At 38.9% G+C, this 272,254-nt stretch overlaps 10 protein-coding genes across 21 annotated transcripts; 4 read left to right on the top strand and 6 right to left on the bottom strand.

Annotated features, from left to right (window-relative positions):
- Positions 1-5,748: 5,748 nt before the first annotated feature.
- On the bottom strand, positions 5,749-6,738 carry LOC139937253 (galanin receptor 2b-like). The gene has a single exon (XM_071932347.1). The coding sequence runs from the start codon at positions 6,736-6,738 to the stop codon at positions 5,749-5,751; it is 990 nt and encodes a 329-aa protein (XP_071788448.1).
- A 3,127-nt stretch (positions 6,739-9,865) lies between these two features.
- Positions 9,866-10,855, bottom strand: LOC139937254 (galanin receptor 2b-like). Its single transcript, XM_071932348.1, has one exon. It carries the CDS (start codon positions 10,853-10,855, stop codon positions 9,866-9,868), a length of 990 nt encoding a protein of 329 aa, XP_071788449.1.
- A 3,221-nt stretch (positions 10,856-14,076) lies between these two features.
- LOC139937255 (galanin receptor 2b-like) lies at positions 14,077-15,066 on the bottom strand. Its single transcript, XM_071932349.1, has one exon. It carries the CDS (start codon positions 15,064-15,066, stop codon positions 14,077-14,079), a length of 990 nt encoding a protein of 329 aa, XP_071788450.1.
- A 1,854-nt stretch (positions 15,067-16,920) lies between these two features.
- On the top strand, positions 16,921-34,784 carry LOC139937167 (uncharacterized). The gene is made up of 7 exons (XM_071932211.1): positions 16,921-17,640; positions 22,384-22,451; positions 24,308-24,745; positions 25,905-26,246; positions 26,869-27,085; positions 29,293-29,348; positions 31,319-34,784. The coding sequence occupies exons 1-7, from the start codon at positions 17,558-17,560 to the stop codon at positions 32,323-32,325; spliced, it is 2,211 nt and encodes a 736-aa protein (XP_071788312.1). The 5' UTR covers positions 16,921-17,557; the 3' UTR covers positions 32,326-34,784.
- A 101-nt stretch (positions 34,785-34,885) lies between these two features.
- LOC139937168 (peroxisomal membrane protein 11C-like) lies at positions 34,886-41,797 on the bottom strand. The gene is made up of 4 exons (XM_071932212.1): positions 41,363-41,797; positions 40,105-40,283; positions 39,434-39,517; positions 34,886-38,339 (listed from the first exon to the last, which is right to left on the bottom strand). Exons 1-4 carry the CDS (start codon positions 41,600-41,602, stop codon positions 38,102-38,104), a joined length of 741 nt encoding a protein of 246 aa, XP_071788313.1. The 5' UTR covers positions 41,603-41,797; the 3' UTR covers positions 34,886-38,101.
- Positions 41,798-45,117: 3,320 nt separating this feature from the next.
- Positions 45,118-71,075, top strand: LOC139937184 (uncharacterized). The gene is made up of 24 exons (XM_071932243.1): positions 45,118-45,228; positions 46,388-46,509; positions 47,377-47,474; positions 47,918-48,007; positions 48,374-48,492; positions 49,362-49,472; positions 50,130-50,211; positions 51,467-51,534; positions 51,891-51,959; positions 52,713-52,976; positions 53,454-53,573; positions 54,370-54,522; positions 55,468-55,687; positions 57,016-57,194; positions 57,646-59,857; positions 60,740-60,990; positions 61,830-61,924; positions 62,254-62,362; positions 63,090-65,537; positions 66,024-66,151; positions 66,374-66,471; positions 68,155-68,338; positions 68,913-69,034; positions 69,715-71,075. Exons 2-24 carry the CDS (start codon positions 46,463-46,465, stop codon positions 69,951-69,953), a joined length of 7,506 nt encoding a protein of 2,501 aa, XP_071788344.1. The 5' UTR covers positions 45,118-45,228; positions 46,388-46,462; the 3' UTR covers positions 69,954-71,075.
- Positions 71,076-77,220: 6,145 nt separating this feature from the next.
- Positions 77,221-105,793, bottom strand: LOC139937765 (normal mucosa of esophagus-specific gene 1 protein-like). Of its 2 annotated transcripts, XR_011786083.1 has the most exons (6): positions 105,557-105,793; positions 89,285-89,351; positions 85,218-85,306; positions 84,274-84,334; positions 77,991-79,244; positions 77,221-77,946 (listed from the first exon to the last, which is right to left on the bottom strand). XR_011786083.1 is itself a non-coding variant. In XM_071933065.1 (5 exons), exons 2-5 carry the CDS (start codon positions 89,342-89,344, stop codon positions 79,167-79,169), a joined length of 288 nt encoding a protein of 95 aa, XP_071789166.1. In that variant the 5' UTR covers positions 89,345-89,351; positions 105,557-105,793; the 3' UTR covers positions 77,221-79,166. The 2 variants fall into 2 exon arrangements, 1 of the variants encoding a protein (XP_071789166.1); XM_071933065.1 differs by having other exon boundaries at positions 77,221-79,244.
- Positions 105,794-110,499: 4,706 nt separating this feature from the next.
- Positions 110,500-130,792, top strand: LOC139937607 (uncharacterized). The gene is made up of 10 exons (XM_071932828.1): positions 110,500-111,189; positions 119,952-120,092; positions 121,583-121,692; positions 122,004-122,062; positions 122,800-122,957; positions 123,250-123,415; positions 124,197-124,267; positions 124,561-124,675; positions 126,850-126,995; positions 127,285-130,792. The coding sequence occupies exons 1-10, from the start codon at positions 111,024-111,026 to the stop codon at positions 127,584-127,586; spliced, it is 1,434 nt and encodes a 477-aa protein (XP_071788929.1). The 5' UTR covers positions 110,500-111,023; the 3' UTR covers positions 127,587-130,792.
- A 2,845-nt stretch (positions 130,793-133,637) lies between these two features.
- Positions 133,638-235,505, top strand: LOC139937683 (CLIP-associating protein 1-like). Of its 9 annotated transcripts, none has more exons than XM_071932941.1 (42): positions 133,638-133,771; positions 142,268-142,635; positions 145,574-145,652; positions 150,357-150,400; positions 153,693-153,752; positions 156,389-156,480; positions 158,856-158,931; positions 159,677-159,774; positions 160,885-160,955; positions 173,959-174,002; positions 175,398-175,463; positions 178,966-178,989; positions 181,446-181,527; positions 181,878-181,942; positions 183,308-183,400; positions 184,560-184,705; positions 186,503-186,638; positions 187,121-187,191; positions 188,414-188,551; positions 189,612-189,788; positions 190,342-190,409; positions 192,305-192,463; positions 195,885-195,974; positions 196,702-196,872; positions 197,759-197,889; positions 205,097-205,213; positions 206,207-206,310; positions 207,568-207,631; positions 208,221-208,384; positions 209,267-209,345; positions 210,748-210,891; positions 211,940-212,026; positions 214,814-214,873; positions 219,829-220,320; positions 223,891-223,954; positions 224,375-224,432; positions 224,960-225,086; positions 225,794-225,922; positions 229,897-230,034; positions 230,166-230,234; positions 231,123-231,239; positions 231,885-235,505. In XM_071932941.1, exons 2-42 carry the CDS (start codon positions 142,453-142,455, stop codon positions 231,984-231,986), a joined length of 4,479 nt encoding a protein of 1,492 aa, XP_071789042.1. In that variant the 5' UTR covers positions 133,638-133,771; positions 142,268-142,452; the 3' UTR covers positions 231,987-235,505. The 9 variants fall into 9 exon arrangements, with proteins under 9 accessions (XP_071789042.1, XP_071789050.1, XP_071789051.1 ...); XM_071932949.1 differs by having other exon boundaries at positions 219,829-220,149; XM_071932950.1 differs by having other exon boundaries at positions 219,829-220,083.
- A 6,689-nt stretch (positions 235,506-242,194) lies between these two features.
- LOC139937230 (upstream-binding protein 1-like) lies at positions 242,195-269,703 on the bottom strand. Of its 3 annotated transcripts, XM_071932315.1 has the most exons (16): positions 269,525-269,703; positions 267,230-267,349; positions 265,149-265,196; positions 263,925-264,069; positions 262,054-262,266; positions 260,651-260,797; positions 259,396-259,506; positions 258,205-258,249; positions 255,419-255,484; positions 252,161-252,249; positions 251,620-251,686; positions 250,835-250,931; positions 249,243-249,333; positions 248,317-248,366; positions 247,297-247,439; positions 242,195-244,952 (listed from the first exon to the last, which is right to left on the bottom strand). In XM_071932315.1, the coding sequence occupies exons 2-16, from the start codon at positions 267,328-267,330 to the stop codon at positions 244,863-244,865; spliced, it is 1,503 nt and encodes a 500-aa protein (XP_071788416.1). In that variant the 5' UTR covers positions 267,331-267,349; positions 269,525-269,703; the 3' UTR covers positions 242,195-244,862. The 3 variants fall into 3 exon arrangements, with proteins under 3 accessions (XP_071788416.1, XP_071788417.1, XP_071788415.1); XM_071932316.1 differs by lacking the exon at positions 255,419-255,484; XM_071932314.1 differs by lacking the exon at positions 269,525-269,703 and having other exon boundaries at positions 267,230-267,369.
- Positions 269,704-272,254: the final 2,551 nt, after the last annotated feature.

Raw genomic sequence — 272,254 nt, forward strand, 5'->3', positions numbered from 1 at the left:
GGGTCATTGTATGCTTTCATAAAAAAATGCTTCCTGCTATTAACCGGAACCTCATAAGATGTCTCGACATTGAAAGCAGACTTAAGAACTTGCAAAGGTAATGGATGAAATTACAGTTAAACTTAAAAGAAATTGGTTCTTAAACTGGTCAACACTCCAAAAAGGAAAGAAACGGTGCCGGTGTCAGATGCAATTGTGTCCGCCATGCAATACTGTCCGCTCCGGACACTTTTGCATATGCAATCGTGTCTGGGGCTATGCAAAAACCGTCTGGCGACATGACTGTACATGTTTGTGCGCGCGAAAGCAAGCATGCATGCACCGAACCTACGTAATGCAGCATGAATATTCACGCATTTTATGATTGCAGCGAATACCCAACGGCCGAACATTTCCCATGTCATTCATAAAAAATATATTAGAACATATTTAAGTCTCTTGAAAACCAAACCAGATACTATATTAGAACACTAAACTTCTGATTTCTTTTCATTTTTGGGCAGGTCAGTAGTTTGGAACATTTACTATTTAACCCAAGAAACAACACTCCTGGAAATATGTTGGGTTTTTTTTTCAAACCGACTTGCCGCTATTTTCATGAGGCACTCCTCAAATTCCCAAGATAAATAGGACCAACATTAAAGGCACTGGATACCTTTGGTAAATGTCAAAAACCAGTCTTGACACTTGGTGTATCATAAATAAAATAACAAACCTGTGAAAATTTGAACTCATGGTCATCGAAATGCGAGAGAATAATGGAAGAAAAAACTCCCTTGTTGCACAAGTTGTGTGCTTTGAGATGCTTGAGATCGAAACCTCAGCTGAGGTCTCGAATTCAATTCAAAGTGTTAGTGAAAAAATACTCTTTTTTTTCACAAACTACGTTACTTCAAAGGGAGCCATTTCTCACAATGTTGTATAATAGCATCAACTCTCCATTGCTCGTTACCAATTAAAGGAATCAATGTGTGGTGAAGAGGTTTTTAACTAGTGGTTTTAACCCAACGAGGTTCTTGATAATTTTACCGAGACGAAGTCGAGGTAAATTATCAAGAACCAGGCTTCGGCGGGTTTAAACCATGTTGAAAACCGATTCAACACACTTTGAATCCCATTCATAAAGACATTTTTGGTTAAAAGGCGTAATAAAGTAAGAAACTCTGTAAAACTTAACCGTTTCCGAATGCTTGAGCTCTGTATGTTTCCACCTCCATGGTATTTTCAGTATTAACATGTTACATGCAATGTACGGGATACGACGTCCGTACGCGTGTGTTTTCCGGTTCCGTTCGTGCCTATGCGCGTATAGTCTTGGTGCATATACGCTGGTTTTCCTTTCACACACAGCGCGACCAACTCGCCGACAGCGCCTGCATCGCCCGCAACAAGAAACGTCTTGCATCAAGACTAGCGCGGAGTCTCCGCTCACAATCGGTTATAAACACTGGTCATTATCAACGGTTTAAACACCCCCACGTGACGCGCTCTCCACCATTAGCAAAAGCGAAACTGTCTGAGGTATTTATGAATAAGTTTTTATGCTAACAATTATTTTGAATTATTACCAATGTAGTGTCCAGTGCCTTTAAGGTATTATGGCACACGTTAAAAACGCTCGTCTCATGTATACCGCCCTTCTGTGAACCAGTTGGACTAGAAATGTATTTCAAAAGAGAATACTCCACTACATAAAATAACCCCCAAAATATGCGTGATCTGTGTTTTAATGATCGCTAGTTAGCTTACAATTGGCTTAGATAAGTCAGGTTCTGACATCTAGTCGTAGGCCTACTTCCCATCGTATTAGATTATTTTATTATTGAACCAAATTTAATCCCAATTTTTTTACATTCTGTGAGTTTACTCGGTTTGGTTGATATTTCATGATGAAGCTGCCTATAATGAAGATCTTACAATGGTCTGGTTTCGGTCTGCTGTGTTGGGTTATTTTGATAAAGATTGCGCAGCGGTGGTAGACTCCTCTCCAGGACGCAATCGGTTTCGACCAAATCGGCTCCGTACAAGTTGTTTGAGCTGTGTACGGAAATGCTAGTACTTGAAGCAAAAAACGACTGGACGCTCAAGTTACACATGAATAAAGTTTTACTTGTTTGGTTTTAAAAAAATCTAGTGAAGGTGATGAGGAAGTCAGGACAAATTAGTGGTACATAGTAGACGGAACGACAAAGATGGCGCATTGGTCCTTCACAGGACGCACTCGGTTTCGACCAAATCGGCGGGCCGTATCTTTAGCTTTGCGAGGAAACGTTCTTATAGGCCTTCTTTCACAAGAGACACTTAAAGGAACACGTTGCCTTGGATCGGTCGAGTTGGTCTTTGAAAAGCGTTTGTAACCGTTTGTTATAAAATGCACATGGGTAGAAAGATGTTGTAAAAGTAGAATACAATGATCCACACAAACATGCCTCAAAATTGCGTGGTTTTCCTTTTACCTCGTCGACTAACACGTCGGCCATTTATGGGGGTCAAAATTTTGACTCCCATAAATGGCCGACCATGTTAGTTCGCACAGTAGAAGGAAAACCACGCAATTTCGAGGCAAACTTGTGTGGATTATTGTATTCTACTTTTAAAACATCTTTCCAACCATATGCATTTTATAAAAAACGGTTACAAACGCTTTTGTTTTGACCAACTCGTCCGATCCAAGGCAACGTGTTCCTTTAATAATAATAATCAATAAATAATACTAATACCATTTATATAGCGCCTTTTCCTAAGGTTACAAAGCGCTCAGAGAATGAAAGGAAAAAAACAAAAATGGGAATGCAAACAAAAACCAAGAGGAAAACCACGTCTAGGCAAAGCTAGCAGCATTTAGCCAAGAAAATCCCGCGCAAAGCCGGTCTCTCTTTGACTAAAACCGCAGGCCAAGCACGCGAGATTTACTGATTGAAAATGAATGTTTTCACAGACCTTTTGAACAAGGTAACAGAGCTAGAACTTTTGGTTGAGTTTGGAAGGGAGTTCCACATCCTAGGGCCTGCAACTTAAAATGCTCTGTCTCCTGATTTTCTGATTTTCAGTTAATTAGTTATCCAATACTGGTCCATTAACAGAGAGTTGCGGGATACTCCAGATTCCTGTTTAAGGATGCAGTTGACTTCGACCACCAAATGAGGCTTCCTGCAAGTTATGTCAATGTGTTATTCGAATGTCAAGTTTGGTTCAAATAAGTGTCTTTTCAACGAACCCTAAACTCAGATCTGTGAGCTAAGGGAAACCTGAAGAAACCGGTCACTGACAAGGAAAAAAGTTGTTGCATTGGGTACAAGGTTGTGGTGTGGACCAATGCTAACATCCAAAAGCAAATTGCTGTCGGGTTTCTATGCTTAGCTTACCGTTGCTGTTGCAGTCTGCTGTACCGGGAAAATGGCTAAGGAGGTCCTGTTAGACTCCTCTCCGGGACGCACTGGGTTTCGACCAAATCGGCTCCGTACAAGTTGTTTGAGCTGTGTACGGATCAACAAGGGTGTTTTTTCTTTCATCATTTTCTCGCAACTTCGATGGCCGATTGAGCCCAAATTTTCATAGGCTTGTTATTTTATGCTTATGATGGGGCACACCAAGTGAGAAGACTGGTCTTTGACAATTACCAAACGCGTACCTTCCCTTTAACCAAATCTTATATTAAAGGCCAGTTCCGATTAAAATTGTACGCTCCAAAAGAGACTCGAGAATATCAGGTACATTTCTGAAACGGCAAAGCATGTAACGACCATGTTGGATTCGAAGGCCAAACCGTGACTTATTGGCGTCACTCTATTTTATTAAAATTAAAGAAAGGATGTGTATTCGTTGGGCCTTCACTTTGACAAAGGTCGACGTATTTGGCGGAAGAAGCAACACCCAACGTGCAAAACGTTCACACATTCAACGTATTCACACGCTAAAATATTTGAAGATGTTCTAAAAACAAAATTCTATACCCAAGCGCACCTCAGTGAACCCCTGCGAACCGCTAATCTGTGTCAAACTGGCCACGAACGAATGGCAAACGTGTCTCAACGAATGTCGACTTACGAACGTACATACGAATGGCAAACGCTGGCTCTACACGCAACCATGTGACAGGTCATTAATGTCGGAATCACAGGCTGTAACCAACGCCAGGAAATATTATACAGTTTGAGTCGTCTATTGTTATACGTTGGCAAAACGTATGTTATAACGCCGTCAACGTAATATCAGCATACCAAATGCCAAACGCGTCTCGAACGAGTGACAACTTACGAACATGCACCCATGTAATAACGTCAGGCACACATTTGCGCTTCACGCAACAGTTTTACAGGACCTGAATGTCTGTATCAAAGATTGTGTGAATGTCAGGATGTTGTGTTTAGTTTGAATCGTCTATTTGTAGGCATTTGATATCGTAGTTATAATGCGGGCAACCTAAAGTCGGCATCCTAGATTTGTTCAATCTTCTAGAAATTATCTTCGCCAAAACGTAACGTCGCGACGCGTCGGTGTCCTAAAATCGGCCTTGTCAACGTTGACAAAAAAATGCGTCAATGTATGTTACTTTGCATGCGGGGCTGAGAAGTTTTTCAATAAATACTATACACAGTTAGGTTGGATTTAGTTATCAATAATACAATTTAGTGTTTGTACTTTTGTGTTTACATTCCGTCTTTAGAATAAAAAATGTACATCAAAGCTACAGAAAACCAATATATAATTAAGGAAGGTTGAATTCAAACGTAAACAGCAAAATGTGAAGGTTTAGACTGTCACTACAGAGTATATGGCCCTTTTCGAATCCACGGCTGCGGCTTTTGATTCGGCTTCAGGCTCCGTCCTCTCGTCTGAAGCCCTGAGCGCGTGTCAAAACAAACGCGCCAAGCTAGCCTGAGGCGAAATCAAAGCCGAAGCCGTTGTTTCGAAAATGGCCTATGCATAATGGTGTGTATGAATTAGACATGATGTGCATTAAAAGAAGTAAATGACTATATAATGTAAGTTTCTACTGGTTGCATTATACAAAACAACATAACAACGCATAATAATACACTTATTATACCCAAATAAGTTATTACGGGCATAACGTGTCATGAAAACAAAAAACGGATATGACGTCAATGTGACGTCAAATGCCAATATCTGACAACCATAAAACTACGTTCCTCAAGCAATTTACTTATTTTCAAGCAAACGTTGGCCCGATCTGGGCAAGATAAGGTAAAAGTTGCTAAAGTTGGGCCAACCATAAATTTAATTGTCCCTATTGTTTTACTCATTCGTCAAACGAACGATGCACGCACATTGACGTTGGCCCAATATAGGTGTCGACGTTGCCAAACGTTGGCCCAACGTCGGCTCAACGTCTGCCACGTTTTTCCGATGAGAAAGTTTGTAGCGACGTTATTTGCCAGAGGTTGACCATTGTACAATCAGTCTGTCTAGCCTTTTCACTCCACTGCAGGAGTACAACCTCTTCACAAATTCTCCATTTCACTCTATGCAATGTCTGTTGCCAATGAATGCCCTTTTAATTACTTAGTTCATCTCTCCATCTTCTGTTTTGTCGCGCTCTTTTCCTTGTCCGATGTTGTGACGGAGTTTGCCAAACGTTAAACCCATGTCGGCCCAACGTCTGCAACGCTGTTGCGATGAGAAGTAAAGTTGTGGCGACGTTACATGTTGCCCAATATTGTACACTCTAACTTTTTACTAAAGATGGTCCAATGTGTACACGATAGCTGGGTTTATTCTGATATTTTAAAGCATTTGTGTTGTTGCTGTGTTCTGCATCGGGTCTACGGACAAAGAGGGCGCATCGTTAGACTCCTCTCCAGGACGTACTCGGTTTTGGCCAAATCGGCTCCGTACAAGTTGCTTGAGCTGTGTACGGAAATGCTGGTATTTGAAGCAATAAACGACTGGATTCACGCTCATGTTGCACATGACTAACCCCGTGAAAGCGTCTGAAATGCCTCTGACGGAAAACACATCGACGATATCAGTACTTAAGATCAATCGTAACATCTGCATCGGAGTCCAGCAAATGAAAAACATGCAACCAGCGATCAGCATCGTAGTGATGACGTTTCTTTTAGCCTTACTGAAGACACCATCTTGCTGATTGGCGTTAGCATTGTCAAGTTTGTGTCGAAGAACGAGAAGAATTCGAACGTACGAAAACGATATAAGGAATGCTGGAAGGATGTACTCGATGAGAAAAGTCCAACAAAACACAAAAACCTCGAAGATCTTTCCATTGGTACGATTGTAGCGGCACGTCCCCTTTATCACATGGTGTAAGAAAAGAAATATCAGCGCATATACAAAGCCGATGATCCAAGCAGCACACATTGAAACTTTGATCTTAAAGAGTGAGCAGTAGTTGCGGTGTTTGACCGGATGGCACGTGGCAAGAAAACGCTCCAGCGATATCACCACCAGATTGTACGTGGATGTTACATTGACTGCCCAAACAAAATATTCAGACTCAAGAAATCGACAAATAATTTCACCGAATATGTTTGCTTGCAACGTTGTCAGTAGAGAACTTTGTTTGATCCCAGTTATGAGGAGAAACACCAAACCAGAGACGAAGTCGATGATGGATTGGTGACGGATAAGTCGGTTAGTGAAGGAGCTGAACTGTTCACGTCTGACCGTCATGACGAAAATCACCAAACCGTTTCCGAGAATGGCTGAGCATCCGATGGTAATGCTGAACGCTATGACGAGAGAACCGGACTCCATTTTCTCAGAAACAACTAACAGGTAACTAGAAAAATGAAAGACGAAAATCGAGATCTGCGACAACTTGACGATATGGTTGGAAACTAGAAAAATGGGATCTGCGACAACTTGACGATAATATGGTTGGAAACTAACAAGTTAGTAACTAGAAAAGTGGGAGACGAAAATCGGGATCTGCGACAACTTGTTGACGATATGATTGTCAATTAATTTGTAGTGTCCAAGTAAAACCTCACACGGTTTTGTTCTCCAGAGAAATTGGACCTTAACGAGATCACACAAAGGGGGTGCAAGGCGTCTTCAAACATTAATATATTGATATGCTCGACTTAGTTCATCCCCTACCGAATCTATTCAGCAAACAAAAGTATTTTGAAGTCGGAATGTTATTCTTGTAGGTTGTGCTATAGTTAATAAAGTGCGTGCATCAGCGAAAAACAAAATAATTACTGTCGTGTTTCCAAACCGACGAAGTTGTTGGGCCACACGTGGAAATGCTCGTACTTGAAGCAATGAACAATAATTGGTCTAACACTTGCTCATGAACAATCCAATCAAAGTTTGTTCAGATCAGCTTTGCTTCTTCCCTTATAATAATTTCATCACTGGTGACGGGTGAAGTAGAAGGAGGTGAACTGTGTTATGTGACAGTCTTGACAAAAATCACCACATCGCTTGCGAAAATGGCAGAACTTGCAGTTACTGTACAAGCTTTCAAAGCACTGATGATCGCTGCCTGCTATATAGAAGTCGTTTCTTCTTCTTGTTCTTTCACCCAAAGAACATGTTGATGAACTCAACGTTCAATGTGAGTGTCGTTCTTGTCGTAGTGATGGAAATGAAAGGGAATTCTGCAGAGCTAGTTTTTAAAGATCAACACTAAGAGACTGCTGGTTGCAAAGTGATAAGTCCTATGCTGGTTGTGTTCGCAGGCAGACTTCACCTCGGCCCTCTAGTATAAGAAGCTAAGACAAATCTGTGTGTATTTATAAGGTCCCCTCCATAATCCATGTCAATAAAACATGTAAAACAATCCGTTGATACAGCAGTATCAATCATCTCACGAGGCTGGATGAAGAGACTGGATGATGCTGAAATCCCCACTGGGAAAACGTTTTTGGCGCGCAAGGCAAGTTTAAGCCCAGCTGACCGTGAAAATTAAAGTAGGCGGATTAAATGACGTCAATTGTTCAAAACGTCATAGTAGTAAATACTCAAACTTGTTTTTCTCGAATATTGTTTGTATCATTAGCACTCTGGAGCACGTTGCCACCTCTCTCATGTGGCTGTAACAGTGTGCTAGGCATGGTCTTACCACTATGGGAGCCTTGCTAGTATAGATCAGTATGCACTACCTCCCCAACTTTGTACGATTCAATTATGCTTAGAGTGCCTTGCTCAAGGACACAGGAGTGGTGTCGTGACCGGGAGTCGAGCCCATCGCACTACTTCTGAGTGCGTTGCCAAGCAACAGTAGCATGTATCCGCCCGACCTTATAAGAGGCAATGCCCAGTTTATATTCAAAATGATAACGAACAGAAATCATTAGTGATAATTAACTGCAACATGCCACATTTAAAACCAGTTTTGAATAACATATGGGTAATGGGAAGTATAGACCTTTCTTTTGTTGATAAACAAACAGCCTTGGTTGGTATGGTCGGCCGAATGTTAGTAAAACACTCAATTGAATTAACAGATGTTTTGACCAAATTCACAATTTTTGCTAACTTTTCAATTAAATAAAATACACCCCATAATGAATTATTTTGTTTTCAACAAAATCCACACAACGTTTCAGAAACTTTGTATCAATGTTAAAAACAGTAGCGATCTGTTTTGATTGCATTTATGGCTGTCGGTAGTTTTCCAGTCTGGGTGGCATAAAACTCGAGCTGTGACGTTGCAAGGTGTAACTGTGCTTTTTATGAAACAAACGGGCTTTCAGAGTATAAAGAAAGATATTTAGCGTACAGGCCTATAGGGGTACACGTGTCCTTAGAAAACAGTAGAGTAATATGTATTGACAGCATTGAAAATATAGAAACTGCTTGTTCTTCTATCTAGGCCTCACATCTTTTTTAGGACAAATCTGCAACGGCCCTTTCTCGTGACGTAGCCTACTGTGATTGCGCACATTTCAAATCTTTAAGTATCCGTTCACTATATCTACTACAGTATTGTAACTAAGTAGGTCTACGGATGGGCGTTAACACCGTGCAAGAACCTTCGACCGGGAACACTGGACAATTTCCATTTCCATCGAGTTGGCCTACAGCTCCACTCAAAGAAGACAAAGGTGATGGCAATCAACTCAGCGGGCAGTACCATCAAGACCCGAAATGGCGCTCCCCTATAGAGGTCATTGAAGAGTTTTAATACCTGGGCGCCCTCATAGGTTCAACTGAGAATGAAATAAGAGTGAGGAGAGCCCTGGCATGGAAGGCCCTTCATGGCATGAGGTGGGTGTGGAGAGCTGGTCTCGAGGATGACATCAAGAGACGTCTGTTCGTTGCTACAGTTGAGTCTGTGCTTCTGTATGGAGCCGAGACATGGACTCTGACCGCAAATCAAGAAAGAGCACTAGACGGCGTATATACAAGAATGCTACGGATGGCCCTTGATGTACACTGGGAAGATCATATGCCAAACTCCCAGCTCTACGCTGCCCTACCAAGGGTAACTGTTAAGATCAGGGAACGAAGGATGAGGCTTGCTGGCACTGTGTACGCCATCCAGAGCTAGCTGTGAGCCCCCTAGTTCTCTGGGAACCCATTGACGGAATCAGGAACAAGGGCAGGAGAAGAGCCTCATTCGTAGACCAGCTGAAGAAGGACGCTACACAACAGGAAACATCTGAGCTTAGGACGCTGATGCTGGACCGGGATGCGTGGAAGACGACCATCAGAGTTTCCCGAGAAGGCGTCGGCTGAAGACCTCCTCTCGCTCAACTGACTGATTTCCATCCGGTTCAAATTTGTTGGGTACAAGCATGTTAGTTAACTCATCCAATTGTACATGCCAATTGTTCCATTATAATTTAATCAACTGCACACAATTTAATATCAAGATACGAACCAGACTTTCAAGAAGGCCATGGAGTATCGGTTAGCTATTCTGATATCTTTACAGAGCTTGTGTTATTGCAGTTTCTTGTATCGGGTCTATGGCCAAAGAGGGCGCATCGGTAGACTCCTCTCCAGGACGCACTCGGTTTCGACCGAATCGGCTCCGTACAAGTTGCTTGAGCTGGGTACGGAAATGCTCGTACTTGAAGCAATAAACGACTGGATTTACGCTCATGTTGCACATGACCAACCCCGTGAAAGCATCTGAAATGCCTCTGACGGAAAACACATCGACGATATCAGTACTTAAGATCAATCGTAACATCTGCATCGGAGTCCAGCAAATGAAAAACATGCAACCAGCGATCAGCATCGTAGTGATGACGTTTCTTTTAGCCTTACTGAAGACACCATCTTGCTGATTGGCGTTAGCATTGTCAAGTTTGTGTCGAAGAACGAGGAGAATTCGAACGTACGAAAACGATATGAGGATTGATGGAAGGATGTACTCGATGAGAAAAGTCCAACAAAACACAAAAACCTCGAACATCTTTCCATTGTTACGATTGTAGCGGCACTCCCCATTCCTCATATGGTGTAAGAAAAGAAATATCAGTGCATAAGCAAAACCAATGATCCAAGCAGCACACATTGACACTTTGATCTTGAAGAGTGAGCAGTAGTTGCGGTGTTTGACCGGATAGCACGTGGCAAGAAAACGCTCCAGCGATATCACCACCAGATTGTACGTGGATGTTACATTGACTGCCCAAACAAAATATTCAGACTCAAGAAATCGACAAATAATTTCACCGAATATGTTTGCTTGCAACGTTGTCAGTAGAGAACTTTGTTTGATCCCAGTTATGAGGAGAAACACCAAACCAGAGACGAAGTCGATGATGGATTGGTGACGGATAAGTAAGTTAGTGAAGGAGCTGAACTGCTTACGTCTGACCGTCATGACGAAAACCACCAAACCGTTTCCGAGAATGGCTGAGCATCCGATAGCAACATTGAACGCCGTAATAAGAGGACTGGTTGCCATTTTTCCTTTGACGTTCAGTTATAAACTGGAGTTCAAAAAGTATCTGATGGAATAATGTAATATACGAGTGGTAATCTATTCAGCTCAAAAGTTGTGCCGAGTGAGCATACATGAATTTCTTGCCAAATATAGACGGCAATCCTCTTCAGAGAATTCACACCTTTCCTATCAAACACAAATAAGGCAAGGCTTCAAAGGAGTCTCTAAACATCAATGTACGACTTAGCCCACGTCAGTATCTCTCAAGGCAAATGCATAATGCTGACTTTATATCCAAAACGTAGCAACCTTACCTTCTTATACGACTCTTCTGAATATAAAACTGGGGCGTCAATTATAAAGCACTTCTGCTAATTGCTTCAATTCAACCGTTTTGATTAATTCTGCTCGAAGAAAAAAAAACGTTTTAAATTTTGCAAGGACGCATTTATGGTTGTTCTCGAGCCTGGAATATTTGCCCATTAAATTTGGCCTTTACGTTGCGTAAAGACAATGTCAAAAATTTTGCCAAGGTCAAAATGTATTGACGTTTAAATCTCCTGTTGAAACATAAAATCCCGATGGGTTCTTTGAGCAGCTTTATGCCTACTGCCAAACAAAAAAGACGCATATTCAACTCGGTTTTTTTTTATAGGTAGAATGTGCGGTTAAAGAATAGGCATTAATAGCAAGGACGCTCTATGTTATTTGAATAGGGAAAGGTCTGTTAATTGTTGTTTGGTTTGCACCCCCCCCCCTCCTTTTTTTTCAAAAGTTAAAAATAATAGAGTTCGAGGTAGCGTGCGTCAGCAAAAAGGACCCACTGGGAAGTAATTTGCACGGGAGCATTGTATCTGGAACAAAGTGTCACTTCCATTACGTAGTCCGAAGTGGTGGTAATTCAATATTTAGGATTTCAGGCATAATTCAATATTGATAAAAAGCAATTTTATCAATGATTTTATTGAAGGTTATCGAGTATTGAATAAAATGCAACTTGATTTTATGAAGAAAAAAAAACTGTTTCTGGAATAAAACGGAAGACCAGCATATAAGGAACTATTTTATCGGGTAAGTGTGTTGATAGAAGTAGGCCCCTGATGATTGAACATATTCACACTGGCCGTCATAATCACAATAACCTTAGTTGTGCCACTTTGGGCGTATTGAACGTCTACAACTTGATGTAGAGTGTTACTGCCAGTCTCCAATAAGGGCCTACGCATTGTTCTTCCTGAGCCTGGATAAACACAATCGAACAATTAAAACAACCAAAGGTAAACCTCGCCTTTAAATCGCGTTTTGGAACGCGAGGGTTGTTTCATGAGAAATAATTAGTAGGTCTGTTGCAATTCTTAAAGACACGACACTTGGTAAATTGTCAAAGACCAGTCTTCTCACTTGGTGTATCACAACAGTGCTTAAAAAAAACATGTGAAAACTTGAGCTCAATTGGTCGTCGAGGTTGCGAGAAGAAAAAACACCCTAATTGCCACACGAAGTTGTGAGCTTTTAGAGATACATGATTTCGACAGGCTAGCATAATATGTTTAGCCATTTATGCTTAAACGGTTTGGGTACCTTTTCAAAATGTCCATAGATTTACATTAAACTTACATTTGAAGATAATGATAGTGGAAAGCTTCCCTTCAAATTGAGGTGCTGTAGTTTTTGAGAAACGAGTAAAACAATATCATGAAAATACGTTTGTAAATGCGTAAAATAATTTTCGTCCCATGAGACGAAAATTATTTTCATGACATTGTTTTACTCATTCCCCCAAAACTACAGCACCTCAGCACGAAATATTTTCAGGGAAGCTTTCTACTATCATTATCTTCAAACTGTGTAAGTTTAGTGTAAATATGTGGACACTATGTTTTTGTCCTACAAAAAGTGCATACACCCTTTAAATTTGCGTGTCCAGAAAGTTCTTGCATAAATCATGTATAGACAATGAGCATGTTCAACTTGCCTACACGTTTCTCCCAATGTTGCATGCGTTGTCAATTTGATTTGAATTTCCCCGCCGGTCACCTGATAATGAGCCAGCCGATGACGTAATTGCAACGCCATGTATGCAACTCGAGGAAGCTGGGATATGAATATGTTAATGTTTTGAATGTAATTTGTTTTGAATGTAATTTGTTATAAACATATTTTGTACTTTAAATAGAAAGGACAAGTGTTGAACTTTGTGTTTTGGCATCGATCGATCGGCCATCTGGGTCTCGAGAAAATAGTGAAAGACCGATTCACACTTTTGCATGACATCGATGAAAAATGAAAATGAAAAAAAAAAACGCTCACTGAGCGATAAACTGCAAACATGACATATCGGACAGAAATATTTCAAGGGATGTGTTCTACCGTCATTATTATTAGACCGTGTGAGTTTTTTATGTTAATCTGTGATCTTCACAATTTTTGTTTCTTACCAATTCAACGTTCCTTTAAGGACAAATCTGCAATGGCCCTATATCAAAATGTCTTTCTCATGACATAATGTGACTGGAAAAAAAATACAAATCTTAAAGAATCCGTTCACCTATCTACTACTGTTTAAAACTAAATAGGCCTATACGGTAGGCGTTAACACCCTGAAAGAACCTTCGACCGGGAACACTGGACACATTTCATCCGGTTCAAATGTGTAGGGTAATGTTAACTCTTTAAATTAAAAGAACACGTTGCCTTGGTTCGGACGAGTTGGTCTTTGAAAAGCGTTTGTAGTAGAAAGATGTTTTAAAAGTAGAATACAATGATCCACACACATTTGCCTCGAAATTGCGTGGCAATTAATTTTTATGGGAGTCAAAAAATTGACTCCCATAAATGGCGGACCGTGTTATCCGACGATGTAAAAGGAAAATCGTGCAATTTTAAGGCATGTTTGTGTGGTTCATTGTATTCTACTTTTACAACATCTTTCTTACCATATGCATTTGATAACAAACGGTTACAAACGCTTTTTCAAAGACCAACTCGAGCGATCCAAGACAACGTGTTCCTTTAACACCCTACAAGAACCTTCGACCGGGAACACTGGACACATTTCATCCGGTTCAAATGTGTAGGGTAATGTTCACTCATCAAATTGCACAGGTCAATTGTTCCATTATAATTTAACAACTGTACAAAATTCATAAAGTAAGGAACCAAACTTTCATCGAAGATGGAATACCGGTTTGTGTTGTGTTTTTTTAACACTTTTAAAAAATGCAACGTTGATTCTGATATCTTTACAAAGCTTGTGTTATTGCAGTTTCTTGAATCGGGTCTATGGACAAAGAGGGTACATCGTTAGACTCCTCTCCAGGACGCACTCGGTGTCGACCAAATCGGCTCCGTGCAAGTTGACTGAGTTGTGTACGGAAATGCTCGTACTTAAAGCAATACACGACTGGATTCACGCTCATGTTACACATGACCAATCCCCTGGCAGCACCCAAGACGGTTCCTGCTGAAAACCCCTTAACGAGTTCAGTACTTAAGAACAATCGCAACATCTGAATCGGAGACCAGCAAATGAAAAACATGCAACCAGCGATCAGCATTGTAATGATGACGTTTTTCTTGGCCTTACTCAAGACGCCATTTTGCTGATTGGCGTTAGCATTGTCAAGTTTGTGGCGAAGAACGAGGAGTATCCGAACGTACGAAAACGATATGAAGATCACCGGAACGATATACTCGACGAGAAAAGACCAACTAAAGACAAAAACCTCGAAGATCTTTGCGTTTTTAGGATTGAATGCGCACTTCCCATCACTTACATGGTGTAAGAACAGAAATACCAATGCATAAGCAAAACCAATGGTCCAAGCAACACACATCGAAACTTTGATCTTGAAGAGTGAGCAGTAGTTGCGGTGTTTGACCGGATAACACGTGGCAAGAAAACGCTCCAGCGAAATCACCACCAGATTGTAAGTGGATGCGACATTGACTGCCCATATAAAGTAATGAGAGTCAACAAATCGACATATGATATCGGTGAAAATGTTAGCTTCCAACATTGTCAGTAGAGAACTTTGGTCGATTCCAGTCATGAGGAGAAACACCAAACCAGAGACGAAGTCGATGATGGATTGGTGACGGATAAGTCGGTTAGTGAAGGAGCTGAACTGTTTACGTCTGACCGTCATGACGAAAATCACCAAACCGTTTCCGAGAATGGCTGAGCATCCGATAGCAACATTGAAAGCGGTAAGAAGAGGACTGGTTGCCATTTCCCCTTTGGCGTTTAGTTATAAACTGGAATTCAAAAAGTATTTGATGAAATAATGGTATCTGAATGATAGTCCACTCAGTTCACGCGTTGTGTCGTGCGAGCATACATGAATTTCGCACCTTTCCTATCGAAAAACAAGGAAAGGGTTTAAAGGAGTCTCTAAACATCAATGTACGATTCAGCTTAAAGCAAATGCAGAAAATGCTATCTTTATATCCGAAACGTAGCAACCTTTAACCTTCCTAAACGACTTTTCGGAAGAAGAAAAATGGGGCATCAACAAAGCTGTTTTATGTTTTGCTTTAATTCAACAATTTTGTTAAATTTTGCTGGAAAAAACTCGTCAGTTTTTTTTCAATTTGGCAACGGCGCCTTTGTGGTTGTTTTCGAGCCTGGAATATTTGCCCATTAAATGTTGACCTTTAAGGCGCGTAAAGCGTCAATGTCATAGACTTCGCCAAGGTCAAAATGTATTGACGTTTAAGTCTCCTGTTGAAAAATAAAATCCCGATGGGTTCTTTGAGCAGCTTTAAGCCTACTGCCAAATAAAATAGACGCCTGTTCAACTCGGTTTTTTTTTAAGATAGAATGTGCGAAGGCATTACTAGCAAGGACACTCCAAGTTATTTGAATAAGGAAAAGTCTGTTAACTGTTGTTTGGTTTGCACCCCCCCCTCCTTTTTTTTTTGTTTTTTGTTGTTCAAAAGTAAAAAATAATAGAGTTCGAGGTAGCGTGCGTCAGCAAAAAGGACCAACTGGGAAGTAATTTGCATGGGAGCATTGTATCTGGAACAAAGTGTCACTTCCATTACGTAGTCCGAAGTGGTGGTAATTCAATATTTAGGATTTCAGGCATAATTCAATATTGATAAAAGCAATTTTATCAATGATTTTATTGAAGGTTATCGATTATTGAATTAGATGCAACTTGATTTTATGCAGAAAAAAAATATATTTCTGGAATAAAACGGAAGACCAGCATATGAGGAACTATTTTATCGGGTAAGTGTGTTGATGGAAGTAGGCCCCTGACTGAACCTATTTACACTGGCCGTCATAATCACAATAACCAAGCTTAGTTGTGCCACTTTGGGCGTATTGAACGTCTACAACTTGATGTAGAGTGTTACTGCCAGTCTCCAATAAGGGCCTACGCATTGTTCTTCCTGAGCCTGGATAAACACAATCGAACATCTAAAACAACCGAAGGTAAACTTCGCCTTTAAAGGGTTTTTTCATTGAGAGGTAGGTCTGTTGCATTTCTTAAAAACACGACACTTGATAATTGTCAAAAGACCAGTCTTCTCACTTGGTGTTTCACAACAGTGCATAATATAACAAACCTGTGAAAACTTATATTCAATATTGGTCGTCGAAGTTGCGAGAACAAAAAAAACCCTAATTGCCACACGAAGTTGTGAGCTTATAGATGCTTGATTTCGACAGGCTAGCACAATTTGCATAGCCATTTACATGTATGCTTAAATTTGCGTGTCCAGAAAGTTCTTGCATAAAATCATCTATAGACAATGAGCAGGGTTAAACTTGCCTACACGTTTTTCCCAATGTGGCATGTGTTGTCAATTTGATTTGAATTTCCCCGCCGGTCACGTGATAATGCAAAGCCATGTATGCAACTCGAGGGAGCTGGGATATGAATCTGTTAATGTTTTGAATGTAATTTGTTTTGAATGTAATTTGTTATAAACATATTTTATACTTTAAATAGAAAGGACAAATGTTGGACTTTGTGTTCATTGTTTATGCAAGTAGCCTAATGATTGAAAAAACACTCGACCGCCCTCCCCCGACCCAACGACCCGGGCTCGATGGTATGCCGGATACCCTGCATCCCAAGCGCGCTTGTACTGGGCCAAGTCTACACAAACCAACCATACATGCATGTATGCGGAAGTGAAACTGATCCTAATCGCTATGACGGCCGGTCATAATCAGCCATTCCCTACACACAACCGGAAGATTTCAATCACTGGCTTCTTGTAATACACTAAGGAGTGGTACGTGCGTTCGTGGTTCGTGGTAGTAGGAAATCACTGTTTGGCACCGAAAGTGCAGCTACTCATCTCTATTTTTATGCGTATACTAGATTTCCATTGTAAACGGGGATCCTGAGGGAGGCCCCCCCCCCTTCAAAGAAAACGCCAGTGTTGAGGTTCTAAATCGAAACCAAAACTAGATATTTTACGTATCAAGTTTCCGTTTACATAGACACAAAGGGTCTAGGCCTGTTTCTTTTGTAGTCCAAGATGTTGACTGCCAAACCCTTGGCTTTCATACGAAACAACAACTCGACCAGCAAGTGACTGGAGTCTGGAGTTATTGGGTTGATGTTGGCAGCGCCTTTTCTTTGATGCAAATTCGTTCAACATGTTGCAGCATGGAGCAATAAGGTGGCACTAATTACCAGCCTGGTGCACAATACTGCTTGTGCATTGAGAAGATTACACTGTCTGTGTGGATGGTGAGTCATGGCTGTCTTGAACCCGACCTTGCGGGTGTTATTGCTACTATGCATTTGTTTCACTCTTGGAGAGGCAAGTGAACCTTGGAGGTAAGATTAAGAACTTATATGAATTTAAGAAGATTCACGCAGACCCACTCCCAGTAAACTGGGCTTTCCGAACAACAATGTAGGCCTACTCATTTTAAAACAATGTTGACATTGCATATTCTACAAACAGTCAAGATTGTTAGTGTTAAATTAGTACAGATTACATGGCCCAGTTACTGAGTCTCAATCCCTATAAATATTGATCTAATTCTAAAGAAAGAGATACGTCATGAGTATTAAGTCTTCAAAAAACACAACAGAATAAAAAAAGGCTTGTGTGATATAGGTGATCAGAAGGCGGATTTTCACATTTAAAAATGTCTGTAGTAGGCCTATAGTTCCTTTTTTTTTTTTATGCAAGTCGCCAGACACACGAGGCCTGGAGGCCACTTCAAGGTGTGGGCTACAATTATTTTTGTCCAGAGGCCATTGCAACCTACTCCTAGGGCTGAAACGGGGTTTATCCCTTTTACAGTCCATATGGATGTAGGCTTGGGTATCATCAGTCCGAAGCCTGGCCGGTAGAGCAGAAAGCACTACCTCCCCAATTTTATGTAGCAAGTGTCACGACCGGGATTCAAACCCACACTCTGCTGATCAAACACCAGAGCTTGAATCTGGTGCTCTTAACCGCTCGGCTATGACACGCCATAACTGATGAAAAGGAATGATTTATGTTTTTTATTTGCATCTCAGCTAAAAAACGTAGCCTTTTGAAGAGGGCTCTCACCCTGAATTATTTATCAACTCAAACCTGAAGCAATAGGCATTACATTCAGTGGCGTAAGCTATAAGCTATTATGTCTGTACCCCCTCCCCATTTAAAAGCTTGACTTATTTTAGATTTTAAACAAATTCCAGAGAAAATATGTTGCACTTTCTCTGAATGTGTTATTCACAATGCTTTGAAACTGTATAGGTCATTGGCATTATTTTACATTTTACACACAGACAATTATTTTTATAATTAGTCAGATTATGGAACAAGAGTTCTGAGAAAGGGGACGTGTAAAAAATGCAAAAATGGAAATTGTACATGTTGTTGTTGGAAATAATGGCACCTCCTCGTGCACCCTGACCAAAAGTTGTTAATGCCATTTCTTTTAAGAGTGACTACCAAAGGTACACCTTCCCTTTAAAGCTCCTGGATTAGACTTTTGGACAAGTCGTTAATGGTCCCACGCAGAGAGATAGTCGAGTTTCACTGCTCTAGTGCGAACTGCTGGTTGCCGATTACTACTCCACATTAGTAGAGTCGGGCAGCGCGCAGTAGTCGCGCAACCAACAGTTCGCGCGGAGAGCACCGCTGCAACTCGACTATCTCACCGTGTGGGACCATAAACGACTTGTCCACAAGTCTACACCTGGATAGGTTCTTGCATTGTACCAACAAAAACATTATTTGTAGCTCATGGTGACATCTTCATATAGGCCCAAAGGTCGACATCGGGAAAAGAGACCTGGCCCTAGTTAAGCCTAGTCTCACTTCCTGTTTGAAGACAAAGCACAGGGTGTGATGTATTGTAAAGAGAACCTGATAAGACTAAATCAAAAAGTGCACTGAGGCTACCTCCAGCCAGATTTGTATCTGAAATACTGTCACTAAATTAATAATAGTATTTCGAGACATCCTAAATCTACATTGCTTGTGTTTTTATTGCCACAGTCAAAACAAGATTGTGTGTTTCACTGAAACTGGATTTAGGTTTTGATGAAATTAACACATGATACATGTACATGATAGGTTGGTTGGTTGAATAGTGTACTTGACAACTGCGTTGTATGAATGGATTTACCCTTGGATGTGTTTAAAGGCAGTGGACACTATTGGTAGTTACTCAAAATAATTATTGGCATAAAATCTTTCTTGGTAACAAGTAATGGGGAGAGGTTGATGGTATAAAACATTGTGAGAAACGGCTCCCTCTGAACTAATGTAGTTTTCGATAAAGAAGTAATTTTTCATGAATTTGATTTTGAGACATCAGATTGAGGTCTTGAAATCAAGCATCTGAAAGTACACAACTTCGTTTGAGAAGAGTGTTTTTTTTTATTTCATTATTATCTCGCAACTTCGACGACTGATTGAGCTCAAATTTCAGGTTTTTGTATTTTATGCATATTATTGAGATACACCAGGTGAGAAGACTGGTCTTTGACAATTACAAATAGTGTCCAGTGTCTTTAAGCTATGCTTTTATGGCTTTCAGCTACTTGGTGTTCCTTTCTGGATCTCACAAGTACATTCCATGTGGATTCCAGGGGGAATAAGCCCTCAGAACAAATAAGTATCCCGTTCAACAAGGCACTTGACATAGTATGTTCTGCCCCAGATTGGAATAATTATTGGGTCTGGCCTAACTGGCATTGGGTGACCTGTGTTCACAGTTAAGAGCTACAGCCTGGATTGTAGTCTTGTGGACAAGTCGTTAATGGTCTGCCGCGGTGAGAAAGTTGAGTTGTGGCGGTGCTCTCGCAAGATCACTGCTCTTGCGCGAACTGCTGGTTGCTGACCCCCATTAAATGGGACCATAGTCGTGAGAGCAGTAGTCTGGCGGGGCCAACAGTCCCGTAAGAATACTGCAGAAATTGCAGGGAGATCAGAATAGAGTCGTGACGCTATCATCGCGACAGACATTTAACAACTTATCCTCAAGTCTACCTGGATTCCCGCAGGCACAATTTGTACACAGCCCAATAGAAGAAAACATCATATTTGATATGGCATTGTGGTTGCATGGTCTGATTTTTATCAACTTTTGATGAAAGGAGAAACATCTCATAACTTGTTCAGCTGTTATTTTTTTAAATGATTAAACTTATAAAATTAATGTGGAAATTATAACACAAAAATATGAAGTTTTCAAATTTTTTATGACCTTTTTAGTATCTAGCCCGCCAGATAGGCTCTTATTGTAGGAAAATAGAAACAGTCCAACTTTGGTTGGTGTTCAAGGAGCCTTTAGCTAAAGTTAAAGCTATACTGGGTACCGGTTTTGCAAGATATTTAAAAAATACCTGAATCCAAAGACACATGACTGCTAGCCTGGCAATCAGGGTCATCATCATTCATCAATCAGTCTTGGGAAAGTAAAGCTTAGAATCTGTTGTATGTTTTTTGCAAGCATTATCTGTTTTGTTTCAGTGCCTGATTTTTGCTACATGTAGCGTTCTTGAACCCAAAATGTCTAGCTTTTTGAGGTCTGTAAAACTTAGTATTTAACATTTAAAACAGAAACAAAGTATTTCTAACCAATTAAAAATCAATGTTGCTGATTTGTCTTATCATGTCAATAGTATTTATTGAGTGAAAATGCCCTCTTGTTGTATGTACAATTGAAGACACTTTTTAGTACATCAAAAGGATTATACATAATATGTACAATAATGGCGCTTTCGGATTAATACAAAAAATAAATCGACCTTGGCACTGAAAGAGATAAGCAGTTAATCAGAAAATTCCATTGTTGCTCTGGCAAATGCTGTCAGGGACAATGGGTCATCAATACAAGAATCACTGCCACTGTTAAACAACTTCAACAGATTCTTGATTTTTTTTTTATAAATATAATTTATTTCTTTACTGCAACGCAATACATTGATGCAATTTGCTTTATAAAAAGACAACTTTATTAAACGAAGGTATTAGAAAAGAAATAGGCTAAATACTCTTAAATTACCTTTTTTCTGTCTGCTTTCTGTTTGCAAGCATCATCAGTCCTTTTAAACAACTAATTCATAAACAGCTCAGACAGTTTCGCCATTCCTATTGGTGGAGAGCGCATCACGTGGGTGTGTATAAACCGTTATTTATGACCAGTAAAAAGTGTTTAAATATGGGCGTGACACGCAAGCTTGCACCTGTGATTATAAGACAGTTTTTTTTGGTCGAGAGTAACGGCCAGGACAGTTGTGCCACATCACGCGAACGGCGCGACGCGCACAGCATTCCCTTATAAGGAGTTGTTTACCCGAGGGCGGCGGTGGGCCTTACCATTTCATAGCTGGAGGGGTGTTGTGTTGAAAGAAATCATTGAACAACTAGAATTTTTGCATTTATTTTACTTTTTGACAAAAAAGTGTTTTTGACCGAAAAGGTATGTATGAATGGGAATCAAAGTGTGTTGAATCGGTTTTCAACTAGTGGTTTAAACCCGCCGAGGCCTGGTTCTTGATCATTTACCTCGACTTTGTCTTGGTAAAATTATCAAGAACCAGGCCTCGTTTCAACACTTTTTACTGGTCATAAACAAAGGTTTATACACACCCACGTGACGCGCTCTCCACAAATAGGAGTAGCGAAACTGTCTGAGGTATTGATGAATATTCTTTTAAAGACACTCACACTATTTGTAACTGTCAAAGACCAGTCTTCTTTCTTAGTGTATCTCAACATATGCATTTAAATAACAAACCTGTGATAATTTGAGTTCAATTGTTCGCTGAAGTTGCAAGATAATAATGAAAGAAGAAACGAAGTTGTGTGCTTTCAGACGCTTGAATTTGAGACCTCAAAATCTAACTCTGAGGTCACAAAATCAAATTCATGGAAAATAAATTCTTCCTCATTTCATACAAAATGTTTTATACTATCCCCATTACTCATTACCAAGGAAGTTTAAATGCTAATAATTATTTTAAGTAATTACAAATACTGCCTTTAAGTAGCGATTGTTGTTTATTGCGTGTAAATACAATGTAGACTATTATTTTGTATGTCTGTTTCTTTTATACCGTATTTAGATTGCGATTCCAGCGTGGAGTATGTGTTGGTCCCCTTGTTAAACCCGGATATATCTGCAGATGGACATGTGAGTTTTGACACTTTTAGGCTTAAAAGAATAATAATAATGAAGCATTTCCCAACACTTTTTTTAAATTTGGCTCACTTCATCTGAGCATTCAAGTGCTTTAAAACGGGCATGATACTTCTTGGAAGCATGAATGCAATTGCCTTGATGCTCCCTGGCCATTGCCTTGGTGCCTATTCAAATGTTCCATTTGTTTATTTCGGTTCCCTCACAAATCTGCTCTTTACTACAAAGACAAAAAACTGCTTGCCCTTACAAGAACTAAAGTACTAGGTCTACCTCAAGGTCATTGCCTTGATGCCCCATTTCCCGCATAAGTGCCCTTTACTTTAGGAAAAACTGCTTGCCCTTTACTTAGGACAAAGTACCGAGCCTACTTCATAGGCCATTGCATTGATGCCCCATGAAACAATCGAGATGAAGCTTATATTTCCCAAAAAACATTCTTGCCCTTACAAGAACAAAGTAGATCCTCCATAAACCCACAGTTAGTAAACAATCTGTAATTAGAATTGCAATACCTCAAAGTTACCCCTGCTTGGCCTTGATGCCCCTTCAAAAGATTTCTCATAGACTATTAGGGTTTTCTTAATGGAAGCGCCCTTTGCAAAATGAAAATGGCCTTGCCCTCTCAGAGATCATGAGCATCCAGGCCTGCATGATCGAGATACATAATAAGGAGCTGAGCTGATGATCTCTGCACCTAGTTTTGATGTACATAATTATATATGCGCAAGCTTAAATAGTTTGTGTTATGAGTGTGTCAAAAGATACAGTGTGATCCATCAATTAACACGTCCATGTAGACTTGATGATGTAGAACATGTCCTGTAATTGTAAAGATCAGTGGACCATGCTGAAACATAATAGTACAAAACTCCAGTTATGTTCATGTGATGAATTTGCTGCAGCCGATTTCAACAAACGCTGGGATTAATGCTATCTCGAGTTAGGAGTTAGGACACGAAACCCAACCTAACTGAGGATGGTTCACTGCGTCCTACGTCTGTATATAGATACAGAACTTACAGTCCCAAGAGTAATCGTAATGTGTGTTATGCCAAGAATTGTTATATCCAGTCAGTTTCCTTTTTGGTTTATTATTGGATATATCATATTAAAATCATATCCACGTATAAGGATGACTGCTGTTTCCCTGGTTGTATCAACTTAGGTGTGATCCCCGGCTACACAGCCATTAATAAAGTTGTATGGCTTCGAACTGGCACCCCTGAAAAATGATATTGACAAAAAAAGTGCCAACATAGGGCTAGATATCTCAGTTGGTAGAGCCCCATGTATATCGAGTAGGTATTTGGTTCACTTTGTTCAGTCCCAAATGTTTTGGGACTATTCACACGTACTCCGTACTATAGGCCTTCGGTCATACCAGGGCTGTCATGGCAATACGGGCACTGGACACTATTGGTAATAATTGTCAAAGACCAGTCTCCTCACTTGGTGTATCTCAACATATCCACAAAATAACAAACCTGTGAAAATTTGACGTCAATTGGTTGTCAAAGTTGCGAGATGATAATGGAAGAAAAACATCCTTGTCACACGAAGTTGTGTGCTTTCAGATGCTTGATTTCGGGACCTTAAAATCTAATTCTGAGGTCTTTAAATCAAATTGTTGGAAAATTTCTTCTTCCTCAAAAACTACGTAACTTCAGAGGCAGCCGTTTCTCACAATGTTTTATACTATCAACAGCTGTCCATTGCTTGTTATCAAGTAAGTTTTTATGCTAACAATTATGTTGAGTATTTACCAATTGTGTCCACTGCCTTTAAGCAAGTATTTGAAGCCTATCATTTAAGAAAAACCTCTTTATTTCTGTATTTTTAAACTCCAGCTCTAGAATGCAGTTGTGTTGCAGGTACCTACTGCAGTCTTAACACACATACTTGTACAGTGTGCGAAGTCACCACAGACGAGTGTATTTCCCCTTGCCGGTACCCTTGCCAAAATGGCGGAAGTTGTGAATTGGAAACTGCAAGCTGCAGTTGTCAGACCGGATTCGTTGGTGAAGACTGCAGTACCGTCGAAACTGCTCCAGCCATAACTGAATCGCCGTACCCACCAGTCCAGCCAAGTACCTGCGAGCGTGAATGTTTAAACGGTGGAGTTTGTGTGAGTGGCACTTGTGATTGCCCCGTGGGGTACTACTACCCTGACTGCAGCCTTTGCTTACCTCGCGAGCACCCAACGAAATGTATAGAATACTGCAGAGTGGAGTGCCAAAACAGTGGCGACTGTCTGACAACAAACCAGAAGTGCCACTGTACTGAAGGTAAAACAGAAATTACTGCAAACAAGTTGTACTTTGGTACAGTTAAGGTTTGAAATTCATCTGTTTATTAGCTTGATTTGTCCATCTATTTCATTTCTTGTAATTTCTGATGTTCATCTTTTTTTCACATTATAAACAAATCCTGCTGTTTGGTCTACTTCTCTAGCGCTGAGGACACTGTCCCCCGAATCTTTAACTCCTTGGTTTACCAAAAGGTTGAAATACCATCATTTCAAACAAACCTAGTAGAATTTGTATCCCAGTTTCAGACTTTTTTGTTAGCAAGGACTCACTTCCCTGAATTTCTGTTCATCTTCAAGGTTCATTAGACAGCTAAATCCGGTGAAGGCAGAGCATTGTACTTCCTCCACATATTGATCACGAAACTTTTTTGGTATAAAAAGCACTGGAGAGCTGTTGATTGTTATAAAACGTTATTAGAAACAAACATTTTGAGAAGTATTTCACTTCAGAGTAATGTGGTTGTGTAAAAAAAAAGGTAGCAGTTTTTTATTCCCCAAAATTTTATTCTGAGAAGCGTACTGTTACAGTTGTCAGATTGGTATTCATGTTATGGGTCTTCTTCCTCTGGGACATTTTTTGCTCTGTGTTTTCGGCGATAAAAATGTGACATTTCACATGTTAAAGGCAGTGGACACTATTGGTATGTACTCAAAATATTTATTAGCATAAAACCTTAATTGGTAATGAGTAATGGGGAGAGGTTGATAGTATAGCACATTGTGAGAAATGGCTCCCTCTGAAGTAATGTAGTTTTCTAGAAAGAAGCTCACGTAATTTTCCACCAATTTGATTTCAAGACCTCAAGTTTGGAATTTAGGGTCTCAAAATCAAGCATCTGAAAGCACAACTTGTGTGACCAGGGTGTTTTTCTTTTCAATATTATCTCGCAACTTCAATGAACAATTGAGCTCAAATTTTCACAGGTTTGTTATTTTATGCATGTTGAGATACATGTACATCAAGTGAGAAGACTAGTCTTTGACAATTATCAATAGTGGCCACAGTCTTTAAGTGGTATTTGATATACATCCTAATACAAGATACATGTATGTAACAACAGTCGAACGGTTCCCAAAAACCAAAGTTACAGTGTATACTTGTCCCTAAAATAATTTGTCTGGTTTGAATTGTTTAGATTTCACTGGGGAGGATTGTACCCTTTGCATCCCTTCCAAAGCTAGGAGGAACTGCACTGACATCTGCACCGTGCTGTGTGCAAACGGCGCAACATGCAATGTAAAGACACGCAAATGTGAGTGCACCAGTGGTTGGATGGGCGGAGACTGCCAAGAGCCCTGTCCACCAGGAAGATTTGGGCAGAACTGCTTGGGGCGGTGCGAGTGCCTACTCGGACCGTGTGACCCACTAACTGGACAATGCCTGTGTGATCCAAACGCTCCAATTGGCCCAGACTGTATTGCTCCTTGTGACTGCCATGTGGATGGGGTGTGCCGAACACAAGCCAACTGCCCATCAGGTAGGCACAGAGCAAATCATACTGCTGAGCAGATGTTTTTGCTAAGAAAAAAATAGTAGTGCACAGACGCAACAATGTAAACTTTATGGAATACTGGCAGGTACCTTTTTCCGCTCAGCAAGATATTTCTGTGCTTAGCATTTTTTTTTTTATGCTTACAGGTTTTATTAAATTTGGCCCTGGTACCTCTGTTTTTGATAGAAAGACCATTTTTGTTTGTATTTATCCTACCAGTTATCCACCAATCAAAAATAATAGTAGTGTAAACTTTATGGAATGTTGGCCTGTAACATGCTTCTGCTAAGCAAGATTTTCCGTTACTTAGCAATTTTTGTGCTGACAGGGAAAGTAGGCCAAATGGTGGATTTCAAAAAGAGTTTAGACTAGTCTTATCTTGAGATAGGACGAGTTGTTCGTAATAACTTGGGACTATAGTCCTAAGTTAGGACTATCTTTGTGAAAACCCTAGATCAAAAATGTGTTCAAATAGATTGAATACAATTATAGCAAATAGCAAGACTGTGTCAAATTCAAAACCTCAGGTAAAAACACAATCAAAATAAGGAAATTTTGCATTAAACTAGGAATGTACTAAATTGTTGAAACATTTGTTCTGTTTCAGTGGGAAGTACTCCAGTGAGCCCAACACCTCCAGTCTTGGGCCCCACGACCCTGGGTCATCAGGGGACCGGTGGGCTGATAGGAGATTCACTCGCTAAACAGGAGAAGTTTCCAATGATGGTCGCCATTGTTGCCACAGCTGCTGGGGCCATTGTTCTACTGGTTGTAGTCATCATACTGGTGGCATTCCTCGTTAAAAGTCGGCGAAATTACACAAGGTCAGTGGTAATGGAAAAAACATTACATGATTCTCACGCTTTTCGTTTTTTTTTTTTTCTTCTTTTTTTTCTTTTTTTTTCTTTTTCTTTCGTTATGGAAACATTTAATGGCAAAGGACACTGTTGGTAATTACTCAAAATATTTATTAGCAAAAAACCTTACTTGGTAACGAGTAATGAGGAGAGGTTTATGGTATAAAACATTGTGAGAAACAGCTCCCCCTGAAGTAATAGTATATGAGAAAGAATTCATTTTCCACAAATTTGATTTCGAGACCTCAGAATTAGATTTAAAGGTCTTGAAATCAAGCATTTTAAAGCACACAAATTCGTGTGACAAGGGTGTTTTTTCCTTTCATTATTATCTTGCAACTTTGACGAGCTCAAATTTTCACAGATTTGTTATTTTGTGCATATGTTGAGATACACCAAGTGACAAGACTTGTCTTTGACAATTTACCAATTAGTGTCCAGTGTCTTTAATTATCTGAGCCAACCACAAATTTTATTCTGATTCATAGATAAATTTGAGCAACAAGAACTAGCTGTTGCAAACTGCTTCCAACCAAAAGATGCAAATGTTGGCAGCTTGATCTGTAAACTCCCTCAAATTACAAATCTTGAGAAGTTGGTTCTGTATTTATCTTGTGGATGATTTTTATGGTGGTGACAGTTTACACAAAAACATTTTTCTGTATCTCTACCAATTCAACAATTTTCCCATTGACTATACAAATAGTGTTGACTTACACAAGATTTGAGACTTTTAAGAATGTGTTTCTTCCTCATTGGTTGTGAGTGTTTTCACACAAAACAAAACTGCCCCCAGACAGATCTTTCTGTGAAACTACAAAATGTTATTTGAACACTCTAAACCTTTTCAGGAACAAAGCTGTTCATTGTTCTGATGAACAGATTTGATCAAAGAAACCAGACTGCATGTAATTTTAAATATCTCCCTAATTGTTGCACAAAATCTCCCTGATTACACATTGCAAATGTTGGCAGCTCTTTAACTTACAAATCACAAATCTTGAGAATTTGGTTCTGTAGTTATCTTTTATTTCGATGACTTTTCTTTGTGGTGACATTTCATACAAAACATTTTGTCTGTATCTCTACAAATTCAAAAGTTTCTCCTTGACTTGGCAAATAATGTTGACTAACACTTTAAGCAAAAGTTGAGAAGTCTGAGAAGTCTCTGATCACAGTGGATATTTTCCTTTCGCATTGGTCTCATTGGTTCTTTTTGAATGTTTTCTCACAAAACAAATCTGTGCTCAAATGAGATCTTTCTCTCAAACTGCAAAATGTTATTATAACAAAGTAAACCTTTTCAGGATCAAAGCTTCTCATTGATCTGAGAAATTTTTCCTCTAAAAACTTCTTGAAATCTAACTCCAGCTGAGCTGCCATCTCTCACTGATTTTGCAGAAAGTCCCCCCCCCACAAAAAAAAAAAAAAAAAAAACAAAACTAACAATCCTGCCATTTTCTGAATTGAACAAATTTGATCGTAGAAACCTGTATCCAAGATACAAATGTTAGCAGCTCTATAGCTCGTAAATTGTAAATCTCTTGAAGTTGGTTTGTATTTATTTGGATGATTTTGTTTGGTGAAAGTTCACACAATAACATTTTTTTTCTTTCTCTACAATTTCAAAACTGTTCAAGTCTAAGGGCCATGTCACACGAGGAAATTTACAAGCAATCAGTTCCAGGCAATCTCCAAGAAGAAAAGGCATTCACATTTCAACGTTCACATATTTTTCTTGTTGATCGTAAGACAATGTTTGAACAAAAACTTGTGTGCTACCAAATGGTCCTATAGCATGCACTGCAGTTGGTTGCCTCCCTTGCCTGTAAAAGTTGCCTCTTGTGACAAGGCCCTAAGTCTCTGGTCATGGATGTTTTCCTTCCTCATTGGTGGTTGGTGTTTCACATAAAACAAAACAGCAGTCCAAAGAGATCTTACTGTGAAACTGAAAACTGTTATTATAAAGTGCACCTTTTTAGCAACAAAGCTGTTCCGGAAAATGTTTTCTCTAAAAACTATTAACCCTCGGTTTTGTTTTGTTACTTGGTTTCCTCGATGTGGGGGTTGGCATGTATATGTTTGTGTTTTAGTTCATTTTGTCCGATCACTTCCTCTGCCAGGTTTAGTCCCTGATAGTTTTTCCTGTGTTTGTTGATTTTTCTTGTCTACAGGAAGTTGGAGCCAACTGAGGAGGCAGAGCAGATACCAATGACCACTGGTGTTGCAGGTAATTTCCTTGCCTTCATGTTTCCTGCATTATCAGATTTTAGTCATGACTGTCTCAAGTGAATTAATGCTGATAAGAATAAAAATATTATATCATCAATCATTATAAACTTGCAGCAGGTATATTATAGTTATTATAATAATAGCTACAACTAGTTTTTCTATTGTGCAGTTTACAATAAAGTACCAATGTGCTTTAGATAGTGCCCTGGACATTAGGCGAATAACATTCTTTCAATCATTCTCAGCTCCCTGGATCTAGTATACAGCCTCGGACTTAAAGTGGCACTCCAAAGGCTATTTTTGTTTCAAACACAATATCAACCTCTACCCTCGCAGGTACCCATGTATACCCACCCCTGTGGAAGAGAAGCAATTATAGTAAAGTATCTTGCTCAAGAGCACAAGTGTCATGATCAAGATTCGAACCCACGCCCGACCATAATTTGAGTTTGATGCTCAAATCCAATGTGGAACACGACAAGGCCAAATGCCGAGGTTGATACAGGACGCATACTCGATACAGTTTTCCATATTTCACGAGACGTGTGTTATAAAAAATATGAGGAGTTAGAACACAGTGTGACATAGTGTGACATAGGCCGCACAATGAAGGTTTGTTTTTCACCACTTGTTGCTATGGGTCAACCATTTAGAATCAAGGATTCAAGTTTTTGTGACCAGGATGTAATTAGAGTCAATAAGAAGGGATACTGAAGAAGAACAGCTTTGCCGTTCACAATTATTTATTGATCTGGAAATTGGAAAATAGGAGAGAACAGAGTCCATTATGTGGTGTGGTCTCTCGTGAATACAATTTGAAAGTGAGTGAAATGTGAACGTGAAGCTGATGAGGTAGCAAGTTTTAACAGGTTAATTAGCATAAATAAAGGTTTCTAAGACAAACTGAATTGGCAAAAGGATAAAAAGTAAGGTAAATAATACGTTGACAAACAATGACAAATGAAACAAAATAGTACATTTAAAGGAAAAAATAAGAAAACTTTGTGGGGTGTCTTTATAACCGTCACATTTGGTTGAAGGTTTGAAAGATCCTGAATCAATCTTTTAAGACACTTGCTTTTTTGAATGCATAATCAGTGTATTTTGAATTTGTCATGACTAAATAAAGCCATTGATGCAGATGTGTATGAGGGTACATGTTTTTCAAATAAATAGGCCAAGTGGAGACGAATGTTTGTTTGCCTTCTCAAAGTATGTACCTTTCAGGATGCATGTGTTTATTTACCAACCAGGCTTGGCATGTCATGGCCGAGCAGTTTAAAGTGCATCAGACTTAAGTTCTGATGGCTTGGCCACCAGGAGGGTGTGAGTTTAATTACAGGAAGGACAATTGGGTCCTTGGGCAAGACATTTAAATATAGCTTTTTTCTTCACGAAGAAGAAGATTGGTACCAGTTTGGGTTAAGATGGATTTCTTGTGATTGATTTAGCTTGGTTGGGTTGGACACTTGGCAGCACAGGCTGTACCCAAAATAACTCCTATAACAACCATCCCGGTCCAAACAATCAAATTGGTATCAAAAAGACCAGACAATCAGGTACCAGTGAAGTTTAAAACGTATCACATAGACCCTTTGAGCCACACTGAACCAGTATTCACGTCTAAACCCTGAGCAAAAATCTGCAGAAATTAACTCTTTCCTCATCAAAATGTGACTAGACATTGAAGCCTAAAAGCCAGACGAAGTTTGGTTTGTATTGGGCTAGTTTGCAATATAATTGTATTAGTATATTCCTCATGAGCTCAGAAACGTGTATCCTTGTGTGCCCTATAGGTGAAATGGAGTTGAGATAGTTGAAGTAATTTACAAAATGGCTCAGTCACATGGGGTAATAATGTTCGAGTAATGACTTGAGAAAACCTATGTTATTATATATCAACGATTTATAAACGGCATTTATAAGAAGGTAGTGTACCATCACCATATGATTTTCTTAAACTTTCAGATAATGCATATGAAGATGCAAGCAGCTCTCCCATGAACTCCTTACAGATAACGCAATCTCCATTCAGACCTACGAGCGGGTACGAAGATGTGACAGATTTACACAAGAAAATGCCTGACCTACTCCCAGAGGCTGACGAAATCTCGCCGTACGCAACGACGGGCAACATAACTATCCACGCAAATGCCGCACCCTCTGAATATGCCTATGTAGGGGGTAAGGATCTGAAAGCATTCCAACCAGGTGGGGAGTCTCAGCCTGGAGAATTCTACGATAAACTTAACTTTTCACCGCGGGATAAGTCATCGTTTAAGCAGGCCGAAGATGGAATGTATGGAGCCCTGAAAGATGACGGTACTTATGATGATACCAGTAGCTCTCAGACAAGTGTACCGTTGTACGACGACCCAGATTGCTCAGGGTATGCCAAGATGAGCCCATCTCTTAACAACCGAAAGGCTTCCTCCCTTAAGCATCCTAAGAATGATCTCCAATTTGACGTCCTTCACAAAACGGCATCTTTGAAATCACCACGGACTGGGGCGGCAGCTGGATCCAGCGGTACGTTCGGTCGGAAGCAACCTTACGAGAATACATACGTCGACTTCGATCCCGAATCGACGCCTTCTGATGTGGAGGGTGGCACAAGTCAAGTTGCCCACCCACCTCACCCGATCACTCAGAAATATGTGAATCCGCCCGCTGATCCCAAATCTCAGCATGAAATTCCGCAGTATGCGAAGCCCATGAAACGCAAAAGCCAGCTTGAACAGCAAGAAGCGCCACAATACGCAAAGCCAAACAAACGGAAGAGCCAAACCAACAGCACAAGTCCAAGCATTCCTCAGTATGCCAAACCAAATAAGAAATCAAGCAAGGGTGGTCCAAATGGTTTTAGTGACCAATCCAAAAGCTCTCAGATGAAGAATGAAGGCGTGGCACAAGGGAGTCGACCAGGAGCAGGCTACGCCCACTTAATGCATGCAACCACGCCCAGCAAACAGTAAGTTAAGTATGTCCCAAAAGTAATTGTAGATTGCTTGCAAGTTGGTTCCATGTTAAATTGTGCAAGTTTTTGTCCCAAGTTTTTCTGCAAGGAAATGAATGATTTTTGAAGAGCTTTAGGGTTTATAGCTCTGAAGAAAACTACGTTATGTTTTATGTATACATGTACTAGCTGTGTGATTGAAATCTCTTCATGGAATTTCAAGTGTTTGGCCAGTCAACGTGATCAAGGCCTGGTGACAGTCTTGGTTTTTTCTGCAGTTCCCTTTGCAATTTAGTCCCTTTACAATAAAATACACTCGTTGCAATTTAGTCCCGGGACTCCCTGGTCCCCCTTTTGTAGTCTGTTCACATTTCAGCCTGGTCCGTCATGAATCTCCTCGCTTTAAAATTTGTTCCCTCTGCAAATTAATCTCTTTGTAATTTGGTCCCTTTTGCAGCCTGGGGTGGATTTCACAAAGTGTTAAGACTAGTCATCTTGAGTTAGAACGAGTAACTTAAATGTAGGACTAGCCTGCCGTTGTTAATACATTATATCCTAGGACTAGTCCTATGTAAGTTAGGACTAGTCCCAACTCTTTGTGAAATCGACCCCTGGTTCATTTGCATTCTGGTCCCTTTGCAGTGTGGTCCCCTTGCAGTTTTGGAGCAGGGCTGTACATTTTGAATAGTGTTTCCAACATCAACAGAGCCCATCAGAGCTTGAGCTGAGGTTTTAAAAAGCCCCTGGCCCTTTGCAGTTAGTTCCTATGCAGTGTGGTCCCCGTGAGGTTTTGGAGCAGGGCTGTACATTTTGAATAGTGTTTCCAACATCCAACAGAGCCCATCAGAGCTTGAGCTGAGCTTTTAAAAAGCCCCTGGCCCACTATTTTGTGTATTGCATGTACATGTACGCAAAGAAATTTCCTCCGTTGTAAGACCATTACAGATGATCTGAATTGAATAGTAAACAATAATAAAAGGTACTCGTACTGCGCTTTTCCAATGCAATCGGTCAATTTCTCTGCAATTTAGACCTTTTGCAACCTGGGGTCGATTTCACAAAGAGTTAGGACCAGTCCTAATTTAGGACTAGCCCTAGGAGATATACAGATTGCATGGATAGTCCTAAGTTAGGACGAGTAACTGGTCCTAACTCGAGATAAGACTAGTCCTAACTCTTTGTGAAATCCACCCCTGGTCTCTTTAGAATTTGGTCTATTTGCAGTCTGGGATCTTTGTGATTTGGTCCCTTTAGAATATTTTCCTTTTTATACTGTCTGGTCACTTTACACGGGAAATCTGGTGGTCCCTGTGCAATTTGGTTCCTTTGCTGTTTGGTCCAATTGTAATTTGTGTTACTTTTATAGCTCTGACCAAATATTAAAATTGCTTTCAACAAAAAAGATTACCTCCATTTTTATTTTTAAAAATACTATTTTTTTAAATTTTGTTTTAAGTATTTGTTGGTAAACTATTTAATGTATTTTTTGTTTATCTTCTAGCGCTACCACAGATTGCTTAAAAGTGATATCATAAGATTTAATTCCATTGTACTTCCACAGCTTAAATTTAAGACCAAGATGGTTAGATGGTACAATTTTGGGGATCTTTTTTAAACTACCTTTTGCCAAAGATGTTTGTGAGTGTGTATAATGAAGTATATTTGCATATTTATTGAGTTTGTTTGTGGTCAGATATTAACAACTTTAAAAAGGGTATGTAACAAGCAGGTATAACACTGGATTATGAAGATGGTATGAAGATCTTCAGGGTGGGAAACTTCCCCCCGAAATATTCATGTCCTGACTGGTAAAACGTTTTATTCTTTATAAAAATGAGTAAAATAAGTTAGTTTTGATCTCGCGAGTCCAAAACTCCAATATTTAGTAACAATAGAAATGCAATATGCATGGGTTTTCACAATTTACACTGATAAACTACATGTATAATCAAATGTACAAATTTGTTGTTATGGCCATTAATGAGGTATCATGCCTCTCAGGAAATGCCAGGTAATATATTATAAGGTCACTCTTGATGTACACAATGTCACATGGTCTATTGCTGCTTCCCTTTTTAAACAAGGTCAAAGGACACATTGTCCAGGAGGTCAGTTGATGACTGTGATGATGACAACAGGAAGTACATGACGGTAGTCAGAAGGCTGATAACAATCAAAGACAACTATTAAACACAAACAACTTGCTATCTTGAACAATCCAAACACCATTTGTTAACCGTCAATAAAATACACATGTCATTGTAATCATACTTCATAAGTGTTTGTTGGTGGGTAAATGGTCAACAAATTTAAAAACGAGTTTCTACTTGAGTTGGGTAACATTCCATATAGTGAAACCTGAAAGCTTAAGCTAGTTGGATCTGTATAGGCACTTGAAAAAGCGGTTAGGAAAGTCTTATTGAATATAAGAACAGAACATACCCACACAAGGATAAGCTTTTTAAAGAACATTTTTGGCCGTTGGGGGGGGGGGGGTCTATGGCTGACTAAGAACAACCTTGTGGATTAAATTTTTAAAATCTGAAGGGTTTAAATAACAAATGAAACAAACAAAAGAGTGTGGTTTAAACTTGATTATAATTAATTTGAAAATGCATGAATACGTGTATATTTAGCTGTGAGTTGTTGCTAAGAATTTTAATTTGGAGAAAAAACATGTTTATCATGTTTCTTTCAAATATAACATTTTGTGCAAAACGTAGAGGGAACAGTGCTAAATAGAAAGTTTGTAAAATTAACTTTATTAACAGTAAGCAATTCATCTTGCCACGTGAAGGTTTTACAAGTAATTAATATGCATAATATATTTTATTTCACAAATTTTTATGCCAATATTTCGGTATTTCACAATTATGGTGCTTTCATTTGTTATATAATTGTCTGCTAAAATCAGTTGTTTAGCATTAGCATAGTCAAATCTTAAAGGTCATTTTTTATAACTAATATAATGGTTTGAATTATTTCAGTAAAAGTATGCTAAAACATGTATGTAAAATAGCTCTAAGAAATGCTTTCAGTAAACAGTATACAAATAATGTAATGAATGTTAATAAGTGCAGTGAAACTGAAAAAATTAATGTTCCATTTAATAACGCAAGGTCAATTTGAATGGAACATTTGGGTTGAGAGGGTTCTGGGACTACTTTGTAAGCTTTACCAATCCTGTATCATACCTTTAAAACAGTACCTCAAAACTTCGGGGAAATTTCCACAAGTTGGTTGTTTGTTGTATTCAAAGGCAGTGGACACTATTGGTAATTGTTAATGACTAGCCTTCACAGTTGGTGTGTCTCAACATATGCATAAAATAACTAACCTGTAAAAATTTGAGCTCAATCGGTCATCAAAGTTGCGAGATAATAACGAAAGAAGAAAACACCCTAGTCACATGACGTTGTGTGCGTTTAGATGGTCGATTTCGAGACCTCAAGTTCTAAACATGAGGTCTTGAAAATCCAATTCGTTGAAAATGACTTCTTTCTCGAAAACTGTGGCACTTCAGTGGGAGCCGTTTCTCACAATGTTTTATACTATGAACCTCTCCCATTACTCGTCACCAAGAAAGGTTTTATGCTAATAATTATTTTGAGTAATAACCAATAGTGTCCACAGCCTTTAATGAAAACTACAGGACAGGAAAAGTCTACTCTTCCAAAAAACAATTTAACATACTTTCTCTTAAATTCCATAAGACCAAATTATGCAAGTTGATTACATTTAGCTTCAAGGTTCTGCTAAAAAAAAATATTATTAATATTAATTTATTACATTGTGTAGTGCGCCCTCTGTATCCTAGGATGTTCGTTTATGCAAACAACAATAACATTTATGGAAGCATTCACATTTTTATTACCAAAATATTAAAAACTTAATTTGTAAGAATACTTTTTGAAAATAAATTGTGACTATTTGTGCTCATTTTTTTCATTTACTTTTATATAAAATACAAAATGGCAGTTATTTTCAATATAATTTAATACTGTAAAAAGTAATGAATTTGCTGTTTAAATATATATACCACCCTTCTTTAAGAAAAATTGTGTGCCTACCTCTCTTTCTGTTCATGGTAAAACACAGATTATAATGTGTCTAGGCAGCTACATTGTGTTTGACCCTTAGGCTTGCATGGGCATTCCTATGTTTCAATATGATTCTAATAACAGGCATAATATTCTTTCTACTTTTTGGTCTGTTTTCCGATTTTGTTTTGCAATCAGGAAAAAATAAGATTTTTGTTATTGATCATACCTGCAAGAACTCTTGGTGATGTACTTGCTACATTGAAGGAACACGTTGCCTTGGATCGGACGAGTTGGTCTTTGAAAAGCGTTTGAAACGGTTTGTTATAAAATGCACGGTTAGATGGATAATTCAAAAGTAGAATATAATGATCCACACAAATTTTTTATTTAGATGCTCTGTGGTACAATCTTTGCAGGCCATTTAGCGGCCAAATGGCAATTGGAACAATGAGCTGAGTGAATATTGTGTTCCAGTGCTCCACTGTTCCACAGTGCAAAACACGATTTTTATGATAAAGGTGGTCAAGCGACACGGGGAACATTTGATACTGTGTCCCCCCCCCCCCATTCGAAAATGGGGTGGGGTGGGGTGGGGTACACATCCCTTCTACTCTTTCAAGGGGGAGGTGCAAATCTGTCAACGATGGAGCATGCAGGTAAGAAGCCTTTACAGCTCGGGGTGCGGGCCCGGTTAAGGCCCAAATTTTGCATTTAAAATGCTCTGTGATGCAATCTAGGGCCAATTTTGAGGGGGGATATTGTGTCATCCTTTGCCCACAGGATTAATGCCCATATAGGGACACAGGGTTTCGTCTTACACAGTGCAAAACTTGGGCTTCATGATAAAGGTGGTCAAAAAGGTGGGAGGACATTTGATATTGTGTCCCCCACCCTCCAAAAGGTGGGGGGACATGTCGCCCTCCCCCCCCCCCCCTCCCCCCTGATTGACGCCCATTAGCACTGCGTATTCATACACAATGCATGTGCCATAGAGTTAAAAAGAACTAGAGGGCGCACTAGTGATGCTGCGTGCACAAACGCGATGAGATCACAAGGAGACACGCACACCATTTTTTTAAGCTGAATGTTGTACGCGCGTTGAATATAAACTTTGTTGGTGGCTTCGCTCGATATTGTAAAAAGGCTAAAAGAAAAGACTGATGGGGACAAAGGAAAAAAGATTCATAAGAAGGCTGTCATATTAATTTTGGTTTTTACCCACACACCGATGTGTGTTAGCACTGTATACTCGGTACTTTCCCGAGTCCTGTGAAAAAATATCACAGGCATGTTACTTGGGTGGGATTCGAACCCACGACCCTTGCAATTCTAGAGCAGTGTCTTACCAACTAGACTACTGAGGTTACCTGGTAGCTAGAGGCAGTTCGAATCCTATGTTTTGGCAGCGGGTACTGCAACAATATAAGAGATGATAATTTGCATCGGGGATAAAGAATATTAACTTTGGTTTTTACCCATACACCAATGTGTGTTAGCACTGTATACTCAGTACTCAGGCTGTCATACATACCCAATCCTGGCCAAACATCTGAAGAGTACATGTAGGTAATAGTTTCAAAATAAGATGTGATATTGATTCACATGCGTGCAAATGGGGTGCAATAAAATGGCAGTGCGCATCTACAAAATGGTCTCACAACTCTTTCAAAAGGTTGTTCCTGACTCACTCAATGTTAACAGGGTCTGTTTCTGTATGCATAACACAGATCTACACCAAACTTGCCTTATGTTTTATACCGCCACATTGGTCTGCATCTGAAGAATTATATTTCTCAAGAGAAGAACCGAGGAAATTGTGCCGAAAAATCCTACCGTGGTGTTGGAGAACTGACCACCCCACAGAAGTCCTGATGGCAACCAGTGAACTGCGTTGCAAAGATCAGCGACATTCTTGATGACTTCTAGGATTTGTGTTTTCGCTGCTGTCTGTAGATGGGATACCGGTTGTTTCTCAGATAAGGAGTCTTGGCTGAAATAAAAATTAATTACAAATAATTATAGAAATATTATCTACACGGTTAAAGGAACACGTTGCCTTGGATCGGTCGAGCTGGTCTATAATAAGCGTTTGTAACGGTTGTTATGAAATGTATATGGTTAGAAAGATGTTTTAAAAGTAGAATATAATGATCCACACAAGTATCACTCAAAATTGCACGGTTTTCTTTTTACGTCGCGAACTATCACGGTCCGCCATTTATGGGAGTCAAAATGTTGACTCCCATAAATAGCTGACCGTGTTATTGGACGAGGTAACAAGAAGACCATGCAATTTCGAGGCATATTTGTGTAGATCATTGTATTCTACTTTTACATCATCTTTCTAACCATATGCATTTTATAACAAACGGTCACAAAACGCTTTTCAAAGACCAACTCGACCGATCCAAGGCAACGTGTTCCTTTAAATATTTTTTCTCCTTCTTTGCAAGAGTGATCAGTTTTTACGTTACACCACTGACTGATATTTTAAGCACTGTATACTCAATTCTCCCCCCCCCCAAGTCCAAATTCCACTATCCTAACGACCAATAGGGATTCAAACCCATGTCCCTCACATTTTAGAACAAATTTTTCACAAGTTTGATCCCAGAGAGGCAAGTTTGAATTGTTTGTGTAATTGTTTGTTTGTTTGTTTGTTGTTGTTGTGTTTTTTTATGTTTTTTGTTTTTAGATGATTTTTCCATCGAGGGAACTCTGCACACTATCACAACGGGATATAAACACTAAGATTGCAATTCAGCCAACGAAGCTCATACAAACATTGGTTTCATGTTAAAATCCATACTTATTACAGTCATCGTGAAATCAACAGTTAGCTTTGTAGGATTCGAACCCATAACCCCATGTTCCACGGTAATTTGAAAGTTGTAATTGATTCTTTTGTGCAGGTTCCAAATATTATACACTGTCAAGTTTTCACAAAACCCTGTGAGGTTTGTGAGTGTGTTTTTAATGTCAACACCTCTTGAGTGATCAGCCACGACATGCCTTGACAAAACCACTGAGCAGTGTTGAATGACTGAGTAGGATGGAATGATTGTTTTTGAATGTTTTAATTACCTGCTCGATTCTCTTGTGGGGTCTTCCATCTGAACATGATGCTCACGCAGACGCTTCATCAGCCCGACTAACAGTGTCAGGCTCCTGGGAGAGAAAAAGGGTCATCTTATTATCTTATATTCATTTTTGTTTTTCGGTGGCTGATAATTTTGTCCATAAGCCTTTATGAAATATGGCGCACACAATGCTCCAACACTATGAGGTTTGGGTAAACTTGTGTGTATTGGTGTGTTTTGAACATAGAAATAAAACGTGTGTTATTCAGTGAAGTGCGCATGTTTTTAGGCGATGTGATGTTTACACGCGTGTGACGCGCATATCACGTCCGCCATAGTCAATTTGAAATCAGCGGTTAGCTTGGTAGTAAGTGGTAGGATTCAAACCCACAACCGTAATTGCTCCTGCAATCTAAGCCAAAGAGATAGAGTGCCGAAGGAGCAAGAAACAGAACTGAAGCTATTGTTGTAGCGTGAAATATGCATGATGGGCGCCATTTCAGCTCAGCGAGTGAATGTTGTTAATGTTTCCCATTGATGAAGGGTCATTGTCTGCGACGATCTTCACAAAAGAGTTACTAGCAGAAAGGGTGTCCAGTTGGATTTCAAGTTTCAGCCCCTTAAGGTGCTCTATTAATCTTTGGCCTAACCACTGGATCACGATGTAGTACACACCTTAAGATGCTAAACATTAAAGACAATGCCCATGCAATGAGTGATATCGTCCACCATCTTGAAGATGAGGTATTGATGAGTTTATTGTCTGCTGCCCAGGCTATATGCTCCAGAGGGAAGAACACCTGATCACACAGATTGTTAAGAAGACCTAGCGCCCGAAGCCACAAACTCTTTTCCTGTACAATAGATAGCAATTAAACAAATCACATTTAGTAAGGCCCCCTTTGATTTAAAACGGGACAATCCATCAAAGGTTTTTAAGGAGTCACATTGAAAGTGTCCCCGATTTCTGAGACACTAACACCATCTCAGAAAACTTAGTACTATACATGTACAAAGTTAGTAAATATAAAGTGATAGATATAGATGTAATTGTGAGATTGCCCTAAATAAAATAAAACAAGAAAATACCTACAAAATTGAGAATTTGTCATGTCGACAGCAGGATAAAATTAACTCCATTGGCATTGCTCCCTTCATGCCCCCTTCAACCATAGACTCTAGAGTAAGGACAACCCAATGGTCCGCAACATTAAAACCTCCCCGGCCTCTACCACATGAATGAATAAATTAAAATAACCTCAGACATGTAAAAACTTCAGAAAACATTTTGCAAAAGAAAGGGTGACCACACAGGGGCATAACTAGAACGTTCAGAAGGGAGGGTGGCACAAACATAGTTGCGATAACGTAACCCTCCTGCCGACGGCGGAGCCGTACACCGTCGGCAGGAGGGTTACGTTATTGTAACTAGCACAAACATTGCACGCTATTTATAAGTTAAACAATCTAGCTTTTTGACAAACATTTCATTGTGAACTAATCCAGCCAAGGATATTTGTACAAAACACCTCCCCCACCACTACTCCTAGAACTATTTCGGTTTCGTCCGGCTATCGTCTCCCGTTACGGGAGACGATAGCCGGACGAAACCGAAATAGTTCTAGGAGTACCCCACCACCAGCATTACCCCCCCCCCTCCCCGCCCCAGCCACTGCGACATGCTCCTCATGCCTAATAATAATATAAATACTATTTATTTAGGGCCTATATTATTATTATTCATTAAACTTTAAAATAAAGGCTAACCACTCTGCTGCTGCCAATTTGTACCGCTGTACAAAACACCTGTCACTTGAGGAATGAAGTTGTTGTATTGTAATGTAATGTAGCTTGTTTGGCCCTAATTATTGGCAGTTATTTCTTCAGTTCTCTAGAGCAACACAACCTCATCCGTGTACTGTTTCATAACTACCTGAGTGCCCCAGCCGTACGATAAGGAGTAAGCCAACATCGGCAAGTCATCAAACAGCCGTAGAACCGTTCTGCAGGAGCTGAGGAGTCCGCTAATGGTCAGAAGTTTCTTGGAGTTTGTGGAAGATCTTGCAACCCCTGACAGCAACAGTGACCCGTATGAAATGATCCTCATCACTTTGTCCTTTCCACCGCTAGTTTGGAGGATACTTGTGATTAATCTCAACTGATTTGAAGCCATTTCTAACTGTTTTTTTTTCGGTGAGTTCAACGATTGGATTGCTCAGAGTCAGAAAAACTAAACATCACGTATCCTCGGCGGTTTGCAATCGAGAGAATAAAAACAAGCTGTAAATTTTCCCGTACAACCTTTTACTCATGTACAACGCTTACATCGTCCCCATAGTACTAAACTTACACCGTGCATGATCTTATTGGGAAAACATGGGAACGAGGTATCAAACCGGCCGATCGTTTTCAGGGGATAACAGAATCTATGCAATGCAAGGAGAAAATAAACAAATGAGTTTGTTCACACTGATTTTATTTGGAACTTGCAAGTTCAAGCACTGTTTATTTACCATTTGAGGGTAACAAACTACGAAAGCCCATTAGTGCCATCGCAAGTACATATTCAGCGATTCTTGTTTTTTGAAGTACATTTTCAGCGATTCTTGTTTTTTTGAAGTACATATTCAGCGATTCTTGTTTTTTTGAAGTACGTATTCAGCGATTCTTGTAGCCTTGATCAAGGCTGTTGACGTACTGTTCCCATAGCTCTGACTGTTCCCATAGCTCTGACTGTTCCCCGGCCCGGTTCGCGGCACACGCATGCAGTGCATACACAATGTACATTACCATACATTGTACAGCGAGAACAGTATAGCGTAGTCGTGAGACGGTCGTGTCTTTGTATTTTCAACCTCATACACGTGGCTACTTGGGAAGTTCCCATGTACCGTTAGTGTACCCTATACTGATGGTACATGTACATGTACAGTACGTATGTGTACATACGCGTACACGTATTAGGCCGTGTCCGAAACGACGACTTCGGCTACAGCTACGGCTAGATCAGCGCGTCTATCAGTGTTGAAGAATAGGCAGACGCGCGCGATCTAGCCGTAGCTGTAGCCGAAGTCGTCGTTTCGGACACGGCCTTATTATGCTCTGTGTTATGTATGTGGGTGCGCTGGCGGAATTCAGTGATGGGGACTGGGATTTTGCAGATCGCGGCTGGCTGTAGCGCCTTGATCAAGGCTACGAATCTTGTTGTTTTGAAGTACATATTCAGCGATTCTTGTTTTTTTGAAGTACCTATTTGGCGAGTCTTGTTTTTTTTAAGTACATATTTGGCAAGTCTTGTTTTTTTGAAGTACATATTCAGCGAATCTTGGTTTTTTTTGAAGTACATATTCAGCGATTCTTGTTTTTTTTAAAGTACATATTCAGCGATTCTATTTTTTTTGAAGTACGTGTTCAGCGATTCTTGTTTTTTTTTAAGTATATTTGGCGAGTCTTGTTTTTTTTAAGTACATATTTGGCAAGTCTTGTTTTTTTTTAAGTACATATTCAGCGATTCTTGTTTTTTTGAAGTACATAATCAGTGAATCTTGTTTTTTTTAAGTACATATTCAGCGATTCTTGTTTTTTTGAAGTACATATTCAGCGATTCTATTTTTTTTTAAGTACGTGTTCAGCGAATCTTGTTTTTTTGAAGTACATATTCAGCGAGTCTATTTTTTTTTTAAGTACGTGTTCAGCGATTCTTGTTTTTTTGAAGTACATGTTTGGCGATGTGCATGAGGGCGCTGTTAGCCATATATTTTGGTCTGTAAAGGCAGTCATGCCGATAGCAGAGATCAGTAACGAACTAATTCGTCATTACTTTAATTTGGGGCTTAATTACGATGAAATAATTGCATCGCTTCTTGCAAACAATAATATTATCATAAGCAAACGGCATCTTAACCGGAAACTGCCGCGAGCTCTTGGTCTCTTTCGGCGAAAAAATCATACCGATATTGTAGACGTCGCTACCTTTATTGAAGGAGAGTTGCAAACATCGGGGCAACTGCATGGCTATAGGTGGATGCACTTGCGATGCTATCAGAATAGTATCAGTATTGATAGAGAAACAGTGCGCCTTCTGTTGGGAATACTAGATCCAGAAGGCGTTCAACAGAGGGCAAGGAGACGGCTTCAGAGACGCAGATATCACGTAAGCGGTCCAAACTTCCTGTATGGCACTTGGACTCGTATGATAAACTGAAACCGTATAGAATTTGTATAAACGGCTGCATTGATGGTTTTTCCAGAAACGTGCTTTGGGTAGAAGCTTACATAACAAGTAGTGATCCTAGTGTCATTGCTGGTTATTATATGAAAACGGTAAGGGCAAAAATGGGCGTCCGAGAGTAATTCGGTCAGACTTTGGAACTGAAAATGGTACAGTTCGACAAATGCAACACTTCATGAGAACTAATTGCCAAGATGCGTTTGCAGGAGACAGAAGTTTTCTTCAAGGTACCAGTCAAAGCAATCAGCGCATCGAATGTTGGTGGAGTGTATTTCGGAAACATTGCACTCCCAGCATTGGATGAACTTATTTGAATAACTTAAAGATGATGGTCATTTCAGTGGCGATTTTCTTGATACATCTTAAATAACATAAAAAACAAGAATCGCTGAATATGTACTTCCAAAAAACAAGACTCGCCAAATATGTACTTCCAAAAAACAAGATTCGCTGAATATGTACTTATAAAAAACAAGAATCGCTGAATATGTACATCAAAAAACCAAGACTCGCTGAATATGTACTTCCAAAAAACAAGAGTCGCTGAATATGTACTTTAAAAAAACAAGATTCGCTGAATATGTACTTCAAAAAAACAAGAATCGCTGAATATGTACTTCCAAAAACCAAGAATCGCTGAATATGTACTTTAACAAAACAAGAATCGCTGAATATGTACTTAAAAAAAACAAGAATCGCTGAATATGTACTTGCGATGGCACTAATGGGCTTTCGTAACAAACTTATGTTTATATATATTTTTTACAAAGAATAGATGCCTCATATGAGCGCCGAAAGTTGAATCATGGAGGTAGAAACCTCCATGGTTGAATTTAGCCACTGCTGTAGACTCAAACTTCAAAGTTTGGATGCAAATATAGGCATTTATTGCTTGTAAAAAAATCACATGTCCACACACTACAAAATTTTCAAAGCCATAGTACACTGAAAAGTTCTCACGATTTTATTCCATTTTTTATTGTTCATTTATTTAATTATTTGTATGTATGTATGAGCTTACGATTCAGGCGATCGGTCCGCCCACCTTTTTTCCAATCATCAAACAAACAAAGTAAGTGGTGTCTTTTGACCGCCCCTTGCGGTATGGATTCTACATTTATTTAGCTGCTGATCACGCAGCTGCACACCTCTTAGACAAAAATCGTTAAATTATGTTAACTTGCAATGCGGGGACGAAAACGAGGTTGAACTGACAACGACGTATGAGTATGACTCCGCGTTTGCACTGGAAATAAAATAAATACCTTATCTCGTTCTAACGTATTAATTAATTCATATTGCAAAGGAAATTATCAACACCAGGGATGTTCAAAAAGTAAAATGATTGATATGTACAATTATTTTTATTTGTAACTGAAAAAGAAGAACACAAAATGACGCGGAAGGATATAAAAAAAGACCGTGGTTCAAAGGTCATCATGTGAAAAGCCGGAAAATTTAAAAACCACACATCGCCAGGAATCCAACTGTGTGTTTCGCGGCCGGCCGTTGTCTACAAATTGCGTTTATTTCATGTCTTTTCAGACATCTGTGCACCAAATAAACAGGTAATTCAAGAGAAGGTTGATTTAAATGATTAATTTTCGTTTAAAATGCTTGATACGGAGGCCTAAGAACTTCAGGAGGAGTGGAATGCCGGATGTGAAAAAAATGTTTTTTTGATTGTTGTGAATGCGACTTTGACATTTTGAATGATTGTTTGTAATTCAAATTGTATTTCGATTTCATGCGTTAATTAAATTGTGTTTTGAAATTAAATGTTTTTACTGTTTCGGGCGAACGAAATTTAAACTCTAGTGTCCCACCACAATAATCGTTATTTGAGAACAACATCCCCAGGACAAGACAAGAGCCACAAACAAACGGTCAACTCAGCAGAGAGAGTCAGTAAACTAAAAAATCATTTTTTTTTTTTTTTTTTTTTACCCAAACTAATTAGGCCTAGAACTAGCTGTAGAACCCTACTCAAACAGTAAAACCAAAGTAGTCTTTATTATTTTTTATTAACTTTTTACATGTTTTAGGGCCTATAAGTATAATATTATAATATATATATTTTTTTTTTAGTTACGCTAGTTTATTGCTCCATGAAAATATTTTATACAAAAGTTGACTGTTTCCTGGCTTTAGTTTTTGTTTTTTAGAAGAAATTTGTTAGCAAGAGACTTTGTTGGTAAACCCAGTAGGGAATACCAGACATTGGCATCATACAAACTCGGCACCGGCCTTTTATTGACTACAAAACTTGGCACCAAACTATATCGCACCTTGCAGAGTCACTCAAGTGGTTAAAAATAGTGTAACGTATGTATACTTACACAATAAAAAATGGTTTGATAGTAGTTTTATTTAGTACATGTGTAGCTAATAATGGGAGTTGATAAGAATTTCAAACTCTTTCGACCCCCATCCGCCAAGTCAATACAGTACGGCCTCCCACCCCTTCTGACACTGTGCGCGCGCGCCCCATGCTGAGGCCCTTGTTAACATGGTTATGGCCATCCTTCGACTTGTTTTGGCCCTTAGTGCATATTATGTGCGCTGTATGCATGAACAGCTTTTGAAGTTTCAAAAGAGTAGTGTCAAAAGCCAAGCCAAGTAATTTGAACAAACGACCTAGTTAGTTCGCTTTTGCCCTCTTTTTTTCAATGGCACATGCTTTCAAAATGTGTTATTTGATAACCAATTCATTGTTTTCCTCCAAAGGGTACATGTACTAGTACACTAGTGCCTAGTTGGTTGTGCGACAAGTGCTGAGTGGTCCTCAACCGTGATATAACAATGGATAACGTGAATGTTGCGATTCGTGTCCGGCCCTTGATACAACGGTACGTCACTTATGTATTTAAATGTTTAGGATGCTTAAAACTGGTTCAACCATTTTGCCATTTTTAACCTGTCCCCAAACCCTTACTTCACCGTGGTGCAGCTATTTCTTTTTCTCGCAACCAAATCGATGCAGCCATTTTGACAGGCTTGAAACAGGAAAAAAGCTTAAAGCCATTATACACTTTCGGTACAGAAAAAAACAAAAAAATTCACAGATTTACAAATAATTTACAGGGTTTACAGAAGGTAATTTTTTTAAACACATGCCATGACACGCCCGGAAACAAGAGTGGGTTTTCCCGTTATTTTCTCCTGACTCCGATGACCGATTGAGCCTAAACTTTCACAGGTTTGTTATTTTATATATAAGTTGTGATACACGAAGTGTGGGACTTGGACAATACTGTTTACAGAAAGTGTATAATGGCTTTAATCCCTTTCTCACTCTGACCCGTTTTATTCAATGGTACGCAGCTACTTTACAAAGATGGTGGGATCGGGCAGCATTACAAAAGACTTGTAATGTGTTAAGTAGCCTACAATCTCCAATTGAGTCGGTACACTGCCATAATGCTAGTTTGAAAAAAGAAAAAGGACCAATCAAAAGTTTTTCCAAGTGATCTTGCCGGCCAATTCAGTGCTGAAAAATATTCCTGTTTAATAAAAAAAAAAATACCCACTTTAATACAAAAGCTGGTGGACAGGTTAGACGGCAAGCTAACAGGTTTCCCTGACTACATGTAGTCACTGGAAAGGTGAAGGGAAACAAATCTGATTGTGCTTTATTTATGTGTGGCATTTTGCAGAGAAAAACAACCAAGTACAAGTATACACTAAAATGTGTTTAAAATTGTTTTTTGTTGCAGGGAAAAGAATGTGGAGGCTGAGCCACAGTGGAAAGCAGAGACGAACAAGATTTCTCAGCTTGACAGCAGAGGCAGAGTGTCCAGGATTTATGCCTTTGGTAAGAGAGAGAGGCAGGGCTCTATGTAGGGTAAACTTCCAAAAGACTGGAAAGGCTTGTTTCTCCAAATGTTTACTGAGACCAGAATTTATTTTACAAGACCAGTATCTTCATGAGAAGAAGCTTCTTCTTTTTTCTGAGACATTTTCACATGAATTTTTATTTTTATTTTAAACAACCACTCAAAGAAAAGTTATAAATTCATGTGTTTTTTTCCCCTTTTTTTCTGACAGAATTAGACACCACCAATGGATGACTTTTGAGACGCTGGTGGCAGCCGCATACATAATGGTCTTTTTTGCAGCTCTGAATGTGCATGCACAGAACTGTGAAAAGGGACCATCCAAAAGTCTCCGATTGTACGGTGCTTATCATACATCGGCATGATCGGTGTGAAGTTAAAATCAAAGTTATATCATACATATTGCTGTTGTTCCCCACAGACCGAGTTTTTAACTCTTCTGAAACAACCAACGATGTATACGAGGAGATTGCTCTTCCTATCCTGGAGAAAGCTATGGATGGTGTTAATGGTAAGATCATAATACGTAGTCTTCTTATTTCAATGTCGTGTTCGTTTTCAATTACTGACTTGTTCATCATGGGCTACCTCTCTCTCTCTCTATTTATGCTATATTTCTTACTTTGAAGAAATTTAGTAAAACTTCGCTGACCAAATGCCAGTTAAAATATTTGAGGACCAGTCAAAAGTCTCTCCAAGTGGCTAGTGATCCAAATGGCTAGTTCCGTGCTGCAAAGCATCACTATTTAAAGTATGGAGTTGTAGAAAAGCTGATGGACTAGTGAAATGACAAGCTAACTGGTTCTGCTGGCCTTTCACTAAAAATTTCAACGGCAAACTCTGATGTTTATACTCCTACTTTTCTCATTTCTTCCAGGAACAATCTTTGCCTACGGCCAAACGGCTAGCGGTAAGACCTACACCATGATGGGGGATCGAATGTGCCCAGGCATCATCCCGCGTGCGGTGCAGGATATTTTCACTCAGATAGACAATGTGAGTTCCCTTCATGTCAGTGGTGTTCAGCCAGAGAGGCATCTACAGTAGCCTGTCTCCTTGAGCTTTCATTTAATTTGTGGCGTGTTGTAGCTGAGTGGTCAGGTGCACTGGACTCGATCTCTGGTGTTTCTGATCAAGAGTCTTGACACTTGTGTCTTTTAAAAGCAAGTCATCCAACCCTTATTATATGTACTGGTTTTTTTTTATGGGATGTAAAGCCGTCTGCTAGGTGTGTTGTGTTAATGCACATACAAATAATTCAAGACTTACTGCCCAGGAGTTTCTGCCTGTGGCTTTTGAATACACTGTACTGTAAGCACTTTGTAAACTATTACAGAGTAGTACATAAATGGGTCTCAAAAACTTCAAAACCCTTTCTGGAAATGGATTATGATAAAAGTAGTTTGTGACGCCCACAGGTAAAGAACTATAAAACTAAAATAATACTTCTGTGATTTAAAAGCAAATTGGGCCGGCCCATAGCTTCAGTCTATAGTACTAGACTGCATGCTCATCCATGACAACCCCTAATTGGTGCTCATTTTGCATTGCCCCTTAGATGCATACCAACATTTGCCAAGTTATCAAATGATGCAGTCATTAGTCTCACTGATAACATTCGTAATCATAGAAAATGTGACCTGTGACATCACATGTTTACAAAAGAGCCACCGAGCCTAGACTTCCTGCAGGCATGATTTGTTCACTAGCCTATTATGGAAGAAAACATAAAATACCCCAAAGAATGTACAAGGACACACTTATTGTAAACAAAGTTCACATGGTCTATACAGCACAAAGACTTGGTTCATTGGAAATCAAATCTGTCAAGAAAATCACCAGTGTTTTTTTGTTGAATCTTGCAGACGTCAAACCGCGAGTTTCTCCTGCGAGTGAGTTACATGGAGTTGTACAACGAGGGACTGAGTGATCTCCTGAGTTCTGAGAAGAAGACACTTCAGATCAGGGAGAATGATGTGAGTAAATTATTTCATTATCGTCTGACGATGACTGACAGGCTGGTCAACACTACATGTATGAGACCATCTCCAGGCCTGAAACTTCACGTAGGCAATGAAGGCGCTTGTCTCCATGCCCCCTGGTGGTGCCCTTGAATACATAGGGTGCCCTCCTTTACCAAGTCGAAAATATCTTGGTACCTTTGCCCTTTCAAAACAAGGTATACATGTCTGCATCTCCAACTGTGGCAGTCAGAGTGTTATCTCTCGATTCATGTCATTTTGACTCTGGTCCTGTAAAAAAAAAAAAAAAAATTGTCAAAAGTAACAATTCTGGGCTACAAGTCCTGCGTTTGTGGATTTTTACCAAAATTTGAGCCCTGATCACATGGTGTTACATTTAATGAAATTTGCATCCGGGATATGAAATATTTTATTTGGTTTATCCTCAAACAGATGTAGGGTAGGCACTATTTACTCTGTGCTTTTTTAACTTGCAGTTAAAACTAAATTTACCATAGTATTGTTTGAAACAATTTTCATTAAATACGTTAAAAAAAAATAACCTTATTTAACTTAAACAACCAATGTGGTGCTTTAAAACACGGTGTAAAGTTTACACTCCCCTTTGATTGTTATTATTATAAGTGTTTTATTTATTAACTTTTGCTTCAGAAAACTGTGTTTGTCCACGATCTGACGGAGGAAGTTGTGACCAATGTCAGCGAGGTTCTCCAGTTCTTAAAGAAAGGAGAAGGTAAGATTGTCAGTCCCAAACGCTACTGCATGTAGCTACATTATTGGTTGCTAGAGACGTTATTATGCACATGACGTTATTTGAGTAGGGTTGTCCCTCACCTTTTGGTCAAAATACGTATAGGTGTGGGTTTACATTGTTTTACCTCTATAGACAATGTGACCTGTGACATCACATGTTTACAAAAGATGTGCAGGCATGATTTGTACACAACTCAATGGAAGGAAACATCAAATCTTATATTTGATGGAGATGGCCCTGTGGAATTCTTATCAACTTTTGGTATGATGAATGGGGGCACATCTCAAAACTGGTCCAGCTTTTACTTTCATAACTCTTAGATTTATTTGGAAATTATGACACAAAATGTAAACTTTCCCATATATGACCAGTGCAGTTAATGCATTAGGCCCTGAAATCTCCCTATGCATCCAAATCTGATTCTTTACTGAGAAAATTGATGCACCAGGGGCCAATTTCATAGAGCTGCTTACGCAAACAAATATTGCTTAACAATGTTCTGCTTAGCTGAAATGAGCTGGAGACCAGTCAGCTTAAAAGCGGCAACTCTATGAAAATAATGGTTAACAATGTTCTGCTTAGCAGAAATGAGGAGGAGACCAGTCAGCTTAAAAGCGGCAACTCTATGAAAATAATGGTTAACAATGTTCTGCTTAGCAGAAATGAGGAGGAGACCAGTCAGCTTAAAAGCGGCAACTCTATGAAAATAATGGTTAACAATGTTCTGCTTAGCAGAAATGTGGAGGAGACCAGTCAGCTTAAAAGCGGCAACTCTACGAAAATAATGGTGAACAATGTTCTACTTAGCAGAAATGAGGAGGAGACCAGTCAGCTTAAAAGCGGCAACTCTATGAAATTGTGCCCAGCTGATTAACTTCAACTTGGTATCTGTTTCACAAGCTACAGTTGCGCGCCTATCTTTATTACCTGTGCAAATAAGGTCATATCTCACAGAATGACCATGGCTCTTTCAGGCCTGTATGCTTCATTTTTTGAAAGGGCAAGGACACCAAGGCATATTTTCCTGAGTAAAGGGCACCCTTTGAGGAAATTTACTTTCTTCTTGAACATTTAAAGGGCACCAAGGCAATGACCAAATGCATGGAGGCAATTGCGATGCCTTCGTGAAGTATCAGTTTGCTCTTTGGTTTGCCATGATTGTATCTCTATCTAAAAAACTTTCAACGGGTTGACTAAAATATTCTCTCTCTTTGTTTGTTCTTCCTTTAAACAGCACGTCGCCACTTTGGTCAGACAGACATGAATGAACGTAGCAGTCGCTCACATACAATATTTCGCATGGTAGGTTGTTATTAAAGGGTTCGATTTCACATTTAAATTTATGAAAATCTGCCTATTGACCCCTGTGCCATGCTCACCATTTTGTTTGGCAATAGGTTTTGGTGTAAGCACTGCGTCGCCCTAAATGCGCACTTCTCTGAATAACGCACAATGACATTGCCCAATAATATGGGGCATGCAAGATTGTTCTGATGATGACGTCGGGTGAATTGGGTCAATAACATCAAATTGAGATTACAAATTTTATTGTTTTGTTTGTGGGTTTTTTTTCTTTTCATTTTACTTGCCAAGTCTGATTTGTTTTGAAGGAAGATGTTCACAAAGGTATCTTTTTTTGTTCCTTTAAACCAAAACAGATTATTGAATCAAGAGAAACAAGTCCATCCAGGAAATCAGTAGACACGGCAGTCAAGGTTTCCCACTTGGTAAGTAGGAACTCCAGACATTGAAAGTATCAGCATCACTTACCTTAATAACAACATCACTAATGAACATCTCAACATAAACCACTCACTGCTCTAGAATTGCAAGGGTCGTGGGTTCGAATCCCACCCGAGTATCATGCCTGTGATATTTTTTCACAGGACTCGGGGAAAGTACTGAGTATACAGTGCTAACACACATCGGTGTATGGGGGAAAAAACAAAATTAATAAACCAGTCACGTTCACCAATAAAATATCAAGCTTTGAAATGCTCACTGGAGGTTTTCTTACAAGCCTCTTACGACCAGAGTACAAGTTAGCATTGAGAGAAATAGAGACCAAACTATGCCATGTGTGTGTGTCTCGTACAGAATCCAGCAAAACAAAAAGACATGAGTAGCCTGAACATCTGATGTCACACTTCGTGGCTTGTGAATAACACCTGATATACTTTTGACATCCATTCATTTCACATCGAGCTTTGCAGTCAATACCAATAATGTACACAACATTGTGCACACGTATGCCGCATGTAGATGATCGATAAATCAAGCTGACACTACATCACCTCATAACACAGCTATGTGGTAAGCTTAAGTCACATGTATAACCAATAAAACCATTGTATCAAATACAATTATTGGGCCTGTAAGATCAGGATAACGACAGGGAACTAGTCTAGGACACGAGGTACCAATAGAATGATTGACGTTTCACTTGCATTCCCAACATTACTTTCTGGCGTTACTTTCAGAATCTGGTCGACTTAGCTGGCTCGGAGAGAGCCAACGAGACTAAAGCCGACGGTATCCGCTTGAGAGAGGCCTGTAAGATCAACCAGAGTCTCCACGTCCTGGCCATGGTGATCAACAAACTAAGTCAAGGTGCGGAGTTCATTCCCTTCAGGGACTCTAAGCTGACGAGGATTCTACAAATGTCCCTTGGAGGGAACGCAAAGACGGCCATTATTTGCACGGTCACGCCGATATCTGTTGAGCAGACGCACAGTACTCTACAGGTATGTAAACCAATTGTGACTTTTTCAGGGATGTGATTTCTGCATTATTAATCGGAATTCTGTTTTTTGGGGGTTTTTTTGGGGGTGGGTTGGGGGTTTGTAGAAAAATAATTATAGTCTAAAAAAAAAACTAAGATCAAAGTCTTACAGAAATTTTGATATAACCATACATGTATAATAACGCCCCAGACTGCATAGAAGGGCTTTTCAAACCAAAGATGAATTTTAACATAGGGCTTCATGCTCACAGGTTTTTTGCTCTTGAAGGGGAATTTCCCTCTGGTAAAGGGCACTTCCATGAGATGAATGTAATTTTGCATTGAAACTTTGCAATGCACATCGCAGCAAAATCACAGGGGCACCGCGGCAATTGCCGTGAGTTAATTTAAGGCCAGGTTGTTGTTATCTTGTTTGGTTTTTTTTTCATTTTTTTTATGATCGAACCATCTGTTGTAACCACAATTTTTATCTTCACAGTTTGCCAGCAGAGCCAAAACGATCAAGAACAAGCCGGAGGTGAATGAGGTAGTTTCGGACGAGGCCATGATGCAGCGCCAAAAAAAGGAGATCCAAGAACTGAAGAGAAAAATTTCAGAGGTAAGTAAAACTGGGGCCTTATTCCATAAAGCTGTTGAGCAGAAAAATTTTCCCTGGCAAATTTCTTTGCTAATCAAAAAATGAATGCGGCATTGTCATGGGAGGCATCGGCATAAATGGAATGTTGGCTGGTAGCTAACCCGTTTCTTCTAAGTAAGATTTTTCTGTACTTATCAAGTTTTTGTGCTTACAGGCTTTATGAAATTGGGCATGTCAGATGGTCCTTGTCTGTACATTGGGAGACAATTTGAGATTTTTAGTTGGCAGGTCGGATTATGTGTAAAGCCAACCTCATACTCAGTGGTGTACAATCTCACCACCCCAGGTTTTAAGTCAGAGAATAAAGTGTAGATTTGTGACTACAACATATCAGCCTTTGGTCAGTACATTCTATCCATGAATGTACACTTTGTCCGTTCACCTTGAAGGTACAAGACACCTTTGGTGTATATCTCAACATATGCATAAAACAACAAACCTGTGAAATTTTAAACTCAATTGGTCGTTTAAGTTGAGATAGAATAATGGAAGAAAACACACCCTCGTCGCATAGATGCTTTGAATTCGAGACCTCAGCTGAGGTCTCGAATTCAATTCAAATATTTTGAATTGAGAAATTACTTTTTTTCTCAAAAACTATATACTTTAGAAGGAGCCATTTTTCACAATGTTGTATACTGACCAACAGTATGTTTTTGTGCTAACAATTATTTTGAGTAATTACCAATAGTGTCCAGTGCCTTTAACTTATTTATGAACTTGTAATTATAACAGTTGATTTTGTGTTCACCAACAGCTGGAACAGCAGGGTGAACTCTTTGAGGAGAAAACCCGCCTCCACGAGACACAAGAGCAGAAGATTAAGATACTGCAGAAGATGATCCTAGTATCGGGCGGGGCCGGCATGAGTGACATGCCGACCAACGAGACCACCAAAGCCAAGTATAAGGTAATGTACCTGATTGATAAAAAAAGATGGTGCCGTCCAATAGTAGATCTTTGAGACGCTGGGGGCAGCGGACACGAAAGTCTCTTTTTGCGAGTCTGAGCATGCACGCGCATGCTCAGTACTGCGCCACTACAACACTGTTGACTTGAGATCATCAGAAAACCGTAAAAGTGTTTTTACATGTTTAATGGGGTAATAGCGTCTTGGTATTATGTTCGTATTTTGTCTGTGTTGACCGAGTTTGTTGGCGACTGAAATAGGACCAGAAGAAGCAATTCACAAATGTGTCAGGAGATTTTTTTTTTAGTGGGGAAGACCGCGAGAATACTTTTTCAGATACTCTTTTTTCCATAGCAATAACATGTTTTCATGCCTACTTGCCAATCATCAGTTGCGTGTGAGTGATTCTATGATAGTGTAGCGTTGACCGAGGGTTGCAATGCACACAGTTTAATGACACAATAAAGTACCATTAACTGGCTTCTCTGTCCTCGTTTCGGAGCTTTATTTACACAAGTTACTAAAATTACGCCAGAGAGCGCCCTCTCTGGCGAGCAGATTTACCGATCACCAGCAGTGCTCTGAAGGGGGTCGTGCTGGCACCTCCTACCGGTCGATCTGCACCCCCACTACAATAGAATCTGTAGGTCTCATGTTTTTCTTGAAAGACAATAGTTGTGTATTCCACGTAAGGTTTAGGTAAGATGTTATACGACCCCATGAAGAAATTTTAAATTCTACTGGAGCATTTTAAGGGCACCAAGACAATGACCAGGGGGCATGGAGGCAAGCGCCTTCAATTCCTCCTTGAAGTATCAGGCCTGGGTATTGCATCGTGAATTCCAAGCTAAATCAGAAAATTTCCAGGGTGTCAGGGAAAAAACAATCGCCTGCCTCAAAGTTGATATTACCCTTATAAATTTGTACTTTTCTTATACCCTCCAGCGTCGTCAAACTTGGTGCCCCGGCATGGCGAATCCTCTCCCTCTCTTGAGGCCCAACAAGCCCCCATCGGAACTGGCTTCCAATATCCCAGAGGAGACGTTGCCATTGTCTTCTCCAGAGAACAACACGACACAGTCGTCACAATCCCCAGACGAGGAGATGCGCCAGTCAGATGCTGATGCTTCTCCGCAGGAATCGGTCTCCTCTGTCGAAAGTGAAGGTTTGTCATGTTTTTTATTCATTTTATCACTTAAAGGCACTGTACACGTTTGGTAATCGTCAAAGACCAGTGTTGCCACTTGGTGTATCCCATCATAAGCACAAAATAACGAGCCTGTGAAAATTTGGGCTCAATCGGTCATCGAAGTTGTGAGAAAATGATTTAACAAAAAAATCCTTTTTGGGCGAATTTGTGTGCTTTCAGATAAGAATAAAAAACTTCTAGCTAGAAGTCTTTTATTATTTAAGAGAGAAACTACCTCTTTCTCAAAAATTATGTTAGCCTACTTCAGAGGGAGTTGTTTCCCACAATGTTTTATACTATCAACAGTTCTCCAATGCTTGTTACCAAGTAAGTTTTTTTAAGTTAATATTTGTTTGAGTAATTACCAAACGAGTACCTTCCCTCTAAAAATAATAATAATAACCAGTTTTTATAGTGTGCTTTTCACACCGCGTCTGAAAGTGCTTCCAACTTTACAGCCCATGGTCACTGGGCCTTCGCAGTTCCCAGGGGAGAGTACAGCGCCTACAAATAATGCGCTACTCGGCTAAATCAATCACAAGAACCATCTCTGCCCTTACAGGTACCCATTTACATCTGGGTGTAAAGAAGCAATTATAGTTAAGTGTCTTTGTCAGGGGCATTAGTGTCACGACTGAGATTCAAACCCACACTCTGCACACAGAAGCACCAGAGCTTGAGTTCGGTGCTCTTATCCACACGACCACGACACCCTTCTTCCGGATAAAATAAGTTAACTTATGGACACCAATTACTGTTGTGGTCCAACCCTTGGCTAGTTTTATTGGATGGGCTCTTCAAAACCCTACGTCCACTTGAGTGACAAATATACCCGCAAGATGCCATTACTATGTCATGACAAACTAGCCCACCAATGCCCAGTGACAACAGGCTAGTTGGAATACAATAGTGTAACGATGTAAACCTGGGCTTGGTTTCTTTTTCTGAAAAAAGACCGGTCTTTTCACTTGGTTTATCCCAACATTTACATCAAATAAAAAAAATCTGTGAAACTTTAAGCTCAATTGGTCATGAAATTTTTAAGAGAATAATGTATTAAGAAAAAAACACCCTTGTTGCATAAATTTGTGTTCTTTCAGATGCCTGATAAAAGACTGCATGCCTACGATCTTTTTATATTTGAGTTAGAAATTACCTCTTTCCCAAAAACTATGTTCCTTCAGAGGGAGCCGTAAGTTTATACATGTATGCTATTTAAAACTTGTTTTAACTAATTACCAATAGTGTCTACTGCCTATAAAAGCAGCGCTATTACATTTGGGCCGTATACTCTTGTTCAACAGAGTTTTCCAACACGAAGCAATTTCAGTTCTGGGAGGACATGGAGATGGAGAAAGAGACGGAGGACGACTTTGTTGCTGTCCCTCTCAACACGCAACGGAAGAAGAGAAAAAGACGTGAGGCACATGTCCACTTTGCTCACTTTGGCGTGGCCACAGTGGATGCTGATAGTCAGACAGAGGTAAGTATTATATTGGCTGGACTGCAGGGTTCTGCCCAGGATTACTTTAGTGGTGGACAGTGTTGTGGGCGGTGCTGGGTGGCCCTGCCCAGGACTCACAATTTTTGCCCAGCACTCTTGAGCAAAATACATTTTGCTGCCCAGCACAGATTTCAAATAGTGTCCACTTTACATTGATCTGAGACACAGCTAATTATGTTTAGGAATATCGAATGGCACAGAGAAAGAACACACTCAAGAAATGCCAACTTTCCCTGATTCTGTGGAAAGTTCCCTGAAAATAAACTTTCTTTCCATGTTCTCATGAACCATATGGAAAATTTCCCTGATTATTTATACTTTGTCCCTGGTGATAATGTTATTGTAAAACGCACTTTATAAGAACTATTTTATTATTATTTACTTAAAGAAACCTGGTTTGCTACACTTTTTTGCTCATTTTTACTTGTAGATAAACTCTCCAAACGCCGCCGATACACCACAGTCCGAGGCCCTCATTGAAGCCAATAATGAACTGCAGGAGCAGATTCTTGCACTTGAAGATACAGTCTCTACTCTCAGAGAAAACATAGCTGTCTTATCAGAGGAGATGGATAGTAGGGAACTGGCCAAGCAGCAGTTGGCAGACTTAACGTCCGTGAACCAAGGGTTGGAGTCCAAAAACCTAGCGTTGGAGTCCAATAACCAGGCGTTGGAGTCCAATAACCAGGCGTTGGAGTCCAATAACCAAGGCTTGGAGTCCAAGAACCAGGCGTTGGAGTCCAAGATTCAGGAGTTAGAGGAAGGGAATCTGATGGTCAGTCAGCTATCAGATGCCCTGTGTCTCTCAGAGGAGAAAGTGGCTGCTAGTGAAAGCCGAAACCAGGATGCAGATCAGCAAATCAGTACATTGACAGAAGATGTCAGGCTTCTGAAGGCCCAACTGGAAGATGCGAACCGCCTAAAGGCCCAACTGGAAGATGCGAATCGCCTGCAGGAGTTGGCTGAAAAGAAACAGCAAGAGACCATGAAGGAGCAGTTGAATCAACAGGAAAGGCTCGAAGCAGCCCTCAGTCACTCAGAACAAGAAGTAGTGTCTCTAAGGGCAACCTTAGAGGAAACTAAACTTCTCATAGCATCTGCGGAGAACAAAGAGGAAGAAGCTATGGAGGTGAAGACGCAGTTACAGTTAGACCAACAAGACAGTCTCAAAGACTCCCTTCAAATGTCAGAGCTTGAAATCTCTTCACTGAAGGCCCAACTGGAAGAATATAAAGTTCAGTTGGCATCATCGCTAGAAAGTGAGCAGAAAGCCTCTGATCTGACCACACAGCATGATCAACTGAAAGACTTGTTTGAAAAGGCCGAGCTTGAAATCTCTTCATTAAAAGCCCAACTGAAAGAATATGAAGTTCAGTTGGCGCCATCTCTAGAGAACGAGCAGAAAATCTCGGATCTGACAGAACAGCGCGATCAACTTAGAATTATTTTTGAAAAGTCCGAGCAAGAAAATGCTTCATTGAAGGCTCAACTGGAAGAAAATGAAGTTCAGTTGGCGCCATCTCTGGAGAACGAGCAGCAAGTCTCGGATCTGACAACAAAGCACAATCAACTGAGAAACTTGTTTGAAAAATCCGAGCTTGAAATCTCTTCATTAAAAGCCCAACTGGAAGAATATGAAGTTCAGTTGGCACCATCTATGGAGAACAAGAAGAATATCTCAGATCTGACAGAACAGCACAATCAACTGAGAAATTTGTTTGAAAAGTCCGAGCAAGAAAACTCTTTATTGAAAGCTCATCTGGAAGAAAATGAAGTTCAGTTGGCACCATCTCTGGAGAACAAACAGCAGATCTCAGATCTGACAGCAGAGCATGACCACTTTAGAAGCTTGTTTGAAAAGTCCAAGCTTGAAGTTTCTTCATTAAAAGCTCAACTGAAAGAAAATGGAGTGCGCTTGGCATCATCGCTGGAGAACGAGCAGAAAGTCTCGGATCTGACAGCACAGCACGATCAACTGAGAAACTTGTTTGAAAAGTCAGAGCAAGAAGTCTCTTCGTTGAAAGCCCAGCTGGAAGAAAATGAAGTTCGCTTTTTAGCATCGTCAGTGGAAAACGAGCAGAAAGTCTTGGATCTTACGGCACAGCAGGATCAACTAACAAGCTTGTTTGAAAAGTCTGAGCAAGAGATCTCTTCTTTGAAATCCCAACTGGAAGAAAATGAAGTTCGCCTGGCGTCGTCGCTAGAAAACGAGCAGAAAGTCTCGGATCTGACGGCACAGCATGTTCAACTAAAAAACTTGTTTGAAAAGTCCAAGCAAGAAATCTTGTCATTAAAAGCCCAACTGGAAGACGATGAAGTTCGCTCGGTGTCATCGCTTGAGAATGAGCAGAAAGTCTTGGATCTTACAGCACAGCACGATCAACTGAGAAACTCGCTTGAAAAGGCCAAGCAAGAAATCTTAGCGCTGAAAGGAGAGCTGCAGGAACGTGACACTCACATTGCATCACTGCTGGAGAACAAAGAGGAAGTTTTCGAATCTCAGCGTGAGCAGCTGGAGGATATGAAAGATTTACTTCTAAGTAAAGAGCAGGAACTCCTCACCTTGAAAGTTGAGATGAAGGACAGACAAATTCTGTTGGCATCTACCGAGGAGAATGCTTTACAAATAACCCAAGTGAAAGGTAAGCTACAGGAGTTTATAGTTTATTCTTTAAGACACTGGACACCTTTGGTAATTTTCAAAGACCAGTCTTCTCACTTTGGTCGAGCTTAATTTGGTCGAGCTCAATTGGTCGTCGAAGTTGCTTGATAATAATGAAAGAAAAAACACCCTTGTCACACAAAGTTGTGTGCTTTCACATGCTTGATTTCTCAAAATGCCTCAAAATCTAAATGTTTTGAAATCAAGTTGGTGGAAAATTATTTCTTTCTCGAAAACTATGTTAGTTCACAGGGAGCCGTTTCTCCCAAAGGTTTACACTATTCACAGCTCTCCATTGCTTGTTACCAAGGAAGGTTTTATGCTAGTAATTATTTTGAGTAATTACCAATAGTGTCCAGTGCCTTTAACTTACCATTCTATTTGGTGTCCAGTTTAAAAGTTTTGGAGCTACAGCCTTTATATTGAAGGGCTTATAAACCTCAAGGGTTGTTTCACAAAGCGCTATTGATTCATCTTAAGATGAGTTTTGAACGTTGCAGTAGTGATTTGTGTTGTTGCATCACACTTTGCGTAGCATTTATGGTACACAGTTGTGATTAATCTTAGCTCTTTTTTTGAAATCATTTAAAGGGTAAAACAATGCTGAAACAATGGAAAATGAACATCTATGTACACTTTGCTCACAGGATCGGCAAATAAACGCCCTTCTGAGCTGCCCTGATTCTGCAAAAAGTTCCCTAAAAAATAATCAACCACTCTTTCAAGTTGGGATAAGAAGAAATAAAAATAACCAGTCTTGAATTTCATCTGCTGCCCTTGCCCTCTGTGACATCATTCATCTAAGAATGTTTCAGCTGTAAGATTTTAAAAGGTATTATTTTTGCACTGATTTCTCGCCCAGAGCTCACTAAGATACTCGGCGCTCGACAAGAAGAAATTAACACCTTGAACCTCTGCCTGGTGGAGCAAGGCAAGGAAGCAGAAGAAACGAGGAACCATCACATCGCCAGGATCGCTGAGCTGACTGGACTTCTTGAAGACCAAGAAGGCCAGGCTGCCTTGGCAGCAGAGCCATCTATGGATCGTGTTGAGAGTGATGATGGAGCCATGTCCCTTGCTGATGAGTTGGAGGAACAAAATTGGAAAGTAAAGGTACAAAAGGATTCTTTAATTTTCTGTTTGTGTTGTGGCTGAGCGGTCTATGTCATCGAACCCCAGCTCTGGTATTGTCGGCACCAGAGTGCGGGTAGAGCGTAGAGATTGCACTTTCCCTCAACTTAGAGCCCTGCATCATCAAAAAAAAATTGACAGAATTAACAGAGAGTCTGTAGATCTTAGAAACAATGCGACCCCCACCCCCTGTAAATCATAGAAACAACGCTGGACCCTGGGTGCTCAATCTATACCCAGAAGAGATCTTTTTTCCTACAGAATTCTTTATCTTGTGATGATCTTCTCAACAGTCTTGTACATGTTGTGGCTGAACGGTCTATTTCATCGAACCCAAGCTCTAGCATTGTCAGCAGCAGAGTGTGGGTTTGATACCCAGTCATGGCACTTGTGCCCTTGAGCAAGGCACTTATTTGCTTCATAAAAAGTTGGGAAGGTAGTGCATTCTGCTCTACCAGCCTGGCTCCTAGTGGATGATACCCATACCTACATCCTTATGGCCTGTGAAGGGGGTATATTCCTAATACAGCCCAAAGAGTGGGTGGCAACTAACCCTTGTGGCAAGAGGGGACTTTCTTGGATGATAGGTGGCAGCAGACTTACCGGGTAAAGCCATTGTTCTCATTGCCGTTATGCACATGCTCAGAACTACGTAACCAATAGAAATTTACCCGGTAAGTCTGCTGCCACCTAGCGTTGGAAAGGCTCCCATTGATTTGGGTTGATACATGTAGCCTTAATTAGTTTAAGTGTAGCCCTCACCTTGAAGTGGGTGAAATCTCATTACAAATAAAAAAATTAAAAATCATTTTTGTTTGCAGGCAAGGCGGACAAAGTCTGACCTCTTGGGGTCTGTCCAACTTTGTGAAGACATCATGGAGGAGAAGACCAAGCTGTCCAGACAGATGTCACAATTGTAAGTTGCCCCAAACTAGACTTGCTTTTCCTTACAGGCGCCGGGGTGGACTTCACAAGAGTTGAGACTAGTCTTATCTTGAGTTAGGCTATAACTTAGGACTAGCCTTACGTTTAGGACTAGTTCTACTTCTACTTTACTACTTGGCAAAGTCCCCTGATGGGATATCACGCCAAGATTACGAGTTAGGAGTAGTCGTAAATCTTTTTATGTGAAATCAACCCCCGAGTCTTCTTATTTGAGGCTTGAAATTCCCTAATTGAAACAAGATTTGTTAGAATTGATCCAGTAGGCCCTAATGCTATCCTGTAACATTTGAATCTTTGCAGCCAAGATGAGATGACCAATTTAAAACAAGCGCTGAAGGCCAAGGAGGAGGAGTTCAAAGAACTTCAGGAGTTCACTGAGATGGAGATGACAGTCATGAGGGAACAAGAGGTAAAAGCAGTGCTCAAAATTCAACACTAGACCGCGGACAAGTCCAGTGGTCTTGTGTTTTTCAATTGACTAAAACCACCTCACTGTGAAATAATATCTTTCAATCTTTCAAAATTAGTTCAAGAATACAATTAACATTTAAAACTGTGTAGAAAGTTCCCTCTCATTACATGCTGGTCTTGCAAAAAAATGCTGGTCCAGGAAATACTGTATAAGGGTGGCACGGTTGGCTTGTGCGTAAAGCGCTCGCCTCTCACCAAGGTGACCCCGGTTTGATTCCTGGTCGGGGCCATATGTGAGTTGAGTTGTGCGTTGGTTCTCTGCCGTGCCAAGAGGGTTTTCCAGACTATCCGGTTTTAATCCCTCATGAAGAAATCAAACACTCTCGATCTTGGCTGTGCTCCGTGGTCATAATGGGTTGATGTGGCTGGCAGCTGAATGTGCCCTTGCATGCCTGCTTCTCGAACACATTGTAGCCGCGTCCTTCGCAATTTAGCTCTAGCTGCGAGTAAGATCGATTAGCCCTCCCCCCAAATTATTAGTATAAATTGTGAATTATCCCCCTAAATTCAAGCCCTGTGAAACTGTTGCTATTTCATTAGTCCCATCAGTGCAAAAACATTGTAGATATTGCAGACACTGAGCATGGACGAATTTGTAATAACAGTGAATGATTGTCTTTTTTTTTTTTTTTTTAACAAAATGCCTTGATTTTCAAACTTTACAGACCCAGTACCAGAGGGATATTGATGAGTTGAGACTTGAGCTTCAGGAGAAACAGAGTACACTGGCAGTGCAGCATCACAGAGAGATAGAAGACCTCCAGAAGAAACTTAGTGTCAAAGATAAGGTCCTAGAGGCGCAGTACCAACAAGACGTTGATGAACTTCTGGATAAACTACGACAGAAGAACCAGAATCTTGACAACCTACAGGAACAACAGTCTGAGCTTGTACGAGCAGCCGGTCTGGCCGAGCAGAAGGTGGAGCAGCTTCAGGATCAGCTGAGGGACTTGGAAGGTTGTGGTGTTGTGAAAGAAAGTGGCTCCATGGAAGGCCAAGATCAAGCGGCTGTGCAACCGGGAATCGACCAGCAAGTTCAAACTGAAGAGTACAATAAGGAGTCTCCGATTCACACAGCTGTTTCTGTGCTTGAGGAGGCCACACAGGTTTCCCCTGAAGAATTAGGCTTGCTTGCGGATGGATCATCCGCCCAGGCAGAGATTCTTCAACAGAGGATCGATGAACTTGAAGTTATTGAGGCATCCCTAAGGCAAGATTGCGAGACCCTGAATGCGACCGTCAGTAGCCAAGACCAAGAGATTGCAGTCTTGGACGAGCTCTTAGAAGATCTTGGAAAGGAAACGAAAGACAATACTGAGAATAGTGCCAAGATTGCTGCATTTGTTGAGAGAATCGAGCAACTAGAAAACCAGCTACAGGAAAGAGAGCTTCCTACCACCAAAGGAATGCCAGATGTGGATCAGGAGATTCAGGTGTTGACAGAAGTCAATGACAATCTCTCCCAAGCTTTGACAGAGGCTGAAAGTACCTGTGAGAATTTCAGAGCCAAAGTAGTGGGTCTAGAAGAAGCTTTACGACACGAAGTTACCAGCAAGAGAGACTTGGATTCGTCCAAAGAAAAAGACCTCTTGAATCTTAGAGAAGAGCTAGATGCATTGAAGGAAGTAAATGTATGTTTGTCCGAGAAGCTAACTCGCACACAAGAGCTCTGTGAGAAGCTGGAAGGGAAGCTGCTTCAGTCTTCTAGCGATGAGAAACAACGAGAGAGTGAAGACGAAATTTGCACTTTGACTGCAGTCATTGAACAGCAAGGACAGGAGATGGCCTCACAGAGAGTCAAACTAGAGGAAAAAGAAGAGAATCTCAGGAGCAACGTTAGAGATTTGGAGGATCGTGTTTCTAGTTTGACACGAGAGAACCAGTCGTTGGTCGAGAGGATCGTCTCGGAGGCATCCAAGCATGATCAGTCTGGTGAAGACATCAAAATCAAAGACATCTTATTGGCAGAGCAGCTTAACAAACTGACGACACTTTCTGAACGTCTTTCGATGATAGAGGAAGAGTTACACAGTAGAACAGTCCAAGTGCAGGAGTTGGAAGCTGCTCTAGCTTCACAGAGCAGCCAGTCTGCAGAGGCGGCTGAGATCATCAGAAGGCGAGACGGCGAGCTTGAGATGCTTCGGGAAGTCTTGCAAGAGCAAGAGGAAAATCTTGAGAGTGCGAGAAATGAATTCTCCCAGGAACAGTTCAGGGTAAGAGACCTTGAAAGAGAAGTGAAATTCCTAAACGACACAAAAGGGGACCAGATGGTTCATGAGGGCCAGAAAGAGAGTGAAATTCATCGTCTTCATGGTTTACTTCAGAATCAAGAAGAGCATTTACGCACGAAGGAGCGACACCTCATGGAATGTTTATCCAAGATACAAAATCTAGAATCAGTTTTAGCAGCGAATAACCATATGAACCTGGAAAAGTCGAAAGCTGAAGCAGAGCAAAATGCTAAAGTTCACAAGCTGCAGAATTACCTAGAAGAGCTGGAAAACCAGTTGAGAGCCAGGGAGATAAAGTGCTCAGAGCTGGAGTCAAAATTACAAGATCTCGAGAGGGTGGTTGCAGCCAATGATCAGAAGAGGGTTGACCAGGAAGATGTAAAACAAAAACTAGATGCAGAGGTCACAACATTGCAGGGCTATCTAGATGAGGCCGACGAAGAGCTCCATCAATTCAAGAACCGGTATGCTGACCTCCAAGCGGACTTCCGAAAGCAGCAGACCAACCTCAAGAATATAAAAGCCGTCTTGGAGTCCAGAAGCAAGAGCACCAAGATGCTTGAGGCAGCCGTAGCCAAACATGACGAAGAAAAGGGTGTTCTGCGAGCCTTGCTCGACGAGCGGAACCACACCGCCTTGAGGCAGGAGGACAGGTACAGTGACATGCTGGCCAAGATTCAAAATCTGGAAGGAATCATCGCCAGCAAAGAGCAGACGACCAAAGAGTCGGAAGATTTACTCAAGATTCAAGCTGCAGAGCTCAGTAGGTTGCAAGCAGCTCACACAAGCTATCAAGAACAGCAGGATAGACGTCTTCAGGAGGAAATAACGAGGAGAGAAGGGGAGATACTTAGTTTGCGACAGCAGCTTGAGAAAGTCACGGTGAGTATTTAAAGACTTCACCCAGTGTTTCACTGGGTGGAATTGCCAAACGTTATGCATACACATCCTTGTATGGCTATTCAAGCATCAACATCACCTTTGGCCTATAGATTGCATCAAAATACATCAAAATTGTTGATGAAAAAAGGTGTTATTAAGAGCAGAAACTAGGTGATAAGATCGTTCAAAAAAGGCAATGCTTTGAGTCTACTTTTTTTATTTATTTATTTATTATTTGTTATGCTTCAAAAAATGTGTGCATTAACACATGCGGGCTAATGAAAAAAAAATTGCGGGCGCTCCAAGTTTTTGGTGGGCGGATGAACAAAAATAGTTAAGGGAAACCTCTGCTGAAGTTTCAATTTTGGCTGGTCCCTTTGTCGCAACTCTCTCAATACACGGGTCAGTGGTAGCAAAGTCTACATGATGCAAACGGTTAAGAAGAAATCACATTTTAAACAACACGCTTGTATTTCTTACTTACAGACTGACAGTGTTAAGCTTGATGTTGATGAGCTGGTGAAGACACATCGCCAGGAGCTTGCGGAGAAGAACCTTTGCATTAACCGGCTTGAGACAGACCTCCTACGAGGCACAGATCCATTGGAGAGAAAGTAAGTTGAACTATACCAGTTCCTGAAACAAACCCTATTTCCATCTAGGTGTCTGGAATCCATCCAAAACTCCTTATGCTAAAGTACTTTCTTGTTGCGATGTCAGAGCTACATGCCTTGCCAACCTTGTTCGGTTTGGGTTTTTTCAAAAGCCTGCTACATCCCTGCAAATTATAGTGCATGTATATTGTTTTACTTAAAATAATGTTTTACTCTAAATAGGCTGGTGTCCCTGAAGGAGGAACTAAAATACCAAGAATCCAAGATGCAGCAGTATAAGAAGGAGGTTGAGAAGTTGCGGAGTCAGCAATCTCAAAGAGGTAAAGTTGGACCTCTCAATGTTTTTAAACAAGCACGACTTTTTGTCATTTAGTTTGACAAAGTATTATAGTCAGAGTGGTCTCTTACTCTTTTGTGAACACCTTGCTTTAAATTTGGACACTCTGTTTTATCAGTCATTTATGCAATATTTTTAGTGAGTGAACAATTAGAACGCCCATTCTTTAAAATTTCCAGAAAATGTTGACACTCTTGTATCGAATCTTGGCTGAAGCCATGGTTGAGATGTGGCATTGTATACTCCCCTTCCTTTCTGTTGTGTCTTCTTTGGATTCTGGGAATATACAGAATTCAAAGGTTTAAGGAGGGGGGTATTTGCTGTCCAAGAAGAAAAAAGAGTGTGTTAAAAAAGTCTGGCAACAATTGTGTTGTGTGTACACACGTTCTTTTTTGTTGCATCCTTGCAAAGACATGTTTGTTTCTTTCTTTTGTCCGTTAAGAACCTCCCATGTAGAGTTCCTTTTGGAGCACCACAGTCTTTAGAATTTCCCCCTTGGAGACCCTCTGTTTTCCTTTTTTTGTTTTGTCCTTGGTCTCCATAAGGCAGTGACTGTTTTACCCTCTGCCACATATCACGCCTGGGGTGACTTAATATCTTGTGTTTGTGTGCCACTTTTCTTGTTCATCTTCCACTTTTGTCTTTGAAAACAAAAATCAAAACTATTTGAATCTTATGACAATATTTTATAATTTCAGTTAAATGCTACCTTACATTATTGTATAATTGATGATTTTTTTTTATTGTCTTTTCTTTGCTTTTTCATTATGCACCATTTGAATCATTGATGGTGGATACCACTGTTTGACCGAGTGTTCATCATTATTTATTATTGATGTTTTTTTATTACAGGTCCAGCTCTTTGCATTAATTGTCGTCACAATTTCAGTTGATTATTGAAATGTTTTGTTTCATGCCCATTTTGTTACTGTGCTCTATTGTCTTTCCACTAAAGTGAAGATTTTAAACTTTGTGATTTCCATGTACAATGTATAACTAATGCAATTCTTTCCCATTTCTAGTGATTTTTAACATTGTTGCCCAATTTGTTATTGTGTTCTATTGTCTTTCAACTAAAGTGAAGATTTTAAACTTTGTGATTTCCATGTATTGCTAATGCAATTCTTTCCCATTTCAAGTGATTTTTAACATTGTTGCCTGTGTACATTTTTATCCCTTTTATATTATAATTGCACTGCATTTTTGTGTTTTGTATTTGTACTTAGATTTAGTTATAAGGCCTACGGAATCAATTGTATTATATTTAGTGTTTTTTATTGATATTGTTTCCTTTACTTTTAATTCCTTTTGGGAATTTGCACTTTTGACCACCTTTTAATTTATTTTGAGGTATCTTCAAATCCTGCGCTAGTAATTTGTTCTTTGTTCAATCGCATTAGTTAAAACATTTACCCAGTAGGTTTCCCTTGTAGTTTATTACTCAATGTTACTATTACAATTATTAATAATATGTTATTGTTACTTTATGATTTCCTAACTGTTACAATTATTAGTAATTTATTATTCTTACATCATAATTTCCTAAGAGCATTTTAATGATACAAATTATTTAAACAAAAATAGTTTTGTAGGTAAATTGTATATCTTTTGACTAAACTATGTTGTAACCATCATTGTCTGTTGCCTTTTCCCCCAACTCTCTCAGCTTCCAGCAGCACACCAGGGTCAGACTCCATCGAAGAGAGGCGACCGGAAGCAACCGGTGGTTCGGGCATCATTGAAAGCTGTGCAATCTTTGCAGTCAAGGCAGAGAACTATAAATTAACCAAATCACTGGAGAAGACTAAAAAGGAACTGGAGTACAAAGATCTTAAATATCATGATGAAGTGTGAGTAGTTACTGTTCATCTCTTAAGGTTCTGTTTGTCTATTAAAGACAGTGGACACTAGTGGTAATTGTCAAAGTCTAGCCTTCACAGTTGGTGTCTTCTCAACATATGCATAAAATTACAAACCTGTGAAAATTTGAGCTCAGTTGGTCGTTGGAGTTGTCAGAGATCATAATGGGGAAAAAACACCCTTGTCACACAAAGTTGTGTGCTTTCAGATGCTTGATTTCAAGACCTCAGAATCTATCTCTGAGGTCTCGAAATCATATTAAAATATTTTAGTGTAAAATTACTTCTTTCCCGAAAACTTTATCACTTCAGAGGGAGCCATTTCTCACAATGTTTTATACTCTCAACAGCTCTCCATTGCTTGTTACTAAGTAAGTTTTTATGCTTACAGTTGAGTTATTACCAATAGTGTCCACTACCTTTAAGGATATTACACAAGGCAGTTTACAAGCAACCACCTCCTTCACCTTTTCAGATACTTTTTAAATTGTCAGGATTTTATTTTATTTTTCAGTCACATTTTCAAATTGTTAAATCATTTATTAAATTTCTTTTGATTTTTCAGTACAAAGAAAACTCATGCTGAACAAGATGCAAGATACTGGAAGGAAAAGGCACGCTCCTTGGCCAGTCACCTCAAGAGGGCGCCACAGAGGAGCGAGTCAGTGACGTCCTCCCCTCTGAAGGGTACGTAGCGCTCTCCATAAGAAACAATCCCCTTCACATTGTTTTTTAGGGGTCAAATTACACTTTCATTAAATTTCTCTACAATAATCAATTTGCCTTTTAGGAGTTCAATATTGTCTGGTACAATGGTGTGCTTGATCACAAGTTACCGCTTAAATTGGAGTTCCTCAGACTATAGAGACAGTTGCTATGTCAAAATGACTGGGGCCAAGCTTTTGCGTTGTTACGTATGAGCTGGTGAACAAATACATGTACATGTACAGTATACACAATTCTGAATGAATGTGTTAGGGTACAGTGGCACCAGGGTTTGCTCATCTGGAGGTTGCTATGCAAAGTCTTGCCTTGAACCATTGACATAGCATCTGTCTCTATAGTCTTAGGAATTCAATTGTAAGTGGTAACTTGTGATTAAAGATACTGGACACTATTGGTAAATCTCAAAGACTAGCCTGCTCTTCAACGTTGGTGTATCCCAACATATTTATGCATAAAATAACAAACCTGTGAAAATTTTAACTCATTTGGTCGTCGAAGTTGCGAGATAATAATGAAAGAAAAAACACCCTTGTCACAAGAAGTTGTGTGCTTTGCTTTCAGATGCTTGACTTCAGGACCTCAAATTCTCAATCGCGAAAATCATTTCTTCTCGATTCTTTCTCTTCTTTCCCAATCTACAGAGCGAAACACAAACGACGTCACCGTCGCGAAGAAATCACGACTTGACGACTCGACCGGGACCAAGTACGTTGAGAAGATTGGTGGCCTGAAGAACTCATCATCATCTGAGTCTTCAACGACGTCATCTTCCACATCGAAGTCGAAGCGAGCAGACTACAACTGGCTGAACAAAGCGATTGCAGAGAGAGATGCTGAAGAGAAACCTGACGATGACCCACAGCAGTGTGCCACGCAGTGATGACACAACCAAACAGGTCTCGAAATAAACCCTGTCACCCACGGTAGCTGCCATAAACCTTTTCGTAAATACTGGAGCACGCGCACAAAGCTTGGAATTAGGTGCATTGTGGTCTAGCTGGTGTCCAAATATCCATATCTATCCCATAATGCACCTCATTCAACAGTCTGCGCTTGCACAATGGTATTGGCGAAAATTTCTATGGTGCCCTGGCAATACAATTTTAATTTTTTCTCGTAGAAGTGCCCCTTATATCGGGGGAAATTGCCGCGCCCCTTCAAGAGCAAGGCTAAAGGCCTGACTAGATTCTTTGTTATGACAGGGGTTTGAGGTGTTTTGGCTAGTGTCTCAATGTGGACATTAATGTGAATTTCCAGCGATATCTCAAAAAACTTTTGAAACTAAATTATTCACAGGTTAGTTTCACATGGTGATTGAACCAATCAAATAGTTCCAAAAAATAAGGGTATACTTTGCCTTAAAGATACAAACTCCAGTCAATAGGACTGAAACTCTTCAAAACAAACTATTTCATTGGTCTCCCTTCACCTTAATATTTTATCTTGTCTACAGGCTCACTGGTTGCTGTGTGTTCCCAATTGCTGTGTTTTACCCATGTAAATATTTAAATATTTATTTTGTTGTGTTTGCCAGATGAAAGTCACTTGATGAGAAACTTTTGTATCACACACCGAAAAATCTATACATGCATGTAAATAAATACTCACACAAGCTGTACATTTGTTAGATTAAAACGATTGACTGCATACTTGAACTGTAAAAGATTTTTGATAAAAGTGACTGAAAGATGCACATATATGATTATGTAGAGCTTCCAAGCAGGGTCCACGCTTAACACTAACATGGCAAATATTGCATCTTAGGGCTAGTTAACACCACTTTTACGCTAAAAACTGTGCAACAACTACTTTTTTATAATGCTCATTTATCTTTTTTTTTTTTTTCAGATGTGATTATTCACGCACAAAATGAACTATTTAGTACATTTTTTAAATAGATGTGTTATTTATTTTTGAGTGTGTGAATGTAACATTTTGACATTTAAACTGGTAGCAAATCAAAAATACTTGTTATTGGTTGATGTGTGTACATGTTTATATAAAGTGAACTTTTTGTAGTAATAAATACTAAGTTAACTACCATCTCTGTTATTTTCGTTTGGTCTTATTGGTTGAGATTTTTCTCACCAGGCCTACAGTACACCATCGAAAGGCCTATTTTTAGTGCACGCGCGATGTGCAATTTACACAATTCGTGTCAACTGTCTTTTGGAAGTCTGTTCGAGAGTATTTGCTTTTAAAGGCAGTGGACACTATTGGTAATTACTCAAAATAGTTGTTAGTATAAAACGAGTAATGGGGAGCTGTTGATAGTAAAACGTGAAAAACGGCTGCGCGATTCAAGGAAAATCTTTACATCGAAGTTAGAATAATGGCAAAAAACATGAACGAGATAGTCACTTAAAAAAAAAACTTACGTGTCAATTCTGAGCCGGATCTGGATGGGACCTACTTTTGGGTCAGAATGATCTGGAATCTATGTCAAAATTACCTAGAAAATGGTCAAAATACGCAGAACCTGATTTAAAATCCCGCTTTCAATTACCACTTTCCAGGTCAACCTTCCCCAGAAGTTGGTCAGACCCCCTCGACTCGGGCCTCGGATCAATTTTGACCCGTTGCGTGAGGTTCGTGTGTCTGTGTTTCCTCAATGTGTGGTTGGAACCGAATTGCTCTCTTACGCCCCGATGCAACTATCGACGGCAAATTTCCGTCGGGATATTTGGATATGTCCCTTGCAATAATAAGCTTTATTGACATGGGACACAGATGGAATTTTTCCATATTGGATGAGTAATTAAAATGCAAACCATCAAAACAAACAAACTGTTGTTAAAATGCCACCTTAATGCAAGTGATTTTGTGTGGGCACTAGGGGATTGGTGAAAAAAAACATGTAGACCATGGAATGATCGCTAGAATTGTTCAAAACCTACCCGCTGTCACCTCATTGAACGTGGATGGATTCGACGTTCTTGATGAAAATATCGCGATTGTTTTCTAGTTTTTCACCGTTTTCTTAACAAGTAGACACCGTAATCAGCTGAAGCTGATAATGTATGCCTAGGCCTACTAGGTAAGAAGCACTTGCAGCTACCTTTCTTATATGACTATAGAAAGGCATTACGTTGAGAAACATTTTCAAAAACCAATCTGTTAGCCACCTTTAATGTCTATTTTCTCATACCGCGTATAATATCTCTGGAGACTTGTTGTATCGTAGTGTACTTTCAAAGATATGAACAACGCTACCCATCACTTGACCTGTGGACCCTTTGATCAGAGTGTTCTTCACCGCAGTAATCATCAAACTCAGGCACATGTTTCTTGAAATGTTATCTCTTAATTGGAGTGTGAATGTGCACCCTTATCAGAAATCATGTGGGAATAAACCCAATCCATTGACCCCCTTTGAATGTAACTCTACCCGAGTTTAGGGCCTATGGGACTCTCCCGCGTAAACACTTGACCTCGGTCAAAACACTTCAGCGGTTTCGAGATAATAAACTGTTTTTTAATTATACGTGATCTGTTCTGAAGTGTTACCAGTACGTCGGTCCTTGATTGTCGCACGTAATCCAGTGCAAAAGTTAGTACTGATTGTGCCCCTGCGCCGTTTGACACCAAATGAAATTGTCGATGAAATCTAATTAAACCTGTTTTGAAACCGACTATGTGAAGTGTCTGTGCCAAGGGCCCAATGTTATAAAGCATAAGCACGAAACCTTGCTAAGCACAGACAAATATTGCTTTCATACATTCCAAAGTTACATGAAACGGAAGCAGGGAATTCCGTAGACTGGTCCCCTGTCTTTATCCGCAATGCCGCGTAAAGACAGGTTGCTTTTCAGTGATTTCATTGGATACAATGATTTCATTGGACAAACGTGCAGTGACGTAAGCTTTCCATATCTGTGTGTTGATTGGTCCAAGGTGATGTTTGCCAGCTGCACCAATATCACTTCGGACCAATTAAACACATTATGGAAAGCTTAAATTACTTTCGGTCATCTGCATGCAGTGTCATATCATCATCATCATGTATGTCTGTTTTGGGGGGTCTGTCTGTTCATAGGCTGGGGGGAAAAAGCTGTGCAATGTTTGCAACATTGAATCTTCCTGTGTCTTAAAGGGACACACCGGCTCACCGTTTACGCAATTTAGGGGTGTAGAATCATAAATAATGTTTTTTACAGATGGTTGCTGTAAAAAAAAAATCATCAAAATCTCACGTATTTAGCGAAAAATGATTTTAAAAAACCAAAGCGGCCATATAACAAGCTTCCGTTACACGGACTCTTTGAATGTGAATCTTAAGTTAGATTTTTCACCATTATTTACATTTTGTAGCGATAATTTGAATACATGATCTTTTTCGTCAATTATTCGTAAATAATTTTGTAAAAGAAAAGATTTAAATTTGGTTAAGTAAGTTACTTTTAGATGGCTGAAAGTAAAACTAGCCCGGAACGTCACGTGATTGTTTGTACCACTTTTTGGTTAGAACAATCACGCGACCTGCGTTTTTGTCTTAAAATGCTCAAAAACGGCTAAATTTGATGATTTTTTTGAGGACTGTTCTTCTTCATTCCTGGAAGACCGTTGAAGTCATATCTTAGTCTATCTTGTAGCCCAAATAGCCAAATTCGGCCGGTGTGTCCCTTTAATCTCTTTTGTAGTTTACTCGCACATTGGTTGAAGTTCAAACCACTATGGTGCAGACAAAACACATAAGGCACAACAAAAGTACACAGTATATGTACATGTATTGCATAATGAAATGGGTGGTGAAAGGTGATTATGGACAGGGATTGACCTCCACATTCTGTCGTAAATTCACAAGCCTCGAAGTGTGACGTCAGCTGTTCAGGCTATAGGAATTTCGTGTCGTACAAGCGTATTTCACGTCCAGTGTATTCCTGCTTGTGCGACACGTAGTCCACGTTTCTACGGTGAAAATTAATGTAGGTGAACGGTGACTATGGACGGGGATTGACCTAAAGGCTAGAGGCCATTCTCTAGCGTAATTCACGGGCCTCGAAGTGTGACGTCAGATAATCAGGCTAGGAATTCCATGCCTCACGCCAAGCGAATTGCACTAAGCACTGTATTCCTGCTTGTGCGACGTTCGAAGTCCGTGACTGTAACCATGGAGCTATATATAGATTTGTAGGCCCGAATCGGAGTTTAAACTCGGGCCTCCTGCAGAGGCAAATACGACATGAGACAGCGTCCCAGTCCCACCTAAAGTTGTTTGAACTCTTTCAACAACGAGTTCAAATGACATGTCACACATGGAGACTTTTTCAGGCATTTTTGGAGGCATTCAATTCGCACAAGAACCCTTTTGGCAGCACAATGTGTTATTTTGTCCAGGCGTGACTCACTATCACCAAGAAAATAACAAGAAAACCAAATGTGAATAAATTTTCTTCTTGGGGCATTGCCAGTGTTGTCTCGTGCGACATGTCCCTTAAAGGTACTGGGGTGGATTTCACAAAAGTAGTCCTAACATAGGATAGTCCTAGGCAATGCTAAGAGATAGGATCAGTCCTAAGTTAGGATGATGAGTAACTGGTCCTAACTTAGGACTGGTCCTATCTCTTAGCATTGCCTATAGGACTAGTCCTAAGTTAGGACTACCTTGGTGAAATCCACCCCTGGACACTATTGGCAATAACTCAAAACAATTGTTGACATAAAAACTTGCTTGGTAACGAGCAATGGAGAGCTGTTGATAGCATAAAAACATTGTAAGAAATGGCTCCCTCTGTGGTAACGTAGTTTTTGAGAACGAAGCAATTTCTCATGAAAATATTTGAATTTGATATTAAATTCAAGGCATCTGAGAGCACACAACTTGCGCAACAAGGGTGTTTTTCGTCCATGGGTAATTTTCTTCCATTCTCTCGCAAATTCGATGACCAATTGAATCCAAATTTTCACAGATTTGTTATTTGATGCCTAATGTGAGAATACTGGTGTTTAAAAATTACCAAACATGTCCAGTGTGCCTTTAATGAAGATCTTATGAGAGACTTGTCGATATTGTAGCTTTCAAGCCAGCGCATATGATAGGCTTAGTGATCGCAGTCGCCCTATAAGAGGATTTCAAATTATCAGTAAGCATCAACACACACGCTGTGGTAAAATAATCGTCCAAAAAGTAGTTAATGGCTTGACGTTTCAACCCTACAGCAGAGTCGTTCCCGAAGGCTAGGGTTGGGGAGAATCTTGTATGAGGACGAGAGTATAGAAATATTATCGGCATCTCGTGGATGTCAAATTATTAGTCCATTAGACCCAAATTTCCCCCATGCCCGAGGTTATTCACTCATCACTCGATCCCGGGCAACAATCTAAACCCCCATTAGCTAGATTACAAACACTAACAATTTTACTTGTACTCGAAGCTATATCAGCCCTAGGATGAAAGATGCCACTTTCCTGATGTAGACCGCATTAAGCACACGATGCTTTTATTAAGCCCGTTGGCCGCTTTTTGCACTTCACTGTTGTGACGTTTTTGAGGTACACTGTCAGAAAGATGTTGACGTTGCTCAAAACGCAAAATTGCATACTCTCAAATCGACCATTCATCCGTGGCCCATGTAAACAAATTGATTCAAAATAGTGCCATAATTTTGTTCCAAAACCTCTTGGGATGTAAACAATTCGATAAATCTAGTCACATTGTTATGTAAGCTTTATGGTGGTGTAGGCCCCCAGTGGACACTATTGGTAATTGTCAAAGACTACTCTTCACAGTTGGTGTATCTCAACATTATATATAAAATAAAAAAGCTGTGAAAATTTGAGCTCAATCGGTCATCGAAGTTGCGAGATATTAATTGGGAAAAAACACGAAGTTGTGTGCGTTTAGATGGTTGATTTCGAGAACTCAAGTTCTAAATCTGAGGTCTCGAAATCAAATTTGTGGAAAATTACTACTTTCTCGAAAACTATGGCACTTCAGAGGGAGCCGTTTCTCACAATGTTTTATACAATCAACCTCTCCCCATTACTCGTCACCAAGAAAGGTTTTATGCTAATAATTATTTTGAGTAATTACCAATAGTGTCCACTGCCTTTAAGCTATCCACCGTAACATATAAGCACACGATGCTTTTAATGAGCCTGTTGGCGTTTTTGCACTTCACTGTTGTGACGTTTTTGAGGCACACTGTCAGAAAGATGTCGACGTTGCTCATTATGCGCACACACAAATTTGTGTACTTTCAAATCGACCATAATTATGTATAATCATTCATCCGTGGCCTACGGAAAAAAACATTAATTAAAAAAAATGCCACAATTTTGGTCCAAAACCTCTTGGGATCTAAACAAATCGATATAAATCTGGTCACATATGTACGTTTTATAGTGGTGTAGGCCTCTAGACCTACTGTAACCGGTACATGAGAAGTAAACCAGTCGTCTCAATAAAAAATATGTAACAACTTTGAGCAAATGATGCAAAATTCTCAAAAAGAGCGAGTTTAAAGGTATTTATGGCGCGGTATGCCTGCGGCCTATCTGTCGCAACGATCAGAAATTAGATTGTAAAAGATACATGTATTCTCTGCTGTGGTGTATACCCATTGCTGATGTAAAATTCGAACTGCCTTTATGGCAAAGGTCGTGTGTTTGAATCCCTATCCGACTGAAATGCCCCTTAGTAACTTTTTACAAGGACTTGGTAAAGTAAATAGTATGCGGTGCTCAACACAAATCGGTGCATGGGTACAAAGAAACTCTTTAATATCCCCCATGCAAAAAAAATTACATGTTTTCGAGGTAAGATGCGTGTGCTAACCGTTTGCCTCCGTGCGGGTGTACTATTTGAATGCAAGTTAACAAAATTAAACAAAACATTGTTTTGCATATCATAGCTAAGTTAAATAATTTATTTCCAAGTATATTATTTGTGTTATACACAATTCAACAACAACAATATACATTTATTTACCGTAAATAAATTTTGTATAGGAAACAAAACAATGTTTGCATATTATAGCTAAGTTAAATAATTTATTTCCAAGTATATTATTTGTGTTATACACAATTCAAAAACAACAATATACATTTATTTACCGTAAATAAATTTTGTATAGGACACAACAATACGAAGATCTGTTTTAAAATGTACACTGATATTACTTCATTGTTAAATATTAATTATAGGGTTGTTTTTCACAGCAGCAATAGTAACAAACACAAAAAAATACTCAACACCTGCTATCAAATAAACTAGACTTGGGAACAAGTCGTTAAACGGCCGTCTCGCAACTATCTCACGAGATTACTGCTCTATGCGAGACTACATTGCCCCCACATGAGATAAAGTCTCGCGCAGGCATGCAGCAGTCTCGCGCGATAGTTGCGAGAGAGCTGTATCACCAGAAAGAGGCTTGAATGCAAAAAAGCATGGCCCGGGCCCCTTTTCACGATAGGGAAATTATTGTTGCCATTTCCTAAAACGGAAACGAAATCTGACCGCGATTGGAATTGTAATTTTTGAACTGCTGTTTGTTTATACACCCCACAGTCGTTTATTTAAAATTAAACATTGAACAAATCAAATAAGTTATCAAAATAGGTAGACACCTACCTCGCGGTCTTTAAAAAAGGTTAATCCTGTTGCTTCTTCGGTAACGTTTTTTTTTTAAGGAGCTTTTGAATTTAAACCAATGTTTGCTTACTCAACAAAGTAGGACAACGTTAAGTGTAAACCACTTGTTTTTTTTGTTATTGGGACACAAATCATAATCACAAAATCTTGTTTAATGGTCCATAAGATTAATGTATCATTTTGAATATTACACACACAAAAATATACGCTAGGTGGCAGCAGACTTACCAGGTAAATCCATGGGCGCATGCTCAGAACAAAATAAACAATGGAAATTTACCTGGTAAGTCTGCTGCCACCTAGCGTTCAAAAGTATTCCATTACCTGGTGACATGTACTTAGATCTATTACGTTATTTCATTGTATTTCTACTCAAACGATGATAGCACCAGTTGCATTTTATTCTTGGCACTTTGCCACTCGACGTCACTATAACAGGCACTGCATAATATCTGCATAATACGTTGATTTACATTATTGTCTTCATTCATAGACAAATCACAAGTGCAAAGTTTTGTCTATATTTCAGAACATACAGTCGTAAAAATAAATTACTAAAAACTATTTCTCACCATACGCGTGATTAGTAAATGATCACCGGATTATTATTATTAATATTAATTTTAGTTAAACGAAAAAGTTGACAAAGTGCACCCTTGATTGCACCGATATACAGACCCGTTCATGTATACATCTCCATATACATTGTATCTGGCGATAAGTTGTGCATAATTATTGGCTGGAATATTTTAGTAATTTTGTATTTCACTGCATAACGAGGCTACGGTTTAAATCTGAGTTTAATACAATACGGTATACACACACGCACATGCCAACCCAACCTTACATATCCGTTTTGCGTGGTCCTGCTATATTGCTGTTCTGTTATTCCCTTTTTAATGAATTCCCACGTGGTATACCCAATTTTAACAAATAATTATATTATGGGGTCCACTGTTCTGTTGTGTATAAGACCCCACAATGATCCTTCCGTAAGGAGTCCTTTTGTTTTCCCTTGTTTTGTTTTGACCTTGGTCTCCAGGTACCGCAAATAAGGAAACCTCACGGATCCCTGTTTGTGGGGTCCCGCTATTGTTGTTCTATTATTCTCTTTCCTGAAGAATTCCCTTGTGGGGTCCAGGTTTTGGAAACCCATAGTTTGTTGGTTTCTTGTTGTTGTTTTTTATGTTTGTTTTTTTTTCTTTTCTTTTTCTTGTCCAAAATCCCATTGGGTTTGTACACGAAACCCAATGCAAAAGAAGACCTCGGTACACATTATTTCTTGGATCCCCTTTGTTAAAGTCCTCGGTTTAAATACGTAGACATGCCCAAGTGTGCAATGGCCTCCAATTGCGGACACTCCTTTCGCCACAACCGCCACAACCAAAGACAGTCCATAAACAATACACTTTGTATGGGTAAAATATAATGTGTGCAATAGATATAGCATAATGAAAGATTATGGTGGCCTTATTTATTTTCAGATGTTGTTTTTCCCGCCTACTTTGCAGATCCGATCTCCCTTTTCAGCTTTTCAATTGCTGGGTTGACTTTGTATTCCTGGTGCAAGGTTAAGAGCTAGAAACAACAAGACAAGACAAGAAAATCAGATTATATTTATTATCAGGATTAAGTCACAGCAAGAATTGATGGTTCGCTTTTAGGTAGAAAGGCATGCTAGATACCTTTGGTAATTGTCAAAGACCAGTATTCTCACTTGGTGTATCCCAACATAGCATACAAATTAATTACAAACATGTGAAAATTTGGACTCAATTTTCTTTCATTATTCTCTTGCAGCTTCGATGACCAATTGAATCCAAATTTTCACAGATTAAGTATGTTATGCATTATATGTTGGGATACACCAAGTGAGAATACTGGTCTTTGCCATATATTACCAAAGGTACCCATGCCTTTAAGTGTGTGTTCTGAAATATCTCTGCTCGTTGTATGGTGCAAACACCATGGAACGATGAACAACCAAACGGTGGTCCAAAGAGATTTAGTTTGTGTGACCACGAACATTAATTAGCTTGAAGCTCCACTTGAGACAACTAAATAAGCTCACGCAAATTGTTAGTAATTTTTTTTTTAAATATTTTTCAAAGTGAAATTTGAAACATTAAGTACAACGTCTCATCAAAATGTCATTAAATTAGTTGACATTTTGCAGGCATTTTTTCCCTCATGGTAAAAACGGTAATTTATACATGCACTATTCAACACACATTCATTATAAACTGGCGTTTCTCTAATTCAATGAAACAACTCTCACACACATTCATTATAAACTGGCGTTTCTCTAATTCAATGAAACAACTCTCCACACCTCCCTTGAAATAAAAAGGTTATATTTTGAAGGTCAGAAACACAGTTCGCATAGTCTCCGTGTATAGAGCTTACTGTGAAATGAATGTCAATCCTTTGAATGGTCTGCATGAATAATAAAAGCGTGGGTTTCAAATTGTCAATTTATCAATTACTAACCTACATCTAAATCTTTGAAGTGGGTTGAAAAGGTCGAGTATTGTGAGTGTCGAGTTGGCCTACTCCTCTAGTTGAAAGATACGACTCAGGTTTCTACATTAGGTGTTGCCGTGATACGTTTTACATGACCTGCTTACTAGAAAAGGGCAACGTCAGTGTGATATTTTTGTTGATAATGAAAAGGGTGATGAGTTTGAATTCTTTTTTTAAAGCCGATTCGAAGAGATATGGATACTGCATCATGCACCCACAACCAAAGACAGCCCATAAGGACACATTTTATGTTTATGAGTAACATACAAACAGAATATGGTGGCTTTATTATTGCTGGTGATAAATTGACACCTTTTTAATGCCCATTTAAAGACTATGAATACTGATTTCTTGCCTGAAGTCTTTTTGTGGTTATTTCAAAAGGTTTTGCCAGGCTATATACATCGCATTACTATGAAGATGAAAAATGCTTATAGGCAGTTATTCTCTTTCTCCTAACGTTTTCTCTTTTTCTGTTGTGAACATTATCAATGATATTAAAAATGGTACAGACACTTTTATATTTTGTTTTAAAAACGTCCTGTACGGAGATAAACCGTATTTTGAGGACTCCGAATTGATAACGCGAAAACAGTCGGACTTAATTTTGATTCATATAATACCTAAAGGTAAATACCTTTGGTTTTCGGAACAGTTAGATTGTTTTAATCCTTTTATAATATAGATATACAATAAAGCAATCTGTGGTCGCGTTTGTGAGATATCGTCAAAAAATTTGGAGCTACAGCGTCCTCACGGGACCGTAATTGGGACACACAATCTGAGAGACGTTTCACTATACGCTTCTCAGATTCAAATTTTTGGGCCGATGTTCTTCCATAACCACATCACTTCAAAGCGAAATGATTCTCAACGTTCTTTGTACTATCGAATGTTGCTGAATAACTACTGTATTGTGTTTTGTTTCCTTTTGTAAACTGATTGTTATGCTTTATTGCTTTCGTTAGGGGGTTCCGTACTCGACAAGCTTTGCTTTTTATGGGCCCCCTCCAACTCCATCACCTTGTGCTCTGTAAGTCTTTTTGCTTGTTTTCCGTAATGTATATTTTGCCTTTGCTTGTAAAAGTAGTATTATAGTATTACTTCATGTATTATCATTATTCCATTTGCTTGTAAAACATAGTTTTTATTCACTGCTAATTGTTTTGTTTATTTGTTTGGATTTGGAAATAAAGTGAATTGAATTGAATTGAACTAAACAAGCCAGTGGAGAAATATCTGCATGCATGAGGGACAGGGAGATCCGGGGACAACTCAGATCTGATGGGGACAACTCAGCCATAACATCATTGACCGAGGACACTCGAAATTATAGAAGTTTTATTACCGTGAATTTGAATAGTGATTACCACACGTAGAGCGAAGGCATTTTTCCACAGACCAACTTGAGCGAAACGAATGCTTGTATCAAATAGATAGTAGACATCGTGATTTTTTTAACTGATCGTTTTGACATTGATCCATACAAATCATGCATATGATGCCTAAAAGAATAAAATACTGCAACATCTGCGTTTCTCTCGAGTCCTTGCAGACGCATGTTCCATACTTCATTTTCTAGGTTAATAAGGGATGCATTTCATATCATAAATCAACGAGGCTCGAGGCTTTTAAGTATTAAATCGTATCTTTGCAGATTTTGACCTCGCCCTCATCACCTGTCCTTCTCATTCTAGTCTTGAATGGCGCCGTTCGTTTTGTTTTGCCGATAGCGAAACCGCGAATTACTGGAGAAGATATCTGTGTCACACAAACATCTGACTCAAAACGCCGAGGGGGTTATGTGTCATGATTGGTCCGGAGTGATACGGGTGATATTTTTTAGTGAATTTTTAGTTTAGGTGAAAAGTTCAAATGGACGGGGACTGACCTACGCTAGATTCACGAGTCTCGAAGTGTGACGTCAGACGTTCAGGCTAGACTATCACTCTTCTTACGACCAATGCTAAGGAACTTGAAAAAACGTCTTGACGTCTTTTTGTCTGACTATCCTATCATTGAAATTTTTCGAGCTCTTGAGAAAGTGAAGGAATCCCGCACTGCTCTTGAAAACCAAAGAAGCCTTAAAGAAACACTTCATGTCTGAAATGTCATATTTGATGAGAAATAAATAGAACTAAATTCCCGTTTGGAGTTTTATTCGCGAAGTGGAGGTTTGTTCATTTTCTTTTGAATCGATGTCATGCAAAATGTGTAATCGGTGTTCACTATTCTCTCGTGACCCAGATGGCTGATCGATCTCAAACTTCTACATGTTTGTCAGCTTATATGCATAAGAGTGGATGACATAAAGCGCTTATACACTGCCAGCAACTGTTTGGAATAGCAAAAAAACAATTATGCAAATGTTCCTTTAAAGACACTGGACAATATTGTTGGTAATTGTCAAAGTCCAGTCTACTCACTTGGTGTATCTCAACATTATGCTTAACAAATCTGTGAACATTTTAACTCAATTGGTTGTCACACGCAGTTGTGTGCTTTCAGATGCTTGATTTTCGTGGAAAATTACTTCTTTCTCGAAAACTTCGTCACTTCAGAGGGAGCCGTTTCTCACAATGTTTTGAACTATCAACTCATTACCAAGTAAGGTTTTCTGCTAACAATTATTTGGAATAATTACCAATAGTGTCCACTGCCTTTAAAAGATCGTTAACCCTCCGTGTGAGATGACATCAATCACAGAATGTCTAAATAGAATCTGCCTTGGGTACAAAGATCAAACCATCAATCTAAACACCCACGCCAGTCGAGAAAGGAATCCATGTTTGGCCAGCCAGTTTTGTTTACACATTGAGAATAGTCTATTTTTATCAACCCACGCGTTTAAAAGGGCCCTTCAAATTGTATACCTGCTTTCTATATGCAAAATTAAACAGACCGTGCGTTTATAATGACGCCTGCGCTAGTTGAGCCTTTGATTTAACCTGTATCTGAATAAATCCTGTCTTGTTTGAACGTATGAATCACCATAATAATATGGAAGGTTGAGGTCTTCATAATTTTAACGATCGAAAAAAGTCAGAGCCTTTTTCATCTCAAAGCTGCTTTTTTTTTTTTCATCAGTAGGCCTATCAATATTGTTCTCCGACAAATTCCCGTCTGAATTGGAAGACTTCTTCTCCCCCTGAAACAATTAATTTTCTTATTTCGATTTTAGCATGAATACCAATTTAAGAAAATAATAAATGGAGGTGGCAAGCCTGGCATGTCATCTTTGAACATGTTGAGAGGGCAAGGCCATTAATTTCATTTTTTTGCAGAGGGCGCTTTCATTGGAAGTCAACGGGAAACTTTTGAAGGTCACCAAGGCCTAGACCATGGCCTCCAGCCTGCGTGTAATTCCAGGCCTTGGGTGGACGAAAAGGTACAACCAGGGGAAGAAAAACAAACACTCTATAGCCTCTAAGCTCTCCGAGCAGAATTTACCCAGATATGTGTCCCGTGGGGCCTGACCCAACTTGGTCAATGTGACCGTTGCCAAATTAATAGACCCAAAATAGGTCAAACTTACGCAGAAATTGGGACAACAAAAAATTTGACCAGTTTCCGGGTCAGCTTGTTCCTGAGAACGCGACCGCCCACCCACATTGTACATGTTCACATGTTCTCTACAGTCACGGTGTATGTATTGTATAGTAGATATAAGTTTGTTTAGTAGGGTGAACTCAGAGGTTCTCCTGCGCCCCTCTCCAACCTAGACTATACCATTTCAATTTAAGTCCACAAAATGTGCCAATGGTAAACATTCTATACTGCAAACAGACATTCTGACTAGTAGCCCCTCTCATCACATCATTTCAAGTACCTGGGCAATTTTTTATGCCATTTTAAGCAATCCAGACTACCAGCACGTAATTCCCTCGTAAAATTTACCCAGAAACGTCTTTTTGTTTATCGAAGCAATTTATTGATAACGCTGTTCCTTTGAACTGATAATATTTCCAAGATACCTCATAATCATCATGTAAATTTGGTTTAAATATATTTCATATAATTGAAATTAAACATCGGGTCCTCCTAACTATTAAATGAAGCGAATATTGTTGGAACTGTAATTTACCTTTTGTCGTTTTTCGGGATCGATTTTTTCCCACGGTCTTGGATTTGATTCCTTGAACAAGCTGAAAACAAAACAAAAATTACATTTAATATTTTCTATTTCTTTTGGGCGGGAAAAATCACACGAGCCATAAATATTTGTTAATGTGAAATTAGTAGAGTATAAACTTTGTAGTGAAGAAAATGGGAATTGGTTGTTGGAATTTAAGTTTTTATACACGCTCTGTAAAGAAATCATCACAAATGCTGTAACGGTGTGTAGTAAAGTTTACTCATTTCAAGTTGCTGCCCCCCCCCCCCCTCCCAACAAACAAAACATTACGAAGCGAATCCTGACATTCGAGCTTCACTGTAAGCTGTATCAATTGGGGACTTTAAGACGCTAGGTGGCAGCAGACTGACCAGGTAAATCCATTTTGGGGGTTAATGTGCATGCTCAGAACTACACGAACAGTGGAAATGTATCTGTTAAGTCTGCTGCCACCTATTTTCCAAAGTCTCTTATAGCGAGCTCATGAAACAATCACATAAGCGTATTAACATAATATTGCCTTTTCGAAAGCAAGGATTGTGCTTAGGCTTGGCCTAGGCTTAAGCTTCGTCAGTTATTTAGAAGACGTGTGCTTTCCTTACGGGCTTTCAATCAGACAGACAAATCCAAACCCCGTGGTTTCGAAAAGGCCCAGAGGTGTTCAATCATTGGCTTCCATTTCAATTTAAGTCCAAACTTTTTAATGGTAAAAAATCTACTGCAACAAATTTCGACTAGATAACCCCTTTAAGCACGTCCCTTCGGATGCCTGGGCAATTTGTATCGCCATTTCAGGTTTTTTTTTTATATAAACAACCCAGACTTCCAGCACATTATTCCCAATACCTCGTAAAATGTTCCCAAACAGAAACTGGCATTTTTATTTATCAAGGGCAAATAATTTTTGCACTCACGCTACATCGGGCTTCTTCAAGACACTGTAGGTTCCAAAGCTGGTTGCCATGACGCAGACCACGCCGGTGACTACTACGAGAGGGGCCAACTGCCAGATCAAATAAATCACACCATTAGTTGTCATTATAATGGATGCATTGGATGATATACTGAGTGCATCACCCCTTGTGGGAGTCTTGATGGTTCTTTATTTACTGGGAGCTTCTTGAAAAGTTCAATTTTATTGACACCTTTTGAAATTATAAAGTGCTGTATGCGAGTAGCTTATCACAGACAATTATTGTATACGATTTTGTTTTTAAAGGCAGTATATGGACACTTTATAATTACTCAAAATAATAATTAGCTTAAAACCTTACTTGGTAACCAGTAATGGGGAGAGGTTGATGGTATAAAACATTGTGAGAAACAGCTCCCTCTGAAGTGGAGTAGGTTTCGTGAAAGGAGTAATTTTCCACGAATTTTGATTTCGAGACCTCAGATTTAGAATTAATTTGTTGAGGTCTCGAAATCAAGCATCAGAAAGCACACAACTTCGTGTTACAAGGGTGTTTTTCCTTTATTATTATCTCTCAACTTCGACGACCAGTTGAGCTCAAATTTTAACAGGTTTGTTATTTTATGCATATGTTGAGATACACCAACTGTGAAGACTAGTCTTTGACAATTACCAATAGTGTCCATGTGTCTATAGTACAGATATGTTAAAGCCGACAGAAGAATATTTGAGGACCAAGATTTAACCGAACAAAAAAGGTATATTAAAACAGGATTAAAGAGGGTAATAAATTAATGTCTAATTTTAGTCCGAAAGCTTACTGAACCATTTTTTTTCTTCAAAACTGAACCATTTTTTTTTTCAAAACTGTATCTGAAAATCTCTCAGGACGAGTGTTGGCTCTGAAAAGAGCCGGTGTCGCATGCAATTATGTCCTCTATGCAATACTATCCGGAGGACATTATTGCATATGCAATAATGTCAGCCGGACGGTTTTGCATATGCAATCTAGTCCGCCCGGACGTTGCTGCATATGCACTTGTGTCCGCCCCCCGTGCAAAACCGCCCTTGCAGTAAACTAAACGCCCTTGGTCGACGCATGGTCGACGGAACAGGTTCGCCATTTTTTTTTTACAAGCAAGTACATGTCATAAATGACAAGGGAAATGTTCGGCCGTCAATAATAAAATACGTGATTATCTAGCTGCATATACGTAGGTTCAGGTGCATGCATGCTCGCTTATACGCGCACATACGTGTACAGTCATGTACATGTCCACCGGTTTTAGCATAGCCTCGGAAACGATTGCATATGCAAAAGTGTCCGGAGCGGACAGTATTGCATGGCAGACACAACTGCATCTGACACCGGTCTGGTCTCGGCGTTTCGAACAGTATACTCTGCTCGTCTGAAGGAGAAAACTTGAAATTAGGGATAATGTGTTTTCATGCCGTGCATTTCGCATGGTTTCTCACAATTTTCTCCTGTCTCATACATAGTACGCCAAAATTGTTACGTTTTTTTGTTTCATGAAGGCTATGGTTAGACGCACAAAATAATGAACATCATTTAGCCACTGTTCCACGAATCCTGATGATAGAAATATCTCTATTAATTGAAGGAAACATTGGACTTTCTGGTCGAGCTGCACATATCTCAATGGTAAACATTTTCTTGTAGCGTCTGTTTATTCAGCATTTTCACATTAGCAGTTGCGAACATAATGAGGTTCAAGGTTTACGTGGCTCTCGGTGCATTTTTAATTTATCCCAACCAATTTATACTGACGATTTTACCAGTAATTTCCCCTTCTGTCGGGGCTGGGTTGAATTCTTGGTAATTCGAGCTATAAATATCCACGGCCAGACGATGATGCTAATTTAAAGGGTATCGTTCAGAGTCTATAATATCAATTTTATCGCCAATTTGTTTGCCCAAGAATTGAAAAATGTAATTTGAACGCTCGTTGAATCTTATGGTTGACACCATATTATACATTCAAGGTAACGGGATACAATTTTTGTCTGCACTCCGAAATTGCCTCTGTCATTGTGCTTTTCAACGGGGATTTATTTTTGTAATCTTTTCAATGGGAATTTCTTTTTCTAAATCGATTCAAAAGGGGGAAAATCAGGAAAATGTTTGAGGATGGGAATTCTAAACAGCTGAAAAAATGTAAACGGGATGGGTTTATTCTCGACGTTTCACCTAGTGGTCTTGGTTGTTTTCATGAGATCTATCAGCATAGTTAATAACCGTGAAGTGAGAATATGCCAACAGTCTCTTAAAACAAGGAGAGATGAGGAAGTCGTGCGGGTTTACAATGCCATTGATCACTTATGAAACGGCGCCGATTTTAATTTTTTTTTTTTTTAACATTTCGACTCATGTGTTTTAATCGTCTTCTGGAGCACATTATAGTCACAAAGTGAAAGTCAACTCTTTTCAGAAAAAAAAACAGTGTCAACAATATGTCAATGCAATAAGCAACACCATAATAGGAAAACAACAACAACAACAACAACAATGTCTTAGTAAATTGGTTATAATGTTAACCTTTATAGGCACTACACACCTTTGGTCATTGTCAAAGACCAGTTTTGTTTTACTTGGTGTATCTTTAACATGCATAAAAACAAACCTGTGTGAATTTGAACTCAATTGGTCGTGGAAGTTGCGAGAGAATAATGGAAGAAAAGAATATCATTGTCGCATAAGTTGTGTTCTTTCAGATGTTCAGCTGAGGTCTCGAATTCAATTCAAATATTTAAGTGGGAAATTACTTCTTTCTTAAAATACTATGTTACTTCACGTAGAGCCATTTCTATATTTTATACTATCACCAGCTCTCCAGTGCTCGTTACCAAGTTTGTATGCTTACAATTATTTTTAGTAATTACTAACAAGGTCCAGTGCCTTTAAAGGCCTCACTCGTGATAAATTGCCAGCACGTGATAGTTGTTCATGAGCTTTGCACACGATTCAACCAGCAGACACGGTCTGTTGCATTATTCGTAAAGCTCAATTATTTAGATTGGATACATATATTTACTGACCTTCACATTCTTTTTAAATATTTATGGTTGGGTATGCCTAAGGCCTATACAAATCCAGTGGAACGAACATAAACTTAATAGTTAATGCACGACAAAACTGCATCAACATTTCAATTGGTTCCTTGTTTTTATAACTCCATCTTGGAAATAACATGACTAAAACAGATCAATTCGGTTTCATTAACTTTAACTTTCTTTTTAAACGATGTGAGTTGTTATTAAAATAACGAGTCGAGCACTCGGGTAAACATACAATGACGCAATTAACCTTGCTCGTAGACGTTTTCACAAGTCGTTAAGGGGAAGGTTTACGTTTGGCAGAGCAACACCTTACTTGGTCCAAGTACATGTAAACATGTCAACAACTATTGATATTATGAAGCATCTTGACAGGTATTTCAGTTAAAAGTAATGTGGTTATGAAACAATTGTATCAGTTTTTATACCCCAACATTTGAATCTGAACAGCGTTTCTGACATTCGTCTCTCAGATTGTGTATTACAATTACGGGTTTGTCTTCATGCGTGGACAAACCTCTCCTGATTTTTAGGGATATCTCACAAACGCTACAACCTTATTAATACGAAATTTGCATTGGTTTGTTTTTCTAACTATATGATTTATATAGGGTTACAAAAATCAAACGGTTTCAAAAACCAAAGGTATACTTTTCTTGAATGCGTTTGTCGAGGAGATAGTGTCATATGGTCCTCACGCGACTCCACAACTCTCGCGAGATTGCAGGCTCCAGACTAGATACTGCCCCGTAGTAGCGAGAGCAGAAGTCTCGTGGGAGCAGCAGTACCGCGAGAAGAGCAGCACTGAGCATCACGGGAGTTAGTCATTTGAGAGAAATATAGAGAGCCGTTGCACTTTCACCGCGACAAATATGTTAACGACTTGTCCTCAAAAATACTATCATCGCGGAGAGTGTTCTTTGGGTGTTTGTTGTTTTTGTTTCCCACACAAAACAAGAAATAACAACCCGCTTTGTTGGCACAGAGACTTACCTCAAAATTAGCTTTCCCAAGTCTGGCTATTATTCCTCTTCCTCCTACACCGTGACCCATCTTTTATCTAGAGACAAAACAAATGAAGAAGAAAATTTGTTAATAAAAATATGTATATATAAATTTTACTTAATTACGATGGAATGTCTAGCATTTTATGCTTAAAGGGACGTTGGCATTGTAAAAACAGGCATGGGCTGTACATGGGTAAGGGCGCGCGCGTGCTGCATGAGAGATCATTCATGCAGCCAGAACTACTTTGATTGTGACGACCCAGCCCCTTTAAGCTAGAAAACAGAAACAATAGTCTTGTATAACGCTCAGGTTTCCATCTTGATTTGCTTCTAAGCAACAGTTTATCATGTAAAATGGATCACTGTCCACTTTGACCGTAAGACAATTATTCTGAAAGATTTGATTACAGGAGTAATTTGTGTAGGGCCTACTGCATTACATACAACTTTATAGTCAAAAGTAAATGGACACACTGCCCCTCGAGAACATCAGCATCTTGCCAAAACGTGTTCAGCAGTGACTAAACTATAAGGTGTTTCTGAGCCGCGGGGCCCGGGCAAATTGAGCCCTCGTCTTGCCACAGACAAAATTGATTTCTCGAAAACCGCAATTTGGGTGATTCATGCGTTTAAGGCAGAGAGGTAGATTAACAAAATTGAAGATAAAGCAATTGTTACTGAACAGCTTGCTAGGGTCTCGGATTGGATTATTATTGATCGTATGGTGGGCGTGTAATTTTCTTTGGTCCAATTTTGGCAGAATAATTTAGCTCGACATACATACATTGAGGATATGCCAGCTGTATATGAACCGTGTAACTCTTTAGTGACCTTATACACTCCACGGCATTTCTGGTAGGAAAGGATACACTGGACATGGGACATTTGTACATGTTAAGTCTTAATCCACATATACATTCAGGTGTGGTAATAATACCAGCTGATGAACAGATTTTGAAATGTGCCCCTTTCTTGAACCAAAATTTACTAAAATTGGACAAGGCAATTTCCTTAAAATTTAAAGTTTTGAAAGCGCTTCGTTCCTCTCGAAATAGATTTCGAGGGAACGAAATTATATTTCGAAGGAGCGATTAGTAACATTTCGGAGAACTCAACAATTTTTCGATCACACGAAACAGATTTTTGATGTAACTTCTTCGATGTAGACGAAATAATATTTCGGGAGAACAAAATAACATTTCGAGAGAAACAAAATTTCGACGGAATATATTAATGAGTTTTATGTATTTTTTTCCCCTTCTTTTTTTAGTTGTTTGTTTCCTGCCCTTTAGGAGCTCCGGAAATTAACATTGTGATGATTATCATACTGCCTATTATTGTGAAGCCAATTAATTTTAATGTCAAGGCAGTTTGGACACTTTCCAATTATTATGTGTAATGGGAATGTGAGCTGGAACCTATGTTTTAAAGAACGAATTAATCATTCCTTAAAGCCATTGGACACTTTCGGTAAACAGTATTGTCCAAGTTCCACACTTCGTGTATCACAACTTCTCTATAAAATAACAAACCTGTGAAAATTTAGGCTCAATCGGTCATCGGAGTCGGGAGAAAATAACAGGAAAACCCACCCTTGGTTTCCGCACGTTTCGCCGTGTCATGACGACATGTGTTTACAATAAATCCGTAATTCTCGCTATCGAAAATTGATATTGTTTTAATGTTTTCTCAAAAAGTAAAGCATTTCATGGAATAATATTTTAAGAGAAGTCGTTCACCTTTACCTTCTGTAAACCCTGTGAACTATTTGTAAGTCTGTGATCTTTTTTTTTTCTGTACCGAAAGTGACCAATGGCTTTAAACAATAATATGCTTTGGTGGATTGGAACCTTTTATTCATTAAAGTCATCTTACTGCTCTTTTATTTCCTTGCATACAAATCGTATCATGCATGTACATGTTCATAAACAAACACTCAAGCTCATTTTCTGCCTTGAAAAGGCGAACGCTGCTGGCCCTTTCGCTAGATATTGTATTTCACAAAGTGTGACTAATTTAAATTTCCACCCATTTTTCAATTAAGGATAACATCAGTTGATGGGCATCATGGGTCCCAGTCGCTTTAGTTTCGTGGGCAATCTTATATCACTATACACTCTTGCTTTGGGGATACCATAATTCACAATGAAGACTCGAGACACCGGGCGCTGTCTTGACTCGGAATGTTATTAAAAAACTGCTTGATGGATGGACATCATGACTAGCTGAAAGGTGGCTTGAGTGATGAAGAGTTGAATCTTTCAACTCAATAACACCTTAAAGTGAAGGTCCCTTATACACGAAATCTATCTTTAAATTAACCTTTTCTATAATCCCATTTGTAATTCACAAGTAAGACCCGATATAACGGTACTGTCTTGACTTGGATATTTGGTGAAAAGCTTGATGGATGAAGTGACCATAGCTCTGAAAGGTAGCCAGTATAAAGAGCTGTATTCTTCACGTAAATAACACTTTAAAGTGAAGGTCTTGTCTACAAGCAAAATATCTTTAAATTAACCTTCGCATATTTTGTTGGGGTAAATATCTGTGGAATAAATCGTAGAGGTTTTGTTGCCTTTTAAAGGTAGGATCATACAGCTTGGTAACATACTTCAAAAAATTAATGACCACGAAAACTTAGTTGTTGAGAAGCACTGCAGCTGTTGATAATATAAATTATTTCAACAAAGTTTTCCCTTGGGCGAAATAATTATGGTTTGAATAATATTTTACTTTCAAGTACATTTGAAGATGATAAACGATTCATGCATGAATCGATCGGTTCTCTGATTTCTGAGGGTCGCTAATTAAACACTGTTGGCTAGAGATGAGGTTGGTACCCGCGGTCGCCTCACTAAACGTGTGGCTGGATTCGACATGTGAAATTACCAAAGTGTTTTTCTGTTTTCACAGCAATTAGAAACTGTATTCAGCAGAAACTTGCACATGTGTCCTTTATTTATCTTTGCGTATAATTTTGCCTTACAAATCAGCATTCGATTTACAAAAATCAATCTATGACCATACCTTTAAAGAGGCAACCATTCTACCGGTGAAGGGGGCCCGTAATTTTCAGAGACTATAGGAATGGTCTGAGAGAAGTCAGTAGGGACTAGACAAGTCTAGCAATTCAGCTGCATAGTGCAATCTGGTTCACCCTCAGGAGGAGGATAGGTTGGCTAGTGATATCAAGGGGCGAACGGGATCCAATTTCATGGTTGCTTATCGCCAATTAATTTTGTTTTCATTTGCAACCATCATTCTTAGCTTACACGGCAGTCGCAGACTTTCTGTGCTAGCTGTGTAGCGAATGCCTAACAAGCAACATTCACTGCTCACACGTACCTTTAATTAAAATACGCTTGACGTATAAGCGCGGAATTCCCTGCTTCTGTACGTGCCGATTCTATGCTTACAGTAAGCGTAGCATAAGCCATGAAATTAGACTTGGGCTCGCCAGGATCTAATTTCACAGAGCTGCTCGAGCACAAAACGTAGCACAACAAAACTATTCGTACCTACACCCAATTGATAGAGCTGCTTAAGCACAAAAAGTAGCTAAGCACAACAAAATATACAGCATAAGGTTACATGCTAAAATACTATGCCACATTCACAATCTGTGACAGACCTGCTTATTTTTGCTTAGCAGAAAGATGCAAATCACAAGTATGCTGAAGCAGCTCTTTATAATTGGACCAAGCTTAAGTGAGCCAAAATACCATGTCCTGTCTGTGACCAGTATCCTGTAAATTTTTGCTTATTTATAAGCAATATTTTCTGCTTAAGCAGGTCTGTGATGGTGGGCCTTAATTCTTCTTAGAACGACCACTTCAGAACCAGAAGAGATTAGATCACACAAAAACTCAATTTGTCATCTTTACACCAGCAGCTCCAAATGTTATTTTTGCATCGTCCAACATTATTTGTCATTCTCTAAACACAGTTGTGTAAATTGGCGCCAGTGGAGGCCTGGGCCAATGTTGTGTTAAATTAAGCCGCTTAAAGTGCTCAAACAGTGAGCTTGATGTTGTATGCTCCCTGTGGAGTTGAGCCAGTTGTGAAGAATGGTTGAAGTATGATTACTGAGCAGAGACAATCATGTTGTAAATCCCATTGATCCTATAGCTACTTGTTAATGTGCATCCACGTCAAGGGTGGCTCACAACTGACACGCTCGCCCACGTTGTTATTCAAATTGCACGTAAAATCTATGGCAAACCTAACCGCTGCGTCACCGAAAATGCATTGTACTTCACGGTATAACATACTGGGAAATGTATACCAAAATTGGCTCGATACAGATTATTTTGATGATGATGTCGGGAAAATTGGGTCAATATAAGAAAGAAAAAAAAATGTTTTATAAACAATGTAATTTTGTCAACGATAATGTATAACATTTATTTTTTAAAGCTTTGTCTCACGTTGATTGACAGCCGAGTAAACTTTACAAAGAAATTGTTATTAGTTCACCAAGATCAACAATTAATGATAAAGGCCAAATTTGATACATGTCCTTAAAGGGGAGGTGTACGTTTGATAAAAATTAATGGCTAAATAAAAACCTTAGATAATAAATTTATGACAGTAGCTTTCTATAGAAGATAGTATAATGCAAATAAATTTGAGTTTGTAAAGCATTACTGTCAGTAACGTTTCTCGTATTGTGTATTCCCTTGTGGACATTCACTCCGATTTTTCGGCGATATAAAAAAAAACGCGACCGCCTTTGAAATTAAATGTTCGTATTTGTATTGCAGGCATGTAGCCCATATCTTCATTTATGTAGACTTCAAACCATAAAACGGTTTGAATACCAAAATAAACTTTGCCTTTAAACAGAGTGTTTGTTATCCTGTATCACCACCTTTAAGTGTCATCTTGACACACGCCGCATTATAGTACGACAGCTTTGTGCCGAGCCCTTAGGGGGTTAAAGTTCAAGCTTAACTACGCGGTGGATGAAAACGAAGCAATTCATTGATGGAGATATCCAAACCTCCACTGAGAATTATGTCCTTGTAATCTTCGCCCGGATACATTCCAGAATTGATCTTACTCTCAAATATGGGAAGGGCAATCTTTTACATGGCATATTTTTCTCTTCTTGAGACATTAAAGGCAGTGGACACTATTGGTAATTACTCAAAATAATTATTAGCATAAAACCTTTCTTGGTGACGAGTAGTGGAGAGGAGTTGATGGTACAAATCATCGTGAGAAACTGCTCCCTCTAAAGTGCCAAAGTTTTTGCGATAGAAGTAATTTTCCACGAATTTGATTTCGAGACCTCAGATTTAGAACTGTCGGTCTTGAAGTTAACCATCTAAACGCACACAGCTTCGTGTCATCTAGCAAGTTCGATGACCGATTGAGCTCAAATTTTCACAGGTTTGTTATTTTATGCATATGTTGAGATATACCAACTGTGAAGGGTAGTCTTTGACAATTACCAATAGTGTCCACTGCCTTTAATTTATACCCAAAAATTCTTAACATTGGATTGTGTCGGTACTGGAGAGGACTTTTTGGTTTTTTTTTCACACTATAGCACTGACTCATTACCATCCTTTGTTTAGACGGTGCTGGACTGATTGTATATCAGAAGCCCTGCTTGAAGTTGTTTAAAATCCCCGCTTGGATATATTTCAGAATTGATCGTGCTCTCAAATGGGAAGGGAATGTATCTTTTACAGAACAAAACTTAGGCCTACTTTTTTTTTTTTTTTTTTTTTTTTATAATAAATACCCAAATATTGGAACTGGATGGGGATCGTGTCTGTTTGTCTCACTATATAGCACTAACTCATCACCATTCATTGTTTAGACTGTGCTGGAGTGTCTATAAATAAACCTTGGTTGAAGTTGTTTTTCTTCATTGTATATGATGACGCAGTTGTTGCTACGAAAGCTCATGTAGATTTCATGTCTTCAAAGTGCCACATTTGACTCCTCTTCAAATTGACGTTTATACTTGGAATACAAGCTGGACAGGGGCTGTCAATGTTAAGCCCATTTCATACTTCCTGTAAATACGAATGCAAAACGAATTTGACGTGAATTTGACGTCACACGATCCTTTCGCAGCGATATTCGCAAGTGGGTCGAGAGGCGCTGATCTGATGCAAATAATATTATTCTTTGCGAATTTTGTGACGTCAACATTCGCTTCGCGTTCGCATTCGCAGGATGTATATGCACCGGGCTATAGATACAAGAGAACAACAACTGTCAACGACAGTGTATATCCAGACCCCTGCCAACGATAAATAAATGTAATAATATAATTATTACCAAAGAGATTACCTATGAAATATTAATAAACAACTGAAAAACAAATCCCAAACCTAATGGCCAAAACAACCCTCTAAAATCGGTCATACGTGACCGATAACATAATCAAAAATATGAAATCGAAAATAATTGCCAGATCATTCGTTTTTAACTTCCTCATCCCATAATTCATTTTATGATGTAAAATTAGTATGGATGACAACGCAAGTCAGTATTGTTTTTCTTATCCCGACCATGTCCTGACCCTCGTAGTTGGTAATAAAAATGCGCAACCTTCGCATTCGTGGGATTAGTCATTGGACATGAATACAAATTATAGGGATAATAAGAAAATAAAGTCAAGGGAAAATGTTGTCAATATTTTCAATATTTACAGCGATTGTACATGGACATGTTTAAAGTGCCTTTCTCTAACTCTCAATCTTTTAAAAATTGCGCTTCCTCAAAAAGTAAAGCATTTCATGGAATAATACTTCAAGATTATGTGATCAATGATTATGTGATCAATGATCGATACAGAACAACATGCACCGTTTTATTATATACAAACTCTGATTGTTTGGTCTGTCATAATTCTCTTTGCTGAATCGTGTTGTTCGTTTAGTGCGTTGCCCTGCTGTTTGTTTATTGCGTTGCCATGCGATAGCACAGGGGGTAGAATTCTACCGCGAGTCTTCCAATTGGTCAAGGTGTTGATTGCAAGCGTTAGTTTCAATGTGATCTAAAACACGCTGTGAAAGGTACTAATGAATTCTTGACTTAATGGATATTAAAACTCTCTGATTGTCTGCACCGTATATACAAACTCTGATTGTTTGATCTGTTCTCGTTGCTGAATCGTGTTGTTCGTTTAGTACGTTGCCCTGTTGTTCGTTTACTGCGTTGCCATGGCGACTTTACAGCTAGTCTCAATATAGGTCAAGGTGTCGTTTGCAAGTGTTAATGAAGTTTCATTCAATAATCCAAAACCCGCTGTAAAAGGTAATGAATTATTGACTCGGTGGGATATTCTACTCTCTAACAATACATACAAAACGACAGCCTCTGGCTATCTAATACGAGTTTTCCATTCCATTCAAGGAATTGGACCGTGGATTGAAAGTTTCGGCTCGGGTAAAGTGTTCTAGATTCTCGCTCTTCAAAAAAAGTAAAGACCAACATCCCGGTGGTCTTTACTGACGTTTTTGACGGTGACGTTTTTCTAGGTTTTTTATTTTGCTATTTTGTTTTGAATCGAACCGTGCATTTTGGAGATCATTATTGTAGCTCTTCAAAATCAAGACCAACGGGATGGTTCTATAAGTTCTCGATTTGTAAATTTTTGTTTTGATCCCAAATTGTGCTACGTCGGGTTCGGAGACAATGCTTGTTACTCTTTAGAAATCAAGACTGTAAAGGAGTGGTTTCCTTAGTTCTCGATTTGGAATGTTGTTTTGAATCAAACTGTGCTACGTGCAGTGTGTGCGTTCATAATTGTCATCGCAGTCAATTATATATACTTTATTTCTACTCAATCAATCAAACAATAATATTTACAGAATCGAAGGTAAGTCAGTTGTGGGGGTCTCCACCAGTCCGATCTCCACTCTGAAAGCAGAGCTTGTGAGTCGCAGGGATCCTCAGAATGTGTGTAGCTTAAAGGTACTGGACACCTTTAATAATAATAATAATAATAATAAACAACGCTTATAAAGCGCCTTACATCCATGACTGGACCCCAAGGCGCTGTACACATTTAAAATAGCTGCAAACAAGAGCAAAAAAACCCACGAGCATAAAAGATTTCTAAAAATACAAACCACAAAATGGACCAGCCAAAAGTTAAAACCACAAACCGCGAAATTTTCCTTTGGTAATAATGTCAAAGACCAGTTATGCTCACTCGGTGTATCCCAACATAGGGCCTAGCTATGCATAAAATAACAAACCTTTGAAAATAATTTGGGTTCATTATTGGTCATCGAGTTTGCAAGAGAATAATGAAAGAAAAACACCTTATATTAGCTTTCAGATGCACGATAAAAGGCGTCAGCTGAAGTCTTTTAATATTTGAGTGAGAAATTACCTCTTTCTCAAAATTGCAAATACAATTGCTAACAATTATTTTGAGTCATTACCAATATAGTCCAGTGCTTTTTAGGGTATTAATTGCATACATAATCTTTATTTGTTTATTACACACACTAAATGAAAATAGCAAGATACACAAACAAGGACTATACTTCAGGACAATAAGACACGGACGACAGACCTAACTGCACAGCAGTAAAGTATTGGTCAAGAAGATCAGTCAGAAGAGGGTTAGCAAATAATAAATTATTTTTTTAACGAAAAAATAATTCAAGTCAGCTTTTATTATCATTATACAACCAGAAGTTCGTTGTTATTTACTGATTTGATATAGCCACCTTTGGTTGGATAACAATAAATGTAAGGCGGGTAGCTTGAAAGGGAAATTGAGCGTACAAGCTATTCCCCTAGACCATTCCCCTACGCCTGCTTTCGTATCGTAACTATTCCCTCTCGGCTGTTTTCGTACCGTAACTAAACCCTACGGCTGTTTTCGTAACAGCCTCGTAATTCCAGAGAACAACCTGCCGAGTGTGTACATATTGCCTTTCAGTTTTTAGGCTATAATCATAAAACGCGTAAGCCTATATCCACTCGATATGTTTATTTAAGGAACCAGCTAATAAAAATACAGCCTTCCACTTGGTTAAAGGTATAACTACAATGTGATTTTATCTAAATAATGTTTCACTGTATAAAACAGCCGTTGGGACGAGCGGTTCAATTAAGCAGGTGAAGGTCTGCTTTTGGAGAAGAGAATTAAATCATGTTAAGGATATAGTTCCATGATAAAGTAATGGTGTTTTCTATGACGTACGACAAGATTCGCATCTCATCAAACACGAAGAATGCGGAAATTAAAGTCACATTGATGCTGAACTTGAACTGATGTTTCCTTGAAATGTGTTCACATCAACGGAATGGTCAGAATGAAAAAAAATAATATCATGGTGGGTAAATTTTAGTCCTGAGTGCTTTCTGAGTGCACGGGGAGTTTTTTTCTCCCGCCCGGTGACAATTTTGTCCGAAAACATTTCTGGGGTTCATAGTAGAACAAGTGTTTTCGGTGGAATATTTTTTCTTTGAAATGAAGCAATGCTCAAGAAAACTGCATCCGAAAACTTTCAGACGAATCATGAAACCGCAGATTTCGGTTGTTACATTCAATGACAATGTGTTTACAAACTGAAAGTTGGGCATGGAATGCCACTACTTTCTCTCATAACACAATGGATTGAGTCCAATACATTCACAGGTTTGGTATTTCATGTATGGTTGGTCGCACAAAACATGAACACTGTTTGCGACTTCTTTGGTACCAATTCTGTAAAGTGCATTTCAACAAATTTTCTTTAACAATATTGTTGTTTGTAAACATGAACCAAACCGACCTATATACTTAAAGGCAGTGGACACTATTGGTAATTGTCAAAGACTAGCCTTCACAGTTAGTGTATCTCAACATATGCATAAAACAACAAACCTGTGAAAATTTGAGCTCAATCGGTCATCGAACTTGCGAGATAATAATGAAAGAAAAAACACCCTTGTCACACGAAGTTGTGTGTGTTTATATGGTTGATTTCGAGACCTCAAGTTCTAAACTTGAGGTCTCGAAATCAAATTCATGGAAAATTTCTTCTTTCTCAAAAACTATGGCACTTCAGAGGGAGCCGTTTCTTACAGTGTTTTATACCATCAATCTCTCCCCATTACTCGTAATCAAGAAATGTTTTATGATAATAATTATTTTTTATTAATTACCAATAGTGTCCACTGCATGCCTTTAAGTACACGTACTCACTGTGCAGTTGGAAAGATTAGAAGAAAATGAAAGCCTTTACTCAATGTTGTCTGAAAGTTTCTTTTCAACATTGACACATACAGATCAGTCATCCAACATTCTTTGCTGCAAGCATTGTTGAACTTGAAACGAACAAAGAAATCAAAAGTCCATAGATAAAATGTTTAGAATTCCTGTGGCATACAGTGTCAGTAATTCTATTCGGAAACCTACCACTAAACCAATACAGCACCACAGGACAGGAACTATACACTGAAGGTAATGAGATACCAGGAAAAGAATGTTCAACCACAGTTCGCGATAATTGGAACAGGCACCTTTTGGCAAAACGAAATGTGACCTAAGGTTTCAAGTTACAATCTTTTTCGTTTCATTGCTAGAATCAAAGTAAATTTAAAGTTCGTTGTGACAATATCATTTTGTTTATTCCATTTCATTTGCAAATGTGCTGTACTGAACAAATCCAGTGAATCGGTGAACACAGATTAAAGCTCAAGGTCCCCGTTTTGGTCGACTGGACCAGAAAATTTAGACTTCACATTTTCATTTCATTTGCAAAGGTTTTGTACGAAACAACAAATCCACCAGAGATAAGTGGTACGCCCCTAGTTAATTAAAAACTAAAATATTGAATTATTTGTCAGCCATGTACAAACAACAGCGCGTGTAGCATGCATTATGTACATGTATATTGTATATAACAATAAGATTTTGTTGTACACGTATATGTTTTCTCGTTTATGAAACAGGATCTATCAACCTCCGCCAAGGAAAAAGAGGGGATTTCCTTTTGCAGTTCTGTCAATACAACTACAGTAACTGTATATGGGACGTAACGTTAGCTTTGTATGTATCAATGGGATTGGAAGGACGCCAGACCACTTTAAAGACATTGTACACTTACTATTGGTTATTGTCTAAGACCAGTCTTTTCACTTGGTGTATCTCAATATAATTTGCATAAAATAACAAACCTGTGAAAATTTGAGCTCGATTGGTCGTCGTAGTTGCGAGATAACTATGAAAGAAAAAAAAACACCCTTGTCACACGAAGTTGTGTGCTTTCAGATGCTTGATTTCGAGACCTCAAAATACTAAACTTGAGGTCTCGAAATCAAATTTGTGGAAAATGACTTCTTTCTCGTAAACTACCAAGTGAGGTTTTATGCTGATAATTATTTTGAGTAATTACCTATAGTGTCCACTGCTTTAAACAATGCAATGCTCAGCATCCTTTTACATTGTCAAAGATAGTTTAAACTTTGCCAAATAAGTCTTTCAAAGGAACGTTACAGAAATGGTAAGAAACAAAAATCGTGAAGATCACAGATTTACATAAAACTTACACGGTCTAATGATGATGATAGTAGAAAACATCCCCTTGAAATATTTCTGTCTGAAATTTTATATTTGATGAGAAATAAATAATTTAATTTCGCGCTTGGAGTTTACCGCTCAGTGAATGTTTTATTCATTTTTTATTTTGGCATCGATGCAATGCAACATTTTTAATCGGTTTTTCACTGTTCTCTCGTGACCCAGATGGCCGAGCGATCTCAAACTTCCACAGGTTTGTCAGTTTATGTATATTATGGATTACATAAAGTGCTTACACTGCCAGCAACTTTTTTACTAGCAAAACCAATTCTGTAATGTTCCTTTAAATGCGTTACTCATTCTTGGTAAAAGTGTTTTTAAAAATATATAAAAATAAAAAAGTATAACAAAAACATTGCTTATTCTGGTTACTTTGAAGTTCACGCTAAAAACATATTGTTTCTATGAAATGACAATTTTGAGAAAGATACCTAATGGCCTTTATGACAGTACAGCAGATTTTTTTCTCGAAAAACAAAACAAAAATGTAGGCTACCGGTAACCAAAAATAACAAATTGGGGTAATTTTTAAGTGTCGACCTCATACTCGATTAAAACTGACAATATCAGTCTTTGTTCACTCAGCATTGCACACAATAGAATAAAACATGCTACCATTATGTAACCTTTATTCAGAGTTATGGCGGGAAATATTTTGTGAAAAACAAACAATGCGTCAGCCCGCCTATAATTCAATTTCCATGAATGGCGCTCTATCGAGCTCTGCGGTTGCACGTAGCCCAGGTTTGTCATGACGTCATGTATACCAAAACTGCGCAACATCGATTTTAGGGGAAACACCGTTCTGGCAGCCGGTAAAGTTTCTTTTCATGTTTTATCGGCAGCCGTGAACTCTGATGAAATTAACAGATCCGGCCTAGTTATAGATGTTGCAAAGTCATTCATGTGTTTGGAATGATTCCAATTACGGTGATATTTGCTATAGACATATAAATATTACGAAAAATGGAGGAATACAAGGTTATTGTTATTATTATAAGTTTAGAATGTAACCAATGGTGTCTTATAAGTGGACTTGTTCACTGTCGCTGTATAACTGAGGAAACCTATAAGCAAGGGTGCTTGCTGTCTTACATGTGTTTTATTTTTTTCTTAAAGATTACGACAAATAGAAGGTTAAAGGCAGTGGACAACATTGGTAATTACTCAAAGCATAAAACCTCACTTGGTAACGAGTAATGGGGAGAGGTTGGTAGTATAAAACATTGTGAGAAACGGCTCCCTTTGAAGTAATGTAGTTTTCGAGTAAGAAGTAATTTTCCACGAATTTGATTTCGAGCCCTCAGATTTAGAATTTGAGGTCTAGAAAACAAGCATCTGAAAGCACACAACGTGTGGGACAAGGGTGTTTTTTCTTTCATAATTATCTCGCCACTCCGACAACCAATCGACCTCAAATTCTTACAGGTTTGTTATTTTATGCATTATGTTGAGATACACTATGCGAGAAGACTGGTCGTTGACAATTACCAATAGTGTCCACTGTCTGTAAATTGTTAGCCTATTCTTCTTGTTCTTTTTTTCTGATAATATTAAACTAAATAGGCCTCATATAAGTGAACTTATTCACTGTGTTTCAAGATTGTGAGGAAACCTATAAACAAGGGCGCTTGCTATAATGGATGAACCAGAATAATTGTACATCTTGTGTTTTACATGCGTTTTATTAGCTCGTAATGATTACGATACATAGATAAATAGAAGGTTATTATAAACATATTATAACTTCTGGTAATTTATTTATTAAGGACGTCTTACAAATGAACTTGGTCACTGTTGTTCCAAGCATGTGGAAACCTATCAACAGTGGTGCTTGCTACGCCAACCAGAATCATTGCATATGTTATGTTTTATTCCCTTTTGAAAAAAAGCCCAATAGATAATACCATGAAGTCATAACTGCTCTGATTATGTCAACGAAACAGTACCTTATTTCTGAACATGAAACAGTAATTTTCCACATGCAACACACTGGGAAATGAAGTGTGTCAGTGTAAATTATTGGTTTACTCTACATAAACAAAAAATGAGTTTAGTTCAGTTTTGGTTCGCTTGAAGATTGATGTCCTCAAAATAAGCTTGTTAGTATTTATAAATAACACGTGAAGTCATACTCTTGAGTATGATAGAGTACGTCCATGGTACAGTCCTGTTAAATTAGGAACATTTTAACAGTATAATGCTCCACAGCATGGAAGTAAGGTTTGTCAGTGTAAATCATTTACTTACTCTCTACAAAATTCTTGTTGGTTCGCTTGAGGAAGTTTGATGTCCACAAAATAAGCTCGGGTTAAAACCAAAATGCAATAACTTTCTCTCTCGGTTGTGATATAAGTTGTAATGTAATAGTTTTCATATGTGGATGTTACAGGAATAATAGTTTATTATTTAATTTTTACATCGTTACTGTTGTTGTTGTTTTTTGTTGTAGTTTTTTGTCTTTACAATTGGCTGGTTCTGGACAGTTGTAAATAAAATTGCCGCCCCGTGTAGCATGGTCTTTGTAGACAGGATTCTATAAGGTGACAATACACTTGCCATTCCACTCTTTCAAAGAGCCGTCTCTTTAAGCGAAAGGCGGTTACTTTCAACTCAATTTAGATTGAAGTTCATTCCAATTTCACTCAAAAATAGTGACACGGATTGCTTTTCACTCTCACAACAAGAGCGAAACAAACACCACTCGGACTCGCCGAGAGCGTGAATGTTCACACTTTTACATTATAGAGGATATATAAGTTCCCACAAAAAAACTACGCTCTTCACATGTGTGGGTTTTTTTTAGGCTAAGAGTGCTGTTCCATCCATTTCATTGTTTCTAATACCCCTGGTATATAGTTAATCTTGGGTAGCCAAACGTGACCAGACCTTAAATTTCTCATATGCATCATAGAATATTATCTCTCAGAAAACACTACCAAGACGAGATTTGTTTGAGGATGATCGCCAATTTCGCTCAAATTAACCGAGCCTGTTTCAACCTTGTCATTGAAACAATCAGGTTGCAAGGTCTGCTATTGTAAGTCTTCTATTATTTTTTATGTCTTCATGACGGGTATATCGACCGTGAAGAACGAGATGATTATGCGGCTTGTTATGCGGCCATCCACCATTGCGCTGCTGATGACCGAGATGGCCTCCCATTCCGTACCAACCACCTGGACTTGTTTTCTCTGTACAGAGTGATAAACATAATTGCCATCTCGCATTTAAAAGCAAGGCGCCAGACTAGTGCTTCACTTCAAGCCTCGATGTGGCTTTTCACTCCACTTTTATATTTATATATATTTAATTTCTCGGGTATAGATAAAAGTACACTAATGTACATTAATTAGTTTTAAAAGATCTGAATACAAAGGAAGGAAAAGAAACAGGCTGGAGCTAGCCCGAAGGATTGCCTAAAAGAAACACAGTTCCTGTCTAGAGGCTCTCCACTCCAACTAGTCATAATAAAGAGAACAACTATATATTGTAATATCAAAATATAAACAGCAATATTATCAGCAATAAAAAATATAACAAAATTAAAAGGCTAGGCATAAAAATACACCATACAAGGGCAAAGAAAGGTTAACACATTGAGTGTTTACCTATTCCAATGCAATAACAACCACGGGAGATTCCTGGGGATATTGAACCCACCATCACCCAATGTGCTTTTCACATTAAATTTGCTGCACGGGGACTGGTACAAGCAGAGGGTGTTTTATTTGCTATTTCCCGGAATTCTGCCAGAATTTGCAATGAAAGTACATAAGGAAATGCCAACACACATTTTAAGGGAATTTCCCATGAAATTTATTAAGTGCAAAAAGGTCCATAAAAACAGTGGATGCCGTGTTTAGCGTTTGACCCCAACCCAACGTACGCAAAAATTATTCATAATGCTGGTGTTTGTACGTAGCTGACAGATACAGACAGGCCTATTATAAGTCATAGGGCTACTTTAACAGCAAATATTGCTTTTAAAACAGTTTTGTTTTCTTCTGCTTAGCAAAAATAAGCAGACTACCAGTCAAATATTTCACATGTGGAATGGTATTTTGGCTGGTTACTTTTTTCTTGTTGTAATTTTTGTATTTTGTGCTGAAAGGATTTTACGTTTGATGTTTGAACACTCTGTTTTTTCGATCATTGTAGATATACACCATGATAAAACTAACTCAAAACAATTTCAAAGGTTGTAGCGTTTTCATATATTATTGGCAAAAATCTGGAGCGTTTATGTTCACGCGGGAATAATAGCTTGTAATTGGAATACACAACAATGGGAAACGTTGCTATCAGTTACGCTTCTCAGATTCAAAGTCTTGGTGATATTTTTTTTTCCACAACCGCAGTACTTTAGAAGTGAAAAGCTTCTCAAAAATGAATTATACCTATAGAGAGCTAGCTGCCGTACTTCAGTTTTTATCGCCATTTCATTGTCAGAGTCCTTGCCAAACGAATACAGACCCTTGATGTAGCTCTATCAAATGGGTCATTGTGTTATGAGTATCAGTGTTACATGACGAATAGAAACTTGCGCGTCAAAATAATAAAAACATGGGTACAAAATTAAAATAGATAGATATCATCAGAGATTAGAGTCCTTGCTCTATGATACAGAAATTAAATTAAGAGGTTTTAAAAAAAATATATAGCTGCCTAATAAATTATCATAAAACAAAATAATAAAATACTTACTTCAATGGAAATTAACTACTGGGTGATTAATTGACAACGCACTGGTTCCACTTTCTAATAGTGATATGGTGATTCCCTATGCTATGTACGATTGCTCAGTTGTTGTTTCATCCGCATTTCAACGGTGACAGAATTCTCAAGTGTGGCTACTCTGGGTAACAGACGCCGGTTTTATTGTAATTTCGCCGGTCGGCTTCTTGTGTCCTTAATGGTAAACAAACCACGCACACCGAGAGTGACGTAGGTCTACGGATACTAAAGGGGGATCTTTCACGTGTTAATTATAAACCGCAGGGCTAAGGCGAGCGTGCGGACGGTCACGTAGACCAAAACTTTAAACGGAAGTTATTTCTGTATATGTTGTTGTTTTCTTTTCGATTGATTGATGATTTGTTTACATTATTGTCCAATGCGGTAACGATCGCCCAATTGGGGGCCGTAGTAATCAATCGGTGATGATGCGTGCGCAGCGATTGTGTCCGAGTTGTCACTTATTTTTGCTTCATTGATCAAGCGTAACAAGCCACCCCCACCCCACCCCCCCCCCCACACCCTCACGCTAGATATGGATACATTATAACGAATCTGTTATATTTTTATTATTATTAATGAACAATCCCGACGTCATTCCGCAGTATAAGCCACGCCCACGGTTTTCCCGATGCGCTTGGAGATGAGAAACTTCGTCTGATAGCGCCCTCTATTGACTCAAATTCCTTATCTTTTTGTTCCTTTGTTTGGGGGGGGGGGGGGGTGGGGGTTGGGAGGGACACTATAGCTCCATGAGGGACACTCATCACGCACCACTGAACACAAAATCCACAATGACACAGAAATTGCATTTCACGTGTCGTTTTGGGGGTTATCTGTCGCTTCTTTGGTTTTCCCGTCCCTGAATCAAGCTTTTTTTTTTTTTTTTTTTTTTTTTTTTTTTGGGGGGGGGGGGTTGAATGGGTTGTATTTTTGCATTTGAGATTGTCCTTTCAGTGTCATGTTATGGTATGTTATGCTTAAAAGGCATTGGACACTACTGGTAAGCTCAAAATAACCATAAAACGTATTATGAGAAACGGCTCCCTCTGAAGTAATAATTATAGTTTTTGAGAAAGAGGCAATTTCTCGCTCAAATACTTCGGCTGAAGCCTTTTATTATGCATCTGAAAGCACACAAGGTAATGCAACAAGGGTGTTTTGTCAAATACTCTCTTGCAAATTAGATGACCAATTGAGCCCAATTTGTTTACGGGTTAGATGTGTTATGCAATTGGGATACTCCAATTGAGAAGACTGATCTTTCACAATGAATTACCTAATGTAAAGGTAAAGTGTCATACATTTGGTTTTAAAACCGTTCGATTTATTTAATTCTATATTAGCGTAGATATATACAAAATAAAACTAATGTCCGAAAAATTTATTTAAAGACGTGGTCGCGCTGGATGAATAATATTCCTATAATAGTAATCCACGATCTTTGGACCTCGGATTCATATTTTTAGGGGGGCATAACACCACATTCGTTCTAAGTGAAATATTTCTCCACACGTTTTATACTATGAAACGCTGTTGTAGGCTTTCTAAACAAAGACCGTTATCGCCATGTGAATAGGAAATGTATACCTTCCCTCAGGTTATGACTGTTTTACAATTCGATTAAACATCCCGGTCTTCTCAGAACCACATGATTTTCAAAAGAGATTGGAAACATAGTATTTCCGCAAACATCCAACTTCCTTTAATGTTCAGGTTTTAAGCAACACTCTATGATGTCATCGTCATGGACATTATTACAGTCATTCGACTGAAGAAGTAATACTTAAAGGCAGTGGACACTATTGGAAATTACTGTAAATAATTATTAGCATAAAACCTTACTTGGTAATGAGTAATGAGGACAGGTTGATAGTATAAAACATTGTGAGAAACGGCTCCCTCTGAAGTGACGCGGGTTTTCGAGAAAGAAGTAATTTTCCACGACTTTGATTTCGAGACCTCAAGTTTAGAATTTGAGGTTTCGAAATCAAGCATCTGAAAGCACACAACTTCGTGTGACAAGGATGTTTTTTTTTATTGCATAATTATCTCGCAACTTCGATGACCAATATTGAGCTCTTTCACAGGTTTGTTCTTCTATGCATAGGTTGAGATACACCAGGTGAGAATGTCTTTAACATTTACCACTAGTGTCCAGTGTCTTTAAACATACACAAAAATAGAAATTGAACTTGGCGAGCATTTAGTGCGTCATTTACGATATTGAAGAGTAGGCATACGCCACAAACACAGTAGCCTGTGGAGAGGAAAAGAAGTACTTGACCCATGCCATGTGCCAATTTGTTACAAATACTCAACACAAAATTGTCGCCACCTCTTGAAAAAAAATGTTAATCTGCAGAAACAGAAACAGAAACTTTACTTTCTACAAAGTGCACAAATTACTATAGTTTCATTAATTCATGTGAGTAATGGTTATTAGGCCTACATGACTTTGTTGGCTCTTGCTTCCGTGTTTACTCATTCACACATTAATACCGGGAGCGCAAGTCATTATACATTTCGGGCATGGGGCTACAGCTTTTATTTGTCATTGGTCGATCTGACTCATTGTCCGAAGCTGACATAGAGGGCGCACACACCATCCAGCGGGCAAAAAAAAACCGGTATACATTTCCATCCGTGAGAAACAAACCGAGCTGGTTGGCATACACTTCAGGCTTTCTATTTTTCCTTTGCATTTTGTTTCTCATAGTTTTCCAACATCGTATTTCAACCGTGCATAGTTTCAAATGCTACCTGATGCAAGATAACTGTCGATTTTAATTTGTATTTTTTTTTAATAAACCGTAATTCTCAGATTTTTGTCGCACCAAAATATCACTTCAGATTGTCACTGTGAGACTTCAGTCACTATAATACGTTCAGGTATTGGTCTAGCCTGACCATCTGACGTCATTCTCTGAGGCTCGTGAATAACGCCAGCGGACTGGTGTCAGGTGCAATTGTGTCCGCCATGCATTACTGTCCTCTCCGGACACTTTTGCATATGCAATCGTGTCCGGGGCTATGCAAAAGCAAGCGTGCATGCACTGAACCTGATTCAGCATGAATATTCACGTAATTTTTATGATTGAAGCGAATACCCAACGGCCGAACATTTCCCATGTCATTTATTATATAGCTCCATGATGACATGCACTTATACACTCTAAAAACTCACCAGTTGAATCCAACACTTGCATGAGTTCGATGAGTGACTACACTTTGAAAGTGTTGAATCCAGCATTTATATGTTAAATCTAGCATTTAAAAGTATTCAGTCAATAGTTTATGTGCCAGTATAACGTTTAAAAAGCTGATTCAACAATTTCAAGGATTTGTTTTGAGAAATGTTGAATTAACACTTAAATTGTTGAATTAACCCTTTTTGCGTTGGATCAAAACAAAAAATCAATGCTAGATTTAACAAACAAATAGCTAGATCCAACACTTTCAAAGTTTTGTCACTTTCCAAGCTATTTCAGTTTTTAGAGTGTAGCTTGTTAAAAAAAATGGCAAACGCATTCCGTCGATCAAGGGCGTTTAATTTACAGCAAGGACGGTTTTGCACGGGGGCGGACACAACTGCATATGCAAAACCGTCCGGCGGACATTATTGCATATGTGATACCGTCCGGCGGACATTATTGCATATGCAATAATGTCCTCCGGATAGTAGTATTGCGTAGAGGACATAATTGCACGCGACACCGGCATCAAAAACCGGCGCGTGGTTTGATATTTGACCTCCCTCATTTCACGTAGAGATACGCGACGACAGGCGGCAGTAATGCATTGGGCATGGAAAGCTCATGCCACTGCGCGTAATTTATGATATCATTGTATCCAATGGAATCGCTGGATCTAGCGGCGGGGACCTGTCTTTATCCTTGCGGATAAAGACAGGGGCACAGTCTAGTACCGGTCGACTTAACTTGTCATCCAAAGCTGACATAGAGGGCGCACTCAGCAGCCACCAACAGCTCAGCCACCGACTGGTCCAACGCCTATCCGCCAGTGGCATAAAGCTGTCCATATCAACCAATGCTAAATAAAGACAAAGTGGTCCTTCCTCATTCGCATCCTCTTGATATTAAAACTCAATAACATTTCGTGGCATCCAAACTTCAGTGTTCTTTAATTTGTTTTAAAAAGTCACCCTTTGATGAAGCTCGCTCATCCAAAATGAAAACGACAAATTTATTTGTTTTAACCTTAATGAACCGTTCATCGTCACTTGCTAATTGTGACGTTCGTTTAAATTCAAAGCATCCACTTTATATGCAGGTGTAAGAAAAATAAGTCACACTCGATGCTCTTAATAAATAGTGTCATCCTTTAAACGTATCAAACTCCTTGCTGTCATCGGTTCCTTGCTCTAGAGTCTATGGTATGTTCATAGAGGTCTGTTTTACTGTATGGTTTTATACACCACACCCTAGACTTGTGAACAACTCGGTCATGTCCCCACGCGGTGAGATAGTCAAGTTCTGGCGGTGCTCTCTCGCGAGATCGCTGCTCTCTCGCGCGTACTGCTGGTTGCCCGGTTTTTACTCCAGGGAGCATTAGTCTCGCGACAATACTGCGGGAATCGCGGGGAGAGTCGGAACGCTATCACCGCGACAGACATTTAACGACTTGTCCACCCCACCCGTACTCAGCAAGGTAGCACCGTGACGTCACAACCTATTAGCATTCGCCCATTTGCCCAAAGACTGTTTATCGAGTCTAACGAGAGCATCATGTTGCTTAGGGGTCAATCGTGGCATGTGTTGGGCCAACTGCCTGTGATTGTTTATAAACGGTTCGTCTGTCCCTCACATTACTAGAGTTGGAATACCAAGCCAAAAGGTAGAATATTAAACATAACTGAACAAGCTTTGGGAGCTCGAAATCCAACCTGCTACATATATATCTATCTTCCAGACAATCAAACTTAATTGTCTCTTCCACTTCTATCAGCTGTTGGTCTGAGGTTTTTGTCTGCCAGGGTTTGACGGGGAACCCCTCGCGTTTCTTCCAGTACGTGCTGGCACTTTTACAGCCCGTTGCCAGTGAGCCGTACCGGCAGAAGGTTACGAAGGTTACCCCGAGAAAGGGGAGTAGTTAGAAGAGACCCCGTGGTACGGTGGAAGACGCATTGCACTTCATGTGTGGTGGTGGTGGTTGCGTTTTACCATAGAGTAAGGGTTTTACCAATACACACCCTAAGTCACATTGCATGCAACTCATTCGTGTTGGGCAATCTGTGGCGTAAACATCTTGGAAGTTTTCGGAGTAAGGATTACCTCACGACACCAAGCCAGAGACCGGAAGTCAAGACGTGGAAAGTTCTCTCCCAATCTTGACATTTCGTTTCTGAGAACTGTCATTAGAAACCTCAAGTTGTCGGTGAGGTTTCTCAAACTGTGATTCCTGAACTGTTCCAGCAATGGCTGGCTTGCACCGCTGCAACAGCCTACCCCATTTTCCATCTAAATTCACCTCTGGGCATACAGCTATGCACTTTGTTCGACTGTCACTTCTGACCATATTCCTGTGTGTCAGTTTGCCGCCTTCACAATTCTCTGCTGCTCAGACAACTGTAGGGCCAACAGGTAGGGTGTTTAACCATGGTTTAACTATGGGTGTGATGGTGTTTTTGTTAACTTTTGAAATGTTTTTGTTCTCGAATCTATACATTTGTTAGTCAATAAATCATGTGTAAAAGTGTACGTCAATTTTTTTCAATCAAAACGTAGGCCCTACTCTTGATGGTTGGAGCCTCAAGTCAAACCATACTCAAACCTTTTCTGCATCCATGCTCAAACTATTGAGCTTTACTCAACAAATCGAATCATTACATCCAAAAGAAAGTTTGAAACCATAAATCTAACACCATGGCCTGAAGCTACCTCCATGCCTGTAGCCAGTGTTGTTTATTTTTTAGTAGTATTTGTTTAAACTTTTACAACAATAGAGATGACGGGGTTCTTACAAAAGGGGCATAATGTGTTCTTAGTGTTTGTCAAATTTTGAAAGGTGCAAATACCTTTCCACGATTGATGCCCAGTCAGTCCATTTCTGTCTACATTGTTGATGGTTTGATCAAAGAGCAAGGAACAAATTTCACAACTGCTTTATACGATGTATGTTGCGATAATGAACTGGGCCGTCGGGAGGAGGGTTACGTTTATCGCAACTACTTGCGATGCGGTTTTAAAGACAGTGGACACTATTGGTAATTACTCAAAATAAGTATCATCAGAAAACTTTACTTGATTACAAGTAATGGGGAGAGGTTGATGGTATAAAACATTGTGATAAACGGCTCCCTCTGAAGTACCATAGTTTTCGAGAAAGAAGTAATTTTCCACAAATTTGATTTCGAGACCTCAGATTTAGAACTTTAGGTCTCGAAATCAACCATCTAAACGCACACAACTTCGTGTGACAAGGGAGTTTTTTTTTCTTTCATTATTATCTCGCAAGTTTGATGACCGATTGAGCTCAAATTTTCACAGGTTTGTTATTTTATGCATATGTTGAGATACACCAACTGTAAAGGCTAGTCTTTGACAATTACCAATAGTGTCCAGTATCTTTAAGGTGTTATTTAATTAATTAGCGACCACATCAAAACAAGTTTTCGAAAGACAGGTGAATCTGTGAGTCATGATGATATCATGGTGCATCAAATAACAAGGGTCTTTGCGGGTTATCAAAATTAGTTTGAATTCTTACAAACCAAACCATAACCGTGTCCAACAATCCTGAGTTTTGTTTGCCGATGTGTATAGTTTATTGTTCCCAAACTAGTCACAACAGCACCGTGGTGATGCTGATAGTGATGTAGTGTTGAGTTTCAAAATATCCGAAGAATTCGTAAACATGCTGTTACCGTGGAGGTAGAATTGGTAACTTACATCACATGCATCACGAAAGCAGCGTAAACCACTGGGTCAGTTAGCCTCCAGTCAAGGCGTTAACTAGAAGTTAGAAGCGGCTATTGCGACGACCTAAAACTCCCTCTTTTTGCATGTAATGTTTACTTTACTTTGTATCGATCAGTGGCCTAGCCAGTGCCTTCCCTCTTGCACCCCTTGCCTGCCCCTTACCCCCACCCCACCCCCCCCCCCCCAACAGAACTACACAACTAATATTAATAAAATATAAAATCCCCCCCATCCCGAATAGAAATTCAGTTTGTTAGGTGTGGGAGGAAAACTCCATCTGGGGAAAAAACCCATCACACACTTTGGTAAGAAAGCTTATATTAAACAAATGAAAAAGGAAACAAAATACACAGATGGCCATCGACTTCATTCGTGATTAAACTACAATGTACAACGTAATTTCTAGTTTATTGCTCCATGGTAATAACTAAGGAGCCAAACCAATAAATACAGTATTATTCAGTATTTCTTTTTTTTTTTTCATTTCTTACGATCCTCCAAAATGGTATACTTGGAACATCCAATGAATATAAATAAATCTCTTCTTAGAGGTTTCCCTCTGTGAAATTAACCTAAAAAGGGCCTTGTAGTTATTAAGTAGTAATATCGTTTGTTTGTTAAAACAATGTATTTTTATCTCAATAAGAAGAATATGTGAATATTTAACTGTGAATGAATTCCCCTTCCGGTACATTGCCTGGCAGTCAGTGCTACCTCCATGGTCAGTGGAACTGGTTGCTACATCATTCCTGTACATTGCCTCGTGTGTGTGACATGACCCTAAGTAATGTAGGGTCTCTACCCGCAGGCATGGTGGACACACCCTCATAGCATGGAGGTAGAATGCCCGTAGTCATACCCTTGATCGACTTCTTGTCACTGGACTCCGGGAAGAACAAAAGCTTCTATTGTTTCAATGACTAAAGACCACCAATGAATTACCCTAAACAACAGTTTGCCTGTCTACAGACTGGTCCTTGTTCTTTGAATCAGTTGAACCGCGGTAGTACAATGAGGTAATTTATCTTCCAAATTGTGAAAATGACAACATTGTGTGGTTTCATTCATGGTGTTACTGAAGTCGATGTGATGACCCTAAGGAGGGTACACCACAGACTACCATAGCAACCGGCGATATCTCAAAAAAACACGCTAAGAAATTTTCACATGTCAGTTTTATTGTTTTCATGATCTAAATTTGTGTAGGATTAAAACAATTTAAGAGTAACAAAAATCAAAGTTATACCTTCCCTTTAAACCACAAATTTAAGAAAGTAGTGGTGCCATGCAACTCCGTGATGTTACCTATGGCAATTCTTTTGGCATCCAACCACTTCACTGCAAGACGCCCATCGATGCACTTTCCATGTCACTCTACGGTAGATTACTTCTAACGTTAGTGACATTTGCTGACCTTCAAACGTTAAACACATGAGGGCAGTATATGGGAGGGCCATGTTTAGTTAGGTCAGGTCGGTGAAAGGTCAAGTTCATCTCAGTTTATTATAAAGGCCATCACAATACAATCGCAGCGGCGGTTAGCTAAGTAGGGTTTAAGTATTTAAAACTAATTTGTAATTTTTACTCTAATTGCCGTACGATATCCTTCAACCTTAACTTTTGATTTTTTGTTTGTATTAGAGGATTTATGGGAAAGCGAAGCTGGGGATGGGTGAACCCTACCGTAGTGCTTCAGATTACACAAAATACGATATTTAAAAGGTATTCTACAATATTGGCAGAGCTGAGAAAAAAACAGGGTTTGCCCTTAACTTTTTCAGTGATTTGCCAGCGGCAGCTAGTTTACTATTTCAACAAGTCCGCCATTCTTTTCACTGCTCCACGAAGTCAACGATTGGACGGTATTCTTTCAACAGTGTAGTCCCTACTGTTCATGCTTTGTGTGATCAACCATATATAGGTCTATCATGAAATATCAAATCAGCTGAGGCGTGTTTTTGTTGTACAGCCAGGTTTTCTCGAATGTGTGAACGAGAACCCCTATCGTAAGGTTAAAACCTAGCTACATGGGGAATGGCTTATAATAAATCACTAATAGCTTAAAGGCAGTGGACACTATTGGTAATTACTCAACATATTTATCATCATAAAATCTTTCTTTATTACAAGTAATGGGGAGAGATGGATGGTACAAAACATTGTGAGAAACAGCTCCCTCTGAAGTGACAAAGTTTTTGAGAAAGAAGTAATTGTCCACGAATTTGATTTCGAGACCTCAAGTTTAGAATTTGAGGTCTCGAAATCAAGCATCACAAAGCACACAACTTCGTGTGACAAGGGTGTTTATTTCTTTCTTTCATGATTATCTCGCAAATTCGACGACCGATTGAGCTCAAATTTTCACAGGTTTGTTATTGTATGCATATGTCGAGATACACCAACTGTGAAGACTAATCTTTGACAATTATCAATAGTGTCCACTGTCTTTAACCATGTACACTGTTTGTGGCTGAACCATAGCATGCATATTCTAGGAAACTTCTCTCTGTGCCGTGTGCATTTTTTATTCACCCCGTTCCATAGCATGCATATAGGCAACTTCTCTGGGTGCCGTGTGCATTTTAGATTCACCCCGTTCCGTGAAAACAAACGGGGCGTTGTCCGTGACCAGACCACAGACATTCCACAGCTGGTATTCTAGACCATAATGTTCATAATGTTCTCGTTCCCATGTTTCTCCTCTCATATCTCATTGTAAGTTTCTCTTATGTTCTAATAGGCAGTAGACACTGTTGGTAATTACTCAAAATAATTGTTAGCAGAAAACCTTTCTTGGTGACGAGTAATGGGGAGAGGTTGATAGTATAAAACAGTGTGAGAAACGGCTCCCTCTGAAGTGCCATAGTTTTCGAGAAAGAAGTAATTTTCCACGAATTTGATTTCAAGAACTTGAGGTCTCGAAATCAGCCATCTAAACGCACACAACTTCGTGTGACAAGGGTGTTTTTTCCTTTCATTATTATCTCGCAAGTTCGATGACAAATTGAGCTCAAAGTTTCACAGGTTTGTTATTTTATGCATATGTTGAGATACAGCAACTGTAGTAAAGGCTAGTCTTTGACAATTACCAATAGTGTCCACTGCCTTTAAAGGGACAGTGACTATCAAGTTACAAAAATAAGTATTTAGGTGAACAGTTTGACAAAACAAGCTGGTCAAATCATTTTAGCCATCGTTTGGGTAATGACTTATTTGACCAAGAATTGAGCAAGTTTGTCTACCAAAATATTGATTCAAATTTTGCCGAATAATTTCGACAGTTGATATTTGAACCTACGTTGGGCAAGGGTTGTTATGTTACTCCTTGTGAGCAATGAAAATTAAGATTTGCAAGAACTGCCACTTTTTAACCTTTTCTTGCCTCAACCTTTCACCGTACCTTCATTTCAATAATCAATATTGTTATTGTTATAAACTAAAACCTTTTAATTTACATTATAAAGGGTCCAGGCTCTGTATAGTCCTAGGCTTTTTCCTGGTGCCCTCCTTTTATCACTTGTTGTTCTTATTTTTTGTATATTTTATGATTGTTTATTGTGATATTTGGAAATAAAAAAACAAACAAACAAACAAATGGTGGTCAAATTCAAAGTTACACGTTATATGGGCGATCCACCCTGTCTGTATACGAGTGTTTTCAAACAGATAAGGGCATTCACATGTTATTTTGTTTCAAAGATAATGTTCACAGGATATCCATGTTGTGGCAGATATGTCTATGGCGTTGTCATGAACTTCTATAGGCTAGTTCTCCTGCTAACAGTTATTTTGAGTTATTACCAATTGTGTCCAGTGCCTTTAGTGGTTCATAACGCGAAGGTAAGGCCAAGTAAAAAAGAAGCATGTTTAGCGTCCCCGCCCGCTTCTTTTTACAGGCCGCCTCCTGGTTTTTTTTTTGTGGTTTTTTTAAAGGGTTGTTTTAAACGATCTCAGCTAAACAATCTGAATGTCTTGACCAAAACGTTTCATTTATGTATTGTGTGTTAGAAAAAACAATAAATATTTGACATAACAAAGAATGGCGGCCATCTTGAAATATAAAATAAAAAATAAAAAGCCCTTCCTCCTTCCTTTTTTTTGAGAAACCCGGACGCTTAACATGTTTCTTTTTTTTACACTGCCTAAGTGCGATTTTTTTTCCAGCAATGAAAATTAAGATTTGTTATAAAGAACTTTTAAACGTCGTTTTCTTGGGTCAATCTATGGTCATTCTCAAAGTTTGGTGTTCCATCCTGGCTCTTATAGGAGGTTTGTCAATCAAAAAACATTCTCATGAACTTTTCTCCAGGATAATGTTCACATGATGATAACGTTGTTACAGATATGTCCATGGCCTTGTCATGAACTTCTGTGCTAGTTTTCATGTTTCCATCTTGTCTATAATGTGTGAACGTGTCTACCTCCATGAAAAGAATGTTTCCCAAAAACTTCCATTCACCATGAATGAACTATTATATAAATTCATGCCCAAATCTACCCTTGTCCAATAACGCCACTGGGGGGCGCTCACCATGTGGCACTTAGTACATCAGACATGATTGCAATGTGAAACTAATATGCTGACGTCATAGGCTCAATGCACTTTCAATGTTTTGGCCTCGAATTGGTTTAATAAAATGTTTCAGGTTTTTATTTCTTCACCGTAATAGGTTTGATGTATGGAACTGAAAAATAAAAACAACAATGGGGTAAATCAGTGAAACAACAGTAATCGTTTCATTATTTTTATGCGTTAAAGCTTTCGGTAAACACTATTGTCCAAGTCCCACACTTCGTGTATCACAACTTATATACGAAACTAACAAACCTGTGATAACTTCGGCTCAATCGGTCATCGGAGTCGGGAGAAAATAACGAGAAAACCCACTCCTGTTTCCGCGCGTTCCGCCGTGTCATGACACGAGTTTATATAAATCCGTAATTCTCGCTATCGAGAATTGATATTGTTTTAATGTTTTCTCAAAAAGTAAAGCATTTCATGGACCAGTATTTCAAGAGAAGTCTTTCATCATTACCTTCTGTAAACCCTGTAAATTATTTGTAAATCTGTGAACTTTTACCGAAAGTGTATAACGGATTTAACCCTTACAACGACGTATGAGCACTGTATACTCAGTACGTTTAAGAGTTCTTGAGGCATATAACTCGGGTTGGATTTGAACCCACGGCTTTTGCAATTCTATAGCAGATGTATCACCAACTAGACTACCAAGATTGTCCGATAACTTTAGAGCCGGTTTTCCCTTTGGTAAAGCAGGTCCTGGTAATATCATGGAGCGGACCCTTTCAATTGGAATGGGAGACTTTGGGACGCTAGGTGGCAGCAGACCGTACCAGGTAAATTTCCATTGTTTACGTAGTTCTGAGCGTGCGCACATGAACGAGAACAATGGATTTACCTGGTAAGTCTGCTGCCACCAAGCGTCCCAAAAGTCTCCAATTGACTTTTAGTTGTTGTTGGTAGTCGGCACGAGCTTGAATCCAAATTTGGCTGTTCTGTTTTTGCAACAACAAAAAAACAAACGAGAGAAATTCCGTGTGCAGGAAATTAAGTTTCATCAATTATCATACTCTACATCTGAACTGATGGTAACCCCTATTAGAATACTGGGACTCATAAAAGGGTACAAAATAATTGTAAGGGATTGTACGGGAACAAAAATAAAACCGCAAGAGATACCTGTGGCTCATACTTGAACCTCTGCCGGCGATCGGAGCGAAACACTGCTGGCGTTCAAGATTCGTACCCGGTGTTTTTCCGCATGGGGTCCGTATGGGGTCTGTATGGGGTCCGCACGGGGACTGGGCAGTGCGTCTCCTCCTGGCTCCACTGGGACAGTGTGGAATAATTTTGTCCGAATGCGTTGTGTTATTTTGGCCAGCATGCGGAGTTGGGTAATTTTTTGTTGGCAAGAAATATTTTCGGCCATGCGGTGTGTTGCTGTTTGTTTTTGGTAAAGAATGTTGATGCAATACTTGCATGATATGGAACAGTGCTTTGGGATTATGCATGCTAGCAGGGGGCGGTCTGTTTTTAAACAATAGTACAAATACCTAACGAGGTCAATTTTATGAAGAAAGGAGATGTCATGACAAGATAGTGTGCCTAGAAAAGATAACTTATACAGGTCCGATTTTCTACCGATTTGACCCGGGGAAAAAATTGTTTGAAATGATAAATACCTAGCCTTTTTTTTACGCACAAAGACCGCCGCTGATAAATGGTAGGTCAGCCCTCGTACTTGATAAAATCCTCCTACTTTTTTTATTAAGTACCAAATAGCCTGGCTGTCTGGTTGGAGCTGTTACTTTCCAAAATGGAGCTGTTACTTTCCAAAAATGATTATGTTATGGTATGTGGGAATTGCCTCTCTATTTAAATTATCAACTCTTTACTTTGTCTGAAAACTAAACGTTTCCGTTTGAAGCTATTATGTTCTCGAATGACTCTATGTGGAAATTGTCTCTCTCTTATAAATTAATACATGTAATTGATAGCCTACATGTCAATTGTTTTCGGAAACCATGGCTCGTTCCGAGTAAGATAACGCGAAATGTGATGAGATTAAGAAATAGTACAAGAATGCGATAAGAGGGTATCATGCTTCAGCAGTTGGAATTTACGTGCAATGCCAAAGGTCAAATGATGTATTCGGCTTTACGTGTCTCAACAGAATTTGACTCCACGATAAAAGTCCAAGTTACTTGTATGTTTGTTGTTGGTATGTGTTTTATTTATAGTGGTATCTTGTTTGGGGTTCAGAAATTACCCCTTTGAAATATCATATATCTCAACTCAGTTGTGACATTTCTATTCAGTGATGTTACGGGAGGGTGGGGCATGCTCCCCGTGTCTCAACCCCCCCCCCCTTCCATTTTAAATTATGCTTTAGTGTGCTTGTTTATTTCCCCATTGACTATTTAATTTTCTTTAAAAAAAAAACAGTCTTTTGATTTTTGGATTACAGACAATGGACAGTATTGGTAATTGTCAAAGACAAGTCTTCTCACTTTGTGTATCTCAACATATGCATAAAATAACAAACCTGTGAAAATTTGGGCTCGATTGTTCGTCAGAGTTGCGAGATATTAATGAAAGAAAAAAACACCCGTGCAACACGAAATTGTGTGCTTTTGGATGCTTGATTTCGAGACCTCAAATTCTAAACTTGAGGTCTCGAAATCAAATTCGTGGAAAATTACCTCTTTCTCGAAAACTACGTCACTTCAGAGGGAGCCGTTTCTCACAATTTTTAACACTATCAACCTCTCCCCATTACTCGTTACCAAGCAGGGTTTTATGCTGATAAATGTTTTGAGTAATTACCAATAGTGTCCACTGCCTTTAAGGAATACTAATTTTTTTCAACTTTCACTATTTCTTCCCCTTCGATTACCTATAGGACTTGATCCAGGGTTTACAGAGATCGTCACTGTGTACGTCACCGAGTACGAGGATGAAGAAATCACCGAGGACCCACAGATCCCGGTTGAAGATTCCACGAATGCGCCTTGCAATGAACCAACGTCAACGCCCGAAACTGGTACATAATAACAAAACAAAACCAGAAAAATAATGGAATACTTTGAACTAATACTCTAGGTGGCAGCAGACTAACCAGGGCCAAATTTCATAGCGCTGCTTTATATAGGCATTGGACACCTTTAGTGAATCGTCAAAGACCAGTATTCTCAGTTGGTGTATCCAAAAATAATGCATAAAATAACAAACATGTGAAAATTTGGGCTAGAATAGCAATGAAAAACACCCTGGTGACATTACTTTGTTTGCTTTCAGGATGCTTAAAAGGAACACGTTGCCTTGGATCGGTCGAGTTGGTCTTCGAAAACCGTTTGTAACCGTTTGTTATAAAATGCATATGGTTGGAAAGATGTTGTAAAAGTAGAATACAATGATCCACACACACATGTGCCTCGAAATTGCGTGGTTTTCCCTTTTCTTTGCGAACTAACACGGTCGGCCATTTATGGGAGTCAACAATTTGACTCCCATAAATGGCCGACCGTGTTTAGTCGACGAAGTAAAAGGAAAACCGAGCAATTTTGAGGCATGTTTGTGTGGATCATTGTATTCTACTTTTACAACATCTTTCTACACATATGCATTTCATAACAAACGGTTGCAAACGCTTTTCAAAGACCAACTCGACCGATTCAAGGCAACGTGTGGCTTTAATAAAAGGCTTCAACTTAAGCTCAACGTAACTCATAATCTGAGTGAAATTTCCGTTTTAACAAATTTGAGTAGCCTATAACCCAGGAAATGGTTAGCCTGACACGGGATAGGTCAGCGTCTTGACCCAGAAAATAGTTAGCATGACAAATAAAATGGTCAGTCTGACACATACATTTGTCTGGTCTTACGTTGCCTTGGATCGGTCGAGTTGGTCTTTTAAAAGCATTTGTAACCGTTTGTTATAAATGCATATGCAAATGAATACAAAGATCCACACAAAATGCCTCAAAATTGCACGGTTTTCCTTTTACCTCGTCCTTTTACCTCGTCGACTAGTAACACGGTCTGCCATTTAGGGGAGTCGTTGACTCCCATAATGGCCGAACGCATTTTCGAGGCAAACTTGTGTGGATCATTGTATTCTACTTTTAAAACATCTTTCCAACCATATGCATTTTATAACAAGCGGTTACATACGCTTTTCAAAGACAAACTCGTCCGATCCAAGGTAACGTGTTCCTTTAAAGGGATCCTGAGTTATATTATTAGATTGGATTGAAGTAGCAATAGCGTCCAAGCTTGAAAAACACAATCATACGCAGAAAGATTGCAAGCGCTAAACTTGTACAGGTTTGAAGCTGTAGAATTGTCACAGGTTTGTTATTATGTGTATTTTGAGATACACCAAGTGCGAAGATTGGTCTTTGACAACTGCCAATAGTGTCCAATCTCTAATAAGTTCAGTTAAGTTAACCAAAGTACGTAAGTAAAGGTTATGCACGAGTTTGTTTCTTGTTAATCTGAGGGTGTTTTGTGTGGGTTTCTTCCCGATTTCAGAGATTCCGGGGTCGACGATGGACATTCAGTTTTCAATCACCAACATGAATATGAGTGATATTCAGGAGCAGAGTGATGAACAGCTGCTGAGGGATCAGCTTGTTGTTGAGGTCAAGACAACCAATCTGTTATTTTTTCAAATTTAAAGGAACATAACAGTTTAATATCACAAATTTACATGGGAGGGGCCCTTGCTAAATTGCTCTCGTTTGACAGGGGCTTTTAAAAGCTCAATGAAAATATGGAAATAAAATGAATGACGTGTCCATGATGCAGAACCCCCAGAATAAATAGTTTTGTTTTCCCATGGACAAATCTACCGTTCATTTCTGATCACAGGCGCCTTTAGAGAATGGTCAATCATCGGGGGGATTCTACTTCAAAGTTTTTACTGAATCTGTTTGGGTTTTGTTTTTTGTAGATCAAACGCATGTATTCGGATTACAACAAATTAAAAGCTGCAACAGTGACGAATTTACGGTAAGTGTGGGTTCCCGTTGTGAGTGACAAGAGACTGATTTTAATGGCGTTTGGTAATATTGTCAAAGACCAGTATTCTCACTTTCTGTATCCAAACATGTGCATCAAATAACAAACCTGTGAACATTGGGTTCAATTGGTCATCGAAGTTGCGAGAGAATAATGAGTAACAAAAAAACACACTTGCTGAACAGCTTTGTGTGCTTTCAGATGCATAATTGAAGACTTCAGCTGAAGTGTGTTATTATTCGAATGAGAAGTTACCTCTTCCTCAAAAGCTACGTTACTTCAGAGGGAGTCGTTTCATGCAGTGTTTTTTACCACCAAAATCTCTCCAATGCCCGTAACCAAGGTTTTGCTAACAACTGAATTGGGGCAATTAAATCGTGTACAATGCCTTTAAAAGCTAGTGAACCAAACATGTGAAATGTCTGCCATAATTTGGCGTCTTTATCTCAGCTTCCATTGGATCAAAACAGCCATCGTATAAGTCATTTGTTTTTTTACTGTGCTCTAATTTCAGAAACGGCAGCATTATTGTGTATGCCAAACTGGAATTAACCGAGGCTAATCATTTTTTTTTTTTTTTTAATTACTATAATCCTGTCCAGTGCCTTTAAAAGCCATGAAACTGTGAAAAAAAAGGTGAAATATCTGTCATCACTTTGCGTCTTTATCTTGGCTTTCATTCGAATTCATCTATAATTCATTTTGTTTGGACACTATTCCGATTTCAGACAAGGCAGCATTATTGTGGATGTCAAACTGGAATTTTCTGAGGCCCTCAACGTTCAAGAACGAGATGAGGTTGTCACAATTCTGTACAAGAACATTGTTCTAAATGGAACGTTTGGAGAGCTTCTAATCGAAGGCTTAAAAGTCTTAAATAATGAAGGTATAGTGTTTATTTTAAAGTTAAAGTTCAAAACTCACATTAATTTCCATACTTCAAGAGTACAGTGCCATAACAATAATTCATAACGAGGTAACCAACAAACAAGGCAGAATATAACATTAATAAGATTAATTTGTGAAGTATATTTTAATTTATGATTTATAACAATGTTCTTAATTTCATGTATATTTTCACTAAAAAATCAATAACCAATAAATAAATGAAAAAGTTCGACCCAATACTTTAAATAAAATACACACTACATAGACTTTCCTCTGTCTTCCAACCTTAGGCGAACCAAAAGACATCAATAACGCATGTGACATCACACCTTGCCTGCGAGACGACATGAAATGTTACTCCGTGGGGACTAGTTGCAAGTCTACTTGTGCTGGCAACAAGGGTTATTGTCTCAATGACGGCGAATGTCACGAGAACAATAACTATATTATGTGCAAGTAAGTTGGATTTATGTGGTTTTTCGTTTTGTAAACAGTATTTATAGTGCCAAAAAAACATTGCCAATACATATGCTGATAAATATAAAACACTTGTAAACAGAAACATGAATTTCATGAACTCCTTGAAAACATTAACTTCACTAGAAACTTATAATGAGCCATAATATGAGGAATATAAGAATAACCATTAACCAAACAATAAATTGTAAAAGACAGGTACATGTATGTTCACTTGGTATATCAAAGATGCAAGAGCATAATGAACGAAAAACACCATTGATGCAAACAGTGACGCAGTTAAGGTGTAGTAATTGTCAAAGGCCAGTACTTCCACTTGGTGTGTCGAAGTTGCGCAAGCGAATAATAAACGTGGGCTTTCAGATGTATAATAAAAAGGCTTCGGCTGAAGTCTTTTATTATTTGAATGAGAAATTAACACTTTCTCAAAAACTATGTAACTTCAAAGTTCTGCTGGCTGGATGTTTGTGCGCCGGAGTGTGTTCAAGTGTTGTGGTGAGCTGCTGCTTGAAGGGTTGGCTTGTGATAGTGGTGACCAGGGGTGCATTTTCTCGGTCGTAACCAATAATGGTTTTTAATGGGCAACCAATGGGCAACTCAACCGGAGCAGTTATTGGTTACGACCGCTAACCGCACCCCTGATGACGTTGATAAAACTTGCAAATTGGGTTGAGGGAACCGAGGGCACACTTTGGCTTTTTGTAAGCGAAGTGTTTTTGAATTGAAATGAGCAATTTGATTTGATTGCTTTTACCCACAGATGCAAGGGAGAAAACTTCGGTGACCGTTGTGACAAGACCCCCAGGCCACCATCTTCAAACATGCGAAATGGTAGGTCAAGTCACTTTCTGTATTTCAATTAGAAGTATGATACATGATTGATAAGGGCTAACAAATTATCAGTGCTTAATTTTACATGTAGTTTGAAATAACCGATTATGAAGTTAATATAACAACAGTTTTTTTTCTGTGAAATGTTTCCCTCTGAAATAAAGTCATATCAGAGAAAAATGTATCCGAAAATCTAGCCAACAATAAGACGGCTGATTTCGATTTGTGATTATACCTGTATTCTAAACTTCGAAACAAAAATGATTTGTTTTTCTGTCCCTTTCCTCTTTCAGAAAACGCTTATATTGGTATTATAGCAGCTGCTGGGATCGCTGTTATACTTCTACTGGTGCTGATTGTTGGGTGTGGTTTCAGTCGTTTCTCTACCATGGGAAAGGAATCCGACAAGTATGTATTTTTTCTCTCTTCTTTTTAACACACCTGATACTGCAAAAAACTGAGTGTTAGAATTGACACCATGTGTTTTGTCACACAGACACCCAAGATTGAATAAAAATTAATTCAATAATGGTGTGAAAACTGCACCAGTGTATTTTTGTGTTGGTAGAAGTTGGTGCTAATTATTTAAAGGCAGTGGACATTATTGGTAGTTACTCAAAATAATTATTAGCATAAACCTAACTGGGTATAACGAGTAATTGGGAGAGGTTGATGGTATAAAACATTGTGAGAAACGGCTCCCTCTGAAGTAACTTGTTTTCGAGGAAGAAGTCATTTTTCCACGAATTTGATTTCGAGACCTCAGATTTAGAATTTGAGGTCTCGAAATCAAGCATCTGAAAGCACACAACTACGTGTGTGACAGTGGTGTTTTTTCTTTCATAATTATCTCGCAACTTTGACGACCAATTGAGCTCAACTTTTCACAGGTTTGTTATTTTATGCATATGTTGAGATACACCAAGTACTTTGTCAATTACCAATAGTGTCCATTGTCTTTAATACCTAATGGTGTAAGTTTTTATTTTTGTTTCGGTATCCTATGGTGTCAATTAAACACCCAAGTATTCCAGTGTACATGGTTGACCCTTTTAAAACGTTTCCATGAATGGCCCAGCGGGACTAGTTTAGTTTTTCGTTATTAGTCTGCTAGCCTTTTCACTGGTCCGCATATTTGGCGGTTTTCTTTTAAAGGGAATGTACACTATTGTTAATTGTTAAAGACCAGTCTTCTCAATTAACGTATCTCAACATATGCATAAAATAACAAACTCATTTGGTCATCGGAGTTGGGAGAAAATGATGAAAGAAAAAAACACCCTTGTTGGACGAATTTGTGTGCTTTCAGATAGGAATAAAAGACTTCTAGCTAGAAGTCTTTAATTATTTTTGTGAGAAATTACCTCTTTCTTAAAATCTGTGCTACTTCAGAGGGAGTCGTTTCCCACAATGTTTTAAACTATGAACACTCAACAGCTCTCCAATGCTCGTTACCAAGTCAGTTTTTAAGTTAATATTTGTTTTGAGTACTTACCAAACGTGTACCTGCCCTTTAAGACTGTTATGTTGTATGCCCTATGGTATCTCAGTTTGAAACCAGTGCAGTCAGTGTATTACATTAATAGCTTTTGTAAGCAATCAACTACTAGCCAGCAGGCCCACTTGGACATAGTTTGGACTGGTCCTCGTGTGAAATATTGGCCAGCGGATCACTGACCTACCCCAATCTGTTTTGGTGTAACTCATTGAGTTTGAAACCAGTGCAGTCAGTGGTTTACATTAATAGCTTTTGGAAGCAATCAACTGCTCGTGAGCCAGCCGGCCAACTTGGACATAGTTTGGACTGGTCCTCGTGATATATTGGCCAGTGGATCACTGTGAAGAGAGCTCGCAGACCTACCCCAATCTGTTTTGGTGTATAACTCATTGAGATTCTGTGGTTTAACAATCGCTGGTAGAGTTTGTGGTATCTTAGAAGTTCAGTCTCGAAAAACAAGTTGTTTCTCATGAATTCATGAACCGACCCTTGGGTACTGTTCAACTAATGAACTTGCCCCTGTGTCCGTAATAGGAATACAGCATTATAAATTCTCAAGTAATAAACCGCGGTTTAAAGTGGTAGGGCATAACCTCATTCTTCTGAGTGTTTAACTTTTTTCAGGCATGTTAAACGCAAAACATGATTGAGCTGACTAACTCTGTAAATTTTATGTTGTTTTACAGACCCAGGCCTATATACATATACATCACTTACCTTATTAAACCAATACTTAGCAGGGAACCAAAAAAAATGTATACATCTGCATGGTATTTAAGGTGGTGTCCTCATTTATTTTACCAAGAAGTAGTATATTGTTTCAGTGCTGGGCAGCATTAAAAACTGCCATTGTAACGATTCTAATTGTACAGAAACAACTTTATGCGTTTCACTCACTTTAAGAAATAATTAGGTGTACTAACTATAAATCTTCACAGGTATTACAGTTGCAAAAGTATTCTTATTTACAAAAGGAACTTTATGACATAAGTGACAATAACTTTATGACATCAGTGACAATATGAAAACGTGTAAAATTTGAGCTAAACTTTGAAATAACTTGCAATAACTTTGTGGAAACCAGATCCAAGTTGGTTCCTGTGGATAAGAATACCGTGGCGTTGGAGATGCTGGACGAACCACCTTCTGCCGTTGGGGGCGTCGCTTGTCAGACCATGGAATCCTTCCTGCTGTCGAAATACATGAGGAATGGTGTGCCGCCCAAACCAGGTATGTTCGTCTTGTGACTGAAAGGGTGATGGGAGAGTATTACCAGGGAACAGTACATTTTAAGCAACCTTTAACAAAATTGGGCTAAAAACAAAGCGTAAAAGTTTGAAAGTTCCTCGGCCATTCATAGGTCATATAGGAATGTTAAACTCAGTATGAGAATTTGACATTAAGTAGCAACAAAAATGTTGTGCCATTATGTTTTGCTGATCAAAACTTTAAGTATAGATGTTCACATGGTGTTACCTCAAACCTCACCTGATTATTATGATTTAAAACCATTTTACAGGTTTTCAGCACGAGGAAATGCAGACCATCGATTCATTCCTGATGGCAAAGGCAGAGCGAGAACGGCAGCCAGCTACCCCCGTCAACACCCCGAATGGTACGGGGGTCCAGCCTCCGATCGCCCCGGTAGTAGCACCTTCCGATGAGCCGCAAGAGCCCGGGGTTGACGCTCCGGACAATGGTATCTCAAACGAGGCGTTCTTGGAGGATGAAGGGGAGATCGTCCCGACCGCTGATGTCGAGAATGGCGAGCCGGACATGGAAGGAAGATCTGGGGTGGCAAAGAAGATAATCAAAGTATAAAAGTTTTTTGCGATTTTTCTTGCCATAAAAGCACTTCTTTTTATTTGTCTTCCTGTAAAGATGTTTTCCTCCAGTTACAAGTTTGTTGGGAGAGATTTTAATAAAATGTTTTGGTAAATTTTAATAATACCACCTTCCTATGTATGACTTTATTATAGTCTGTCCTTTAGATTATAGGTCAAGACATAAGCAGAAATATGGCAACTTTGAAGCCACTATGCAGAGAACGCTCTGGTTTTAAGAAGCATATACTGTAAGTCAGAGTCTGCAAAAGCCGTTTTTCGAAAAGACCCGCCGACTGTCGAAAGTAGATTGAGGCCTCTCCTAACAATTCAATGAGTGTAGGCAATAGTATACAGGGTACCCGTCCAAGTGATCTCATTGTTGGAAAGCCTGACATGCCCCATATATGGGCAGAGGGTACCCCCCCCCCCCCCAAACAATCCCCATTGTTCCCGATTTTACCAGCACACTATTGTTCTCTTGTACGTAAGTACCCCCCCCCCCCCAACTCTCTAAAGAATTCCTGATATTCCAAGCACACATTGAAGGCACGATAAATGGGCACCACGCTTGAAGTCGCCGTTGATTATAATTATGTACGATTTGTATTATTGTATTATGTGTTTTAGTCCTCAACTATTGTAAACTGTTTTTAGAATTTTAAAGAAGTGAAGAGACACGAGGCTGGTTGTCAGTTTTTAGAGTTAACAGTAGACCGATTGCGTCACATGACCTACGTGTATAGTGAGTATTGGATGTAAACAAACACGGCGCACTGCAAATTCAGAACTAATTGGGGAGGGAAGTGTGTGTATCAAAGTGAAAACCACATCTAGAATTGTAGCGCGTCTTGCGAGAGAGATAGATAGAATTTGATTTTCCCAATCTCAGTTTTATACCCGTCTTCATTAAAACAAATTCTTTAAGTGAATCACAACAAATGTTGGAACACCCAGTTGAGATCAGATACCAGTCCTACCACTATGCGTGATAAATAATAACAACACACAATAATAAATATATAAAGAAAATTAAATTTGGTTTTTACCCATACACCGATGTGTGTTAGCACTGTTTACTCAGTACTTTCCCGAGTCCTGTGCAAAAAAATTGTAACAGCCATGTTACTCGGGTGGGATTCGAACCCAGGACCCTTGCTATTTTATAGCAGTGTCTTACCAACTAGACTACCGAGGGTGCCCGAACTAAGGCAAGAAATTTAGTAATACCAATTATTTAATCTGGTGGAAAAATGTAAAAGGTTACGCTCCGGAAGTGTCAGGCATTCAGGCGCCGGTTCAGTTAATGGCACACACTGGCCCCTCCCCATTGCCATATAGAACCCTTCTGGATTTGCATCCGACCCAGAGCACATCCCTCCCTGCCTCGAACCCTAGCCACTGCGCGGGCCCTGTCCCTTTAGGGGAGAAAGCAAGGCAGATCCCAATCACACTGTCCCATCAGGGGCAGCAAAAAGCCTTGAATCTATATTAGAGACAGACGGTATTCGAACCCGGACCGGATGATCCGAGTTGCTGAAACAGTCCCAGCACCTTACGCACTGCGCTACAGTGTTGGTGCTTAGAAACTGGTGTTTTCATGGTCATAATCAATAGACCGATTGCGCTCCGTTTCTCACGTGACATATTGGGTAAAATGTAAACAAACACGGCGTGCTGCATAACACGTGCTATGTATACAAGAAGACGTCGGATTTACTGTTGCCATTTTTGGCTCAATTAAGGACTCAATTCTTAAAATCACTGAAGAATATTCCGGAGTTTGTCATAATATCAGACCTAACCGAGGGCTTAACATTGCCAGTATGGGTAATCAAAGTTCCACCAGTTTATAGGAAATTCCAAGAGAATGTTCACACGATGTCATGTGTTTGTGCACCGGAAAGTGTGGTTTTACATGCCCTCATTCTATTGATTTTACTGCCAAAATTATCCACCAAACGTAATTGTTTCAAGCAAGGTCTTGTAGTAAGTGTAAAGTTTAATGTATAGTATGCATGCAATTTATTAGCCAACCGTATAGCAAGTGATAAAATATTCTGAGAGAGAAAAATATAGTTTAGTATGTTTGCGTGTTACGTTACGTTTTACTTTCAATTACACGAGTGTACAGAGCTTCCCCCTACTACTGTGTGGACATGAATACTATCCTCAGTCGTAAATTCATGAAGCGTTAGACTTGTTTTCTTCTTCTCACTCAGCGATGTTGTTATCACTGTGTTCAAGGGAATTACTTAAAGGTACTGGACACTATTGGTAAGTACTCAAAATAATTGTTAGCGTAAAAACTTACTTGGTAACAAGCAATGGAGAGCTGTTGATGGTGTAAAACATTGTGAGAAACGGCTTCCTATGAAGTAACGATGAGAAAGAGTAATTTCTCACTAAAATACTTATAAATTGAATTCGAGACCTCAGCCGAGGTCTCGAATTCAAACATCTGAAAGCACTCAAATTTTGCCACAAGGGTGTTTTTTCTTCGAGTATTCTCTTGCAACTTCAACGACCAATTGAGTCCAGATTTTCACAGATTTGTTATTTGATGCATTTGTTGATATACACCAAGTGAGAAGACATTGTCTTTTACCAAAGGTGTCCAGTGCCTTTACAGACGCTGTTTTTCCAGTGCTTCCCCAAATGCTTCAAAATGATTATGCTACGTTTCAGAGTGCAATGCCATTATTATTTTGCACAGGGCAGTTTGAATATGACGTCACACTTTCAAACAGCGCTTTCACTGAGGCAAAAGGGGGTATATCATTGGACGACAGCTGCTTTTGGTGCTTGAAAATGTGCCTACCAGCAGCGTAGTTATAGCTGTGTCTCAAGCAAGATGATGGAAATTGTGGATGCGAAGTGTGCGGAGGTGCCTTCCGCCCCGCGGCCGCGCGTCTGCAATGGTTCGTTGTTAAAACCTATGGGAAACGTTTAAAGGTGCACCAAGGAGGGCTAGACCAGGGCATCAGAGACATTGACCTCCACGGCATCCATGTAATTCCAGGCTTGTGTGTAAAAACAATTCACTGGTGATTATATCTTATGTGTAACCGAAGTTCAGTGTTAATTTTGTGACTTTATCAAGTTGTATTTGAAAACTTAGTATTGTACAGTATGCTGTAAAATACTCTAACAATCTGCTTGTAGCTATTAAACTCGCCATTATTATTATTTTTAAATAAAGAACTCAAGTCACGTTGTGTGATTGGGAAATAATGATATCTTTAAAGTGTATATGTTTATTTTGTTTTAGTGTTTGAAATCAATCTAATTGCTATTTACATAAAACTCCTGTTTATCACATATCGGCCAAACATAAGCCAGGACCCAAACGAAGAGGTACTTAACCACAGAAATAAGCCTAGCACACCAACTGCTTATCCAAGATTGCCGGCCAAAGTAGGAATTTGCCTGAATAGTTGCAGATATGGCGTTTGGGGACACTATACACAATGCGTGCGTGAATGTATAATATTTCACGAGAATTGCTACGAAAATGGTATTATATTGTGTACAAAAACGCATGAGAAAATACTTTTGTTATTGTTATAACTCAACCCCAATAGGGTAATTGACCGACTCTAAATAGAACACAGTGTAAAACAATACTTTTGCAATATTTTGCCAACTGTGGGTCGCCAAGTAACCCAGACTTGACCTTATTGAGAGCATGGTTTTTATCTGACGTCTAGTCTAGACAAATTTATTTCAAATAAAGAAAAGATAAGAACGGGGGTATTGTTTTTATATTGATTTTTGTGTTTACATACTTGAGTTGTGAAGGTCAAAAGGGATGAATGTTTCTTTTAGTCCAAACATGGTTTAGTTTTGATACAGTTCACGCTTCCTGAACGTCACTTTTGACAATTTTGCTGTGTATCTTCTCTACAGCATGCTTACTGTTTATTATAGTCAGTGCCAATAAAATGCTTGTATTTCAGGGTGAATTTGAATTTAAAAAAATGTTTCACTTTTCTGGCTAAAAACACAATCAGATGCCCTTGACATTTTGGGTAACAGTCCATCAAGCCACATCACTTCCAAATAAAAGAAAGGATGTCAAGCATTATCAAATCGCTTGTAATGGTACCTTCATGCTATCATGGTAGGGCATCCACTCTGCGAGGAAGATTTAGAATGGGTTATTTGGAACAGTATCATTAGCGTTTTATACATGCGACGAGGTGATGCATGAAAACCTTTCTTGGGTGACTACCGGGCATGCAATATCGGTGGTCTAGCTGGTAAGACCAGAATTGCAAAGATCGTGGGTTCGAATCCCACCCTGACTGAGGCTTTTTCACAGACCTCGGGGAGTAAAGGCCTATTCATTGCTAACACACTTCGGTATGGTTACCAAAATAAATATTCATTATCCCCGATGCAAACCTTCATAAAGTGACAGCTGTTGCTTTTCCAAATCGGGTATAAGTCCCGTCAGGTGATCTGTCACTCTTGGGGGCTGAGCTTTTTCTTCCTTCTAGTTATTGTGCAAATCATTAGGGCAGCCATTTTGTCAGCCACTTTCTTGATGGTGAATCTGTGGACTTGGGTTAAATTGGGGGAGAGTACAAGGGGCGGTTGTCAAAATGGTCGGCCGTCTGTGTCTCTCTGCATTCGGCATACTCGAGGGTGCCAACTTCGTCGGTAGGCCTACATCGGCCACCTCTCGTTATCAGGCGGTTCATGAGAATTGCATCTATTGACAGAGGAACAAATTCCACCAAGATGTGCGGTGTCTTCTCAAACCCTACACTGTTTGAAATCCATCGTGGATGTTTGTCTATCGGTGTCAAGCACCAGTGTCATCATCGAACAAAGAAATTGAAAGTTGTCGAAGCCTCGAGCCACGAGAGGGCAGTGCGTAATGACAGACGTGTTTAGTAGCCTAGCACTCCAAATGATAATTGAATACCCAATAAAACCGCTTAAAGGCAGTGGACACCATTGGTAGTTACTCAAAATAATTGTTAGCATAAAACCTTACTTTGTGACGAGTAATGGGGAGAGGTTGACAGTAATAAACATTGTGAGATACAGCTCTCTCTGAAGTGACATTGTTTTCGAGAAACAAGTAATTTTCCATGAATTTGATTTCGAGACCTCAGATTTAGAATTTGAGGTCTCGAAATCAACCATATACATGTGTAAAAGCGCACAACGTCGTGTGACAAGTATGTTTTTATTTTTTCGTTATTATCTCGCAACTTCGACCACCAATTGAGCTCAAATTTCCACAGGTTTGTTATTTCAAGTATATGTTGAGATACACCAAGTGAGAAGACTGGTCTTTGACAATAAAATATTTTACCAATAATGTCCAGTGTCTTTAATTAATGGGACAACTAATTATTTCTAATACAGCGGGCTAGAATCTTCATGAAAACTATGGTGTCCGCAGCATAAAGTAATAATAAAATTGACAAAATAACTTTCTTTCCTGACAAAGATTCCTAGCTGGGCTTTTCGGTTGCGAAGGGTCTTTTGCACAGAGTGCCTGGGCCTCTTATACCCCAAGCCTACAAGTTTCATTAATTGCTTTGGGCTGCCGACCTAAGTCAATTGTCACCGGGGGCACCTTGGCCACCTACCCCTGGGCTGAAACACGGCTACCCCTTAATCACAGTCCGTAATAAAATAATATGAAAGGTATCTTCCCCATAAGCAGTGCAAACAAGAAGCCTAGCTAGGTATTTTAGAGCAAAATGCATGACCTCCCAATTTTTGTTCGAAGAATGCACTAGTTATATTGTTTCCCAATTGTTACTAATCATACGGCTCAGGGCACGTTTGGTTGTGACCGGGACTCGAACCTCACTCTGCTGCTGACATCACCAAAGCTTGGGTCGGTGAACTAGCTAGCTCGCCACGAGGTAAGTCAGGGTCATCGGGGTATAGTATTAATAGTTAGCCATGGACAGTAATTGCAAAAACTTTATTAATGAAGATGCATCTCCGGCGCGCTTTGCCCAAAACCCAAACATCAACGTGCAATAGCGCCCTCTCTTGTGAGTGACAATGACGTCACAGATTTGAAGCGCAAACGAAAGATGGCGGCACTCGATTGATGGAGGGTTTTCACACGGAACAAAACACGGAATATAAAATCTAGAATTTTCAGCGCTGGAATTATTTGAAAGTAAGAATGCCGATTCCGATGAACACGTAAGATAACAGTTTATTTATTTCTAATTTGATTGTGTAGTTGGTGCTGTTTATTATCTGGAAACTTCAGTTTAAACGAGTTCAACCAATTTCCCCACCCTCATTCATCCGTTTCGGATTCCATGTTGAATATTTTTATAAAATCATCATTCATCACTCAGCTATTTATGCACACCTTGAGTCCATGTATAGTTTATGGCAATCTGATGATGCGTAGGCTTGGTTTGGCCTCGACATATTCATTAATCTTACTTACACTCATCAGTTTTTACACAATAACTATGCAAAGAATTAGTAATTTTTCGATGAACGTTTCAAACGCTTATAAAAAAGTAAACATCTGAACTGCGCCTCAGTCAGTCATTCGTCAATTTTTTTTTTCGAGGTGGTTGCAAATTTTGTTCGCAGCATCTCACTCCTCCCCACTCAGTCATTTTATATCCTGTCATTTGTTAACATGGTTAAGATGTTCACTTGACCATGTTGACCCAGCCATGTAGGAGAATAAGAATTATTCCTTCGTTCTAGGCTGACAATGACATGCAACTCCTTGTTATGGCACATTGTTTTATAGTGTTTTTTATTTTTATTTATTTAATTTTAAAACTAAAAGACGAAGTGTCACAATTGTTGTGAAGAAAGTGTATGCGGCGGATGGAGGATCATGAGGATGCTTAGGTCTGTATTTGTATTGTTTATGTAAACACGAACTGTTGTCTGTCTTTCACCAGCCTGTGTAATACAAGTAAGGTACAACCGTGAGAATACTTTTTTCTTGACCATGATGGACAGAATATTTCTAGGTCAGTGTTTTGTAGCCAGTGTTTTGAATTTGATTGGTTTATCATCAGGACACTTCGAACCTTTGGCACTTCATACCCTTGACAAGGTACAGAGTGACTGTGGATACATGTACTTCGTACCTTGGACACTTTGTTCTTTCTTACAAGAAGCTTCGTACCTTTTTACGAGAACGTTCTCATGAGACATTTCCAATACTTTGTACTTTCTTACAAGACGCTTCGTACCTTTTTACGAGAACGTTCTCATGAGACATTTCCAATACTTTGTACTTTCTTACAAGACGCTTTGTACCGATTTACGAGTACCTTCTCATGAGACATTTCCTACACTTTGTACTTTCTTACAAGACGCTTTGTACCGATTTACGAGTACCTTCTCATGAGACATTTCCTACACTTTGTACTTTCTTACAAGACGCTTTGTACCGATTTACGAGTACCTTCTCATGAGACATTTCCTACACTTTGTACTTTCTTACAAGACGCTTTGTACCGATTTATGAGTACTTCTCATGAGACATTTCCTACCTTTGTACTATATTGGGATTTCTGCACCTGGGAAGGATTAATTTGTGCTTTGTAATTGTTTTTTTTTTATGAAATAAAAGCAAATCAAACCAAGTGTCTGAATATAATATTTAGAGATATCAAATGACTGATGCTCTTAGCTATAGGTCCCATATTATGTGGAATGTGTAATATTCGTCATCTAGCCAATCATGCCAACGTCTTTCACTTCTAATCTATGAATTCATCAATATTCTGTGCTCTACATCTTCTAGTGGGTTGGGTAGTGCTCTAGGCCTAAATGATTCAGCTGTAAAGTGACACAGGCAGAATTAGGGGATATAAGCCTACATGCACATGTATGACTTGACAGTTTACTGGTACCCACTTGTATTAAAATTTTACGCAAGCTAAGTGATGCATTTGTGTGTTTGTTTGTTTGTTTGTTTGTTTGTTTGTTTGTTAGGTTATGTATGATACTTGATTGTTGAGTTTTAGAAAACAGTATCTACTGTCATATCATGGTCATACTGAATGTATTTATAGTGGCTATTTCCTTGTTGGATTAAGTCAATTCAAGGCTGAACTTAAATAGGGTGTACCCGGTCATTAGTGTAGTGTTGAGGACATTTATATAGATCAGGAACAGGAACTAGACTCTGTCCCTTGTTTTTGTCTGCCAGTTTGTTTCTCTGATTTGACGGTAACCACAACAACTAGGGATGCATTTTGTTATTAATAGAATCTAATCAAGTTTATTATTTTTATAGGATAGTTTTTATCAGTCAGGGGAAAAAACATGCCACCAAACCTCTTTTTTTTCTTCTTATGGGGTGCAATCGTTTTGTACATTAGGTAGGAAATGATCAAATCATCTTCCCATCTCCTGTCAGGATGTAATCAATCAATCAGTCAATCAATTAATCAACCAATCAAGCAAGCAAGCAAGCAAGCAATTTTGAGTAAATAAAGTTTACACTGCATAAGTTTTATTTTCTTCAAAAACAAAATTTTCCAAAAACAAAATTTATTATTTGAACTCTTTGAATTTGAAAAATCCCTCGGAGAAGAGTTATCTAACTTTATCATCGGTCACTATAATGTATTCTTCAATAATCAACAAATTATACATAGGCCTAACTATATCAGATTTCAGAAAGTCAACATTTGAACACAAACACTCAACCACTCTACTTGTCCGGTCAACAGTTTTTACTGGCCACATGCTAAAGTCACTCACTGGCCTCAGGCCTGCAGTCCAGTGTTAATTTCAAGCCCTGCTGTGGTTCAGTGTTAATTTCAAGCCCTGCTGTTTTCCAGTGTTAATTTCAAGCCCTGCTGTGGTCCAGTGTTAATTTCAAGCCCTGCTGTGGTTCAGTGTTAATTTCAAGCCCTGCTGTGGTCCAGTGTTAATTTCAAGCCCTGCTGATGTCCAGTGTTAATTTCAAGCCATGCTGTGGTCCAGTGTTAATTTCAAGCCCTGCTGTTGGCCAGTGTTAAATTCAAGCCCTGCTGTGGTCCAGTGTTAAATTCAAGCCCTGCTGTTGGCCAGTGTTAATCTCAAGCCCCGCTGTTGTCCAGTGTTAATTTCAAGCCCTGCTGTTGTCCAGTGTTAATTTCAAGCCCTGCTGTGGTTCAGTGTTAATTTCAAGCCCTGCTGTGGTCCAGTGTTAATTTCAAGCCCTGCTGTGGTCCAGTGTTAATTTCAAGCCCTGCTGTGGTCCAGTGTTAATTTCAAGCCCTGCTGTAGTCCAGTGTTAATTTCAAGCCCTGCTGATGTCCAGTGTTAATTTCAAGCCATGCTGTGGTCCAGTGTTAAATTCAAGCCCTGCTGTTGGCCAGTGTTAAATTCGAGCCCTGCTGTGGTCCAGTGTTAAATTCAAGCCCTGCTGTTGGCCAGTGTTAATTTCAAGCCCCGCTGTTGTCCAGTGTTAATTTCAAGCCCTGCTGTTGTCCAGTGTTAATTTCAAGCCCTGCTGTTGTCCAGTGTTAATTTCAAGCACTGCTGTTGTCCAGTGTTAATTTCAAGCCCTGCTGTTGTCCAGTGTTAATTTCAAGCCCTGCTGTGGTCCAGTGTTAATTTCAAGCACTGCTGTTGTCCAGTGTTAATTTGTGCTTACGGTAAGCAGAGCCATGAAATTGGGTCTGGTAAGGGCAAAATTCCAGGCACAACCACAAAGAACGAGGGCTTACATGTCACCAGTATTTTCAGCTGGGGGGTATCGCTCTCTATTGTAAACCGCTCTTTATGAATACCTTACAATGAGGTTAGTGTATGAGTGCTACGCTATAAACCTATTGTCTGCCATTGACCTGTGCTTTTGTTCCCATTGCTCAACCCAGTGGGATGATGCCTTTGTTGTGAGGTGTGATTGCCCTTGGCTGTCTGTAAAAAAAAAAAAAAAAAATTGCAAAATCCTGCCTCTGGATTCCTGCTGCCATTTTTTGTGGATTTCACTGAAAAACAAGCGGGGCACGTAGCGAACTTCAAACCATAGTACATTTACTAGCTGTTTAAAGCCATTATACACTTTCGGTAAACAGTATTGTCCAAGTCCCACACTTCGTGTATCACAACTTATATATAAAATAACAATCCTGTGGAAATTTAGGCTCAATCGGACATCGGAGTCGGGAGAAAATAACGGGAAAACCCACTCCTGTTTTCGCGCGTTTCGCCGTGTCATGACATGTGTTTATAACAAATCCGTAATTCTCGTTAACGAGAATTTATATTGTTTTACCGTTTTCTCAAAAAGTAAAGCATTTCATGGACTAATATTTCAAGAGAAGTCTTTCACCATTACCTTCTGTAAACCCTGTAAATTATTTGTAAATCTGTGAACTTTTTTTTTTTTTTCTGTACCGAAAGGGTCCAATGGCTTTAAGGCACACAGGTGTGTGTTCAATTATACATGGTTGGCCACATGTACATATGTACATGAACTGGGTGTACATGGTGTACTCTGACTACTTCTTTTTAAAAAGAAAGCAAAACTGATCAGCTTTCCTGTATGTCTAATTTTTTGGTTTTACATTTTTTTATGTGTAAATTAATTTTTTTTTATTTTTTTATTTTTCAATTCAAAATGTTCAGCCCTGGGGCCAACTTGATGGAGATGATTTTAAAAGCACAAGAAGTAATAAAATTACACGTAAAGATAGTCGAGCATACATTGTACATGTACGTACATACGTAGATTTTTTTTGTCAGCGTAAGTCTGATTTATAGCCCAAATTATTAAGAAAGATACAAACATCTGAACTTGTTTACAGCTGAGTACAGCTCTACTGTCATGTATTACTTTCATAAAAACCTCAATGTTGAGTGAGGTGACCGGTGACAGCGGGTTAAAACTGCCTATCTGGTCTCAGCATTCGCAATGGGACAACGAACCTCAGAAATCTGAGAATCGATTCACGAATGATTCAGTTTATCACTAGGGTAATTAAAAGGTTAGGATATAATGGATTATTGCACAGTGAATCATAGTAAAATTATTCTTGAAACTGGTTAAAACTATTTCGAAATGGTCACAGCATGTTTGTGCTGAGAGATACAAAAATAGGTGACCCACTTCTTTAGGCTCTACATCACTGCAGTGCACACTATACAAATGTACATTGTGCCGGGCTGGTGCCAAGTGTGCACAAACTGTACACAACTGTAAATTGCGTATGTATTGTGCATACAGCATGTACAGTGTGTAATGCAGTAGTGACTGTCTCCACACTGATCCCCTGCTATTTTGCACTTCAGGAACTGATTAAATTGTAGGGTCCGTCAAATGTCATTGAGATTTTGTTTACAAAAATACATAACTAGATTAACCCCAAAAGAAATTCATTCCATCTCTTTGTGTCTATCACCACCAGTTCCTTTCTCAGCGAGGATTCCATGCCTAAAATATCTTACGGTTTGCCACAACCAGGCAAATCGGATCTTCAGTCAGTAATCTTTTTTAAAACTTACTGTTTACATTTGTTGTATTTTTATCCCAGTTCCCTATTCTAACACTCTCCTTACATTCAAGCTGCTATTGATTTTGTGCAATCAGGTATACCCTGAAACCTAATGAAAACACACTGTATTGTAAACCTACACCAGTATGCGAACCCACACAGCCCCACCTCGGAACTGTCAAACTGTGTCTTTTGTGAGTTCTCACGGATATTTCAAATAAAAACGCTGTGAAACTTGTTTAGTACTAGTAGTGTATACGGAGAGTTTTTCAAAAGAAACATTCCTATTGAGAAATCATGGTGAAATACATTTATCATGCTTACAATGTACGAACATTTTTCTGCTACAGTAAGCAGATAAAAGTGCTTACTGGTATAAAGCTTTATGCAATTAGGCCCTTGTGAATTTGGGTCAATACATTCTTAGGTATTTAACACATTAACCATTGAATGTACACAATAATGAATTGGTGAAGTGAAAGCACACTGTGTCATGAATGACTTGTTCCAAGGTCAAATGTTGAGGTAGCATTCATAATTCAGATGGGAGCAGACACAAACACAACAGGAATGGAAGATGGATCAAACTATACATCATGTGATTACGCAGGGCCAAGTTTCATAGATCTGCTTTTTAAAACAGAAAAACGTTCCTAAGCGTAACAAAATTTTGTTTACCTGGAGAAGGTTACCAGCCAAACTACCATGTAACAAAACACAATTTGTGACTGGTATCCTGCTCATTTCTGCTAAAACAGCAAAAAGTTGTTTTAAAAGCATTTTTTTCTGAAATTTTGCCCAGGTGTTAACAATAACAGTGTACTCTTACTCCATGAAAGTGACTGTACATCATAGTAAATAAATTTTGATTACGCATCGTGTTCAATATTTTCTTTCTTGTTTTAGTGGATAAAAACCAGGGTATTTTGTATTTTGTAAACGGTTCACGCACACAGTGTGTATGCATACATTATACGTTATATGTAGACAACTTCGCAAACACTGGGAGCACCCCTTGTAATAAGGTGCATGCTCCTCTATTTCTACCTCCATGCTCCTTACGACCAAACTTTGTCACTAAACTACTACAGTGTAGATTCCAGCTATCTCATTCGACTGCTATCGTCTGTGTGTCCAGCGTAGTTGTCTATAGATGACGTGGTAACTACAAACATTACGTACAATATGTGTACATGTACATGATACATTTACGTGTACATAATTGTACTCTGTATTTATTTTAATTAATGTATGTTTTGCCGTTAGCATAATGAATATGTGCGCACATCTCATGTTATTCATTAACTTTAACATGTGCATGTATACATGTATGTAGGCCTACATTATCCAGATATGGTGTTGGCTGTGATGTGCAGCGTGCATGTTTTATCATTAGAGAGGATTATTGGTTTATGTCCAACTCCTTCAGTTTGTTTTTGTTTATTCTCAATAATGGGGTTGTCTATAAAGTGTACTTGGGTATTACAATACAAGTGAATGAGTTTGTTCCCTACTACTAGTTGTATTACAGTGATGAAAGATTGCCCTTGGAAAAAAGATACATTGTTTGTGTGACAATATGTAACACAGTGTATCAGTTGCTTCTCCAAAATCAATAAACTTACCACTTAGTATAGCATTCAATGTGCAGAAATCAAACTACATGTAGTCTAGATATTTTTGCTAAATATATAGATGAACAGTTGCAAATCGAATACACCATGTATACAGGGCATGTATGACAATGTATGATGCACTGCTAATCCTTTAGCTGAACAATTTGTGTTGAACATTGTGTATTAGGTTGAAGCAATCTTGAGTGTGGCTTGGTATTCGATGACACATACATGTTTCGTAATTACTGTCTGATTCATACACTCCGGCAATCTCCCTTAACAGTAGTCTGCTGGAAAATGACAGCTAAAAACACAGGAGGACCAGACAACATTCAGTGTTGAATAGCAACATTATTTTAAAATATGAAATATTGTAAAAATGCACTGAAAAATGCAGTCACTGAAAACGTTTAGGACGATGAACATTTTCCAGTGCATCAGCGTACATGTTTTATTGAGCTGTTCATATGTTTTATATCAGGCACGATACATCACAGTGGCACAGGAGGCAATTGCCTCCATGCCCCCTGGTCATTGCCTTGGTGCCCTTTAAACAGCAGAATTTGTTTAAATTTCCTCATATTTTTAGTGTGCCCTTTACCAAGGAGAAAATGCCTTCATGCCCCTTGCTTGAATACATCCAGCTTCATTTACGCTCGTATGTTGGACCTTGCTTTCCACTCAATACTGTTCCTCAGTCCTACATGTACAATATGGCACTAGGATATTGTACACTTTTCTCCACTATTTAAATGTTTGTGTGTGGGTGTTGGTATATGCACAATTGGGGTGTACATGTACAGTGTACATTTAATGGTAATAGCATGGTAATAGCATGCTGAGGCCTTTGATCCTGCAGTAGACTGATAACAGGTGAAAGCAACCCATCATGCGAAACATTAATAGTAATTTATACAATAATTTTTTTTCGCAATTATGACACTGTTGTCATAATACTGTAATTTCAGGATAGCATTAATCAATATCCTGATGATTGAACCAACATCATGTGTTATGGGCAGACTTCACTTAATAAGTTTCACATATGTAACAACAAGTGCTAAATGTTCAAAAATACGTGTAAAAAATATTTAAAAGTCTCCCTGCCTTTTTGTTTTAAGAAAACAAATCAAAAAATATTATCTGACATCTTATCTTCATTTTCCTGCTCATTTTTGTTAAAATAAGTCGTTGAGCTCATCCTAAATAAAAAAAATTAAAACAGTGAACGAGTAATCTGGCTACACTACCAAACAAAAAAAATGACCCTTGGCCTACCCTAATAAGATAGGGCCACTGTAAGAGAGCTACAATGTATGTATGTAGGCTATGCAGTGTACCCAGAAAGCTCCAGGTTGATGAAATTCAACAACTCCCACAGGGCACAATTATTGGACCAACAACAATCAATAAAAGCCATGACCTTCAAATTTTTAATAAGGGTTGACATTTTATTACTGGGGCTCCATGCATTAGTTTTTCTAAAACTACAAATGTACAAGCCTTAAATTATTACGGAAGCCATGGCCTCCGTTGCTTGGCCTTAGTTCCCCTTCAAAACTTATATGCTTCAAAACTTATATTTTCTTGTCTTTTTATTTCCCCAGTTTCAATCATATGAGAATGACGTCGATAACCAAAACCATGCCCCTCGACGAGAGACACTGACTTGCTGACCTAAGTCACGCTTGAAAGTTTACATTTTTATTCAAAGAGATCTTCTGCGATTAAAGCTTTCGATAATTGGTGTTTCGAGATTCTAGCTGAGGCCTTCCCAAGCGGACCTTACAAAATGGCCGACCTAACGCTGGATGAAATAGCTGCCCAGATCATGAAGCAGGATACGCACTCGAGGCTTCAGGCGTCGCATGATTTTCAGATGCACTTATCGGATGAGAGTAACCCGTTGGTGTGCGAAAGCTTCGACAGGCTGGTGGATGGTCTTGTAGGATGGGTCAACTGCAGTAACTTCAAGGTGAGTGCATTTAAATTAAAGGGGATGAGCAGAATAAAGCCTGTTTTAGATACTTCCTGCGAGTGGGAATGCTAATGCGAAGGGAATTTTTAAGTTACAGGGCTGTTTTCGCGGCGAATGTTTCGCAGGAGTTCAGCACAAGTCAACTGTTGCAAATTATGCATTGCAAATTTGTGACGTAAAATTTTGTAGCGCATTTGCATTCGCAGGAAGTATGAACCGGGCTTTAAAGATGTGCACAACATTGGGAAGTGAGTGAGGACAAAACGCAAACATTGTGTATTTAAAAGTGACTCAAATGTTTTTTTTAACAATCACCAAACTTGGCCAAACAGCAGAAATTGATTTATGGCAAATATTAAAGGGGCTGTAACATCATGATCAAAGCAGACCTGTAGCTGTAAGGAATTATGAACGCTTAACCAGTTACAGATTGTGCGCTTGCTCTTATGATATGGAGAGAGCGGGTCTACTATGACTAACAGTGTCTGGGGCATTATGTGGATTTGATCATGATATCATAATCATCGTGTACCTACGCAATATGTATTCTGAACTGGGTGAGAGTTCATAATACAGCCAACATGCATGCATTGATTGTTTTTGTAATGAAACTGCACTTAATGTTGTTGATGTTGAAAATAAATATTTACAAATTCACACAATACATGTAAAGATGGTAGTGTGGTATTGGTAGAAAAATTCAGGCCCTCAATTTTTTACCCTGAAATGCTACAGTCAGGTAATAGTTCTTGTGAAATGAATTTTTAATATCAGGAGGCTAAATTAAATGTTCAAAAACAGTGAAAGCATATTTAGGGTTAATTTGTCAACAACAGATCTATGGAAACATCCACTGACAATTTTATAATTCAATCAATTTAGACCTAGGATTAGCCAATCAAGATCTCTAAAAAGATGACCTGATGATTGTAGACACAGTCCTACCTGAATACTTATAGTTCACTGTTGCTCAGCAAACTCAATTCAGTAGCAATCACCATTTATCACCCTGTGACAATAGCATTGGAATCCTATTGTTTGATTTGCAATGACTGAACAATAGGGGTGTGTTTGCACTAGGCAATCTGTGACACAGTCAAGGATGGCTGGTTCCAACACACACTCCAAGGATAAAATGTTTGCCTGTGGTGAAAAAATAAACCGAGTACATTTAGTTGTGAAGGTCTAAATTAAGAGAAGAATGTTGTGTCTGAAGGTTATTTTTGTGTAAAGTGTAAGATAAACAAGAAGAAAACTTTCTGAAAACCTTTTTTAAATTTGGCGTGCTTCAGTCATGATGATAAACTTGAAAGTTGATACAGAGGTACAGATTTAATCTGAGTTGACTTTGACGAAATTCAAATTTTAGGAGAATCAATCGCATCAGGCCCTTTCCAGAATACAAACTTGTACAGGGTACACGTATTATGTAGGTCACAGTGTGTAATCACAGTCATCATCATGTACATGTATGAACAGTGACACACATCAGGGCAATAAATTGAAATTTCCCAATCACAGTTGTTGACAATCCCTCACGCTTATTGCAAATGCTCATCATAACAATAATCAATAAGTACTCTCTAATCTCTCAACAAGAAAGCAAATGGCCCATTAAGAGTGGAGCTGCTCCAGGCTGGGTATCGGATTGGCATAGGGAAGAGACAGAAGTCTCTGTTCAGGATGCCGGGGAAATGTCGCCCTTTAGCGCTTGGAATATCACTTACATGCTTTTTTGTATGCGTGGTAAATGTAAAACAGGGGCTTTGCATACACTGTATTTGGAAGATGTGCTTGTAGGCCTAGACGCGGTATCCTGATGTTCGTGTGATTGAGAATGAAATGCACATAATGCCTGACACTGTTGGTGACAGTAGGCCGGCTTTTGGCTGGCCTATAGGTGTGCACAGTACGATGGCTGAATATCAGATACACGGATACGTATAAATTGCGTATGGATCTACAAAGTGAATTGGTGTATGATCTGGGCCCAATTTCATAGCGCTGCTTAGCGGCCGATTTTGTGCGTACTGTGCAATTTCTATTTCATAGCGCTGCTAACCGTAAGCACACGAACAGGCAGTCTAACCTTCCGATGCCTACTGTAGATCTGCACTGTACAATGTGCGTGAGCTATTGTGCATTATATTTTAAAATAAATAAATAAATTTAATTATTTGTTTCCCCACCTGTGTGCTGTGTAACACATTGTAAATGTAGAGGAGTGAAAATAACATAAAGTAAAATATATACAACTTAAAAAAAATGTTTGTTTTAAACTGCTGCAATGATGTAATACATTGTACTGAAGCCTTGAATGATCTACAACGCATGTTCCCAAAAATAGTGCATACGTATCATAGGGGCACAAAGGCAACATGTGTACAGTGTACAATGCCAAGTGCAATTTCATTACTAATTATTATGTGAACAGACCAGGCCTCAAAGCTTTAGCTTCAATCCGGAAAATTTACTGTACAATAACAAGGTGTCAAAAAAACACAGCGCTTTGAAGTTCAAGGCCAGTACAGTACTTCTGTTATTGCATAGAATTTATAGGCCTATATAGTGTTATAGAGAAATAAACAATAATTTTATTCTAAAATGCATTTTTAAAAAGGCATCAGATCATAATGTAAGGTCTGTCTGTAAGAAGGGGGCCATAGCTTTGCTTGCCCCAACTTGGCCTTAGTGCCTCTTCAAAAGTTTCCCATAGTCTTTATTAAGATTTACCAAGTACGTATGTAAGTGCCCGTTGCAAAATAAAAATGGCCAAGCCTTCTCATAGATGAAATTTCAGTTCATTTTGTATGTTTTGCACAATATTGCAAGTTGTTACATAAATTAATGAGGTACTTATTGACAGAAATGACAGATTAGATGGAGACTAATTCCTTATCTCTTTGTGGTTTTGATATTTCTTTCTTTTGTGCAGGTTTCTCTTTGTGGCTTGGAGTGTCTCACGTGTCTTGTTGACAGAATGGAGGAAAGATTTAAATCGCACATCGGATCAGGTAAACATTAAGAATATCCACCAAGTGCTGCTCTTGTCATTTGGTCTTTGTTTTTAACCAAATTAATGTTATTTAAAATTCCAGTCAGTTTCTCTTGTGGTTTGTTATTTGATATTTGAATATTATTTAGTTTCACCTCATACACTGATGTGCAGGGCTTGAAAATTAACTTTAGACTGCGGGTCAGTAAACAATGTGTCCTACATGTATCGTCTTCGGATGCGGAATTTAATTCGTTTAAAGTCCTAGGATTAATCCTAAGTTAGAAAGAGTTTGGTGAAATGGACGGCTGGCACAGTCATAATTTTGAGCTACATTGTACAAGCCCTTCAGTCTTGTGGATAATTTCCCCCCAAATTTGAGCTCTGATGTGTGCAAAGCAACGGGATGCCTCAGTTGAATTAAAGGCAGTGAACAATATTGGTATCTACTCAAAATAACTGTAGTGTTAGCATACAATTTACTAGGTAACAAGCAATGAAGAGCTGTTGATATTATAAATTTTGTGAGAGATGGCTTCCTCTGAAGTTGTGTAGTTTTTGAGGAAGAAGTAATTTTCCACAAATTTGATTTTGAGACCTTATAATGCAAATAGATTTTAAGTTCCCAAAATCAAGCATCTCGAAAGCACAAAACTTTGTATGACAAGGGTGTGTTTCTTCCATTATTATCTCGTAACTTCGATGACCAATTGAGTTCAAATTTTCACACGGTTGTTATTTTGTGCATATATGTTGAGATACACCAAGTGAGAATACTTTGACAAATTACCAAAGTAGTCCATGCCTTTAAAGCAGAAGCAATTACACTTCTGGATTTCTATCAGTGTGTTTTACAAATATGAAGTATTGTATCACCGGCTGGTGATGTACAATAGGCCTATTTCAGTTTTTGTCAGTGTATCATACAACACACATTTTCCTTGAGATTGTTAAATGATTTGGATTCTATTACAAATGAAAGCACTAATGAACGACAGTGATACATTGCGTGCAGGGTTTGCAGTATAGTATGGTATTGGGTTGCATGTTGCAGTTTTTTAGACAGTGTGGAGTTCACTAGTCAGCTCTCGCATACTACATGTCACACCATAGTATTTATGCAGATGTTGACAAAGCATTAGTGTATTTTTAACAAGTATTTTATTGACAAGTTAATCAGTGAGCGGATTTAAATCCTTGGTGTGAACTGAAGATTAACCCAATCAATTTGAGCCAGTTGACAAACCATTTGCATGGGTTGTGTACAGGTGTGCTTGCACAACTCTGTACGTGTTACCACGTTGTATCATTTTGCAGTGAGGCTGGCATATGTACATATTTAGTGCATCTACAGTGTATCATTAAAAACCATGAGAAATGGTCGGACAGGTAGAAGGTTCAAACATCCCATCCTAGTCACTTCAAAATGTGTCTTTTATTAAGTCATATATTTGGCTTAAAGGCAGCCTGGTATACTTTTGGTAATTATTAATTCTCACTTGGTGTGTCCCAACAGCTGCATAAAATAACAAACCTGTGAAATTGTGGGCTCAATTAATCATTGAAGTTGAAAGAAAATAAATAAGAAAGAAAGAAAAACACCCTTATTGCATTTAATTTGTGTGCTTCCAGTATGCCTGAAGCCTTTCTCAGATTCAAATACATGTACATGTATTGGGTGAAAAAATACCTCTTTCTCTGAAACTACGTTATTTCAAATGTGGTAGTTTCTAAGAACGTTTTTATAACATCAACAGATCTCCACTGCTCTTTACCAAGTACATGTAAGTTTTGATGGTAATTAATTTTTTGATTAATTATCAATACCCTTCCTTTAATATTTTCAGATTTATTTCATGTACCGTACGTACATGTACAGTGTGGATTAAGTCTTGATGAAATAATTCCATTCAGTTATTATTGTTTACTTACATGTACCACCTTTAAAAGAAGATTAGTAAAGAGGAATTATGATCAGTTAAATATTATCAAAACAAACGAGATAAAAGCACACAAGGTAGCACAGTGGATAACATTTTCTTTGACATTACACACAGGGCATGTACTTATGTACAGTCAGTATACATTTGTAGGTTAGGTTAGTGACAGGTTAGGTTAGTGTCGGCTAACTGCACACACTGAGTCATCATTAAGGCTCTCCCAAAGGAGTAATAATTGGTATTGTAAAGAAATGTGGCTTGTGAATAAATTTCTGAAATTATTACTAAATCGGGGCTCGAGTTTGACGTAAAATTCCAAAAAACCTTGGGGCTTGCAGCTCGAAATGTTCACTGGACCAGAATTTATTTTACAAGACCATGGAGCTTCACTTTTAAAGCCATTTATACACTTTCTGCACAGAAACCCCCCAAAAAGTTCACAGATTTACAAATAACTTACAGGGTTTACAGAAGGTAATGGTGAAAGACTTCTCTTGAAATATTATTCCATGAAGTGCTTTACTTTTCGAGAAATCATTAAAACAATTATCAATTCTCGTTGTCGAGAATTACAGATTTATTTTAAACACATGTCATGGCACGGATAAACGTGCGGAAACAAAGGTGGGTTTTCCCGTTATTTTCTCCTGACTCCAATGACTGATTGAGCCTAAATTTTCACAGGTTTGTTATTTTATATTAAGTTGTGATACACGAAGTGTGGGCCTTGGACATTACTGTTTACCGAAAATGTCCAATGGCTTTAAACCAGCATATTTTCTTTTATTTGAACTTAAGCACTAAGAGAAGCTTATCTCTAATGGGTTACTCAACAAAAAATTAATAACCAGACTCAAAGTCAACATTTGAATATTTTGTTACTGTTTGTTAAAGCCATTATACACTTTCCGTAAACAGTATTGTCCAAGTCCCACACTTCGTGTATCACAACTTATATATAAAACAACAAACCTGTGAAAATTTAGGCTCAATCGGTCATCGGAGTCAGGAGAAAATAACGGGAAAATCCACTCTTGTTTCCGCACGTTTCGCCGTGTCATGACATGTGTTTAAAATAAATCCGTAATTCTCGCTAACGAGAATTTATATTGTTTTACCGTTTTCTCAAAAAGTAAAGCATTTCATGGACTAATTTTTTAAGAGAAGTCTTTCACCATTACCTTCTGTAAACCCTGTAAATTATTTGTAAATCTGTGAACTTTTTTTTTTTTTTTTTACCGAAAGGGTCCAATGGCTTTAATACACAGTTGGGTGTACATATTAATATTCATTTGAAAAAAACAAGACTATTTGACTTGTCGGGTCATGAGGATTGAGCTAATGTACTTGCAAAGCCTCGGGCGTACAGTCCTGTGTAGAATTCTGTGGCTGTAAGAATTTCAAATCAGGGGCCAATGTCATAGTAGCTCCTCTTAAAAAGCAATCTATTTGATAATGTTGATTTGTTATTACTTGTTTATTCTTTATTTATTCATCAACAAATTCAGTTGGGAAATATGAAAATGTTATTTACGTAACAGCTATCATTTGAACCACAAACTAATGCAATCATGTCTATAGTTTGTTTTATTTTTTACCTGTCATTTTTGGAAAGGTGAAGTCGTGCATATTTGCTTTTTAGGTGTTCGGGCCAACTGCCCGGAACACCTCTTATTTTTGTTCGTTTTTTTTATTGATACTTCTTCTTCGTCTTCTTCTTCTTCTTCTTCTTCTTCTTCTTCTTCTTCTTCTTCTTCTTCTTCTGAATCTTCCAAACATACACTTTTACTAGATGACGTAATCATGTTGTTTTGACAGTTTTTGCAATTCGAATCATTTATTACAAATCTTGAGAACAAAGCAAGGTGTAATATTTGTTTTTTAATCCAGGCTTTTACTCCTGGAAACCGAACACCTTGAGTTTGTTCACAAACTCTCAATCTCTAGTTTTTTATGTTCAACATTAAACATATCACTACAGACAGTTGACAGGGGGTTAGTACAATTACATGTAGGCATACATGTTTAGTAATGTAGGTAAAAACCTTGTAATCCAACAATGGGGATGACCTTGAGTTAAACAGTGCTGACAAAAAACCATTGTCAATATAGAGCAATAAAACAAGCAATTAGACAAATAACTAGTCCGGAAATATTCCCAGGGATCCAATGGTACAATGTATCAAATTTTCAACACAATCTTTTCAGATTGTTGTTATTGTTACCAATCATGTTGTGATCAACCAGTGTGTGTTTTTCAGTGTCTTTAAAGTGTGAGTTTTTTACAATGTGTACAGATCATCTGCTTCACTGTACAACATACAAAAGTCTGACCAAGACCAAATAACAGAATAAATTAAGCTATCACATAACAAATCATTCGTACACGTATGGGTTAAACACCAAAATTAATTATCTTTACCCTGATGCAAATTTCCATAAATCATTGCGGTACCCGCTGCTAAAAATATGGGATTCTAACTCAACTGCCTCTAGCTACCTGGGCCAATCTCGATGGTCTAGTTGGTAAGACACTACTCTAGAATTGCAAAGGTCGTGGGTTTTGAGTATTAAATGTATGCCTGTGATTTCTTTTCGCAGAGCTTGGGAAAGTACTAACTATACAGAGCTACAATGTAATACATGTACATCGGTGCATAAATGGGTTAAATACCAAAGTTTTATACTTGAAAAATCCCGGATGCAAATTTCCATCTATCGAATACTCTGTACTGTCATTAATAACCAAATGTTATGTTATCTTCTTCCTCCTATTGCTTCAGTACTACCGGCCGTCGTGGATAGACTAGGAGATGGCAAAGACCAAGTAAGTAGTTTCACAACCAACACTGACATTAAAGGAACACGTTTGTTAAAGGAACACGTTTGTTATGAAATGCAATGCAATTGGTTAGATAGATAATTTAATCGTAGAATATAATGATCCCCACAAACATGCCTCGAACTTTCACGGTTTTCCTTTTACGTCGGGTAGAAACACGGACGGCCATTTAGATCGCGACGTAAAGGGAAAACTGCTTTTCAAAGGCCAACTTGACTGATCCAAGGCAACGTGTTCCTTTAACATTGAGGCCATTCTCCCAGACCGGCTACATGATAGTCATATACATGTGTAGTACTAGTAGTAGTCTGTGAGGATCCAGGAGTCCAGTGGGTGTATTTATAGAATAGACTCACATGGGCTGTGCATTAGTGAAGTGCATGTCTGGCCACAGACTCTCTTGGGTTTGTAGGTTGCAAACTGTGGATGTCATTCTAGGGCCCAATTTCATGGAGCTGCCTAGAAGCAGACATTAATGTTAACAATTCACAAATTGCGTATGTGAAAATGGTACATGTATTTTGGTTGGTAATTTGTAACCTTACTCCTGTAATCAAAAGTCTGTTGTGTTTTCAAGCTCTCAATTGAAACTTATATCCCCTTTGTGCAGGTGTGAGGTTAAATATCAACAACATCACAGCACTAAACTGTCACTGTATTACTTTTGAGAAAAAAAATATAAAATTAAGTTTAAACAACTTTCAGAAAACAGTGCCATTAAAATGCTTAATGAGTGGCTTTTGGAAGGTCAAATCAACCACAAAGCAGTTGTGGCATTTCCACATTAGAAAAATGTGCAGCGTGTACAGGGTTTAAATTGTACTGAGCGGCGGGTATGATGAGTCACTGTGTTTATGGTTGAGTTGTCAGAACATGCTGCTACTGTAATGCACGTGGGCATCTTTCATCTTGAAGATGTCCTGCTCCTCTGTGGAACAGAGGACTGTCAGGGAAATGATTGTGATTGTAAAATTTAAAGGCACTGGATACCTTTTGGTAATTGTCAAAGACCAGTATTTTCACTTGGTGCATCCAAACATGTATGCATTAAAACAACAAATCTGTGGAAATTTTGAATCAATTGGTCATCACAATTGCAAGAGATTAATACAAGAAAATTCCAGGTTTCCTAACATGTTATTATTGGTCAGCTCGTAGCACCCATTTTAAGTGTTACATTCAAAAGCATACATGTAGCTTACCATGTACGTTATGATAATTTTACAGAATGACTTGGCAAGTTGATCTAGAACATTCTAATGTGCAGACGTGAATGTCATTCTCTGTATGCGCGGACGGTCATATGCGTGTCTCATGTGTTATTTTCCACACTTTGCACAAACACCTGGCGGATAGCCTACATGTACAGTATGTACAAGTTAAGTGCGGATAGAGTACGCTTGCCTGAACTTTAATATGCACTGTGTGGGATTACACTACAGAGACAACCTTGTAGCAAGCTTAACACAATGGAATGAGAGCGCTGCCACTTGTTTTAATGATTCCCATTTAAGAGAAATTAATTAGAAAAGATACAATAGAGTAGCAAAGGAGTTCCGTATGTACAACACATGTACATCACAAACAGTTTAAAAAGTGTGTATTTAAAGGTTGATTGATGATATTTTATCAAAAATGTACACAAATCGTAGCCGGTAGGCTAAATTGGATGCATCATTGCATTTTTACATTTTTTTTGTTTTTAAAAAACACTACATGTACAATAACGAACCTTCCAGGTAACAAACCTTACGTTATTCCGGACTAGAAATAAACACTTGACCAGAGGCCCCGGGCTGGTGGTTTTTGCAAGTAAACCCTCCACAGAAATAGTCCAGCCAGTCTTGTGTTTTTCAATAGACCTTTCCCACGAAATATGTAAATTGTACATAGCGCGTGCGCACTAACGTTTTGGTTGGCAAAATGAGGGAACTTCGTGCTGTTTTGTACACGGCTATGGGTGCGTGACGCAGACGCGATTGCGCGTCTGCTTAGTGCACAACTCTATGGTGTTTGCCAACCAACAGGGTCTGTACGCATGCGTGAATGTATTTTAGCATATTTCATGGGAAGGGTCCATTGAATGATACTTTTAAAACAGTACCTTACTTTTCAATATCTTAATAATTTGCAAACAAAATGGTGTTCAAATGTTGAGTCACAAAGTATAAAAGGCATACTGTATGGGATCAATCTTCTCTTAAAGGGACACACCGGCCGAAGTGGGCTATTTGGGCTACAAAATAGACTAAGATATGACTTCAACGGTCTTCCAGGAATGAAGAAGAACAGTCCTTAAAAAAAATCATCAAATTTAGCCGTTTTTGAGCATTTTAAGACAAAAACGCAGGTCGCGTGATTGTTCTAACCAAAAAGTGGTACAAACAAACACGTGACCTTCCGGGCTAGTTTTACTTTCAGCCGTCTAAAAGTAACTTACTTAACCAAATAAAAATCTTTTTTTTACAAAATTATTTACGAATAATTGACGAAAAAGATCATGTATTCAAATTATCGCTACAAAATGTAAATAATGGTGAAAAATCTAACGTAAGATTCACATTCAAAGAGTCTGTGTAACGGAAGCTTGTTATATGGCCGCTTTGGGTTTTTTAAATCAATTTTCGCTAAATACGTGACATTTTGATGATTCTTTTTACAGCAACCATCTATAAAAACATTATTTATGATTCTACACCCCTAAATTGCGAAAACGGTGAGCCGGTGTGTCCCTTTAATGCTTAAAACGAAGCCTATTTAAATTTAAACACTTTTCTCTATACATTTCCACAAAACCTGGTTAGATTTTGTTTTTCATACATGTACATTGTACTTAAATACATGTTACTGATTCAATCATACAGTTTTGTTTGAATCAATTCATTCTCGATATTTTACCCAGAAAGAACCCTATATATGCCTTATTTCTGGTTTTAATGAGTTGGCAAGTTTCATAATCATGCATATTTCTCACAATTTTTCCCGATTTGGGGATTTTTCTCAAAACCACCTTCAGCCTTCAAATGATATGAAATATGTAGTCCATGATGTGTATGAACCTGTAGTTTTTTCAGTTGTCGCACAGTCTGTAAACCTCCTGAATTGTAACATCTGGGACGTCCCTTGTCTACAATAAGGGAAACCCGGACCCTCAAACCTTTTTTCATGAGTTTTCACATTCATCTAATCCCACCCCTGCTTGTTATTTAAATAAATTCAGATTTCCTGTCCCTGTTTTCCATGTTTTCACTTAATCAATTGCTTTGTTTGTACACAGGTGCGAGAACAGGCTCAGGCGCTTATTCAGAAGATGATGTGTCCAGCGGCAGCCCCCCAGGTAATGTAATGATGCGCATGAGCGCGCTCTGTTGTCTCCTAATTTGCATAGGCCGACCCACATTGTCTGCACTACGTGTAGGCCCCTTAGTATATTATTATTAGTGAGTGTTGATAGTGTCATGAGACTATGGAACCGTAGTATAATCAGGTATGATCTTCCTCCTCGCGACAGTCTTTTTTCGCCCTTGGGAGAAAAAAACCCTGAAAAATGGTGATTTAAATTCCATGTAAAGTCTTTAGAAGCTTAAATAATGGACCAAAACACCCATTTGACATGTAGCACGTTGTACATTGTACAGGTGCTTTATACAGTACATGTATGTGCCAAAGATATTGCTGTTGACAATACTACTATGTATGTCATTGGGTAAAGGGATTCTCTAAAATTGTGGAAAGATGACCTTCTCTTTAATATAATAAGAGCAAGCACTATTTTTCATATTTTAGAACTTCAGTTGATTTAGAGAATAAATGCTGAACCCTACAGTAAATGACGATAGCCGTGGAATATAAATTCAGCCAACAAAAGTGCCTGGAAAAATATAAACAGATGCTCACAAAATGAAAATGAAAACAAATATTTTTGATGCACAATAACCAAACATCTCCGGCAGTAAATGGTTGTCTGGTTTGATTTGGTTCAGGTCGGAGATATTCATTGGATCTTTCTGCTGGAATGCCAAGGATTTGGTAGATGCATTTAGCTGAGACCTTTTCCTTCTCTAAGACACATTTCTGCATCCCATTCGGACTGTAAACCTCACAGTGTACTGTACATACATGTACGTACATACGTAATGTACTAACTGTTTTTGTACATGTACATGTAGTGCATGTAATACTGTCATGAATGCACTGATCATGTATGTAATGTACTGTTATTGTACAGACATGCATTCCTTGAACTTTGCTCTTGAAGGGGAGCAGCAATTTCTCCATACATGTAGATGGGGCACTTCTTGGAGGAAAATGTCCAAAATTTGTTATAGGAACCCTGCAAAGGGTTCCACTGCAAAAGCTTACATGTAAGGCACCACACAATTGCTGTTGGGATATTTTTAGGCTACATGTAATACATGTAATATCCCGTCTATCTTGTACACTCCCGTGTATCTTGTACACGTACACACGGATTACAAAGGGTAGCCCCCTTAATTATGTTGATGGTTATACCACAACATTGTTAATGTTCTGCATTTTTAGGCTTTTTATGTAAATTTTTCTTAAACTGCTCTGCTATATTGCGATGTTTTTTTTTTTTTCAGTTCACATTAACACATATTTCCAGCGTTCTTAATTTTAAGAAGATCAACTTAGCCAACAGGGAGACTTGTATCAAAAAAACACAGGGCTTGTCAAGGAACAGCAAAGAACAGCAAAAACAAGTTCTAACCAGACAAAGGCAACTAAACATTCATAGACAATGTACATGTAACGTTTTTTCCCCGGAGATAAATGAACATGTACATGTACGTGTACAAATAAATGTGGTGTTCAATGTACATTATGGTATACATTATACACGATAAACACGTGGGGGAACCCCATCTTCTCAGACATAGGCCCCCTAGTACTTGTGATTTTTGTGGGTGGTTTTGCGTTACACAACGCACACCGCCTACCTGAACACGCTAGACAGCCTATCTGAAGGACACCTACTCAGTAGGCTCTGACTATTTCCTAGACATTATGACTAGCCAGCAAATCGCGCCCAAACAAGGAACGGTCTTCAGGAAAGTGTGGACCATAGTCAATGGTGCTCATCTTTCCCCCGTCATGCCATTTGTTTTGCTTTCAACCTTGCGGTTTTTGGCCTTGTGACAATTAAGTCACAGGAGCAGAGAGGTGTGTAACAGCATTTGTTTAACAAAACGAGACGTGAATCAAAAGACAACAAGTGTTCACTAGCATAACAGTCATGACAGAGAAATATACCTAGGTGATAAAGACAACAAATGATTGACGTCTGGGAAGCATGACTGTCGTTGACACTTGTCGCTGGGTGCTAAGGTCAACAACCACAGCTCAATGGAGAACCCTGTGGCTCTCATTGTGGGCCTAGGTTTACCCACTGGGCTGTGTAGGAGTGCACTTCAACAAATCGCTACTGTGTATTCCTATACCATCCCAGCCTACGTACAAGTAGATTATAGAGTTTGACCACTTTCTCTCCTATTTTGATTTTGGTTTTCACCCTTAGACCGATGTGTGTGCGCTGTATACTCAGTACTTTACCGAGTTCTGTAGAAACAAAATTACAGGCATATTACTCAGCTGGGATTCAAACCCATGACCTTTGTAGTTCTCTGCAATTCCAGTGTCATCTTCAGCAGATGGTGTTTTTTTATTATTTTACAAATGATGGTGTTTTTGACAGATGATGCTTTGTTAAAGCAGAAAATCAAAATAAAAATTCCTTTTGAAACATCATTTTTCAAGGTTTGTTAAAAGAAATAATTCTTCAAAGAATTATTATTCTTATTATTATTGTTATGATTTTTTCTTTATTATTTTATTTGAGAGGGGGGGGGGGGCTAAAAACCAGGTCATGCAATTTTATTTATTCATGTACAATGTATATCTAAATATATATTCAATTACTGATGAATCTACTTGATGTTTTTTGTCTTGCAGTACGTCTTTGAGAGGCTGATGAAAGGTTTCTCCCATAAAGGCTGGAGAGTACGGGAGGAAATATTACTGTGTCTCATGCAGACAATTAATGTGTAAGTATTTAAGCAGGGCTAAATATTAGTACTGAAACACAGGCTCGAGGCCAGTGATTTTAGCTTCGGGTCAGGAAAACCACAACTGGACAAGCATGGTGGTCTTGCATTTAACATAGAAGGCTCCCTCATTGTGTAATATCTTTTTGAAAAAAAACAATCTATTTAATATCCTTCTGAGTATTGAAGGATACCTGATAATTGCGCAGCACCCAATTTCACTGAGTCGATTGTGGGAATTTGATGATGTTATTTAAGTCCACCTATGCATTCACTGATGAGTGGGTGTTTCTATCAAAAGATAATAAAGTCAGAATATTTTTTAAAGGGGATCAAGGGTGCTGAGCGAAAGGCTTCTTTGGTTTGCCTTGAAATTCAACTTCCACGGTAGAATCTGAAGGTTTCTTTCTTAGTGACATGGTCTTATGACGACGCCCCCCCCCCCCCCCCCCCCTAACCTGATACTGATTATACTTTTTGAATGATTTTTTTGTTATTTTAAAATATGTGTGTACATGAATGTGGTTGGAGGTTTTTCGTCAATGATGTTCACAGACACCCTTGCCCTAAATAACACACACACAAATGAACAGACGTTACAGTGTACATTTTTCAGTAAAGGTCACCGTGACAGATCAGAAGTGAGCCCTCTATTGATTGTACTCCTTGGAACAATTTCACTATACACTTTGTCTACTGCCCTCTAGTGGTGCTCCACAGTCACACACAGGAATGAATCATAATTTCGTCAGTGTGGCGTAAACACAGATATGATGTATGCCCAGCAGCTGTGATTAACTGCAGCTGAACAGTGAAATATTAACACTCTTCACTAATTTGTTATCCACCCTGGAGGCCAGATGGTGTGTCAGTGGGTTGGGTGCCCTAAAATAACAGTAGCGTAGTTGATGACTCACTGTTTGGTCTTTTCCTGGGATGCAAAATATCGCCAAGTATGTGTTTAATACAAAAAAATTGGATTTGTTTGTTTGATTAGCCTGGTTTTTGATTATATTTTGATTGAAGGGTAGGGGAGACAGATATTGAAAGCAGTTTTGCACAGTATTTGAGTGGAAACAAAAAACCCCAATCCATAAAGAAGAGAAAAATGGGAGAAAAAAAAGTAAAAGTTCTGTGCACACAGTTTGCTGAATTCGTCCCTTTAAGAATTTGGTTTTTAGTGACTAGCCAGCAGAACCAACATGCTTACCATTTTATTTGTCCAGCAGTTTTGTTTAAGTCCATTTTTCATATGTATAAATGTATGACAGAATACACAAGTATGAATATATATAATGAGTGTTAACACATTTTTAACACTTAACTAACCTGTCCCCTAACAGTTGTCTGGTAGCAAAATACCAGTTAAAAACATGAGGTCCAGTTAAAATCTATTCCAAGTCAAGAGGCCGGCTGGCTAGTTCAGTGTTGAAAGGCATCCCCATTTCATTTGAAAGATTGATTATAATTGAAAAAGCAAATGGACGAGTGCAATGACAAACTACATGTAACTGGTCCTGACGGCCAGTAACTAAAAAACACTAAGAACAAACCCTTTGAACATTTTGGCCAGCAGAACACTGGTGGTAAGGTAGAGCAGATGGATGAATTTCATTTAAAATGAATTGGGGCATGAAATCTAGAATTTTCCGGGTCATTTGGTTAGTAAGTCTGAAGATTGAACGCTATTAGGTTAAATAAGGTTCACAAAATGCTAAGCTTGACTGGAAATCTATTTTTTATGAGATAAAGGTTTGTCACCCACTGAGCTTTCTAAAATCATTAGCCCAGACTTCTACGTAGGTTGATCTTTTCTTCTGTAAAGTGCAGGACAGCATAATGTTCTTTTTAACAAATCCAACTGGAAAATTTGAGAAAAATGATGAATTCATGCAAAGATCAGATCAAACCCAGTCTTTGTTGATGTCTTTAATTTTCAGGTGTTGTTTTTTCATGTTTGATTTTAGTGTTGATCTTTATTTCTTTGTCTGTTTGGTTGCTCAAGTTTATGTGTCTCGGTTTTGTTTTTTAGGAGGACTCTTTAGGGATACTGCTTTGCAAACCTCTGAATAGATAAAGTTACATACATTCAGTTTTTTTATGAATTGTACAAAATACAATGAATGTGTAGATTAGGAGATAAGTGTTAAGCCTGCAATCTACAAAAATAAAAAATAATACAATACATTTATTTCAGAAATTGTCATTTTTGTCGGAGCAGAAAAGTTCACTGAAGTAATTTTAAATATGCACAATCTCCCTGATTGCAATGCAAATGTTTAAGAGCTTTGGCCTGGAGAAAAAGTTGTTGTGGTTGAAATACATTTAACATTTAGCACTTACACAGATTCTCCCCTTAATGTTTTGTTCTCCAGGTTTGGTGCTGGTACACTCTCACTGAATAAAATAGTGCCGTCAATTTGCAAGTTGCTGGGCGACCCCAATAGTCAGGTAAGAATTCACTCAGAATGCCTCATATATATGGGAAGCCACTAAGGTCCGATTTCACAAAGGCTTCTTAAGAGGGGCTCCACTGCCAACAGTTGAGTCAGTTTTGTAGTGCACTCATTTTCTAATAGATAGAGGCCTCTTGCATCTTGCTCAAGGACACAGTGCCATGACCGGGAGTCGAACCCACAACCTGATGATTAAACCATCAGAACTTGAATTTGATGCGCTTAACCATTGGCCTTGAAAGACCACGATCATAAAATGGTGATCATACAAGAGTGCCCTGCATTCTTTATTTGTTTGAGTTGGTTAAATTGTTCTTACTCTATATTTTTAATATTACAGGCCTGATATTACATGTATTCCTACTTTATTTTGGTTTCCAATTTTTGTTTGCCCTTTCAAAACATCTGAAACTTTGTGATAAAACAGCCTGAAAAGTCGATTATATCCTGCAGCCGATTTCACAAAACATTAGGATTAATCCTATCTCGAGTTAGGACGAGGACTTGGGATGGGTTTAATGCGTTCTACGTCTATGGATACGGAACTTAACTCATCCTACATGTAAGTCCTAGGATTAATCCTAAGTTAGGAAGAGTTTGGTGAAATCGGTGTCTGTTTCTACATGTACATGTATCTGTACATGAAGGTCAGCTTGTGTACTAAAAAATGTTCCTACTTTTTTTTTCAAGGACCAAATATGCCTGATATTATTTTTTATTTTGTTGTTATATTGAAACAGGTCCGAGACACAGCTATTAATACATTAGTGGAGATCTACAGACACGTCGGAGAGAAAGTACGGATTGACTTAGGAAAGAAGGGAATTCCCTCATCAAGGTATGATTAATTCCAACTTTGAGAATTAGATTGATTTGTCTTTCCCTTTGGTCCCGTGTTTTGTGTAACGCACTCATTTTTAAAAATTTTTTATTTCCTTTATTTACCCAGGGTGAACCAAATCAGTAAAAAATAACTGGTTTCTATTTGGGTCCTGCATAATTACATTGTTAAGAACAAACAAATTAACATTTTAAAAAGTAAACATAAATTCACATTATAAAATTACGAATCACATTATTAAAAAGGAACCCAGTGCACTAATCGAAATGAGAAGGTGTTCCTGGTTTGATTCGCTGCATATTGCACCACAGCACCTTGTTAAACCATTACATGGTGCTCTAGGAGCAGTTCTCATAATTCAAAACGTAGTCCCACATACATTGTACCTTGCAAGAAAATACTGAAAATTGAAGCGCCTTGAGTTTCACTGAGTGACAGATATGAGCACTATTGTTAATTATTATTTCTGTAAAAAGCGTGGTAAGACATCTGTTCTAGAATGGAGGGGGCTAGGAATTCCACTTGAGCATTATTCCCTGTGGAACTCGGGGAAAGTATACAGTGCTTAACATATGATTTGGGTTGAACAAAGAAAAGTTAACCAGAGCGGGATGAGAAACAATGACCTGTAGACTAACATGCCAACGATGTAATATCTGTACTATGTGTACATGTATCCAGACCTGCAGTGTGTTGGCAGTCTCCCTATTTTGTCCTGATTTTTCACAAAATTGGTAGACTGCCAACTTGGTAGAGCGCCAGCCAGCACATTATATTGTAGGTCATTGGTTCAAACCCTATGTTGCTCAACTTGTAAGTGTTCAACCCCGAATAATTAAACATTTTCCCCAGTCAGTTTTCCTTGTGGTTTATTATTCACATTCTCTATTGAAAACACACACACACACACACCAATCAAAGTGTTAGCAGTTAAGAAAATAACAATGCCTGTGAGGATTTTCCCGATGCCCATATTTTTTCTTAGAACTCCTTAAAGTTTCTTGAAAGAACATTTAATCCAATGAAGAGTCTTTTTTTTTTCTTGTATTGTTCATTTGTTTACATTAATTTGTCATTAATTTGTTACATTGTTCTTTCCTTTTGTAGATTATCTATTATTTATGCCAAGTTTGACGATGTTCATCGGGCGGGTCAAATGCTGGTTGTAACGCCAGAGGGTGAGTAGAACCTCTTGTATTCAAACATAATTCCCTTCCACATCATTACCTGTTAGGTTGTCTCTGACAGAGAATTCGGAGAAGGGGTTCGCCCCTGTGTTCCTGGTGTGGCTGCTGTATGCGCCTTAGCACCTTGTAAACCCTTATGAAGTGCTAAATAATTGGGTCTCAGGAATTCATCACTGCAATAACCTGTCTTTCTGAAAATTTGTATATAATACTCAGCGCCTTGAGTACCTTGTTGGTAGATATGTGCGCTATATAAGACTTCCATATTATTATTATTGAGTACCTGTGTTGTAGGTGACTCTTGATGAAAATAGGGCATTTGGTGCTCAATGTGTTGCCCCTCTCCCCCTCCCCTTCTCCATTGTGTTTTCATTTTGTTCTGTTAATCTGAGGAATTTGTTAGAGGATGGTGGGGGTGAGAGGGTACAGGTGTTGCAGTAGGGAAGAGTGTAGGAACTTTTTTTTTTTTTTTGGGGGGGGGGGGGACTCTTCCGCTGTAAAAAAAAAGGGGGGGGGCTCAGTCATTTAGGAGGTTATTATATTAAAAAGGGCATTGGTACTTGGTACTCGGAGTTTTAAAAGTCTGATTCTTCAAGTTATTTTTAAACGAGACAGTTTGATGTGATTCTGAATCTACAGAATAAGCGCCCCGCAGGTTTAGGGAACTGTTTAAGAAACGCTTGAGTGTACAGAGTAGTCTTTGCTGGAGGCGTCAAGTTTAAAAACTTGCGCTAAGACACCCTGTAAAGGCACATGATATTGTGAACAAAATAAGCATAATTTTATGTTGAACATAATTTTCTGTTAAGCAGCGCTCTGACATTGGGGTCCTGTACAGTGCCTTCAAAATAATTACTTATAGGTCCTTCAAAGGTTTAATGCATAATGTACATCTGTATGTTTGCGTGTAGGCCTATTTACAAATTAAGTTACGAAATTACTCATTTCCTTTTGGAGTTGACAAAAGTAAATTTCTGTTCACTCAAGTTTGATCTGCAGGTCGTTTATCTGTGCATCATGCATTGTGCATGTTAGTACATGTATACATGTACACTGTACATTAAAGGGAATGTTTGTTTGATATTGAGCGTTAACTTTTATCACATTAGTTACTGTTCAGTGTCATGACTTGAATTTAGAGACTTTTTTTACTGTTTGCCTGGTGAAAACAGTAACTTGTGTGTTTAAGACTGTAAGGTTGTGAGTGGATTTCATAAAATTGCTTTTTTTCATATTTTGGAGCTCCTGGTCATGGAGGTTATTGATCAAGAGTGGTCTTGAAAGTTATTGTTGGCAAAAAAAAAAAAAAAAAAACATTCATTTTCCAAGACAAACAATCATTTGTTTATTTTGATTAAATTTTTCAAACATAATTATGCATTTTTTTTATTAATAGGAGTATGACAAATGACAATTCAATTAAAGACCTTGTACGTAGCACTAACGGAAATTGTTGATTTGTCCAGATTGTTTTTTCCAGATTATTATTTGTTTAAATTCCTCTCAAAGTGATGTGTGTATTCACAATTAAATCAATTTAATCATCAAATTAATCATCAAAACTGTTGCAAGATTGAATACACATTGAAAGTTCTGTACTAATGAAGAAGTCAGCTTTATTTTGTTTTTTTACAAACTAGTGATAAGTCTCCGATACAGCAATTTGAAAATAAATCAACGCCAACCGCTATTTTCTTAAAACAGAGAGTTTTGGCTTTACACATGGTACATGTAGTGCACCATAAGTTTGTGGTGTGACTAAGGATGTGTCCCATGCCTTTGTACACAAGGTTGTGTACCATGCCTTTGTACACAAGGTTGTGTACCATGCCTTTGTACACAAGGTTTTAGCCAGAAAGTTGACATTTTTAAACTTGCTGGAAATTTGAAAAACTAAAACTGTGTGTCCAAAGTGTTCACTTAAAATACGTACATGTACTATGTAAATAACAGATAAAACAGTGTGTCCAAGAGATACCAATATACCTCTGGCTAACACTTTGATTACAAGTACATGTACATTACCTATGCATTTAAAGGCACTGAACACGTTTGGTAATTGTCTAAGACCAGTGTTCTCACTTGGTGTATCCCATCATATAAGCATAAAATAACAAGCCTGTGAAAATTTGGGCTCAATTGGTCATCGTTGCGAGAAAATAATGAAAGAAAAAAACACCCTTGTTGGATGAATTTCGTGCTTTCAGATAGGAATAAAACACTTCTAGCTAGAAGTCTTTTAATATTTTAGTGAGAAATTACCTCTTTCACAAAAACTACGTTTATACTTCAGAGGGAGTCGTTTCCCACAATATACTTATCAACAGCTCTCCAATGCTCATTACCAAGTCAGTTTTTAAGTTATACAGTGTAATTGTTTTTAGTAATTACCAAACATGTACTTTCCCTTAAATGTGTGTTCTTTGCATTTAAATAATTAATATGAGATTTGTATGGGATACATACCTGTGATAAATACAATAATGGTGAGCTGAATGGGTTCTGTTGCCCAATCAAAAGTCTCTTCTTCCACTGTTTCTCAGCCATCATAGAGTGTGCCTCTCCTTACAAAACTCCTTTGTTTCAAGGCTACGGCCAAGATCATCTCTGCAAGCAACAACAACATGGTGGCCAAATACGGTTGATATTGTCTTTGTCAGAACAGTGTCTGACTGTGCTACACTATCTTTCAACTTTTTTCTTCTTCTCTCTTTCCCCTTTGACTTTCCTCCGGAAGTATTAGTCAGACTCGTGGAGGCCATGTAGGGGCAGGGAGAACTGTCTTAACCTCCCCCTTCCCTCTCCCCCAGGGGGGCCTTCAACCAGGGTAACTTAATAAGAGCAATTCCAGGGGCTGTATTATAACATGGGCACATACCTTGTGTCATTAAGCCAGGTCATGTGGTCCTCACCCACCAAGTGACAAAAATATGCCAACTGCATTTTTGGCCGGCTGAGTATGGAATTGAGGAGTATATGTTTTTCGGTGGCTCTGCTGGTGTTTGCTCTGTAGTCACGTGATGAGCGCAGAGTCCGATGAAAGTGTGCCACTGCAGTGAGAACATCCATGTGATTGTAATCACTCTTGATTTCTTCCAGTTGTCATTTATATGTGTTTTGATTTCAGTTACATTTTTATTCTGCTGGAACATTTTATTTTTACACTGTGCCGTTTTTTTGCGTCGTTTGATGGCACCACATTTCCTAGCGATGTTGCAGTGATGTCATTACCTACTTCCTGTCGTGTTAACGTGTTTGTTCCTCACTGTGCCAGGCTTAGCATCGCCGAATTCCAACAGGAAGTCAGTCAGCCTATACTTGTGAAGGTTTTTCGTCCCAAATAGATTGATCAGAACCCATAACGAAGTCTCGTCCACGTCGCACCTGTACCAAGGGAGGGCTGATCAACAAACCCTGTCTTAAACACATCTTAGTTTTAACGCCACCGGAGGGTTGCCTACCACATCCCGGATTCATCTTCCCCTCCCTGCCTGTCATCATCGCATCTTAACGATTTAACCGATTGTCAGTCACCGCTATTGATTTCACCGGTGTTTTATTCTCATCTTGGGTTGGCCGATTGATCAGCTTCCGTGGGAAGTTTCCCCAGAGAGTGTTCCACACCAGGAAAGAAGGACAAGCCGCCGGGTGGTAAGCCGTGGATGAGTGGTGCCTTAGCCAGACACCATTAACTTCACTGCCTCATTTGTATCTTTAATTAACCTGTTTTCTTTGGTTGGAATGACTGCTCATTCTTCAAGGTTGCAATGAATACCAGAGACTACGGGGCCATCCGTACAGTGTGAGATTTCCTCCTGTGTGGGGATACGCTCTGTTAGCGTTTTTAATTCCATCCCCCGTATTATGAGTTGCTGAGGTTTACTCATCATCAAACTCAAATGTGACATTCAGTTTTGCTTGTGGATACATGTACATTCTCCGTATTGAAGTCAATTAAAGTACATGTATAGTACCATCTGGTTCATTGGAGTACATACACAACGATCACAGCAAGCAGTGTTGAAAACTGGTCTCATCGCAGCAAACGTTTATCTGAGATTCTGAATTTCCTCCGTGGTGTAATGGGGGACAAGAAGGAAAAGAAGGCTGGACCATCTAAGAGGGAAATCTTCCGACCTTTTGACAAGGACATCTCTCTGATTGTGAAGTGTTTACTGAAGGGGAATCCCCTACCTAAGAAACGAGAGACGACTGGACAGAGTGATCGGGATAGCATTGACTCCGGGGTTGGAAGTATACCGGATGAAGAGGTGTGTACGCCGGGTATGTACAATGAGTGTCATCATGTAGGATTTAGTCATTTTATTCCTAGTACTTTGTTTGAATATAATGTACATATTTTGTTTTATTTAATCTTTTCTACTTATATATTTGTTTATTTATTTAGTTATTTATTCTGTTGGTTGTTTAGTTATTTTATTTAGTTAGTTATTTCATTTATTTTTTATTTATTTAGTTATTTTTGAAGGAAAAAAAGGAGGACAGGGCAGATACAAGGAATTTCAAAAAAATCTCAATGTATAAGGCATGGATGTTTGTTGTATGCATATTTTACAAACACATATCACATTACTAACATACATTCATAATTGTGTGTACTACATGTAGGTCATGGTTCACTGACAAGAACATGTACTTGTATTTGTAGGTCGGCCCTTTTACTTGATAGAATGTTTCTACTTTTTTTTCTAAGGGCCAAATATTTTTTGCCAACCAGAAACGGAATGAAATCATGAAAAAGAAATGAAGTAACTATCAGGGCTGGATAGCTTTTGGACACAGTGGGTTGTGTTAAATTTTGGAATGCCCAGTGCATTTGCACTTGGAGTGGATACTATTTAGCTGGTTCCAAGATCGTTGTCCGATATTCACAGGGAGTCCAGAAATGAAATTAGAGCAATCTCAGTGGATCGAGCACAAAATAGAATGCCAGTAGATATCGGCAGCACAAAAATAAACATGCCCAAATTAGGAGACGTGTTGAACTCTGTCTCGAAATAACCAACAGCACTTTCTTTGTTGCCCTGTTCATTTGCTGTGGTGCCCTTTGCACTGTTCCTCCTTATAGAAGTGCCCCCTTACCAGCGGAAAAATTCCTGTGCCCCTTCAAGAGGGCAGTTCAAGGATTTTAGTTACGTGTACATGGTGTATCAGAAAAAAACATTTTCAAAAGCACACAATATGCATACACATGAGCTTCATGCTCTATTTCATAATGTCATTATTATTTCTACCAATGTGTGATTTCTCAGGATTTGTCCAGATTTCAGGCTTTCAAATTTTCCTCGTGGCCTGCGCTCCAGTGTAACATGTACGGCATACTGATCGAAACGTCGAGTTGAAACCAATGGTTCTTTTCAGAACCACCCTAACTCATTAGAGATAGACATTACATGGTGTTACCGCAAACCTTTCTATACATGTACCTCAATGTTAATACATACTGTTGAGAATATTTTAAACAAGCAATTTGGACGCTGTACATCTGTACCATGCACTGGCCTTGAACTTCTCCCTTGAAGTGGCACAGAAATATTCCTCTGGTAAGGGGCACTCAATGAGGAAAATGTAAACTGTATTGGAACTTTGCAATGGGCTCCGCAGCAAGAGCATAGGACACCACGGCATTGCTCTGGGTGCCGTGGGGCAATGGGCACCGCAGCAAGAGCAAAGGGCACCTCTGGGTGCCGTGGGGCAATGGGCACCGCAGCAAGAGCAAAGGGCACCACGGCATTGCTCTGGGTGCCGCAGGGGCAATGGGCACCGCAGCAAGAGCAAAGGGCACCATGGCATTGCTCTGGGTGCCGTGGGGCAATGGGCACTGCAGCAAGAGCAAAGGGCACCACGGCATTGCTCTGGGTGCCGTGGGTTACTTTGAGGCTCGTACCTGAATATGCAATTTTCAACATTCTGGCTAAAACCATGCCAGTGAGATTAAATAAATAAAAAAGATTCACCCTCAAAAATGTTTCAATCAATTTTACTGACCTCCCAATACATGTAGCAATCCTTTCTGCTTCAAAGAAGAAGAACCAGACTGAAGTGAATCATCATACATTACTAATTGCCAAATTAATAACTTCTGCCTTTGCTCCGAAATGACATTCGCTTTTAATTAGTCTCAATGATTACTGGAGAGCGACCAGGTGAGGGCCATGACATCAGACCACAGTCATGTTGATTAGAATACCATGGAATATCCATGCATGTCATATTATTTTGAAAACAATTTTGGTTATTTTTAGACGGTGATGATGTTATCACCTTTGTCGAACATCACTGCAGAGCTGTGAACCTTCTAAATTTCTCTCTGATTGGTGGACAACAATCTCCCTGACAGGAACCATACTGTACTTTTTCCCTTAGCCTCGGTTTGGAACATTAATATTGAAGCACTCGGCCAACATTGGTGATCATCAAAGACAATTATCTAATGTACACTTTGTGCATGACCCAAAGTACAGGTTAAATAATTTAAAAAATGTGAAAGTTTGAGACCAATATCTGCACTCGCACTGTGTGTTACCAGACATATGAAACAACAAACCTGTGAGAGTTGAAGTCCACATTGTTTCCAAACCCATAGTTTTGTACTCGAAAATGTTTTAACAAATTGAGGTATTCTGGGTCAATAATTTGAAGGAACCCTTCCCAGATGCGCTCAAGCCACTTTTCTGGATTAAGGGCCTGGGATTTCATCTTTGAGAGAGTAAGGCCAATTTCACTTCCATTGGAAAGTCTTAAAGTCTGTTGAAGGCACACCAAGGCCAAGACCAGTCAACAGAGGCCATCAATCTGTTTAATTCCAGGCCTGGGATTTTCCCCATTCATCAAATCTCATCTGTGTCTGTGAGTGCTTGTACTTAATGCATGTTGCTGGAGGCACAGATGTACATTGTGTGGTAGTAGACTCCACTCTTCACAGGCTGTGTCATAAACTTACTTGGGTATGATCTTCGGCTACATGTATGGCAACTAACAATTGTATGGCTTCTAACAATTGTACATGTATGGCTTCTGACTGGCACACCTGGACAAAGATACTAACAAAATACGGAGACTGCCAACATAGGGCTTAGGCTCAATTTAGACCGATCCATTAAGGTCCGCCCCATTGCGTATTGACCAATAACAACGCAACGAAGGTCCGACACTAAGGTATCTTTGCGCGCGTGGCAGAAATGTGCAGAGAGGCATTGGAGAGCCCCACGTGTTCTTGCTCACACGTGCGTCGTAGGCGGAGCCTACTGGATCGGTCTATTGGTAGAGCACAGCACGTTGAACTGGAGGTCGTTGGTTCAAATCCTGCTCTCGTAAATTTTGTGTTGTTTAACCCCAAATCGTTTTAATAATGGGTTGAGGAATTGTCTTACATTATTTTAAGTTCAGTTTTAGTTCATAATTATTAAAGTACATTACATTACATTACTATAATGTTAACCTTTCTTAATGACTGTTTCTATCTTCTTAGTTTTCATATGTCCCATCATAATTCTCATCTCGAATAAATTCTGCAGTTAGAACTTTCCACTCACTTGGAAATCCATCAGCGTTCAAATACAGTGGCACACAAGTACAACAGCAATCAATAAATGCATACAACACCAACATGTACATCTACATGTCGGTGTACTACGCCACAAATGATTTTCTCTCTCATCGCCGTCCAGTTATTAAATATCTCCCAATCCTACACACAAATCCTTAATTGAAAAGACTCAACCCCAGGGCCATACCATTCACCCAAATCCATAAGCCAATCAGAGTTTACCTGACTAGGCACAACAAAACGCTCCGCGTCTCCGAACGCCTGTGGCGCTTTCTTCACCAATCAACTCACTCGGTTGGAATAAACAAACGCTCCTTCGTTTCACCTTCCACCAAGGATCACAGAGGAGACGTTATTTTTGTTCTTTCTATTTTCGGGGGGTGGTTGTGTTTTTACGTTGGAGGCGTTATTTTCATTTGGAAGTTGGAGGGATGATTTAGTCGGTGAGGTTTGAGCAAGCGTCTTTTGTGGAGAGGATCTGATAGGATTGGAGGATGCCTTACCGGGCTAGTAAGATACCGCGTTTAAAACACTGTAAGTAATGGTAATATTAATATCAATAATTATACTTAATTCTTATTTAGCGCTTTATCCCACCTCCATAGGCATATCAAAACGCTCAGTGTATTTTTCCTGCATGGAATGCAGAGCTACATTTTTATGTATTATTATTATTATTGTTATTATTATTATTTTTTTTTTTTTTTTTTTTTTTTTTTTTTTTTTTTAATGCAAGTCGCCAGACACACAAGGCCTGAAGGCCACTTTAAGGTGTGGGCTACAATAATTTTTGTCCAGAGGCCGTTGCCACCTACTCCTAGGGCTGAAACAGGGTTACCCCTTTTACAGTCCATACGGATGTAGGCTTGGGTATCATCAGCCCGAAGCCTGGCCGGTAGAGCAGAAAGCACTACCTCCCCAATTTTATGTAGCAAGTGTCATGACCGGGATTTGAACCCACACTCTGCTGATCAACCAGCAGAGCTTGAATCCGGTGCTCTTAACCGCTCGGCCATGACACGCCACAAAATGAAAATACATGTAGTACCATGTAATATACATGTACATGTTGCTGTGGTGTAATGCTTCCGATCAAGTCTTTTCCCTTCTTTTACATCATACACGGCTTTACGTCATATTGGAAGATTGTACCAATATTGGTCAGGTGTATTGCTTTAAATAAGTGTCACGACCAGGACTCGAACCCACACCCTGCTGATCAGATACACCAGATCTTGAGTTCGGTGTTCATATCCAGTCGACCCTGACACATCACAAATGTAATGTGAGTGTACATTACATTCATTTTAATAGTTAGAGGAACAAGTAACATTAATTGTTTTTGTACAAATTCTTGTAACACTAAAAGGAACATTACAGAATTGGGTTTGCTAGCAAAAAAGTTGCTGGTAGTGTAAGCACATTATGTAATCCACCATTACATAAACTGACAAACCTGTAGAAGTTTGAGATCGATTGGCCATCTGGGTCATGAGAGTTTAGTCAAATTTTACATTGCATCGCTGCCAAAATAAAAATGAATAAAACGCTCACTGAGCGATAAACCCCAAATGAGAAATTAGATTATTTATTTCTCATCAAATATGACGTTTCAGACAGAAATATTTCAAGGGATGTTTTCTAACTGTCATCATCATTAGACCGTGTAAGTTTTATGTAAATCTGTGATCTTCACGGTTTTTCCTCACCAATTCTGCAACGTTCCTTTAAACAAAATTTCTCAAAATGCTTTATACCAATTGGAAGTTGCTGTATAGGCTTCTAACCAATTTTTTGTATTGCCATTTAGTAGAGTGATTTCCAAACTAATGTGTACATCCTTTAATTAAAGAAATAAATCTAATGATAGCAACATTACGCAGGGGTCGGTGGGGTGTAGTGGGTATTGTCAAGTGGCCCATTTAGCATTCAGGCTGGCAATTTACAATCCTACAAGGTGATGGTACAATGTACATGTACAAAGTACATACCGATACTCACCGTACAGAGTGCATCTTAACCTGCATTATAAATCCACTGAAAGCATCAGGAAGATCAGACGACCATTGGATGAACTCAAAAACCACTCAGTTCATCATCTGGGATTCATAACGCAGTGTTTGGGTCCCCGGCACATCGGCCGACTTCAAGAGGTAGCGCCATGTGCCGAGCCAGGCAGACAGAAAAAACGTGAAAGCAATTAAGTGCTGCTATCTGAAATATGACATTATCATTTCTCAATTCAATTGTTATTAGGGTTGTTGGGGGGGGGGGGGGGGGGTGAGGAGGTTGCCCATGGCGGTCATTCTAAGCCAGGACAATCTGATTTAGTCATTTTCAGGGCTTAGTAGTTGGTTAAGGTTTTGGTTGGCGGCATTTGACCTATATTGGCATGATGCATTTAAGTCTTGCTTTTTTGTATACAATTCACTTACATGTACAGTACATGTATGATGTGTAATGTATAGGGACATTCACCATGATTAAGAATCATGTACATTTAAATATATACTCTGATTCTATGGATCCCATAATACGTGTATCTCAATGGAGAGGTGAGGTGTTACAACTACAGTGCCCAGGGGTCAATTTTACTAACAGCTGAAACTTGTCTTACGACGTAAAATGCCAACTGTGTTTGATATTCTTATAAAGAGCAATTTTTGTCAACATTCAAAAAAGTTTGTTTGATGTCACATTTTAGATAATGTGGTCTGTACGGTTTTGAGCTCATTCCTGAGTTTTAAAGGCAGTGGACACTATTGGTAATTGTCAAAGACTAGCCTTCACAGTTGGTGTATCTCAACATATGAATAAAATAACAAACCTGTAGAAAATTTGAGCTCAATCGGTCATCGAACTTGCGAGATAATAATGAAAGAAAAAACACCCTTGTCACACGAAGTTGTGTGCGTTTAGATTCGAGACCTCAAGTTCTAAATCTGAGGTCTTGAAATCAAATTCATGGAAAATTACTTCTTTCTCGAAAACTATGGCACTTCAGAGGGAGCCGTTTCTCACAATGTTTTATACTACCAACCTCTCCCCATTACCTGTTACCAAGTAAGGTTTTATGCTAATAAATATTTTGAGTAATTACCAATAGTGTCCACTGCCTTTAAGTCTTGCTTTTTGTATACAATGCACTTACATGTACATGTACAGTACAATGAATCTACATACATGTACATGTACACTGTATGATGTTTAATGTACAAGGACATTCACCATGTTTAAGAATCATGTACATGTAATAATTTTAAGCATGTACTCTTATTTTTTGGATCCCAAACATGTATTTCAATGGAGAGGTGAGGTGTTACAACTACAGTGCCCAGGGGTCAATTTTACAAACAGCTGAAACTAGTCTTACGATGTAAAATGCCAACTGTGTTTGATATTCTTATTAAGAGCAATTTTTGTCAACATTTAAAAAAGTTTGTTCGATGTCACATTAAGCTTGGGCGATATCGATTTATTTTAATCACGATATATCGCCGACAATATATCGCGATATTCGATATAATCGCAATTAATTAAATTTGACATCATCAGTCTTCAAACTCCCAGTGAAAGTTGTAGAAGAGACAGTCATAGCATAAGAGAGGTGTTCTAATGACCTATTTTTCTGGTTTTACTCCAAACCTATGGGGTGCAAGATGTCTCAGCTAGGAAATACATCGCGATATTGCGATACTTTATCGATATCGCAATATATCGCGATATATCGTGATATATCGCTATTATCGATTCTTCGATTAAAACCAAATCGATCCGATATCGAAATCGTTTCCAAATTAGTATCGTGATATTCGATAATATCGTGGTATCGCCCAAGCTTATGTCACATTTTAGATTTTATGTGGTCTGTACGATTTTGAGTTCATTCCTGAGTTTTAATGAGATATCGGTGAAAATCTGGAGCAAAATGTCCCTGTGGGAAGAATAATTCTTATATATAGGATTAGGAATACACAATCTGAGAAACATCACTGAACTGAAAGTAAGTAACACTTCTCAGACTCAAATTTTGGGGCATAAAAACTCTTCAACAAATACATGTACCGTCTCTTTAAACATTGAAAAACAGTTAAAACAATGGAAGGAAAACACCAATCAATGGATGGGTAAAACATTGTCTTTTACACTCCAGACAATCATTTTCTCACAAAACAAGTTTGTGGGGTGTAATTGCTAACAGGTGCGTACACCCTAATTCTGAATGTTCATCCTGGGTGATGTTGTTGACGGTGGGTTTTTAAAGCTGGGCAAACTAATTTGGTTGCAGAGGAGGGGGAGATCGTAATTCAAAGATGATGACTCAGGGCCTGCGGAGGATAACAAGGTTTTCCTGTTATTGAATACGTAGTAGTTAGCAGAGAGACTTTGTGTTTTTATGTCTTCCTTTTTTTTTGCGTTGTACGTGTGGGTCTGTCTGCGCAGCGTGTAAAAATGCGCCATTATTAGATACTTCTACTGTATGAACCAACGAGTTGTCTTCAGGATTGTTGGTTTGAGTTTGTCTCGTCTTGTCTTGGGAAGTTGTTGAAGTTGCCGATATGAAACGATTTGCGTTCTTGCGTAATTCCTTTGGGAAGCAATCTGGTGAGAAGAAATCTGGTGAGAAGAATTCTGGTGAGAAGAAATCTGGTGAGAAGAATTCTGTTGAGAAGAATTCTGCTGAGAAGAATTCTGTTGAGAAGAATTCTGGTGAGAAGAAATCTGGTAAGAAGAATTTTGGTGAGAAGAATTCTGGTTAAGGAGGTTTTTTTTTAAATCTTTGAATTGTGCTTTGTAGTCTGTATTGAATGTTTAATTGTGTGCACAGAGGGAAACAAATTTCACTTTTGTAAACACTGATGAACTAAATAGAATTGTATTGAATTGTAAAACGTGATACAATGTATGTACATGTACATGAAGTACATGTACATGAACATGTAAGTTCCTACTGTGTACATGGGGTACATTGTACATTGTACATTGTACTTTTTCTGATGTGAAGGTGAAGTTCAACACCTTGTAGATTAAAACTAAGGCCGTGTCCGAATTGGCGACTTTGGCTACAGCTACGGCTAGATCAGCGCGTCTGTCAGTGTTGAAGAATGGCAGACGCGCGCGCCCTAGCCGTAGCTATAGCCTAAGTCGCCAATTCGGACACGGCCTTACAGTGTATTCCCTGAATCTCCCGGCAGCCATCTTGGTCTTGTATCCTTTATCACACAATGTACAGTATATAATGCCAATAATCAAGTACCTGTAATTAAGGAACCAGTCTTTTTCCCTTCCAGCAATTTATTTTTGTACATGTGCAACATGTACATGTATACGTAAGTATTCTTTCCTTGCTCATATGATTGCCGTACAATCAAGAAAAGTATGAATTATTCACATCGATTTTTCTTTCTTTTTGCTTTTTTACAGCTCAAAAGCCATCTTCTGGAGGAGATGAACCCGATAGTAAAACTGTAAGTACATGTATGGTTATTGGCTATCATTGAACCTTATAGCAGACGATAACACAAAATAAACTGTTTCTGAACTTGCCCGGATTTATGCCCATGAATAACACTCCAAATAATCAGTAGTTGCTATGTAGAGCTTGGCCACTGTCATAGAGCTGCAAGATGAACACATTTTACTGCGCAAAGAGCACAATTTTTTTAACCAGCCTTGGCCAAATCTAATCAAATCTGTAAGCATAACGAGTTGCTAAGCACGGACAAATATTGCTCATTAGAAACGGGTTCCCAACCAAAAGACCATAAAGTTTACACTGTTGCGACATGTGACTCATATGCTTTTTTTTGCAAAGCAAAGACGTCTGCTTAGTAGTGTTTTCTGCTTAGCAGCTTTATGGAATTTGGTCCTGAGCACTCACTTGGTGTTTGTAAGTGACTGGTTTCCGCTACTTCTAGACTTAGGGGCTCAATTTCTTGGCAAGATTATCTACCCCTGGAGCTCTATGAGTTTGTGCCAAAATATGAAGCATGTAAATTATTAGAACTTAACACATCAATAACACACATTTGCATCTTTAATACTACAGATTAATACTACAGATTGGACAGATTTCTTAATGGTCCTCGGGTGTAACTAGCATTTGGCCAGCAGACCACTGTTAAGGGCAGCCCTGGGATTATTCATAGGTTAAGGAGGACATGGCTTCTGTTGCCCTGGTGCCCCTTTATTAAAACTTTATGATAGACTTTTCCATTTTTTACAATGTTAGTGCCCTTTGCAAAATGAAAATGCCATTGCCCTCTCAAAGATGAAATTCTGGGCCTGCAAGGCAGAACGCTGCTTCATGTAGGCCTTCTTTAAAAACTAAATTGACAAAGTTTCTATGGATTGAGGCAAACACGTTTTCTATTCAAATGGAATGCGGTGGACACATGGTGCGTGCACGGAGTGTGTGTGTGTGTGTGTGTTTAAAGACACTGGAAACTATTGGTAATAACTGTCAAAGACCAGTCTTTTTACTTGGTGTATCTCAACATAAGCATAAAATAACAAACCGATGAAAACTGGTCTCAATTGGTCGTCATAGTTGAGAGTTAACAATGAAAGAAAAAGCAGTCCTGTCACATAAAGTTGTGTGCTTTGCTTGATTTCGAGACCTCAAAATCTAATTCTGAAGTCTCAAAATCAAGTATATGAATAATTACTGCTTCCTAAAAAAGTGCGGCACTTCAGAGGCAGCAGTTTCTCAGAATGTTTTATACTATCAACAGCTCCCCATGACTCATTATCAAGTAAGGTTTTTATGCTCATAATTATTTTGAGTAATTTACCAATAGTGTCCACTGCCTTTAACTGATATGATAACTGTCATCTAACAATATCATTGACGTCCTTCCCAGTCCTTCTGGAACAGCAAAATGAAAAGTGCTGTCACTAAAGCCTCTGCTGTTACTAGCTTTGCTGAGGTGAGCATTTAACACTAACACCAATTTTCAGGGGGTGCCAGCCCCCGATTCATGCATGGATCATTTATATAGTTGGGGAATACCATATATCTGCATCTGTAAGCAAGTCTTCTATGAAAATTAGACGCCTTTGATATAATTAGTGCTACATGTACATGTGGTAAGAGTACAGGGTTGTCCAAATATGTTAAAATTAACAAAGGTGTGATAAAGTATTGATCAATTTGATGCTAAATTTTAGACTGAAATCTTACTTATAAAAAGAAGTTTTCACTAGAACCAATTTGTTTCTATTAAATATTTCCCTCTGAAATGAAGTCATATTGGAGAAAACTGTATCTAAAAAACCTGTTTTTCAAAAACGCAATCAGCTGATGCTGAAAATACAAAGGAAAAATAGTGTCTACAAATATTTCTACCAACTCTGTATAATACATGTACATACTTTTAGTGTACCTTTGCATGGAGAGAACTTCTAAAAGGTAGTCATCCATAAATGTACAATGTAGTATGCATGTGAAAAGGAAGCAAACATTTGATAAATGTTGATTTGTTTGGAGATGCAGATAAGAATTCCCTAAAATCAGAGTCTTGCCATCAGTTGCCACATCATGAAACCATCTCACCATCTCATTCCCCCGTCCACATTAATGTATAACCTGTTTCATTCGCCCTCATGTCATTCCCTGACAACATGATACAGAGTTTTATTTTATTTTTACAAGTTGACCTCAACTGTTTGATTGAATCAGCTGAGAGAAGTCGGACCTTTAGAATAAAATTTGCCTTAGCATTCTTGTGTAGCATGGAGTTCAAAACATTTTGTTTTTTTAACTTTGCACGTTTCACAAGATAGACTGGTTACCTCATCAAGCACAGTTATTGAGTATTTCAAATATTTGTCCCTTTTGCAGTACGATGGTAGCTATGCTCATAGACCTTTTCGCAAATACTTGGGCGTAAAGCTTGTAATTAGGTGCATTGTGGTCTAGCTGGTGATCAAATTTGATCCATATCTATCCCACAATGCACCTCATTCAACAGTCTGCGCTTGCGCAATGGTATTTGCGAAAAAGTCTATGTACATGTACTGCTTTTTCATTGCCTTGAAAATATATCTGAATTTACATGGTGGATTTTAGCACAGTCTTACAGTTCTGATAGTGCTTTTCAGAAACACATTACTTGTTTGACTTTGAAATTAATAACAATTTTTTGCACCCTTACTGCAATATCTTGAGATTCTGTCATTTGTGAGGTTGTACTACATGTACATGTAAAACATTGAAAACTAACCACTCACTAAATTACAAACATACTTTAACCAATTTAATGTTGGGGGGGTTTGAACAAAGAGCCTGATTTGAACCTGTGACCTTCGGACTAACGTGTTCTACCAACTGACCTATCTAGCCCTATTGTTAGAACTAATTGTTATACCATTTTAATTTTGCACATTGCATGGAATCAGCACTTTGCACTCGATTGTTACTCCCCACATGGAAACTTTTGCTTTATTCATATACATGTATTTCCTGCAAAATGATGTAGACATAAAAGTTTAACAAGCTCAAGTGTCCATGAACCCATCACATCATCACATAATTTTTTTTAATTGACCCCTAACATTATAGGCACTTATTAATAACTTTTCTTTTCACAGATTGGTTCAGTGTTTATTTGTTCTCGAGTCATTTGTGTGCTTGTTTTCTTTATTTTGAATTGATGACTTGTTTTGTCAGTATCATTTATTTGTGCACAGTTGTGCAGTACTAAAAAAGAAGCAGTAAGATTCATTAACATTCTTTTATCAAATACCTGCATTCCGGTAAACTGTTGCTGTTGTTATATTACATTTCCTTCCAGTTAAGTGTACATTTTGTGTGTTGGAATTTATTTTGTGCTTGCTTTTACGGTGCCACCAGAGCTGTGTATTGAGAGAGTACTGACATAGAGGGACCAGTTTTCTTCGGTCACGTGGTTGTCGGACGACATCTTTGGTCCAAATGCAGCACAACCATTGATCTTTTCACAACCCAATGGGCATACTAGTCTGGCACCCTGTGTTCGCCAATGCAATTTTCTTTTACACAAAATGGTTTAAAATTGAAAGTTGGCGCAACTCTCTCCATATGCGGCTCTAGGTGCCACATGAGAAGGGCTCCCCTGCCTAGAGGTCAAAAGGGGGTTGCTCATTAGCCCATCCTGTGCGCCATGCATACAAATCTGTGGGCATCCCATTGTTTCATCATCGGTTTACATGCATCTCTAAGATGGCGGCTGGAAGTCGTCAATACGTAGGGTCTATACTGGTATCCTGTGTACATTGGTATCCATGATACCTCTTTCTGCATACTGTGCAAGTCTCGCACTTATTCAAACATTGGGAACTTGTTATTAATGCGCGCATTGTAAGTTGGACCAACTTGGTCCCCCAAAATTTTCAAATACGTAAGGCGAGACTCGCACGGTCTATTGTGATGTTTTGTTTGCCATTCCACATTCAGATCACATAAAGATCAATGAAATCATGTGAATCATGTTATAAACATTCAAATTCAGTGTCTCTTAGGACAAATATGGCAACCTCGCAAGTACAAAGGTCCAACATCCTGTTTGGAAATGTAATACTCTTTGATAAATAAACCAGTTAGATCAGACATCTAGTCTCTAATGGTCTACATAGACATACAATGTACAGTACATGGCATTCTGCACTGTGGACCAAGACTGACTTTAAAATGATTTTTGCAGCATTGCACGGTGTGAGTAGTAAGAAGTAACTACTACTTAGTGAACTTGCAGGTACAACCATGTGTACAAATCTTTCGGGAGGAGTGTTGGCTCTGAAAACAGCTGGTGTGGTCTCAACGTTTCGAACAGTTTACTCTGCTCATTTTTGGAGACGACATCAAAAGAGATTTACATGTGGTTGTGCCTGCAAGTTTACTACTGGCACTGACTCTGTTGCCAATAAATAGTTCAGAATGTCAACTTGAAGCAAAAAGCCCAAACAAATGATCATTGTGAGGTCATGAGCTAATTGAGACCGTTGGCGCCACCATCTTGGAAAGTGTCATTCCTCCCAAGTCTGAATTACTTCTACCGATCCTTTTGAAAACCAACTGTTCAAAAGAGATATTCACATGGTTTTACCGCAAACCTTTCTCAGTTATTCTGTCAGCATGCAAAGTTTCAAATTCAACTTTGTTATTTTTTCTTCTCCACAAAAATTTGTTTAGCTACACTATAAAAACGGATAATTGGTTGACTTGTACTATGCCTCCGACATCTTTGTCGTGTATCCTGTTTTCAGTAGCAAAAATGAATACTAATTATCATAACACCAAAAAGTTGCCACATCATTTTTAATCTGTTATCATTGGTCCAGCCGAAAAGTCTATCTATCATACTGTCCCAGCTTGAGTGGATGTCATATCAGTTTTCTATGTACATTTCAACCACCATTATTCATAATTCTGATCATTTTTCCATATCCAAGGACACATTGTATGAAAATGAAGAGGTAAAGTGTATTACTCTTGTTCACTGTTTTATCTTATTTTATAACCCTTCAATTTCAGTTGATTTTAGTTCGGTGTAATTAATATCTTGATCATTGTATATTAATGTACCAGTTTATTAAATGTTTACATTTCATAATACACGTAATAAGCATAAATACTAACGGAGGGGGGAAATGATGTTTGGACAAATTGTAATATGATGATGATAATAGTATCAACTCTTATATAATGCAATGCAAAAAATGTGCGCTTCAAATGTTGTTATCGCCTGTGCCTGTTACATGTATATACAGCCTTTGTTGCGCACTGAGCCAAATCAATCACAAGAACCATCTGTGCCCTCAAAGGCACCCATTTACCCCTGGGTGATGAGAAGTAAATTAGAGTGTCTTGCTCAAGTACATTGTACACAAGTGCAATGACCAGGATTCGAACCCACACCCTGATGACCCCAACCACCAGAACTTGAGTCCAATGCACTAATCCGCTCGTCCATGAATTTGATATAATTTGTCACATTCATGGCGAGATGCTTTGCGCAACGTGAAGACGGAACTTTACAGTTTGTTCATACATACACTACCCCATTACTAACAGTTGATATAAATTTGTAAATTTTATATTTAAAAGTGAACAATGTTTTGTTTTTTTTCTTGCCGTTTGTGCATCGCTTAACTTTGCATGTGCAACAAGTCTAACTTTCAGTTCATGTGTTTTGACAACAGGGCCATTTTAAAAGGCTCTAACTACATGTATTTTAAACACTATTGAATCCAGTTGCTGCAGTTGCCAAACATCTGAACAAGAATGAAGTACATCGTACTTTGATTTGTAAAATGTAAATGTGTACGAATAAGGGTTCTTTCAAATCTATGGGACATTGTGGAGTTTGAAAGTTTAGCCTACATGTAAGCACGCTGAATTGAAATGAGGTCCTCAGAATTTTTTTTCCTTTCTTGGTGTTTATTTTTGCTTTTTTAAGCCCTTCAGTGCAAATTGGGGAAATGTGAAATGGTTTTATCTTCATGTTTTGATAATTTACTATGATAATAAAAAAATAAAAATTTGTACAATCCTTTTTTTTTTATTGGGGGGGGGGGGGGAGATCAACTTCAATTCATGTGCTAGCTATTATGGGAGAAGAACCCTGCCAGTACAGTACATGGTATAAGGTACATATACAGGCAAGAAAGTGCCATCAAGGACAGTTGATTTGGTATACTTTGTTGCACAAAGCAGAATGTAAATACAAATCTTCCAGTTGGTTATCTTCATAGGGTTAGGGTTAGGGTTAGGAGCTGCTTTATTTCATGAAAATGACGGATTTGTGAAGAATATATAACCACCAAAACCCACCGCAGAAAAATGTATGCCGCCATATAATGTGAATCTGTTGAAATTAGTGGCTTGTTGCAAGTAAGATTTGAGTTATGAAGCTTATTTGCAATTTTTGTGGTCAAATCACACAAAAACATTTGCTGCTTCAAATAAACATTTGGAACACTTTACAAACTTGTTTTTAAACATCTATTTTGAGTTCCAGCCCCAAAAGGCGCAGCAGGAGGTATAATTTATGGGCCTAATTGTGTTATTGTGCTGTTGGCAAAGCAGCAATTTGAATTTTGATTTTAATTTTATTGTTAAGCTACAATGTACATGTATCTGTGGAACAGTGTTTAGCATGTTTGATTCTGTATTTAATCTTGTCCACTTCTATTTAACTTCTTTAAAACTTGTCTTAAGTTGTTAACACGCTTTAAAGTTTAATTTCAAACATTACATTGTCTTTCCCATTCAAATAAATTGAAATTATTTGATATAAATTATTTCAGTTGCTTAATGGGGACTGTTACATATCTCTATGGAATTGGTCCAAAATCTTGCCTTGCAGAGACAGTTTACCAGCCAAAATTTCATAAAGTTGACATTGCTGCCACTGGTTCCGAACTCACTCTTTTGCTAAGCGGTAACTTCTGCTTAACAGGTTTGTGGAATTGGGCCCAGGTATCAAAATATAAGAGAGTGAACTGTCACCAATCATGTATATCAATGTTGATTGGAAAATCTGTTTTTCTCCATCATTCTGTTCCATTCCTTTTGCATGGTTGTAATTTTCTCTTCCAAAATTATAACCTCCTTATTTTTCAGATGTTCTGTTCAGTTCGCCTTAAATTCAGTTCGGCGTTGCTAATTGTTTTCTTTTAAAAATTTGTTTTTTATTGAAACCATATAAAATTATTGTACCTCGTTCCTGTAGATTTTACCTTTATGGTGGTGTCAGAAGAAATGTTGTGTGAGCAGAAGATATACTAAAAAAAGTCTTGAAAGTGGAGAACCACAAGGAAAGTTCTTGAGGCTTGTGAACTTATTTTGAGTGGCCAGTTCAGAAATTTCAAAGCTTTCATTGTGACGGAAGTACGCCCTTGCTAAAAGATATTTTTTTCCCTTTCTCCAGGCGGGACAAAAGTCTTACAGCAAGAGAGCGACAAGCACGCTGGGAAGAAAGACACCGAGTTCCAGTAGAGCTTCCTCCGCAAGTATGACCATTTTTAAATTTTTTTTAAACAAACATAAAGGGTTTTTAAAATTTGATCTAGTTCACTGGTTATTTGTTGTTGTCTTTAAAGACACTGGACACCTTTGGTAATTGTCACAGACCAGTCTTCTCACTTGGTGTATCTCGACATACTGTATGCATGAAATAACAAACCTGTGAAAATTTGAACTCAATTGGTCTTCGAAGTTGCGAGATAATAATGGGAGAAAAAACACCCTTGTCAGATGCTTGATTTCGGGACCTCAAAATCACGTACATGTACGCAACTTCAGAGGGAGCCGTTTGCTGTAAATCCGATGGTTCTCTTATTTTCTCCTGTGTGTAATTCAGGTCCAGCAGGCTCCGTCGATGAAGACAGTTTCTTCAGTGCGTTTGAGGAAGTACCTACCCAAACAGTAAGTTCATTTCAGATTACACTTCAAGTTATCAAATTTGTAAACTTTGAAAAATTTAATGAGAAATTGACTACAGCAGGATTTGAACCAAGGACCTCCAAACAAAGAAAAAACCAAAAGGGGTGTGCCAACACAGGACTACATGTAGATAGTTCAGTCAGTAGAATGCCAAGCCGGCACTTGATGTTGTTGGTTCAACCCCTGTTTTATTAAATTTGTCTTTGTTTAACGCAAAAGATTTTACTTCCACAACTTTGTAGTATTGTGTTTTTGTACACTTACATTGTACATGTATGTAGTTCCGAGCAATCTCTTAAATATAGTTTTACTTGGCAGCCACCGATGTTTTTCACCAAAACAGTTGTGGATCTTTTTTTGTTTAAACACTATGCCAGCATAAACAAAAAATTATGTGAAAGGCCAAGTCACACTGCAGCGATAGCGAAAACGATGACAAAAACGACGCAAAGAACAGGCATTCTTTTGGTTGAATTGCTCCACGTAGGATACGCCCACGCTCATTCAACCAATCGAGGGTGTGCATTGTTATCATTCTCGTTTTCGTTCTCGTTATTGAGGCCTGTGTGACTGGGCTTCAGAGGAACACGTTGCCTTGGATCGGATGAGTTGGTCTATAAAAAGCGTTTGTAACCGTTTGTGATGAAATGCACATGGTTGGAAAGATTTTTTAAGTAGAATACTATGATCCACACAAATATGCCTTGAAGTTGCGTGGTTTTCCTTTTGCACGGTAGGCCCTGAATGGGAGTCGTGTTAGTCAACGAGGTAAAACGAAAACCATGCAATTTCGAAGCATATTTGTGTGGATCATTGTATTCTACTTTTAAAACATCTTTTCAATCATATGCATTTTATAACAAACGGTTACAAACACTTTTCAAATACCAACTCGACTGATCCAAGGCAATGTGTTCCTTTAAGACTTGATGCATCTTTTGACAGTGTGCTCTGCGTAGCCTCCAACACAGAGTGGCATATTAAAATATCCCATATATTTGGATGTTTCAAAGTCAAAATTGCAAGGGTTATGATCGAAGTGAGACATTCTTGGACAGAGAAGTAAAAAATGGCACAGTGAGCTCGTACACCACTTGGAACAAGGTTGGTACAGTAGCACCTTGTAAACCCTTATAAGGTGCTACATAATTGGGTTTCAGAATTCATCAATGCAATTAGCTATCTTTCTGAGAGTTTGTATACTCCGTGCCTTGAGTACCTTGTTTTGGTAGATACATGCGCTACATGTATATACATGTAAGACTTCAATATTATTACTCTTATTATTATTTCATGACTTGTTACATTTGATAACACTTTTTGTTTGTATTTGTTGTTTATTTCTAGATTTACAACAACAGAGGACTGGAGGATGAACTGAATAAAATCACCGAGATATTGAAGGATGAGAAAATTGATTGGGAAATCAGAACCAATACTGTAAGTCATTGACAACTTTTTAATAATAATAATAATTTTTGGCAAATTTTTGGCAAATGATGGGGGATATGTTTTTCGCAATTTTTCCTTATATCAAAATTTTCTCAAGATCTGTACCAATTATGGGTTACAGGTTAATATAGATGGATTGCAATAGGCGTCACCGGCTGCCATATTTGATGAATTGTGCATGCGTGAAGAGCTACCATTGAGTCACGCAGAGTGCGTACATGCTTTTCCCTTGTTAATACATCAAAGGTGGCGGCAACCCATACATTACATCCAGAGAACAAAATAAACTCTGGTAAAGTATCTTACACAACTCCCTGACCAGGAGCATTTATGTCCACACGGGAAGAATAATGCGTAATTGGAAAACTCCATTTGAATCTGGGAAGCGTTACTATAATATCGAAGTCTTATATTGACCCCTTGCACGCGTGTCACACGCGGCAACTGATGCCAAGCTCACCATGTTGGTGGTCAATAGATGTACGCGTAAACGCCGTGCAACAGTGTTAAGTATCTTGCTCAAGGACACAAGTGACACGGCTGGGGATTCCAACCCACACTCTGCTGATCAGTAACACCAGAGTTTGATTTCGGTGCTCTTTACCTCTCAGCCACGACACTTCCACACTATCAGTAACACTTCTCAGTTTCAAATTTTGGGGGTTAAAAACTGATGTCTTTTCCCCTACCACATTGCTTCAAAGTAAAATGCTTCTCAAAATACTTGATACTATCGAAAGCTGCTGTACTTCAAACCAAGTAAGTTTGTAATGCCATTAACTTTACCAAAGTGATTACTAAACAAATACCTTCTCTTAAAAGGCAGTGGACACTATTGGTAATTACTCAAAATAATTGTCAGCATAAAACCTTACTTGGTAACGAGTAGCGGAGAGAGGTTGATAGTATAAAACATTGTGAGAAACAGCTCCCTCTAAAGTGACGTAGTTTTCAATTAAGCATCTGAAAGCACACAACTTCGTGTGACAAGGGTGTTTTTTCTTTATTTATCTCGCAACTTCGACGACCAATTGAGCTCAAATTTTCACAGGTTTGTTATTTTATACCAAGTGAGTAGACTGGTATTTGACAATTGCCTTTAGTGTCCAGTGTCTTTAACACTAGATATTCTTGTCTTTATTCACAGCTCAAGAAAGTGAGAAGTCTATTCATAGCCGGAGCACCTAACCATGACTGCTTCTTGCCTTGCCTACGCTCCATGGAGGAGGCTTTTATATTCTCAGTTAAAGACCTCAGATCTCAGGTTGTGAGGGAAGCCTGCATCACATTGGCGTAAGTTACTCACCAACCTCACACTCTTAAATGTCCATGAATTCTGATAGTGGCACTGACTGTGCTTATCGTGTCCGGAAGTGTGATACTTGTGTCCTTAAGGGAAGGTACATGGTAATTACTCAAAACAAATATTAACTTAAAAACTGACTTGGTAACGAGCAATAGAGAGCTGTTGGTAGTATAAAACATTGTGAAAAACGGGTCCCTCTGAAGTAAGTACATGTAGCATAGATGTTGAGAAAGAGGTAATTTCTCACTAAAATAATGAAAGACTTCTAGCTAGAAGTCTTTTATTCCGATCTATAAGCACACAAATTCGTCCAACAAGGGTGTTCTTTCTCTCATCATTTTCTCGCAACTTTGATGACCAATTTAGGTCAAATTTTCACAGGCTTATTATTCTATGCTTATGATGGGATACACCAAGTGAGAAGACTGGTCTATGACAAATACCAATAGTGTACCTTCCCATTAAGCAAGACACTTAACCAATGCTTTGTCCTTCGGATGGGACGTAAAGCCGTTGGTTCTGTGTAAAGAACCCAGTGCACTTATCAAAAAGAGAAGGGGTTCATCCCGGTGTTCCTGGCTGTGGCTGCTGTATGTGCCGTAGCACCTTGTAAACCCTTATAAGTTGCTACATAATTGGGTCTCTGAATTTGTCACTGCATTCACATACATTTTTGAGAGTTTGTATACACTCAGCTCCTTGAATATCTCTTGTTTGGTAGATGGGTGCGCTATATATGTAAGACTTCAATATTATGATATTGTTTCACTGTAAGCCCCTGCCCACGGCACACAAACTGGCTCCACTGATTACAAGAAGCTCATTCAGGAGTTGAATTTAGCTTAGTTTCTCTGATGATTTATGCAAGAAAAGTTGAATGCATAACTCTCGGCCAGTGATTGTTCTCCCTTCTACGTCAGTGAGGGCGCTATTTGAGCTTGTGATGTCATATACAAGGGGTCTTTAAAATGCTAATGATAAAGAACCATAGACCTTTGTCACGCTGTCACCATATTGGTCATGTTCCCTGTTTTCCAATAACAGTAATGAATGCTAAAATTCATTGCGCATGGCACCAGACTATTGTTTTGTCCAATCTCAGTTTGATTACAATGAGTTGGAATGGAGTAAAATTAAGATGAATTATGAATTTTGTCTTCCTGAAATTGTCCTTTACAATGTAAATCCGACTGGTGATAATATTAATAATGATTAAAATGTATAATGCGCTGATATCATTTAAATAGAACCCAGAGAACGCTGAGCTCGGCCACCCTCTGTGTCGTCTGTTGATGCCGCGTATCGATACTGCGCCATACGCGTGTATGGCAAAACTATCATCGCGTGACACGCGTGTATGGCAAAATGAGCATCACGTGACATGCGTGTATGGCAAAGATGGCAAGATGTCAGAGCACAAACACCGTTTCTAGTGTGTTCATTGGTCAATGAAGACGTCACTGTATATTTTGCCAATACACGCGTAAACAAATGGAGTACGCACGTCCATAAAAATTGTCTCACAACGAAACTGCACGCACAATGAGACGCTCAGTGTTCTCCGGGTTCTATTTCCATGGCTGATATCCATATTGAGATGCTTATGACACAGCGGCACATCAGTAAGCACATCAGTAATAGGAAATGTTTTCGCAGTCCTCATTAGAGGACAGCTTTGAACAAAGCTAGTGATGGAAAAACAAAAATCACATGCTCAAGACCAACCCTGGTCTAGCATTTCCATTGCAATTGATATCGTTACACTATTTTTTGTTGTTTGACAGATTTCTTGCCGTAAAACTGGGTCGTCAGTTTGACCACGTAGCCGAGATGGTGCTGCCCTCATTGTTTCAGTTATTACAGAACAGTGCCAAGGTCATGGCAACGTCCGGTAGTGTTTGTCTTAGTATTATACTGAAGGTACGTAGATTTCTTTCCCAGTAATTTGTTGGTGTACACTGTACTTGGTTCTCCTAATGACGAAGAGATCTACTTGTATAGCCCTTTTCACAATACTCCATGGAGAGATGTAAATCCTCTGTTTTAAAACTGGGGGGCAATCTGGACCTATGTTTTGGAAGTTTGGCCAAAGGATGCTGAATTGAAACAAGGTTTTGTACTTGCCCTAATGTGCATTATAAATGGTTTTATTTTTATGATTTTTATGAAATTAGTAATTAGTTTTAATTTGTTTGCATACATGTATTGGTAAAACTTCATGCACACATGTATATCCCTGCAAATGTTTACTGTGACAGACATGTAGCACTCTGTTCCAAGTCTTGAGAGGACAAGATTTCTTTGTTACGATGTAGTGCGAATTCAAACACGCGAACAACCAACCAATAGTTTATAACTTGATTTCTTTTTTAATGAAATGTTTGCATCTTTTTTCCCCACAGTATAATCATTCATCGAGGCTTATACCCATCTTCAAAACCAACATCACATCTAAGTCAGTCGCAATTAGGAGGTAAGTACTGCTTATATACATGTAGACCATGTGAACTTTGTTTACAATAAGTGTGACCTTGTACATTCTTTGAGTTTTCTGGCAGGTACATGTAATATACTACACTGGTCCTATGGGAAAGTTTACATTTTGTGTCATAATTTCCACGTTAAACCAAGAGTTATGAAAGTAAAAGCTGGACAATTTTTGAGATGTGCCCCTTTTCATCATATCAAAAGTTGATAAGAGTTAGACAGTGCAATCTCAAGTGTAAGATTTTATGTTTTCTTCCATTGAGCTGCGACAAACCATGCCTGGAGGAAGTCCAGGCTCTGTGGCACTTTTGTTAACATGTTATGTCACAGGTCACATCGTCTATACACGAACATTGAATAGATGTTCAGTTTGCATTGTGATAAAGAATGTTAGTTTTGTTTTACCCTTACGCCAATGTGTGTTAGCACTGTATACTTTCCCAAGCTCTATAAAAACAAGTCACAGGCATATAACTCGGGTGGGGTTTCGAACCCAAGACCTTTGCAAAGGTGATTACCTCTTTCTCTAAAACTACACACTACCCCGAAGGGTATCGTTTCTAACAATGTTTGATAATAACAACTCTCTTGCCTGTTAAAGTTGCCTTGTGTGACAAGGCCCTTACACACTAAGATTCAAACTTAGTGACTTAGTGAATGGTTTACTGTTGATCATTTATTTTTGTTGTGTTTTTTTAAAACATATTTTATGGCTGCAAATCATTTCCTTGGAAACGGATAACCTTGCCAGTTACAAGTACCTATACAATGATAATGATTATAGCAATAACAACACCAGGGTGCTTGCTTACAAAGTGCATTTACACAAAGGAGATTTTGTACCCACCAGTTGACCAGCCACTTCCTACAGTTAAAGTGGTCTACACAATGTTATGGAAAGGTTTGCGGTAACGCCGTGTTATGACTATCTCTAAATGAGTTGGGGGTGGTTATGAAAATAACCGTTGGTTTCAACCCGACGTTTCAATTAGTATGCTCTGAACGTCTTCTGGAGCATGCTTATTGATCCTAACGTCTAGTTGAAACCACCGGTTATTTTCAGAACCACCCCAACTCATTTAGAGATACATGTAGTCATTACATGGTGTTACTGCAAACCTTTCCATATCGTATTTCCACCATGCAAAGTTTCAAATCCTACTGACTCTATGTTAATTCTGCTTGTATCTTGTTTTGTTTGTGAACAGACAATGCTGTCAGTTTTTGTCGAACGTCTTAACTGATTGGGAGACCCATCCTTTGGAGAAACACGTCAACACCTTATCAGAGTGTCTGAGGAAGGGCATCGAGGACCCGGACAGTGACACCAGAGTGATTGCAAGAAAGTAAGTCACATCCTCAAGATCAGGGCCCAATTATATAAAGCCTATAATCAGGAAAAAAAAACGATTATCGGCCAAAATTCAATTTTGTTTTACATTCTTGCTACTGGTGCCCCACACTTTGTTTTGTCTTGCAAAGAAAGTTACTAAGTAGTATTTTCACCCTTTCTGAAATTGGGCCCATGTCAGAAATGTCATTATGCGAATGTGACAATCTATGATCAAGTAAATTTAGTCGTTTGTCGAACCAGGGGCAGATTTCACATAGAGCCAAGATTGATCGTAACTGCAAATGAATCAATGTTCAGTAAAGAAATAGTCAACAGTACTTGTTATACTGCCGTAACAAATTGTGAAGTTTGATTGGTCGAGAACTAATTATGTGACGCGCAACAAAAAGGCATGTTACATGAAAAGTGATGTACACCGGAGTAACCGGTGTACATCACCTTGATCGTTCCCAGCGTTGGTCGATTTCCAGCTGTGTACGAAACAAACGCGGGTCCGAGGGAATTGTTTCTCGTTTATAGTCCGTGGTAATAATGTTTGAAGATGACAACAGAGCTTTGAGAAGAAGAATAACAATTATACAAAGGTAAAACAAAACAATTGTTGCATGCTGTGACGGAGTCCATGGCATTTGGTACACCCTAGAGGGGAAATGGCACCCGAGGCGAATGTAGCTATGTCTGGAATTACAAGACTCATTTGGTGTGATTGTAGCACCTTGTACCAGTAACAAGGTGCTGTGGTGCAAACTTAATGCTGCAAACCATGCCAGGAACTCCCGGCGAACCTCTTCTCTTAATGTCAAGTTTACTGGGTTCTTGTCATGTATTACACAGCACACGGGACCTACATCATTACGTCCCATCCGAAGGACGAAGCAGCAATAGTGTTAAATGTATGCTTAAGTGTCAAGAACAGAACTCAAACCCACACACAACTGATCAGAAACACAAGAGCTCGAGTCCAGTGCGCATGACCACTCAGCCACGACACCCCCTTTGAACTTTCTATGCCGTGTCTGTTTTCTAATAACCAACTTGTTCCTTCCTTTCAGGGCCTTCTGGAAGTTCTCAGAGCATTTCCGATCGCATGCCGACAAGCTGTTTCAGTCCCTAGATCCTTCCAAGCAGAAAGCCGTACAGGGAGAAATGAGTTCTGCTTCCAGCTCGGGATCGCTCAGCTCAAAGTCTTTGTCAAGGGCGTCGAGCTCAGGCTCACAAGAGAATGTTAAGTAAGAGACCATTCAGAACAGTCGATTATCTCAATCAGTGTGCTCAATTAAAGAAATGTTTAGTTGTCAACCATCGGTTCTTATCAGAACCAAATCTACTCAAAAGAGATTTACACTTGGTGCTGCCGCAAACCTGCCCCTTGATTTATCTCTTTGATAGTTGTACAAAATCTCCTAGATTGCAAGATGCAAATGTTGCCATCTCTCATTGATGTACATTATGGAGCCTACATGTACATGTAAGTCAGAGCCAAAATTGAAGTTGTGGCTTTGCCGCTTCCAAAGTGGCCAGTTATAAATCATTAGGCACCCTGTAAAGGTGAAATCTTAAGAAAACAGAGTTTGAAAGAGTTTTTTTTTATATGTTCACTCTTTAGTTACAGTACTGCTGGAATTAACATTGGAGAAAGCCTTGTAAAAAGACATTTGAGTATTATTCTGTCCCAACCTGCCCACATGCACAACATTTAGTAACATTTATTTTCAACATCCAGTACAGGTTCAATCTCGTCATGTTCTTAGAGTTTGTACCTTGTTCAAATTTGTCTGACAGTTCAACAACTTTACCTAGAAGATCAATTTATGCCAGTAGATCAACAAGAAGGAAAACAACTGAAATTGGTAAGTTCAAACTAGTGACCTCATGCATTATGCATTGTTCATGAATATTCAGTTAATTATATATGCGTACATCATACATTAATCATGAGCTGTGCGAAAATACATGTAACTAAACAAAAATCATAAAGTTTGAGAAGAATGTATGTGTATGAGCGTACACGAAACATACAGTAATACATTATTCATGAGCTATGCAAAAAACGAAAGCCAGACTTGATGCATATTACATGTACTTGAGTTGCACATGTTTTGTTTAAAATATACAGCTATACATCATACATAGTCATGAGGATAAATTATTCAAGAGTTTGCAAAACCAGAGTGAAGCTTACACACATAGATATTCTGCATTGTTGTTCAAAACCATTGTAAAGCATATGCATGAAACGTTCAAGCAACTGACAGCATTCTTCATGCATTATGCATAAGCAGTGCAGAAACCATCATGCATTATTCATAATGTATACATTTTAATACTATTCAAACTATTTTACATAACAGTGGTTCATTAAATCATTTTACTTGCTCAGTAAAGTGGGTAAAACTCTTGTACTGCTTACTGGAAAATTGTTTATGTTTAGGACAATTATTAGGTTTTATTTGTAATCTTTACTCTCACTGTGTCTGTACATGATGTCTCAGCAAAACTGTCAAGTTTTTTCTGTTCTCTCTGAAATGGTGCACAATTTGTATAATTGGTGATGGCTGTTAACAGGTATGACTCTAGTGTATTAACAGACATGGCAGCACATGAAGGCAAACCAAGCATCGTAGCCCAGGCCTTGAAATAACCCACGGCACCCACAGCAACTGTCGTGGTGCCCTGTGGTTTCGCTGCGGTGCCCTTTGCAAAGTTTTAATACAAGATAAAATTGTCCTCAAAGAAGTCCCTCTTAACAGATGAAAATTGCTGTGCCCCCCTTTTTTTTTAAAGAACTCAAATTCAAGGCATGTAGCCACCAGTCCAGTGTTGTAGCTACATGAACATGTATACCAAGACAGTGGTGGGCTCTAAACTCAATTTAGTCCACGAAGGGCGAATTGTTCAACAAAATGATTCATGTTTAGATATGGGGGTCATCATTACCGAAATGCAATCAGGGGGCAATATGTGCTGGGCAGCACATTGTATTTTGCTCAAAGTGCAGGGCGAAATTTTGTACAGTTCTGGGCAGGCTCGCCCGGCACCGTCCACCGTGGCTACAACACTGATAGGCATGCACGATGGAGGGTGGTTTCACTTAACACACAGGTCGCTGTATTGAACTTGATGTTGACACAGCCCTGGTGTCTAACCACTGTTTGATTTGTTTCTTCTCATTCATCAAAAACATCACCTCCATCCCGCTGTAAACATACCATCATACCATTCCTCATTACCCCTCCATCACCCATCATGATGGTCCAACCACATTGCCCGCCCCCCTTTTGCATCCTGTACGGAACCTTCTGATCTTCTTTTCGGTCATCCCTTTTGTCAACATTTCAACCTCTCCCCCCTGTCCGAATCATTGACAATCGTGTCGCTACTGTCTCCATGTTCTATTTGTTCTCTCTTGACCTGCGTATTATTTCTAAATTGTTGTTGTTGATTTTTTCCCCCCATCTTCTGCACATGTGCTGTGGTTGCAATAAACATTTGTTGTCCAAAAAATTCTAATAACTCTTTGTTTTGTTGCAATGCCTCCATGGCAAATGATTTGTCTCAACTCGTGTAATAACTGTTGCTTTTGTCATCATGAATTCATCGATGTCGTTCTTGCTTTTCACGCCTGCCCTACCTTCACCCACTCTTTCTTCATGCCGCCCCGCTCCCCCCCCCCCATCTTAAACTCACCACCCTCCCATCTTCACCACGCCACTACCACCACCACCACCACCATCCCTCATCGCAGATGGCTCCAAAAACTCGACCCTGGGTCAACGGTCAAGCAGCGAGGTCAACCTGGCAGCGGCGTCCAGGTCACGGTCTCGTTACGCGTCCAACACGAGCGCAGCGGGCATGGCGGCCCGTTTGCCCCGATCCAAGTCGACATCTAGGGAAAATCTGCTGGGTAATTAATGCATGCTCTAATTATATTGTTTGCCTGCAGACATTTTCTCTCCGTTTTCATTTCTGTGTTGTATTTCTTTCTGATATTTTCATGTTTTGTTTTGAGTTCTGTTCATGATTATGTTCATAACTTGTTTTAATGTTTATTTGAATTTTAACATTTTGTTATACATTAATAACTTTTGACTTTTACAATTTGTGTTTAATTATTTTAAAAGGTAGGGTCATAGATTGGTGTTTTGTCATCGTAACGATGATTTATGGGCAAAATTATAGGAAAGATACAATGTCAGTAGGTACCAACTGAAACTCTGGCTGTGGCCTTTGCGAACAAACAACAACCCCCGGAAATTCAAGGAATCGATTTATGCATGAATCATTTCTCAGTTTCAACTGTTTTGGGGTGAAAACATTATTCAAATCATATTACATCAAAGAGAACCCGTTCTCAACATAATTTATAACTTCAACAGGTGCAGTGCTTCTCACCAATTAAGTTTGTATGGTCATCAATCTTTGGAGAACTGACCAATCTATGACCCTACATGTACCTGAAGACTTACGTGAAGTCTGATTTTTGTTATCATCAATCCAAGCCCAATTTCAAAAAGCTGATGAGAGAAAACTTTCACAAAGAGCTAAGATTGATCTTAACTGTGAATCAAACTTAATTGCTAAGCAAAGTGTGATGTCACAAATCACTACGGTGATACTGACAACTCATCTTAAGATGAATCTTAGTGCTTTGGGAAATTGACCCCACCCAAATGTGAATGCGCTTACATTTTTTGGACTGGTGCCTCAAGTCCATGAAGAAACTTAGCTCTGTGCTAAATACAACTATTTTTTTTCACTGCCTTTATGAAAACGGGCTTGGTTACCAGTGTTGAGCCTGGTTCATACTTTATGATACAATGTAATGCGAAGTGAATTTTGGTGACGCAATAATGGGTACATGTTACGTGCTGTTTTTTTCCAATTGTTATGTATGAAAATCTGCTTCGTACAAAGCATTCGCAGAAAGTATGAACTGGGCTTAAATCTTTAAATCTCTCGTTCCATTCACCACCATCTTCTTTTCAGTTCATTCCTCATAGGCCCTTTTCGAAACCACAGCTTCGGCTCCGTATTTGGCAGTTGTTTTGACAAATTGCGCGTGCTTTGTGCACGCGCTCAGGGTTTCAGACGAGAAAAGGAGACTGAAGCTGAATCCAAAGCCAAATCCAGTCGTTTCGAGAAGGGCCATAATTATCATTTAAAGTTGCTAATTTTGTTTCTCTCTCTTCTTGCCTGTCTTTTTTCATCGTTTTATTAATTACTCAGGATCAGGAGGAAGAAAACGAGGTGTGACATTAACCTTTAAGCGCCCTCATACATGTAGTCTAAAAAATAAAAAAACAGAATACGTATCCGTCTCCCACAAAACTGAGTGTCAATGTTGCAATATTAAAAACTTAGATTTTTGTTATGTGTGGATGTAGTTATATGGGGTAAGATTTGCGCAAACTTGAAACAGTTGTCTCGCACCTAATTGTTTGGAGCAAATTGATTGCGTATCCGTCTCCCATAAAACCGAGTGTCAATGTTGCAATGTTTTAATTGTGATTTTCGTTATGTGTTGATTTAGTTTTATGGGGTAAGATTGCGCAAATTGAAACAATTGTTACCACCAAATTGATTGATACAGGAGCTGTGTGAGTTATTCACAGGGTCGGAGTGGGGGATGTTAGAAATAATCCCTTCTCAAGTGATGTGTCATGTACATTTTTAATTTTTTTTTTCTTTTTTGCAAATTGAAGCTCATTTTGTGGGAGCTAAATTACATAAACATGTGTGCATGTAGTCAAAGCGTCAATTATATATCCAAGTTCTCTCAGTGACCAGAGAGCGCAGTTTAGCCAGAGTCTAGCCAGAAATTGTAGAAAAAGCCATTTGGAAGTGTTCTGTTCCAGTGTTTTCCCACTATTACAATGTATTTGTAAATTTAATGGCCTGATGCTGAAAACACGGGCTCAGTGTACGTTTTTAAGACCTAAAGGTGTCCCAGTAGTGGCAGAAAACACTGGTTCAGGACATATGAAATTGAAGTAAAATGCATAGGTCTATTGGGCCTGTCATGCCTGTGGGTTAGCAACATACGTGTAGGCTCTTTCAGTTTAAGAATAGAACAGTAGGCTAGATACTTATTCAATATGTTGTTTGTTGTTCAAATTCTGTGTATTCATTTTGCTTTTGAAAGTACATGTTGTATTTGCTTCATGTAATGTAGCTGTGGTAAACGCACCAGTTGGCAAAATGCAAAGTAAAATCAGGCAAAAGGATTTCTTGCTGACTGATTCACTTTCAAATTTCAACATTGTGATTCACATTGCATTGCATTTCATTTTAAGCATGTACTGGTGTTTTGTAGCTGCTGTTGTAGATAGTTTTCAACAAAGAACCCATGTAAAAACTGGTAAATCTAGACCTTTGCTTTACTTTGAAATCAAATAAAGTCACTTCAAAATGCTCTTGTTAAGCTGACAATTTATACTGCTATTTTCAATAAATTTAATAACTTTACTAATTTTCATTACTCATTTTCATAGGCTAAACATTCTCTGGACTAACAAACCCAAAACTAGCTTAATCTAGTTTTAGTTTAACCCTGCTCAGGACTAGGCCTAACCCACCAATCTCGGTGGTGTTAGTATGGAACTGGGTTAACTTTTTCGGGGGGGGGGGGGTTAGATAATGTAGAGTGAAAGGAATCTCTGGGTCAGATTTAGTCCGTGTAGAGGACTTTTTCACACGGGTCACCAATTACACAGACCAAAGGTAGGTAGTGTGAAAAGGGCTTTGTGTAGAAAACCTTCCAAAGTTTAACTGTGTGTCTGACTTGACTCACTTTATTGTCTTTAGATACTGCAGTGTAGAAATGTGAAGTGTTATACATGTACATGTATCTTGCTTAGACAGTTTTCTTTGTACATGTAGCTCCTGGGCCCAATTTCATAGAGCTGCTTGAGAAGAAAATATTTGACATTTTGTTCTGCTAAGCCAAACTAAGCAGGTTACCAGGGACATTTGGTATATTTTTGCTGGTTAGCATAATTTGGTTGTGCTTAGCAAGATATTGTGCTTAAGCAGGGCTGTGAAACTTCAAAAAGCCTGTAAGCACGAACAGTTTCTAAGCACAAACAAAATCACCCAGAATACCACTGCTTTGACTGGTACCCCACTCATTTCTTTCTTAGCAAAGAAATTTGCTCTGCAGAATTGTCTTCTTAAACAGCTTCATGGAATTGGGCCCAGGTAGTTTTTTTTATTTTGCATGTGTGTCCAACTAGCTAAAAACAGCAGTGTTCAAATCTTCCACACATGTGTACACATTGGACTTTGATTTTTATTCTGTGATCTTTTGTTTGTTTGCGATTTTTCAGCTGCGACAACACCAGGTCGCAGTGCAATTCCAACACCCAACGGTAGGACAGGAAGAACCAAGAGCAGGATTGGAGTGTCTCAGTCCCAACGTGAGTACCAGCTTGGTCAGATCTTTGCTAGAATTCCCGGTGTCAGGGATGAGAAATTTTAAGACTTTTTGTCCGAGTTCAGACTTTTTCAGTTGGCCTATTGAAGAAAATCAGCTCAGGTGAGGTTTTGAAGTAGCACCATTGTAAATCTGTTTTGAGCAGTGTTGGTTTTGAGAGGAACTAGTGGTTTGAAAACTCAAAGTTTACATGATTGTACATCAGTATGCTCTGATCGTCTTTAAAGGCAGTGGACACTATCGGTAATTGTCAAAGACTAGCCCTCACAGTTGATGTATCTCAACATATGCATAAAATAACAAACCTGTGAAAATTTGAGCTCAATCGGTCATCGAACTTGCGAGATAATAATGAAAGAAAAAAAAACATCCTAGTCACACGAAGTTGTGTGCGTTGAGATGCTTGATTTAGAGACCTCAAGTTCTACATGTAAATCTGAGGTCTCGAAATCAAATTCGTGGAAAATTACTTCTTTCTCGAAAACTATGGCACTTCAGAGGGAGCAGTTTCTCACAATGTTTTATACTATCAGTCTCTCCCCATTACTCGTTACCAAGTGAGGTTTTATGCTGATAATTATTTTGAGTAATAACCAATAGTGTCCACTGCCTTTAAGATATTCATCCTTGGTAGTGCTATATTTGTAGTACATGTAGTCTCAGTACGTAATGTACATGTACGTAGTTTCCAATTCTTTTTTTCTCTTCAGCCGGGAGTAGAACAAATAGCCGATCCAGCTCCCCATCCACACTGCGGTTACCCAACTTGGGCGTGAATGGGAGTGCAGCGAGTGCAGCACGGAGGAGAAATAAGAGCGGGATACCAGTGCCTCGAAGCCAAGGAGCCAGTAGGGAGGCCAGCCCAAGCAGATACCAGTTTGGTGAGCTCCTTATACCCTCACCCCCCCCCCCCCCCAAAAAAAAAGAAAAAAAAAAAAAAAAAAAACCTAAAAACCAAACAAATATTACTGCACGGTTTACATTTTTTCTTTCAGGAGATTTCAGGAGATTTTTCCTTTGGCTGCAAATTTTGTGACGATGCCAACTTGTGTCCTAGCCTTTAGTTAACACTTTGTAGCAACCATGTCAGTGTATGTTAATAAATTTTTGTGATACACTGGAAGTTCAGGAGGTTTTCAGATGCAGTTTTCTCGAATTATGACTTCATCTCAGAGGGAAATATTTCACAGGAAAAATGGTTCTTTTTATATGAAATTTATAATCAGTAGCTCTCAGATCTCAAAACAATGACGTTTTTGTATGCGTATGAATCGTTAATATATTGCCTTTTAGAAAGAAGTGAGGTCTTTACCTATACATAGTTATAAACAAATCCTTCCACGAAAGTCCAACTGACAATTGTTACCAGCTTCTAAGGGTTGTGTCACATGAGGCAATGTTTGCAGGGGTCGATTTCACAAAGAGTTAGGACTAGTTCTAACAGATATGAAAAACGTATGGGTAGTCGTAAGTTACGTAGGACAAGTAACTCGTCCTAAGTCGATATACACTGTACGTAAGTCTTAACTCTTTGTGAAATCCACCCAAGGCAATTTGGGAGGCAACCAACTGCAGTGCATGCTACGAGACCACTTTGCTAGCAGCAGCACATGTGTCATTTTTCAAACAATGTCTTCCAATCCTCAAGAATAGGATGTGAACATTCAACTGTGAATTCTCTTCTTTGAGATTGCGTGGAACTGTTTGCCTGCAAATTGCCTTGTGTGAACTGGCACTAACATTTTCGTGATTTGATTGGTTCTACAGCATCGAGGGACCGGCGCCTCAGTAATTCCACAAATCAGGCGCAGCGTGAGGCTAACCATAAAGGCAACATCTTGACCCAGAGGGTCCTGGAGCCCGGTCAAGATGCGGAGACTGCCCTCGCCTTAGCTCTGGTAAGAATCTCATCAAATAACCTTAGCTAACCCCTCTGTCCCCCCGAAATCATTCAAAACGTCCATACTCCTTTCTGGTTTGATTTTGAAAGAACTCTATTCCACTGAGTTAGTCCAACGATGCTTGGCATGTAGGCCAGGGGCACAGTTTTTATCAGAGAATCAGACGTGGCATAAGGCAAGATACACAACTTTAATGGGGGACTTTTTAGACGCTAGGTGTCATTAGACTTACCAGGTAAATCCATTGTTATTGGTAATGTGCGCATGTTCACAACTTTGTTAACAATGGAAATTTACCTGGTAAGTCTGCTGCCACCTAGCGTTCCAAAGTCTCCTATTGAATCCAGAAGGAATCGTTTTTCAGTACCTTGTGATTTCAGAGTAAATATATATGTGGCATCAAGAACTTATTGCCTCTTAAAGTGGGGCTCCAAGGTCAAATTCAATTTTGTGATGCACTCATTTTTCAAAAGATGGTGTCTTCATTACAGTGGTGGAAAATAACAAGTCTTTTACCTCATGTTACAATGGTGTAAAATGTAATTTTGTGTGATACTCTTTCAATGAAACATTGCATCATTGGACATCAAAAATAAATAGGTCTGTACATCTCGCAAAGGAATTTGTTGTGCCTGTCAGAAGTTCAAGTTTCCGTTCTGATTAAATGTCATAAAACTTCAGGATTGAACTAAAAAAAATCCCTGTACTAAAATGTGATGTCATCGAATATTTGGTGATTTTGAAGAGGAAAAAAAATGGCCTTGAAGGAAATCAAACACTGGCATTTTACACCAAATGAACCTAAAGTTAGAGCCTTATTAGTAATTTATTTATTGAATAATGATTGTATCACAAAACTGAATTTGACCTTGGAGCTTCTCTAATATATAGTATAAGCTGCTAAAGGGATTTGCGGCAGTTGTCAACAGAGAAAAATACAAGGACCTTAAACGAGAAAGCCAACTAAGATTTAGATTTGTGTAGGTCCCCATTCCATAACCTGAACCCTCCCCTCCATCCTTCCCTGCACATTTTATTTACTGCACTCAGATTCACAACTAAATATTTATACTTCACTCTTCTGTAGCCATCTTTGTCTGATCCCCCAACTCCTTGTTGTTAATACAATGTACGATTTTCAATATACAACATTGAACCAGTCTGTTTGACCTTTCGACTTTAGTCTGATGTCTTACACTTGTATGGAGGGATTAACCAAAATGGCTACAGAATGATGAGCATTGATTTTAACTGTTATAAAGAAATCGCAAAGTCTTCTCGAGCGTAACTTGTCCTTTTTAAATTTGATCATGTTGTTTAGAGAGCATAATTTTGCACGTCAGCGCTAGAAACACTGGTAGTACAATGTAACTTTTAAACAATGAATTGTGTTGCAGTGTTGAGGACTAGCAAACTAACAGTAGATGAGATTTTAAAGTGGTTTAGTAGCGTTGGAAGTTGTAGGTGCAAGCCTTCTTGTACAGGAGAGAGCAACTCAGTCTGGGCCGCTGATAGAAATTGGGCACTAAAATAGATCATGTTTGACTAAGTTTCGGGTGGTGACTGGAGTTGACTGTACTAAAACCATAGTCACTTCTAGATGTTGACCGCAAGCTGTGTGGGTTAATAAGCTGGTCCAATCTGATCAACCTATAGCCCCTGTTTCTCTAGTCAAATTTTTGCCAACATTTCCTTATACAATCATACGGTCTACAAAACACGACAACTAAACTCTATTAACTAGTCGACCAACAACATGTACATGCGTTCAAGGGAAAAACAATTACTAGTTGGCAAAAAGTCAGCACCCGAGCTTGCTCTGAAATGTTTGTGTCAGTAAAAATGCTGAGGACTGTTGAGGATGAAACAAATGTGCATTATTTTTGCCAGGATATCAATTATATTTTGCTTTTCTTGTCGAGTTTTACATGTATATTTTCTGTAACCCTGTCCGTTCTTACAACCGCTCTTTTCCCTGTCAACAGTCTTTTCCACACACAAATGTTAGCCCGACCTGCACATAAAATATCTATATGTCAACACACATTTCCTATTTTATTTTTGATTTAATTTTTGTCCTTCTTGCATTTTTGTTGGTTAAATTTTTTCCTGATGTGCTCACTACAGCATGTACAGAGAAACATCTGGGTCCAATTTCATTCCTAGATCTGCTTTAAAACACAAAAAATACCTAAGCACAACAAAATTATCCCTACTGGAATAAGGATTCCAGCCAAAACACCATGTGACAAAATGCCATCTGTGACTGGTATTCAGCCAATTTCTGCTAAGCAGAAAATGATTAAACAATAATTTCTGATAATTTGAACACCTGGCTAATGCAATGTGAGTAGAATATGCATTGGTCCTCTCCTATACTGGGCCCTCTGGTTTTCCTCCCTCCGGAAAAAAATTAAAAAGTTTTGATTTTCTGGCTGTGGTCAATGTTCATACATGTAAGTAATTATGCCTCAACTGTCATCAACATCACTTCATCATTCATCATCCCCCCCCCCTATCCAACTTCTCTCGATTTCTTCTCTTTAATTTCCCACCAAAGGAGGATGAAATTCTAGCCCTAGGCGGAGACAGCGACTTGCTGGACATTGACCATGAGCTCGTTGCCTCGATCGAAAACGAGCTGTTTTTGCGCAAAGTACAGGCAAGGAAAAAAACCCAGTGTGAATGCTGAGAGAGTGAAAAAAAAGAAATGAATAAAATGAGAACCCAGCAAACTTATTGCCAACGTGCTGCATGACTTTGGCTGCCCCGTGATACCTTTATAGCATTTTGTTAACGCTTTTGTGGAGAGTTATGTTTTTGCACAAGGTTTACAGAACGGGGAGAGTTGTTGCATGCCCCTGTGCCTCCTACCCATTCCCTTATCCCTCCCCCCTCCTCCGACTTGGACTCAACGGTTCCCGGTCTGGTAGAGCTAGCGTTGGAGTTGTCGGCAGTGCCTCATATGCACATCGTAACAGGGAAAGGAATCCTTCAACGACATTGACTTGTAGTACTGTGTAGAATCAAAGTGGTTCCATGGCCATTAACCTTTAAATATTTAATAGCACCGCCTTTATTATTTAAATAGCCAATGCAACCCAAAAGCAAGCATCAAATACCAAGCACTCCTTCTCTTGTATGTAGGTTGTCCTCTTGTTTTCCTTCTTTTCCTTTTTCGTTGTTATGAGAAATAAGCTAAATAGAAATAATTGTTGATAAGTTTGCTGCCGGTTAAGGGAAGGTTAGAATTTCACTGCAACCTTGACCTTCGTTGCCCCTTTGACCTTCATTGCCCCTGTCTATGTCAATATTATGCCCTCATGAAAAATCCTTTAAACAGCCAATAAAGGATGATCTCAAATATATAGGATATTACAGTTTTCTAACAGCGGCAGTCCATCCAGGAAACATACAAAATATAACGAGTCGCTTACCTCACGTTAAAACATGGTAAAAATGGGTTTTCTCCAGAACGCTCCAAGCCAAATTTCTGAAAAACATGGGGTCAGACAAACCCGCGCGACAAAGGAATCGTGACGTCAGTGGCGGCTGTTTGGTGTGGAAATGCCAAAGCTGGAGAAGTTTGTTCAAAACCAATAGGGGAAATTCATCACTGGCGTCCAGGGTCATTATAATAGATAAGCCGTTTTTGACTCTCGGCTGAAAAAGCCGCGCTGCCGGGTGCATTTTTGACTCCAGATATTTATTACTAAATGCAAATTTTGAGAGTAAAATGGTTATTAACCGGTTTCTGCGATGTCTATTTGGCCATAAAAAGGTAATAGTTGACATATTGAGATCATCCTTTATTGGCTCTTTAAATAGTTCATCTATTCAGCAAGTTGCCTTGTCAAAGAATAACGTCCAAACTGTCAGTTTACCCAAAGCAGAAGAAGGCCACCATCTTGGAAACCTCACCCTCACATGTAGTCTTGGATAGAGCTCATGAGATTCTTTTTTATTGTTTGGTTGGAGCTCCCCCCCTGTGTGAAGAATTGCAGTGTATTTCAAGCCCCTTCCACTTTAATACCTCCTATAGGTTGATGTACAATGTGTTATGCAGTGTAGTAATTTTGTTTTGGAGTTGAGCTGTAGAGTCTACATTGTACAACATTTGTGGCAGGTCAGCGGTTAAAAGCACCGGATTCAAGCTCTGGTGTTTGAACCGTAGAGTGTGGGTTCGAATCCCGGTCCTGACACTGGCTACGTAAAATTGGGGAGGTAGTGCTTTCTGTTCTACCGGTCAGGCTTCGAATTGAAGATACCCAAGCCTACATCTGTATGGACTGGTAAAGGGGTAACCCTGTTTCAGCCCTTGGAGTAGGTGGTGACGGCCTCTGTAAAAAATAAAGGTAGCCCACACCTTGAAGTGGCCATCAGGCCATGTGTGTCTGGCGACGTGCACTAAAACAAAAAACATACATGTATGATTTGGAAAAGAAGACGTACATAGCGGGGTTGTCACAACCTCGTCATTTAGGGTTGTGATTAATCACTTTTAGTCATGTGACCTCCTGTTCGAGAGTAGTCATGTGACAGCAGACCATTGTTGATAGGGATGGGGGTGTGGGGGGGGGGTGAGAGGAGGTCGTAGTCTGCATCCCTTTTGAGAGTTGGTTTGTGTGTATCTCAGGGAAGCCCTCAAGAATCTGAGAAGTGTTAATCTCAGATTGTGTTTCCCTATCAGGGATTATTCATTTGCGTAGACATACATGACATATTCCCTTCGGATTATCGGCTGTATCTCAAAAACGCGACCAAATAAAATGTGCGATGGTTTTATTTTATACGTATAAAACAATTGAACGGTTCCAAAAACCAATTTGCCTTAAGTTTCAAAACTGTCTGTCTGGGATTGTTGATCTAAAACTTGCCTTGCATTTGGGAATGATGTACACGTATATTGGATTATTGAATTCTTGTGAATGTCAGGGGAAGATTTCTTTTCTTTTTCTTTCCCGTTTCTTTTCCATTCTTTTTTCTCTCCCCAATGGAAACCATTCTCTCCCGCCCGCCCAGCTTGAATGCGGTGACCTTTTGTTATCTTGCCGAGTAGCTCACTTGGCTGAACTGTAGCGGTACAATTGAATGAATTATAGCGGTATATGAACTTATAATGATATGATGGAATGCCCTCTCGAAAGGTACATGTAGTATGAAATTTGAACTGCATCATGTTTACTAAAGAGAATTATAAAATGGCAAAGATTATGCCATGGTGAAAGACAATTTTTTTTAGTTTTTTTGTACACAAGTTGTTGATGTTGTTGTGGGGGTTAAAGTTGCTTTTTATTGTTGTGGTTTTTGTTTTTGTTTTTTTCTTAAACATGAAAAAAAAAAAAATGGTTTCCAGCACTGTTTGTTATTTAACCATTTGGGGTTTTCAGTTTTTTCCCCTCACTTGTCAGTTTCATCATGTAAAGAAAAAACTCAAAAGAAACCTTGTATAACAACTGGGTTTTTTTCATTCATGGGGGGGGGTGCCTGTAAACTGACAAATGTTCAATCTGTTCTGTTAAGTTCATCAAACAAGTTCCATTTTGTTTATATTGATTTATTTATTTACTTTTAATTTGTTTTTTATGCTAATTTAGTTTGTTTATTTTGTTTTGGGGAGGGATGCTTTTGTTTTTGAGACCTAGTGAAGTCGACAAACCCTAAAATTCAAGTTTTTAAGAGGAAAACACCTCATTCAAGTTTCATATTTTAGAATATTGGTCAGACTGATATTGGTGCTAAATTGTTGGGTTTATTTCCTCGGGAACTGCTTCAGAACAAACCAATGTTTTTTTATTCAATTTCTCAAAGGAGATATTTGTGGTTCTACTAAAAACCTTCAGTGATTTTGTGTAAAATCTATCCAAACGCAGAACATTTATTTATTCAGTTTGCGGTAACACCATGATTACATGTATATATCTACTTTGCTGAAGAACCACATTAGAGCAGTGCTGACTCTACACTGAAACCTCTGAATCCCTATAAAGAGACCAGCATCGCAATCGCTCTTCAGTCTCCTGATGATGACTATAGAGCCAGCTAGTCGAAACAGTGAGATCAATTAAGAACTCTTTTGGCGGCAGTGAAGTTAATAAGGAGAAGTCCCCTCTATTACACTAAGCGAAAGTAGGAGTCCGGCTGGTTTCCTTTATACATTAATAAGCAGGAGAGTTCCTTGCAGGACTTAGCAGTCTTCCAAATTCCGAAGATCTACTCCGCAGCAGTAGAACAAAGAAGCAAGACAAGGTCTCAAAGAGAAAAATCTACACAGCAAAGTAGAAACACATACACAGTGTTACCGCAAAATGAAAATGAAAATTGACACCTCACCATGCAATGCCTCAAAACCCACATAAAGTCTTTAAAGTTGCACTGTTGTAACAAAGTAGAGAAAAGTCCTACATGTACAAGCTTAATGGGGCAGCCTTTTCTGCAGTAGAGCTTCTTGTAGTTATAACAGACACAGGCTAGAAACTAACTCAAAATTACACTAACCCAGCAACTAAGAGACTTTGACAACTGAAGACATTCAGAGCATACTGATTGAGATGTTGAGTTGTCAACCGCCACTTCTTTTCAGAACCATACTACTCAAAAGAGATTCACACTTGGTGCTGCCGCAAACCTCACTTATTGAAGCGCCTCCCGGGAGTAGCATTCAACCTGTGACAGATTATTTTTATAGAGGCATTGATTTTATGTCTGTGTCTATGTTGCTGATTTGACAAACCGTGATCAGAACTAAAAATTTATTTTGTTGACTATCTGTTCCACCCCTTATTACACCCATGTATAGTTTGACACAATGAGGTCACAGTATGTTAACCGCATTGTCTAAAGAGAGGGTATAACTTTGGTAATTATTCTAAAATAGAATGACCGTAAAGCTTGCTTGGTAAAGATGACCTCACTAGTACAAAGATATATTATACCCATCAGTTTATACACTGTACAGTCATGGCATGGTAATATTTTAATATGACTTCTGGGACTCTGTTTGAGTGGGCGATTTTTAACACCCAAAGTTTTTGGACTTTTGAAAACAAAACATGTAAGCTCCCTTTAGAATCAAGACCAATACATTTTCCAAATCAAGAGAGATGATCATCACCAGTTGTCCCTCAAGTCTGTCAAAGCCTAAGATGTAGCCATTGGAATGCATTAGACCAGGTCTAACTCTCTATCTGTTGTTACCTTTTAGTCCCAGCAGGCCAAAGCTACGCGGAGACGCTGGGATAGCTACTCGGATGACGAGAGTGAAACGTCAAGTGTCTGCTCTGTGGGATCCTTCGGCTCCGGCAGGGATCGGGCCCTAGAGGTAAACTTCATTTTTCTACAAACTTATTTTGATCCATGCACAAGGTCGTGCTTCTGTTATCCGTGTTTGCATAGGATCTCTTCGGGGTAAACTAAAGCCCAGTTCATATGTACTTTCTGCGAATGCGAATGCGAAGCGAATGTTGACGTCACAAATTCCCAACGAACAATTCGCAGCCGTTGAACTCTGCTCGACTCCCTTGCAAATACCGCTGCGAAAGGAGGGTTGTGACGTCAAATTCACGTCAATTCGCTTCGCATTCGCATGAAGTATGAACCGGGCATAACCCAGCAAATACAGTTTACTTGACCATTTTCAAGTCCAGTGCGAACAGCACAGGAAAATTTCACCCATGTAACTTAATCACATTCAATGGGTAGTTAAAACCTGCCACCTTCTCTGCCCAGGTAAACTAACCAGAGCGCAATTTCATAAAGCTTGTAAGTATGACAACTTGCTAAGCACAGACAAAATCTTGCTTACCAGCTTCTGGTTACCAGCCATATATCCATAAAATTTACTCTGTTGCAACTGGTGACCCCATCAGTTTTTGCTTTAGCAAAGAAATTTGCTAAGCAGGACTTTAACAAAAGAGATCTATGTGTTCTGACTAAGCGAGGACGGCCTTGCTTCACTTTCATGATTGGTCTACAAGCAGCTTGGGAGCCAGAGAGTTAAAAGAATGGTACATGTACAAGTATGCAAGAGCTGCCATCGTTTGCATCTTGCAACATATGCTATAGATGGGTTGCAATACTCGTCATCGGCTGCCAAAGTTGATGAATTGTGCACGCATGAAGAGCTACCATTGGCTGAGAGTCACACGCAGCGCGTACACCCGTGCACTTTTCCATTGTTTTACATCAAAGATGGCGGTCAATGGTGCTCAAAGCAACCCATATAATAGATTCACATTGAGGACTGGACAATTTCGTGAATGAGATTTCTCATTGCTCTTTTACTTTGATTCTTATTTCTGTTTGGTATCTGCAGGACGTGTCTGAAGTTCTGAATAAGATGGCGAGTCCAGGATGGTCGGAGAGGAAAGAAGGTCTGATAGGGATGCAGAATGTATTACAGAGTTCTAGACCTCTCAGGTAAGGAAACCAAAGATGCCTCATAAATAAACTTTATCACTGTAGCTCATTAAAGGCAGTGGACACTATTGGTAATTACTCAATATAGTTATTAGTATAAAACCTCACTTGGTAACGAGTAATGGGGAGAGGTTAATGGTATAAACATTGTGAGAAAGGGCTCCCTCTGAAGTGCCATAGTTTTTGAGAAAGAAGTAATTTTACACAAATTCGATTTGGAGACCTCAGAATTAGATTTTGGGGTCTCAAAATCAAGCATCTGAAAGCACACAATTTCGTGTGACAAGGGCGTTTTTTCTTTCATTATTATCTCGCAACTTTGACGACCAATTGGGTTCAAATTTTCACAGGTTTGTTATTTTATGCATATGTTGAGAAGACTGGTCTTTGACAATTACCAAGAGTGTCCAGTGTCTATAACCAATAACCTGAGGAAACAAGGGTGCTCGCTATGTGAAACACCAGGTGTAACCCCTACTTTTTCCACGATATGTATTGTGGGTTCTTGTATGTGCACTACCAACCAATTTTAGTACACAGGACCTACGGTTTAATGTCTCATCAGAAGAACATAGTAATGCGCCATATTTTTGGCCACATGAGGGGTTGCTCAAGAGTATGTTTTTCACTTCTGGGGGTATACGCGATTTGTCGTGCACAGTTTCAGTAGTCATTCTGTCACTTTGGTTGCGCCGTAGTTTGAAGTTGCTTCTGAGGTGGGTTGTATTGGCTCCTTTAAAAGTCTTATTGTCTGTGATGGATTAGATGACTGTGTTGTTTATGTGTTCCAGTCTTTAATAACTGTTTTGGGTATAAATGAATAAACCCCTGGAAGTGATTGAGAGCGCCCTCATGCGGTAAAAAAATTGGCCCGTTCTGGTAAAGTATCTTGCTTAAAGACACCAGTGTCACAACTGGGACTCGAAGCCACAACAATACAATGCATCTAGGCTGAGCGGTTAAGAGCACTAGACCCAAGCTTTGGTGTTTCTGATCAGCAGAGTGTGGTTTTGAGTCCCGGCCTTGACACTTGTGTCCTTTAGCAAGTTACTTAACCATTATTGCTTCATCATTAGAATAGTGTGTCTGTTACTTAACCATTATTGCTTTGTCATTTGAATTGTGTGTTGTGTAATGCACATAAAAAGAACCCATAAGTGTTTCAAATCAAACATTTAAAATGTTTCTGTCAGAAGTTTAAAAAAATGCCAGAAAGTCACAGCAACCAAATTAAAAACCTTGCTTTTCCTTCTTCAGCCGGGCGGAATTAAAGAGAGCGCAGGACATCTTTACAAGAATGTTTGCAGACGCCCATAGCAAAGTGAGTACAGGAGCAGTTTGGAATTGATTTTATATAATCGCTAGTACCAGTGGTGTTTATGTTTTAAATGCAGTGGACACTATTGGTAATTACTCAAAATAATTATTAGCAGAAAACCTTTCTAGGTAAAGAGTAATTGGGAGCTGTTGATAGTATAAAACATTGTGAGAAACGGCTCCCTCTGAAGTAACATAGTTTCCGAGAAAGAAGTAATTTTCCATGAATTTGATTTCGGACCTTAGATTTAGAATTTGAGGTCACGAAATCAAGCATCTGAAAGCACACACCTTCGTGTGACAAGGGTGTTTTTTCTTTCATTATTACTTGCAACTTGGACAACCAATTGAGCTCAAATTTTCACAGGTTTGTTATTTTATGCATATGTTGAGATACACCAAGTGAGGTTATTAAAACAAAAAAATTATGCAAGTTGCCAGACACACAAGGACTGAAGGCCACTTTAAGGTGTGGGCTACAATTGATTTTTTTTTCCAGGACTACTGCCACCTACTCCTGGGGTTGTTTTGGGATTTTCTTTTTTCAGAATGGTTTATGTTATTACCATTCTACCTTTTGTTTGTCATTCTAGGTATTCAGCCTTTTTCTAGAAACTGTTGTTGAATTTGTCATCGTTCACAAGTCGGACCTCTCTGATTGGTTGTTTATCCTGATGACACGCCTCCTACTAAAGATGGGTGCTGACCTCTTGGGGTCAGTACTGCATAAGGTTCAAAGGGCCTTAGATGTTGTCAGGTGAGTCGTCAATCCAACAGGGCCCATTTTCATAAAAGCTGTGAAGCAGAACAATTCTGCTTTGCAAATTTCTTGGCTAAGCAAGAAATGACCGGGATACCAGTCGCAGCAACGGTAACTGTATGGTATTCTGGTCGGTAACTTATTTTTGCTAAGCATATTTTGTTTGTGCTAATCACTCGTCTGTTTGTGAAGAATACAGAGATAGATTGTCAATCAAGCAGGGTACCAGTGCAGTGTAAATGCCCATGAATGTTATCATTTATTGTCTCTATATATGTATTGACCATATAAACACTAGCGTCATCTAAGTGGGGCGCCCCGGCTAGAGGTCAAAAGAGGATTGCTCATTGGCCCATGCTATTCGTTTTCCATTGTGGAAGTGTTGCGGCCGAGCAGTTAGGAGCACCGAATTTAAACTCTGCTGTTTCTGACCAGCAGAGTGACGGTTCTAATCCCCAGCCGTGACACTTGTGTCCTTAAGCAAGACGCTTAACCACTGCTTCGTCCTTCGGATTGGACGTAAAGCCCTTGGTCCCATGTGATGTGTAACGCATGTAAAAGAACCCAGTGCACTTATTGAAAAGAGAAGGGGTTCGCCCCGGTGTTCCTGGCTGTGGCTGCTTAATGCACCGTAGCACCTTGTAAGCCCTTTATAAGGTGCTACATAATTGGGTCTCAGAATTCATCATTGCAGTAACCTATCTTTCTGAAAGTTTGTACATACAATCAGCGCCTTGAGTACATGCGCTATATAAGACCTTGATATTATTCCATTTATTTGTCATCGGATAACCATTATGAGTGCAGCCTGATAAGGTAATGCATACATAGATCAATTGAGTGAGATCGTGAATTTTGTTTTAACTTCTTCTTTTATAGGGAGGCATTTCCATACGACCACCAGTTTAAGATCCTAACAAGATTCATCGTGGATCAGACACAAACGCCAAATAATAAGGTAAGAAATTTCTTCACCACCCCTCCCCCCCTTTGCTCCCAAAGTTCATGTTTCTGTATCTTTCTGACAATGGAGTCCCCCCATGAAAAATCCCCAAAGTGCCAAGCGTCGTAGTCTGAAGATACATGTACACATGTGAAGAGGAAATGAAAGAAAAGCTCTATTTGGCAATGTCTGGAAAAGTCATTAAAGGGTCTATGTACTTTTTTCTAACACAAAACACAGTGTCCACAGATTTACATTAAACTTACACAGTTTGAAGATCATGATAGTAGAAAGCTTCCCGTGAAATTTTACTTAAAGAGGTGCTGCAGTTTTTGAGAAATGAGTAAAACAAATAATTTTCGTCTCGGTTTTAGCATGTAAAAACGTATCAACCAGTTATGCAATGGTTTTTTTGTATAATGTCATAACTGGTTAATGGGATTTTACATTCTAAAATAATTTTGGTCTTCCTGAGACAAAAATTGTTGTGTGACTTGTTTTACTAATTTCTCAAAAACTACACACCATCAGTAGATGTAATACTTGAAGGGATCTTCAAACTCTGTAAGTTTAATGTAAGTCTGTGGACATTTTGAAAAAGTACCTGAATCCTTTAAGTCTAAGGGGAACTTTTGAGGGGACACCAGGGCAACAAAGGCCGTGGTCTCCATGGCTGACCTTGAATTCCAGAGATGTTATTATATAGAAACATACCATACATCCTGTCTATGGAAGATTGAGAACTTGTACTTGGAATACCCCAGCAGGCTAATAATAATAAATAACGAAGTATTATACATGTATAGCGCACGTATCTACCAAACAAGGTACTCAAGGCGCTGAGTATATACAAACTTTCAGAAAGATAGGTTATTGCAGTGATGAATTTTGAGACCCAATTATTTAGCACCTTCTAAGGGTTTACAAGGTGCTACGGCGCATTAAGCAGCCACAGCTAGGAACACCGGGGCGAATCCCTTCTCTTTTCGATAAGTGCACTGGGTTCTTTTACATGCGTTGCACAACACATGGGACCAACGGCTTTACGTCCCATACGAAGGACGGAGGACGAAGCAATGGTCAAGTGTCTTGCTTAAGGACACAAGTGTCACGTCTGGGGATTCGAACCCACACTCTGCTGATCAGAAACACCAGAGTTTGAATTCGGTGATCTTAACCGCTCGGCCACAACACTACCATGAGAGAGAGTGTGCACTGCTAAAAAAAATGTATGTTGGCAATAAGAAACCAATCCTTCTTTCGGACAACAATTCTTGTGTCGCTCTCTGGAAAGTGTTTTTATTCAGATTTTGGGAATCACACAAGAAAAGTTTTCTTGAAATAAGATTTTGTTTTTGTTTTAATAATATATTAATAGTAAATTGACCCTTATGTATATCTGATTGACTTTCCTCAGGTGAAAGTAGCTTTACTGCGATACATAGAGAACCTGTCTGAGCTCATGGATCCATCTCAATTTACCAACTCAAGCGAGACTCGACTGGCAGTCTCCAGAATTATCAGCTGGACTAAAGAAGCCAAGAATCCGGACGTCAGAAAGGTAGGCAGTAGAATCTCAACCTCTGGTGTTTCTGATCTCCAGAGTTTGAGTTCTGGGCCCATTTTCATGGCTCTGCTCAACATATGCAAAGAGTCGCAGCTTACAGAAGCAGGGAATTCTGTGCTTACGTGAAGCGTATTTCACAGAATAGCAGGGAAGTTATGTTGTGCGCCGGCATACTCCTTGTCCTTGTCTATAGGAATTCTTTGCTTCCACAGCTAGCGCAGAAATTTGGTGCTTGCACAATAAGCGGAGAATGGTGATTATAGGTGCAGATTTCGGCGGTAAGCAGAGCTAATAAGTTGGGCCCTGCTCGTGGGAAGTGTGTCCTTTCACAAGATACTTTACCATAACTGCCATGTCCTTCAGATCGGACATTAAGCCATAGATTCATGTGGTCTAGGATTGGCGGTGCCCGTTACAGAATCTAGAACACTTATTCAGAGTAGTGGTTAACCCTGGTGTTTTTGGTTCACATACATTAGCAAGCACCCTTGTCATGCTTGTTTAAAGGTTTCTTTAGACTTGCAAGCTACAATGATTAAGTTCACTTATAATGCATCTTTTCTGGCATGGTTGGCTGTGCGTAAAGCGCTTGCCTCTCACCAAGTTGACCCCGGTTCGATACCCGGCCAGGGTCATACATGTATGTGAGTTGAGTTGTGCGTTGGTTCTCTGCTGTGCCACAAGGGTTTTCCAGACCATCCGCTTTTCCTCCCTCTGGAAATATCAAACACTCTCGATCTGTGCTGTGCTCCGTGGTCATAATGGGTTGATTTTGCTGGCAGCCAAAGCATGTCAGCTTCTCGAACACGCTGTAGTCGCGTCCTTTGCAATTCAGCCGTTACCTGCGAGTAAGGATGATTAGCCCCCACAGTTTGTATTGTTATTATTGTTATTATTGTTATTATTCGTTCATTACCAGAAATATATAATAACAACAATAACAAACACGCATGTTGTACATGTACCAGAGGTTTGAAGTACAAGTACGCACATAAGCTGAGTTTGAGGTCAAGATTTGTAAATTCTCTCTTTTTTGTTACAGGCTTCACAGTCAGTTTTGATTTCGCTGTTTGAGCTCAACACGCCTGAGTTCAGTTCAATGCTGTCTGTGCTACCCAAGACATTCCAGGTACCCAGTTGAACCCCAGTAATACCCGGTAGAGCCCAGTAGGTCAATGTAAAACCCACAGGACAAACCCTATTAAACCCAGTTTACCCAGAAACTCCTAGTGTATAAATATTTATGATGTTTTTTTTTTTTTGTTTTTTTTTGTTTTTTTTAGGTAGATAGAACCAATTCATGTCTGGTTTTGCATCCCAACTTCATTGCATGTGAATGAAAACAAAAATAGATTTTTATGTTTTTGTTTAGATCATTAGATTGTTTTGTTTTTCGTTATGTTTTTTTTTTACGTTTTTTTGTTTCTTTTTATAAGACAGTTGTTATCAGGTATTGTATGTATTTTTATTTTTGAAATTTGCTTGCCTATTCCCTCGCTTGCTGCTTGCCAACTTTGACAGTCTGTCCTCAATACAGTTTGTAGTGAGTAGCTTTGCATCTTGGACTACACATCACTCAATCAAGATTTACTTCATTCTTGAAGAAAAAAATAAGTCTTACAAATTCGGTGTGTTAATAAGGGCCTCCCAAAAATTTCCATTTCTGAACGCAATAGAAAGTAAAAACAATATTTACCTGAAGGTGAACATACGTTATTATCTTTTAGTTTCAGTGTAGGGTCATAGATTTGTTGTCATCTACATGTACATGTATAGGTAATGCTGGTTTATAGGCAAAAAGATCAAAAATTATACCCAAAAAGTCACATCTATTAGTGTCAGCTGAATACAGTGTGTATTTGTTGAGAAAACAGCAACAAATTTCTTTTTTTTCCTTCTTCACACGAATGTCAAATCCATCCATGTTTAGCCAGGTGACAGCGAGTACCAAAGCATCTCTGGTCTTATGTTTAGCCAGGTGACAGCGAGTACCAAACACATCTCTGGTCTCATGTTTAGCCGGGTGACAGCGAGTACCAAAGCATCTCTGGTCTTATGTTTAGCCAGGTGACAGCGAGTACCAAACGCATCTCTGGTCTTATGTTTAGCCAGGTGACAGCGAGTACCAAACGCATCTCTGGCCTCATGTTTAGCCAGGTGACAGCGAGTACCAAACGCATCTCTGGCCTCATGTTTAGCCAGGTGACAGCGAGTACCAAACGCTGGAACAATATTTAAGAATAAATCTTGCCCCACAATTCCACGTATTTAAAATATTTTTAAATACAACAATTACCATTAATGTAACTTCTCGTTTATGTAAATGGTTTTAAAGTGAAGAGAAAAAAAAAATAACTGTCATGCATCAAGTTGTTGAGACTTTTAAAATCGTGCTTATAATCACTTCAACAGCATGAATCTTTCGTCTTCAGACACAAGCACCGTCCAAGCAGATCAAATTAAAATTATTATATCAACAACTTCTTCTGCAAACCCTGACAGTTTTTCTCTGCTGTTTGGCATTTGTACCAACCCCCCCCCCCCTTAATCTACTGTCAGTGTTGATGTTTTATTCAATGAAGTTTGTTGAATTCTCACAATATACCACACTTTGGTCCAATAAGCTCCTGGTGCGCTCTTCCATTAAAGCTGTTAACGATATTATCTGTCTTTTACTCGGGGGGGTAAATTAACTTTTCATTTAAAAATGTGCACCGAACTAAAGATTAAAAAAAAAAATTCCCCTTTAGCTTTGGAATCTCTGTTATTGACTGAATTCCGGCAGTAAAACCAACTTTAATTACATGTTAACCAGGACACTTAAAATTAGTCTTCACCACTATTGATAAAATTGTAATTTATTTTGGCAATTTCAAATTCCTCACTCCTTTTGTTTATTTCCTTCGCTGCAGCAAATCTGTTCATTCGTACTTCCTTGCACAAACCACTCGCACTTCTCCCACTTTTTAGTTGGTGCTTGTTTTTTCATTTGCAAATCACGACAGTTGTTTTTTGTATTTTATTTTCTCTCTGCATTTCATCCAATTTCCTTCTTGTTTGGACTCTTCTGTTTTTGACCTGTCTTTTTCTTCTCCTTCGATAGGAATGATTTTTGTCTCAAACTTTGTGTCATGAATTACATTGCAGATGAGAACAATAATAACATTGTTGAAATGTCTGGGATATTTTATATCTTGGATATTTTTCCCGAATTTTTTCCTGAACGTGAAGTAACCCTTTGTTGTTTTTTTGTGATGGTGGCATACATGATGTTTGTGTGATATTTTTTCCCCAAAGTTGTAAATTGATTTTTTTGTTTTTTATTGTCTGGTACAATTATCTCTCATTCAATTTGTTTGATGTTTTTCAAAAATAATCCTATAAGTGTGCTCTAATTGATGCAAATTTATTTCGGAATAATACTTTTTTTTTCCCCTCAAACAAGTGTTTCTAAACAACTTCATTAGCCAAAGAAAGTTTGTTGAAACTTATTACAAAAAGTACCCTTTCAATTATCACATCTCAGTAGAGATTTGTTTTTTTCCCATTATCATTTCCCCTATTGCTTTGCAACATAGTTTGCTATGATCTCTAGATTTAGGTACTATTACTGAGAATTGTAGAGCCGTTAGACCCTGTAGATATTTCAAATGAAGTTGTAAACTTCACCGATTCTGCAGTGATAACGTTTCAAGCTCTACGCAGCCTCACTTAGACGTAGACCACTACTCATAAGACATTTATCAAAACCCTGTCTATATGTTTGACCTCTATTTTTACAGGTTTTTGTGTAGGGATTCTTAAATCTTGTTTTTGTTGGTGTGTATTGGATAATCTTCAGAAATGTTTTTACCCCACTCTGGGTCTACCCGCATGCTTCATATACCGTGCCTTTCTCTCGAAACCCCTTCTCTAGGACGGTGCCACCAAGCTCTTACATAATCACCTTCGCAACGCTACGGTCAATGAAAACGAGGTAAATCTGTGCATGGGGTATGCGGTGGTGGTGATAATTGGTGTCGGGGTGCCAGATTTTTTAAACGCATGACTAGCTAGAAAAAACACAAACCGGTTCCCGTTTTTTTTGCAAGCCCTTTTTTGTACTGCTCTTAATGCATTTCCCAGCGTTTGCAGACTGGTTACCTGATGTATGATTAACATCACCGTTACCTTCCACCCTTTGTGTATATATATATATCTTGCCACCCTGACAACTTCCATTATTTCCCTTTTGCAGTTGAAAGTAATTTTTTTTTGATTTAGATGTGGGAAGTTCAATGTGTTTTTTTCCTTGTCCAGCTCTCCCATTGATTCCTGTCAATGTTTCCTTCCAGTCTTTCCTTCCTACCTTTACTTGTTTCCATCCATTCTTCATAAGTTTCCTCCAATCATCAGCTAATTCCTCTATTCTGCAGAAGTTCTGCAGCAATTTTATTCATTCTGCGGCAGTTTTGTCCATTCTGCAGCAGGTTGTTTTCCATCACCAGTTTCCTTCATTCATCAGCATTTTCCTCCATCACAGCACTTTCCTCCATTCATCAGCATTTTCCTCCATTCTGCAGCAAATTTCTCCGTTCTGTGGCAGTTTTTCTCCATTCTGCAGCAGTTTTTTCCATTACCAGTTTCCTTCAATCATCAGCATTTTCCTCCTTCACAGCATTTTCCTCCATTCTGCAGCAAATTTCTCCGTTCTGCGTAGTTTTTTCTCCATTCTGCAGCAGTTTTGTCCATCAACAGTTTCCTTCATTCATCAGCATTTTCTCTATTCATCAGCAACTTCCTCTATTCTGCAGAAGTTTTCTTCATTCTACAGCAAATTGCTCCATTTCTGCAGCAGTTTCCTCCATTCTGCAGCAGTTTCCTTCACTCTTCACCATTACATCATTAATCATTCCATGATGCACTCTACATTTGTAAATCAATTTTCCAATCATTCTATGTATGCCTTCCCCTTTAAAATGTCTTTCATTGACACCTGTTTTTTACTCATTAGCATTTCAGTTACTCCTTACCAATCCCTTTTCCTGACAAACCCAGACTTTTAGTGTTACATGTATTAGTGAATAATCACTTTTCCTGGGAAAAGGGTGGTTCCATTTTTATTAACCAGAGCGTTCCACAGGAACATTTTGAAGGACCACAGAGACCAGTTCTAGAAAAGAATTGCTTTGTAATGAGTTTTTCCTGATTTCTGGAATACTTTTGTTGTGAATCTCCTTTTTTTTTTTATTTATTTATTTTTTTTTGCCTTCAAACTTTTTGAAAGGCACCCACTTGGAATGAAAGATGGAAAGTCTTGTTCCTCGTGTTAGTTCCAGTTCTCTTTTTATGATGACTTAAAATAGTCGGAGGAAAACCCCTTAAAATTAAACAATTAGGTGAGGTGTACGGTAGCACCATGTGTAAATCTCTTTTGAGTAGAGAAGAATGTGGTTGACAGCTCAACATTTTTCGATCTGTATGATCTGATTGTCTTCTCTGTTAACACATGTTACAAACCTCACCTTACATGTATTTAAAGGCAGTGACAACATTGGTAATTACTCATAATAATTGTTGGCCTAAAACCTTTTTTTGAAACAAGTAATGGGGAGCAAGTAATGGGGAGCTGTTGACGGTATAAACCATTGTGAGAAACGACTCCTTCTGAAGTAATGTAGTTTTCGAGAAAGAAGTAGTTTACCACAAGTTTGATTTCGAGACCTCAGATTTAGAATTTGACGTCTCGAAATCAAGCATATGAAAGCACACAACTTCGTGTGACAGGGGTGTTTTTTCCTTCATTATTATCAACTTTGATGACCAATTGAGCTAAATTTTTCACAGGTTTGTTGTTTTTTTTTGCATATGTTGAGATTCACAAAGTGAGAAGACTGGTCTTTGGCAATGGCCAATAAGTGTTCACTGTCTTTAACTTCCACCAAGCAAAGTTTCAATTTCTAATTTAAAATGAAACAAATTAGTTCAATTAGTTTTTGTCCTTTTCAATTCAGGATTGTCAGGATTTTTCTACGATCACTTCCCTTTTTACTCTTTGCCACTTTTTACTCTTTGTGAAACTGCAGACCTGTCCTGAAATGTTCACACATCTCTACCTTATTCTTCTATTTATACCTAAATCATACCATCTCCTTTTTTTGGGTAATCCTCCCATCCGAGTGAATGTGTGTACAATGCATCAGGCCAAAACCCTGGCTGAGAAAAGTGCCCATAACAATCATTATGTTTTTGCAGTTTGTAGACATGTTAAGTTTTAAATGGTAGCAATGTGTTAGATGTATTTAACATGAGTAACTAACTCCAATAGTGTGCACAAAGTAGGTCTACATGTAGTTACATGTAGTTATGCATGTATTCACAATCACACTTAACACTAGCACTAATTAAAAGGACATTTTACAGGCATGATATTTATACTGCACAACTACCTTCTGACGAAGGCCCAGTTTGGAATGAAAGATAACGGCATTTCCCCTACTTGTTTTATATTAAATGGTCTTTTTCCAGACCGGACCTTCGTCAGAGGCTTAAATTAAGATATAAAGTCATTTTTGCCAATTCAATAACATTTAAAAAAAAAACGCTTTTGTATCAAATCGAAACATTTGTTGTGGTTACATCCAGGCCCTTAAGTGAGATTCAATGTTTTGACAATTTCATACCACTGACACTGACACCTTTGATATGTATGTAAGTCAGCTTTTGTGTTTGATCAAATGTTGCCAATGACCAAAATATCAATATCATGCCTGTTATTTGTGCCCATGGAAATGAAATGTAGAGTTGTTGTGTACATGTAGTGACACGTACATGTATGTGTACTTTATGTAGTTGATGTTTATAATTTGAGTTTTCAGTATTTTTGTTTTAATGATCTTAGTTATTATTTTTTTTTTTTAGTTGTAAGGTGTAACACTCGTACATGTAGTACATGTAGTCATTTAACATTGCACACATTAATCCCATTACATGTATGTTTGTGTAGTGAATTGAATTGCACGCCTCACTAATGTCTAACAGTGGTAGAGTGACATATCCATTGTAAGGCAGTGTACACCATTGGCTAAGGAATGCGTTTGTGGAAGAGAAGCTTGAAGGGACAGGGTTGGGGAATGGACATGTCGACGTCATCAACACCCTGTATGGAGGTTTGGCATTAACCTGGTATGTTCTTTAGGGTTGTCGTCTCGTTGAAACCAAGGACTTAAAGACAGTAGACACTATTGGTAATTGTCAAAGACTAGTGTTCACAGTTGGTGTATCTCAATATACATAAAATATCAAATCTGTGAAAATTTGAGCTCCACTTCCGAGGGAGCCGTTTCCCACAAGGGAGCCGTTTCCCACAAGGGAGCCGTTCCCATACTATCATTCTCTCCCCATTACTCGTTACCAAGTAAGGTTTTATGATAATAATTATTTTGAGTAATTACCAATAGTGTCTACTGCCTTTAAACAAAACGGATCTTGGTGTTTTGAAAGAGTGAGGACATCCCCGCTTCGCTTTTGCAAACAAAACCAAAAGAGACGTCGCCCAAAAAGTATAATCAAATCCAAAACAAAACAAAAAACTTCTTGATTTACTGCATAAACAAACATCATCTTACACGTACATGTATAAGGTGCCCTTGTGGGGTCTTGTACGTAATTGAACAATAGGCCCCGCAAAGTTTTCCTTCAATCGGCTTCGGAAATAGGTTCCTCTTCTGGCATGTCTGGTCAACTCACAGTCCTGGGAGGGGGTTGGTGGGGGGGGGGGGGGAGGGTTGCATAGACCTCCACTAATGACCTCATTGCCTTAGTGTATACTAACTGCTTAGCAACACAAAAGGGGTAGTAGTGTGAAATGCAAAGAAATAGTATTCTTAAAATTATCTGCATATTTTGTAAATAACTGAAATGCTGTAAGTACATTTATCGCTGTGTACATTTTGGTAATAATATTGACCAGGCGCTTTTGAGGTAGTTTCCTTTATTGCCATTAGTTTCTTAGTAAAGTTGTAGTAATTCTCTCTTAAACAATGGTGTACACTGTCTGGAAATATCAATGGAAATGTCATCTACCTTTTAGAGAGCGTCACTTTCATCGCGGTTACAGCACAGGTTTGTTCCCAAACATCCACCCTCCTTAAAGAAGCACATTGCCTTCAAATTATTTCAAAATATTTTAAGGTGTCTGGAATTGCTCCTCGTCTTTTTTCAAGAGTTGCTCATGCATCAAAATACCGGAGTGGTTTGTAATTAGTGAGTAGTGAGTAAACAAACTTAAACGTGCCTCTTGAAATACAACCAGGGGAACGTTCATGTAGTCTGCCATTTTGCGGTTCCACAATGTAGCGGACTGTGTTCTGTCATAAAATCACACACAAAACACACAAAACACACAAAAATTTCAAGGGAAATTTTGAGGGAAATTTTTGGTGAATCATTATATATTCTACATATTATTTTCAAAACGTACACTTTTTAAAGCCCAAAACGCCCCAATCCAAAGGCAATGTGTCTCTTTAACCTTTACATTTGATATTAATACCATTGTGTACCTTTCCCCACTCTTTGAATATAACACCACATTCATTGCATCAATCTTGGATCGCTTCAACTGAATCTGTAATTCGAACCAAAATTTGAAAGTTTCTGTCCTAATCCTACCAATGTATTTTCCACACTGTCAGTTCAAAGTACATGTTAAATAACAAATATGCACAGAAAAATCTGTACATGTAAGTCACAGTTTTGCAGTCGGAGTGTATGAAATGTAAGTTCGTTTCTACCCTTACACTGATGTCTATTCAGTACTTTCCTGAGTTTAGAGTATACAGTACTTAATACATATCGGTGTAAGGGTTAAAAGGGAATTTTATTCTTTATCCCCTATGCAAACATTAACACATATATGAAATAATTTGTATTTGTCTAATGTCAATGCAGAGTATAGCCGTGGAGCTCCAGCGTAAGGCCTCGCCGCGATCGCCCTACAAAGCTTCCCCTCGCTCCACGGACTCCTCCCCACGGGGCAGCTATGCCAGCAACGGACCCCCGGAGTTCGACACGGAGAACATGAACTCAGAGGACATCTACGACTCGCTGCGGCGCACGACGGCCGAGATACAGAGCTTCACGTACAGCAGCCGCGACGACCTGGACGCCTTCATGAAGGAGGGACACCGTGTGGACAGTGATGAGGTATCGGCCGATAGCGGAATCACAAGTTCCATGACGGATGTTAGGGTGGATAGTCCCCAGGGCAAGGTGAAGGCATATCCTGAGTTTTCGCCGGCTCGTAACGGTTCCGTCTTTATCCATGCATACCAGCAGCAGCAGCAGCAGCAGCAGAGCATTGCCAAAACGCCCCCAGCCACTACACCATCCCCTTCTTCCGTTACACACAACTCCTATAATCCATCCATCTACCAGGATAATGTTAGTACCCCCCTTGCTTTTTTCTTTATTTCTGTTATTCGTTTCATTCTGTTCGCAGTTTTGTTTTATTCCTTTTTCTTTTTCTTTCTTTATCCAGAAGAAGGCACAACATTTTACGTTTCATTTTGTTGTCCTGTCTTCCACAAGTTCATTTAAAGGAAAACTGTATATAAATTTATTACTGCAGATTTTTTCGTTAAGTTGGTTTGTTTTCTTTTGGGGATTTCTTATTTTAACTTTTTGTTCTTAACCTAGCCAAACTAACAACAGTCATAGAATTGAAAAACAAACAACACACCACTCATTGGCAAGGTTTTTTTGCTTTATTTAGTTTATGCAAATGTCTCATCAGTTCCTGGTTATTTCTTTAGGGGCAACTGGCAACTTATTCCTTAAAAACTAACGAGTTCTTTACTGTGTCTTGTTTACTTCTAAGATGTCCCTAAATTCATTTTGTTTTGTAAAGACAACAAACTCCCCTCATCATTAGGAACACTTAATATAAAACTAATACACAACACTTGTATTAGTGGCCATACATTCTACACAGTGGCCCACCAAAACCTTTTCAAGAGAACGGCTGTACTTAAAAATTCTTGAGGACAAAATCCTTATGTGGCCACAACGAGAGTGAAGAAACACTAGTGTGGTGTCTACATGTATGATTATTTAGTGTCTTCTTTGTGTTGATGTACAGCTTTCAGATACACATTTACTTCAATGTCGAGTGATCAAAGAAATATTGATTAGAACAGGATTTGAACGTGTAACCTCCGGATTAATGTGCGGGCTCTCTACCAACTGAGCTATCTATCTAGCCTAATATTGACGGCCTCGCCATTTTGCCAATATCTTGTGTTTTTTTGGGGGGGGGGGGGTGGGGGCACCAAATGCGTCCAATTATAATTTGGGACTATTATTCCCATACTTTTGTAAGGATTTTCAAAAATACTTCAAACCAAGGGCAAAGCCCAAATCCTTCTTATTTTAAAGATTTTTTTAAATCCCACCACTGAATGTTCAAATTTCAATCCAAAACATCATCAAAATCTCTTTCTTCCTTAGTTCAATCAACTTTTTCTTTTTCCTTTCATCATCATTTTATACTCATAATACAAAAGTCAATCAAAAGACATTTCGAGCAAAACAAAAGTTCACTTTTCAAACTGCTACAGGTAGTGTAAAAAATCAAAATGGGTTTTCATGGACAGAGATAAATTAACACAAACAACCTAAGTAGGATTTGAAACTTTGCATGGTGGAAAACGATATAGAAAGGTTTGCGGTAACACCATGTAATGACTATCTCTAATGAGTTGGGGTGGTTCTGAAAAGAACCGTTGGTTTCAACTCGACGTTTCGATCAGTATGCTCTGATCGTCTTGTGGAGAAGGCTGGCCTCTGATGCTGCATGCTGCTTAAGTACTGTGGAGGTGGATTGGTGATGCATGAAGGCGGGAAATAGAGACGGGAAATGGAGCTCGGTGATGCGTGGTGAAACTTGCTGTGGAGCCTTGGCATCAGAGTCCAGCTTTCTCCAGAAGACGATCAGTATGCTCTGATCGTCTTCTGGAGAAAGCTGGACTCTGATGCCAAGGCTACTGATCGAAATGTCGAGTTGAAACCAACGGTTCTTTTTAGAACCACCCCAACTCATTAGAGAAAGTCATTACATGGTGTTACCACAAACCTTTCTATAAGAAACAACACTTGCAACACAGTCAAATAACACTTGCACCATTTTTTTTATTTGTTCAGTTTTTTTCATAATTTTTTTAAGGTTTAAATAACCTTCCCCATTCCTGTTATGTTCAGTTGAATGCCCAATTCACCTAATACAGTTTCCGTAGTCTGATTGTAGTGAATGCACACAGTTGTTATTTTAGTGTATTATTTGCACCCCTGATGAGTCCCATGCACGTTCCTGATGTGTTGAAATACTCCGAGTAGATTGCAGGCTTGCTGTAGTTTTCAACAATTTGATTTGGCGTCTAAAGAACTGAACCAAAAAACTAAGTACATGTATTCATTCATATCCGGTCGACCTTGCTGAGCGCCTCGTACAGTTTCATGCCAAAACTGTTTCAATGTTTATGAATCCCTCTCTATAAAACCACCTTCCTTTCAAGAAAATCGTTTCTCAAAATTTGATACATTATCAACAGCTGCAGTGCTTCTTACCTTTTTTTTAGGGGGGGGGGGGGGGGGGAGTAATGTCAAAGGACTACATGTACCCTCCCTTTAAGGACAGCGTCATGTTTCGGACAAACAGCGATTTTTACCTTGGTTCTTAGAACAGATAATTAGGCAGCACCATTTGAAAATCTCTCTTGAGTCTTGTTTGTGCTGAAAAACCAGTGGGTGACAAGTCAACGTTTCAATCATGCTCTGATCATCTACAGGAGAATGATCACAATTAAGAAGATAATCTGAGCACACTGATCAAAAACGTTTAGTTGTCGCCCACCAATTTTTTTCTTCAGAACCAACATTACTCAAAAGAGATTTACACATGGTGCTACCGCAACCCTCACCTATTTATGCTCCCGTCATGCAATGTTTCAAATCCTATGTACCTAAACATTATTCAGTATTTGCCGGTGACGAAAACGCGATCGTACAAAACTATGAATGTTACCCAGAAGCTTCCCTGGTATGCCTAGTAGATTTGTAGAGTCGCTTGATTAGAAACATGCCTTGCCACTGTGGATCTGTCTGCTCTAACACCCGGCCAACACGTAGTACGTGTACATGTAGCTAGATGCATAGATTGTGTTGTGTGGATAGTTACACTCCACAGTACTGTGTGATTTTTTTTCCTGAACATTTTGATGCATTAATTTCTCATCTTGTGGCATAAAATCTTTAAGAGCAAGGGAAATATCAAATTTAATTTTGTGATACATGTACGTTTCCCTTCCTCTTTAAATGCGAGAGCTGTCACCGTCGCTTGAGCACATTTGTTGATGAGTGTGCAGCCGATTGTAGATTGGTTAAAACAAAACTAAAAATCAATGCATTAAAATTGTACAAGGAAAGTGTAATGCGAAATGGGCAATAACACCAGTGTAATTTCACTAAAACATTGTATTGCCCCTAGATGTTTTTTTTTATTATAGTTTTCATGGTGTTATACTGCAAACCTTTCAATATTATTTTTTATATTTTTTTATATATTTTCTCATGAGAATCAAATTTTGAGTTTAGTTGTACAACAATCTTTTTTCTAGTTTTTCAAAAGAGCAAAATTTTTTGTTTGAGGGGTTTTGATGGCAGATTTTTTTTTTCTTCCAGTTAACCATAAATTGCATTTTGGGTTGGTGGTGGGTTTTACTCATTAATTCACACCTTCACGACTCATCTATTGTAATCAATAATATAAATTATGAAATATGTTGCCACTTTTACGGGTTGTTTTCAAAGCCATTAATAATACTAATTCATTATGGTTTAAGTTATGTTAATGTACTAAAATAATTTGTTTCTATTTTAAATACATTTATCAATTTTGATGAATTGCTTTTAACAACCATTTCATTTTGAATGCATTATTTGTTCCTTGTTGAGCAGGGTATATCAGATACTAGACTGACAGTCACTGACGGTGCGTATGATGATGACATACTGGCTGAAGGTAAGAACCTGTAGGAAAGATTAGTTCATATGATGGTGTCAGACTTGGGATGTGTTTTTTGGTTCAAAGGCATGATGTGTCGCAGTCAGGCACACTTACCTAAATTCTGGTGTTTCTGATTAGCAGAGTGTTGGTTCGAGTCCCGGTCTTGGCATGTGTGTCTTTGAGCAAGACACTTTGCTTTGTCCTTGGGATTGGACATTAAGTCATAGGTCCAGAACGCTTGTAGTAGTTTACTCCTGTGTTTCTGGTTCACATATAGTAAGCAATCTTGATTACAGGTTTCCTCAGGCTTGCGAGCTAAAGTGATTTTAAAAGTTCACTTCTTTAGAGGAAGGACTTCATCATGTTCTGTCACTTAGCATTCTCTTGATGTCTCTTATAAATTACACCTTTTTTTTTTCTTCTTATTGCTAACAGGTGACCATGTGGACATCCTAGTTCCTCTGCTAACAGAATTATCAAATCACAATCAAAGGTAAGAGACAACCGATCAGAAAAATTGTGATTAAATAACCTATAAAGCCTATTCAACCCTACACCATACATGCCATATGAACAGCTACATACAAGTCAGCCGTTGTGCTCTAAAATACAGGGGTCCGGTTGGCAATAATCAGTGATGAACTACATGTACATCATATACATGTAAGATAAGTTAGTTACACCCGGTTCAGACAGGGGCTCCAAAGACGCACTGAACCAAATAGATTAGGGGCGACTCTAGGTCGATACAAAAACATTTTGGTTTCAGACAGGCGAACTAGACATTACATTACATTGGCTCGGCTCATGACAAGTTGGACTTCTGAAACAAAGGCACTTGAGAGCTATTTAGTACAACTAGAACAGTTAATCGTTCGACTTCTACATGTAGCGTGTCCAGTCGCTCCTAACTGTTTAAGACGTCAACATTTTCATGTACTTAATTCAGAGTTTGGTTCAGCGCGTCGCTGGAACGCTTGTCTGAAACGATTGTGACTTTTCCTTGTTTTGTTGTTGAAGGTTTGAGGAGAGACGGACAGCCATGATGCAGCTCATCAAGTTGACTAGATCCGAGAGTGTTGCGATGTGGGACAACCACTTCAAGACTGTATTACTCCTTATGCTGGAAACACTGGGTGATGTGGAGGTACGTAGGGTTTAACAAAGAGGCATTTTCATTCTTTATGCCATAGTCATTGCTGAAAGTTTGACTGAGATTGTCTCTGTTCTGACACAGTGGGGTTTGTTTTTGCAGACATAACCAATACTTGTTTTTGTCATTGGTCAGTGATTAGACAATGGGCAAAACAACCAAACAGATAACATGAGAGTGGGTGTTTTAGAAACTCGACACAGTGGAAGATGATAATGAGCCCGTTACCATTAAATCAGGTACAATGTACCAGTGAGTACTTTTCAAGGTTACCAACAGTTCGTTGACTTTGCCTGTGGAATTCTTTTTCACAGAACTTGAGGAAAGTACTGAGTATACAGTGCTTAATTCACATAACGATAACAAAAATATTATTGTCTTTATCCCTGATGCAGAAAATAATCTTGATTAAAAGTGGTTAGTTGAAAGATGCAAATGAGTTTGTTGTTGGGGCCCGATATTATCCAACCTTATCAACAGCTGTCCAGAAAACAATTTGCCTGTAAAACGTTAAAGAAATTCATTATTTGTGGCACACATGGAAATACTTGTAAATGGTGTTTGAAAAATCACCATCAGTAACATTTTGTCCATAAAAGATTTTAATTTGGGGGTCTGTTTTAGTGAAAGTTAGGTTGATGCTAGTTCAAGGGAATTGAGAGTTAGTATCACTGTTGACTCTGTTTTCTTTGACCTTTCAGGCTTCTATTAGAGCAATGGCCCTGCGCGTGTTGAGAGAGATCTTACGGAACCAACCTGATAGATTCAAGGACTATGCTGAGCTGACGATACTGAAGATACTGGAAGCTCACAAAGATGCCCAGTCAGAGGTAAGGCGTCACACTCTTCATCATGGGTACCTGGTTTTAGTCCTGGATTAGGATTATTCTAATCTAATCCTTTTTAAGCTTGGCTTGTGTTTAGCTGTGCTTATGAAATTAATCGTGGTAAGGGTAACTACTACATGTAGGTAAACAGAAAAGGACTGCTTATAGGCTTAATAAAATTGGTTTTAGAATATGTTTAGCAAACGTTAATCTGAAAGTGTTTATATGGTCCCAGAGATGGGGCGTGACTTCATTTGCACTTCAACTTCAGTGTGCATACCTGTCGTACACCACTAACCAATCACTAGTTTACTATTGGTTCTCACGTGAGCTACATGTAGCTCACTGCTTGTCTGGATTTCTACGGGTCAAGTTAGGCGCTGTTATTAGCTGCGGCCTCGGGAGAAATGTTGCTCCCACTTTTTCTCCGGTTTACCGGAATCCGTCTTGTTGTATCGTTGATTTTATATCAACGTTTTCTTGAGTATGTCGTCCTTCATCCTGAAGCAGTTTGGAGCATGGGATCTTCTCTGGAAGTACACAGTTTGGAAAGAAATTTCGGACATCGAATCCAAAATGTGAGTAGGCTTACCAGTAGCCATAGTGGTTGCCAGCACAACATCTTAACAATGGCTTCGAACAATGCGGTTTCGGTTCAGCAGTCAATCGACAACAGACCTCCCATTGTGTCTGCTACTGTGCATCGCTACACTAAACAACAGCTACTTGACTTACGCGTGAGTAGAACCCCCATATCTGACAAGTCCTATAACACTATGAAGGAACTGGGCATTGCTCGTCACGTAAGAAGTCGACGTGCAGGAACTCATATGTTCAAAAAGATCAAGAATTGCCGTGTCCCTCGACCTGTCAATACACGAAAATCCCATACCAGTAATCTTTCTAACTTGCGACCAATTTCCCTCGGCAAGCCATTTTCCAGTCTATCCATACATCTCTGGAATGCGAACTCCGTTCGCAACAAAACCACCACCTTATTGGACCACATTATATTGTTTGATGTTGATATAATGCTACTGACTGAAACCTGGTTATCCGATGACGACATGGTTGTAATTGGTGAGTTTACACCCCCTGGTTACAGCTTTATCAATTTTCCTCGTGGCGGTAAGACCTACGGTGGAGGAATTGGCATTGTGTACAAGAAATCTCTTCAACTATGCTCTACTCCATCCGATTTTTCATCCATTAACTTTGAACATTGCATCGTTACTCTCAACAACTCCATCCAACTTATCGGCATATATCGTCCACCTCCGTCACGTGCAAATGGGCTGAAAACATCTGAATTTTTGGACGAGCTTGAAACCTTTCTCGACGAGAAGTTGGTCACTCCTTACAAAACTGCCATACTAGGTGATTTCAATGTTCATGTTGACTCACTTGATAACCGGGACTCCAATAAGTTCGCCAAGATCGTTTCCAATGCAGGTTTTACTCAGCACGTCAACGGCCCAACACACAAGCATGGGCATACCCTGGACCTAGTTATGTCTCGTGATGATGAAGATCTAATCCACGAAGTTCAAGTTGACCCCTTGCTTCACTCTGATCACCACGTAGTGAAATGTACCATCTTGTGTGCCAAGCCTCCACCACTGAAGATCTCAACTACATTTCGTGAGTATGGCAGGATGGACCACGAGCGCTTTGCAGAGCTTCTTCATGACCGGTTCACAGTCTTTCCGGATAGTACCAACCCTAACATTCTCACAGAGTCTTACTGTTCAATAACTTCTACCGTCCTTGACGAAGTTTGTCCCTTTGTGACCAGAGAACGTACCGTCAAACCCAAACTCCCATGGTACAACAACTCCATCCATACTGAAAGGCGTGTTCGACGTCGGCTTGAACGGAAATGGAAAAAGAGCAACTCAGCGTTTGACGAACAAGCCTTCCGTTCTCAAAAGGAACATGTTAACAAACTGATCACTGATTCTAAGATTATGTACTTTTCTGATAAATGTACCAATTGTAATATCAAAGATATGTATGCCATAATTAATGTTCTTCTTAACAAGACTGCTCAAGTTTTACCTGAATGTGAATCTAACACAAAGCTTGCTGACAACTTTCTGTCATTTTTCAAGGACAAGGTTGATACCATACGCTCCAATGTCAGTTCACACCCTGATACCAATGTCACTGTTCCTAAACAGACTTCCACTGTCTTTTGTATGCCAGAATTTGAGCAGCTTACTTGTGACGCCGTTAAACAAATTATCATGCGTCTTTCAAACAAATCTTGCTCACTGGACACCTTACCATCCTGGTTGGTTAAAAACAATCTATCCACTCTTCTCCCGGTTATCACAAAGATTGTTAATGCTTCCCTCTCATCTGGTATATTCCCGTCCAATCTTAAACACTCTGTAATTACTCCTGTACTTAAGAAGAGTTCTCTTGACCGTAATGATCTTAAGAGTTACCGTCCTGTAGCCAATGTACCCTTTTTGTCCAAGGTCATAGAGAAGGTGGCAACATGTCAAGTAATTAACCATGTGGACAGCTACACACTAGGGGAACAGTTCCAGTCTGCTTATAAGCGCTTTCATAGCACTGAGACTGCCCTCCTTCGGGTGAAAAATGACATTCTTCGTTCCCTTGATAAAAGTAAAGCTGTTCTCTTGGTGTTGCTTGACATGTCTGCCGCCTTTGACACGGTTGACCACGACATTCTCCTCCAGAGACTTCATACTCAATTTGGAATAAGCAGTACGGTCAATACTTGGTTCAGCACTTATATCAAAAACCGTACCACCAAAGTTTCGATAAAAGGCGATTTCTCAAGACATCATATCTTTACCTATTCCATACCTCAGGGGTCCATAGTAGGTCCGTTGGCTTTCATTTTGTACACCAATCCCATTGGCGAGATCATTCGTCAACATGGTATCTCATTTCATGAATACGCTGATGATATTCAGCTTTATGCTGAGTTTGACCCTAAGTCTGAAGGTGATCGTCAGCGTGTACTCAGCAAATTATCATCATGTGTGCTTGCCATCAACAAATGGATGGCTCAAAACATGCTTCAGCTGAACCAGGGAAAGACGGAGTTTATTGTTTTTGCGAACAGTCATGTTTTATCCACTCTCCCTAATCTTGAACTAATATTGGCCGACTTTACAATTCCTGCTTCCACATCTGTTAAGAACCTAGGAGTCTCGCTTGATTGTTCTCTGAATATGTCTCATCACATTAGCTCTGTATGTAAAACTGTTAATTTCCACATACGTAATCTATGGCGTATTCGCCGGTTTATTACACAAAGTGCTTGCCATCATGCCGTCAGAAGTCTGGTCTTGTCCCGTCTTGACTATGCCAACTCTCTTTTGGTAGGTGCCCGCGAAAATGACCTCGCTCGACTCCAGCGTCTACAAAACAAGGCCGCTCGGCTAGTATTTGCGTGTGGCCGTGACCAGCCTTCTGCCGGCCTGATCGCATCGCTGCATTGGCTCCCTGTTAAAGAACGTATCAACTTCAAAATTTTCACTCATGTATACAAAATCCTCCACACCCAATCTCCATCATATCTGGTTGAACTTGTTCATTCCCAAAACTCCAATACTGCTGATGAATACAGGCAACGACTCCGCTCATCAGCTGATCAGACCCGGCTTTCCGTTCCTAGAACTAGACGGAAAGCTGGGGATAGCTCATTCTCCATAGCTGCCCCTCGCCTATGGAATGAGCTCCCCGCGGGTCTGAGAGAGGCGATCTCGTTGCCTGTATTCAAAAGCCTCCTCAAGACATTTCTTTTTCCCCACCCATCCTAGTTTGTTTGTTTTTCTTTTGTTTTGTTGTCATAGTCTCATGTAAAGCGCTCTGTTCTCCGTAGAGCGCTATATAAATGTTTCATATTATTATGTACAATACTGAGGTCAACATGGCCTGATACAAACACTGTTCAGGGATAGTTAATACAGGCCTTTTTTCTCTCTCTTTTTCTTCAGGTTGTACGTGCAGCTGAGGAGACTTCAGCCACTCTAGCGCACTCCATTGCCCCAGAGCAGTGTGTCCGAGTATTATGTCCCATCATACAGACAGCAGACTATCCAATCAATCAGGCTGCAATCAAGATGCTTACCAAGGTAAGTCAGTCTAGGTACCATACTGCTGCGTATTGATCATCAGTCAAATGGAATCTGCAATAATCAGTATTCTTTGTTGGGGATGTTTAGCAAGATATTCAACGGACTAATGTTTTAAATTTCACAATTAGGTTCTGGAGCTTATGCCAGGAATGGAGCTGGAAGAAATTGTTTCAGAGGTGGTTCCAGTTTTACTGAAGGTATGTGTTACTGTCAATGCATTTATAATCAGATCACATACAGTAGCAAGCACCCTTATTGATATGTTTCTTTGGCCTTGTGAGCTACAGTGACTAAGCCCGGGCATCCTAGGTTGTAAAGCTGTTGTGAATTGCAGTGCAGTAATCGCTAAGAGAGGGGATTTTGTCCCGTTGTTCCTGGCAGTGGCTACTTACATGTAATCCGCCTCATAAACCCTTATAAATAGATCTACATACATGTATGCATATAAATAGATCTCATAATTCAATTTTTTTTAAAACCTTTCTTTAAAAGTATCTGTTTGTTCAAACGCTCTGGGTACATGTACATGTACCTTAGTTGTATGTTTGCTATGTAAGACTACATGTACAGTATATGGACAACCCTCACAATAGCCCTGAGCCAACCAACCACAGCTCTCCTTTCAGGAGAACCAATCAGAGCGGTGATTGACTGAACCCCTATAAATAGGCCCACTTCTCTCTTACATTATCTCTTCATTCTCCTGACGATGACTAGAGCAAGCTAGTCGAAACATTGAGACCAATTTAAGAACTTACTCTGCGGTAGTGTAGTTAATAACGATCCTACATGTATAGGCTAAAGTAGTAGTCCCAGCCAATTTTCTATTCCGCCTACATGTAGGTAGTTAAAAAGCAGGACAGTTTTCTTCAGAACTGAGAAGTCTCCCGAACACTCCGATTTCGAATTCTCTAAAGAACAAACTCTACCTGGCAAGTAGATATACACATGGTGTTACCGCAAACCAAATACATATTGATACCTCCCCAGGCAATGCCTCAAATCACACATAAGACTACATGTATATTGTTATTAATACTTCATAAATCTTTGACGATAACTTTGATATTTGATTCCTTTAACAGTCCTACGACCATAATGAGAGTAGTGTACGTAAAGCCAGCGTCTTCTGTCTAGTTGCTATACACACAGTCATCGGTGAGAGACTGAAGGACCATCTGGGTAGTCTGTCTGGCAGTAAGGTAGGATGGATATTAATGCAATCAGCCCCTAACCGGCTGTGGGGTGAAGGTCTGGTACCTATGTAGTCTCTCCAGAGAATTAGAAATCTTGTAGGAATGATTCATTTGGCGTGGTGTACCCCCTTCCTTTTTGTCTTTATTGTATTCTGGGTATCTCAGGAAATTCTTTAGAGGTTTTCAGGGGGGGGGGGGGCTGGATGTTTTTTAACAAGAAGGGAAGAATGTGTTACAGTATGGGAACTATTGGGGGGTAGGTTTCCTCTGCCACATATCCAGCAACATGTCTCACACTCGGAACGTTGAAACCAATTAACAAACTCACAGCGCAGTAGTGAATTTAATAATGAGAAGTCCCCTCGATCCACCAAGTGAAAGTAGTAGTCATGGACGATTCTTACCTTCTCCCCAGGTACATGTAGTAGTTAAAAAGCAGGGTAGTTCGTTTCAGAACTGAGAAGTATCCTGAATTCCAACTCCAGGGTAGTAGAATGTATGTAACAAGACAAGTTCTCAAAAGAACATAGTCTACCCAACAAGTACATGTAGATACATGTACACACATGGTGCTACCACAAACCAAATATACATTGATACCTCACCATGTAATGCCTTAAATCCCATCTACATGTATGATTGTATTTTCAGACCAAGCTTTTGAATCTGTACATAAAGCGAGCACAGTCAGAGAAACAGACCAGTGTGCCGTCGCCTAACTCTCCATCTGCCTTGTCTAGCGGGAGTAGATAGTTACATCATGACAGACTCAAACTTCTTAATTTCTACACTGAGACGGGGAGTGCATCATCGATGGAAATAAACAGGTCAGGATGATATCTCTGAGTTTTTTCATCTGAGTGGGAGAGGACGGATTCTTAAAGAGGGACTAAATTCTCGCTCGTAAATTTTTGCATCAAGTGGGAGCAGTCAGGGAATGTACCAGTGTGCCGTCACCTAGCTCTCTATGTCTGCATTTGGTTGTGAGAGTTAATAGCTACCGGAAGACGGACGACATTTGTGGGTTAACTGAATCTGCAAGAAGTATTATAAGGTCAGACTTTGAAGCGATAGAGAGAGAGTTGTTACAGGTATCACATAGTATAAACCACAATGGAAACTGACTGGTGATCCCGCGGCTGCCGCTTCCCAGGTTGTGTAGTAACTTGGGTGTGATTCCTGGCTACACGTTGGTTAGCGGGTGAATGGCTTCTGACTGGCTTCCCTGATTCTGCAGAAAGTTCCCTGAAACTAAAAACCAATCTTCCCATGTTCTGATGAACAAATTTGTAAATGTCCCTGTTATAGAAACACCCTTATGATGATCTCCCTGATTGTTGTACTGAATGCAAGATACAAATGTAGGCAGCTCCTGCTAATCTACATGTACTATTAACCCCCACTCACAAATGGGAAACTTGGCCAAAACAAAACTGCTCAACAAAATGTTTATATGAGCGAAATAAATTATAAATAGAATTGCAAAGACATGAAATAAATTATTTATCCTATAGGAGGTTTTGACTAATGGTATTTAACGTTCTGGACGTATGGTCAAACTTAGATGCGAAGAAATTTAAAACGAGATTTCAAAATGGCAGCATCGTTTATTGTAGACGACACTGTCTCCTTGTAAATGAATGTTTGATCAAACATTGTATATAAACTGACATCTCAAATTGAAGTAAACTTCTTGCTTCTCGCTTACTGTAAGCAAAATGCAAAGAATTGGTGCTTACGGATGTAAGAATACCAAACTTGCGTCAAGCGTATTTCCACTCCTTGTTACTAGGCATTCTTTGCTTACACAGCTAGCGGAGCAATTCGGTGCTTGCACAGTAAGCGGAGAATGATAATCGTATGTGCATAATTCGGCGGTAAGCAGAAGTGTGAAATTGTGCCCAGTTCATTGATCAATTTTTATCAATTAAGTGAATTGAATTAACACTATTGGTTATTGTAATATGTACAAAAAGTTGGTGTCAAAGCGTAATAGTCTTAAAGTTGCCCAAAAAAAGTACAAATTAAATTCCAATGAAATTGAGAATCAGATTTATTCTGTAAGAAAAAATATACCCTTTCAAGCTACACTCGAACCTCCATTAAAATATTGACAATCAGAGTAATACATGTTATTGTTTAAAAGTAAAACGGTAAAAAACCTGACTGTTTTAAAGTTAAAAAGGCCAAAATATCCAACTGTTTTTCAGTGAAGCGACAAAAAAATACCTAACTACTGGTCATTTCGCCTTTGCTACTATGCAGCTGTGTCTATTTATACTTTGTGTATTTGTTTTCTCATTTTATATATTTGGTCATTTAACCAGTTACCATAGGAGGTGTCTAGCCTTATTTTGATGGTGACAATCTGTGCTTTAATTCCATGTGAAGAAGGAAACTCTGTACTGTTAAAAAGTGGTTTTTCTTTGTGTGTTTTTATGACATGTATTTTACATCCTAAGTGATTGTGAAGGGTGTAATTTTAGACCTTGTTTAGAGTCTGAGGGACCTGTCACATCAGGCAACTTTTACAGGCAGCTTGGAGGCAACCAACCTAAGTGCAGGCTACAAGATCACTTTTAATAGCACATGAATAACTTTATACAAGCGGTGTCTTACCATCCCTAAAAAAGATATGTGAAAAATCATATGAAAATGCTCCTTCTTCTTGGAGATTGCCTGGAACGGGTTGCCTATAAATTGCCTCGTGTGACATGGGCCTTTGATTGCCTTTATTTCGCTGCATCAGCCACGCAAAACGCAAAGCCCTGTACAAAAAAGATTACAACACTGTAACCTGCAAATACAGAGCAGCCTTCGAAATTCGTACATTCTGAGAACGATTTGGCACATTAAATTGTAAAGTTAAGATCATGGTACAAGCTTGCGAAGGATATTCATGGGAACGTTACTGGCCATTCAGTGTGTACAGGATTTTCACTAGCTTAGATTCCCATATTTACAGCTCAATGAATGTTATTTTTCATTTGAGGGAAACTGCCCATCCATATTTGGGTTAGTCGTTGTACTCTTCCTGAATAAACCTACCACTAAGTACCACTAGAAGAACAACTCTCCCTGATTCTGCAGAAAGTTCCCTGAAAACCCCCCAAATATTTCCATGTTCTGATAAACCAATTTGAAAATCTCCTGGCTTGTGAAGACCTTTTCCCCTTTAACGTCAACTAATTCTCCCTGACTGTTTTTGTACAAAATCTTCTCGTTTGCTAGCTGTTGTCGACAGCTCTGCATTAAAGTTATCAAAACTATTTGGCAGGTGTATTTTACTATTTAGTATTTAAGGCAAAAACACTTCTTCTTATTTGACCATCAGGGTACGCCTGGCCATCCTATCCAAGGCTTCTAAAACTGGTACAAATTGCATTATATGGTAAACAGGGTGTTTTGTTTTATATTTCTGTTTATTTTTTAATTTCCACTAGGACTGTTTCTGTGTTGGCAAATCTTTCTTGTTGAATAACTTAATTTGCTCCGCGGCTCGGCCAAAGTTTCATTTTAGAGATATTAAGGATAAATCAGATTGTTTTTTAAATACAGCTTTTTGATTATTATTATGAATCGCAGAGAGTATTACATGTAGTAAGAGATATTTGTACATTTTTCGTGTTTAAAATTGTGGTTGCAATCAAAATAATTTTTTTATTTTTTTTTTTTTTGGGGGGGGGGGGGAAAAAGTGATTGATTTGGACAGAGGCAGCTTTATGTTCGTGTGTTGTCTTTCATTGTGAGCAAGCGTTTATAGATTAAGAGGTGATCGTTAAATGTTTTATAAAAACCTTCATAGTAAATCTTGTAAATAAGTACATGTCATTATTGCCCACTTGAAAATGGTTTTTGTGGCTTTTTGTTTTATATAATTGGACAGAGGATGAAGGATGATAAGAGTTGTAATTTATATGTTTTATTTCCTGTACAAATTTAGGTGTTTTTTTGACGTTTGGTGTCGCCCATCTCCCTAAAGGCCATCAGAGCGGGTTTGTTGATCAGGATTCTGGAGTTAATTTGTTCTTGTACAGTTGTAAGGATCTTCCATTAACAGCGATAGCTGCGCCCCCTTTTTATGATAAATGAAATTCTTGCTACACGCACCAAATGTTTTAAATGTGATGATTCTGAGTTGATGGACCCTTTTTTATTTATGGGGGTTTGTTTACACGATCATGTCACTTCGTTTCTTTGTATCTGGCTTTAAGGTGTTGCATGTATCATTCTTTTGTAAATAGCAGCGAAGAAAATAAAGATTAGTGTCAGTTAACCTTTCTTGTGACCTCTTTCTGTTTAATTGTATTTATTATTGTTCGATTTCAGTTTTATGTGGTTTTGCTTCAAGCCATGCTGCTTGTTCCTGTTGATGTTTTATGTCATTTTAGCCAACATTACAAGGGGTAAGCCTTGCTACTCATTCCTTTTGTTGTTTCATGTAATTTAAGCCAACTATCAAGGGGTAAGTCTTACTGCCCACTCCGTTTGACGTTTCATGTAATTTTAGCCAACATTACAAGGGGTAATCCTTGCTGCTCATTCCGTTTGATTTTCCATATAATTTTAGCCTACATTTCAAGGGGTTAGTCTTACTGCTCATTCCTTTTGATGTTTCATGTAAATTTAAGCCAACATTACAAGGAGTAAGCATTAAGAAAGTATACATGGCCTTGTCACATTTTGGCGCAAAAGGAACACTTTGTACACATTTTCAAGTGCAACGTGCACAATGCTAGAGCCTTGTACACTTTTTCAGGAGAAAAGTACACAAGGCTATAACCTTGTACACATTTTCAGGCGCAAAGTACACAATTTTCAAGCGCAAAGTACATGAGGCTATAAGCCTTGTATTCATTTTCCAGTGCAAAGTACACAAGGCTATATATACATGTAGCCTTGTACACTTTTTCAGGAGAAAAGGACACAGTCTTGTACACATTTTCAAGCGCATTGTACACTTTATAACAGAAAAGTACACACATTTTCATGCGCAAAGTTAACAAGGCCTTGTAAACATTTTTAGGAGAAAAGTACATAGCCTTATACACAGTTTCAAGAGAAAAGTACGCATATATTTTGTATAAAAGTATGTATATATTTTCAAAAGAGAAGTCAAATTTTCAGGAGAAAAGTACACAAGGCTATAGCCTTGTACTCATTTTCAGGAGAAAAGTACACAAGGCTATAGCCTTGTACACATTCTCAGGAGAAAAGTACACAAGGCTATAGCCTTGTACATATTTTCAAGAGAGATGTACACAAGGCTTGTACACATTTTCAAGCGCATAGTACACAAGGCTATAGCATTGTACACATTTTCACGCGCAAAGTATACAAGGCTATAGCCTTGTACACATTTTCAGGAGAAAAGTACACAAGGCCTTGTACATATTTTCAAGAGAGATGTACACAAGGCTATAGCCTTGTACACATTTTCAAGCGCAAAGTACACAAGGCTATAGCCTTGTACACATTTTCAAGCGCAAAGTACACAAGCCTTGTACACATTTTCAGGAGAAAAGTACACAAGGCTATAGCCTTGTACACATTTTCAAGAGAAAAGTACACAGTACACTTTTTCAGGAGAAAAGTTCACAAGGCTATAGCCTTATACACATTTTCAAGCGCAAAGTACACAAGGCCTTGTACACATTTTCAGGAGAAAAGTACACAAGGCTATAGCCTTGTACATATTTTCAAGAGAGAAGTACACAAGGCTATAGCCTTATACACATTTTCAAGCGCAAAGTACACAAGGCTATAGCCTTATACACATTTTCAAGCGCAAAGTACACAAGGCTATAGCCTTGTACACATTTTCAGGAGAAAAGTACACAAGGCTATAGCCTTGTACATATTTTCAAGAGAGAAGTACACATTTTCAAGCGCAAAGTACATAAGGCTATAGCCTTGTACACATTTTCAAGCGCAAAGTACACAAGGCTATAGCCTTGTACATATTTTCAAGAGAAAAGTACACAAGGCTATAGCCTTGTACACATTTTCAAGTGCAAAGTACACAAGGCTATAGCCTTGTACACATTTTCAAGCGCAAAGTACACAAGGCTATAGCCTTGTATACATTTTCAAGTGCAAAGTACACAGTACACATTTTCAAGAGAAAAGTACACAGTACACATTTTCAGGAGAAAAGTACACAAGGCTATAGCCTTGTACACATTTTCAAGCGCAAAGTACACAAGGCTATAGCCTTGTACACATTTTCAAGCGCAAAGTACACAAGGCTATAGCCTTGTACACATTTTCAGGAGAAAAGTACACAAGGCTATAGCCTTGTACACATTTTCAAGTGCAAAGTACACAAGGCTATAGCCTTGTACACATTTTCAAGAGAAAAGTACACAGTACACTTTTTCAGGAGAAAAGTACACAAGGCTATAGCCTTATACACATTTTCAAGCGCAAAGTACACAAGGCTATAGCCTTGTACACATTTTCAAGCGCAAAGTACACAAGGCTATAGCCTTGTACACATTTTCAGGAGAAAAGTACACAAGGCTATAGCCTTGTACACATTTTCAAGTGCAAAGTACACAAGGCTATAGCCTTGTACACATTTTCAAGAGAAAAGTACACAGTACACTTTTTCAGGAGAAAAGTACACATATACACATTTTCAAGCGCAAAGTACACGAGGCTATATATATAGCATTGTACACTTTTTCAGGAGAAAAGTACACAAGGCCTTATACCTTATACACATTTTCTATTTCAAAGTACACAAGTACCCGATTTCGACTTCGGAGCCATCAGTTCGTGCGAGAGCAGTGATCTCGCGAGAGCACTATCTCAGCGCGTGGGGCCGATTTAACAACTAAAACAAGAAATGAGCAGTAAGGCTTACCCCTTGTAATGTGGACATAAATGACCCGAAACATCAAAATGAATGAGCAGCAATGCTTACATGTACCCCTTGTAATGTTGGCTTAAATTACAAGAAACATCAAAGGGAATGAACAGTAAGGCTTACCCCTTGTAGTGTTGGCTAAAATGACATGAAACATAAAAAAGAATGAGCAGCAAGGCTTACCTCTTGTAATTTTGGCTAAAATTGAAACATCAAAAGGATTGAGCAGCAAGGCTTACCCTTGTAATGTTGGCCAAAGTTACATGAACAACCAAAAAGAGTGAACAGTTAGGCTTACCCCCTGTAGTGTTGGCTAAAATGACATGAAACATCAAAAGGACTTAGCAGCAAGGCTTACATGTACCTCTTGTAATTTTGGCTAAAATGACATGAAACATCAAAAGGAATGAGGAGCAAGGCTTACCTCTTGTAATGTTGGCTAAAATGACATGAAACATCTAAAGGATAAGCAGCAAGCCCTTGTAAATCTTGGCTAAAATTACATGAAACATCAAAAGGAATGAGCAGCAAGGCCTACCCCTTCTAATGTTGGCTAAAACTACCTGAAAGATCAACAAGAATAAGCAGCAAGGCTTACCCCTTGTAAATGTTGGCTAAAATTACATAAAACATCAACTGGAATGAGCAGCAAGGCCTACCCCTTGTAATGTTGGCTAAAATGACCTGAAACCTCAAAAGGAATGAGCAGCAAGGCCACCCCTTGTTAAATTTCATGAAACACTACTTGATACATGTAAGGTGCCAGTCCATGATTGCTTGGTAAGGTGCTAGTGCATGATTGCTTGGTAAGGTGCCAGTCCATGATTGCTTGGTAAGGTGCCAGTCCATGATTTCTTGGTAAGGTGCCAGTCCATGATTGCTTGGTAAGGTGCCAGTCCATGATTGCTTGGTGCAGTGCAGGTCCATGATTGCTTGGTACGGTGTCAGTCCATGATTGCTTGGTACGGTGCCAGGCCATGTAGCTTGGTAAGGTGCCAGTCCATGATTGCTTGGTACGGTGTCAGTCCATGATTGCTTGGTACGGTGCCAGTCCATGATTGCTTGGTAAGGTGCCAGTCCATGATTGCTTGGTAAGGTGCCAGTCCATGATTGCTTGGTGCAGTGCCAGTCCATGATTGCTTGGTACGGTGTCAGTCCATGATTGCTTGGTACGGTGCCAGTCCATGTAGCTTGGTACGGTGCCAGTCCATGATTGCTTGGTAAGGTGCTAGTGCATGATTGCTTGGTAAGGTGCAAGTCCATGATTGCTTGGTAAGGTGCCAGTCCATGTAGCTTGGTAAGGTGCCAGTCCATGATTACTTGGTAGGGTGTCAATCCATGATTGCTTGCTACGATGCCAGTCCATGATTGCTTGGTAAGGTACCAGTGCATGATTGCTTGGTATGGTGCCAGTGCATGATTGCTTGGTACGGTGCCAGTGCATGATTGCTTGGTATGGTGTCAGTGCATGATTGCTTGGTACGGTGCCAGTCTATGATTGCTTGGTAAGGTGTCAGTCCATGTAGCTTGGTAAGGTGCCAGTCCATGATCACTTGGTACGGTGTCAGTCCATGATTGCTTGGTACGGTGCCAGTCCATGTAGCTTGGTAAGGTGCCAGGCCATGATTGCTTGGTAAGGTGCTAGTGCATGATTGCTTGGTAATGAAATTACAATGTACACGAAACATCAAAACGAATAAGCAGCGCAATCCCTCGTAGTTTTGGCTCAAATGAACATAAAAAGGAATGAGCAGTAAGGTTTATTTTTACCCTTTGTAAATGTTGGATAAATTGACATGGAACATCAAAAAGAAAGAACAGTCAGGCTTACCCCTCAAATGAAAATCAAAAGGAGTGATTAGCAAGGCTTGCCCCTTGTTATGTTTGCTAAAATTACATGGAACATCAAAAGAAATGAGCAGCAAGACTTACCCTTGGTTATGTTGGCTAAAATGACATGAAACATCATAGGTGCCAGTGCATGATTGCTTGGTACGGTGCCAGTCCATGATTGCTTTGTACGGTGCCAGTGCATGATTGCTTGGTACGGTGCCAGTCCATGACTGCTTGGTAAGGTGCCAGTGCATGATTGCTTGGTACGGTGCCAGTCCATGACTGCTTGGTAAGGTGTCAGTCCATGATTGCTTGGTACGGTGCCAGTCCATGTAGCTTGGTGAAGTGCCAGTGCATGATTGCTTGGTACAGTGCCAGTCCATGGTTGCTTGGTATACAGAGCCAGTGCATGATTGCTTGGTACGGTGCCAGTGCATGATTGCTCGGTAAGGTGCCAGTGCATGATTGCTTGGTAAGGTGCCAGTCCATGATTGCTTGGTATACAGAGCCAGTCCATGATTGCTTGGTACGGTGCCAGTCCATGATTGCTTGGTAAGGTGCCAGTCCATGATTGCTTGGTATACAGAGCCAGTCCATGATTGCTTGGTACGGTGCCAGTGCATGATTGCTTGGTACGGTGCCAGTGCATGATTGCTTGGTACGGTGCCAGTGTATGATTGCTTGGTGCAGTGCCAGTCCATGATTGCTTGGTAAGGTGACAGTCCATGTAACTTGGTGAGGTGCTGGTCCATGGTTGCTTGATACGGTGCCAGTACATGATGACTTGGTAAGGTGCCAGTGCATGATTGCTTGGTACGGTGCCAGTCCATGATTGCTTGGTGAGGTGCTAGTCCATGATTGCTTGGTACGGTGCCAGTGCATAATTGCTTGGTAAGGTGTCAGTGCCGATTGCTTTGTGATGTGCCATTCCATGTTTGGTCGTTATGGTGCCAGTCCAGGTAGCTTGGTGAGGTGCCAGTGCATAATTGCTTGGTAAGGTGTCAGTGCCGATTGCTTTGTGATGTGCCATTCCATGTTTGGTCGTTATGGTGCCAGTCCAGGTAGCTTGGTGAGGTGCCAGTGCATGATTGCTTGGTACGGTGCCAGTCCATGATTGCTTGGTAAGGTGCCAGTGCATAATTGCTTGGTTACATTTTGTAGGTGCCAGTGCATTATTGCTTGCTAAGGTGACAGTCTAAGTAGGATTCGAAACTTTGAAATACGATATGTAGAAAGGTTTGCGGTTACACCATGTAATGACTATCCCTAATGAGTTGGGGTGGTTCCGAAAAGAACTGAGTTGAGTTGAAACCAACATTTCTTTTCAGAACCACCCCAACTCATTAGAGATAGTCATTACATGGTGTTACCGCAAACCTTTCTATAAGGTGACATTCTACTAAATGTACAGTACATGTATGTATGCGTATTTAACTTTACGATGGATACTCAAAACGGCAAAACTTGCATCTGCCTGTGAATTGACCCAAAACTACATGTACATGTACATGTACTAACTGCACTAATTGCTTTCTTTTTATAGTGTGTCTTTAATAGTATACACATAATGAATGTTTATGAGTGCAATGGTGCAAATATGTTCATGAGTTGAAAGATGGAATGTTCTATTCAACGAGGCGGAGCCAAGTTGAATGGAACATTCCAGCTTTCAACGACCAAAGACACGCGCACGCAGTGATGTTTTTTTTACTCAGCTTTTTCGTTCCATCCGAAAAGTACCATTGCACGCTGGCAGCGTGCAATGGTACATTTCGGATGGAACGAAAAAGCACGGTGAGTGACTCAGCGTGCAATGGTACTTTTATTTGCTATCACGTGACGGACAATCCTCCAATCAAATGGCAAGGATCTGGGGTGTTTGGGTGTTATATAAAATAAACTCATTAATCATAACTCCACACACCTCTACGGTCAAGATAGCCTGAACATCCGACGTCACACTTTGAGGCTTGTGAATAACCAGAGACTGGCCTCCAGTCGGCGTGTACATGCACTTTTGACCTACATTTATTTCACATAGAGATACGCATTCAAATTCTATGGCTGACGTGGTAGGAGTGTACTGTTTGGGCATCTATGAAAAGCTCATGTCACTGTGCATGATATCATTGTATCCAATGGAATCACGGAATCTGAATAGCAGGTACCTCTCTTTATCCTTGTGGATAAAGACAGGGGCCCAGTCTAGGGACAAGATGGCTAGGATGTAGTTAAAGATCTCACCAGGCTGTAAAACTTGCATTGTAATCCGACTTTTATTCCAAATTCAGGAAAAAATTACATTTATAATTGTGATTGAAAAAACTACATGCAAAATTGTGTGCTTTACTATGTACAAGTTTGTCACCGACCCTCTTTAAAATAATTACTGAGGCTACACTGAGATGACCAGGGCAAAATTTCAAAGAGCTGCTAAGCACAAAAATTTGCTCAGCATGAAATTTCTTCCTTGATAAAAATAGGATTACCAACCAAATTTCCATTTGTTGCATATTGCTTGTTACTGGTTCTCAGTTGTTGTTTGCTTGTCCTGAAAATCAAGTGGAAATTTGGTTGGTAATCCTGTTTGAGCCTAAATTTTCACAGGTTTGTTTTTTTTATTTAAAAGTTGTGATACACCAAGTGTGGGCCTTGGACAATACTGTTTACCGAAAGTGTCCAATGGCTTTTAGCTTGTTGAATACAAAATCTGCAAAAAGTTACTCAATATTTATCTGATGTTCATTTGGTGTCTTATTAACAAAAAGTGTACCCATGGTCCAGTTTCCTCGCCTCTCAAATTATTATCATTTCTTCATGATTTTGCGCGTTACGAATTTTGAACCAGTGTCATCATCATGATCATGGGTATAAGAAAAATGTGGTTAGACTTTAAAAAAAAAAAAAATTCTGCAGGAAAACAAAGCCAGTCATGTCTTACCTAATACTTAAGATAATTTCTATTTTATCAAAATGTGGTCCGTAATTCAAAGTGAGCTTCCCAGGCTTAATTAATAGTCTTCCTACTTAAGTCTGATTTCCACAAAGGGATCACACAACATTAGTATTAATTGCATACTTTGAAGGGTTGGCCCTTGAAGAAAACACTTTATGGGACCTTTGGAGACGCTTGACGTCAGAGAGAAATGTACCTGGCTCCTAAAAGACTCTACTCAGATACTGTAACCGAGCTAGTGTACATGTACATGTAGCGTAGTTCCACATGCATGCCATGCATGTCAAGTAACTAGAACTCTGTAAACATGTCCTAAGAAACGGAACTGATCTAAAATAGCGCATAAATCCAAAATGGCAGACTTCCTGTGTTGCTATATAATTGTGTCGTTCATGAGTAGGGTCTATTGATTCAGCAAATTTCTAGGCGCAATTTTTTGTCCTGTAGTGGTGTTACCCATATTTACAAAGTTTTAGGCTGGGTGAGGGTTCGTTTTGTGCGAAGATCATCTGCCTTATCTAAAGGCACTGAACACTTTTGGTAATTACTCAAAATAAGGGTTAGCATAAAAACTTACTTGGTAATGGGTAACGAGCAAGCCTCATATTGTATTGTATACGTACATGTATATTGAAGCAATTTAGCCATGGGCTACAAATTCAATTTTAATAATAATAATGCAAAATAGAGCTGTTGAAAGTATAAAACATTGTGAGAAACTGCAGTTTTGGAAAAAGAAGTAATTTCTCACTAAAATAATTTTTAGCCGAGGTCTTGAATTCAAGCATCTGAAAGCAAACAACTTGTGTGACAAGGGTGTTTTTTCTTCCCTCATTATTTCGCAACTTCGACGACCAATTGAGTTCAAATTTGCACAGGTTTGTTATTTTATGCATATGTTGAGATACACCAAGTGAGAAGACTGCTCTTTGACAATTACCAAAGGTGTCCAGTTCCTTCAAGTGAATAATTAGTATTATCAAATGAAAAGTGCAATTTTCACTTAAGTACAAGTGATATATCCTGAGAAATTATTCTTGTTCTTGACAGTTGCCATTGTGCAAATTGTCAACTGCATTAATCTTGAAACTATTTGACTCTACATTATAGACGAAAAATGATTAAAATTATCTTTAAAGCACTGAAAATGTCTTAAAAGAAATATTCAGGCAAACAGGTAGATTTCAGATTGTTATCCTGATTCAGAAGGTGTTCCTGTTGGAAACTTTCACCCTTTTTGTACTTTCCCCTTATTTACCTAAACTCAATATTAACAGTAGCTAGGAACTGTGGTCATACAGTCACAACCCTGAAGAGTACCAAAGATTGAATAAATGGATGGACCACGGCACATGACAATGTAAAAATCTTTCTTCAAACTAAGCCTGGGCGACAAGTGAAATTTACAACTCGACTAGTTCCGATCCCGCCTCAAATAGTTGTGACTTTGACACTAGTCGCGACTAATTGTTAATTTCCAAGTTGCATTGCAATATTGTTTAACGCAGGCACAATACAGTCAAATTCATACTGAAATGATTGAAGGATCGTCACTGATGTCTGATTGTGTCTCCTAAGTAAACTATGCTGTTGTGAATAGTCGCGAGCGACACAATTGGTTTAGCAAGCAGGAAGTCGCGACTCTTTTTGTAGTAGTCAGGGCGACACGAATAACCAAGTAGTTGGATAATGGTAGTCGCGACTCGACTAAGCAATCATTAGTCGCAGCGGCACAAATAACCGCATAGTTGAATAATGGTAGTCGCGACTGGACTAAGCAATCAACAGTTGTGACTTCAACACTATTCGCCCAGGCTTACTTCAAACTACTTCAGTGTTAATAATAATTTAAAAGGTAATTTTAAAAACCATTCATGAAGAGTACGGTCGGCAATCTTCAACAGGTCCTGTGTGTGACGTTGATTTGAAGTGAAGAACAGCCTCCCAGTGTAGTTGGTCTTGAGTCATCTTATGTCATGATGATCGTGTAGCTATTCATTACCTCCCCTTTGATTGCTTGAAGTGAAAATAGACTTTCCTCCTTAACGTTTTCAACCATCTATCAAGGGAACAGAAAGGATATGATTTAATGGGCTGACAAAATAGTTGCAGTGATCAGGTTTCAGGAAATCACAAACCAGTGGAAAAACTGAGCTTAAAGGCAGTGGACACTATTGGTAATACTCAAAATAATTATTGGCAAAAACCTTTCTTGGTGACGAGTAATGGGGAGAGGTTGATGGTATAAAACATTGTGAGAAATGGCTCCCTCTGAAGTGCCACAGTTTTCGAGAAAGAAGTAATTTTCCACGTACTTGATTTCCAGACCTCTGATTTAGAACTTGAAGTTTCGAAATAAACCATCTAAACACACACAACTTCGTGTGACAAGGGTTATTTTTCTTTCATTATTATCCCGCAACTTCGACGACCGATTGAGCTCAAATTTTCACAAGTTTATGTTGAGATACACCAACTGTGAAGGCTAGTCTTTGACAATTACCAATAGTGTCCACTGCCTTTAATCCGTTGTGTGAATCAGGAGAACCTTACAAGTGAGATTTACTAAGGGAATCAATGTGTAGTGAAGAGGTTTTCAACTACTGGTTTAATCCCAACAAGGCCTGGTTCTTGATAATTTTACCGAGACGAAGTCGAGGTAACAAAAACCAGGCCTTGGCGGGTTTAAACCACTAGTTGAAAACCGATTCAACACACTTTGATTCCCATTCATAAATACCTTTTCCGTCAAAAACATCATCACTTTTTGGTTAAAAGTAAAATAAATGCAAAAATTATAATTGTTAAATGATTTCTTTCAACACAACACCCCTCCAGCTATAAAATGGTAAAGCCCTCCGCCACCATCGGGTAAACAACTCCTTATAAGGGAATGTTGTGCGCGTCGCGCGTATCGCACAACTGTTTTAGCCGTTGCTCTCGACCAATAGGTATGAAGAAACTGTCTTATAAGAACAGGTGCAAGGCCGCGTGTCACGCCCATGAATTAACACTTTTTACCGGTCATAAACAAAGGTTTACACACACCCACGTGACGCGCTCTCCACCAATAGGAATAGCGAAACTGTCCGAGGTTTTTATGAATGTAAATTTTTAATGAATAGGGAATTTTAATATTATGCAAGCCCGTAATTAAACATGAAGTGAATACACCATCATAGTACATAATTATTAAAAATCATAATAACTAGTACTTATTTAAAAGTGTTTATAGTGCTCTGTCTGTAAGCAAACAGAATGCAGTGCAGAGGCTGCATTCACTGGACTTAGACATCATAGATGGGACAAGAAGAGGTGCAATCTGTAGCCAACAATAGCAGAAAAACGCCATGACAATCACCTTCTTTTAATGATAACTGTACTAAGTTATTTGATTTGCAATACACAAAGCATGAGACCTACAGCTTTGCATCCCATCCGAAGGTTGATGCAATAATTGTCAAGTGTCTAGCTCAAGGACTCAAGTGTCATAAGAGGAATATACCATACCTCATGGCTTAAGAGGACACGTATTCTTTGTATCCCATCGGGAAGAACCAGGCAATAATGGTTGTCTTGCTCAAGGACACAAGTGTCATAAGAGGAATATACCATACCTCATGGCTTAAGAGGTCACGTATTCTTTGTATCCCATCGGGAAGAACCAGGCAATAATGGTTGTCTTGCTCAAGGACACAAGTGTCACAAGAGGAATATACCATACCTCATGGCTTAAGAGGTCACGTATTCTTTGTGTCCCATCGGGAAGAACCAGGCAATAATGGTTGTCTTGCTCAAGGACACAAGTGTCATAAGAGGAATATACCATACCTCATGGCTTAAGAGGTCACGTATTCTTTGTGTCCCATCGGGAAGAACCAGGCAATAATGGTTGTCTTGCTCAAGGACACAAGTGTCATAAGAGGAATATACCATACCTCATGGCTTAAGAGGTCACGTATTCTTTGTGTCCCATCGGGAAGAACCAGGCAATAATGGTTGTCTTGCTCAAGGACACAAGTGTCATAAGAGGAATATACCATACCTCATGGCTTAAGAGGTCACGTATTCTTTGTGTCCCATCGGGAAGAACCAGGCAATAATGGTTGTCTTGCTCAAGGACACAAGTGTCATAAGAGGAATATACCATACCTCATGGCTTAAGAGGTCACGTATTCTTTGTGTCCCATCGGGAAGGACCAGGCAATAATGGTTAGCTGTCTTGCTCAAGGACACAAGTGTCATAAGAGGAATATACCATACCTCATGGCTTAAGAGGACACGTATTCTTTGTGTCCTATCGGGAAGAACCAGGCAATAATGGTTAGCTGTCTTGCTCAAGGACACAAGTGTCAAGACCTACATATGTTCATGGTTGTTACATAAAGTGGACTTGACCATACCTCATCGCTAACGAGGACACGTATTCCCGTTGGCCCTTGCCGGAGTATCGTTGAGATCTGTTCTGGTGGAATGCTGTACAGGTTCGCTAGTTTGGCTTTCAGCTCCCCCAGTGTCTGCATATCCAGATACAATGCATGGTATACTGCTCAAAACCAGAAAAGAAAAAAATATGTAGAACAACAATTATAAAGCGGAATGGTACAACATCAGTTGATGGAAGATTCAGTCATTCTTAATTGCACACTTTCATGACTTAGAGAATGATAAAAACTCTTTCCTTGAAAGGATGATATAAGGGCCATTTCACACAAGGCAGTTTACAGGCAACCAGTTCCTGGCAATCTCCATAAAAAAAAGCCATTCACATTTCCATATTTTTCTTGGGGGATTATAAGACAATGTTTGACAAATGACTCATGTGCTACCAACGTGGTCCTTAAGCATGCACAGCAGCTGGTTGCATCTACGCAATTCAAAAACGGGGTGAATGATACAAACTCCTTCTTTGAAAGGATGGTTATAAGGGCCATGTCACACAATTTCCAACAACCAGCACCTGGTAATCTCCATGAAAAAAAAAACCCATTCATATTTCAATATTTTTCTTTGGGATTATAAGGCATTGTTTGAAAATAATTACTCATGTGCCACCAAAGTGGTCCTTAAGCATGCACAGCAGCTGGTTGCATCTACGCAATTTGAAATCGAGGTGAACCCAATAGTTTGCATCAAATAATTTGCTTTGCTTTCGTGCTCAGTATGAACTGGGCTTGATGTTGAAAAAACCTCTACAAGCATCATACTCAGTAGGGATTCAAACCCATGACCCCCACCATTCTAGACAGATGTCCCAACCACTTGACCCCCAAGCATGCCTGGTGATAGACTATGGACAATTCAGTTGAAATCCACTATTCAATTATTAAAAATAATGTGTTGTTAACAATTAAGTTTCCAATCTTAATGATCCAATGATATATTTTGTGATAGGTTTTGACCATTCCCTTGCTCTATCATACCTTGCTCATGTTCTTGACATACATATAACGTAAGTCGAGGTCTCACATGCCTGAAAAATCAAAAGTAAATCATCATAACCTGACTTAAAGACACTGGACACTATTGGTAATTGTCAAAGCCCAGTCTTCTCACTTGCTGTACACATGTATCTCAACATATGCATAAAAAATAACAAACCTGTGAAAATTTGAGCTCAATCTGTCATCGAAGTTGCGAGATAATAACATGAATAATTAAAGAAACATCACCCTTGTCACATGAAGTTGTGTGCTTTCAGACGCTTGATTTCGAGACCTCAAATTCTAAATCTAAGGTCTCAAAATCATTTTGTGGAAAATAGCTCTCTTGAAAACTATGTCACTTCAGACGGAGCCGTTTCTCACAATGTTTTATACTATCAATCTCTCCCCATTACTCGTAACCAAATGAGGTTTTTTTAAATAATTATTTTGAGTAATTACCAATAGTGTCCACTGCCTTTAATAGTATTACATAATATTTTTGTGAAACCAAGAGATGCCTCATAAGTGATCTTGCTCAAAAACACAAGTGTCACGACTTGGACTCGAACCCAAACTCTGCTGATCAGAAACACCAGGGCATAAGTCCAGTGATCTTTTTGCCACAAGACCATAATACATAGATTATGCATAGATTTCAAGCAGCTTCTGGGAACAATATCATAAGCGCTAGAGGAGTAGATCAGAGAACATGATTTTATCATCTCTTGAGAATATAATATCTGATTTTCTTCAACACGCAGACATTAAAAAGTCTGAATGCAAAAAAAAATTTGAAAATAATTTATCATCCCTGATAAAAGAACTCAGTGCTTGGTTCTCATTGCTTGATCTTTGTCAAAGTGCAAGCAAATTCATATTAAAAACGTATCCAACATCCTTTAATACACAGAGCAATATCTGACCTTTTTTGCAGTGCATTGTTCAACCTGATGCCATCAGCTGGTCCCATTATCTGAATTAGGTCTTGCTTGGCAAGCCGGAGAAGATCAGAACCTGAAAAAGTACAAGATATTTGATAATTTTTCCCAAACCGATGATATTTTGGTGTTTGGAACTGCTCATCCTTTTTAAAAGCTGTTCTTACATTAAAACACATTCATTAATACCTAAGACAGTTTATCCATTCTGATTGGTCGAGAGGTGTTGTTTGAACGGATGACATAACACCAGTAAAAAGTGTTATACATGTAACATGGGCGTGACATGCGCGCTTGCACCTGTGCGTATAAGACAGTTTTTTCATTCCTATTGGTCGAGAGCAACAGCTGAGTTGTGCAACATCACGCGATACGCGTGACGCGCACAGCATCTCCTTATAAGGAGTTGTTTACCCGAGGGCCTAACCATTTCATAGCTGGAGGGGTGTTGTGTTGAAGGAAATCATTGAATAGTTATAATTTTTGCATTTATTTCACCTTTTGACCAAAAAGTGTTGATATTTTTTGACTGAAAAGGTATTTATGAATGGGAATCAAAGTGTGTTGAATCGGTTTTCAACTAGTGGTTTAAACCCGCCGAGGCCTGGTTCTTGATAATTTACCTCGACTTCGTCTTGGTAAAATTACCAAGTCCCGGCCTCGGCGCGGGTTTAAACCACTAGTTGAAAACCTCTTCACCACACATTGATTCCCTTATTTAAAAATGTTACCGCTGTAAATACAAAAAGCGGAACATACATGTACAGTCTGCCATTTTGAGGAAAACAAAATTTGGTTTTGCAAAATAGCAAACTATGTTGTAATGATACATATATGACATAAAATCCAAACTATTTATAAAAAAACAATATTTTGTTAATCATCATATTATACATAAAATATCTTCCCAACCAAATTCATTTTAAATTTGTGATCTTCACGATTTTTGTTTCTTACCAAATCTGTAAAATCCATTAAGAGACCTTCCTTAGAATGGATTGAACAACACAAGTTACATGTATCAGAGAGTACTGTGATTCCTGTTCTCAGACATGATTAGTAGAGCGACATTGTGAGCTTTACCCAGGTGTTATCTATGATCCCTTTTCTTTAATCTTTCCTGTTAAAGGCAGTGGACACTATTGGTAATTGCTCAAAATAATAATTAGCATAAAACCTCACTTGGTAACGAGTAATGTGGAGAGGTTGATAGTATTGTGAGAAATGGCTCCCTCTGAAGTGACGTAGTTTTCGAGAAAGCACACAACTCCGTGTGACAAGGGTGTTTTTTCTTTGCATTAATATCCTCCAACTTCGACGACAGATTGAGCTCAAATTTTCACAGGTTTGTTATGTTATGTATATGTTGAGATACACCAAGTGGGAAGACTGGACTTTTACAATTATCAATAGTGTCCACTTTCTTAAAAAAAAATGTACATGTACATGTAGGTGTCTCAAAACAACTCACAAGTACAGTTCCTACCTAAAATCACCCCAACAATGTCTATTTTGTAAGCACAAGCTACCAAGAAACATTCTGCATTGTCTGTTAGTTGGAAAAGTAGTTTTCTTACCTGCAAAGTTTTCAAAAAGCTTGGTGTATGCACCAAACCGATTCTGTTTCAACCATTCTTGAGTTTCCTGAATACTTGTACCTGCTGAAGGAGTTCCCTTAATTAGGACAAAGAACAAAATAAAGAAGGTTACAGTCATGAGCCTCAAGTAATAACCCATTTTTATAAATATTTTTTTATGCATATCGCCTGACATACAAGGCATGAAGGCCATTTCAAGGTGTGGGCTACAATTATTTTTTTCCAGAGGCCATTGCCACCTACTCCTAGGGCTGAAACACGGTTACCCCTTTTACGGTCCATACAGATGTAGGCTTGGGTATCATCAGTCCGAAGCCTGGCCGGTAGAGCAGAAAGCACTACCTCCCCAATTTTGCGTAGCAAGTGTCACGAATGGGATTCAAACCCACACTCTGCTGATCAAACACCAGAGCTTGAATCCAGTGCTCTTAACCGCTCAACCATGACACGCGGTTAGATTTTGACAATGTCTGGTACAATGACTTGCTTAGTCACACTTGACCACTTAAAGGGAAGGTACACGCTTGGTTTTTGTCAAAGACCAGTGTTGTCAGTTGGTGAAAAGGCTTTGATCAGTACCATTTATACAGAAATAGAAATAGAAACGAACTACATGTAATAGACGGAACATGTTAGTAAATTTCCATGGTAAGGGATACTTTTTTCTTCTTTTTTTACAAGTGTTTACTTGCGTTTGAACTTTACAAAGCACACAAGGACCATGGCAAAAGTTGAATGAGGTTTATTTTAAGGCGTGAACTCACCACAAAGTTACTGGCACCGCCTGCTGAATCACCCGCATCACTGCCTATGGAGTGGTTGTTAAATGATCTTTTTAAAAAAAGAGAAAATAACATCGTCTCATGGGTGGTAAAATGCTAATAATGCAGATTCATTAGTTCTTGCAATTGTAGATGTTCTTGACATCAAAACAAACCATCTGTTTGGTTAAATCATAGAGCTATCCAAAGTCACCGTTATTTCATGGAAATGACCGATTTGTGAAGACTATATGACGATCAAAACCCAGCACAGAAAAATATAAGCTGCCATGGAATGCGAATCTGTTGAAAGTGGTTTCTTGCAAGTAAGATTTGACTCATGAAGCTTTGAAAATTTACTGCCAATGCACCCTGATATCTGGCACATCACTGTAGTATATTACGAAAGTGTAAGGCCGCCAGGGCTACCTTGATTGAAGCATGGAGCTATTTAAAAACAAGGTCAAATACTGGTTTTTTTTTCTTCATCTGAATATGACCTTGGGAGCCCTTCTTAAAGGGGATAAGGAAGGCAAATACTTACTCGTCAAATGAACTAAATGTGTCATCGTGCTGAAAGATTGGTGAATTATTTCTGAGATGAAGGGGGACTGGGGAACTGTCCGGTGGCAACTGTAATAGAAAAATAAATTGGTTTCTGAATAAAAAACAAAGCAAAATCACATCACAAGCCTCTCAACTTCCAAGCCAAAACCAGAATCTTTAGACAAAAAGAGTTAAATTTGTGAAGTTTATCACTCTACCCAATACCTGTATAATTTTACACCTTAACAACTTTAAGGAACATTACAGAATTAGTTTTTGCTAACAAAACAGTTGCTGGCAGTGAAAGCGCTTTATTAATCCATCATATACATAAACTGACAATCATGTAGAAATTTGAGATCGATCGTCCACCTGGGTCACGAGAGAATAGTGAAAAACCGATTACAAATTTTCCATTAGATCGATGTCAAAATAAAAATGAATAAAATGCTCACTGAGCGATAAACTCAAAACGCAAAATTATATTATTTATTTCTAATCAAATATGACATTTCAGACAGAAATATTTCAAGTGATTTTTTCTACTATCATCTACATTAGACTGTGTAAGTTTTATTTAAATCTGTGACCTTCACAATTTGTTTTCTTATAAGTTCTGTAACGTTCCTTTAAGGACCAATAACTTTACGACCTTCTTATTTGCAATAATATTAAAGGCAGTGCACACTATTGGTAATTACTCAAAATATTTATTAGCATAAAACCTTACTTGGTAACAGGTAATGGGGAGAGGTTGGTGGTATAAAACATTGTGAGAAACGGCTCCCTCTGAAGTGCCATAGTTTTCAAAAAAGAAGTAAATTTCCATGCATTTGATTTCAAGCCCTCAGATTTAGAACTTGAGGTCTTGAAATCAACCATCTAAACGCACACAAATTCGTGTGACAAGGGTATTTTTTCTTTCATTATTATCTCGCAAGTTCGACGACCGATTGAGCTCAAATTTTCACAGGTTTGTTATTTTATGCATATGTTGAGACACACTAACTGTGAAGACTAGTCTTTGACAATTACCAATAGTGTCCACTACCTTAAGTCAAATTCCCTTGGTACTGGGTATACAATGGGCATCCCTCATATAAAGTAGTACCAGACTATTTCTGGAGGGCGGGAAAACGGAGGGCACAGAGATAAACCCTCGTGGCACAGGAGAGAACCCAAGCACAACTCTTTTCACACCTTAGCCCCAGCCAGGAATCCAACCAGGGCCGATTTCACAAAGTAATAAGATTCTTCGCTGGACAGATTGTCAGTATTACCACATTGATTTGAATTGTGACATCACACTTTACTTAGCAACTACGATTGATGTGCAGTTAAGATCAATCTTATCTCTTTGTGAAATCAGCCCCGGGGCCACAGTGGCGAGAGGTGAGCGCTTAACACACTAGCCACCCATACAGCTTTGGTTCGAAGCTCCTTGCTAAATACGTCTAACTAACTATGCTGAAAAAGATGATATTCTCCACTGACATTACACCACAACAATCAGTTTGGCAGAAGATGTGAAGATGATGAAAGTTTGATACCAAACTGTGATAGTTCCCATGGAGAGATAGTATGTGAGAGGTGACAGGTTAGGCTAACTAACATGAATAACATGGAAAAGCGTAAACAAATAAAAACAAACAGTTCCAGAAAAGTAATATGAGTGCAAACTACTATTACAAAGTTATCTATCGCTACAGCAACATGGCTCAATTTCACTAAAACTGCCCTCAGATCGACCTGCGTTTTGCTTGTACTGCAGCGGGAACAGTCGGAACACAAAATGAACGCATAATCACACCCACGATAAAAACTGGTGCTTAAGTGTGTTTGGCATTCATAGCCGCACGCACGTCGGCACAGAAGCTTGCACGGATGCTTAATAAACAATCAATATAAATGGTAATGAATGTACAGTCTCCGATAACGCACAACAGTTCAGTGCTGTGTATAGTTTGTGATCACGGACTGGTATGTTCCTGACAGTCGGGCACAGCATCGTCCCAAAAAAGACAGTCGCAGACAGTTTTTGTGTCAACGCAAGGTCGACCTGAGGAGGTTTTCAGACTCAGCTGACTCTGTGTTAACAATATCACTTCAGTGTTCAGTATGTGACGTCACATTTTTGCATACAGGAGCAATTATGATTAATACACATCTTGAGAACAATATACGCTCCTTGTGAAATCTAGCCTGGGTTGGTGTATCTAACCACAGGCTAGCTCATCAGGGCTTCGTTGCACAAATTACACAAATTTTTTAAGGGTTAATGATGGGTTCCTTAAAAACCTGACTGATAGAAATGGATTGAAATGCGCTCTACAGTTTTGTACAATCTACTTTACAATATGATGACTGGTAAACACAATAAATCTTTTGAATAGTCAATGTTAAAAAATTATGATTTTCTTTTAATATTGTTTTGACCCAAATAAATATTGATAAGATAATGTTGCAAATGAGGCAGAACAAATCTCAAACATCACTCGTTTTCAATCACGTTTCCTGACTAATACAAAACAACTTTGAAGTTTAATCAAGAATGATTGAGTTGACGATCTTGGCTAGTTGGGTATTGCTTCTTTGTTTTCGATTGTCAATAATAATTTTGTTTTTCACTCATTTCTTTTTACCCATCCACCCACAATTTCATAGAAAAAACAACAACAAACTTTTTAATCATTGACTATTCGGCATGACCCCTTTAAGGCAACTGTACACGTTTGGTAATTACTCAAAATATAGATTAGCATAAAGCCTTACTTAGTAACATGCACCGGTGAGCTGTTGAAAGTATAAAACATTGTGAGAAACAACTGCTGAACAGTGTACATGTACATTGTACCTCTGAAGTAACGTAAATGTAGTTTTTGAGAAAGAGGTAATTTCTCACTAAAATAATAAAAGACTTCTGGCCCAAAGCCTTTTATTCCTATCTGAAAGCACACTATTTTGTACAACAAGGGTGTTTTTTCTTTCATCATTTTCTTGGAACTTCAATGACCAAATGAGTCCAAATTTTCACAGGCTTGAGAAAGAGGTAATTTCTCACTAAAATAATAAAAGACTTGGCATACACCAAGTGAGAATACTGGTCTTTGACAATTACCAAACGTGTTCAGTGCCCTTAAACACGAAAAAACACACAGGCCCTAAGTTATCTGAAATGTACATGTAGTACTGCATTATAAAACCCAGTGATGCATGACCCTTTTCATTTAATCCCAATAATGGATAAAAAGCTCACAGTGTTCGTTGATGAGTGATTGGACATTAAAGGACCTCTTATTAACCACTCAAGCTCTACTGGACTCTGAAAATTAAAAAATATAAAATCTAAATAAAGACTAATCTGGCAACAAATAGTTTCTGCCATTACTGCGGCGGTAACATCCTTTGAACATATGTCAAATTTGCATTTGGGAGAAAAAGAACATTATTTGGTTTACCCATACACACGAAGTGTGTTAGCACTTTATACTCAGTACTTTCTCCCAAACTTTGTCAAAAACAAAGCCACCAGGCATATTACTCGGGTGGGATTCAAACCCCCGACCTTTCCCAATTTAGAGAAGATATTTTACCATCCACACCCGAGTAATATGCCTGTAATTTCTTTTTCTCAAAGAGCCTGAGAAAGCACTGAGTATACAGTGCTTACACACATCGAAGTAAAGGTAAAACCAAACAATACATCACCGATTATTGGACCTTGGAATCACTTCATGAAATCATGAAACCACAGCAATGGCAGAAAAACATTTGGCATTCAAAATAGTCCACAATCAATACAAATGTCATCGGACGCTGTGCCGATTCCTTAGCAAACCAGCGAGTCAAATAGATAGTTTTCGTTACCACCTATACAGGCATTTGGGTTTTGGGCGCGCAAAGCGTTCAAATTTTCCAAGTAGCCAAGTGGTTCTCCAACCGATCGCTCAAGGAATTTGATAGAACTCCCATGTGCAGCACGTGCTAATAACACTTAGCGCATATTGTTGTGCGTTCAAAAACCAAATATCAACGCCTGTAAAGACGGCCGACATAACACTGTGTGACAACAAGTGAGAACTACCTATTACAGTATTAAGTCTGAATAGACCTTATGCACATGACGCCGTTAGAGTAGGGCACACTTGCCTAGAAGTCAAAAGGAGGTTGGTCATTGGCCAATCTTATGCACCGTGCACTCAAAACTGAGCAATGTTTCATTATCGTTTTACCTCTAAGATGTCGGCTGGATTACATCAAAGCATAAGGTCTATTTTGCATCCTTGGCTCTGGCTTAAATGGAAAGTATACCTTTGGTTTTTGGTTCTGTTCGATTGTTTTAATCCTATATTATATAAATGCAGATCTAATGAAAATTTCATTTTGTGGTCTCGTTTTTGAGATATCACCGTAGATCCGGAGCGAATTTTGTCCACGCAGGAAGAAAAAACACATATAGGAATAAACAATCTGAGAACTGTTTCAGGCTGTAACCCTTCCCAGATTCAAATTTTGAGGAATAAAAACTGACAGTACTTGGAAGTGAAATGTTTCTCAACTATCCAAAGCTGCTGTACTTCTTACCAAAAGTTGTTACCGCCATGAATTTTTAGAGTGATTACCAAGCGTATATCACCCGTTTAAGTTGAGGTATGTGTAACGGCATGCTTACAACTTTGCCAAACACTAATTCCAAGCGAAAGCCAAAAACTTTTTAAACACCATTATTACAATCACCAGTCTCAAAAGGTGATTATCATTATCCTGTACACTACATACAAAAACTGTATTAGGATTTGCGCAGACAAGTTTTAAAAAAGCCCAGTCCATACTTCCTGTGAATGCGAATGCGATACGTGATGCGGCGTCACAGCTTCATTTTCACTGCAAATTTTGCAAGAAAGTGGCCCTTTGTCAACTCTTCCGAATTATCTGAGGGGAAATTTGTGGCATCAAAATTTGTACAGCATTCCATTCTCAGGGAACCGGACTGAACTTGCTTATTTGATCTTTGACAATTTTTTTGACAAAGCTGGTACACACTTCATGCAGACCCAAATGCTGGACAACCTTTTCGAGAAGCTTTCATGCAACTTGCTGTCCTCAAAGAGTTGTCCTGCTTATATTACTGCCATAAGTATGAAGTATGAAACAGTCTCCACAGAGAGAAACTGTACACAAGTTTTACATGTACCGACAATATAATTAGCGCCGAATTTCATGCAGTTACTAAGCAGAACACGTTTCAGCACAAATTCCATGGGAGACTTTTGGTTACATAAGGTGGTAGCAGACTTAATACCAGGTAAATCCATTGTTCATGGTCATGTGTGCATGCTTAAAGACATTGGAAACTATTGGTTACTGCTAAGACCAGCATTCTCACTTGGTGTATCTCAACATACATGTATGCATAAAATAACAAACCTGTGAAAATTTGAGCTCAATCAGGGGTCAAAGTTGTGAGATAATAATGAAAGAAAAAACACCCTTGTCACACGAAGTTGTGTGCTTTCAGATGCTTGATTTCGAGACCTCAAATTCTAAATCTGAGGTCTCGAAATCAAATTCGTTGAAAATTACTATTTTCTCGAAAACTACGTCACTTCAGAGGGAGACGTTTCTCACAATGTTTTATACTATCAACAGCTCCCCATTACTAGTTACCACGAGAGGTTTTATGCTTATAATTATTTTGAGAAATTACCAATAGTGTCCACTGCCTTTAAACCACTCAATAAACAATGTGCATTTACCGTGAGTCTGCTACCACATAGTGTTCTAAATTCTCCCATTGCAAAGTAAAAAAAATAAGCAGGAAATCAGTAAAATTCAAACAAGCATTTTGGCTGGCAAGATTCTGTTGCAACCAAATGTTTGTGCTTAAAATCAGCATGACCCAAACCCTGGATAGTTTTGGCTGGAGAGTCTCCCACTTCCTCCAAAATAATCTTTTTTTTTAAAATGGATTACAAATTTCCTGAACAGTAGTGCAGTTTCAGGCTTGACGTATTGCCCTGTTCATTGAGAGTATATACATACCTGTACCTTCCCATTGTTTTCCGTCAAGCTCAGCTGTAAGTTTTGCTGTGAACAGAAATCATTTTCGGTACAGAAAAAATAAATAAAAGTTCACAGATTTACAAATAATTTACAGGGTTTACAGAAGGTTTATGGTGAAAGACTTATCTTGAAATATTATTCCATGAAATGCTTTACTTTTTGAGAAAACATTCAAACAATATCAATTCTCGATAGCGAGAATTAAGGATTTGTTTTAAACACATGTCATGACACGGCGAAACGTGGGGAAACAAGGGTGGGTTTTCCCGTTATTTTCTCCCGACTCCGATGACCGATTGAGCCAAAATTTTCACAGGTTTGTTAATTTATATATAAGTTGTGGTACACGAAGTGTGAGCCTTGAAAAATATCGTTTACCGAAAGTGTCCAATGGCTTTAAAAGAATATACCAATTAGATGAGGCTGGACAAAAACTCTGCCGATTCAAGTTTTGTGATGTACTCATAATAGAGTCCTCAAGTGAGTGGGGAAAACATTGCAAGTCTCTAAACCTCATGTTAAAATGGTGGCAAATGGAACTTTGTTTGATACTGTTTCATGGCAATATTCAAACTAACGCCATCAGAAATTCAGTGATTTCTCAGGATCTTTCCTCTCCACACCTTAGATGGGAGACCAGGGGTCGATTTCACAAAGAGTTAGGACTAGTCCTAACTTAGGACTAGTCCTAACTTAGGACTAGTCCTAACTTAGGACTAGTCCTAGGAGATATACAAATTGCATGGATAGTCCTAAGTTAGGACCAGTTACTCGTCCTAACTTAGGACTATCACTTGAGATAAGACTAGTCCTAACTCTTTGTGAAATCCACCCCTTGTCCAAGTTATGGTGGTGTGGTTTTCATGATGTCTGAAAATCACTAGAACTCGTTTGATGTCGTTTATACATGGTTTACTCGTTCATTTAAAAAGCCACTGTTGGTAAGGGGCTATCAAGATGAAAATAACTCAGGGGAGCTGAAGGTAATGTAGGAATTAATATTCCCCTTAAAACAGTCCTAATTGTGAGATGGAGGGCAACATATTTGAGTGAGAAGAAGCAGAAAGCCTGGATTCACGCTCAAACATCCCCACATCAGGCACCAGGTCAGACACACTGGTGCCACATTTACCATAATGGGTTGGGGGGGGGGGAGTAGACTTCTCTTACCTCAGTGAGAACCGTACACTCGTACGAGGGATGATATTTCTCTTTTTCCGAGTCTGATATTCTTTCCATCTTGTCTCGGTCTGTCTTGTGCTTTCTGTCAGCTCCCTTAGGCTGCACACAAGTAAAAGAAAAAAACATCAATCACAGAGAAAACATATATATTGACCCCTTGTTGGTGGGCAGTTAGGTTTACGTGTATTAACGCCTAAAATGCACACTTCACTGCATAACGCACGGCATATCGAAAGGTTTATCGCCCAAATTCATAGAGCTGATGAAGCCGGAACACTGCTTAAAGGGTCTATGTAACTTTTGTAGGACAAAAAACACAATGTCCACAGATTTAAACTAAACTTACAAAGTTTGGAGATAATGATAGTAGAAAGCTTCCCTGAAAATATTACGTGCTGAGGTGCTGTAGTTTTTAGGAAATGAGTAAAACAATGTCATGAAAATAATTTTGGTCTTATGAGACGAAAATTATTTTAATCATTTACAAACGTATTTTCATGACATTGATTTACTCATTTCTCAAAAACTACAGCACCTCAGTAAGTAATGTTTGAAGGGAAGCTTTCCACTATCATTATCTTCAAACCCTGTAAGTTTAGTGTAAATCTATGGACATTTTAAAAATTACACAAATCCTTTAAAGGCAGTGGACACTGTTGGTAACTACTCAAAATGATTGTTAGCATTAAAACTTACTTGGTGACGAGTAATGGGGAGAGGTTGATAGTATAAAACATTGAGAGAAACGGCTCCCTCTAAAGCAACGTACAAATTTAGTTTTAGAGAAACAAGTAATTTACCATGAACTTGATTTTGAGACCTCAGATTTAGATTTTGAGGTCTCGAAATCAAGCATCTGAAAGCAACCTTTGAGTGACAAGGGTGTTTTTTCTTTTCATTGTTATTAATTTGCAACTTCGACGACCAACTCAGCTAAAACTTTACCAAGTAAAATATTTCATGCATATGTTGAGATACACCAAGTGAGAAGACTGGTCTTTGACAATTACAAATAGTGTCCAGTGACCATCAGATAAATATTGAGTAACTCGCAGATATTGTAATAGACAAACTCAAGCACTTTTTATTCATCATTGACACAGCGATTGTTAACTGATATAAATCTCAAGCTGGTTGATTCATTATTTGTTTTCATCCAAAATTAAAATTGGTATATTTATAATATTCTATCATTTTATAGAAAAAATTATTTCAACAAAATACTGGCTTATTCTGTGTGTACCTTAAAGACTTTGATCTGGCAGCTTGCAGAGTGAATGGGTTTCTCATGCTCTTTATCATGTACATGGGTATCCACATGGACTCTGAACACCACACCCTTCTCACCACCATGCTTCTTGGGAGTAAACTCTGTACTGATGCAGTTAACCTAAACAAGACAACAACAAAATCAACAAGTTTAATATTAACAAATATATAGACCGCTTGCAAACACGCAGCGTACTCACATGTGCCTATCCTGGGTGGAATTTTTGGTGTCAAAATTGTATACAAACATGCACAAAAGAGAGTTGACACCCACAACTGCGCACATTGCTCGGTGGCGCGTTCTGTATTGTGTAAGAAATCAATAGCTCCCCCTTGCAAAACACCAACCGCTACAATAAGCCGAGGACACGCACACGTTTTTTTGCGAACAGAGAACAGCTATTGTCCAATGATCTGCCTCCTCTTGGAGAGTGTGACGTCAATATGCAATGGGTCTATACAGGCAAATGCACTACGGTGCTAGTGCAGTGGTTCACGGATTTGAGCTTTTGTGTTTCTTGAGTGCGTGTTCGAGTCCCACAGTCTTGACACTTGTGTCCTTAAAGCAAGACACTTGACCATTATCTCTTCGTCCGTTGGTCCTGTGTGTTTTTTAATACACGTTAAAGAACCCAGTGCATAAGCCTTTTTGAGGTATGAGGGCGTGATAGGTGTGTACTGTTTGGTTTGGGCGTATACCATAGACCTATATATATTGACTAGAGCGCTAACTTGCTCTGCGTTTTAAAGCCACCCCCGGCATAGACATGTTTGATGTGTTGCGTGACTACGGAACGATTTTAATTCACATTGGCACGTTTTTTTTACATTCGGCGTGTGCGCTTACGTACTTGACTGCCCATTCGCGTGTGTCCTCGCTACGAAAACTGTAAGTTCGACTTGATTGACGTACTTAAAAATGCATACGCGCCTTTTAAACATGACGCACATGACGCTCGCAGTTTGTACGCTCATCAGCAGATTGTGCGTTCACATTTGCTGCATTTTTTTGTTCGATGACACATAGAAAAGAACAAACGCACTATCATGCAAATAGCCGTACAATTGCCGTACAAAATTTCAAGCTTTTGTATTGGTTTGTACATAAACATGGATGCGCCCACACGGCTTCAAAACCTTAGCGCTTGTATAACGGGGTGTTAGCGCTCTAGTCAATATATATAGCTCTATGGTGTATACACACAAACTTACCCAAAATTATTATAGTGTTGTAGTATTGTGTCCACCATATCTCAAAAAGGCTAATTGCTCAAAGAGTACAAGTGTTATGACTGGGATTCGAACCCACACTCTCCTCAGCTGACAACACTAGAGCTTGGGTATGGTAAACTAGACCACTCAGCCACCATCTGTTACCTGAATGAAGCAGCTGACGATTTGATGAGGATCCCAGAGGAACTCCACTGAATTGAGGTTGTTGGTGTTAGAGTTGGAGTCGATGAGGTTGTGTGAGAGGGGTACATCAATCCTAAGGAGGCGCTCCCCGGGCCGGTTACTTCTCCAGGAGGCTAGCTGCTCAGACTCTGCGTACTGTAGTCTTTTGTCGTTGAAGAGGACACGGACCACACTCTGAAAGAGATAACAAATACTACATTGAACACCATGCCTTGAACTTCACTTTTGACTGGGCACAGCAACTGTCCTCTGGTTAAAGGCAGTGGACACTATTGGTAATTACTCAAAATAATTTTAGCATAAACCCTTACTAGTAATTGGGAAAGATTGATGGTACACAAATATTGAGTGGCTCAGAGTTGAATAAGAGGAATATTATCGCAAGGTAAAATTTGACTGTTCCATTTCACGAGGCTAAGCCGAGTGAAATGGAACAGCCCAAGTTTTACCGAGCGATAATATTCCCTCCATTCCACGAATTAAAGTCACTCAATATTTGTTTTATATAACTGACATACATGTATAGATCCTTGTAATTTGATGTATTTTAAAAGTATAACATTATGAAAAATCACACAAATTACTGACATCCAAAAATCATACAGCGCCGGCGTAGCGGCAACAATGCACAAATCGGATCACAACCTGATCTGTATGTCAGTTATATAACATAAAACATTGTGAGAAACGGCTCCCTCTAGAGTGCCATAGTTTTCGAGAAAGAAGTAAATTTCCGTACATTTGATTTTGAGTTACCTTGCAGAGGGCACCACAGCAAAAGCAAAGGGCACCACAACCATGGACCCTTCCCATAAAGTATGCTAATTACATTCAGGCATGCGTATACATGTAGACCCTGTTGGATGGCAAATGCCATAGAGCTGTGCACTATAAAGCAGACACGCAATTGCATCTGCATCATGCAGCCATTAGCCGTGCACAAAACAACGCGATGTGCCCTCATTTTACCAACCAAAATGCTAGTGCGCACCCGCTATGTGCAATTAACATATCCTGGGAAGGGTCGAATTTTTAAATTGAACTACATGTACATACAATAGAACGTCCAGCTTGTTGGGTCAAGAGTTTACTGGCCAAAATCTAAAATTACTGGCCTCAAGCCTGCGGTCCAGTGAAAAATTCTAGCTCTGTTCTTAATCTGTTTAGGCTTTTACACATGTTTTATGCTAGCAAGAAACAACCAATTTGTATATTTAAGTTTTTCTTTTAAAGGAAGGTACACGTTTGGTAATTACTCAAACAAATATTAACTTAAAAACTGACTCGGTAACGAGCATTGGAGAGCTGTTGATAGTATAAACGTTGTGAGAAACGGCTCCCTCTGATGTAGCATAGATTTTGAAATAGAGTAGTTTCTCACTAAATAGTCTTTCATTCCTATCTGAAAGCAACAAGGTTCGTCCAACAAGGGTGTTTTTTCTTTCATCATTTTCACAGGTTTGTTATTTTATGCATATGTTGAGATACACCAACTGTGAAGACTAGTCTTTGCCAATCACCAAGAGTGTACCTTCCCTTTAATGTGTCAAAGACATAACTTTGAATATCAAACAACCAACCAAATGAGAAACTTACAAGGTAGGTTTGAATTAAGTTTTTGATTAAAAAACAAATAGAAAAGTACAAGAGCAGGGTTTGAACCTGTGACCTCTAGCACATTAATTCAGTTTCAAATACCGCTCTTGTCTATTTTTCTTTGTTCGACCCAAAATAGAAATAATTCCAGTCGATAACTCTGTTCAGCTGAACAACTATTTTTGCTACCTGTGAAACTAAAAACTTTCAACAAAGACAAAGATTGGTCATCTTACCTTCAAGAGTTTGCCTTCATACTGTGAGATGTCTCCTAATTTCTTCAGTCTTAGCTCATATGACTTGCCCTGGTTGAGGTATGTAAGTGTTTCTTCATTAACCTTGGTTGCTGGTGATGTGGCTGCATTCAATATGCACTGAAAGCTGTCAACAACAACAAAACAAATTCACGTTTCAACGTTTTCCACCAACACTCTTGTTACCAAATTATTTTAACATAAACAACTGCTGGTGCCCACATTGTTTGACCACGCAAACGTGAAGCACACAAAGCATCCACATTGGAAGAGAAATATATGGACTAGTGAAAAAGCTGATGGACTAGTGAAATGACCAGCTAACTGGTCCCGTTGGCTAGTCACTGCAACAGTGGGCAAACCACTAAAATTACAACTACATAGCTATGTGTGACAATGTAGATCTCTTAATTATAGACTGGGCCCCTGTCTTTATCCGCAAGGATAAAGACAGGTCGCTGCCGCTATGATCCAGTGATTCCATTGGATACAATGAAATCATTGGATACGTGCAGTGACATTAGATGCCCAAATAGTCACTGCTCTCAAGTCTGCAATGGAATTTGACTGCGTATCTGTATGTAAAATGACCAAGGTCAGAGGTCAAACTACACGCCAGTTTTGCAATTTTTGAGGCCGGTCTCTGGCATTATTCACGAGCCTCAAAGAATGGCGTCAGACGTTCAGGCTATCTTAATCATTACAAATGCTGAAACATAACCGATTTGACTGATAATGGGGCTATGTAAGGGGCTGTGTCTGTCACAAAGTGAGACTTCTGGCACATAAATATGTAAGTAAACTGACTTCTGACTTCTGAAAAAAACAAGATGTACTATGTATGATAGTTTGTTTTCTGAGACTAAATGGGTCACAACACCTGGGATTTTGCCGATTGCTTTTCAAATTCTCTTCATACTTTTGTTCAAACAATAGACCGATCCATTAAGCTCTGCCCCATTGCGTATTGACCAATCCCAATGCAACAAAGGTCCGACACTAAGGTCCGACATGCGTGCGCGTATGCTTGGCGCGCGCAGTAGAGTTGTGCAGAAAGGCATAGGAGAGCCCCACGTGTTCTTGCTCACACATACGTCGTGGGCGGAGTCTACTGGATCGGTCTATTCAGTGTAGAGTGACAGAGGAAAGCAGTGTATTGGACAATTGGGAAGTTCCGGCTAGTTACATTATCTTATAATTTCTTACCCATCTTCGACATTCTCCTGCTTGAATATTGGCAGCGCAAGAACCTCACTGAAAGAAATAAGAAAAATACAATTGAATTATTTTCAATATGTGGTCTGTTTTTAGATTCTGGACTTGTAAAATAAATGCCGAGTAACTTAATGCCGAGTCCAGTAAAAAAGTTGGCGTAAAAGCCAAGCAGTCTTTCCCCTAAAATTTGAGCCCTAAATGACAATAATTGACATCTGGATCACTGGAGAGGGATTCGATCCCGCAAATTTTTGTTGGTAGAGCAGATATCTTACAACTAGACCAGTGAGCTCGCCTGAAGTCTAGTGCTCGTACACATCGGTGTAAGGGAAGAAAAGAATTTAAAGACAGTTGACACTATTGATAATTGTCGAAGACCAGTCTTCTCTCTTGGTGTATTTTAACATGCATAAAATAACAAACCTGTGAAAATTTGAGCGCAATAGGTCGTCGAATTTGCGAGATAAGATTTTAAGAAAAAACACCCTCAGGGTCACACGAGCAGCCCTGATACTTCGGCTTTTAAGGGGCACGGCAGTTTTGCCTTGACTTTTTGTAAAAATTTGGGGCACCAAGGCAATTTTCAAAAATTTGGAAGGGCATCACGGCAATCATAAAAAGTTGCGATGGGCACGACGGCAGTTTGAAAAAAAAAACTCTGAGTTGCCTGTAAAAAATAGTTCTTCAAATTTTTCCATTTTCTAACTGTTACCCAATGAAAAAAGAAAGCATTCATCTAACTCAACCAAATAAAGAACAACTACTTACAATACACAATAAATAATTTTTGTTCATACGTAATCCTACTACTGGTCATGCACGTTGTGTAGTTTTTCGTAGAGACTCTAAAATTCCCACGTAACTGCTCCATTTTGACACGATGTTGACAGAATAAATGCATGCGGTGCGCTACGACTATGCTATACATGATGGTACATCACATGTACCAAGCATGGGGGAAACCACTATCACAGCATGCACAGCACGTCGAGTCTTTGTCTCAAGGCGCTTAGCGTTGGTTTACGTAATTTTACCACTAGAGGGCGTTTAATCTCACGCTATCTCTTTGTTCGGAAACGCCCTCTAGCGTTCGATGTTGCGAGTATTTTTTTGTCGCACGCAAAGAACAACAACTAACCGGCCTGAAATCTGCTGCTGTGCCTTACGTGCGTGAAATTCGGGCCTATTTCGCTGCGTGAAATTTACACAGACATCGGGACTTTTTAGCTTATTTTCGAACTTTGACAACGTTGAATATAATTTGTTTTTGGGAGGAAGGGCACGGCGGCAATGATGACAAAAGGGCACGGCAATCATTGCCGTGAAAAATTGGGTTTTTGAAGGGCATTGCGGCAATCGGTAGGGGCAACGACGGCAATTGCCGTCGTTGCCGTCGTGAAGTATCAGGGCTGCACGAGGTTGTTTGCTTACAGATTTCGTGACCTCAAATTCTAAATCTGAGGTCTCGAAATCAAATTCGTGGAAAATTACTTCTTTCTCAAAAACTACGTCCTTTCAGAGGTAGCCGTTTCTAACAATGTTTTATACTATCAACCTCTCCCCATTAATCGTTACCAAATGAGGTTTTATGCTAATCATTATTTTGAGTAATTACCAATAGTGTCCACTGCTTTTAAAGAATTTGGGTACCTTTTGTACCACAAAACACAATGTCCACAGATTTACATTAAACTTACACCATTTGAAGATAATAATAGTAGAAAGCGTACCTTAAAATATTAGTTGCTGAGGTGCTGTAGTTTTTGAGAAATGAGTAAAACAGTGTCACGAAAATACGTTTTTACATGCTAATATAATTTTTGTTTCATGATCACTGAGACGAAAATTATTTTCATGACATTGTTTTACTCATTTCTCAAAAACTACAGCACCTCAGCACGTCATATTTTCAGGGAAGCTTTCTACTATCATTATCTTAAAACTGTGTAAGTTGAATGTAAATCTGTGGACATTGTGTTTTTTGTCCTACAAAAAGTACATAGACCCTTTAAGTTCTTGATCCCCAAAAAAACAAAAAATTAACGTATAATAAAGTGTACAATGTACTGTACCTCATATTGTAAGCTGCAGTACCAAGCTCTGTCCCAAGACCACTCAGGTTGGATTCAAAATCGGCAGCCAAGCCGCCATCGAGTTGCAACCTCCACGACATCTTGGAATCACTTTCTTGTCTGGATTGATACAAAGACATAAAATTTGAAAGGCGTTTCACTTTCATTACAAAAGAGTGCTTCAACAGAATGTAACAGATAAAATGATGTTCCAAAATAACGGGATAAGAATATTCAAACTAATTATTTACCATTTAATGTACAATAGCAACAAAAAAACACCAAATGACTGCAGTTAGCTTTTTGTATAAAAATTGAGAGTTGTTGCTGTTTTCAGACATACATGTAGGTCCATACTTTTATCTACATAAAAGAAATAACGAAATAATTTTGCAGGATGATTAATACCGTTTGTTTTGCCACTGGGAATGAACCTCCCAGTTTTAGTGTTAGACAGAATGTACACAGTGGAAAGGGCACTTCGAGCTATTACAAAGCTTTAGAAACCATTAAAAAAAATTGTTTAGGTATATTAAAGAGAGTGGTGTTGTGACAAGGTAACTTTCCCTTTTTTTCCTTTGGCCATGAGTGCATGTTTCAGCTACCATTCCAGTTCCTCATCAAGAGGACAATCGTTTTATTGCATTCAATTCCTTATAAATCCAAGTAAATAACAAGTTGCCTGTCCCTGTCAGCTTCGATTTCAGAGGCAGCACCGATTTTTTTTCTTTTCTATTTGTTATTTATTGAGCGAATTCATCATCTTTCTCTTTGATGTAGGCCTAAAACATTGCCATTTCCCCAACTCAAGAATCTTGAGAAAATTTTGCCCTAGACCTTTGCCAGTTTGCACCAGGACGTGATAACCACACACACAGAATATTTTTGGAGCAAAAGCAAGAAGGACTATTGGAAAGAATAAAAATATGTATCGAAATGGACAAAGAAACACATGTGAACTGGATGACATGCCGTAATACCATTAAACCATCTTCAAATACGATATGGCGGCCATCTTAGACATGGTGGCCATCTTGAAAAGAAAAAAAAAATAACAAGGACCTCCCTCTCCAACTTTTCAAAAAGTCCAGACAAGCAACATGTTACAAAAATGTGTTTATTTTTCAAATGCCTAAAGACTTTAGTAAAGTGGTGTTAGATATTGAGATAATTCCAAGCTCATTTTTAATTTTGTTCTGGTTATGGTTCTGGTGAATTACTGCATAATCTCCGCATATCGGGATGTACATGTGCAGGTAGACCCAGTAACTGAGGCGCTGTATTCCTTTTTCAAAATTTTTACATTTTCTGTACGACCGATGATGTCAAAATCCATAAAAAGGAGTACAGCACCCCAGTTACTGGGTCTAACAACGTGCAGGTGACTGAGCAGCAATGATGTAAATGTTGCTGGTAAAAAAAAAAAGTTTCCATTTCCTTACACCACCTTTTCGCTATTTTTATTACCAAAAAAATGAATTTTTCTTTTGAGTAAATTAGAGCTAGAATATATACTATTTTGTTTCATAGTTTGAAAGGGTCTAAATAAAATCTAAAATTGTAAAAGTTACATACGTGAACCAGTGCAGTGGCAGTGATTACCATGCCATGGAGGTAGAAATATCACACACAATGACAATTGTGTCATGAAGGAATGTGTTTTCATTCACTACTACTGAGCCTCATAAGTGGAATTAGAAACAACAACTCCATGATTCCATGGAATAAAAAACTAACACTAACAGTATCAGTATGTTAGTGTTACTATTGTTAGAAACAAACTACAGTAAAGAAAAGAGTCAGTATATTATTATTATTAATAAAAATAATATGTTTAAATTAAAAAAACACTAACTAATAAACTACTCCCTAAAATGTACAGCAGTTTCGGTGTAGTTTGTTTTGGTTTGATATTAATTATTATTTATACAAATTATTTAAATGTGTTGTTTTGTTTTTGTGCAGTGCGCTGATGTATCCTGCAGGCTGCGTACGGATCATTATAGGGATAACTTTCCGTATGGCGCCACCACTTTTTCACTCATTTTTACAAAAAGGGATATCTCATTGAGGTAAATTAGATACTATATTATAGCATATCGAATGAAAAAGTGGTGGCGCCATACGGAAACTTTTCCCATTATAGTTTTATACCTACCTCAATCACTATGTTGTTGTTTGTTGAACGGACCTCATGACCTTCATTCATTACAATGTACAGCTTAGGCTGCTTGCTATCGATAAACGAGTTGCGTGTTTTTTTTTACTCCAAGTGTTGATCTTTTTTAAACCTACCTTCGGGGATATATATTGATGGACACAGCTCAGCAAACAACTGCCAACACAACAATGATGCCACAATTCCTTCAACGCCTCGGAAGAACTATAACTAGCGTCAGAAAACAAAAAGTTGAAAATTAAAAAGAAAAGCCCACGATGAAAGCCATCAATTTGTGTACATCAATAAACCATCACGTAAACTGCGTGCGTGTGTGTGCGGTGTGACGGTTTTAGTAACAAAATAATATAGAACACCAGTTGCCAGACCAAAAAATTAATGATTCGCCTATGTAGTGAGTACACGTCAAAGGACCTGTCTACTTTATAAGGGTAGACTTCGAACCAGTCCTCTTTTGCAGCTGGTTGGGGTGGGGGGATGTTCCCTCTCCTCTTTCCACCAATAAACAAAAAATAGTCGCGCGCTAGCTGTACATAAACCAGCCGCAACGGAAGATGTTCGGATGCGGATCCAAGCAATTTTTAAGACGGGCTGCATGAAGATCCACCCGAAGGGCGACGAAGCATGGTGTTTTGTATCATATCACTATCAGGCAAAGTTGTCTACTAAAAAATAATAAGAGAGCGGACCCTCTTCCGGAAGAGGATTATCCCAGTGCCGCGGCGCAAATATCACTGTCAGGTCCTCGACATTCAATCATCTTTAAGAAATGGCTTGTAAACTGTTCCTACTTGCCTGGAAACAACATGTGCAGTAATATTGTTCAGGCCCTTCTTCCTTTTAAAGTGTACATTCAAAAAAATTCTCAATATGCCTAAAGTGTATTACGGTCACTTTTGAACCGTCATCACCAGAAAGAAATAAGTTGCTGAATTATTATTCAGACGTGTTCAGAAAAAAAATCGGCTAGAAAGAAGAGATGACTATGTACTGGTATCAGCCCCCCCCCCCCACACCCAATAAGTAAACGTATTAAAACAATTTTGTATCCGCTACATCTCAACCAAACATCGGGAAAACTTTCAAACAAACTAACACCCCGATATCCCCCCCCCCCCCCCCCCCCCACTTCATCAGCTGGTTGAAATCCAGTGATCCCTGTGGTGGTCAATGTAATTAAAGTCATCTGGAAGTGGTATTTTGTGATTAAAAAAAAATAGGTTTAAACATAGCCTTGCTCAAGGCAGTCGCATTATTCGCTCCGAAAAGACGCCGCTGTTAAAATATACCCTGTGCGTGGTGCGTGCGATCACACCGCATGACCAACCCGTATACACACTGTCACATCGTACGACTACTGTGCACACAAGTCATCCGCACTCGTACAACTAACCGCATGCGGAGGCCTCCGCATGCGGATAGTGTACGGGGGCATCGTGTCGTGCGATGTTACGCACAGTGAATACGGGTGGGTTTTTATACAGCGGCGGTCTTTTTTCGGAGTGAATAATTCGACTGCCTTGAGCAAGGCTAGTTTAAACAATTTAGTTTCCATGTTGTTTACAGATTTGAAAAAAACCCGACCCGAAACATTGTGAGAAACGGCTCCCTCTGAAGTGACATAGCTTTCGAGAAATAAGTAATTTTCCACGATTTTGATTTCGAGACCTCAAGTTTAGAAATTGAGGTCTCGAAATCAAGCATCTAAAAGCACACAACTTCATGTGACAAGGGTGTTTTTTCTTCCATAGTTATCTCGCAACTCCGACGACCAATTGAGCTCAAATTTTCACAGGTTTGTTATTTTATGCATATATTATTGATATACACCAAGTGAGAAGACTGGTCTTTGACAATTACCAATAGTGGCTACTGTCTTTAAAAAAGAGGGGTGTGCAAAAAAAAGGGGAAAGTAATTGATATAAGATTAAAGTAACATGAAGGCTTATGCCCTATAGTTTAAAAAGTTTTAACATGTGTACTTTTGTTGTGATGTAGTGTAGGCATAATAATGAATTGCGTTGGTTGGTTCAAACATTTTTAATGCCTAAAGAGGTAAAAGCTCAAGCGCAAGCAAGGTCTGACAATAACCTACTTTTCAGATTTTTTTTTTTTGGGGGGGGGGGTGGTTGGGGATATCGGGGTGTTAGTAAGTTAGTTTGTTTATTTGTCTGTCTGTCTGTTTAGATTTGTTTCAATTATATTTGAGAACTCAAGAGTCACGGACTCTCCGCACAACCAGTCACAAGGCCAACTCGGAGGGACTCCTCGGGTATTCCAATTTTTTTGGGGATAAGATAAACTTTATAAACAGCGCCCTCACGCTACAGGTCACTTCTGCTTTACTTTCGATTACGACTGGTGATTGGGATTGAGGTAACCATCGATGCCGTCAGGCACAATGTGCAGGCCATCTTCAAATTTTTCATATTTCACAATAGGGGTTGATAAAAATAATAATAGCAATAATACCAATTTTGGTATTTAGAGATGTTTTTCTTTTCTTCCAAATACACAGAATTAGGCTGAAAGGAAAGTCCCATTTTATGGGAATCCCCAAAAAGGTACTTTAAGTTGTTTCGAAATCCTTGAAGGTGGACTTTCCATCCAGGAAATGTTGGAATTCCCTTTTATACTTGCCCTCGCTTTATCATCTCGATTCTTGAATAATAAAGACATTTTCCCCAAATTATATAACCAAAAATTGTTTTTTAATGTGTCTGTACACAATGATTTTACTTCAGGACAAACATTAGGTTGTCATATTTTTATTTCTTTTGGTGTCTTTGTTCCTTCATGGTTCCCTTCGTGTGTGTACACACGTACACGAGCACCTTCGTGATTTG

This window comes from Asterias amurensis, chromosome 5, assembly GCF_032118995.1.
Source record: "Asterias amurensis chromosome 5, ASM3211899v1".
NCBI classification, from domain to species: domain Eukaryota; kingdom Metazoa; phylum Echinodermata; class Asteroidea; order Forcipulatida; family Asteriidae; genus Asterias; species Asterias amurensis.

Excerpts from the sequence above, each read along its gene's own strand:
- LOC139937168 (XM_071932212.1), bottom strand. The coding sequence starts at position 41,602 with ATGGCTTCAAATCAGTTGAGATTAATCACAAGTATCCTCCAAACTAGC. Across the intron at positions 40,284-41,362 it reads CGTACGGCTGGGGCACTCAG|GAAAAGAGTTTGTGGCTTCG; the intron begins GTAGTTATGAAA and ends TCTATTGTACAG. Across the intron at positions 39,518-40,104 it reads TTAATGTTTAGCATCTTAAG|GAGCCTGACACTGTTAGTCG; the intron begins GTGTGTACTACA and ends TTTCTCTCCCAG.
- LOC139937765 (XM_071933065.1), bottom strand. The coding sequence starts at position 89,344 with ATGGGTCACGGTGTAGGAGGAAGAGGAATAATAGCCAGACTTGGGAAA. Across the intron at positions 84,335-85,217 it reads TTGAAGAAGCCCGATGTAGC|CTTGTTCAAGGAATCAAATC; the intron begins GTGAGTGCAAAA and ends TTTTGTTTTCAG. Across the intron at positions 79,245-84,273 it reads ATCCCGAAAAACGACAAAAG|CTCTTAACCTTGCACCAGGA; the intron begins GTAAATTACAGT and ends TGTTGTTTCTAG.
- LOC139937167 (XM_071932211.1), top strand. The coding sequence starts at position 17,558 with ATGGCTGTCTTGAACCCGACCTTGCGGGTGTTATTGCTACTATGCATT. Across the intron at positions 24,746-25,904 it reads GAAGTGCCACTGTACTGAAG|ATTTCACTGGGGAGGATTGT; the intron begins GTAAAACAGAAA and ends TGAATTGTTTAG. Across the intron at positions 27,086-29,292 it reads AGTCGGCGAAATTACACAAG|GAAGTTGGAGCCAACTGAGG; the intron begins GTCAGTGGTAAT and ends TCTTGTCTACAG.
- LOC139937607 (XM_071932828.1), top strand. The coding sequence starts at position 111,024 with ATGGCTGGCTTGCACCGCTGCAACAGCCTACCCCATTTTCCATCTAAA. Across the intron at positions 122,958-123,249 it reads AAAAGTCTTAAATAATGAAG|GCGAACCAAAAGACATCAAT; the intron begins GTATAGTGTTTA and ends TTCCAACCTTAG. Across the intron at positions 124,676-126,849 it reads ATGGGAAAGGAATCCGACAA|ATCCAAGTTGGTTCCTGTGG; the intron begins GTATGTATTTTT and ends TGTGGAAACCAG.
- LOC139937254 (XM_071932348.1), bottom strand. The coding sequence starts at position 10,855 with ATGGCAACCAGTCCTCTTATTACGGCGTTCAATGTTGCTATCGGATGC.
- LOC139937184 (XM_071932243.1), top strand. The coding sequence starts at position 46,463 with ATGGATAACGTGAATGTTGCGATTCGTGTCCGGCCCTTGATACAACG. Across the intron at positions 62,363-63,089 it reads CAGTCATGAGGGAACAAGAG|ACCCAGTACCAGAGGGATAT; the intron begins GTAAAAGCAGTG and ends CAAACTTTACAG. Across the intron at positions 66,152-66,373 it reads ACAGATCCATTGGAGAGAAA|GCTGGTGTCCCTGAAGGAGG; the intron begins GTAAGTTGAACT and ends TACTCTAAATAG.
- LOC139937230 (XM_071932314.1), bottom strand. The coding sequence starts at position 267,369 with ATGTCTTTGTATCAATCCAGACAAGAAAGTGATTCCAAGATGTCGTGG. Across the intron at positions 262,267-263,924 it reads ATGAAGGCAAACTCTTGAAG|AGTGTGGTCCGTGTCCTCTT; the intron begins GTAAGATGACCA and ends TATCTCTTTCAG. Across the intron at positions 252,250-255,418 it reads ATCACTCATCAACGAACACT|TTGCCACCGGACAGTTCCCC; the intron begins GTGAGCTTTTTA and ends TTTCTATTACAG.
- LOC139937253 (XM_071932347.1), bottom strand. The coding sequence starts at position 6,738 with ATGGAGTCCGGTTCTCTCGTCATAGCGTTCAGCATTACCATCGGATGC.
- LOC139937683 (XM_071932941.1), top strand. The coding sequence starts at position 142,453 with ATGGCCGACCTAACGCTGGATGAAATAGCTGCCCAGATCATGAAGCAG. Across the intron at positions 190,410-192,304 it reads AAGGAAAACAACTGAAATTG|ATGGCTCCAAAAACTCGACC; the intron begins GTAAGTTCAAAC and ends CCCTCATCGCAG. Across the intron at positions 225,087-225,793 it reads AAACACTGGGTGATGTGGAG|GCTTCTATTAGAGCAATGGC; the intron begins GTACGTAGGGTT and ends TTGACCTTTCAG.
- LOC139937255 (XM_071932349.1), bottom strand. The coding sequence starts at position 15,066 with ATGGCAACCAGTCCTCTTCTTACCGCTTTCAATGTTGCTATCGGATGC.